Genomic DNA, 288358 nt, shown 5'->3' with positions numbered 1-288358 from the left:
CTTCTTAAAATATAAATAAAATTCTGTTAAGCATCTATAACAGCAGAAATCACACATATATGATGAAGCAGGAGACAGCAACCACCTGCAAACTTTGTCTCCTGCAGTTCTATTCCTTCATCCTTCCCAGATGCCTGATTTTTCTCCCACCTCCTTTTCTACCCTATAATAACATCTATATGTTGCTTTGTCTTCACAGAAACCTTGAAAATGCTAGTTTGCTTTAAAAAAACCCCAAACAAACAACAAACCACCAACCCCCCCCCCAAAAAAACCCCAGAAAAGCCCAAAAAAAACTCCATAAAAAACCCAAAAATTCATTAGAGAAACTTTTCAGATCTAAACATAGATAAGGAATTTATCTTCCACACAGAACGTGAATATCACCCTAAGGTCTTTATTGTTGGCATTAACATGATGTGTTCAAAGTTTATCTTTCAAACATGCAATAGCTGGGTTTGCTGCATACTCACATATATTTATCTGTATTTTCTTAAAATCCTAAAAATCCTCAATTTTACTGTTTGAAAAAGAATTTTTGTCTTAGAATATGAAGCCTTTTATTTGTCTGTTCAGTCTGTAATATTATAATTTCTGAATATACACCAGGTTTTTTAAAACACTAATAGTATTCCAGTCTTATCTTCAAACCTTAGTTAGATACAAATAATTCTTTATTAACTGAGAATAAAGAATATGTGAAATGTGAACTCCTGTCTCTACAGTGCACACAATCCAAATCCAGAGTGCTACTAAGCAAATTGAAACTGGGTTTTGGCGGACTGATACAATTTCTCAAAGTGGATCTGTCTGGATGGTGAGGGCAGATTTGCTCTGCCCCTGCTTGGAAGTGCTGGAGCTCTTGCCTGAATGGCTGGGGGCTGAGCTGGGCTATCCTGCTTCAGCACCATCCTCTGGCTGCTGGAATATCTGACCTCTGTAGGGCAGGAGAGGTGCACGGTGGTGTCTGAACCCCTTTGTGAAGAGATACCCTCTGTAAAATGTGTGCAAATTCTACAGTTTTTTGGCCTTGGTTAAGAAAAAAATAAATATACTAGCAAAGAGCTTACTTTCACTATTATATTTAAACCATATTTCAGCTCAATTGACTTAAATGTGACGGTGAAAACCAACTCATTTCATGAATACTGAGTGAGAGAGGAGACTGCTTAATGCAGAATACTTGCTGCAAAGATTATCACTTTCCCCTTGGAACACCTACACCTCACTGATGGGCCAGGGATACAGCACTGAGGAAGGCAAACTGAAAACAGAAAGAATTTCCCAGCTGTTTTCATATCTGCCAGATAAACTGAGGAGAGAAGCAGAACCATGGCCTGAGTCAATGTTCAACAAAGCAAGTTGCATTGACGGGTTTTTTTGTAAAAATTGCACATCATCATTCTCATTTTGCCTTTGGAGACTGCCTTTGACAGGAATGTTTTTTATGATTTAGAATAATAATTCACGCTGAAGATCTATATTTCATCTACAACATCACATGCTGAGACAAGCTGAGTATTAAATAAATTGGGGCTCTGAGTCCCAAAGTATATGAAAGAAGAATTTCACATCATTTAGAAAATCTGCCTTATGACAACAGGACAAAAAAGACACTGATGGCTTTCTATTTCTAGCTTCCAAGACAACAACCGTGACTGAAAAGAGCTTCTTTTATCTCTGATGTGAAGGGATTTCATTCCTCCCTCTTGGATGTGTTCCTTTGCATTCCAACATGTACTAAATTATTGCAATTCCCTGCTGATCTTTAAGACCAAATGGAAATTAAAATGAAATTTAGTGCCTCAATTTCACAGCCTTGAGGCAGTGCAGGCCAGCAATGGTAGTGACATCAGAAGAATCCAGCCCAGTATCAGTGTTAAAAAGGTTATCTCTTGACCTTTAAAGCTGGCAAAAATCTAGGTCAGGCTTTCAGAAATGTTGACTCTTCTGTTTTGACCTCTGAAGCAAGTTCAATATCTCTGATTCAAGAGGAGAGATATGATATGGGGGAGGAGAACATTTCAGCTTCTTCCCTAAACATGATCAGTGATGAAATATTCCTGCAGCTGTGAAAGGCAGAATCATCAGGCTTTGTCACAGCACACAATTCCAAAGAGAATCATGCTTAGCACCAAACATAACAGAAGTGTTAGCATTTGTGGAGAGAAGACCCAGTGGGATTTCTGAGGGCTGTGGATGGGAACATCTGCTAACCTCCCTGATCATGCATGTTCTCTGTGGGGAACTTCACCTCCTGATGCAGAGGAGGGTGTTGAGACCTCCTGTGGTAAGGGAGGCTCTTCTCCTTCCTCACCTCATTTCCACCCAAGGTGCTCTGCTCCCATTTATGAAAACTCTGCACTTCTCTTCTGAACAAAGGAAACCAATGAAAAGAGCAGAATGGACTGTGCAAAGCATGGTGAGGGACTGGTTTTGGGGACCATGATATCACAGGCCTCCCATTCCTACCTTCCCTGGTCTTGTCTGGTGGTGGTTTAGCAATGGGGTAGCACAGCAGCATCTCTGTGCTGCCTTTCTGTGACCCTGGGGTGTGCCTTGGGTGGTGTGACATGGGTACCAGCTTCATACAAGCGTGTCACGTGAGCCAGGTGCACTCATTCTCTTTTCACAGGTGATGGTTTTTAAGAAGAATGGGAATAAGCACTGAGGGCAACTCTGTTTAATGTGCAGTGCTCCTGAACACTCAGGAGCACCTGAGATAAGTGCCTGAAATGAGTTTGTTAAATATGGTGGTTCTGAGGATGTGCATGCGAGTGGCAGTGACATTTATGTGCTGTCACCTGCATGACTTGGTAGCAGACTTGGTTTACACACCAATGTTTCATCAGGATTAACAACTGGTGAAATACAGATATTTATCAAACTCAGTTAAGCTTTCTAATTATCTTTCAACCTGTCACAGCTTATCACAGCCACCAAGATAAGCCCTGTATCACTGCCATGATGTAGACTTTTTTCAAAAGTGCATGAAAAGGCAACACTTCAGAAGAAATTTCAGAAGGAAAATCATTAAAGTTAACTCATTGAATTTGATTGCTTTCTGAAATGACCAGCATCCCAGCTAAGCAAACCTTTTGTGAGTCAGTTGTTTTAAATTAATTAAATTTCATTAGTCTTGCCTGTTTTCTGAAATCCATGGTAGACATCTATGATGTTCATGTTCAGAAGATGAAGTTGCTCTTTTGGACCAGATTAAAGTTTCCTATAAATCCAGAATCCTGTTGCTGAGACAAGATAAATGTTGATGCTCATGAAAGACTAGTAAGAATGGGAGGAGCAATGCAATGTGTTTCTTCAGGACCCTCTAATCTCTAACCACATTTAGATACTGTCTATGCTATTATCTCTATATTCTTTTTAACACAGATTATTTGCTTTTTAGATACCCATCAAAGTCTCCCTTCAATCAATACAAACTTTTAACATTCACATCTTTAAGCGTGGAGATTTACAGCTTCTTGTGTGAGGAAAAACTCAATTGCTTTAAGCTCATCTCTACCATCTTGTACCATCTAGCTGCTATACTGGAAGAGAGTCTTCTTATCATGCCACTCATCACTGAACAGACCATGGCTAACAACGATCAAAATTTGCATTTTCTCTATTTCCATGGCTTCCAAGTAATCTGCATTCTCTGTGTGCTCTTCCCAACAGTCTGTCTCCTTAATGTAGGTGCTTTCATTGCCTGGCTGTATGTCTGTCTCAGGGACCCCATTGGTGCTTTTTTGCTACTTTCCCTATGGATTTCTCACTTTGACTCCCCTTCATGGATCTCCTTTGGCTTCAAGGAACAGAAAGACATCCTCCTACTGCTGTCACATTTATCTGTCAGTTACTGCTGCCCATGCCATGCTCCCTCTCTTGGCAGTTAGCATCTGTTTCACAGGATGTGTGACAGCAATACTGAATGGCTGCTTTTCAGCATTCCCTGGGCCCTCTAGTAAAGCATGAGACACTTTTCAGCTTGCAGTGTCTAAGGTCAAGGGCAACAGAGAAAACATAGAAATGATTGTTCTGATTAGAGCAAATTGTTTCAATGATGTCAAGTTCTGGATAATATAATCAAACTTTCTGAGAAAGCAAGAACACTCCGTGCCATTTTTCTTTTGCAGCAGGAAATCAAGCAGGCAGAGCACATAACAGGATCCTCACCTAAAAATCCCAGCAGTTAAAAAATAAATAATCCCATTATTATAGCCATGCTCTGAGTCAGACAGGGAATATATCTTTTTGACAGCACTGAAGGTGGCTGCCATTTCTGTACGTAAAAATTAATGCAGCACAGGAGCTTTGCAGATCTCAAGAAAACAAACAAAAGTCAGATGTCTTTAGAAAGCAGATATCTTGATGAAACCTTGCTGAGGGGCTGAGAGCATTTTGGGCTGTAAGTCACATGAAAAACTAAAGCAGGTGTTCTGACAAATCTTGCCACTAATCAGAGCACAAAAGAGGCTAGTACAGTTAAATCTGTGCCTCCTGCATTTGATTTAATAACTTTTTGCCTGGCAAACTGCCTGCTGTACAGTGATTCATGTCATATTTTAATAAAGAATAATTCAAGATAGAAAATTGAATATTGAATGGTAATACAATGCAGGGAGTTTTGATGACCTGCTAATACAGCGAATTCAACATTAATGGTTTGTGAATGAGAACAAACTCCTCATATTAAATTACAGAAAAGCATATGTTTTCAATCTTGCACTCTTTACTGCAATTTATAGCAAGAAAAGAAAATCCAAAACTCAAATACTACAGAAGGCATGCATTCCTCTGCATTAGGACAAACCAGGTAGTTTGGAATGTTAATAGTAGAGAAACCTAGCTCTGGTTCATTAAAATGAATATAAACATGTTTTCACCTGATCTGTTTTGCTTGGAACTGCTCCAACTGATAAAAATGAAATGTGGGCTGCAGAGTTAACCTGTGCCACAGCTGCCAGGAGATTCCTTTGTGTTAGAGATGAAGCTGGTGGGGGAAGACAGTGGTGTCCTAGCAGCACCAGCAGCAGCACAGCTGCATTTTGGTATCTAATGTAGGAGTAGGATTATATTTGATAAAGGGAAAGAAGGATTACAGTGCATCTGACAGTGGAGTGGGCTTGAAGGAAAATTGTTTGCCATGGATTATAGGGACATAATCTTTTTATGCCCCCAGTAAATATTGATTTTGGAGGAAAGATAGAGCAAATGTGTATCAGTCTTTAGGGGGAGAGGGATTGTGTATGAAAGTTTCTGTAATGGCCTAATATTATTTTAATTTGCAGATTATTGAGAAGGTTGTTTCACAACCTTCACAATGCTCTATATAGGGCATGGTACATGTCTAAATATCACAGCTGTAAATAACAGGCAGGGAAATAATAAACCCTTTATCTCTTTAGCTAATTCATTATTGATGTAGGCTTCCTACCAGAACAACATATTTTGAAATCAGTCTGTAATGTCTTTCAAGAGAATAAAGGTCATTCTGAGGCTTTTTTTCCTTGATTTAGATTTAAGCTTGCAAGCATCAGATAAGCAAAATACTTGATTAATATGTGAATAATCTGGTGGTGTTTCATATTCCCTAGTGTTTAAAGGAAACTTAAGCAGAAGTGCATTTAAACAACCAGTATTGTTACCCTCCTTCACTTCTGAAAACTCATTTATCCTCTAAAGCTTGTGTCAACAAGTCTTTATTATGGGGATACAAAGTATTAGATATAAAATCCAGGAAAAGAAGGTGCAAATCCCTTTCAAAATCTTGCAATTCATCTCTTGCCTCCACTTTCTCAAGTCTTCTTCCACGAGCGCCCGCTCAGGAGGAGCTCTGGCAGCCCTGGTGTGCAGCCTGAGCACCTCCCAGACTGCTGGGTGTGCCTTGGCTCTCACACCTCAACAACAAAACTTGGCCCACCTTTGGCTATTGTTTGATGCTGATGAAGATAGAAAGTAGCAAACATATTGAGATGTTAAAAGCATATCTAGGGCCAGGTCAAAAGCTCGGGGCTCCAGCTGTTTTAGCTTGGCTTTCTGACAACTGAGGCAATTGACCTAATTTTTGTGAGTGACATCCATGGGACCAGGATTTTGCCCTGGAATTATCTATTTCTATGTAATTATGCACAAGGGGATTGTAGGAAAAATGTTTGAGGCTTAACTAGGAACTTTAGAACAAATAAATAAATAAATAGAGAACAAAGCACTCAGTAAAACCATGGCACCTATCACAGGAATCTAATTAATGCCTCCCAGGCACAATCTACTTATCTATATTTTGATGCTCAGGAAATGTGGAAATTGCATTACCATATAGCCTGGCTGCATTGTTTTATTTTTCAGCAGAACAGTCCTTCTCATAAGGATGGGAACAAATAATACTGAGCAGATAGTGACAGAGTGATGATGCCCCGTGCAAGGTCACAGTAGAGTCTGTCACCATCTAAACTGCAGGACTTGTTCAAGAACAATTTCATGGTCAGCAGAAAAATGGCCTTTTTGGAATAGCCCAGGACCATCAAAATCCATAGAGAACAGATTGGAGGAAGGTTTGAATAATTGTTGGAGGACAGATGCACTCTCTCTTTATAGCCCATCCACGGACTTCATTTACCGACAAAAGTTGAGAGCAAGTCTTCAAGAATCAAACTTCACTTCCAAGCAAAACTGCTCTCCTCAGGCTCTCGTTTATTGCTACAGACACCAATGTTAGTTCTGAGTAGTAAACATCATTAGAAAAGTAGTTGAAATAATTATCCCAAAAGTATCAATTTTCACCTGAAATTTTTACTTTCATTTTCCAACAAATTTCTGCACTTAATAACCAAAAAAACCTATAACATCTTCAAGTGTATACATACTTTTCTCAAATATTCTTCTATGGTTATCCAATATTTATAAGAAAAAATGATGCTCATTATATGTGATCAACTCAACATTTTGGTATTCAGGGAAATCACTGGCAGGGTTAAGTGGATTCCATTTAAGTAATCAGAACATAAATGACTTTGATTGTCACAGTGTTTCATATGGCAGAACAAGTATGGCTAAAATTAATGTGTAAAACATAACATTGATTCATTTTTCCTCTGGCAAAAATTACTTTATGTTGTTGCATAAGAGGTCATGGTAGTCTGTGTCTTGAGCAGATGTGATCTTCAGAACAGAAAAAAAACCCCTGTTTAATACAATTAAAAAATGTGGACTCAGTAACTATCTGTTTTCATTGACCACATTGAGTTTCTGGAACATAAAGACCCTCCTGAATCCTCAATAGAAATTAACAGCTCCTGTGTACCTTGAAAAATTGTGGGGTTTGTTATAGCATCAATAGAAATAATTTTTAAGTAGAAACTCACCTCAAATATAAATTTAATAAGGTAGGATAAAATTCTAGTTGTTCTTCATTCTAGTATGGCAGTAACAAGCTACCAATACAGCAAAACATTCAAACACTGTAATATCTAAACTACATTATACTTTTTATAATTGAATAATGTATAACTTCCTTTCTTTAGAAACTAAATTAAAGTATGAAGACTGTCTGGAATTAGCTCAAATATGAGTGATTAACAACAGATGCAATGGAAATTGCTTGCTGGGTGTCACCCAAACACATTCAACCACAAAAGGCATTTTCCATAGAAACATAGTGATCACTCAAAATTTTTTTAAAAACCCCAACTATATTTCTTATATGCAGCCCAAAGACCAAGTATATTTATTTCCAACAACTGAAAAATATTTGCATTTGCACCTTTGTAAAGTGCTCTTCTTGCAATGAACAGGGGAATCTCCTTCTATGTGCTAGAAACTTCCTGGGTTATGGAAAAGTATAATAGATTGAGGATCATATCTATTCTGGGCAGACATCAATGTCTTATTGACAATATAGAGAATTCCTGGTTCTTCCTAGAGTGTCAACACCACTGAATTAAAAAAAAAATTGGTACTATTTTATGAACTAAATATTAACAATAATCAAAAATGCAATTTCCTGTAAATGCTGTTGGGTGCTATGAGGACTAGATTAATTTTCCACAGAAGACCTAGATTCAGGAATCATAATATTACTAAAAGAAAATGTCTACTTTCCCTACTATACCTTTAAATATTCAATAGATCCTTGAATTAATTCTTATGGTGAACAGAAGACCTGAAAAGTTATTGTGGAAGTAAAAGAAAGAGTTCAATATGTAAGGCAAGATTACAGTATTTAGCAACTAGTACAAATACTCCCCCAAAAGGAACAAGAGGCAAAAAAGCAGAAATGTCTTGAATACATGTATCTAGACATTGACTGGGAGAAATTAATGACTCCAGGCACTCAACAACTGCAGTATTTGGTTACCAGACTAGTTAAGGGTCTCAAGTATCTGCCTGGCATAGGTATACCTCACAGCTTCAGATTTGCCTGCAATAAAGTTTTTAGTGAAATTGGTTTTCTGCAAGAAGGCAGCACTTCTGATAGTTCTGGTGAGCTATGGAATACAATTTCATATTTATGCTAGAAACAACTGATTGCAAATCATGTTGCAATGAACTTTGTGAACTTGTCATGGTCACATCAAGAACTGTGCCAACACCTGCAGCAATGAGACTCTATCGTTCCCTCAAGCCATCTTCACTTCACTTGAGTTTCTATTGTAGAAATTCAATTCTCAGTTCCTCAGACTTGGTACAAATGTCCAATACCAAGTCTCAACTCCTGAGACTTGGTAAAAAAATATTTAATTAGTCAGCATGTGATCTACCTGTAGCGTGGTATTAAGAGAAACATAGTGTGAGGAATTTCAGTAAAGTGTGGTGTTTTTTTCCTTCCTTAATGACCTTTGTGTATGGATTTTGGGTCATAGCGTTGTATGATAACGTGCTATTCTGGATAGGGGCTTAGGTATCATTTTTATGTTTTCTGTTCCTGAAGTTACAAAGGTAAGTGAGAGACACACTATGAGTGTGCAGAGCAGCACTATGGATGCCATGATGTCAGTCAGAATCATGAAGATGTGGGACAGGTCAGATTTGCCTCAGCAGGGCAGGAGAAGACCTGGCTGCCACAACGTCACTTTGCCATAGCGGGTTCAGCAGTGCTGGTCACAGGAGTGACCATGGCACTGTTCAGCAGCAGAGCCTGAATGTCCAACACCAAAGCAGCTGGTAGGAGAACACAGTGCTGGAGGTCTCCAGGGGTGGCAGGACTGCTTCCCTCCTCCTTTTCAGTGCAACAGGCTCTCTGGTGAGAGGAGCTCATCCACAAGGCTATTTGCATGACATTTAAGGGTTTCTGATCGGTTAGCAGGCAGTTAAATCAAAATGCTCACAGAAAAAGACACCAAAAATATGCCTGAGGCAGTGGGGTCTGAAATGAGAGTTACATTTAAAGGTAAAGGATGTAAAGAGAAACAAACCTAGGGATTTAAAGATATAAAAATCATAGAGAAAGTGAAATGAGCCCATTGGATTAGACTTGTGTGTTGAGCTCTAGGCAAAAGCAAGATTAACTTTATTGAGGTCAATAAATAAACCTCCCCTTCAGAAACAAATTACTTAATTTAGTTCTGTGGTGAGACAGAGCCATCTGTAATGCCCACCCATCACCAGAGCAGTTCTATAAATAACTACCACTGTTGCACTAAAGCAGAAGAGGATTAAAGCTCTCATTTAGCTCCCTTGCAGAGACAAAATACAAGGTTTTTACTGCATGTGAGCAGTGTAAGTGGTTGCTTACGGCTGGGTGAATGATGACCATCACAAAAACCTTCCCAGGACACAGTGAGACACGCTTATTTTTTCCTTTGGAGCTAATATATCTAGATCAGTAATTTAAAAAGAAAATCCTCCTCCTCTCCTCCCCCCCAGCAAATACCCAACAAAAAAAGGGGTTAAATGCAATTGAAAACCAAATTATTGGATCAGTTGAAATCTGGGTTGCCAAAGCCACTTCAGACACATAACTATGTTAAACCCTTTTACATCTCTTCATTTTTCTTCAACACTTATTTTTATTATATAGGTCCCCTATCAAGTGTCAGTGAAGAACATACTACACTGCAAATAAGTTCTGTTTCAAATATACTAACCAATTCAGTGACAGTCTTACTTTTTTTATCACTTGAGTGTTAGTGACTTCAAAACATGCAGTAGAAGAATAGGTTCTGCTTTTTTCCTAATGATTATCTCAATCTTTAATTGAGCTCTTATTATGATTTGATTTAGTAGAAATAAAAAATATCTGCTAATATTTAATACTGGGGAAAATATCTCCTTAATTCAGAGAGACATCAAATAATAAATTTTTTCTCTTTTTCATTTATAGTTATTTAGATCTTTCTTAGGAGTATTAAGGGCTACCTAGTTTTTGATCAATGTTTTTATGGTGATAGCCAATAAGGCTTTTTTTCTTCTATTTAAAGTGGTTTTCATCCTCCTTTTCCCGCTGCAGTTTGCTCCTGTCCATCAGCTAGAACAGGGCCATTTGATTCAGAGCAGCTGAGAGGGTAGAGGTTTCTGGAAGGCAGTGCAGAACAAGGGCAGGGAAATCCTATCAGTGACTCTCGGGTCCCCAAGATGTGCAGCTGAATGTCAAATCTACTGGCTGCCTGGCTGCCTGTTAATCTCTGGTGAGGGCGTAATAGGAAAAAGAAGGTTTTAATCTTTTTATTCCATATCACTTTGCAGCTGAGCTCTGTGGGCAAAATGAATAGTCAAGGTTTCAAATCACAGCTGGAATTTTTGCTCTGAAGCTTTGGCTTAAGTAGAGACCAGTTTTGATAACAAGCTGGTAAAGCTCTCACTGGGAGAAAGTCAAGGTTGGCATCCTGCCCAGATCACACCATCAGCAGCAGAAAGATTTTCATTCACACCAGTTGTGCTAAAGCTCTCCACAGACTTCTTAAAATTTTTTAGTCTGAAAAATGATTATATATCTCTTTATTGAAGAATTTCAGAGTTTACTCAGCCTTCAAACAAAAGAGTATGTAGGAGCTAAGTGGGATTTTAGGGCTCCAGGACTATAATTTTGTACCACTAAAAAGTCAATAAAATTGTCATTTTTGAGTGAAAGTAGCAACATAATCTTACATCTCAGGAAACTGGGACAGACCAGAGTGTTACATTAACTGACAATAATGGTTACCAGCTCTCCACTGCACAATTTAAATACAGCAAATGGGCCTCAGTTTGTGCCAATATTTGAATGCCAGCAACAGCATTGTGTTAGAGCAGTTCAGAGATTAATAGTTTCTCTTTTCTCACAGCACCTGACCTCTAATACATTTGCTCCATCTCATAATGGTGCAACGCTTATGAGAGTTTCAAGGAGCAGTCCAAGGTGTGGTTTAGAGTGTCAGCATATTCCTGTTCTCACACAGGGGGTGTTGCAGAGTTTTCTCGGTAATTTTTCTCTAGATTTAGAGAAGTAAGTCCCAAAGAGACCAGTGGCCTCTCAAAATGGTGCTGTATTGCTGCCTGTCACTTTCAGGGCTCTATATGACCTTGTGCTGGGTGTCTAGCAAGAGCAGAGTTGCCAAAAGTGGGGAGAAGCAAGTCCATGCTGACAGTAGTTTGCTGACTGCCATGGTAACCAGGGGCATTACTGTGCCTCTAAATGGTCAAAATGTGCATTGCCACCCAGTGCTCCTCAGAGCAATGTTCTCATCGTAACCGTAAGAGGAATTGTCTAGCACATCCCAGAATCACACAAATCGTCAGAGACAACAAATATGGGGCAGAATTAGTCACATCCATGCTATATTCCAGGACAGGTGCCCTCAGCCCGTTCCCTAGGAGCTTGTGCTGTGCCCCTGGTGAAGCATTTCCACCTCTGCTGACTTGCTGCAGCTTCTACACCCGTTACTTTACTGCGCTCTTGCACTTGAGGGTTTGTACTGAGCACTGCAGCTCAGTGCCTAGCACAACCTCTCTGTGACATTGTAACATTCTCTGATTTATGATACTGAGGACATTATGAGGAAAAAAAAGCTTTCTTTTTTGGAGAGGAAAAATATGCTGTTTCCATTATTATTATTATTATTTTTATTACTATTATTATTATTAGACGGAAAGGAGAGAAAAATTTCTGACTTCTCCATTAAACTATATAATAAAACAAGAAACTTTTATGATGCATTGAATTTGGGACTGCTACTGTTTACACATAGCTATGTACATTTATTTCTAAACATCCTCATGGACTCTAGAACTTCTATAATAGTATTTTTAAAAATAGCTGAATGAGGGGAAAGAAAATGTCTCTAACTTATACAAAACAAATGAAGATGTGTTGTGGTTTTTGCAGGATAAATTAGATAAAGCATGAGAAAATTATCCGTCACCCTGAAGGACACATTTGAAGTATAAATGCCTTATGAGGTTCTTAATAAATTCAGAGGAGTATTGAGCAATAGTTGGCTATCACACAGCAGGTTTTGGGCAGGATAAAGCCTTCCATAGCCATGTCAAGTTCCATGAACCTCCTCCAACATGTTGTTTAAATAAGCACTGGCAAATTGACAGTGTCACACTGTCTGGAACAACTAAGAAAACATAACCTAGTGCAAGTGAAGGAAGGTAGTTGGCCAAACCTACTTGGGTTAGCTGCTGAATTTGGTTTCATCTAGAAGCATAAAATGTTTGAACACTGTGGGCAATCATTTTTAACATTTTTAGGTTTTTTCTGAACCAGAATCTAGATTCATTTCACAGAGATACAGAAAGATTTTTATGATGCAGTTCCATTTTAGTTTGTAGGGAAATTCAGTATCTGTTCAATTATTGGTGACTGGATGTTGGCACAAAAAAAGATGAAGTAAATTATTCATAACAATTAGCATAGAAGTGTAACATTTCACAGGAGGGATTAAACTGGAGTGACTCATTCAATCTATCCTGCTGTTTACAGAGGTTTCAGTAACCTAGTGAAGGTGGAAAAATTTTCCATGAGACTCAGGCCTCAGGTCAGGTAAAGAGATATTTTGAATTAGTTAATTGTAAAAGCTGTGTTTGAGTAATGTGTTGTCTAAAATAGGGTTGAAAGGTAATAACAGCTTCCATGCAGCCGGTCATTGGCCAAATAGAGAATAACAGGCTCATTCACAGATGGTGGAGGTGTTAGGTCAATGGAACTAGCAATAAAGTCTGTCCACAGAGAGTAACACAAAGCACCACTCAGAGCAGCAGGATCCCAGTCAGAAGTTAGGACACTACACTGCTGGATATCCATATGCATTTGAGGCTGAAGACAATGGCATAATCCTTCAGAAAATAAACACATTTCAAGAAGCAGCAAAAATTGGAGCTTCTCTGTCCCAGACTGACAAAATATTCAGATGTGACATTTGAAAGCAAAGAAATATTCTTGCTTAACATATGCAAGAAAACACCTTCATGTACATGTCTTGTAAACAAGCAGAACTTTAGCAAAAGAAATCCAGCTCTTGACATTTGTTCCTCTATCACAATTAATCTTGCAAGTGCCTGATCATGAACTAATAACTCTGATTAATGGGACAAAATATATTCAGAAACAGAAGATTATAAGAGAGACAGCATTTTTTTAGTTCCATAAGGGACTCAAACATGTCTGTATCTGACCATGATAGTTTGAGGTCCTTTCTGAGGTAATCTAATATATTTCTGTGACATCACAGATTTTTTAGAAGAATTTGAAAGGATGGTGAGATTTTGACTGGAAAATGGTTGTGAAAGAACTTTCTGGGACATACATCAAGCTGAAGAATAAAGTTAAAGAGAATTCCTATAATTAAGACGCTATAGCAGAATGAAGCTGCTAGTAAGTATTTTAAATTTGTCATGGAGCTTGAAGAGAGTTCTCCCTGGAGCTGGGAAAATGTTCAGAGTTAAAGTTCAGACTAAGCAAGATGAAAGAAAAGAATAATTTGAAAAGAAAAAATTGATTTCTTTGTAAATATATGACCTTGTTTTAAATAAGCATGATTAGTTGGAAGCATATTTTGTGCAAGAAAAATGTTTTGGCTCAATTCTTTAAATGCTTGCAGGTAATTTAAAGTTAGCTGAATATCTGTATTATATCCTCAGTATTCAGTCATAGTCTTAGATGATTTGTGTGATTGCTGGTTGCAATGATATTGAACTGGCAATTTTCTAAATAGCAGCAGAGTAGCAATCTCTGTGTAAGCAGGTCTATTTGGCACAGCGAGATTATGGTAAAATCTCCCAAGGCATAACTTTGCTACAAAGGGGAACAGTCAGAGGAAGACTTTGATGGACAACAAATTAAAGCAAGTGATTGACAAGACAGAGACAAGTTGAGGTATTCGGTGCCAATTCTGAGAGCCCAATAGCCCGCTGGGTTATTTTATCAGGGTATTAACTGAAATAATTGTTATTTTTTGTTATCAGACTGCCTCAAAAACTCCTAAGTTTGTTTTGTATTTCTGATAACAAGAAAAATTACAAGGACATTTACTTAGTCATATTTTCATAAACTTCGTTTCTGCTCCTCCTGGAGTCTGCAGAATCACAGAGTCAAAGCTTCTGGGAAAAAGCTTCAGGATTTAATAAGTGCAATATCTTGTATTACTGGTTTCCTTAGTGTCTCTTGACCTTTTCTTTCACAGAGGCACTTTATTATCTTTTAGGAATTTCTGCATATCTTTGAGCAAAAAATGAGACTCATATGGATATAAATCTGATTTGCCAAAGAAGTGTGATTTCTATGGCATGGAAGGATTATTCATTTCTATCATCTTTGATTTTAAGCCGTACCTTTCTGTGAATTATTCCAGCAGCTACTGTCTTTCTCAGTTTGATGGTTCAGGTTTTGACCTCATGGATCAGTGTTTTGCTGTTACTTGTTTAGTAAGAAAATACTGTCTTATCAACACACGATGCCCATGTAACTGTACTTGTGTTTCCACACTACTTAAAAATAAGAAAGCAAAACCATGTTTCAAATACAGTACAAACACTTCAATCTTATACATGAAGGAGAACAAGAGGTACAGCTGTGATGGGAGAACAGAATAGAAATTAAAAACCATTAAGATGCATTAGCTTCTGATTTCACTAAGGATCATGTGGTTAAAAAGAAAATCATTAAATACCTGCATTTGAAATGCACTTCCAGAGGTCATTGTCCACTATGTCCCTGCTCCATCAACTCAAAGCAAATCTAATCTGAACAAATTGCTCAGGGCCATGTCTTGTTGATTCTTGAGCATCTCCAAGGATGAAGAGTCCACAGCAACTCCGGCCAACCCATTTTGGACCAACCTTTTGTTTAAAAACTAATAACATTATATTGCTATGTTACAATGAATCACAATGTACCATGTTCCAGCTTGTTTTCCTCGCTTCCTAGGGACAAAGATAATGTAGTCATTGGAGATGAGAATATGAACATGGAAACAATCATAATTAGGAAGGAAACAAAGGGGTTAATGATTTTAAGATTAATATTATTTCATTAAGGTGAGTAGAAACTGATCTAATTGTTGGGAACATTGTGAGTCATGCTGAAGAATAGGTTGTTGAGTTTCTTTAGGCTTCTAAAGATAATCATTGGCAGTGAGTTCTTAATGTTTTCATTAATAATCTGGGCAGCAAAATAACACTGTTAATGCAATTTGCTGACAACATAAATTTGGCAGATAAGAATAGTACAGAGAAAAATCAGAACTGTGCAGACACATAAATACATAACTTTAAATGGAACAAGAAACATAAACATATCGGATACAATAATATAAGCATATAAGTAAGGCTCACATATGCCTCTCCCAAGTTTACACTTTCCAACACATCTGTGGGTCTTGGGCTAAAGCTCAGGCCACTCCCTTGGTTAGGGCTAGGAGAAAGACAAATTTTAGAAATCTGGCAAACCTTGGTGTTCAAAATAATTTCTAGGCCATTTATACCCAGGAATAAGTTTTGGGAACAAAGTTCAGTCCAAGACCAGGTCTTGGGCTAGATTTTGGGCTTAGTGTTCAGAGACACAAAGGTTAGAGCCTCTCTGACCATCTGTTTTTAATATGAAGTACCATTGCATTGGGTTTGTGTGACAAGATTTAGGCAGTGGGGAGGGTACAGGGGTGGCTTCTGTGAGAAGGTGCCAGAAGCTTTCCCTGTGTCCAGCAGAGCCAATGCCAGCCAGCTCCAGGATGGATCTGCCTCTGGCCAAGGCCAAGCCCATCAGTGATGGTGGAATAACATATATAAGAAATGGAAAATCTGCTGTGTAACAGCAGCAGTGAAGAGAGGAGTGAAACCATGTAGAGAAACAGTTCTGCAGCACCAAGGTCAGCGAAGGAAGATGGGGAGGCAGGAGGTGCTGCAGGCCCCAGAGCTGGGATTGCCCTGCAGCCCCTGGTGCAGCCCATGGGGAGGCAGCTGTGCCCCTGCAGCCCAGGGAGGAGCAGGGGGAGCAGAGATCCACCTGCAGCCCACGGGGAACACAATGTCAGAGCAGGTGGATGCCCAAGGAGTCTGTGCCCCCTGGGAAAGCCAAGCTGGAGCAGGTCATGAAGAACTGCAGCCCATGGGAAGGACTCAAGTTCATGGAGGACTGTCTCCTGTGTGAGAGACCCCATGCTGGAGCTGGGGAAGCGTGTGAGGAGTCCTCCTGAGGGAGAAGGAGCAGCCGAGACAATGAATGATGAACAGAGCACAATCCATAACCCCCACTCCCTGTCCCTCTGCATCACTGTGGGGAGGAGATAGAGAACTGGGGGGTCAGGTTGAGCCCAGGAAGAAGGGAAAGGTGAGGGAAAGGTGTTCTGAAATTTGGGGGTTTTCTCATTATCCTGTTTTGATTTGATTGGCAATAAATTCAAATATTTTCCTCAAATCTGTTTTGCCTGTGATAGTAATTGGTGAGTGATCATCCCTGTCGTTTTCCCAAACCACAAGATTCAAATTTTTTTTCTCCCCTGTCCAGCTGAGGAGGGGAGTGATGGAGCAGCTCTGATGGGCACCAGGTGTCCTACCTATGATGGTGAAGTCACTTGTCTGAAAAAGGCTGCAGCAGAAGCAAGATGGGTAGAAAAAGCCTCTTATAGCATCCAGGTTAAATGGATTATTGAGTGCACACTGGGGAAATGGAACTAATTAAGAGGTTGCATAGTATGATCCTAACATTTATAATCTTATAAGAGACCCTCTATACTTATTTTCTTCTAGCACTGCAAACAGAGAAAATTTCTGCATATGTGTGTGCAAAAAAAGAGGTTTGGGAAGAAGGATCTTTGACGAGCACATTACCAGTGTGCAGAAAGGATCATTTTGGTGGTAGCTGTGGAATATCCAGCTCATTTGTTCACTTCTGATGTCTGGGAGTCTTGGACACACTATTCAGCTTTGACTCCCCTGGGCTCCCACATACACTGCATTACAGTAGAAGTGCACCCAAACATGAAATATTCACCTAATTAATTATGTCAATTAATAGCTTAATTAGCTGTCTTATTAGCAATGTGCTAAATAGTGAAGAGCAGTTGGAACTTCATAGATTTTAAAGGTACAGAATAATATTATTGTTCTACATATTAAGGGTCACAGCATTCTTACTATTAAAAATCAAGGTTAGTATAAATAAATCATGTCATCTGGCTCACGAGATTGGAGTGAAACAGAATTTTTCCCTCTCCTGAAAGACCTTCTTAATCACTTTTTTTGATAGGTTGTGTACCTGCATCTGTTAGCAGAGACTCTTTCTCTGTATTCCTGGCAAGAGTAGATGAAACTGAGAAAGAAAGGGTGTGACAGTGCCCCAGCATTGCTCAGTGTTAGAGGTAAGGAGATGGCTTTTTGATATTGCTTACTTGTCTCCTCACTTAACACTCCAACCATACCCCTATATGTACATAGGCAATTCATAGCACAGGCAATTCTCCTGGCTGTGAACTGCTGTTAATATGAAAAAGTAGCCCTTGGAAATTTTGAATACCTTGGGAAAGTCAACCCTGCTTGTCAGCTCTCAAAGTTATGTGTCGTTCCAGGAAGATTTTCACTAGAACTTCATGGGCACATTCACAAGAATAAGTGAACTGCCAACTTTGATTACTTGTCCCAAAGAATTGGGATGCAGGAGATTTTCAGGTAAAAATTATAATTCAGAACACATTATACTTTTATTTTCTTTTTGGAAATTGAGAGAAGTTGAGACTGAATGTGAAATTACAATAAATTGCTTTAGGTTACTATCAGGACTGGACATATGCTTAACTACTTCAGATTTGGCAATTGAAGAAAGCAAAAGCAGTAGTGTGAATTACAGGCATCATTAAGAGTGTTGCCTATAGTGAAATTTGAAAGTTCATTAAACTATAGTTCTTAGCTAGTTAGACCTTTAAATATGGTGTATTATAAAAGTTATAGCAATTACCATGATAATTAAATGAGTCATCTATGATTACATCTGAGCTTAATGTCATGCTTAAGGCAAGAGGTGCACTTTGGGCTTTAAAAGGTTTATCGACCTTTGGGAAAAAAAAAATATAGACATGATATGGAGGACTAGATGGTACCTTGTTCCTAAGTAATAAAGAGTAGCAAAATAGGAACCTTCCTTATGTGTCTCAATGACCTCCTTGGATTTCTGTGAAGAAATTTTACTTGTAGGCCTAAAAATTAATTTATTTTAGGACTTTCTGTATTAAGCAAGACAATTGTTCCTCTATTTTGTTTTTGCTCAATTTTTCAAGAATTTAAACATTTTATTAATACTGCTGTTAAGAAGAGTGTTAACTTTCTTAGGGGACACTCCTGTAGACATCATCCCTTATTGACTGGCATGTGAACCTATGGTATTTAATGTTTTAAGTTAGCAGTAAAACCAAGTGAACAAAACACTGAGCTTTCAGGAAACATCTGATACTAACTAGTACTTGGGAGTGACATGGCACTCTGCATTATACAGGATGTACAGGATCAGGCTGCCTGGGTGTTCACAAGGCTTGAACAGGCTGCAGGAGCCTGAAACAGCCTTAACAGGACTTGTAAAGCAATTGCCAGATTAACATTGCACTTATCTGCCAATCAAAAGCAACTGAGATGTTTCCTTTCATTTCTCCCCCTTCAGATGGTCATGACTGCTGCAAAAGTGTCACCTCAGTGTTCCATGCTCACCACCTGTGACATTCCCATATGTTACTTGCAGCTCCTTATTTCTCTTCGCCTCTAGCTCCCTATGCAGGCAGAGCTGATGCTGGGGCATCCACATGGCTAAAATGGCTGTGTTAAAATTGCAGCTATCTCTATGTATGGAATTTTTATTTCCTTTTTATGTTTGTCTGCTTATATTTTCTTTTAATCTTTGTTACTTCATCCTACACACATTGGAAAAAGTATTTGATCTCAGCCCAGAATGCAGATGCAAAAGCTAAAAGGATCCTGATTTTTGTCAGAGAGCTCTGTAAGTCTGTAAGCAAATAAAAGAAATTAATAAAAGCAATTTACATGAGGGACTCCCTTATGCTTGCTGCCCTGGGAGTAGGAAGAAGACAAACTCCATTAGTTTGCTATCAGATGCCCACTGCAATAAAAATCAAAACCTATTTGAGATGCTCTATGATCTCTCACATTGCCACTGGTCAGTGATCCAGAAAGGCATGGACCTTTCAGAGGTTTTCAGCAGCTGTGTTTTACTCAGTCTGTTGAGCACTTCTCATCTGTTCCAGAGACAAATGTGTTACTGGTAATTTCAGGTAAAAATCTGTGTTAGCTTTTTCCTCATGCACTTACTTGTTTCTCTGAGAAATGCAGAGAAATGCTGTGCTTCTGTGAAGAAACCAAAATTTCCCTAAGAACTCCCTTAGGCTAGGACCTGCTGCCATGCTTCTCAGGGGCATCTGAATGAGTCTGCTCCAAAATGCAGGTTTTTCCTACAGAGTGAGGTGGGGACAGGGTTAGTGTTTGTAGGATTAGGAATCTTCAGAAATATGAATATACTTCCCTACCCTGGAAAAGGCGATGTAAATCTGTATGGTCTGAAGACCCAAATGAGGGCATTCATACTCAAATGACCCCTGAAAAACTTGGAATCTAGGTGAAAAACCTCTGCTAAGGGAAACTGAAGATTACTCCCACATCTCCCTGTTTTACTCGGGGGATTACAAAATGTCCTGATTTTAAGCCCAGCTGGAGATGAAACACCATGCAGCTATCCAGTGGAATCAGCAAGAAAATTGGAGGATGAGGGCTACATTTGGAGTGATGCAATAACAAAGAGACAGGATGCCCATACAGTAAGCAATCTTGGACATCTCACAAATTAATGACCTTTTTAGCACTTTCTTTCCTTTCTATGCCTTTTCTGGTTTGTCTTTTAAGCAGCTCTTCAGGAAAGACTTCAGATTCCCAGAGGCAGGTCACTCAAGGGGATGTTCTCTAGATTTCCTCACCAGTTTGCTCTGAGCCAAATTTACCATGCGCACATGTCTTGTACTATGTTTCCCCCTGGACTCGAAAAAACCCCAAAAAACCCAAAAACCAAAGCAAACCAAACCAAAACAAAAATAAACAAACAAAAGAACCCCCAAGAAAGCATAGTCATAGAGGCAAAATATTAGTAAGACAGAGATAGCTGACGTAAACCCTTTGGCAGATACCCCTGGTATCCTCGAACTTTGTGGACTAAGAAAGTGATAGCAGCATGCACATTAGGTGCTTTTAGGATCAGGAATGTTAGACAAGTGATAAACAACACAAGTATGGGTAATTCAGCATGCACAGCATGAGCCAGAACCTCTGGGGAACAATAAAGTTAAACATTAATTTGTTCTCTGCTCTCAAGGCATGCTACAAGTTGGCATACACAGGATTATGACTATTTTTGCCTGCAGTCTTCAGACCCTTTGTCTTCTCTCTCTTGGGATCCCTGATCCTATAGAATCAGTGATGATCCATGATGAAACTCCAGCTAGGTAGGAGCCAAGAAGAATTTATGACTCATGACAGTGGGAGGTCCAAAGATCCTCTTCAGCACCTTGACACAAGACTGTATCATGAGACAAACACCACTGAGCCCATTTGGACATTGGTCACATTTTCTTTTTCCTTGCTTAACTTTCCTTTTGTTTCCCTGTTAAAACCTCCTGAGGTTATATACCCAGTTAATAGATTTGCTGCCTCAGTTTCTACCTCTTTCTTTCTTTTCTCCCATTTCTGGTCTGGGAAACCAACATGCAGTGCAGCACAGGCTACAGACCCTCTATAAGCCCCACATCTGATTCTGCTGCCTTGACAGCCACAGAAACACAGCTGTCACAGCTCACCAGGCTGGACTAATGCCAGCTAAATATAGTTTTAATGGGATCACATTCCCTGGTGGCTGAGAAGGCTTAGCTGCCATATGGCCTCTTTGGGCTGCTTTGCCAGTAGCGCCACAAAAGTGAATTGCCTTCCACAAGCTGGAAAAGGGGAGGTTGGGAAGTAATATTAAGAGAGAGGATATGAAAGTACAGGGTGTCAGGCAGTTTTATGGGTTCGCATAGGAGTCATTCATCATGAAGACTAAGTCCTACTGAAAGAATGGCAGCAAATTAAGGGACAGAAAACATGAAGTTTGCTATCCCATAGCACATTTCCCTTCTGATGTAGAAGGTTATTTACCCCTGTTTCTTCAGTGTTTTCCAAACTCATAAGAACAAAACCTTTAATATAACAGAAATGATCCAGCAGTTTTCAGAGAGCAAGCTTTGGCAACTTCCACAGGAACACTGGGGAAAATAATCCTAACAAGGACCATCAGGACTTTCCTGATGAAAGTAGCTATTGACTTTTCATCATACCCTTGAACGGATAATTAAACCAAGTGAGATGAAGAACAAAGTAAGTGCTATTAAAATATAATCAGTGGTAAATGCAAATGTCAATAATCTAATTAGTGCTATTTTTCCTTGAGAGGCAGCAAATAATAAACCACAGAGGATTATAGTCTAAGATTAAGATTACACTTCAGGATTTCCTGCTGTACAACAGAAACTCTATTGCAAAACCAGTTATACATTCATACCTGTCCTTCCATCACCATGGCTATTTCTTCATGGGAGGTGTAGTTTTACTCCAGCAATCAAGATCTTACAAAGTACTGAGGCTGCTGGACAAACAAATTGGCAGAGTACTTCATGATTTAACACCAGTGTTACAGATTTAATTTAAGACTTCACAGACACAGTCTGAGCAGTTGAGTACCTTAGCTTGCTTGCTTTGTTGTTTAGTCAGTATGCACACATCAGGGCTCTTTCTAGCTGATACCCCTGGGGGAAGCACAGGCACAGCATCAAGAAAGATGTTTTCCCTTGTTGAGACAGACACACCACCACAGCTTAGTGAAGTCACCTTTGCCAACGACTGCACTCCTCCATCAGCTTGTTTCCATCCACATAAGCAATTTTGCTGCCATAAGGATGTGAAACAGAGGACATGATTTGTTCACATGATTATGATAGCAGTACTTAGCACTACTTACATCAGCTTAAATTGAGTCCCTTAGGCCAAAAGCATACAAGTTCTAGCCAGGATAGCAAGTGCTGGCTAAGCCAGCATCCCCCCCTAGGCAATTTGGTTACACCACCAAATGCCAATTGTAGACCATTCAAATGAAGAGTGGGCATTTTCTGAATTTTGTTTAGCTCTTTTAGGAAAACTATGTGAGCTGCAAGGTTAGGAAAAAACCCCATGTGCTGCTGCTCCTCATGGCATCTCCACGAGAGGGCTCTGCTGGCATGTCCGCATGGGCCCTGGGACAGGCCCGGCTGCAGCCCCGGGACGGGGCCGAGGAAAGAAATTAAACACACAAAACTCAAATCTGGGGAGAAAAAGGAAAAGAAAGAAAAAGAGGGAGAAAAGAAGAGAGAAGGAGGGAGGGAGGGAGGGAGGGAGGAAGGAAGGAAGGAAGGAAGGAAGGAAGGAAGGAAGGAAGGAAGGAAGGAAGGAAGGAAGGAAGGAAGGAAGGAAGGAAGGAAGGAAGGAAGGAAGGAAGTCAAAATCAAATGTCTACAATTTTCAGCCAGAAGTATTGGTCTTGATGCAATAAGGAAGTGTGCCATGAGGCCTCATTATAAAATAAGGGCCAAAGCTTGCACTGAAAAGTTGAACCCTGCCATAGCAAAAAAACAAAAACAAAAACAAACAAACAAAAAACCACCCCCTAATGATATGTCACAAACTTTATTCTTCAAAGACTTTGGTTCTCATATGCCTGAGAGCATCATTAGGGTTGATCTTCACTCCATGGCTGCTTGTTTCCTGCAGCACTGTAAACCCAGGTGAACAACGTCCATCTGTCTCCTCCAGCTGATGTGGGGTTTACTCTGTTCGTAGGAGGAGCTGAACAGTGAGATCACTTTGTTTCTTGTTTGCCCCTGTACAACTGGCTTCATACTCCCTCCTAAGTGAGAAGTTCAGTCTGTGTAACTGAGCACAGGTGAAAGGAAGACTTAGGCAAGGGCTTTCACCAGTGTACTCAGCATAACATCTTTCTGCCCTGAATGATGAGATTTCTGAAACAGAAGTCAACTTTGATGTGCACAGCATCAGGAAAACAGAACTAGGTCATTCTCCTGTCTGGAAATATATTGTCTTTTTCAGCATAGCAAGAGGTTGGCTTTATATATTGGAAAGCTGTAGAATATTATTAGTTTTCTAAAAATATAACTAATTCCCACTTTTATCTCTAATAATTACAGAGGTTTTGCATGCCTAAGGCTGACTACATGTGAGGTTTTTTTTCTATTTTTGTGTATATATATGAGGTATTGCTGTACTCTGCAGACAGCTTCAACAGCTTCATCAGCCCAAAATAACTGTAAACCTAATAACAAAATAATTATAAACCTAATATTACCTTTTTTCAATGTGTCTTATGAATTTGAGACCTCTAGAATTTTATTTAAATCTCACAGACATCACTCAGGTGAAGAAAACTGTAGCATTCCTACAGGGATCAGAAGCAGTAATGAATGTAAATGACTCAAGCCTGGTCGAACTAACTACTGTTAACATTTCAGTTCATAACCTGAGCTGTCATTTGAGCCCAGAGCCCACACACCTGCTCACACCCTGACTCACATCTGGAATGAGACAAGGCAAGGAAAGTCATGCCCAGGCTAGATCTACCTCACACACTGGTTTTGCCTTGGCTGGCAGAATGGGTGCATCCATCTCAAACCCTGGCCCAAGCTGACAGAGTCAGAATGAAAGCAACCACCCAATGTCTCTTGTGTGTTAAGTACAGAGGGGAGCAAAGCTGTGTATGTGTCTGACCTGCTGCCATGACAGTATTGTGTTCTGATCTGAATTTGAAGACAAAACCACAAATTTTACCTGGTTCAAAATGCAGAAGGCAGCTGCCTGCTGCCTCCTCAGCACTCGTCCAGCAATGTGCAGTGCAGTGCACTGTGCAGAGCCCCTGGCTCCCTGCTCATCTGTAACCAGGGGCCAGCTGTAGCTCATGGAGCGATGCATGCTTTTGTCTTCCACAGGCTTAGAATATTTTGCTACTTGCTCCGGGGTAGCAAGGTTCAGCAGGTTCATCAATGAGCTCTGATGAAGTTCATTTTGGCATCAGTGGTAGACTGTTAGTTCTGAAAGAAGAACTGTTACTTGAACTCAAATAGTGGTACAAAAGTCTCACATAAAATTGGATCAAAAGTCTAGAACTCCTTTAAACCCCACACCCCACCCCCTCCCCTTCCCATTTGCATATGCCATTTTGACATCACAACTACTGAGTTCAGCTCAGAGCCCTAATTGGACCCTGCCTCAGCAGAAATGCCTGAACCTTGTGGCATAGTGGTCTCAAGGAAGGGATTTGACTAACACTTGCATTAAGCCTTGGTAAATGGCCTGCAGCTCCTAATTTCCAGACCATGTTGAAACACCTTCCAGTTCATTTGGCTTCTGATTAAAAAGGTTGATGATGAAGAGTAGCATTTTGGACAAAAGGATGTTAAGATCTGATGTTTAGCTTTTTGAATTTTATGCTGTTTAATTCTGGGTTTGATTGACTTTTAATATGTGTTTTGTCCCAAATGCTAAGAGACATAATTTAATTAACTGGAAAATAAAATAGTTGATTTTCATAATGACTGTTAGAGATTGGAGCACTTAGTCATTCTTGAGTCTGTGACTTTTTTAAAGGTTGCACAGGATTTTCATCACATCTGTTCTACTACAGTCCTATCAAATCAGACACCTTGCCTCTCTCCTCTCAGCAGCTGATAGGAGAACAGTCATTAGAATTCAAAGACCACACATGAATTTGGAAAGGTAGTGCATAAAGGTTTTTTAGAAAACCTAGAGTGGATTAAAATATTGGTAGTCAGTCTGAAACTGTGGAGTATTTTTCACGTGGAGGGCATCATTCCAGCACATTTGCAGCTAGAAGTGAGTCTAGACAAGTTATCTGTCAGTCTAGGTATATGAATTGATAACTTCTGGTAGAAGGGGAATATATGGTATTGAGTAAACCCTATCTTGGTATCCATATAATTATTTTAAAAATAAAAGAGATAAGCAGAAGAAAGAAGAAATGTCAGTATCCATGGCAGTCAAGCACACTGCACTCTCTTCTAGTAAGCATTCTCTGTATCCAGGGGCAGAACCAATGCTGACTCAAATGGAAGCTCCTTGCTGCTGCATGGATGGCCTGTGGCAAACATCAAACTCTGGCTTACCTGCCCCTTACTTCTTTCCTTGAAATATTAGACAGAAATTGCTACAGTTGTCCCAAAAGCACAATATATACCTATTCCCTTTTTTTTCAAAATGGAATCTGAAGTCCATTTTTTCAGTATTTCAAATTTGAAACAGCTTCCTATAACTAGATTCACTAGAGCAGTGTCCTTTTCTTTGAAAATACTATCTTGTGGGGATTTGCCTGCTCTCTGAAATTCCTAGGATAATTCTGCTATGGGTGGTGCTATAAAATTCAGTGTTGATGATTGTGTTCCATTGTCTTAATGACTTGCTTTTCACATTCTTCTGCACCTAATTAGATTCAGATCAAATGAAGTCATAAGTGCCTGGGGATAAAGAAAAACTCTTAAAGGGCAATTGGCTCAGTCAGTGCAAGCCTCCAAGGGGTGTTTGAAGCAGATGCAGTGATTAATTGGTTATTTCAACTTCTTGTGATGAACTGTTCTGACAGGACAGGTATTTTCATGCTATCTGGATTGATTGCAAAAGCTGTTTGCGTAAGAAAAGTGCAGCATCGGAGAGACAATCATTTAATGTGCACATGGGGACTGTATCATCAAAATAAGTATATGGAAGTTGTGAATATGTAATAATTAGTGTGGAGAGGCTAAGAGCATATTTCTAAGATCAAGGATATGCTGAATAACTGCTCCAAAAGTGGTGATGTTAGTAATGATATGTCAAGTAATAAATATTTAGCTGAAATAAACTGACATCGGTAATTTAGAAGTAACTCTCAGAAAATATAAATGCTTCTGTAAAATGGTGAAGTCTTATGAATTTAACATGCACTGAGCCAGCACAGCAACAACTGAGAGAAAATGCAGGATCTATCACTGAAAATCCATGCCGTAGCATTGTACCTGTTGCCTCCAAATCTTCATGGTAATGACAGGATTAGGACAACCTTCTAAAGTTCCTGCTCTGATTAGCCAGTGTTGCAAAGAAAATTCATACCCTACAGGTCCCAAACAGTCTAACAATGCAAACTCTCAACTTCTGTTTAATTTACTAATTTAGGAGCAAAACATCTTCAGCAAGAGATTTCAGAACTTTGGCTAAGGGGTGTTTAGTTGGGAAAAGAGGAGGCTCAGGGGTGGTGTTATCATTCTCTACAACTCCCTGAAAGGAGGCTTTGGCCAGTAGATATTTGGCCTCTTCTCTCAAACGACCAGCCAGGATGACAGAACACAGTCTCAAGCTGTGCCAGGGGAGGTTTTGTAATAATTTCTTCAGAGAAAGAATGGTTAAACACTGGAAAGGTCTGCCCTGGGAGGTGATGGAGTCACAGTCCCTGGAGGTGTTTAAGTAAAGACTAGATGTGACACTCGGTGCCATGGTCTAGTTCACATGGTGGCATTGGGTTATGGGTTGGACTTGATGGTCTCAGAAGTCTCTAACTACCCAATTGATTCTGTGATTTGTTAAGTTGGTCCCTTCTAGGCTGTAACTCTACATCATTTTTTGTGGTATAACTTTGACTTTCCATGTATGTTACTAGATCACATCATTGAAGCACAGATTGTTTGGAGCAAGCAATGAGCAATCACCTTTGGAGTCTCTCTGGGCTTTGGTATTGGAAGTACTTGCATGCAAGACTGTCTTGCAACTGACCTTTTTCCATCATCCCCCTTTTGGCCTCGTCTTTTTTTACAGTCTGACTTATATCCTGTCACTGTTTCCTTAACCTTACCTTGCTTTCTTCCTTGCTCTTACTTTATTGTCATTTTGCTCTACCATCCCTTTTCCCTGCTGTATGTACTCTGTGCAGACACATGCCCTCCCATCCTACATTGTGTTTTTAATATTTTTGTCTCAATTTTTTTTTAACAGAACACACACACACACAGGTATGAACAATTCTCAAACTAGTAAGACCTCTGAAGCAAAAGAAAAAGAAACACATTAACACATTATATTTTTGTCTTGCTTCCTTTTGCTCTTCCCATTCTTTTGATTTTTGGCTTGATCTCTCATGAATATTCAGGCTATATAAATACTTTGTAGTAGGAACTATATCCTTTATCAGTACCTGACACACTTCTGGATGCTATAGAAAAGCTGCAATATGTGGTTAAAATGTTTACCTTAAGAACTCAGCGATACAGGTACTTAGCATTCAGACTTGAATATCCTTCTTTCCTTAGGCAATTGGCTCTGAAATAAAAACAGCAATAGAAACATAAGGAATTAGTCAACTTGTATCAGTCAAGGGACTGCACTTGGTCCATTTGTATCTTGTTAACATGGAAAAAATCAAGGCATCTTTACTGTGATTCTACAACTTCTGTCTAGGAAAACAACACTCCCACACTCAAGATTATACACTTAATTTAGAGAGGAAGAAGAACAAAGGATTATAAGGTGAAAATACTGCTCAAATTACATTCTGTAACATGGTTCAGTGCTTTGAATTTTCCCATTTTAAGATAAGATTTTGCTGCTATGCATGCCCAGTGATAAGTTACAGCAGTGTCCCAGTCACCAGATCCCTTCCCAGACAACCCCCTTACATCCACAGGGCTTCTACTGCCTTTTACCATATCACATGCTCAGCATGGGAGACAACAGCCTTGTCCACAGCTCAGTGAGTAGGAAACTTGTCCAGGATGTTTGTTGTGTGGGTCTGAGCCTGTAGCAGGCCTGAAAGACAAGCTTTTGCCATGCTTGCCAGGGTGCTGTGACCACTGGAGTATTTTCAAGGCATTAACAGTGTTAGAGAGGCATGAAGGAGGCGCTGAATTGTGCTGAGAGGAAAAACAGGGCTCGTACAACTGCAGTTTCTAGTACATACAAGGAGGCAGAACTTAAAACATAAATTTCCCTCTGGGTTTTCATATGTTATCCACCTACTTTACACCAGCTAAATCTTAATTTCTATACCACTAGTCCTCCATTCATCACACAGGACTAAAAATTAGGTCAGGACTAAACATTACCAAAAGAAGCAGGTACCTAAGTGTTAAAATGGCAAAATCGCTGAAGCAGACCTGTAACTTTGTAACTGGAACAATTAGACAGTGCATTAGAAAATGTAGAGGGATATCTTTGATTTGTTGTTGCCTACTAATGGCTCATTTCAATTATTTTTTAATTAAAACCATTGAAGTGTTGGAAGAAACAAATCCAATCTTTTTATTTTGTTTCATACTTTTAATGCGTACATTTTAAGAATACTCAGTGCAAAATTAACTTTAATACATAACCTTTACAGCATTATGAATAATGCTGCCTTATTAAAAGCGAATCAGTCTGAAAAAAACCCCAGTATTGCACTCTTGCTCCTGGCAATGTGTTTGCTTTTTATTCCTCTGTTGTGATGAGCATAGAGCTTCAGGTTATCATTTTGTTTCACTCTAGTCTTACATCTCACATTGCAGACAATCAAGTTTAAGCAAGCACTGAAGGGAATGTGGTTAAATCCCCTTTTACTATTTTTTAATGCAATACGAACATGTGAATGAACTTACAGCTCAGTCATTTTTCTGGTGCTAGACAATACAGCAAAGCTAGGAAAAATAATCATCCCCTCCTCAGATCTGAGGGCTTTGGATCCAAAATTAGGACATGAAACTTTTCAATTAAGTTGATGCTCCAAGAGCACTTCAGGACAGCACAGGTCAGTCATCATATCAAATACCCATCTTAGAGCACTTCTCTCACTGTGTTGCAGTGGTCTAAATATTCAGGGTCAGAGAATCCACCTGATTAGAACCAAAGTGGAAAAAAACCAATTCAAATAAACAAAAAAATCAAAATAATAATCGAAATAATAAAAAAAATTAAAATAATCAAAAATCTGTTATGTGTCCCACTCCCTCCCTCCGTCCCCACCACATAACCCCTCCCACCCCAAGTAAAGAGGGCACACAAAATCCTGGTTAGTTTTAATCCAGTTCAGCCCCCTGATCACAGGAGAGGTTTCAATTTAAGCTCCCAAGTGCACTTCTTCCCAGTGTTAAAATTTGAAGGTGAACCCCTCACAGAGTGTCTGACTCTCCACTACAATTAAAAGAGATGTAGGCAAGAATTCATGGGGTATCAGCTGATATCCCAGACACCCTAGGTTATCCAAGGCACTTCTACAGAGCTGTCATGTCTCTTGCCAGATTAAGAGAGACCTATGCCCTTCCACATGGGTAGATGGGCAGCAGGTGAGTTAGAGCAAGAACATGCACAAGACCAGATATTTATGATTAGCCAATTGAATATGAATGTAGACATTTAAAAAATCCACCTATGTTACTCTCAACCTGAATCCTGACCCTAAACTCACTTAACCTAAAGCAGAACTCACTTAACCTAAACCACTCACAAGCATGCCAACAAACACCAGGAGGAGGGCAGTGCAGGATGTAGGTATTGCTCAAAACACAACGGGGGTGAAAACCTCCTTAGAGCAAAAATACTTTCTTTTGAGAGGAAATCTCTTTGTGTACTATAACGTGGTTTTTATAATTACCATGTTATTAGTTAAAACAGCAGCAATAATCTTTTACTTTTGGAACAAAAGAGGCCATTAGTTCCCCTTGAGTCCTAAAAAGACCTCTCAGGAAAGAGGTCCAGCTCAAGATGCATCTTCTCTTAACCTCAAGTCTCTCTCAGAAAGCATATTAAATTATCCTGGAATATTTTCTATGATTAGTTTGCCTTCCTTTGTCCACAGGTTAGACTCTGACTCAAAGTGCTTCTGGACTCAGCCTGGGGTGAGGACAGCCCTGAGGGCTTAGGATCCACTGGGACCATGCTGTCTGGTTGGGGAGTGAGCTGTGATGAACAGGACAGTAAGAAATTTGAGGTGAAGTCCCATCCAATTTGAAGTACTAAAATAGCACAGGTTCACATACATGTGATCAAAAAGGAGACAACTGTATTTCAAGAATAAAAACAGTTGCTGCAACCAAATAAGTGGGTAATATGCACTGGGCAAGAATGAGAAGTCTAATTCCTCTGAAATTCATGAGTTTAACCTCCATGCATTTTTTGATGATTTCATCTGATTTCCTCACCTACCCTTCTGTAAAACATGTGGACAATACCTTTGATATGAATATTTCACTTCTAATGAAAACAAGTGTTCATATATCTTCCAGCTTAGGTGGGATATCTGTGAGCATCTCTCTGCTGTGGGAAAAGGGGAAAAAAGAAATCTGTTCATTCTCTATTGCCATCTGGGCCTTTTTTTTCAGAGATTACTACCTTTCCCTCATTTCATTCCTCTGAACAGACATTAAAAAAGGCAAACTGGAAAAAAAATAAAGAACCAAAGGACATTTAGGGAACACAGAACAATATTAAATTTACCAGTAACAATATTAAATTTACCAGTAAACCTCATTGCTCAATTTTTACATATATGAATACATACATTGAGCAGCACGTGACAGAAGAGAAACATCATAAAGAGAGATCATTAGTTAGAGACACTGGAGTTGGGAACAGCCAGCCCATCTCAGCTGGCATGGCAAGAACTTCCTGGGAAAAGTTGTTCCAGCTCAGAAAGTCTGTGACTCAGATGAAATTAAACTTGGAAGCAAAGACTTGCCTGCAGGGACACCTCCAGGGTAGAACAAAAATTGAATGTAACATCCTTTTTTAAAATTCTATTCTCAACTCATTCATTTTGTATTTTCTCTGTGTAGAAAATTCGATTTACTTGTATAATAAATACTGCCTTTTATATTTGAAAGTCCCTTTTCCCTTTTCTACGGGAAAGTTCAAGTCAAGTTTCCTTCTGTATTTTTCTGTATCTACAGAAATTTGTTGAACCTGAAAAGTCTTACATGAAGGAAAAATTCTAGGTTTATTTTAAAATAGAAAAGGAAAACTTGAAAGGATGAGCCTTAATGCTACAGAAGAGCTTGCAAGCCTAAGCATTAATACTCCAACAAGAGATTAGAGAATTAAAACACATTTTTAAGTCAATGCTCAATTTATTTCCTCCAAGCCTTTTATTTTCATGTCTAGAAGTGGACTTAGTTCATGATTTCTAATGTTAGTTTGACAGCACCGAGTGATTATGTTAAACTTGGCATTAAAAGGATCACATTTAAAATAAATCAAATACTCAGTGAATATGTGAAGAGAGAATAGGATTTAAGGAAATGATAATGAACACTTGAATGCTGCCAATCAGTCAGAAAACTCTTAAAACGCGCATGTTCTTGAAATATTTTCTTTGCTTATTTTGATAAGCATAACAGTCATGTTGAAAGTAATGGGACCTTTTGTGTGGATCAGTGTTGGAAAGACAGGCTACTAAATTGGCAGGAGCTACTATGTATCTATTCTTAGTTAAATAGTCTGAAAATCTCAAATTCTTCTTTAAATCTTTGACATCTTCAAAGTTTTTTCTCTTATCAGGTAGCTCAGTTCTCTGCTAATTCAATTGCTTTGGGTGGTTGTCTCTGCCAAATGGAAAACAGCAATTTTCCTTAATCTGCAGCTTTTAAAATGTACTTCCCATGATTGTCTGATGTACAGTATTCCTTCCTGCAGTATCTGCTTTGTCATTTGTAATGGATTTCTAGCTTCTTTAGAGTGATCTGCAATAGCAATCCATTAAAATATTTTTGATTAATCTTCATGAGTATCTGATTTGATAGTAAGGCTATAGATTTTTGCAAGAAAATGCATCTGACAACAATGAGTTCTATATTATTTCTTTATTATATTAATTCTATCTCTTATGGATAATTAATACCTGCAGAAGTTGCATGTCTTCCTCCAGGGACACTTTTGGAAAACCAAAAAAATTCCCAAGAGAAAGGGCTCTGTCTGACAATATCCACCGTCTTTACACCATCACTTAGCTGCATTTGGAGGCACTTAACTTGCTCATTATTTAGCATGAAATCTCTTAGACACTAATACCTGCGCCTGGAAGAGGAACGTTTATTTCTTACCTGAGGCTTTACTCCCTGGTAGTTTGTTCATTCCAATGGGCAGCATTTAAGTCCTGACAACAGCCTGGAAAGTTAGTTGTGCTGAAAGATAAGAGCTGTCCTCTCCTGACCTGCAGCTGCTGCTGCTGCTGTTTTCCCTTTCGCCACCTGTCTTTATGAAGATCACAGAATCACAGAATCATCAAGGCCAGAAAGACCTTCAAGATCATCTAGTCTAACCATCAACCTGGCAATATCATAATCACCCCTAAACCATGTCCCCAGGAGCCACATCCAGACACCTCTTGAACACTTACCAAGATGGTGACTGCCTCTCTAGGCAATTTATTCCAGTGCTTAACTACTCTTTCACTGAAAAGCTATTTCCTAATATTGAATCTGAAAATTCCCTAGTTCAATTTAAGGCCATTTGTCTCAACTTTAAGAGGACTGTTGATGGGTGGATACAAAACCAAGGCTGAAAATAAGGTTAAGCATGTTCCTGTAGGCACATGCCATAATCATGAGGTCAAATCCAGACTTTCCTTTTCTTTTGCTCTCAGAATCACAGTGTTCAGTTTCGACCCAAGGGGAGAGGATGTCCTAATTTTCAGACCATGGAATGTTGTGAATTAAGGTGTTCTTAGAGGATCCCTACATTTTAAACTGGGGGAGCACAGACCCATCACCTAACTCATCCTATCTTCTGAGCAGTTTTTTTTATTGCTAGGCTGTTACACTGAAGACAACTATCAGTGCTATCACAAAGCTCTATTGAAGTTACCAGCCTCAAAAGAGCAGGGGTAGACTGCAACATGAGTGACAGATACTATCAGCAATCTGAATCATCCCTTAAAGCTGCCTACAGATTCAGAGGGAATCACTCTAGTTAAGAATACAGCATTCAAAGAGCATGGAATTAATGTAACTTTTTAAATGGCATGGTTTGAGAGCCTGCAGGAAGCAAGTTCCCATTTGGCCATGGAATAACAGAATTGACGAAGAACTGGAATGTCTATTTTGCAATACATATAATGGTCAAACTGCTCTGTAATTGTGAGAAGTGACTTATCCCAATCAAAAGATAGTCACATTTTTCTGCAGTGATATTTTCTACATTACATTATGTCTAAGATGCACCTAAAAAAAAAAAACCACCACAGTGAAGAATCCTTTTTGGATACCTGTTATTCTTTGGGCATAATTTTATCTTGATTTTCTACATCTTCTTGTTTCCCTTTCAATTAAGACAGAGAAGAAGAAACAACTGTTGTGTTTTGGCCTAACTCCATGGCTAATTTAGAAGTTCTCTGCTGTTTGCCTTGCAAATCATGGGTGTCACTGGTTAACATGCCACTAATCTTGTAGAAATGGAACTGAATAGAATGTCAGAAGTTCAGGCAACTATTTGGACAACACAGCCTATAACTGGATTTCATTAGTACTGCACTAATAACTCAGTGCATTAGCAGAAAGAAAATCATGTAGGAAATGGGATGGAAGCTGTCATCAGTGTACTTGGATGTGTTCACTCTGCTGTGACAGGGCACAAGAGTTGATTCCTCAGCTACTGAAGCTGATGTGCAAGAGTAAAAAAAGCAAATAAATTCAAACCTTCCTTTTTTCTAATTCATTATGAAAGTATATTAATCTGTTTTTGAATTCTGCAAAGCTGTGCATCTTCCCCTCACTCAGTGCAGGATCAATGAACAAAATGGAACATGATTCATGCTCTTTGCAAATTCTCATTTTTACATGGAAGCTAGAATGTCATTAAATGTGTCACTAGTGATGATTGTCATGACAAATAAAATAATTTCCTTTTCTCTTAAAAGGTAGGTAGCAGGAAAGAAAAAAAGAAATAAATTATTTTACAAGGAGGATTTTCCAAACAGCCACAGGGGGCTTACTCTTGCATGTTCCTGCTCTGAGTGGCCACTTTAACAGAACTATTATGGAAAAATGCAAAAGAAGTTTACTGATAGATCCTTCTCATGGTTGTTGGTTTTGGTTTTTTCTTTTTCCTTTTTTTAATAATCTTTGCTCATGCAGAAGTAATGGGGAAAATTGGTGCATCTGTGGCTGGACTGCTTCTGGGACAATATTAATTCAGTGAAAGGAAACATGTCCTTTACAGATGCAAAAGATTTGCTTGAGCTCTAGGGGAGAGACAAGAACTTGAAGAGAGGTCTGTTACAGACACAAAATCCACTCAGGGAGCCTCCTGGGTTGAAGATGGTCAGAGGCCAAGGATGACAGGAGAAGGGTACAACAAGTGATTGTCCACTAGCTGCTCACAGCTCCCACTGGATACAGGATACTAGCTGAGAACAAGCACAGACTTTTCTTACTGTATCATTATTTTAAAGAAAACAATATTTCTGCCTCATAATTAGGCAGGAGATTAAAAACATGTGGGTATTTCTAAGAAATACATGAAACTCATTTACATAGAAATGTCAGTTAAACAAATTTTGACTCTAAAAACTTCCTAAGGAAGTCTTCCTCATCTCTGACTTTGCCATTGCAATACATGCCTGCATGTCTGTAAGTGCAATCCCTCCTAAAACATTTTCCCCCAGAAAGTTTCATGTATTCCTTTAGTTTTCATCACAGAGATTTCAGAAGCTCAGTCAGGTACTTATCATGTGAAACAATTAAGCAGTTATAGGTACAGTAACATGAGCATTAATAACTAAATCTACTACATTCATTTTGTATGCAACCTTTTCTATGGTGTGTTAGTAGTCCAAATTGCAAGGCTTTGCAAATGAATATGAATAGTCAGCAGTGAGGCTGGGCTGTTACATCACACCCAGAGAGCTATTATTTAGCATGTACATAATATTTCCATCCTCAGAGAGTTTCATGAGCAGCCATGCATTCATCTCCTAAAGATGCCTCAAGCAAAGCAGGTAAATATTACCATATCTATTTCTAAACATGAAAGACCAAGAGACAGGAAGGGTAGGGAAGCTAAGCGACTCACCCAAAGGCAATCAGTAACAGAAAGTCACTATCAGAGACATAATTACAGGCCAAGCACTCCTAATTATATCTAGAATACATTTAGAGGAGGAGCCTGAGGCCATGCAAGTCGACATGCTTTTGTCAGCATTTCAAACATGAGGTTGTGGTGACCTTTGGAAAAAGCCAGAGAAAGAACTTCTGGATAATATTATCCCTTAGTCCAAACACCTATATGAATCATTCCAGAAATGTTTCTACCATTCCTTGCAGTGTAAAGAACAAGCGCAGAATTATTCTGAGAGATCTCAGCAACTTTGCCCTATCAGCGAGTGGGACTTGTTGACAAAATAAAAATTTCTACAGTCAGCAGTATGGTCAGTTAATAATGCAGAACATGCTGGGCTGTACCTGATAATTTCCTATCCTGAAAGCATAATGTGGGTGTGAATGCCACCTCTAGTGCTCATAATTCAACTTTAACACTCCATTTTCTCATCCCTGCTCCTTTTATGCTGTCATTTTCATCATGTGGAATCTCTCTCAACAGTGCAGTCTTTCTTTGAAGCTCACTCTTCCCTGTCTCCCCACAGGAAAAGAAAAAACCCCTTTGCCCATGACCTTATGTGATGTGGCTTGGACTGTTGCCTATTGACTATTCCTCATGATGAGGGGATTGATCTTATTCTCTTAACACCATTCTCATCTCTTATCTCTATCCCTGTTTGCTTCATCACACAAAAATTTTGTAGGAGTTGTGCATTCTTTACAGCCCTTCCATACAGCAACACAGTTCTACCTCATATCTCTCTCAAACTTTACTAACCAATTTTTAAAACTTTTTTATGTCTTCTATCTCCAATCTCATCTGTGCATTCACATTGCCTCTCTCCTTTCTATACCCCCTTTTCTACAGAACAGTTAAGAAGTCTTCTCCTTTCAGTCTCATTCATTACACGCAAACCCTCTGCATTCCAACAAAACTTCCATCTCAGTACTATTTCCCTGCTCCCTGAAAGCTAAATACACCTCAAGGATATTAGCATAATTGAGCAGGTCAGAAGACTGAAACCAGGTGAGGACTTGGAGTTTTGAAAAAACATCACCCTATTCTGTGTTGCCTGAACCTCAGCCCATCCTCCTCCACCCACATATGATCAAATCCTTGATGATTTAGATCCTTTGTTTTACATATATTAAACAACATAAGCTAGGCTGTTGATGTTATAGAGAGGAGTTTTTTGCCTTACTTATTTTTCTAGCAAAGTGATTTACCAGACAAATCAGAATTGCACCATTTTTTATAATTCTGTTCCTTTTAATTTACCATTCAAAGGTGGGAGAATCCAGGGCATCCAGTGAATTGAGTGAAGGAAGTATCTCCTTGCCTTGTGGACAAATATACGGAGTTTAGGCATCTCTTTTCCAAAGGCAAGGATTACCAAGCTGTGCCAGCTTACTTATTCACATGAAACCAAAACATTTCAGGTTCTATTTCTTCTGTTTTTCTGTACTTGTAGTCAGTACATGTACAACACTGCACAAATTTACAGTCAACCTCTTTACCCTCAGCAAGCCCATTTTAACTAATTTTTACTGGGGAGTTAGTGGGAAAAAAATTACAAGGAAGAAGCAAGCTTAAAGGGTTGAATTCTCTAGTCTTCAGAAACACACTTTGGTTTTGTTTTGTTCTTCCTTTACTGTATAACTTTTTTCTTTTTTAGTTAATGAAGAATAGTGCAGACTGGAAAGGTGAGCTTATCTTTAGTTTCAATGAAGAAACCTTGTCAGTAGAATTTCTTGATGATTGAAAGAAGTGAGCCCACAGAGACCAGCTGATGGGATTCTTTTCTGAGATTAATCTTTTCTGTTTGCAGATATTTACAACAGTTAAAGGAATTCAGTACTGAGAGCCAGTCTGAATGGCTGAAAAACACTTTTCAACCATTCAGATATATACAGGAGACAGTATCTCTAGTATTGTAAATGCATGTATCACTCTCAACTTCAAAGGAAGTAAGATGTTTCACACCAGATGAAAAACCAATCCCGTTGGAATTTCCTCTTGTGCCAGAGTTTGGTTGCTGTTGCATGTCTGGGTTCAGCTGATCTGGATCAAAAAGGTTCCTAGTCCCCGCTGCTTCTCACTGTATTCTCTAAAGGTTAACCCCCCTGTTTCCTTCCCATGCTCCCCCTCTGATATGTGTACATAATTGTTCTCTAACCCAATTCAATCAAAATGAAACAGGTTAGGAAAAAAACCTACTATTTAAAGTGTGTGAGCTAACCTGGATCATTTTGACTGAACTGGGTCAGGGAGTGATTATATGTGCCTTCTACCAGCTGAATGAAAAGGAAGGGAGACAATCTATTTGCTTGGCTTAGTATCAGTCAAAACACGCCATAGGACTGCAGCTTTATGTGATTTATTCATAGACCACCTGTGGATGGTATAAACTGGCATGTGGTCTAAGAGATGTCTCACTGTGCTCTTCCTTTTGATGTGGTTTCTGCATAACTGAAATGCCCTAACAAATCCTCTTGAAACCATAATGGGGAGGTCAAGTGAGCATTTCAGGTCTCCCAACATGCTGATGCCTTGGGAAGTTCTGCCACACACACTAAGTGGTGGTAAAACCCTGCAAGCAAGATGGTTTAGAGCAGTGCTGAGGGAGATGCAGGGCAGCAGCTAACATGTACGTCTTTTGAAATCAGCCAGATGGTTTTTTCCTGGCAGATAGAGACAGCCCCCTTCTATTTACTCTGAGGAGGAGAAAGGATTTGCTGTCACCATCAACATGCAAATGTTACTGCACCCTGTCTAACAGATTTAAGCATTCTTCAAGTGAAGACATTTAATGTCAACATTTGGGCTTAACAGTCTTTGTCAACAGCTCATTTTATGTAACAAGCCAGTACTCTGCCTGACCTTTAGTTGAGCAGAAGGGAAAACCATAGCATAGACAGTGCATGGCCTTGGATGTGTGCTTTTTGGACACACAGAAACCTCAGCCTTTCCAGTGCTGGGGCTAGTATTATTACTCTGAAGCCTATTCCCTTCTTTGAAGAAAAACAAACCAACAAACCTCAAATGTTTTGGCTTGTTTGGTCTGTTAAACAGTAAAATTCTTCACTGCAACTCCTCTTTCTCAGTTCTCCATTATCCAGTTCCTGCAGGAGTACAAGAGCACAGGAAACACTGTCTAAAAGTAAAAAAAAAAAAAACCAAAACCAACCCTTTAGGAGCTATCCAGGTAACAGACAAAATTCACCCTGGTGTCCCCACCTTTTTTATAGGCTCCTATTAAATCCTGTTAGGCTGTGCTAAGGTTTACCTGGACTCCTCTCTTCTTCAGGCTGAACAACCCCAGTTCTTTCACCCTGTTTTATAGGAGAGGTGCTCCAGCCCTCTGACCACCTTTGTGGCCTCCTTTGGACTCACTCTAACACAGCCACATCCTTCTTATGAAGCAGACCCCAGATCTTAAGCAGTGCTGGAAGTGGAGTCTTGCAAAAGCAGAGGAGAAAAACAAAATCACCTCCCTCAACCTGCCAGGCACACTGCTGTGGGTGCAGGCCAGGCTGAGGGTGCACAGTGTTGTCATAGATCCAGGCCTTTATCCACCTGTATCCCCTAATCCTTCCCAGCAGAGTTACCCTCAACACTTTCATCCCCCAGTCTGTAACACCTGGATTGCCCCAGGCAAGGTGCAGGACCTTGAACTTGGCCTTGGTAAAGCTCCTGGAGTTCTCATGGACCCACTTCTCATGGTCTCAGGTGAATCAAGAGCTGAACTACAACATTCAATACTGATGCCCACAAGATATTAGTAAATATTAAGGGCAGCTGTCAGCATTATTCAAAAATCCTGTCTGAGAGCTGTGGTTCACAATCCTTCTCAAATTCAGCACCTCCTCAGAAATGAGGGTTAACCCTGATGGTGATGGTTTTCATGGGTACAGCTCTGCCAGCAGCAGACACGCTGCATGCTGTACCCACTCTGCAGTGGGTTGTTAATCTTCCCTGCAGGAAAAGGGTGGACAGCTGGAGGCAGTAACCTCTTTTGCCATTGTAGTTAAATCCATCAGAGTCTGTGAATCACAGCTCATATTATTTTCCACATGAGCTCCATTTGTGCTCTGATGAAATGATGCATTCAACAGAAAACAAAATGAAGTGCTGAAACCATTAAATTGTTTAAGACCACGAGACGCTGCAAGTTTTTGTCATTAATCTGCCATAATTAAGAACTACTATTAATGTAGTAATGTATTATTAATTAAAGAGGTTCATAGTACATAATATTGAAATGTTATTAATGAAAATGCTACCATGGCATGATATGGTGGGATGCACAATTTCATCTACAGCCAGTTTTGCATTCCTGATAGTGTGGTGGATTGATGTAGGAATAGCACGAATATAAACTTGAAGCAACACGATCTGAAGTTAAAGCTTAACTTAGAGAATTATTGTGGTCTTTTTCCTGAAAATAAACTTTTCAAAATATAGGAGGTGTGAGGGGAAGATCACCTGTTTAACCAATGCAAAAACAAAGCCTGGGTTTAACTTCAAAATGACATGAAATGAGGTTTCAAAGCTAATCACAACCTAAAACATGGGAGTTTCAGCTGCACTTGAAATCACAGAAGAAAAGTGATGAGAAATGTGCTATGTTCAAATGGAAAGAGGATGTGGTTTTCAGGTTACCCGATTTTAGGCCATACAAGCTAGACAGACTTGTCTGTCTCTATCACTAAAAGCAATTTATTTAAACAGTCAAGAACACCAACATAATAAGGAAAAGTAATATATAAAAGTTATATATAAAAGTTATATATATCTATATAGGGAAAAGTTATATATATCTATATAGGATGCTTATTGTCTGTAAGATAGACAGTAAAAGATAAGATCTCTTCTTTGCAGAGCAGAGCCTGTTATATTTAACAGGAAAATGCAAAGCCAATCCTGATTTGCATGGAAACTAAAATAAATATTTTTTCTTTAAATCTAGCTTGAAGAAAATGCAAATATTCCTCCCTAATATTTTTCATGATTTCAAAAAAAAAAAAAAACAACCAAAAAAAAACCCCCACCCAGCACTTAAAGCTATGTTTCATTTTCTACACACAAGGTGGAATTGAAAAGCCAAGAAATCTGACTTTCTCTTCTTTTCCCTCACCAACAGATGTCATGCTGCTGGCTCCTTTTAGAGCCATGGTATTCAAACTTCCTCCCATACCCTCAAGAAACAGACACAGGAGAGGTAAGGAGGGCATGGACATTTCCCTTCTTCCCACTTAGTCTGCCTGTGGGTTACCAAGTGGAAGACTCTTTTCAGCTCTTTTTTATTACTGGGCAAGGTGCTGCCAGACTGAAAGTTGTGATTTTAGTTTTCTGAAAATATTTGTGACTATGCAAAAGAATGAAAAATTTCTGTTGACCCTATTACAGCTGCTCTTTCATATGTGTCACAAGAAATAGAACTAGTAAATCATGTGATGAGAGGAAAGAAAGTGAACAAAATTTCATGGTTATTTGAAACTGTGCACATCTTGATAGTTCCTTTCAAGCTGATTTTTTAATGGCAAATTCAATTTTCTTCTTGCAGACAGAGTGGAAGTAGCATTAGGCATATGCTATCTTTGATTTTATTGCAATCTGTTTCATTCCATTAGAAAATAAGACCATTCACAACTAGTTATCCTGTAAAATCATATTCAAGCATAGAACCTGGCAGCCATAGCAAAACTCTGGGAGATTTTTATTTGTCATTTTTATTTATGGAGGCCTTTGGTATTCCTGGCACTGTACAAAACAGAAAAAGCCAGAAATCTTCTCTTTCCTATGGAGTCTACAACCTGTGGGTTGTGCTGTGCAATTTAAGGCCAGCCTGAGTCTAGAGTAGTGAAGAACTGCATTATGTCCTGGAGTGAGAACACACCGGCCACTGCTCTTCTTGCAAAGAGAAAGTTTACACATCTGCACATCTCTGCAAACTTTGCTAAGCCAGCTTTGCTCTTTCCTTTGATGCAGTACCATACCCAGGGAAGCTGTAAAAATGTGGGATGCAGCAGATGTTTGAGTGAGAAGTGAAACCACATGAGGCACAGGTTTTGCGGCCAGATGTCGAGAGCAGCAGACTGCTAATCTTGCAAAATGGTCAAGATTTTGTCTACTGTGCGCAGGGCAGTCTAGGTTTGGTGCTGCTGGTGCTATTGCCCAGAAAGGGGTCAAGATGGGTGAAGTAATAGTTCCTGCAATGTGAAACAACTCCAGTGCAACACCTTTTACAAATCATTCTTTTCAGCAGCAGTGGTGGCCTGTCTCTGGCCTCCCACCTTCTGAACAATAAAACTTACATTTTCCTAAGATGGCCCAGAAATGGAGAGTACTCTATATACTATAAATTGTACTTGTACAATTTATGCAGTGCTGTGTAGACAGCTCTACACCAGGGCTAGATAAACAAATATATTTAAATAGAACTGTGCACTGTCTTGGAGTGATATTAACTTGGCTCCCAGAAGCATAAATTAATAGTTTTCCACTGGGGCAAGTTGGGATGATGCATCATTCTGACATGGCTGTTATCCTGGCAGTTTTTGAGTCAGTTCATTTGCAGACAGTTTGGATATGCTGCAGTGCCTGATGTGGAATTATCCTTTATGATCTCCCGGCCCTCACAGCCTCGATACCTGGATAATGGCCCACCCCAGGCAGGTCCTAATTTTGTGAGAGCAGTCCAGACAACGAATATACTGAGTAAGCAGATGATGTACCCAACTCAAAATGCTTTAGATGTCATTTTATGATTAAAAAACTGTGTAGTGAGCATAATTCTTGCAACTACACCAGGAAGGCATTTATAAAAGTGAATATAAGGGGAAGATGTAATGCATGCATGATCTTTAGGCAGTGGCTATAGGTAACATCAGACAATATGGGAAGACAGACTGGGAGATCATGTGTCACTTAGAGTTGCCATCAAACAGTGGAAGAGTAGGCAGTTTAAAGGATTTGCACAGAGGATGAGGAATCTGCTGAGTATTCCGAACAGGTCTGAATGTGAGCAGAATGGCTCAAATTAGTTACTATAGGAATTTAGACCTTTCAGAGAAGGAGAGAGGAGATCTGCCCCTGATGAGAATGCTGCTATCACTTGTCCACTCTACCAGAGGTCATTTGGTCACACGCTCCCTAGATTCGTTTCCTGGGGAGGTAGACAGCAGAAAAGAAGTCAAAATAATTTTGTGTATATTACTTTTCCCTAAAAGATAGAATGTTAAGTAATTTTTAATAGGTTTTTGGCAAAAAAAATCATGGAGAGGGAATACTCTTGTTCTGCATATTTAGTATGTTAGTTTCCATTCTTTCAATTGGAAAAATAGAGGACTAAAGAGGGAAAAGAGGGTTCTTCCACACTTGTCCCATCCTTGCTGGCACAGATCACATTCCCAGCCATAAATTGGGAACTGCAGCAGCAGCATGTGTGTCCTCAGTACCTCTGCTCCTCAATTTTCTGGAGCAAGACATCAGTCTCCTCTCCCAACCAAGGAGAAGCCATCAATTAATCAGTTTGAAGGGAAGATTTGAAGTTACACTGCTACTAGTGTTTTAACTGCTGTGTATTGACTGCATGGGAAACAGACTGACTCTTCCCTGCAGCAACAGAGCGCATGGGAAGATTGGTACTTTTGTCATATTGAACTAGTCCCCCACATACAGCTGTACATCCCATGCCACATATTGCACAGAAAAAGTTGTTCAGCAGCTGTCTAGATCTTGTTTTACACAGAAGTTTATGAAACTCAAAAACCTCACTGTTCTTTCACAAGCAGTGTAAAGGGAAACTGAATCAACAGTAATGGTTCACACGACATATATGTATTTGTGCTTATACATGTCTTTCCATATCCTCATGAAATTTTAGATTTTTGTTAGGAAGTCAATACAAACAACAAAGTCCCATGTTACAGCCCCTGTGAGGACATGCCAACTTTTTACACATGACAAGGTATCATGCCATAGAGAAGCTCTGTCTCAGTTCCTGGACTCTCCAGTGACTCAGAATATCTAAGCTGGAACCTCAGGAGCTCAGCTTTTTCTGAAAGTTGAAATTAAACCTAAAACTGACATAGGCCTAAACTACTGAGGAGTTTTCAAAATGTTCTTGGTCTTTTTTTTCTCTGCTTTCAGAATGTTTTGATAAATGTCCTCTCACATAGGTGTCCTTCAGGATCCTCTCCACAATGAGCACACCTAAAGTAGATATTATTCAAACAAATGCAAAAGTAGTATCATTTAATATGCCTTAGGCTGCCCTATATAGATATATATCATTCATCAGGGACTCATCCATAGATGTTTTCTATTTCCCTTGCCTTGAGAACTTTCAAATCTACAGATCCTAGTTCCAAGAAAAGGGCCATGAGACTACTATCTGCTTTCATCCTTTTTTATTTGAAGCTAGATTAATAAAGAAAAATATGTAAATTTCAGAATGAGAGAAGATAGGGAATCAAATTCTGTACAGTTTACTCAATATAAAGAAACTCAATAAATCAGAGAAACACACAAGATTATTTAAAGAATTTTGATGTTGAAAATTCATTAGTAGATGTAAAAATCATACTACCATTAATTATGTAACTATCTTAGACGTCCTTTTAGAGCAGCAGAGATGCTGATTACTTTCATGTATTTTTTCTCTTTCATATTTACATACTACAAAAATTCACTACAGAAATTATTATTAAATCATAGGCTGATGAATGAGCACAAAACTATTAATGGCACATAATTTTCAGTGTACATGTCCACTGGAGTATTTAGCAATCCATGCAGATCTTATAGTATGCCCTATGTGCTTTGATTTTCTCTGTTAGATGATTGAAAAATATTCATTAAGAGATTTCTCTAATGAGCTGCGTTCAAGCATAAAATAGGCCATTCCTTTTATAATTTAAGTGTGGTTTTTGGAATATAAATATCCTCCAATTCCCTATAGGTACCAACTTCAAATAGGGGTTTTGTCTTAACACAGATTTCAGGATCTTTGAAGGGTCTTTGAAGTTTATAATTGGGTGCAAGCTGAAATGTGGTGTCACTCACTCAAACACTGGCATTTCCACTGCTTATGTTTGATAGAAAATATACACTTTTTTGAGATATATCCCCAAATTCCTTTGTATAAATACTGTAGAAAGCTGAGAGAATATTCACATTATAAAATCAGCACAACACCACATGACCCTCTGGTCAGTTAATCCTCAATCCCATTCATGGAGTTACATCAGACTTACCCTTTTTGTTTTCCATTAAGTTATTAGAGAGAAAGCTTTTTTGTGCTTTAATTTATTCTGTTTTCAGTTGCAAGGCACTGAGAATGCTTGAGCAGTGGCAGCTTTTAAGAATATACATAAACGCCAAATATGATGAAAACCAAAATAGTGTTTTCCCATCGTCAAGGTGAAAAGCACAGGGTGAAACTGCCCTTTGTGCAAACGTTTTGCTGTTGTGCCTGTCTGAAGACTGTTAAAAATAAGAGCCATGTCCTGAGAGTGTAGCAGGTCTGAACTTCTGCCTCCCGGGGAGGTAAGCCTAGCTGAGGACATCACTTGTCAGAAGTGGCGTTTCTGAGCTGGATGAGCTCACTGTGATTAGTTGGCCCTTGCAGAGTTGCACAGTGGCAGGCCAGGAGCATTCTGCTTCAGTGAAGTTAAATGGCTAGTTAAGTGATGAAGTGAGGGTACTGTAGCTCCTTTCCTTTGCTATTTCCTCTTCAGTCATGAACAATTCCTAGCTGATGCTAAATTGAAAACTCACTTTGGCTTCAAGCTCCACCACAGATATTCAAGTAGACTTCAAGCTGTATTGTTGCACTCATCACTGCTTTGGCTTTCTTAAATAGAATCAAAGGAGCCTTAACATGTTGGCAAATTAAAAAAAAAAAAAATAAATCCAGCCAAAAAAAGCCAAGCACAAGGACTGGACTTTGGCACAGAATTTTGGCACGTGTGACACTGGGTGATGGTGCGTTATAAGCAAAAATACCGAAACCAGAACCAACACCACTTTGTAACCTGCTGTGTCTATCAGGGATAAGCACAGAGCAAGGGTCCCATCAGGAACAGACTGTAATTTTGAAATGAGTGGAAGGTAGATACATTGTCCTCTCCAGCTACCAAGACACCTAGCAGAGCTAAAGGGAGTCTGGTTTCAGAATAAGGATGGCTCTTGAGGGACAAGCACGTAAGAGCTCTGCTCCCATAGGAGTACTCTGAGCATGAGGCCACCATTGCATTTCTTCATGCCTCATCTTCTTTTGGCTCTGTGATCTCTGGCCCCAGGTGCACATTCTCAGCCTCCTGAAAAATGGATGTGTGAGTTCAAACTACTCTTCGGCTCAGAAGTCAGAGTAAGATTTCTTCCTTCTCAGGCAAGCACATGAGAAGATAGACCTTATGGTAAAGGATAAAACTGCTGTCACGAAATTCAAGTGAGCAATGATTCCAGGTAGCCATCCAAATGAGAAAGGAAAAACCCCCACGTTTCTATAATACGTGCAAGGTATCAAGATGATTGAAGTCTAATATCAAGCTCAGTAACATTCTTCTTATTCTCAGCCAAAAGACTCTGGGGACACTGAATGTACTGTCACAGCATAATTTAATCATGCTTCCTTTTCCTTTCCTGAAAAGTCGTTTTGGAGGATGTCATCTGTGCTAAATGCTACACAGTCAAAACCCCATTAGTTATACTGTCAAAATGAAATTCATTAAACTTCCAACCAAATGTAGGAAATTGTTCTTCAATGTCACTGATGTGGTCAAAATACTTTTTCAATTAATTTTCACTAAGGAAAAATTTCAGGGTTAGGATTGAGCGGTAATTTATCCTCCTGTAAGTCATATTTGTTTTTTCATTGCCTCAGTTTTATTATAAAGGTTCAAAGACACAGTTTTAAATTGCTGTAAAGTGGCAGTCTGTTCACTAAGACATATGAACACATCAGGCAATTAGGCTAATCTTGACAGGCATAAATCATCTGTGCCTTGAAACATGAAATCTGTATGAAAGCTTGCTTCTCAGACCAGGATTCAGAAAGACAAAACAGCCATTTTCATTGTGGTAACCAGCTCATTTCCTTTTGGAGACACTTATGATGACTGCCTTCTATTTTTCTCACACCACTGAAAACAAGCATGAATTCAGTGCCCCTACCTTAATAAAACTGACAGCCTGACTAATCCACAGCCATTCCCAGGATAACAAGCAATTTTAAAGATGTAGTTTTCTGCAATAAATACCATAGTGTCTGAAGTTCTGCTTGTCCTTTAATTCTCATCACTCAGCCAGGGCTTTCCAGTTGCTGCTCACAGTCCTGTGTGGTTTACCAACATCCACCATTCATTCTGAAAAAATCACTGTGCTTTAGCCATTGTTCATCCTGGCACAGCTTTATGCTTAGAGAATACTCCATGGATGATCCACTTGGATTCAAGGCTTTCTATGGCTGAAAAATACTGCTTAAATGGGTACTTCTAATTTAAGAGACCTAAACATTTTTCAATTTTTTCCAATGCTTGAGAAACCATGCTGTAAATAATTATCTCCAAATACCTGTTTGATAAAGAAACAGTGGCATTTGGCAGCATCATCAAATAAGCCTTGTATCACAAGTCTAGATGGAATGATAAAACTGTGTAGTGTGATTGGACAACATGCCAAAAAAGAAAGAGCAGCTTCTGTTTGAGGGTCCCTCTTAGCTGTTACACCTATTATCAAGAGAGATATGGACTCAAGTCACTACTAAGCAGCCACTGTTAGTTTATATCTTGTTAGAAAGAAGCACAAGGTTAGAAGGATTCAGTTCTCCTCTAGTTATAAGAATTTTATGTTTATGCCATGAAACCAATGGCTTGGACTTAATACATGAAGAGTAAGTAAAACTAATGTGTGAAAAGATGGCTGGGGACCTCATGGAAAGATTACTGGGAGTAAAACTAGAGGAAACTGAGATGTAATATTCACAAAATCAAACTGAAGTTATAAGGGTATGGAAATTACAGGGCAAAATACAGCTGCTGCTCCCTCAATGGAACATGGTTAGCACGCTCCACAATGATTCCCCACAACTGTAAGCACCTGCTCAGGGAGGTGGAATGGAGTTGAGACACCATGGTCAGGCTTTGTTGAAATCCTTGTAGGAAGAGGATCTCAATGGTACATTGCAGCTGATAAAGTGTGTGACACCTGTCAGCCAGGGGAGAGAGGGGAACATGTCCTACTGCTGAGCCAACAATGTGGTGAAATCACTCTCCTCAAGTGAGCATGGTTCACTAAAGCCTGATGGTTACATTAACACACACCTCCATCCTAACATTACCCTACTCCAAGGTATGACCACCCCTCACTGGGCATGGGCTCTATATTCCTTTTGGTTGCATCTTTAAAAGTGAAGGGAGACAGTTTTACTCCAATTAGTAACAAAAGTATACAGGACTAGAGTTATTCAAGCTCCTCCTAAACTTAAAGAAATAGCATGAAAATAAGTCAAGAATGGGGACAAATTTAGGGAAGATTCCATTGTAACTGCTGGGATCAGTTGATGGGCTGAACCTGTCTTCCCCCATAGAGGCACCTATTGGAAAATAACAATATTCTGTGCATTCTGAATACTCTTACTGGGGATTAGAACTTCTCTGTATATTGTTTTGTATACGTTTTTGCAGTCAGATAGTATCACCATCAATAATATTAATAAAGAGTGTTATTCCATAAACCATTGGTGTGAATCCCTCACAGGCCCTGGCAATTGAGTACACTGCACTGGCAGCAGAGAACATAATTACAGAGGAAGACCTGACTTGCTGAAAGGTCATAAAGTGGGAAGACCCACTGAAGGGCCTTCCTTATGCTGTTGGTGCATTTCCCTGAAGAGGTGAGTCGAGCTGCCCTCTGACACAGCAGGACTGCTCACTGAAGGGTGCCCATAATGTGACACTAACCACCTGGTCAGGCACAAGGGGCTTGTCATTTCTGAGGCACTGACAGACAAATCAGTTATTAAGGGTCGAGGAAATATCCCCTTTTCACATGAAAATTTCTACCTTTTGATAACTTTTGTTACCATAGTGAATTACTTTTTTACTAAGATGTCATGTCTCCATATTTGGCTGAATAGGGTTTATACAGTTTCTGCCTCAAGCATGAGAATCTTTTAAATTTCTTTAAGGCTTTCAAGTCTGACTAATCTTACTCCAACAATGCTTAAGTGTCTCTGGCACTTTTAAAATTTTTTTCTTTCTCCTCAGAACCCAAAGACAGTTCACAGGACAAGTGGTATGTGGTTGCCCTTCTTAATGAATCAGCAGAATTTATTGCTTACTTCAGGGAGTGTACTTTATGATTTTTAGTGCATAAAAGCTGTCCAAGCTCTTCTGCTCAAGCCTGTGACTTGTCTGACAAGACTCACTGTGCTACTTTCTCTCTTTTGAAGACTTTTTTTATCTGCACCTGAGGATAACATTCACACACAATCACAAAATGATAAAGGTTGGAAGGGACCACATCTACAGGTGTAAACCATCTCCTACACACCTAAGTCAGGGACAAGAGAAGGTTCTTAAAGGTATTTGGGAACTTCTCAGTCTCATGTAGGTGTAAAGATCTGTTAAAGATGATGTACTGGGTAGAGATCTTCCTGTGACAAATTCAGTGAGAGCAGAGCTTGGTAGAGTGAGTATAAATTGGGAAGTAAAGAGATTTGAACTAAGATAAGGGATTTTCTGATCCACATGAAGGAGGGATTTAATGATTTGCATCTGTGTATAGCAATTCTATGGGCAGGAGCAGAATGCTTGGGAAATACACAAATTTGGAATATTTGGATACCAAGTACCTTCAGCTCCTGCAGGTTCCTTCCCTCTCACCAGCTGTGGAGAGTTACCAACTGATGGGCAAGTTGCATAGGGGCTGTAGAAAGGCTCCAGCTGCAGTCAGCCACACATCCTATCCATTGGACCTCACCACTCAATGTGTCTATTGCTCCACAGAAACTAGACAGGATTCATGGTGTCCCCTGCTCACAGTTCATAAAGGGCTCTGTTGGGCTGAAAGTGCAAAGGTAGTGCGTGTACTGCAGCTATGTGTTGCTTAGGTGCTCTGTGATCTGAAATGACCTGGAAAATGCATTTTGCTTTTCAGATATGTTCTGGCATGCTCCAAAACCCATACAAACAGTCTCTTTTGCAAACTGGAAGGCGTTCTGGCACACCACTTCAAACAAGCTTATCAAAGAAATACCTGTGGTAGATAGGTCTCTGGGCAAGACACCCACAGCACAGAGAATTAAGTAATGACCATCCTCTGCATTCCCATGTACTTTATACCACCTTGGAGTTCACAGTGTTTTAGCAATTCTGAGTGGTAACATTCTAGCAAGACAGGGAAGTACTTTTCTTTACTTTGATAGATGAAGAAGCTGAAGCTCAGACTGGTCCAATGACTCACCAGTATCCCTAAAGTAAGTGAGATGAGTTAAAAAGCAAGCCCAAAAAAGAGCTTGCTATATACATATAAGGTATATCCTGCCAGTCACTTCTGCCTGAAAGAATATTTCTCCTTTTGCCCTTTTTTATTGTTGTCATTCATTCTGCATTTTCTCTGTTCTAATTGTTAAAGCAGACATTTGCCAGTTTTGTCACACATAATATTTTGCACCTGAGCAATCCTAGATGAATTCATAGCTGAATTTCATTGTAGATAGTCTTACAGAGGGCATCTCATAAATTCTTCTACTCTTCTATTGCAAGGAAGCCAAGTACACCAAAAAACCTATTTTTATCTAGGTTTCTGGTTCTTTCATATTCTGTGTAGGATTCTCCCTAAATAGTCTACCAGTCCAGCTGTTTTCAAAGAAATGCTGTGTTAGGAATCTATTTCATTTGCAGCTTCCTGAACACCTTTGTGGCTAAGCAGAATACAAAATCTGTACCTTGATTCATTAAAATTTCCCATGGCTGACCAGCTCTAAAAAAACACTTTTTAAAAGGCTAATACAATACGTGTCCAAAGAGTTCAATGCTGTTGCCTTCGGTCACCACATAATATGGTTGCCAAAATATGAGAAAGATATAGAACCAGAAATACTGCACAGAGATGCACTAATTAGATCATTGCTTATTCAAGAGAAGAGATCTTTCATCTCCAGGAACTCAGGCAATTAGGTGAGGTCTGTCACAGTACACCACAGGGGCAGCCAGCTGATACTAATGAGTTTTGTGCAGTAGTTGAGTAAACAACCAGTCATCACAGTCTCGTTAAGGCTCCTCCATTTCTATGTTTTCTTCCCAGTTGCTGGGCTCTGCGGTCTGGTAGTGTGTTAAGGCCCTGTCATTACTTTGTGTCTGCATTTATCAATTCTGCTTGTTCCTCCTTCTCTCTGTCCACACTGTTTTGTTTGCAGTGTGGGACTGGTGCTGAACCTCCTACTCTGCCCTCACCCCATCTGTATAATTTTTTTCATGTCCTAGCACATCTTCCATTGGATTCTCTGACCTGTTTAGATATGTGCCTCCTTCTTGAGGTTAATTCAACAGCAATGAAAATTCTAGTTATAGAGAATAACTCTATCCATTTTGTTCAGGATAGCAGCTGTCACAACTGGATGCGTTTTAGTCAGTTTTATATTTATCATTTACAATAAAATACCAAAATTTTAAGTTAAACTGACAGCAATGTAGCTTCAAACTATTTAAATACTGCAACATAACTAATTTTCATTATACCTCTTGAACATATTTTTAAAATATATAAATTATTAATTTATTAAAATATCAATAAAAGTATCTGCACATAATAAAATAGCTGAAGTCTGAATATAAATCAGCTTTGACATTTGGGTTCATAGAGATGGTAAAGACTGGCTTTAAAAGTCCATACACAAAGTAATTTGTGGACACTTGGCTAGACTGTAGTCCCCAGAGCATATCAGCTTTATACTAGAGTCAATGAAAGCAGACATGTGGTGTGAGAAGCTGTAAGAGACAGAACCTGAAAAGCAGAGCTTTTAGCCAGCAGTCAAAGGCCACTCAGAGACTGATGGAATCAGCCATTCTGCTGAAACCTAAGACCATGCCAAATTGGATCACTGTCACCTGTATTTTATTTCCAAAGAAACTAGACTACATTGATTACATATTTTAATTTCTTGATCAGAACATGACAACACAGCTTCCTTTGTGTAGAAAGAGATTCCATCACTTAAACAGAGGTAGCTATTGTCATTTGAGATGCACTGGCTACCAGCTGCTGCTCCAGGTAGGGCTCTTACAGCTCCATGTACAATTAATATTACATAGGCAAATAGATATTGTTACTAATAGATGCATCAGATGCTTGTATCTAGGTGACTAAATCCCAGCACCAGCGATTGTCAATAAGTGGGTTTTAATGCCTGAATGCATTTCAGCATCAAGATTAACATCTTTAGACTTAATTTGCAATTAAAGATAAATACAAATTTTTGTGGGTTTTGATCCTTGAACTTATCCCATAGTGTCTTCCTTAAAATATATTTTCTCCGCCTTTTAAATGTACTGGTCCCTCTGGTGCTTCTTGTGCTGTAGTACATAATATTCCATGCTGTAGTGTGTTTTTAAATTTCTTGTTTTGTTCCCCCATTTTATGTATTATTCCCCCCCTGTTCGTTGTAAGATGGTTCTTCCCCCTCCAGTTTTCCCGCCACAGAGCCTTTGGCAGTTATGTTACTATGGTTACCCCTGCCCCTGTTAGTTGTCAATCTCCCAAGTTACATAACTGCTCCTCCCTTATCCCACCATATAAGTAAAGTTTTCCTCCTCCCTGAGCCCAGTCAATCACCCCCCACTCCTCCCTGCTTTCTAGAACATTCTTCTCTCTGGGGGTTGTGGTTGGCTGGCATCCCGGGGCCCCTCCTTTGTTCTATGTTTATTGGTTAAGTTCTTGTGCCAGTTATCTTATGTACCTCCCCACATGTTCCCCTATTGGTTAGCTGGGCTTCCCCTCCCGTCTCCACCCCTTCCCTGTAAAACTCTGTCTCCCCCCGTGTTCGGGGCCATTTTGCTGTGGGTTTTTCCACCTGTTGGTTTGCCCTGTGCTGCATGTGGGCTCTTCAATAAACCGACGTTTTACCCCCAGCAAGTGGTCGCCTCCTCTCTCGTCTCGTCCAGCGCGAATCCAAGTCCGCAATCCAGCCCAGCCCGAGGCCAGGACGCCAAGGGGGGCTGGCTTCCGATGCGCAGGGGCGTCGGCCGCTTCACCCCTTCAGCTAGCCGGACTTAGGGCCGTGTACGCCCTCACGCAATTCCATTGCTTCTAATCAAGAAAAAGTTATTTTAATAAACAGGTATCAATAAATTCTGTCTTTGTAGGCTGCTTTTGTGATTTCTTACCTTAAAAAAAATCCAAATTAATACACTTATTCCAAGAGAAAAGCGTTTTGGAAGTAGATAATGCCAGGAAAATGTGCTCTCATCAGAATAAGATCTGTGCTTAGACTTCTACTGAATTCAGCTGTCCTGAAAATACATATTTTTTATTCTTCTTTTTGTATAAAGAGATAGATATAGAGGTATAGATGTGTATGTGCATCCTATCTCGAACCACGGTAAATTTAAGATGAACTCAAAGCCTTAGCAATTTACACTTGGTTATATGAAACAAGCTTTTTCTTGTCAAATTCTTTTCTTTCCCAACCTTTTCTTACTTGCAGTAACCTAACCCTTTTCAAGCAGAAGCCTGCCAGACCACAGACTTTGTTGTCACTGAGAGAACCCTGGGGTATCACTGAACAGGCACAAAGAACATAACAGTGCCCAAGAAGCAAAGTATGCTTATTTAAGCATATTTAAGCAGCAGAACCTGTCTCTTCTCTCAACTTGAACATATTTCACAATAAGTGCAGAAAAACTTGAAAGGGTGGGAAAAGAAAATATTGTCTGTTTTAATGCCCTCTGAAATGGTAATTTGCTATGAAATTAACATGAAGGTGAACAGAGATACTCAAAAACTACATGTAAAAAGTGCTGAGCCACCAAATTTTTAAAAAAGAGAAGGTTTTTGAGTACATGTATTTTTTAAATGAAGCGATCCTCATGAAGTGGAGCAAAATTATGAACTTTGAATGCAGATTCAGCTTGTCACTTAAGTTTCTGCTTTACCAGAAGTTTTCTAAATAATTGCAGAAGTCACCCAGGGACTAAACCCATAAAAGGGCCTTTAAATGGACCCTGAGGTTTCTGCAAGCGATGGATGTGTGCTGGATGTTGATGCAGGTCTCATTGTGGCTGCAGATGCACAGAGGAGGTTCCCGTGTCTCTCTCTCAAGAGATAGATTCTGGAGGATCAATTAAAACATGCCTGGGCTCGACTGACAAGTGAAACCCATTCCAAAGAGCTGAGCCAGCTGATGTCTGGCATGGGAGCTCACAGTCAGCTGAAGCTCAGAAACCCTCTGCCGTGGCAGTGTGTAAGTGCACCCAGCAAGGGCAGGAAGGCTCCATGGCTGTGTCACTGCCCTCGGACATCTGTGCAGGCACAGCATCTCCACTGCAAAACGTGCTGCACTCAGTGCTACTGTCTGAGCTGGAGCTGTCCATGCCAGCTTTAATGGAGTACAATTGCAATGTCAGAGGCAAGTAATTCTTCTGTATGTGTTTTTCCAGAGATGGAGACCACCAATTAATTTTGACCAGATAATCAAAAAGCTGTCGTCGTAAAGATATGATTTTTCTTACTACAAAACTCACTGACCTGGAACTGAGATGGCCACATAGTTTTATTCATACTCAGATAAATCATGTGGGTTTAACATATCTTTTCTTAAATAGTGACCAGGAGTCGATATTCAGTTTTTGAAAATTGTTAAATATAATCCCTTTCTCATTTATGCCAGTGTGAATAACAGTATTGAAGAATCTGATCCACAAACTAATGATAAATATTTTCTCTGACATGAGCACAACACACTCCTGTGTTATGTAACTTGATTTTTTAATCTGTTTTCCTTTGTGTTTATTTCTTTTTGTTTTTTGGTTTTTTTCTCCTATAGCTTGAACATGAAAAAAATGGGACTTATAGTCAATATGGATATTTCTAAGAGGGAGAGAAAAATTTAATGTTGAGGGTCAGCTAATACCTAAAATAATGTTCTCCTTCTGTTCTTTGTCTTTTGGATATTTTTGGGTTTGCCTGTGGTTTAAAAATGAACTCTTCTCTTCAGTGGAAAAGGTCATTGTGCACCTGTAATTTTTGTGCTACATCTATGAAGTGCATCCATTTTCTTAAATCAGTCAACTTTAACCCAAGCACCAAAATTTTAAAATACAGCACTGCCTTGTGCGTATGTGGAAGACAATGAGGAAAATCCAACCAAATGTTGAGAATATTAATGATACAATGACAAGAAACTTACACACTAATTAAAATAAATGTATTCAAGATGGACATTTAGATTATTTAGCCTACATAAAGGAAAATACTTAACCAATTCCATTTAAGATACTGTTAAAATCATGTGGCTCCCTTAAGAGCCTTGCTTGGCATGCAATGTTTAAATAGACATTGTTACTTTATATTGAATAGCATTCTATGATGCAACATGGAATAAAATAAACCCCCGCTGTCTTTATCATAGAAAAAGACCTACAAAAAAAAATATATTTTACAGTGAATATTCCACCTATGAACATTCTTTAAAATTACTTATACTATTACTTTAGTTATACTTAAGTTTCAAAAGTGATTTCTATGTTAACCTCATTCCTAACTGTTTATAATATTCTGAAAAATTGTGTTTGCAGGCTCAATGCCTCTGTGCTTTGCCTCAAATGAATAATATAAAGTTTGCCTTCTTTACAATTTGTTTTTATTATAAGAATTATGTGTCCAAGTTCATTCTTTCTCTTTTCTGACCTAAGTTGAAGCGAGTGTTTGTACTATGACCTAAAATTACATCCAACAACAAATCTTTGTGCACCAAAACTGTAAATATATGCACTGACCTTTAAAAATCATACACAATGAATCTTAAACACACCTGCAATGTTCTGTAAGCCACAAATGAAAAGCAGCTTTTATGAATAACTGTGCAGTGATGGGTGCACTTCTCTGCAAAGGCAAAACCTCTAAGTTCCAATATTGTTACAATTCTAAAACTGAAAATTAATGCTTTTGTAGATACAGAAGGAACTACTTTCTATATTTCAGGTTGTTACTCTACCTCCCAATCTGGTGACTGAAGCTGCATTTTCTTGGTCACATTCTCAGGCCTTGAGAGCAAATTGCACCATACAGATCATATCTGTGCTGTTAAATTATACTTCAATTACTCACTCCTGTGTCTTTATCTTCAAATATATCTTTCCAGAAAGCAGATTTGTCTAGATGTGTCTGTGCTCAGGGTTAACCAGTGCTTTGAAAAAGAGTGTAGACCTTCAGGGATGGATGTGACACTTCTTCTCTCCACACCTTGCATACAAGCTCAAAGGTTTGAGTAACAGCTCACGCCAGCTCCAACTTGCTGCTTGACTTAGCCTGCATATTGTCTGGAACAAGGATTAAGATCCTGAATCATCTTTTACCCCCCACTCTCAGACCTGAGAAAATCTCCTGTTATGCCAAAGGAATAGCACTGAAGAACATTTGAATCATTATGTTTCCCTTTCCCAGTTTTTGCCAAATGTTAATTACCAATGATGTTAAAAATAACTAATCATCAGTATGCAGGAAGGCAGTGACATTTAAAAGTGATGCTGAAGGGCCATGAACCAAATGACTTTTGACTGTTACCATGCTATAGTTATGTTCTCATGTAATGTGATTTTTATAATGGGAGATAAAAAACATTTTCTATAAAGTATAACAATTGCTGCCACTAGAACTAATGTCCAAATCTGCTCAGTTGCCTCTAGGGGGAGGAGGAAAACAAAACCTCTTTCCCTACAGTCTCTAATGGAGGTCTGATTCTGAAATTTTTACACCAACATCAACCACCTCACACAACATATTTTCTGTTTTTATTCTTTCCTGATTGCAGCTCTAGATAAGTGAGATTGGTTTGGTGTTGAACTCATAAACCAGAATTTATACTTTTCTGCCTAGACAACTCAGAAGTATTAAGCATCAAAGTATACCAGCAGATTTTCATGGCTCAGTGTTGCCATCACACAAAATTTCAGCTTAGAAACATATTAGTCTTAAACATAAGTCATGAGTGCTCTTAAGCTTTCCTGGTATGAAGAGAATAAAGCTTTTTTCTCTTCCTTACCCAAGAATCTGAGCATATTCTTGATCACACCATAATAACTGAAAGTAAGCAGATGGATTGCTTTACAGTATTCCCAAAAAATAAATACGTATTCCATGTATTGGAAATGTACACAGATCTAGAAAAATAATACCACATCTATCAGACTTCCCTCACCTGGGTTACCTTCTTTTCAACACTCACTCAATATGCTTCAGTATCCTTTGAGGAATCCAGGATCTTTCATGATTAAAGTGCAATCTCCCACCACACTCATGTCCTCTTTCCTACTCTCAAGCAAGGAATTGTATTTCTTCCCTGGATTTTCTCACCTGTTATGACTAACTACGTGAGTACAGTCTTGAGTACAGTCCAGTGGTGTGATAAAAACTTTGGGTATGAAAATTTGCTGGTGGCAAACTCACCTGAAGTGAGTTTGTCAAACTCTAGCTGCACTACCAGGGGTTTTATAAACACATCTTATCAATCACTTCTTTGGGAGCTGCAAAACCTTTTCACTTATGGTAGTTATCAATGGCAGCTGTTCTGCCCTTGGAGAAATCCAGCAGTCTCAGATGCTGGTTTGTTCCAGAACAGTTGGAGAAAAATATTTTTCTCTTTAATTCATCTATCTCAGGCCAAAGCATTTTCTTTTACCTGTATCACCAACCCTTTGGATACCATTTTCATATATAAGCAGAAAAAATCCCCATATTCAAGCCAAGGTCCAATCTGGACGTGGCACAAATGGGTAGTCCCAAATTCACATCAGTGTTATAATCTGCATTTAGGCATATTCACATATTCACATAAAGGTTTTTATGTGTAAATTAGCATATGATTACAGTTTTCACATATCTTAACCCAGCAGTTTCTTCTGAATAATTTGATAATAGGTGTTTTCATTACAATAAACATAGTGATTGTTTTCCTATTTATTGCAAGATTTACCACAAGATCTCTTGAGAACCACATTCCATTTATTGCTTTTAGAAACAGTAAGAAAGTGTAGCCCTGTTACATGCTTTCCCAAAAGTTTCCACAGCACACCAAAATTCATACTAACACCTTTGCTATCAACCACCACTATATGCTTTTTCATACACATAAACCTTTTCTGTCTGTTTCTGTGATAGACAACCCTTTCTTTTAAGAAATTATTTATGTGAAATTCTGCACTGGTTTTAGAATATCAGTTAAAAAATAATTTGCTTTTGCAGATGATAGCAGTCATTTATTTCTTTCAAATGGGACCGATGAATACTTAAATATATTTCACATTCCCAAAATGTGTACCTTTTCTCCTATTTAAGTCAATGGGCTATATATTTTTTTCCTTTTTCTTTAATATTTTCACATAGTAAGAGATCAGTTAAGGTTGGAAAGGGTGTCTGGAGGTCATTTGATCCAGCCTCTCTGCTCAAGCAGGGTCACCTAGAGCAGGTTGCCCAGGACTTTGTCAGGATGACTTTTGAATATCTCCAAGGAGAGAGATTCTACAACCTCCCTGGGCAGCCTGTGCCCAGGGCTCAGTCATGGAGCACCGGATGCACAGCTCCTTTTTTTGCAGTTTCTTCCCAGCCAGGACCTCCAGCATGTGCTGGTGCCTGAGTTTATTCTGAGGGAACTGAGACTCGGCTGCCCATGTGTCAGGATGAGATCACAGGCAGTATGTAAACATGGCTGTGTGTTTCTAACTCATTATAGATTCATTTTCCAAGTATGAATTCTTTTTCTATTTCCTCATTTCAGTTTACCATGGTTCAAAAATTTTCTGCTAACAGCAAATAAGAATTGCAATTGTCACCTTTGCCACCATATTGTATCAAATTTTTTTGCTGCATTATAATTACTTCACATTTTAGACAGCAATTTCTTCACAGATATTATAGCATTATAGTTGAATTGCTCAGGGAGTCAGCTGTAAGCAATGGGGAAAATCATAAAAATGACAGGGTTTCATTTATTTACATTTATATGTCAAAAAGCAACAGTCTACCTTTCAGAAAATATGTTGACTTCTTATTGACCCCTCTATTGATGTTACTAAAAAAAATGTAGTGGGAGATTTTTAGGGGGTTTTCTTGATGTTCTTACTTAATCCTCCACATTGTTATATTCTACTTCAAAGCTGCTTATGAACAGAAGATATGCCTATACTAATGAAATACAATTTCATTGACAAGAAGGACATACAGCATCATTTGTGGTAGTTTTATACTAAAAGGTAATTAGAGGCAGGTTGAAAACTGTCATTTAACATCTATTTTTTTTTTAGTAAACATTCCTATTCTGTATGATGAAAGGCAGTCCAGCTATTAGAAACACAATACAAAAATAGGTCAGCAGTGGATTACTGTGATGCTGTGGAGAGCAGGGTTTTGCAAATGCCAGTCCCTATGGGTCCTAGCAGGTAGCATGAGAGTGATTTTATGAGCCAAACTGGATACACAGATTTTCCCAATTCAATGTTTTATAGTAAACATACCCCAGAAACAGCAGCAATTAATCTGAGTGACTAAAGTCTACATGAATGCAATGTAATGGCAGCTTCCTTCACTGTTGTCTTTCACTGGTTTTGGCTGAATCCAGGGGCAAGAATGGAACAAAGATGCACATGCACTATCATGCATATTCATTAAAAATATTAGATTCAAGATGCTTTGCCTAATTTTTCTTTTATTCTTTTATATTATTATAAATAATAAATATAATATTTATTATTTCCCACTGGATGCAGTTTCAAACAAGAATGATTGGTTAAACTATGGATTTCTAATGAAGTATTAGCAAATATGTGTATGTTTTTCTCCTTGTGAATAAAGCTATTTCTATGTTTTACTCATCCAGCTTGGGCAAGAAAAGAGCATCACGTGATAAACATGTTCTAGCACTGCTCAGATTTGGCATATTCCTGCCAGCAGTCTACATATAAAAATTATTTACAAAATGTTTCTGATGAATAAATTTGAATTGCAAAAATCTTTCATTTTTAAATTTAAAATAGAAAAAAGTGTCATAAGTAATTTTTGGGTGATTTGACTATGAGAGACAGCTAAAATAACCGAACTATTAATGGAGGAGTACGCCCGAGTGACCCTGCTCAGATTTATCTAAGATATTTTTATAAGTAATTCTCAATAGGAATGCAGTTCATGTTTTGTAGATACCACAGTTAGACACTGGAAAAAGTCCAGATAGTTTCAGATAGTCAAAAGATGGCATTGATTGGTTTCCTAGTGAAGTACAAGTGCATAAATAAAACTAAAGTATTTTTGAAATGTTTTAGTTACTTATGATTTGCTATGAGTACGATAATTTTTAAAGTCAATGTTTGTATTAAAAGCTGAAAAATTGCTTAAAAGGTCTGGTGGGAGCACAGGGTTAAAATTGGTAGGTTTGGTGAGGAGGAAGGAATAGTTCTGCTCAAAGTGACATTGCAGCTGAGAATGCCAAAAACGTTGGTGTGGGAAAACTGCATTCCTTGTGCCTCCTGTTTGGAGGAGAAGAGTTCCTGTGGAGAGGTGGCACACTCTCCCAGGACACGAGTGAACCCTTTTGCTGTGGCGAGGCAGCAGCGAGCCCCCCGTGCTGCTCGCTGGGAGGAACTGAGGGGAATGGAGCCCGTGTCCCCCCCGTGTGGTTCAGCCAATGAAAAGGGTAATGAAATGCCTTCTTTCTCAGCAAGGTAATGAAATAAGTTTACTTTTTGTATTTTGGCTGTGGTTTGATGGTTGTCCTCGGTTACCTCTATGTGTGTGTTGATTCACACAAGATCCTTTCCTTACAAGACCATTGCTTTGCTTCTGAAAGCCCAAGCAGGCTATACTGATAAACAGCACATCCATAACTTGCCCGAGCAATTTTCTTGTTTTGCTTCTCTAGGATGATCAACAAGTTTTCCTGGGTTGGGCTGGCTGTGTCTCAGCATGTCTTGTATAAATCTTACATAATGTGCCTGATTGATCCTTTTTCTCCAACATGCAAATCTGGGAATGCCACACGATAAACCAGCTGATCAAAATTAGTGTTTCATGTCATAACTTGTATAGCATGACATGTTACAGATGTGTATTTCTACAAACCATTTGAAACACTTTACTAGCCACTGTGAAATAAAATATCTTTCTTCTTTGAAAACTGTACTACTTTCACCTGGGATAGAGTTAATTTTCTTCTTACTAGCTCCTGCAGTGATGTGGTTTGGATTTATATCGAGAATTATTTTAATAGCACACTGAGATGTTTTGGTTGTTGCCAGGTGTTTACCCGAGTAGTTTCCTGTGCTCTGCTGGTGAGGAGCTGCACAAGAAGCTGGGAGGGAGCACAGCCAGGACAGGTGACCTGAAACAGTCAGAGAGAAATTCCACACCATAAAACATCATGTCCAGTATATAAATTGGGGAGGAGAGGCCGAGGACCCACAATTTTTCCTTTTTTTACTTATCGTCCTTCCCACTGGGGTAGGAAATGATGGTGTACAGACTGGTATTCACTCACCAACTGGGGTTAAACCATGACAAAACCCTCACCTTTCTTAATTCTGTGGAATTTATGGATAATTTTTCCAACGTGTGACAATTTATCTCTTCCTTTGTAGAAATGTCTCTCAAATCTTTTCAGAATCTGATCATATTTCAGTGCAATTCCTGTCTCGTGTATTGTCCTCCTTTCACCCAATAATATGGTCTTCCTGTAAAATTACAGCCATATCTGACACTGAATACAAGCAATATCAAGAGAGCATTTAAGTAGTGCTAGCTGCCTTTTCATATTTTTCAGAGACTGACAAAAAAGTCAGTAACTCAAATAAGCACTCACACAGAAATGTTCATTCAGTTTCAGTATTCAGAAAAAATTCCAGTAATGTATTTACTCTATGCATGTACACTTTGGAACACTTACACAGTTGGGAAAGGAGTGACACCAGGGTAACCTCTCTGGCCCAAGCATTCAGTATGTTCTCTTAGCTGAGGCCTTGTTATTTTTTCACAGTGTCTCCCAGAATTCATGTATTCAATGGCCTCGATTGTTTGAAAACTTCCAAGAAGAAATTGAATTTGAAATTTGAATTGCAAAAATCAAATTCTTTTTCCAAGAAGAAATTGAGAGTTAACTCTCCTAATTTCAGATATTTAAATATTACATGTGCAATGTGTATAGCACATGTATAGCACACATGTAGACATTTTATGAATGACTGAATGAATGCCATCTGTAATATTTAAATATTGAATATCACAAAAATCACAAAAATAAATTCTTTAATATTTTAAACATGCGCTATAAACATATATAGATATGTAATCCAAATTTCTCTATAGAGACAACTGAATGAGTCTAAACATGACTCCAGCTGTTGAATATTTGTGCAACTGATATCTTAGGAAATTTTGTTGTCAATACAGAAATACACTGTCTGTCTTAATGGTGCCTATTTCACCCCATTACTCTGTAAAATGTGATAAATAGCTTCTAAAAATGAAGATTTGCCTCCATTCCTTAGAAGCATAGTCTAAACTTCTGTTAGCTTTGATTGTCAGAATCTTAGAGGTCAAATAATTTGCTCAGACTTCCCTGCCTAGGGCCATTTGAGACTCTTTGGTATGTATGAGAGTCAATGTACTCAGCTTGGCAGGTGTGGCACAGGATCTATGGGAAACTTGCTGCAGCTGCAGCTGGGAGCCAGGCAGGGCATCTTTGGGCAGCTCAGATGGCACAGCATCCCCATGTGGAGACAGCAGAACCAAGATCTCGACTTTTACACGTGTATAAATATGTGAGAAGAACTCATCCTATCTGAGATTGCTGATTTGAGTCCATCACTTAGTTTGACATAATTTTGTGCAATCTAATACTTGCACAGGGTAAAAGTATTGACTTAGCACACTAAATTGACAAACTGTGGGATTGTAGGACCTTGGTGAAACCTGTGGCAGCCTGGACACCATCACGGTCTAATGCTGTAAGCTACTTGCATCCCCTCAGAAGAAAAAAAATATCTTTAATGGTAAAAAACTCCTGGTGTGGTTACCATTAAAATAACTAAAACTTCTATTGGATACCTTTAGTGTGTAGTGCCTATATCTTAAGACTGCTACCACAAGGTGAAAATTTTTTTTTTTTCTCCCTTGTTTTTGGGGCAGGGGTGGGTGTGTGTTTGTGGGTGTGTGCATGGGCACACTGGTTTGTTTGGTTTTGTTTTCATTTTTGTTTTTTAATTAAGCAAGATTGATTCTCTTTGTAATTTTCAGATGTCTCAAACTGGAGTATAAGGAGGAACAGAGAAATAGAAATTGATGTGGACTTATTGGGCCTATTGAAGCCAGCTTTGTTGCAATGATGAAGTATATGTATTGGCATATATGAAGAAGACTAGAAGGCAAATCTGTGAGCATACATGTGCATCTTCATTTTGAAATGCAACACACAAGAGAAGAGCTGCTGCACTACCTCAGGAAAAAAAAAAGTTTAGCTGAGCATTGCATGGATCCTCTTGCTTTTTCAGGAATAAACCCTGAGTGGTTTGCACAACCTCTGAATAAAATCCATAGTCACAGGTCCCCCTAATTACCAGTCCTGTTAATTGTCATTATCTTCTCCCTTCTCTGTCTCTCACACCTTCTCATCTCACAGCCTACACTTTGTGCTCTGAAAAAGAACAAATAAAAATCTGTAACCATGTTAGCAGAACCAAAACTTATCATCAAGGTGAATAAAGAAAAAAATCATCTGCTCGATGTTAGTGCATGTCTAATTATTCCCATATGCAGTGAAGAGCAAGAAGAAGTAACAGTGCTGCAGACTTTACATTTGGAAAGTGCTTTGTTAGCTTTCATTTAGGTTACACCTCATGTAATTTGGTGGAATTACTTTCCGTCTTCCCTTTCCATTTTGGATAGGAGTAAAGATTTAAACACTATAAAACATACATGCTGCAGCAAGTAAGTTAGAGGAACTCAACAAACAGTTTTCCCCAATTCATTTCCAAAGCTTTTCAACAACCATTGCTGGCTTCTAAAATCTTCTTTACCCTGCCCAGCCTGTAAAACATGCAATATATGTAGACACTAATATACTCAGCTTACCTCTCATCTCAGCTGAATGAGTCTCATTCCAGTGATTTTGGTGGAGTCATCCTTTTTTCAGGCCAGTGGATAGAAATCAAGCCCTTGTATGCAGGATATTTGATCAAAAATCCAACCATGAGAAAAGAGGGCAATACATTAACAGCTGATATCTTTCTAGTACTTTTCCCTTCCCATTGACTGCACTGACAGCAAAGCTGATGAACATCTTGTTCAGGTACACCTGTGGCAAGGCTGGGAAGCTCTGGGATGGGTAGAAATAGAGCTCTGATATAAGACCTGGCCCAGCTGCTTCATCCCACGAATTTGAGTTACAGTCCTCGGCACTGAGATTAAAACCAAAATGTTTTTATTTAGGTGCTTTATCATAATTTACTGGGTTTAGAATTATACATTAACATAATTTTCTTGCCCATATTGACAAAGGATTTTCCTGATTCCCTGGTACCTTTCTGACTAAAGATCCTTTTTCTCCCCCTGAGTCTCTCTGCTCTGTTGTTTATTTTAATATAAAATAACAGTAAAATATTGCTTTTTTAAAAAGGCATCTCTTGGATGTACGTTAGTTATCTTTTCTATAGTTGCATTGCTTTACTAACACAAAAATTTGCTAAACTTAATACAAGCATTCACTTTATCAGCATCTTTATACTCAAAGCTTTTTAGAGTGGCAAGGACCTCAATTTTCAAACAAAGACAGATTTTCATGTCATTGCTTATCACTTCTGCTTACTGACCTCTTACCTGAAGCTTCCATTAACTTAAAGCCATGAAATATGCTTAATGTTAAATGGAAAATTCTAGTGCTTTCAAGAAAGTTTTACCTGTGCAGAGCATCTGAAATAGGACATCTAAATTATTTTCGAAAACTCTGTTTCCCAAGAGTCTGCTTTTGGCACCAGTACCTTAAAAACCATCTATTTTTAACATTACCTGCTACAATGCTTTCTTTTAGAAATCAGATTTGTTATCTATAAACAGATTTAGGGTGCCAAATTTGGCAAAGGAGAGTTTTAGCCCACCAAGTCAGCTTCTCAACCCAACTGGAAATTCTCAATTTCTAGTCTGCAGTGGGGTTAGCAGTTTTCCCTGAAATCGCTCGCCAAAACGACCAGTGAGCCACTAGGCTCACTTAATTAAATTTTGGTGCATGTCCATGAGACAATTTAATATCTTTTCCAGCACAGAAAGGGAAATACCACCAACATTTGCAGAAACCCAGAGGCTATGTGGCTTTTGGAGTAGCAGGGAGAAGTTAAATAGACTGGGAGCTGGCTGTAGGAAGAGAGATTGGTTCTTGGATATTGAGATGAAAGGCTCAGAGCTGGCACGAGAAACTATATGTTTCTGGCAGAGGAGTCTATAAGAGGCATGAAAGAGCCTTGTGGGTGGCCCAGTAACAAGGGGGGTTACAGCTGGGTCTGAAGAAGGCTGGCAGAAGACAGTTCCTGGCTGTTGCATTTGCCAGCCTGTGTATGCTTGCAGCAAGGCAATGACCTACAGGGAGCTGTCTGAACAAATTCCACATCTATACCCAGCAGGCACTGGGATGTCTTTAGGGCTGAATGAAACATGATGATCTTACATTGGTTGCTAACCATTTGTGTACACAGAATATGAAAAGAATTTTCCTCAGAAACAAAGGTTGGGAAAGGGTACCTTCATTACAACATGATCAAGTGAACACGGAAAATTCTTCAGAAGTGTTTATTTAGACACACCTGTAATAATTGCACAATGACCATAAGAATAATTTTAAAAGTGTAAGGTAATCTATTTATTTTTTGTCCTACCCTCTGTGGACATGGAGTGCAAAACAGAATTAATCTGCTAAAAAACACATCAACACAAAAAACTGTTGAAGGATTGGAAGACTTTTCATGTCCTTCCTCCTTTTTTTTAGTTTGCTTATATGTATGTTAAACATGACCATACCTTTCCAAAATTTTTATGGTCATGTTTATTAAACTCTTTTTTTTCTGGCTTTCTCTAGATTTTCTTCAACTCAATCTTTCTTAAAATATGATGGCTCACCTAAATATAGTACTCCAGGTAAGCCCCCACCAGCAGCAGGTACAGCAGAACAGGGACCTTCCTGACAACACAAAATGACATTTTTTTTACAGCAACATGATATAGTTGATTCAGAACTAGCCTAATAAGCTTTCTAACTTCTAGGCCCTTTCTATTATTGCTGCCAATCAGTTAACACTCTTTTCTGCATGAAAACACCACAAGCAATATATTGAATTTCACCTTGATTGATATTCTCTTTTTTTATACCAGATGATTCTTTAGCTGGTCAAGATCTTATCCAGTGAAACTTGCCATCTTCACTCATTCAGTTTTTCATTAAAGTTCTTTCCAAAATATCTAAAACCTATTCATTCAAGCTATTACAAAATATTGAAGAATACAGAGCACAGGACAGAGCCCTAGGGAGTGTGACATAATAGGAAATGGTTGACAAATAGCTCTAGAGAAGATGTGTGCTTTTAGCTGTGAACCTGCCAAAACCATCATGTATACATGACTTCCCTGAAAGAAAGTGCCATATGGAAAGATCTCAAAAGCCAAAAGTCAAGACACATCCTGCTGTTGCCTCTTTTTCTGTATGTGACATGATTTTCTCTGGAGAATAAAGAATAAAGAAACTGCAGTGGATTAATATTTAACTATTGAAAATCAGTTGTCTTTTTTCTCATTTCATTGTTATTCTTTAAATACCTTCAAACTGCTATTAATAATTTGATTCTGATTCTCCCAGGTAATCAAAATGGCATGTTTTTATAATTCCATTCTGCCCTTTTCAAAACTGGAAATATCTTTGCCATATCTTTGGATGCTGTATCTTTGCCATATCTTTGGATGCTGTGATTTCTGGAAGAAAATCCAGGTTTGGGAGTTGCTCTAATACCCTTAATGAGGAACTCCCAAAACTGAGAATAACTAAAATATTCTCAAAGGGTTTTGAGCCTAGGTTTTTACATCTGTTTTTCCTTTTAATTATTTTGACCATATAGAAGAACTAATTTTTTACTGTACTTGAAATAAAAAAGACTTTGAATTTCTCTGCTCATTGCTTCCTTCCCTTTACTGGTAAGGATTTAGCTCATTCTTTCATTTCACTTTCATTTACTTCTAACATATAATTAGAAGATTTTCTTCTTGTCTGTTTTCTCATTAGTCACTTAAACTTTCACATTCCGTTGTATGCTCTGAATCAATTGGATTTTTAATAACAATTTTTAATAGTAATAATGTGTCTGAACTAACTCAACCTCCTGGCTCAATTGCATCATTACAGATTACTTCTACTTTTATCCAGCCCCGGGGACTTTCAGCAGATTGGCTTTTGGTTTCTTTGCAGCCAACACGTTAAGCCTATCCATTTTTGATCAATCAGGTTATATACTATGTGTTTTCTGACATTACTACTTAGCCTGTTGCTCGGGTACTTACATGAAAGAGAACAGGAGATCCTTGTGTCGTAAGAAGGTGGTGTCATAGATTATGGTGATTAATCATCATAAAAATCATAAATATACTAAAAATTAAAATCAAAAATGTGTGCTGTTTTGCAACTTTCTCCTTATATGAAAAGAGAAGCTATGTTGAACATCTATAGGCACACACTGGAGAATTACTTTCATTGTAAGATAAAGTAACTTCCTGCACAGTGAACTGGTCCTCTTTCTCTTCTGTTGAGATTCCCATTCCCATGAGGAAGGAAAGCTGAGTGCCTTTTGTATTCTCCTGTGCCCTGGACAGAAAGCATAAGGTCTTGCCTGGCACAAAGGAACAGAAATAAGTAGACAGTGTATGCAGTTGTATGCAGTGGTGGCCTCTGGGAATGGTTTCAGGACTTTGTATTTCCTAGTTATTTTGTGCCTTTTTGTCAAAGGGTAAACGATTCAAGCTAAATTATTCAGAAGGGATTTAGGAGGTGTTTTCTTTAAGTTCTGCAGAGTACAAATGTGTGGAGAGAAAGAAAAATCAAGCATTCTGCCTTGGTTTTGTGTTTTTGTTCACTGGTCACACTGAGATCTTTGAGGAGAAGGATTGTATAGATGCCTGGGGTAATCCAGTTCCCCCCTTCCTGAGTAGTGCTTTCATAGGAAGCCACTCCAAACCACTGCTGGAAGAGTTCTATCTCAAGCCTAGTAAAGGAGAGAAAAGAAAAACCCTGGCAGATGAGGAGCCATGATAAAATCGGAGGGAATTTTCTACCAAGAACAGTACGTTAGTGGTATTTCTCCAGCTAAGAGAAGACACTGAATACTTTTCAGAAGATGGCATTATGTAAATGTGTGGTGTATTTTAGCAGTGCAACACCAGCACAAGGCCTCAGAGTGCAGAGTAAATTCAATTTCCTGAAAAAAATACCTTCTTTACATGTAGGTGGAGGAATGTAACTCCCTAAAGGTAGAAATTGAGGTAGAAGCCATCTGCTTCTGGATTCTCACATTGACAGCGCAATATATGCATACACATAGATGTTTGTCATTTAAACAAAATCTAATTGGTAATTACTAGAACCATGGTATGCCTCAGTACACATAATCTGCATGAAGCCAGAAAAAAACTGTTTGACCCCAATGTAGGGAAGCCTCCCCAAGGACTGCTGGAAATGCCATTTTCCAGACTTGTGCTTCCTGCAGTACATGGTAGCAGATGGCCAGCCAGCACTCTGGGATATGACTGACTGTAAAACAGTGCCTTGACTTTATTCTGCCATCTTAAGGACTCAAAATTTTAAATGTATGTATTTTGACAAAGTTGTGAGGCTGATTATATGGGAGGTAAGAAACAGGGGAGTAAAAGTTTTTTCTTTACAAGAGATTGTGCTCTCTAGAGAGACTAAGAACTTGAGGCTTGTTTATGCTAAGTAACCTGCTGAGCCCATGTGCCTTGGTTAGGTTAAATAACACTGAATGCCCTCAGATGGGGTCACCATCTTTTTTCAATATTCCCACAGTGTAGTTTGAGTAGTTAAAGAAATAGTAACCCCAGAAAGCTGTGACCCTCATGGCATACTGTCCCCAGGAGAACAGAGGAGGCCTTTTTTGACACTGGGCATTTTCGTACTCTGGCATCCATCCATGTTGAGCATTATTCCACTTATCTGCTGTTATGCATTGGGCTTAATTCTATGTGATACAGGAGCATGCCTTTATATTTAAATATTGTGCTAACTGCAGTACAATTACTGTTAATAACTGATCCCAGGAAACCAGCTCTCTTTCAAAGCATTGTTACAGCTATTTTTGTAATGATATTTTTCCATGGTTCACAAAGTTGTAGGTGACAAGTTGCAGGCAGGCACCAGAAATTGTGAAGGTACCGACTTGTGATACATGAGGTTCAAGTGCACATCCTTGTCCTCTGTCCTCTGTCTCAGCATGATCTATGGCACTTTATGTAAGATTTTCAAGCTAGGACATCTATTTCTGTGCAGGTTTCTGCTACATAAGTGTAACAGACTAGTTTGAAGCCTTCTTCACTTTAACCCTATGAAAATAAAATACTGCAAGAGAGTATTACTCTTCTTGGGCCTAAAATTCAGTACACACTTAAGAACCTCACTTACCTGGAGCTTGTGAACAAGGGTGCTCCAGACCCAAATTAACAGTAAATGTAAAGTACTTATAACAGGGCTCCAATACAAAACGTAGCATTGAAAAATAAGGATGAACTTGGTTCACAGGAATGTAAATGCATTTAATTCTCTTTATGATATAACATATTGTAGGCTTGAAATGTTTTGACATTGAAAAAAATTTTGAAGAATGTTAGGGATGTCTTCAAGGAAACAATTAATTCCTAATTTGCATTAAAAGGGATAAGGTAAGGAGAGAGGAAGACCCTGATGACTTTTGAACCTTGAAGTTCTTCTCCAGAGGTCAGTGGGCAGAGATGTGAGACATGAGAGCTTGGGTGGAGGTGAGTTAGAATCACTTCTTGCTGATTCGTTTTTTACCTTTGAAATTTATTTCCAGCCCTGATATTAAGAATTTAAGATTTTCTTTTGCTCAAATAAGCTTTCATTAATTTTCTCCATCATCTTTCCAGTGCCACAGTTGAGGCCAAGGGAAGCTGACAAATTTGGCTCACGTTCTGTCTCTGGAGGCAAAGCATGCAAGAATCAGTCTAATATTCCCTCCATGAGGTGCACCCTGACATGGTGCTAAATGCTCTCAGCCAGGCTGGAAAAGTCAGCCAGGGCCTGGGAGTGCCAAGCTCTCTATTGAAAATGTTGTTCCTGGCAGACACAGAGTACACCCCTGCTTCCAGCATCAGGTAACAAAGAAAGACCCCTCACTGCAGACTCCTGGGGAACCTTTCAAATCAGCCTGTGGCTTCAAGGGGAAATGTTGCAGCTTCCAGCACAGGAGAGAGGGCTGAACTGAATTAACCAAGAGAAAATGTTGGGCAGTACTGATTTGTGAGACTGTGTTTGAAAAAAATATTTACAAACATTTTCTGCAAAGTTGATTACTATTGTAAAATATGCAATAGATGGTGTTTTCATGAGAATTATGAAAAGAAACAGCTCTTTTAATCTAATAAATTCCAGGAAATCCATTCTTTACTCAATCCTCTGACCGCAGATGCTGTAAAATACAGGTTTATTCTACCTATTTTGAAAGGTACTGGAAGTTATCTAGTAGTTTTCTCACTCCAGTAGACATTGCAACAATGCTGTTGTTTTTATCACTTCAGCCCATAAGGCTTCTCTCTGTGCTGCCAGGTTCATGCCTCAAGAAAGTCACTGGCAAAACCTGCTTGAAACTCTGCTTAAAGCCCAGATCCAGGGTTTGGAGGAGGTCATGAATGCTTAGAAGCTGGCTACCAGGGGAAAATATTTTCATGGAACTTTCATGGAGCTTTTATGGAGACTGCAGTCTAAAACCCAATATTCTTCTCAGAGTTACAAGCTAAACAGGATGTGGGGAAAGTTTCTATTTTATCCTCCAAAATAGATGACAATTTCCCTGATGTTATTTTATAGCTATTGTTGGATTCTTTCTTATGTTGAAAACAAAACAGCAGGTGCAAAAAAAATGAATATATTGGAAGAGACACATACAGGAGTGCATATGTCCTCATGTTCCCATACCCCTAAAAATGCTTGTATTCCACTCTAATGAGAAACTAGATGTAAAGAAGGAGGTTATTACAAGTAACTCAAGGAACCGTCAGGGTATGCAGTCCCATGTTAAGTCAGTGTTAAAATAGAAACTTGAACTCTATATTGTCTAAATGCAATGATGGGAAATGTTTTGGGATTGTCACAAATCAGATATCACCAATACTATCAAAAGGAGCTTCTATGTAAGAGCTTATCTGATATTTTGTGTGGTACTATGAAAAAGTGCACATTGTGCAGTAAAATAAACACCACTGCCATTCAAAATCAGGGAGGAAAAAGGGGAAACCAGGCTACAGAAAACTGCAGAGTGCATTGAAAGCACTTTTAAGTAAAGCCTTTCAGAGATCCTAAGAACTGCCAAAACAACCCAACTTCATTTGGAAGAAACAGAAATCAACTGTGTGGAGAGAAAACCCATGCCACATAGAAGAGATTCAGGTGCAGAACATAGGGCCAGAGTGATGGTAATTCCATCCTGAAATGGTAAGTATCACAAGTGAAAAGGCCTAGCTGGAAATAACAATGCTCCAGGTACAGGTCTCACATAAGGTCCTAATTAGGCAAATGAGATTGCCCAAGAGTTTAGCATCAGGAAACAGCTCCAGCAACCTGAGTACCCTGGCATGTAATTGATAAAATATTAAAGTGATGTTTTTAACCCAGCAGCAGCCCAGGTTAAGTCATGCACTTGTGAATTAAGCATGTATCAGTGAAACATCAGAAGCTAAGTTTTACCCATGAAACACACACTCACAGAGAGGTTCTCATCCACGGAGCAGGCACACACCTACTGAAAGTGGGCAGCCGTGCATGCAAAATCACCTCCTGCCTGTGAGCCCAAAGGAGCTGCTCAGATCCCTTCTGCGTCCATAATGGGGCCCAAAGGAGAGACAGCTTGGATACTGTGTATTGCTAAAAACTGAAAAAGGTGCACTGGAGCCTGCATAACTCACTGCAACAGAAAGGGCTCTAGCAATGCCTGTGAGGAATACAGCAGAAAAAAAAATTAAAAGGCGAGAACGCTGAGCTGTGGAAAATAGTTCATACTCTTCCTCTTTAAGGCTTTTTCTGACAATCCTAATTAGACATGAGCAAATAATTGATTTTTAAGTTTGGTGGGTGAACCTAAAAAATACTTTCTAATATGTTTTAGATTAAACTGAAACTGATTTCTTTTGCTAACTTCTTTTGTTAACACAAAAAGCAGCATTAACAATATTTGATGATGAAGCACTTCTACACTGACAAAGATAATTTTGTATCTGCCTTTTTGTTGGTATTTAGTTTGGTTGGTTTTTCTCTTAATAAATGAAGGAGAGTTTGACTTCTGCAAGAAATGATCAATAAATTTTTATTTTAAAAAATTGAAATTTGATCCCAAAGTTCACAAATTACTTTGGTAGACCTAAAACCTTTCCTTTCACATGAAATTCGAATATGAATGCAGGCAAAATCTCCATTATTGAAAGCCTTTACTTTTTTTCTCCCTAATTTCACATTACTAGAATTAATTCTGCCCTCATATAAGTGCAGCAATGTAGCTCTCACCACCACAGGGTCCTGAATCAGCAAAGAACCTGAGTGTGTCCTTAATGATAAGGAACCTGAGAAGACATTTGTATTTCTTTTTGAAAACTAGGTCAACTAAAAAAAAATTTGAATTAGCTAAACATCATTTCAGCAGCTTACCCCTGCACTCTCTTCCCTCTTACAACTGTGCAGTAACTTCCCTGTATTTCCAAAGTCCTCTCTGTCCTGCTGAGGTTCCTGTTACACACTGAAGGAGAAGTGATTGGGGGCAGCCTGTAAGCTCCCACTCTGCACTGCTGGCTCCTGAATGGAGAATTCCTCAGGGTGATTCTGATCTCCAAGGTCTAGATCAGTGCTTCTGACACAAGTATTTTTTATCTTAGGCTCATCTCTGCCTCTAGAGCTCTCCCCACACTCATTATTGTGTGGATGAGATCCAGCCATATGGGCTAAATGAGACCCAAGGAAGACTCAGGTGGAGCTTGCAGCTCCTGTATCTGGGCGATCCAGGGTTTCTGAGCATTCCCAGAGTGCCCACCTGCAGTTTGAGGAGTTGTGGACCACTCACATCCCACCATCACCCCAAGAGTTAACTCCTTACCAAAAAGAAAAAACAGGAGATACGTAGTAAGACAGTAATTGATTGTATGAGCAATTGAGGAAAATTGACTGAGTCACTTGGGCAAAATGAGTAAGCTGAAGAACAGGAAGAAAAAAAAAATACATGAAATGAACAATTCTTTAGCAATCTTGGCTGCCTCTGGCATCAACAGTTTCCAGAACTTTTTAAGAGGGATCTTGACTGCCATACTGCTTCAACAAGTTGTCCAAATGACTATATTCTTTCCGTTTCTTTACACTTTTCCTTATTTCAGTTACTCAGGAATTGTAGCTAAAGAGAAGAGAAAAAACATTTCCGTTTATTTAGGATATGCTGGAGGAACCTCAGTTGAGAGCACTGAAATCACAGCCAGATCCAGAGTCCTTTGTCAAAACCTGTTTTTGGAGAATCCTGTCCCCTGCTGCTGAATCTTTTATTTGCTGTTGCCTCTTTTCTGTGCTGCTGCTCTTGGCAAACTGGGCCTCCTCTCCCCTTCAGAGGGATAATCATCATATTCAGTCTGGGAAATCCCTGTTCCTGGGAAAGGGATGAGGCTGTTCTTGCTATCTGCTCTGCCAGCTCTGTGGGTAGTTCCTATTTCTCCTCTCTGTCTATTCAAGTTCAGGTATAGAAGACCTTTCTCCTAAGCAGAAATGGTCCCTGCCTAAATACAGGCCAGTTTAAAACCACTCTAGTCTCTAAAGGTGTTGACTGAAACTACACCGATTCTTTTGGGATATTCAACACCTAGCAAAGTTTTATATGTGAACACATAGGTTTAAGTGTTTTAATCTGAGAGTTCTAGGTTGACTTTATGAATCTATGGCCTTTTATTTCACAGCAGCTTTACTCTGGCAAGCAGGACAGCCCAAGCATTTAAACCCTGTGACTGGAAATACTTTGAACCTTGAATTGAGAGCCATATAGGCTTAGATCTGAAGACCAGCTAGTTTAGGAAAGCTAGGCTGACAGAATCTAGCCATCATTTCTGAATGTTACAAAATCTAAAATTGTCAATTAGAATTATAGTAAGTAGGATCAGATGAGTTTCTGTAGTGTCCATGTACAATGATCCCAGTGTGGTTGCTGCACAGTGAGGTTCTCTCAAAGGCAAAGGGTGCATTCAGCTTTCTCACACATAGTTTTTGGAAGGAGGTCCAAGAGACACCTGTCACTGATGCTTTTACTCATCCTTGCCAGAAAGGTCTGAGTCTCATTCACTAGAGATTGTGTAATGACAAAAAAATTGTATCATCTTCCCAAGGTGTTTAATACATTTCTCCAACTTCTAGGTTATCATTCTGATAGTCTTCACTGGAAAATCAATGCACATAAAATGAATACATACAGAAATGGCAACAGCATTAAAAGAAGCAGAATGAAAAGACTTTGAAAGAAATAGATTATATCTGACAAAAATATATGTGAGTTTTGAAATGACATTTGAAAAGACATCAGAGGGGCAAGGAAAATGAGGTCTTTTCTACCTATTCTGACTACAACTCTACTGCAAAAATTTTCTCTAACACATAATAATCTTAGCAAAAAATCAGCTTTATAAAGCTGATCAGCTTCACCTTGAATTCCTTCAATATGATGGCAAGAATTTTTTGCAGGTAAAGATACAAGTGAGAAAGGTAAAGACCTTTAGCATGAAAATCTGTGGCTTGTTACAAACAGACTGACATTTTTGTAGGAGAAAAGCATAATTAAGTTGCAAGATTCTTTTCCAAAAGAGAAAGACCTTATTCTACAAGTGAAAATTACATAAACCAAGTGGTTCATCATGTTACCTTTAAGTTCAACTATCAGTAAATTCAACTCCCACTACCACCTCAAAGAGTTTAAAGAACTGGATAATGAGTTATAAAGAAGAGACAACTCAACTGCACAATACTAAAAGACAAACATTGGCTTTAGAGGAAAATAAAATTTTGAGGACAGAAACATTCCTGCAAGTCATGGGTCAGCGATGCCTGTGACAGGAAAGAAGAATCATTCTTGCTTTGAGACCTTGTTCTTGCCCCTAAGTACTTTTCACAGCATAACAGTAGGAAAAAGTTATTAAATGTTCAAAACAGCTGCTGCTGTGCTCTCTGCTGTCTCACAGCATCATTTGATCACCAAAATATATAAGCAGAAGCCCAGGTTCATTGCTAAGCAACAGGCTGCTTAAACATACACCAGATTTCAAGTGTGTGACAAAACTCCTATCAGTAGGACAGAAGCTTGTAACTCAGTTCAAATTCACATGAGTGTCTTGTTGAAGGGGAATATGGAGGTGGTAATGTGCACTCTCTGCCCAGCACCTTCAATGTCAAAATGGAGGTCACACGAAGCTAAAGCAATATCAGACTTCAGCTGCTTTCTTGATGCTGCTTTTGGACTCAATGATCTTCATGATCTTTTCTAATCTAAGTGATTCCATAATTTGGTATCAGCCATTGCCATTTTGTGTCTGTGGATTCATTTTTTGCAGCAGTACAAGAGTTCCTTGCTCATGAGTTAGGAGTGGTGCAGCAAGAGGGAAACATGCAAACGCAGCACCTGCAGGGATTGCTGCACCATCTGATCCCATTACCACTGTCCTGGGACACCATGCACTACTCTTGCAGCACCAGGAAGGTTTTACAGAATATTCACTCCCACACTGTAATCATGGTTTATAGGTGTTATGGGTTAGAGTTGGAAGAGACATTCCAGATAATGCAGTTCCAACCTCCCAGCCATGGACAGGGACTCCTTCCACCATGTTGCTCAGAGCCCCACCCAACCTGACCCTGAACACCTCCAGGGATGGGGCAGCCACAGCTTCTCTGGGCAACTCTTCCGCTGTCTCACCAGCCTCACAGCAAAGAATGTCCTCCTAATATCTTGTCTAAACCTACTCTCTTTCAGTTTGAAACCATTCCCCCTGTCCCATCACAGCATGTCTTTCTTGTAAGCTCCCTTCAGGCAGTGGAAGGCTGCAATAGAGTCATTCCAAAACATTCTCATCTCCTGCTGAGCAATCCCAACTCTCTCAGCTTTTTCTCATAAGAGGGGTGCTGCACCACTCTAATCATCTTCATGGCCTCCTCTAGACTTGCTCTATCAGGTCTATGTCCTTTCTGTGCTGGAGACCCCAGAGCTGAACACAGTACAGTTCTTCAGGTCTCCTTCTTCTACAAGGCATGGAACACAATTTTTAGATATAAGTATACATGTATATGCGGTTATGTGTGTGTACAAATAACATATGCCATGTATACATTCAGGTATGCATTTACACAGCTACTTACTTTTGAATAAAGCTGCTGAGAAAAGGAAAATTAATGGATCTTGCTGCTGTAGGACTTATTCTTCCTTACCCAGTATTGTCCCTACTATTTGTTAAATTCAATTCTCACAACACCATAAAAATGAGTTGGTAAGCATCTAGAACCTGAGAAATGTGATTCTGTTCAATCTCTCAAATGAATAAATAATTTTAGTTGGTGTTGAAAATCTGCAAAGAAATTACTTGCTATAACAGCCACTGAAACTGTGTTAAAAATTTTGGGAGAAACTGACTAATGATATAAAGGTATCACATACATTCAGAATTATTCTCTTCATGTTTCTAAGGTCACCTAAGGAAAGGTGAAAAAAACCTCAAGAGGCAGTGAAATTATGGCAGTGACAGCCAGCTGGGTTCTGGGAAAACACCTTGATGACTGGGAATGGCACCAAGGCTTTTCCAGCTCCTCTACAAGAGACAGGAAGAAGAGCAAGATACACAAAATCTCCCACAGGTGGGATCCTCTGCACCTCACTTCAGATGTCTGTAATGTAAATGCCTATGTTTGAGGTAGCCATCCCCAGGTAATTTCACCTGGAGGCAAGACATCTTTGCATTGCCAGATCCAGGGATCAGCCTGACTCATCAGATGCAAGCCATGTGCAATTTTATAGGCTAATTGTGGTTGCAATTAATCTGGTTTAACTTTGTTGTTTTAAAGTTTGGAGATCTGTTCACTTGAACCACACCTGTTCAGGGAGCAGTTTTGAAATTTTGCCTCGTGCTTTTATTTATTGACATAATGATCATAATTATCACCCCACTTCAGTTAGCAGTGGTTTTGATGTGGCTTCTGACGGCTCAGAGTGGAGTGTATAGGGAACAATATTCTTTAAAAAAAATGCTGATTTTGGCTTATGTAAAAAGCTTCACACAAACATGAATGTCTTTCTGGAATAATAATTCTTTTCTTCTTGCAAGTAAAAGATACATCCAAGCAACCTCAATAAGAAAAAGAGTGTAGCTCTGATCAAAGCTAATCACAGTGTAGTAGAAATGTTTAATTATTTTCCTCTACTTTCAGTGCAATTCCCAAATTATCTAATACTCACTTCAACAGATCTGAAACATATTTCATCTTGATCAAAGGCAAAAAAATGCATTTTCATGTCATCATTTTAATTGTTAGCCTAAACTAAATGTTAATGTGTATTCTATCACAAAGTTAGAAACAATTATTTGGTTTTATTAGTAGACATAGCATAGGAATTAGCAGTTCAATCTATCCACACAGACCATTTTCCATGTATGAATTTGAAACATCACAAGGAGATGGATTCAAAATTTTCATTTTTCAAGGATTCTGAAATGTTTGGCTCCTTATCCCATTTTATCTCTAAGAATGCCTTGAGAAATGAAAATTCAGATCAAGTCGGATGAAGCTTTATGAAGGAAGGTAATATTCAGGTCCTCTGAAATATTCTGAAATTCAGGTACAATCAATTGGATGAATCATGAAGAATTATTCTTTCTAAAAATTGGATGGATTTTTAAATTTGTGTGTCTGTGGGATCCCACTAAAAAATCCATATGATTCAAAATAAAAAGACTCCTTTAATAATTACTTTTACTGAGAAGGCATAAAAATCCTCTGTTATTTGCACAGAAATAAAGGAAGAGATGATGCTTCATTCAGGTCTTCTCTCTGAATATCTCAAAATTACTTGGAAAGATAATAAATTTAAGTCTCAGAACGATCAACCCATTGTTATATTCTCAGTAATTTTAGAGAATGGGAGTGGAAAATGGGAGTGGAAAATGGGAGTTAAATGGAAGCACTCAGAACAAAGTACTTAGATGTTATCTCAGACTCCAATTATGAAGACCAAAGAGCAAAACCTTCCAGGTATTATTAGCACCACAGGAGATCTTTTTACTAAGCTCATTTAAAACACAGATCTGCTACTAAATCCCTTCTCATGAAAAACATCTCTTCTGTCTAAAATTTCCCTGAAGCATAAATGTTGAGGTACTGGTGTGCAAATGGAGCAATTAAAAGGAAGATTAAAAGAAATTTATAGAATGTATTTCCTTCACAACTACTCTTATTACTATTCTGAAGCCCCTCAGAGTCTCATTTGATTTTCCCAATGGATTTTTAGTCTTTTTCTAGTATCAATATCAGTCAGGATCTCTCCCTGTAGAGTAACACATCTGTTCTCAGGGAAAAGAAGGCCAGACAGATTTCTTCTAAATCAAGCCAGGACTCGTTATGCCTTTTTTCCCTCATGAATTCCCACAGCCATAGGAAAGAGCAGGTAAAGTACTCACTATGGAGAAAAAAATTACCAAGATTATAAACTACAGTGAAGCCATGTAGTTTTCATGGAAATCTGATGTGTTTAAATAACCAGAACTCACTTTTACTGGGGGAAAAAATATTGATTTATTTTTTTTTCCAATGATAATTCAGGACTTTGCCTTTTTTTCACTGAGAGTAACAAAATAAATAATTGCTTTTAAGATTTAAGTGATCCCAATCAGCTTACAGAGTTAGGGAATTTTGCAGAAGCAAAGGCTTTAGGAGGAAAAATGTCTTTATATGTCCAAAAGAATGGCCTTATTTATTTGAAAATGTAATGGCTTTAATCCTCAAGGACTTACCTGATCTTTCAAATTTCTAAAAAGCAAACTATAGGCAAGGAACCCAGAACTGATCCTTTTTGACTTTAAAAGCTCTTTATAGCTATCACTCTTTTAATTTGAACATCTCTGTTGCTGCTGAAAGAGTTTGGTCAATATGATCTCTACAGCTGTCTCAAATACAACTTGCAGCTAATGGAAATAGACAACAGCCAGGATTTTACTGAGAAAACACTTTCCCAGCTGGATTAACCCATAATAAAAGGTAGCAAAACACCTTCTACCATATTTTCTGGCCAAACTCCTTCATTCCACCTCCGACAAAAGGTTGCAGTCACAGCCATACATTTGATTTGTCCTACTTGGGTCCAGATACTGAGACAAGGTGGAACCTTCACCTCACATGGGGTGCAGGAACTCATGTCTGACAGATGTAAACTTTGAGGTGTGAACACCTGAGGTTGAGGACTTAAAATCTGCACTTGTCTCCCTGCACTTAAAGACCTACTGATACTGTGGGCTGTCAAATATTTGATTTATATTCAGCAGCCTTATTTAATTGCTTTTGAATGCTTCTGTATGAGCAATTGCATAGTCACTCAGACAATTCGACCTGTGGTGCCCAGGCAGTACAGAGGAAAAGAGAGTTCTCCAGCTGTAAACCAGCAAAAGAGAAAAGTGAAAAAACTGGACCATTCTTGGAATAGACTATAAAATATGTGCAAAAGACTTTACAGTATTTAAATTTAAGGAAAAGATAGGAAAAGATAAACTACAGAATAGCGCACAAAAATCATTAAAAAAAATACAGAGAAGCAAAGATCAGTTTACCATTGACACTGCTGAGCAATCCATGGCTAGAATATGGAATGAAATCACTTTATCCCTTTGTTACTTCTTGAACCGCAGTTCAACTTATGGTTGCTAATCTATTACTCTTCATCAAAAAGTTACACGGCATTGTCTTACATGTCTTGGAAATCAAAATCAATATGTGCAGTTTGAAAATTTAGGAACATGTTTTCTGTCCAAAAGTAACAAAATAAGGATGGTTATCTTACTAAATTCATGGCAATTTACAAGACTTTAAAGAAAATCAGAAGAGGCATTTACCCCAAATTGCTGGATGGAAAATTGACCTCAATACTGTTTTAGTTTCAAGACGTGACTAAATCACATTTCATGCTTTCCTATCTTCTAGATAGTTCATTTAAAACTTTCAAGAGTACATTTGTACTTTACTTCTAAGATCTTAAAGTTCCAAACTGCAACTGCATGAATGCACATGTAGTGCACCTTTTTACTGAGCTGTACTTCTGACCCTTTGCCAGCTGTGGATGGAGCAGCAGGCAGTTTCTTCTCAGGAACTTCTAACCACTTAGGATGGGAGAAAAGAAATATCATGTTTATGATAACACAGTAGAGAGTAGTAGTAATTTGTGAGGTGAAACATGACATTTTAAATACCCTTCAATTCAAGGTATTTGTGGGTTTGCGGATACTGCTTAGCACCAGACCTGACAGTCTGGGCTTTGGGCAGTCTATTCAGATGACTGTATTGTTTTAGCCTTTGAAGGAAGCATGCAAGGTAGGTGGCTTCATGTCCTGGACAATAGCTTCCAGTTACAGTAAATGGAAGCTGAAAGTGATGTGGTTAACATTTACAGAGCTTATAATAAGGGCATGCTCTATGAGACATTGAAATAAACCTCCCTCTTTCCCAAGCACCAGCATGGCTCTCAGCCATCCAGCTTTCACTAGCTCCCCATCATCCTCCTGACAGGCATTGTAGCCCTTGCTTGCAGTATGCATGGCTCAGTCAGTTTCCTCATTTCAGTTCTCTGGAACAAATAATTCTCACTTCCTTTTCAGAGCAAAAATCCAGATAAATTTGGATTTCAGGCTACACAACTAGTGAATGAAATGAGACATAGCTTTATGATCACCACTATTTGGCAGTGATCTTCAGAAAGTATTTCTTCCTCCCTGTACTCCATTCCTGCATCTTGGCATCATGGAATGACCTGAGTGGAATGGACCTCAAAGATCATCTGGTTCCAACTCTTGTACAAGGACAGATTTCACAAGATCAAGTCACTCAGAATGTTATCAAAAATAGGTAAAAATAAAATTCCTTAACACCAATGTAGCATTGAGAAGCAGACATTCTTTATTCTACCAGATGCACAAGAGGATATCTCCTCTGAAATATCATTCATCCTGAGTACAGAAAGACCTTCCCTTTACATATTGTATTTTACATACATATTAATTGATTTTCCTGGAATAAACAATAAATATAATAATAATTTTCTTAAAGATCATCAATATATGTTCCCTCCCCTATGCTCATGTGTTCTTCTGTTCTGGAGGTCTCTTTGGTAGTCCTGGGTGGTCAGTGGTCCCAAAGTCATACTTGACTGTCTAATCAACTGAGAAAAATTAGGCATAACTGGGCTGGATACTCTCCAGTTCTTCTTCTTGCTCAATGCTTAACATTATCCTACAGAATAAGCACTGTGCAGATCCATAGTCTAGTGGTTTATGAAGAATAAATGTTGTATTAGTCCACCAGGTGCAAACAATTCTTCATCTGGCAACAAGAGCTCCATCCACCCTGGCCTTGAGCATTTCCAGAGATAGGGCATCCATAACTTCTCTGGGTAACGTGTTTCAGTGTCTCAGCATTCCCACAATAAAGGCATTTTTTCCCAATATACAATCTAAACCTACTTCCTTTCAATTTGAAGACATTCCCACTCTGACATATAGTCCTGTCACTATATGCTCTTGAAAGAGGTCCCTTTGCATCTCTCTTGAAATCTCCCTACTGGAAGATGACAATTAGGTCACCCTAAGCCCTCTCTTTTCAGAGAGGCAGAATTCCCTCCCCGACGTGCTGTCCACACTGCTTTTGGTGCAGCCCAGGATACAGCTGGCTTCTCTCAAGGCTCCCAGTATTGTACACTTGTACAAGACATACACCTCCACATCCAGGTGCTCTGCTTTTTGTCTCAGTTTTTACCTTCCCACTGGAATGCAAATACTCTGCTTTAAAAGATCTAATAGCCCTCCAGCTTCAGGAACTACATATTCTCTAACCAAATTCAGAAGTTACATTTCCACAGGATTTGCAACCAGCTAGGTGCTGAATTCTATGAATTACTTAAGTAAACTAACACTTGTTCAGTATTCTATTCAAGTCTGCCTTGAGTCTTACCTGCTGCTACAATCATACTGATGCTCCCATGTGACTGTGTTTCTGTGGATGTTACAGTGTGTTGAATTTATGACTCATCTCCATTTTAAAGATAGCCAGTATGCACACATACACAAAAATATCAAAAGGTTGTCATCACTTCACCATTTCAATTCTGGTTTATAGGCTATTTGATGTAAAACACAGAAGGCTTTTCTATCATAAATGGTGAATAATACTGACCACAACTAATTTTAGAAGTCTCATCAGGGAAGGAAGGTTGAATCAGAAACTGCTTGCTCTTTTGGTGATGATCTAAATGTGCAGCAGGTATAGCTTAGAAAGTGGTGTGAGGTGTAAATGAAGGAACATCCTACTCATTCATTTATGAGACCCTGTGTCAGTGAGATAACTGCATCCCAACATATAAACCATATTTCAGAGGGGCATATCAGATTTGACTTAAGTTGATGGCAACTGCATGTGCAAAGTGTGTTCCAAAACTCAGATGCCATGATACATTCCTGAATCTACTGAAGACAATGAGAGGCCCCTCTTTCCAGTGGAACAGCTGCCAAGTCCTATGGCAATTAATATTAAAATTGTACATTTCTGAACACAAAATTCCTCAAGATCAAAGAAATTCTGACATTCTATTAGTAATTTTTCCATAAATTAAAATTGAAAACCATCAAATGTCAGAATTTTCCAGCGACCACATTTACTTCCCCAAAATTTACCACATTATGTTCTGCATTTATGACTTTTTATTCATTTTTGCTTTCATTCTCATTATAGAATGATGACTTGCATCCTGAAAATAGCTACTTGACAGAAGTGCAGCCATGGACATCTAGTTTCAGCATAGACAGAAGAGCACAGAGGTCTGAAGTTAGGCTGGATTACAACTTTTGTAATTCAGACATCATGAGACCTGAGACGTATAAGGCAGCATGACCATTGCCCAGCACAGACTACAGACCATTATCCAGTGATCCTTTCCCTAACAGACAAAGAGCTGATAAATAACTGGTATTCTACCCGTTGAATAAGCTGAGAAAGCCAGGGATAGGCAAAATAATATAGAATATCATGGATGATATAGAATCCCTTGCCCTAGAACCAAGAAAAACACATCACTAACACCACTACTGTGGATAAATCTGTGTCAAGCATACCAGCAAGGATTGATGTTTGAGTCAGGCATCATTTCCCTAGAAGTTTTGTTCCAGCTAACACACAAAAAAAGCTAAAAATATATACCCTCTATCTAATTATCTGGTTTAGCCTCTAGATACTGTGTTTGCTGTCTAGATTAAAGACTGATTGCATCTACTGATCTCTCTTTTTTTAATATACATATGTATGTTTATATTTTTATAAATATCTAAGTTGTATCTTGATTTTCTTTTGATCATGGAAATAAATTATGAACAATTACCTCACTGTAACATATGAACACTTGATAAACTCTTACTTTTTTGATAAGAGGCGGCAAATGTAATCTGCTTTAGCGTAATATCTTCACTGTGAGAAGATAAAAATAGAAGTATCATACCCTATTTTTTGCAATGGAAGTTTTAATATTTACATCTAGCTCAAATGGTAGCAATTAAAACTCTAGAAAACAGCCCTTAATAGGATCAAAAAGGTCTTTTTCATTTCATTCCTTCAAATGCGCATCAAAGTCTCCAACTCCCTGGGTAGTGCCGTTAAGCTGCTCTATAAATATGTGCTTTGTCATCTGACAGTAAGGAACAAGGAATTTTTGGCCAAATAGCAGTTGAGCTGCAATGTGAGCATTGCAGAACACAGTACTGTGGGGAAAGAGAAAGTTTTACTGTGAAGGCATCATGAAACTCAGCTGAGACAAATCAGCTGAAGAATTCCCATCCTGGTATTAAGAAGCCAGGTGTCCAAACACATCTTTTGACTCATGGAATATGAACATGAAAATTTAGCCCACAGCCCAAAAAAGCCTCTCACAATGTCACCTAAAAGCAGAATTGGATCATATTTCTGCCCTTAACTGTTGGAAACAGTCATATTTGTCGAGAAACAAAAAACATACTTCTCTTTTAGATCTCTTATGGAGATCCTGTGAGAGCCTCTTTTTGAACCTACCTACATCCTCTGAAAGGCTGGACTTACAATGAAGTTCAGATCTGAGAGGAAGAATTTTTGCTGGTTCTTCTACTCAAAAGGAAGTATTAGTTCCATGCTGTTTGATCTTTAGATGTGGTCTCTTCAGGATTTGAGACATACTGACTTCCATAAATCCACAAGATTTATGTAAAACTTGAGTAAGGTAAAAGACAGATGTCATTATTCTCTAAAAGAACACCAAATAGGAGTACACATTGTCCTGGTCAGCCAGTTTGAACTTCCTGTGCATGAAGGGCAATAAATAGTTCTGTGCTTGACATAAGTTTCCAAATAGCACAGAATATCTGGTGTTAAATAAGCAATGGCAAATTATGTTCTACTGCACTACATGCATGTATGAACAGATTGTTTCATCTATTAAAACAAAGGACAACTAATTGCTTGCATAAATTAAGACTTCATTTGGACACATTGCCTTCATTCCTTTTTCTTTCCAAGCTTCACCATGATATAACAATTCCTATCACCTAAGGGAAAACAGATTGATAAAGACTAACATAATATTGTTTCGGACCTCAGCAGAAGCCTAATCACACAATCAGCCTGGAATGCCTTTCCCTTTATGGGTAAATTAGATCATTGATTTCTACACTCTTAGAGCAGCTGTATAGAACTTTGAAACTACTGGTCCTAACCAAAGTTTGCATTTATTTGAACATAATTTATGAGGTGCATAGCAATATCTAGATATCCAAATAGTATCTTTCTCTCTAGCAGAGTAAGAGAACCACCTGCTACAGGGTCTATAACCCTTTCATTGCAAATTGAAAGGCATCTGAGATGAGGAAAAAAGGGCAAACTCAACTGATCTCTGGGCTTCAGACACTGGAATAGAAATATCCAACATCCTGATTTATGTATCTGTTTTCCTTACTAGCTATTCCCATGGAATTCAGTTTATCACTTAAAAACTCCTAGGGAAATGAAGACTTCCTTCTATCTGAAGAATTTTTTTCTCCTTTTAAGATACTACATCGCAAATAAGAATTAGGGATTATTATCATGAGGACTTCAGTGTGTATAGATCCAATTGCAAAATGCACCCTTCGGCACAATTTAAAAGCCCAGGATAGATTGATTCCTGTGAGCTGGAAGGAATTATCATTGCTTAAGGTATATCTTCAGAAGTGCTTCAATTATTTAGGCTGTTGAAGTCCCATTTTCAAAAATGACGTACACACTTAGAAACATAAATCCAATAGAATCCTAATGATTATTGTAGCCTAATAGTTATTTCATTGCAGGTGAGCAGCCATAAGTGCTATACTTAACCTACTAAGATCTGCATATGAGGCTTAGATGGCTCTTCCTTTGTAGGTTAAGTGCAGTCAAATTTTTCTTACTTTCCATGTAGCAGGCAGGCTGCCTATTATGAAGGCCTACTTGACATGTGGCAGAAGATTAAGTTATAGTAACTCAGGATTAGCAAATGAAATCAAGGGACCTCAGAGCTTATGAATATGTAAATTCAGCTCATGAGAGGTTTTTGACTCATAGCCTAAACAGAACTTCACCCAGAAGTTCCTCCACCAGTCCCACAGCAGCTCGCTGAATGGATGCATGGATGTATTTTCTTGAAATCTTGCTTTATCCTAAGAAATAGCTATAGATTTTTCAATTCTCTGAAATAGTATTCCGAATGTTCTTTCACAAAGGTGTGTATTTTAATATAATTCCAAAGAGAAAGTTTTCTGAGAGCCTGTGACTCTTTGTATTCCTTTTCTTTTACCTGTGTCGGGTTACACAAGTTTTCAAGGAGCTGTGTCTCTTCTTGGTGTACACACACACACACACACACGTGTGTGTGTGTGTTACAACTAAAAATTGTGAAGAATGCACTAGGAAAAGATACACTAATGGGTTAATCATCCATCTAAATCTGTGTGTGGGTGGCTAAATAATTCATTTGAAATATAACTCACTTCTCACCCACTCACAAAGGTGTTACTGAAGACATGAATTCTCTTTCATACTTGGGAACAAAACAAGGCTTATTTTTTGGGTTTTGTAAGAAATACTAAAACCAATGTGAGAACCCATCTTCTCAAATACACAGAGTTCCCACAAGCATTTACACAACATCTGCTGCTGTGGGCTGAGGCTAGTAAACAGTAATGTTAATATGAACTAAAGATATAGTATTGCTAATAATACAAAGTAATAATGCGTTTTTACTGCTTAGGATATCACAAGTGTATAATCTAAGGCAAAGCCTGCTTTTCGTCTGGAGAGGGAGAAAGAAGACAGTCACCTTTTTACAGCAGTAAATGTCATGCTTTGTAGAATTTCTGCTTCTCTGCTGCAATGTGATTCTGTAAATATGATGTATTCATTTGTTCTAAATCTATTGCTGTGCACCACAGAATGGATGCTGTGATCCAAAACACATGAATGAAGAATCACTGGACTGGTTGAAGAGCCACTCTATTTAAGTGAGAATATGCTGGATGTAAAGACTTTGTTTTCATTAATGTAGTGAGCTTTTCTGTCAAACTAGCTGCAACTGAATATCCTGCTTTAATAAAAAGTACACACTATTCTCTATTTACAGAACATTATTGTTTCCAAAATGCTGCTCCTAGATAGCAAAAGCTTGTAAATCTTTTCTATTCCTGTATAATAAATTTCTCACTCAAACACACTTTAAAAGGAGCAACTTATATTTGTTTTGCTTTTCAGGTAAATATATATCACACACAATAGGAAGTATGGGTATCAGCCTGGTTTTTCCACCTTCTTTTATGCTTTTTAAGTTTTTTAAGTTTAAAAAAGAAGAGCCATAATATTCAAAAGATATGGGAAAAACAAATTCTAAACCTCATGGCTTTACCATTTTAGAATTGCATTGATAAATTCAGGAGAATACTTCTGACACGCTATGCTTAGCCTTCACATTTAGGGAAGTGCTAATTTAACTGCATGGAGAAGCAGCCCTGAGGCATTCTCCTTCAATAAGACACTGTCTTCCCGGCAGTCACTGCAAGATAAAAACAAGCTCAAAGCGTTTTTTGCACAAGGGTTGACATAATACAATTCCCCACCATACCTTATTATGGTATTTCGCTCATCTGTTCATAAGGTGGGCACAGTGCACAACTGCAAACCTGACTTTCAGGATATCACTTTCTGGTTGACTCTTTCTTTACTCAGACACTCAGTTCTCCTCTACCTATGCTAATAAACAAGGAAACACACTGAACTATGTATGTAAATGCAGCCCAGACCCTTCATTTTTCATAAGTCCAGCTACAGCACAGATCCAGTTCAAATCTAGCTGGATTGAAAGGGAGACTTTTCACTTTATTTTAGATCAGGGTATGCATCCTGCCTTGGACAACTCCTCTTTCTGTATAAAAGCCCTTCCAATTCCTTTCAAGTTTCCTTCTAAAAACATCTTTCTCTTCTATGAGAAGATATTCTGAAATATTCTCGTTTTCTTCATGCTGTGAAATTACAGTATGTGGTCTTTATGGGCAGTGTATGATGCAACTGGCAAGTGTTAAATGGCTGGCCACCCACTGTGGAATAATAGTGGACGGTAGCAAAAGCACAGTAAAAGTCCATCAAATAAAGGGCCAGAATTCCTTAGACAACAGTTAAAACCCCAGGGATAAAGCAGTCGAGCATCACTTCCTGCTTAAGATAGATGACATTAGTGTCCAATGAAAACAGACCTAGACACACAGGGAAAATGCAGACCAGATCCTGAGATCTAGATGTGAAGGCACCCCGTGAGCTGCACTTGTTATCTGTCCACAAAACAATTCATAAATCTGTAATGCCTCCTGTTTGGGAAAAAATAAAGAACTATATAAACCAGTTTATAATTTTTACAGTTCCTCATTGCAGCTGGCTATTGCTAAAATAGATGATCTCATAGTCTGCTGTGTGGCTGCCAGATAGCTTGCATGCAGATAGATGCCTTTGTGTTGCAGACCATAGAAACCTGCATAAAATTGGCCTTCTTTCCTTAATAGAGCTGCATGAACAAAGATGAGTTTGTTGCTGACCAAGAACTGAAAGCTTTGTTTTATAAGACTCTTTGAATGTATTGCACTTTGCCAAAGGGAAAGGTTCTCTATTAAAAAGGAGAAGGAAAAAGAGAAAGAGAGAAAAAGAGAGAGAGAGAAAAAAAGAGAGGGAGAAAGAAAGAAAGAAAGAAAGAAAGAAAGAAAGAAAGAAAGAAAGAAAGAAAGAAAGAAAGAAAGAGAAAGAAAGAAAGAAAGAAAGAAAGAAAGAAAGAAAGAAAGAAAGAAAGAAAGAAAGAAAGAAAGAAAGAAAACCAGACAAAGAGTGTGCACTTTCTGTGGTGAATATTTGTGAGTAAAGTGGGCTGAAACCCTTTTCTTTTCCTTTTTTTTGAATAGTGGTCACATTTTTTGAGCTGAATAAAAATGAAAGCAAAAGGAACTTTAATTAATGGGATGCCTTTTGATTTGTAGAGCAAAACTGCCAGTGCAGATGTACCAGCAAAGAGGATTAGATTGTCCCTTCCCTGATGCACTGAAAATTTCTTTTTCCCCTTGTAGTAACCCCCATTGAGGAGAGGCTGTCTTTAGTGTCTAAAATTCAGCACTGCTAAAGAAACTGTTGTATTTGGGCACAATGGGCAGCTCTCACAAGACTAGACAGAATATGTGAGGAGAGAGCTAATATTCCTTTAAATCCAAGGTTGATTCCAGTTCTGTATTTAGAGTAAGCCTAAATAAAAGAGAATTTCTAAGTCTGAGTTCTTTCAAATCTCATCAAATATGTATTAAAGTGAATCCTGAAGCAGTCATGATGAATGTTCACCCTTTTTAAAAGGCTGAAGTAACTTAAAGAAAGAATCTTGCATTTGTTTTTAATTTATATTAAAAGTCCGTCAATTCATCTTCTGAAATCTTTGGCTTAAGTTCAACTTTGAGCAAGGTGGAATCATGGAGTGTGAATGCAACTGATGAATTTTATACACAAAAATTAGGTTTGAGAAACAAATTCCTTAGATATTTGATTTTTGCATATTTTAAATGGTGTTTTTGAAACTCCAGTTTGAAGAAAAACAGATCTCCACTTCTATTTATTTAACTTCCTTTGCACCAGCTGTGATATAAGGCATATAATAAAAATTCTTTTTATCTAGTGCTTGCTTAGGTTCCTTTTAAATTTCTTCTGTATTGAGAAGATTGCTTTGGAAATACATAACTGGCTCATTGGTGGACATGCTAAGGTGGTGAATGTACAGAAGCCTAATTTATCCAAAGAGAAGCTAAAAGGCTGTAGGAATCAAAACAAATACCTAATTTTTTTCATATATTATATTGCACCTATAAACAACACATATTTACTAAAGCAAATGTGTACACAGAAAAGAGGGGCAATGATACATTTTTAAGGTTGCAGTGCTTATTTCTTGTCTTTTTGGATCACTCCTGGAATGGACCATGCACAGGGGGCTTCAGTTTACATTTTCCTTCCTTTCTAAGGGATAGTAACTCTGGCTTACATTTATTCCTGCCTTAGTCAAAGGCTAACCTTTCATGAGGATGCATCCCAAGTCACAATTTTGTTACTTGCTGCTTGGGTAAGTGATAAAAATTACTTTTGATGCACCATTTCCATCATGTTTACTTGCCCAGAACAGTTTCTACTGCCAAATGTCAAACAAAAATCAAAGCTCAAATGTTTCCTTTTGTTAAAAAAGGCTTCTTCTGGTGCAGAACTTGGCCATGCACTGCTCTCCCACTGGGTAAGTTACTACATTGTTTAGGCTATGATCCTGATAAGTTCAAGTCCTAAGGAAGCATTTTAAATGTGTTTTTTCTTCTTGCAAATCACAGTATAGATTATACTTGGCATAACTCTCCTGCTGCTACTGTAGTGTCAGAAGCTTTATATTGGCATCAAAAGTATGTACAGCAGCAGAGACCTACACCTCAACAGTGCACACATCACTGCCAAGGAATCAGGACTTTTATTTAGCCAACTGTGAATCTTGTAGAACACAAATCAAAACCAAGCTATTAAGTTCTTTTACCAATCTCTCCAACACCAAGATTTTGGATGGGATCCTGTGATGGTATGACCAGCCTACCATTAGACAAATCATCTCCAGGGAAGGGCGCACCAATATAAGCTGTTTCCCACGTGTGCCTAGTTAATCTGCAGTCCTTTTCTTCCACACTTATTTTACATAAAAACAGTGGGTGAAAATAAGCACATGGCTATTTACCAGGGATGCACTGCTCTTCCCCTCCCAGCAGGAAATTGCTGGATTGTATTTTCAACTGCTGACCCTTACATCCAGCTTTGTTATGCAGGGGGTGGGGTGGGGGAAAGGCTGGAGCTTGAAAGTGCTACCTTTTGGCAAAAAAAATGGGTATTCTATGGAAATTGTAAGTCCTCTGGACAACTGATTCCTAAACGGTTCATTCTGAAACTAAAACAAAAACCCAAGATAGGCAGAGGTAGGGATTGCAGTTCATACAGTGCACAGGGGCAAAGAACAAGTACGCAGACTCATTTTAAGACCTTAATAACATAATCAGTAACAAAATTATAGCTGTGAAGTGATCGTATACTAAAAGTGTGATAATGATGAGAAGCAGAAATTTCAGGCAGGGACTGAATTTTCTTTTTCCATATAATTTGCTATATATCAAAGATGCTGGTTTAGTTTACTCCTCTTTCATTTTCAGTATGAATGTTCATGTACAATTTTATGGTGGATGCTTCAAATTTTATTTTAATGCAGTATATATTATTCATGGACATAAAAGAAATTGGCTATAAAATTGTGGTTTTGTTTGTTTAGCTGTAAGTATGGCATATATTAGGAAGCAAGATACAGCTTTATAATATCCAACTATCGAAAGACCGACAAAACACGTCGTCCTTTATACTGGTTTTGTTATATCCATAGTGATAGGACAAAACCCAGCAATTTGGGCTTGTGCATGGAAATTGAATTAGAAATGAATGTGAATGGGTTTATCACATTGAATTAGAATGTAATGTGAATGGGTTTATCACATACACATTTATATAACAGCACTACAAACACTTTACTTGAACTTGCTGTGTAATTAAATTCATGATTCAGCCTGTTTTGTTAAATTACATCCATGCCTACATATGCAAAGATCTGATTCTTTTCCCTTTTTTTAAAAATTCTGGAGCAGAGCAAAGAGGGAGCCAGTTAAATCAATGCTTACCTATGAAGCATTACACTAATTCTTCAGTCCTTGTATTACTTAATTTTTTAATTACACCTTCCTTAGTTTGTAATAAACCCACTGCCCTACTCCATTACCTTAGCTTCACTATCGTGATTTTTTTTAATGTACAGCATTTTTTGCTATACTTACCAAAGGAAAGATAAGGTAATGAATTATTTTTCTACTGATAAGTTAACAGTATCTAGTGATAGAGTAATGCAGCCCCTTTATGTGTGTTTCCCATGTGTGTTTCTCCAAATAATGTTGCTCACTTGTTGTAGTCTAAGTACTAAACAAGATATCTTCTCCTTTAAACATCCCTCAAAAACTTGCCTTGCCACAGACATCTTTTTATGAAAATCCTTTCCTTGGGATTTTTTTTCCTCCCAAGAAGCTGAGAGGCCTCAGGGACAAAATGTAAACAATGATTATCTGCTGCTGTGGAATGCAACAGGTGGATTTTTGATTGGCTCAATTTGGATGTTTATAATTAATGGACAATCAAGGCCCAGCTGTCTCGGACAGAGTCCGAGAGAGCTGCCTTTTGTTATCATTCTTTTCCTTTCTATTCTTAGCTTAGCTAGCCTTCTGAGATGAAACCTTTTCTTCTATTCTTTTTGTATAGTTTTAATGTAATATATATCATAAAATAATAAATCAAGCCTTCTGAAATATGGAGTCAAATCGTTGACTATTCCTTCAACATAAGACACCTGTGACCACTGTTGCATTGCCTTATTTGGTTTCTTTATATTCAGCCTCATCCCAGTCTTATTGCTATCACTTCTCCATGAAACAAATTCCAGACATTTCAATTCACTTTTAAGTTCAAATCCCATTCAGTTATAGTTCCATCATTTATCTAAAACACAGACTATTCTAATTTATTCTGAAATTACTTGTTCTGCAATTCATGCCATAGCTGCTAAAATAAGACTTTTTCTGTAATATAGCCTACTGGTTTTCTTTTGCTCCTCCCATCAAACGCAGTTTTGCAGGTTTTGTGTTTATAGATTGAAAACTAAGAGGTAGGTAATTTGTGTGTTACATTATTTTATTCAGACACTATCCTTGATAATTTGTACCCCTTGCCAGGAATCAGAAAAAAGTTGACCATTAGGCCTGTACCAGGGGTGTTCTTGCCTCCTTACTCTCTGTGACATGAGAATGGTTAGCAAACTAAGACTACCCCTCTCCAGCTGCATGGTCTCAGCACGGCCACCAGTTAGTGAAGAGACATCAAACAGAGATGGAAATGTGCATCCATGGAAAAAATTTCACAGTGGCTCTGGCTGTGACTTTCAAATCGCTTTGCAAAGCACAGTCAAGTGTTACCCTGTGAACAGCGAGGTGTCCAAGGCAGGCCTACAAAAGCAGCTTTTGAAGGCTGCTGCTCCCTGTTGCTTAGGTAAAGCAGGACAAACAAGAAGGAGAGAAGATGTGGGCAGAAATTCCCAGGTAAAGGCTGAGGCAGAATTAGTGAGAAAGTGAAGGGTACCACAAGAAAGGCAAACAAAGCAGGTGAGAGAAAGATCAGAAATGCACTTGTGTTGGTATGTGATGACAAGACACAGAGGAACAAAGTGAAGCTCTTTGCCATGCACAGCTCCTCTCAAATACTGCCGTACTTTGGGCTAATATACTCTGGATACAGAGTGTATCCCATTGCCCTTTTTAATGCACAGCAAACACAAGTGAAGCTGTAGTTCAAGCATAGATGCACTTCCACTTGGGGCACCTGCCAACAGTAGAAAGGAGCAGAAGAGGAACACCTTAAAGGGGAAGAGTTCTGTCCTTCCACCCAGAGAAGATCATTTTTGCTTGCCTTCTGCACCCTGCACAGCCTTTTGCACCATGCAGCTCCAAGGGAGCCGAGGACTCTGGTATCCAGGACACCACAGCACTGCAGGGCTGGTCAGCCTGCAATACGGTCTGAATGAAATCAAATCTTCCTCAGACAAAGAAGACTTGGATTCAGGATTTCGTGTTTCCAACAATAAATGGCAGTGTATGATGCAGAGGACATGACTGCTGGTTGAGGTTCACAGAGGGAAACAGTTACCTGTCACCTCAGCATGAGCGTAGGAGAGTGTCAAGAAGGTTTTTACAAGCTTTCCTTCAATGACATATCCAGGAAGATTAGTGTTTAAGGGGATAGGTAGATAGCAAAGCTGAAAAGATGTTACCCTGCTTCATCTGTCTTTCACAAATAAAGTTTTATTTCTATTTATGACAAGATCCAATTCTAACAACCTAAGTGTTATTGAATAATGCCCTTGAATTGCAAAAAAGTCCATCAAAATCAATTTAATTTTCTCACATACTGAGGTTGAATTCAATATAACCCAGAGTAACAGTCATGGTCTTCAAGAAAATATGATTCATTGTTACCCCCCTCCCAAATAAAAACAAAAAAACCAGAACCAAAACAAAGACCCCCACTTATCGTACACTTATTATAAAATCTTCTTTTTAAGGGTAAATTATTCTGTAAAATGTGTCTTAAAAGAACTCTGTCGTTTTCAAAATTTGCAGTTGCCATAAGGATACTTTATATCCCTGCATGAAAGGTCAAGAGAGATTCTAAATTGGTATTAATTGGCAAAAATCCATGTGCTTCCATGGAGCTGAATCTATTTACATCAAATGCTTTCCTGGCCTTTTGAGAACAAGATTTTATTGTTGTTATTATTATCATTTTAAAGGCTACCAAGACAGCAAGGTTTACACAACTTTTTTCCTGAAACTTGTGTTTGTAAAAAGAAAGTGCCCTACTTTCTCTTTAGTAATTTTCTAATTAAATCCACATGGAGATAATCACCACTTTAAGAATAATTGGGTGTATATTCTTGTTCTTGGAAGCATGAAAAATTTTTCAGCAAATACAACAGCATGAAATGTCCTTTATAACAGGCTCAATGGCTCTCACAACTAATTGTGACATTTTATCATAGGAAAAAGTCTGTAATGCTCCTCCAGCAGTGAATCAAAGGAGCAGACATATTAATATATACACAAAATTTATCCTCAAGCTAAACCCTTGCCTCATGCTCAGTGCCTGAATTTGCTGCTATGCCCACGTTGAAAGGAACAGAATCCACATCACAACAACCATGTTTTATCCAGAACTGATCAGGGGCATGTATGGCTGTTCCTTGGCTCCTACATACAGAGATTTTGGGATTTACTCCCACACTGCAGCCTCATGGTGTGCATAAAATGCCATTTACTCTCCAGTACTCACAGAACTGTGTCCATGCTGCCTGTGGAGTGAGGACACCCTCACTGCTATGGCAGGGTTCCTCCTGATGACAAACAAGTGTCTTGCTCTTGGGTTGAATTCAATGCCTGCTCCTGCCCAAAAGCAGGACGAATAAACACTGGTCTGCAAGTGCAGGTGCTCACTTTTAGACAGACTACCAGTTTCCAGGCAACACAATGACCCTTTTTGTTTGGAGGTATTGCCTTGTTAGGTGTAATTGTATACACTGTCTCCACTTTAATCAGAGACACCTAGTAAATTATACAGGGAAGCATTTTACAGAGAGGAACACTGGCACCCTGAAAAACTCCAGCTGTTTCTCTGCAATATTTATTATTCATGTGCCAGCCCCATTTTCTGTATGGGGCACTTCACATTGCAACAAAGCAGAAAGCAAAGGTGCTATCAGCTGACAGCTTGCAACTCTGGATCTAAAAGTTTAACTGTTCAATCCCACGCCCTTCAGACTGGTTGCTCCCCACTTAACTTGTGGTTTTGCTTCCTGGTGAATAGTTTACAGTACAGGATTAAACAAATACAAGAAATTTTCTAGTCTAATAATAGGCTACATTTTTCTAATGGAGATCATTACATCTGCACAGTAAATTCTCTCTTGTTCTAGAAACAACATAGCTACACGAGGTTGAGAAAAGTGTTACTTTCCATTGACAGCCAAAAGCATGTACCCATGTGTCTGATCCAGTTGTGTTGTTAATGGAGGATATTGGCAGGAGAAATGAGATCATTACAGCTCATTGCTATTTTTGTACATGGAACAAACATAGCAAGGAACAATAACAAAAAGGTAGAAGAATGAGAGGAAAAAAATCAAATTCCCCTTTATTTCAATCTCATCCCTGAGTGACTTCTACTCCAGATGATATAGTACTACAGAAAAGCTTGAAAGCCCAGAGTCAGATCAACCCGTCCACCTGCCCACAGCACCCTGACATCACAGGTTTTAAACAGAAAAAAAGAGACTGAAAGATGAGCCCAGGTGACCTCCAGCCTATTAGATTTCATGGCACATCATATTGAATGAACCTTCCCAGCACAGTTAAACAAATGATCTCTGATATTTCTCTAGGATATGCTTTATTGAAAACTGAAAAGATTTTCACTTTTCAAAGATTGAAATGAAAGATTTGCACTTTTCAGAGATTGCACATTCAGTGACATCTTTTTGCCCACTAATAAGAGCTTTGCAATCCAGGTAAGGATGAGTGTAAAGAGGAATATTTCCCATTCACTGCAGAAAATGAGGGATGATTGATTAAAAAAAGCTTGCAACACTTTAATTAAGCCTTCAGGTCTGTGGAATAAAACCATTGGATTCATGATTAACAGCCAGAACACATAACATTCTCTTCAAAGAACAAAGTGATGTACTAGTCAATAACTGTGGATATTAGAAGAGTGGGCAGAGCTGTGGTAAATGGGAATTATGGTGCCATATGGCAGAAAAGCCCACACAGAAACAGCAGCTGCAAATCCGCAGCAGCAGCAGTAGCTGCTGGAAGGGACTGAGTAATAGCAAACCCTCATAAAAGCCCTGGAATAGAAAAAATATCATGATGTTGGGAAGGCCCTTGCAGGTATAATTCTTCTTAGAGTTCTGAGCATGGGTTAATCATTCCTGCTAGACACTGAAGTGGAGCACTGCAGGGTCATAGGAGTATTTTCCTGGTCATGACTCTTTTGACCCACAAGAACCTCTCATCTCTCTTGGTCGTGTTTCTGTCCTCTGTCCCTCCATCCTTCTTAAGATATCTACTGTGCTCTTATGTCAAGAAAATAACTTTGTGAAGCCAGTTCTGTACTTAATTTGAAAGTTCCCTATATATAGCTCTGTGATTAGGAGGTGGTTTAGGTGTGGCACACAACAAGCAGTAGAGCAAAGGAGCCTGGAGTCAGTTCTCAACCTCCACTCTTCAGTCTTCAGTCCCTCCTGGCTGCACCGACTTGTGGTGAGGGGGAAAGGGAGATACATGCAGATCAAATATTAAAGAACAGCATTTTACCAGACTGTTGCTCGACCCAAATGAACATTGCAACAGATTCTTTTATAAGTACATAAAACCTATTACATTTCTAATACCATAGACCAAAATAAACCAAAGGAAACACTATGGTAATTAAAACACAACCCCTTTACAAAAGATTTTTAGCTGTGATTTTCTATCTGAATGTTCCCAAAACTTTTAGAAAAGCAGTTTATCTTAAGAAAATTCCCTTCAAAGGCAAATCCATTGAAACACTGAATAAGTTGTTCCTCTGCTTAATTAGCCCCATCATAATATGCTAATCAATAGTAAATAATTGTTTTTTAATACTTTCCACTCTATAAAGCCTTTAATTACCCACAACCTTCCCGTAAGTCATAAACATCACCAATCAAGCAGTAACATACTCAGTAATAGCTCTAAGTTTCATAAAACTCTCTGGTGATTTGAGCATCTAATTGAAGAAACTCAACTTTGTCCTTCCAAAGCCAGGTACTCAAAGCAGCTCAGCATATTTGGATAACCAGACAAGAAATGGGGATAAAAGCAGGTTTCACAATTTTACCAGCAAAGTTTGAATTTTACATAGCTGTTTTTCTCTTTTGCTTAAAAAACACATTTCATTTGTGTTGAAAAAATGTATGTCCCCATTTCATTTTGTATGTAGTACATATGGGAAAAGGCTTCCATGTGGCAGCAGTGATCTTAACAGATGCTCCCCTTTGGGCAAATGGGATTTAATGGAAAAAGTGCTGAGCAAGATGCCAGTACCTTGTTCTGGTGGAGCAAAATCATTCTGAAATGAAAGTTTTGTTTTTCTCCAGTGTACTTGGTTTATGATGTCAGCTGTTAACTGTTATCCTTCATCACAAGCAATGTTTAATTTATAGGTATTCATATCAGATATAAAAACAGAGAACTGGAAGTTAAATCAGTTATTATGTACAGTCCATTAAATTGCCAACATAACCCATTAAATGAGAGAATATAACTACAATTTATTTTTCATCTGTCACTCTTAAGGGAAATGATTGTTGCTTTCTACATGGAGTCATCAGTCAGACTCATGGCTGCCTGATGAACTGTGATGATTTGAACCTAGGAAAAATAAAGAGCCAAGTCATTCATTACTTTCTCTTGTACACCACTTGTAGACATGGTGCCAGCTGCAGGAAAATCTCTCTCTGCCCCACACTTGAGTTGCAATAGGCCTATTATTCAATGCCAGGCTATGGTTTCCTAACTTTTCCGGCATCAGCTTAATAGTAGCGTCAGCTGGGCATCATGCCATGCACATCAGCTATGCCTCATTTACCCTCCTGCTCCCAATTAGCTTGATCACGATGATAAAACCACGAGAAAGACCTTTGGATAGAAAGCACATATTTATTTGGCCAACAGTCTAGTAAAAGGAAGGAAGGATGGGAAACTCATAAAGGGGAGGAAGCATGGATTGTGATCTTGGCTGTTCTGCAAACGCTCTGCGTGACTGCCACTTCTCTTGGCTTTCTCTTATTCTTCTTCCCACAACTGGGATCATTCTTTGCTTTGCTCATGGGAGTTTTCTGAGCCACTCAGATAGCACAGTGGCAAGATACAGAAATCACTATAAATGAAGGATTCCAAGAACTTTAAGTAACCCTGGTGTTCACAGATCTACGGTTGTTGCTGATGTCTCTTAATCAAAAATCTTTGCTGAATTTCCTGTGATTCTATTTTGTTTGCTGTGACTGTTAGGCCGTGAAGCTGCCATCTCAGTTGTAATCCAAAAGCTGAATGTGATTATTTTGAGCAAAGGAGAGAAATCTTCTACTTTAAGACTTTTGTGCAATATATAAGCCACAGCAATCTAGTTATGAGAGAGAAAGCTCTCTGATTTACTCAGCAAGTGGTGTTTGTGCTAGCACAAGGGAGCAGACACCCCTAGATCTCAGATACAAGCAGGGCTTACAATATGCTGGACAGGAAAGGAGAATTTGCAATTTCCTGCTGTTGAATCCATGGCATTATATGGCAGTAGAAGAGGAGATAATTTAAATGTGAAGATCCTGTATCTCCCTGTGATCTCAGTTTCAAGGCAGAAAAATTGAGGAAGAGTTGCTAAAAGTCTTTCCAGCAACTACAAAGAAAATCTTTACCTAACAATCTTAGAAGCTTAAGATTTCCTTCATTTTGATCTTTTGGCCCATTTTCTCTAAGGTGTTGCTCATTCTATGAAAGATACTTTCACCTACATGATTCATGGTCTCCTGAAGCGAGATGTTCTTTTTTGAAGATAATGGAATCAAATTAATATTGTGTGAAATCCTTCGGGAAATCTGTACCCAGTGTAGTTGTGATGAACGTTCAAGGCTTGCATAGGCACTCTGGGAGTGCCAGCACCCAATACAGAACATATTGCAGCCTCAGAGCATGGAGACATAGGAAGAGACAAGGCAAAGGTCCTGTCAAGACCAAATATCTGTTCATTACAGGTCAGGAAGGAGTGAAAGTCAGCTGCTTATCCCATCTGATCAGGTGTAGTTCCTGTCTCCTCCCACCATCATTAAAATTGTTAACTTCAGACCTGAAATGAGTCTTGTTTCCTCATCTGGGCCTCAGACATTAGTCATGTGTGTGTCATTTTGGCTGTGACCCTCTATTCATCATAATGAGTGACAGTGGAATTTAAAGAGAGAAAGAGAGAGATCAACATGTGATGCCATTTTACGCCATCTGCTACTAAGTATGGGGATGCATATGGGAAAACACTATTAAGAAGGCTTCTTAAAATGTTTACCTACAAAGACCTACTACTTCACTGCTGCAATCTTTCCTAGCAAGAATAATTCTCAGAATGATTATATCCTCTAAAGCTCATGATAGCATTTACACCTGCATTATTTAAAAGGAATGTCCATGTTCCACCTGAACAGCTTTCTGTGGGAGGTCCTGAATAGAGTATAAATAGCTTACAATGCCTACGTGTACTTGTACGTGACTTTCATTCTCCTGATTCAAAGACTTTGAATTTGTTGCTCACAGCAAGAAGACATCCTATTATTTAACTTCACTGAAAAACTTCAGTTATCCCTTAAAGACTAAATGTAAATCAAAATCAAGTCTGTAGGAATTAATTTCATCTGCATCATAATAAACATCTTTGCCTCTTCACTTTCATGTTTCTTTGCAAATTGGAACACTAACATATTTTTTTCTTTCCGGCAATCATAATTCCAACCACATTAAAAATTAACCCCTGCTTTCTTCGAGAGTCTTAGGTTCTTATCCAGAAGACTGATTTTTAATATTTGTAGTGTGCTTAAAAACACATTATCTCATTCTAGAAGTCATGTGACCCCATTCCTCTTTAAAGCAACTATTCAAAAGCTATAACCTGTGATGTTTTGAACATGTTCCTACCTTTTCTTGAACAAATTAACAGCATTCACTTCATGTTTGTAGAATTGGCCACTGATTTTCTACATGACTATGCAATTTAAGTTTAAAACCTGCAGCCAACCATTAAAGTGAATAGATTTGCTTTGCTAAAGATAAAAAAGGCTATTCCTCTTATAAATGCCCCAAATCTTTGTTTTGCTACTGTGCAGAAGATAGTATGTCAGTGGAAAAAAATGCATTTCAGTTTGACCATTATTTTGAGTGCTTTTCATTTTTCCATCTGTAGACTTTCCACCAGGGCACTGCAGCCCCAAGCACTTTGTCGCAATTCCTCAAATAATTAACAAGGAGATCATTTAAACTCAGCAAGTCTCTGAATACACCCACTGCTCTCTAACATGGGAACTTCTACAAAATGGGATGGTTGTGCAATGGCATTTGTACACAATATTAAGTAATCTGAAGCACCATATGAAGAATATAGCAGAAGTCACTGACAGGATCTCTCTTTGCCAAAAGAAAATGCTTGTTTCAAGTGAAATACGAAGTGAAAGAAATACTTGCTTTCTTAAAAAAAAAAAAAGTACTTTTGTGGCAAACATTTTAGAGATATTGTTGGGGAACAGTCCTTCCTCACATAGAGGTTATCCCTGTGGTGCTGCCAAGTTTAGGGTCTGAGTGGATGATTTGCCAAGTAAGTGCCAGTTGTGTAATATATGCTGCAGCAGGCATGGAAGCAGATTTTACTTTCACACTCGCCTTCTGAATTGGCATTCTTTGACTCTTTTGTGCCAATATTACTCCTCTTTTCCATTCTGTGCCCTCCTATTTCACTGGAATGCCCTTTCCCCTCAAGTATAAGCTGAATGTCCCGTTGTCTGCTAGAAAGCAAGAGTTGCTGAATATGGATTTTAGGAAAGTCACTCAGGAAAGACAGACTGCATTACTTGCTACATACCTTATTCACCTGGTAACCCTATCAGGAGTTCCTTTTTTTAAAAAAAAAAAAAAAACAAAACTTATATTTTGTCACATGTAGTTGTCTATCTTATATAATGACATCTTTCTTTCTTTCTCATACACCCCTTCTGTCTGAATGACTGTTTAAATTTTGCTTCAATTTTTTCTCTCCCAAATCTTTATTGTCCTCATATGTATTCCTTTGAGTTTGCAAATTTCCACTGTTTAGATAAATATAACTACCTAAATAAACCTACTCTTCAGTTCTTAACCATATGTTTTGAGTCAAGTCTCTTTAACAACTCCACGCAGAGCTTAAGCACATCTTTTTAAATGCTGACACTTATGTGTGCCCTCTCAAGTAGTAAAACTGGATTTTCCAAAGACTTTACAATCAAGCCTTAGTAAGCAGGTTTATGCAATAAATTATAGAAATTGTTGCACAATATGAGAAAGTTTCTGCAAGTTAAAGGCAACTCCTAGTTCAACTGGAATCAGAATCCTGTTTGGTGTATGTTGCTTTAAGTCCAGGGCTGCTGTAGACCACAATGTTGCTCTTCTTTGTTATGGAAGCAGGAAGGATGAGCAGGCTGAACAGGGACACATCTTTGATGTCCTTCACCTACCTGTCAGTAGCAAGAGTAGGACATCAGCCTTGCATCCTTTGAAGTTACAGAGGACTCCTTCCAAGAACGAAGAAGGGACTGGAGGACAATAATCACTCTGAGAGTTTGGATTTACGCAGAGGTTGCATCAGGTGCTCAGGTCTTCACTTGTCAGTCAAGCAGTTGTATTAGTGAGGATGTGGGCTCTGATCCTGGGGTAAACATTAGTTGTTTCAACTTAGATTGCATCCTCTTCTTTGTGGCAAAATCAAACTCAAGTTTCTTTTCCCTCCTATTTCAGGATGTGTGTATAATCAACTACTGACACTTAGCCAGTGCTTGTTCTAACATTAAATATGACATGATGGGGTGTGGAATCTCTGACTCATAATACTTTTACTGAATGTGTCTAAGCTGGAGCATTTAAACTGTTCCCTAGCTCAGGAAAGACCCCAAATATCAAGATACTGAGTAGAGTATCAAAGTGTTTTGAGTACATCTTTTAGTCAGAAGAAACAGAAGGGACCTCATTGTGTAGGACCTATCAAACCTTCAGGGACTGGTGAGATCCAATTAATACATCTCAAGGGTGGTTGATGGCACTGCAGAGTGACTGCTCAGCAGTCTTACACCTGGCACATGTAGAATTCTTTGGAATGCAATGATTTTATCATGAGGAATTCTACTTAGGAGAATTTTTCTTTGGAAGAAAATATTAGTTAATCATTTATTAATGTCTACTACCAATTAATGTCTACAAACATGTCTCCTTTATTAATGTCTACAAACAATAAAGACACCCTGCTGAAAAAAAAAAGTGGGGGAAAAGACTTACTGAAATGCCTGGACAAAGTTCTTTTTTACTTTCTGCTGAGAGTAATGGCTTCATCTAAGCATATGTCTAAGTAAGCTGTTGAGAAAAAGTGGTTAATACTCAGTTTAGACTCCCTGTCACATTTCTCCATTTCAACGTTCATGAACACACAGAAACATACAAGCACTGAGAACAGCATTCATATGGGGAGAGAAGGGCAATTAATAGAAACTCATTTATTTCTTTGGAAATGCTATTAAAATGTAGGTCACCTCCTTTAAAGGTGGATAAAGGATAAAGTCTGCAGATTCTAATCTTTGGTGTGTTTTGAATCATATTTTCCCTTGTGAAACCCTGGTAGATGCACTTTGCTCTAACTGAAATCAGAAGCATTGCAGATGTAGCCATCTTCTATTCTTTTCAGTAAGACACAGTCCCTGCACAAGTTTCTCAATATTTCTGTGTAGAATTTGAATGTACAACAGAACCTCTAGCAGTTTAACTAAATTTGGAGGAAAAAAAAAAAACCAAACCAACCCAAAACTTACAGGAGACATGAGAATGTACTCTTGTCTATGGCAAAATATATTTTATTCTGATTTAAAATAAGAGTTAGTGACTTACTTTCTTAGTGGGATATTTTATTTCTCTAGCTCTTCCTACAGTAAATGAGTTCTTCTTTTTAAATAAACATTATTTGTTAACTTCTTTCTTACTATTGTAACAGGATGCTCAAATTATTTTATTCTTCCAGAGGCTGCACTTAAGCAGACACTTCACTATATCTCATTATTTCCACAGTTATATACTCCATTTATTTAGCATCTATGTCTAATTTGTTAAAGTGTAGTGTCATGCGTTGGTGGTGCTTCATAAATTAAAAAAAAAAAAAAAAAGAGAATACAGCTAGATTTGTGCATTTTATTTCTGAAATTATTTTGTTTAAATTCATGGGATGAAATAAAATATTTAAACCTTTAAAATACATTTAAATATTTGTAAAACAGGTTTTTCACTGCTAAGGAAACCATTATCTTTCCTGTAACTTTTCTTAGCTAAACTTCATTGTTTAACACCCAGCTCCTTCTCTCTTCCTCCCTTTCTCTTTCCCTCTGTTTCTCTCTCTTTATTTTCCTCTTCCTTGTTTGCATCTTTATCCTCACCATATTCCTTGTTCTTGTCCTCATCATCCTCTTCCTCTCCTTCTCCCTCTTTGACATCTGCTTTGCCTTATTTTCTTTCTCAAAGCAGGTTAGACTCCATTTATGTCTAGGACCCATGAAGCTCTCCCAGATCTTTAAGCAGCCAAAAAGAGACTCAGTGTGAGCCAAATTAAGAAATAGGCTAAATGACACAAAAGGAGATAACTCTCCACAAGGCTTCTGTGTGCTGACTCTTCCAAAGCTACAGGCCATGCCTGGAGATGACACTGATTTCTGTCTTATTACATCCCACTACTGAAAGGGAATCTGCACTTACAGCTGGACTATTATTCTCAAAACCTGAAGAAAATTACTATAGGATAAATCTAGGTTTTTATTTGGCTAATAAGTACAGTCATTTTAGTTTTTTTTAAGAGTTGGAAGTTTTAAAGTTAAATTAATTGGGATGTTAACCACAGAGGTTGCAAAAGAATTATTTTAGAAAAATTATGAGAAAATCTACTTGATCTAATACTTGCTGCTATGGCAGCTGTGCTATAGGCAGCTTTCTTCATAAAAAGAATAATTTACTTTTTGCATGCCTGGAGTCTGTTCATGTTATTATCTGAAATGTAATAATTGAAGCATAGGGGAGTGCAAATGTGAGGTGAAAAATTCCTAATACAATTCATTGGTGTATCTAAGCAACCAAGTGGAGGACTGGATGTGCTGTCTCATGGCCTTCTGAAACTTTACAGTACCTGCCACTCACCAGTGTGGCCCACTCTGACAACAGATACAAAAATGGAAAATTTAATAAATTTGACTTCAGGAGAAGCAACACAATTAAGCTGTGCTTTAGCAAATAGACCCATCATATAAAGTACTCAAAAGAACTGCTACAGGCTGAGAAGAATAAACTTTCCATCTCTGCTTCATTCACCATGATGTGCCTCTCACTGCTTTCTTCTCTTCTTCAGCCCCAATTTCCCCTCCTCCTTCCCTTTTCAACTCCTAATTCTTTCACTGCTTCCCATTCAGGCCTTGCCCTCTGCATTCAATTTCTGCTTCTCATTCCCCTTTGCCCGCTACCCGCCCTGCCTGGTCCTTTTTGGGTTCAGTTCTTCTCACTTCAGGCTTTTATTTCTCTGAGGGATTTGAATAATCACTCCTTCTTTTTTGATCTCATTGTCATCTCAAAAGGTCTTGCTGCCTTCCACCCTCTCCTCAAAAGGTAGGTTTCCAAAGAAAGTATTCATTCCAGACAGGAGGAAAGGGACCTCTGAAACTCACTGACCCTTCCTAAATTGGATGCCCCATTGTGCATCACAAAATTAGGAATTTTTCTATTGTATGACAATGTTAACTTTGTTAGTGAATTTCTTTTTTAATGAGCACATTAAAATCCTCCTTAGTCTTATAAAGACATAGCTCTGTCTACTAGTCATTATTAATTTCTGTCTCCAGTCAGCTGAGGGTGAGCTTTAACAAGGCTGATTTAGTCATACATTAAATTTTATGTAAAACATCAGGTGAAAGAGTCTTATTAAAGGCCAAATAAATGGTTTTTTAGTATAAGAACTGGGACCCCAAAACAAGGCTGACACATAACTGATACATACTCCTGATCATATTTTTTAAATGCTCCTTAAATCTAAAATCTGCAAGTGAATGCCCTTGAAGGCAGCTATGCACAGCTGAGCATCTAATCACACTGCTTGAGTAGAGAAGTCTTTCATAACTGTGCTTGATCTTTATCATAGGTCAGACCAATGAGCCAGACACAAAAATCAGGTATTCCAGGAAAAAAATTACTGTGGTACTTCAGAGTCATAACTCCTGCAATAAATTAAACAACAAGTTAAAAAATAAAATAAACAATTTTGCAGCTATTATCAAAGGCTTCAGCCTTTCACTTTACCACATGTAAAAAAAAAAAAAGAAATTAAAGAAAATCCTCAGTAACATAGAAAAGGCCACAAAACAAGAACACCTTGAGTCAAACTTCTTCAAAGGTTAACCATATTGGCATAATATATTTAGTCAAGCAAGTCATATATTTTGCTCCTTATGCATTCTTTCAATGGCAAACCACTGCAAGTTTGCTACAGACCTTGTAGCTAGGTGAAGAAATGTTAAAACATTCCTATTTTTCCTGCAGCACCCAATCACCAGGGTACTAAACAAGCATTCCAAAATAAAATGAATGCAGAACCATATGGTGAGTTTTGCAGGAAAAAATCGCTCATGCTTCTGTTCTGTACTACAGATGGTTCTGATGGACAGCACATTTTTACTGCCTAGAAAAAATGTGAACACAATTCTGAAAATCTATTTATGGAGCACTGTCCTCCTATTAGACATAGGGATAAGTAGCCAGAGGGTACCTTTAAGGAATCACCATTTCTGTTTTATATTCTGCTGCAGTTGTATTATCTGATCATGCAAATGCCTTAGCAAATCTTTGAAAAATGCTTTGCTGCATCCAGTTTTAAGACTACATTTTCTTCTGTTACTTTCATCTCACTTCCCAGAATTCTCGCTTCTACCTGTAACACTGAGCCTATTGTTACTTGACCTTTTTGAGCATCAGTATGGGTATTTTTTCTCTAAACTTGGTAAGTTTGACTTCCTGGTCTTTGAAGTAATAGTGGTCTTTAGTAGTTGCCTAGTAGACACATATGATTCATCACCATATCTGTGGGATGTTGACTAGATTTAAAAAAAGAAATCGTCAACAAAAATAAGTGAAAGATCTCTTTTCCTTTACATTTACAATTTCCATACATCTCAACAGTTTTCTTATTCATGGATAATGTAAACCAACAAGCACTTTCAGGTTTTCATTTGTTGTTTTCTTAGCTACAGGACAGTAATGTCCAAAATGTTCAATCTACAATTATCACAATATTGACAAATGAAATTGTACTGCAAAACATACAGATTTAGATACAATGTCTCAAAATGATCTCTTCACAAAACATAGGAACATTCATTTAGCAACATAAAAAATAATTCTCATGTCATCTGACTGTGACCATAATATTATGAATTTCACTCTGCTCTCCATGAACTAAGAGGAAGAGAAATCCAGCCCATTCTCCCTCCTCCTCCTCTTTGTCCTTTGCAAGAATTTAAATAAGACTTCCATATCTACTTTTACCACTTACATTCTGTTTCACAAATGAGTGATTTTGTGTAAATGCAGATAGCACACGGTCACAGGCATTCCTGTTCTACATTCAGTTTCGAGTAGTTTGCATAATTTTCTCTTTTGGGATTCTTACAAAAAGTGACAGGGGGATGGAAGTGTGTTTTTTTACTCCTCAGCCATGAATTCCATCTGTTGTCATGGCACTGAACCCAGTGCTGAATAGCAGCCAGCATTGCTTTTGATGTTCTGTAGGATTAGTAGAGATGTCTGAAGTTATTGTGCAACATAATTCATTGGAGTAGCTCTACTGAGCTATATGCAAATGTTGAGTTGCTAAATTAATAAATAAATATGGTATACCACCAAAGTTCACTTTCTGGGGGCAATCTCTTGGACTGGCACTATTTCTCTAATGACTCACATACATATTTTTTCAATTATTCTCATTTCTACAAAGACAAGTAAAAAGTCTGTAGCGTTTTGTTAAAGGCAGCTCAAAATAATATGGCAAATGAAATATAACTGATGATCTGTAGCTGGTGAAATGATGAGACAAGTTTTATGCTTGTAATCTAATAAAAGATATTTATGATTTGGCTCTGCTTTTGACCCTCTTTGAATAAAATTATGCAGCCAGCTCAGATAGTGTTTATGTGGAATAAATCTACTCATTTCAATAGTAGCATCCTGAAGCTACTTCAGTGCAAATAAATATGTTATTAAGTTAATTAATCAGGTTCTTATTTGAAATACAAGTATAGAATACAGATACATTGCCTTGAAGACCAACAGAAGTGTTCTGATACTCACCAAGGGAAAAGGATAAGGAAAACAGGACTTCTCAGGATATGGGATGGAACACAGAATGAAAGTAAGCTCTGCCATGCAGGTGGCTTTCATCTGATGATGTTTTGCCCTCCCTGGTGAGCCAGTAAGGCAAAACTTCAATACATGTAGTGAACTGAGGGAGCTTTAAAACTGCAGCAACAAATGCACAAAAAAACACCTGCTGCGGAGTTAATAGAGGTAGTTTCTTGTTTATTTTGTGGAAAAAATTAGCACGATTTAGTCTTTTGTGTGTGAACTGGTAGAAAGATATATCTGTTTTAAAAGAAGAAATCATCATGGCTCACAGTACTTTTTCTCCTTTCTGTAAAGGCTTTTCACCCATATCTTCATCTCAGTCTATTAAATGCATGTTTCTTTTGTAGCTGATGTATCAATGTCTGTACAAATGCAGCACAACACGTGGATGATTGAGAGCAGGCTGGACATTAAATTGGTTTGGAAGAAGCACAGCTTAGGCACTGGTGAGACAGAGCCCAGACTGTTATTTCACCAATACTTGACTCTGGTTTTTTTGTGGTGCCTCCATCCCCAGCAGCTACAGCCTGCAGCAGATGTGCAGCATGAGAATGGCATCAGCCTGGAAATTCTGCTGAGCATCAGCTGCAGCCCTGCTCACCTCTCACTTCATCCCCTGGATGATGCAATATGCTCAAATATTTGCTGTATGGGCTCTGTATCCCCAGGGCTGGACCATATATCCTTCAGCAGGACAGAGAGAGTCCTGCTGGAGCAGGGGTGTTAACCCTTGCTTTCCAGTGAGGAACAGACCACTGCTGAAGCAAATACAAATTGCCATATCTGGAGATGCTCTGCCCTGTTCTGCTGTGGGAGTCCCTTCTGCTGCTCCATACAGTGAAGAGTGGCAGAGGACTGACAGTGACAGCACTACAGTGACCCAAGGTCAGTCATGGCTGGTTTTCTGGTTCTTATGTGCACAAAGAAAGGGGAGAGACAGAGAGGCCAAGAATCCAGAGTTCATTTGAAGGTAATGAATCTCATGGAGGTGAAAAACCTTTTCCTGATATCACAAATACCATTCAGTCCCCATATTAAGTATTCTGTGAGGAGCATACAATACAGACACATTTCATTTGTAGCCTGTAAAATTAAAGATTGCCTTTTCACTGATAATTTGGTTCATAGAACACATCCATTGTAGGTCCTGGTGCAGAGGTGCAGCACTGCTACCTGAACATGAGCCCACGAGCAGCGTGGTAAGGAGGGATGCATATGCAGTAGCACCAGGCTGTATCAGTGAAATTGCTTTCATTCTTCACTGTCATAGTCCTGTGTGCTAGACTGAGCTGTCCTTCAGGAAACAGCCAGGCTTGGTTTCCTGTGCCCAGAGGAAAGAGTCTTATCTAGTAAATAAGTGTCATGCTATCTAATTGTGTGAATTTTACTCAGTTTCATTTTTTAAGTTGTTATTATCTCAGGTACCCACAGATAAGATATCACTGCAGGAGAAACATTAGGTCCAGGGCCAGAATGATCCTGTCTTATTTAAGGACTCTCCTTGGCCACTAAAGCTTTTGTCCTCCTTAAGGAGATCCAAGAGCTAGTCTCTCTTTTGAAAAAACCAAAACACACAAAAGAGTTGTTGAAGCACTGTTTGGTTTTTTTTTTTTTTTCAGGGGTTTAGTAGACTCCACTGTATTGTTTCCATTTTATTTGGCTTTACAGTGCACTGAGAGTGTTTTCAGAGACAGAAACCTCTTTGATAAAAGGCACAATTGTCTAATCTGTGTCATTCATGCTGATGGACACTGTAGATATCTTGATATTATGGTGCTTAGTATTGTCAGATGGAGCTGAAATATCAACATAGAATTATATTTACAATGAAGCTGGGAGCAAATGGAAATTAATATGTACAGTTAACAGGCTTTCAAAAAGTGGCAGGAAGGCTACTGAGCTCTCTTTTCACAATGTACCACCAGAAAAAGTTTTATAGATAACCTGTTTTCAATAGGCAGAGAGACACCAAGACAAGGAGACAGAGATCTACCAAAGAAAAAGCACTTAGGGCAAGATTATGAAGTTGTTGAGCACTTACATGTCAAATCTCATTGACTTCAACTTCTCATTAGCATGAGAAAGGGTTGCATAGTTTGGCCTTTAGTGAGACAGTAGGCTTAAAAAATACACAATTGTAGGCTTAAAAAGTACACATTTGTCAACTTTCAGCTGAAGCATCTCACTGATTCTATTCAGACTACCCAGCTGAAAGAAAATTGAATTAAGTACCTGCATGGGAGGTTTTTTCTATGCATTGTGCATTTTCTGCACATTCATGCACACAGAAGTGAAATTCTATTCAATTTATAGCATACAACTTTTACTCTAAGATTTTCAAAAAAAGATCACTGTCTGCTGTATTTTATTCCTCAAAAGCTGCTTCAATCTTTCTAAAACTCATTACAACTTGGAATCAGTTGCTGAAATGTGCACAGATCTCACAGATATCCTGAAATATTTCTTTCATGTATAGAGAAACAGCACAAGTATTACCAAAAACTGAATATTCTTGGATGAAAACTGCCTTTAATGAGTTTGCACTAGGAGAAAAATCTGCTTCTTGACATAAAAATAAATTACAGAAGGCTTTCCTTTACTCACTAAGAATTAGTTCTTTCCTAAACTACTAAAGATTTTAAAATTACATGATGCACATATGTTTTGTGAAGCTACTCAGGCAGTAGAGGGAACATGCTGATTCAAGAGCTCCTTTTTTGAGGGAATATCCTTCTTCTTCATAGTATCCCTGAAGCTACTATGTAGGCCAGACAAATTACATACCAGAGCCTGAATGTGTACTGGGCTAGTCAGACATTTTCTGGGACCTCATTTGTTTCAGTAATCCCATTTATGTATTTAAGAGACAGTGGAGAAAAAACCAGGCCCATTTCGGGGGGGCACAGGTTAGGTTATGTTTGATGATACACCTTTAAATCATTCCACCACTGCTTTTTTCTAATCTTCCTGGCTTATCACTGTTAAAAAAGAACAGCATATCTCATTATGTATTATTTCTCTGCATCTACTATTTGCCTTTCAAAAACATTTGTTTTCCACATGGACTCCAAAGGCAGAAGGAAGTGACAGCATTTAAAAGCATAAGGGCAGCACCAATTCTACTAATGATTTCAAAGCTCAACAGGAGTCTCCAAGTACAAAAGAAATTTAACCTGTAGCACACAAATGCATTTTATAAACTACAGGGTATTAGATTAAACCATGAACTCTCAGAAACAAGGGAATTGTACCACTGACTCTGCTAAAGGCCAGGGTTTCATCCTCATTGTATCCCATAAAAGATCTATAAATACAATCTGAGCCTGAATTTTCCATCTGTAAAGATTTAAAACTCTTATTTGAATGGAAATTAAGACAGTTTTGGTGGGGGGAGATCCAGTGCAACAGCACTGTCAATCCCATAACTAAAACATGTGGTGCATTTTTACAGATATACCCTGGGACTGGACAAGGACTGTCTTGCCCACATGTCTCCTGCCTTGTCATTGTCCTACCTGAATGCTGTGAGAACATTCCCACAAGGAAGTGGCTATATGGGAGTTATGTAGATAATGGAGGAAATATTAGGAAGAGAAAGGTCATATGTATTTTCAGAGGCCTTCTGATTCCAGGCTTGACTTAGAGGAAGCACCACAAAGCCTATGCCAGAAGGACCGCTGGATTTTACAACAGTCATCAACTTGTAAAACATCATACACCAGTTATCTAGGCCTTTTACTTTTTCATAGTAAAGTCCAGTTCAGAAAAATCCATCTGTACAGAGGAAGAATAATTTTTGTGCCTCCCAGAATAATTTGCAGCAGATCCTAATGCTGCAGGCATTGGGCAGGCGCAGTCTAATGCTACAAAATTATGTTTTAAATTTGAACTCTCCTATATTACAAAGGTGCAGTAGTGTAACATTTTAAGGCATCACAGTTTATGTTACTGTAGTGCTTCACTGCCATCTGACTAGTGCAGCGGTCGTGTATGCCCTAGAAAAGTGGGGAGGACAAAACAGCTATGGAATGAAAACCCTCCGTTATTTAATGCTCTGAGTACAAAGAAACTGAATGCAAAATATTTCAAATTCAGTCATTTACTTACAGTGTATACCAAGAAAATCTGAAACTGTTACTTCAGTAAAAAGCCAAGATATTTTACAGCTACGGCACATTTGTTGCCTGTGTCAATTGAACTTAGTCCAGCCCCTCAAGATCTGAGTTACAAAAAAAGTCATTAATTTCATGACAAATATGCTTGTCATGAAAATTTGGTGGTGAGACTTACCTACGTCCTAATAAAAATTATTGGATGTGTGACCCTGTTTTCAGATATTCTGATATCTGCATAATGTAAATTGTGCCTTTTCAGTTGATTTGAGCAGTTGACAGAGTAAACCATGGATGCTATTCCAGTCTTTGGTTTAATTGGAAGCTTTCAGTACATACTCTAAAAGTATGGGCAAAGAGACCTGTTTTTCACAGTCATACCTATTCTAGTTATGGAGTTTTTCACACTGTTACACACAGCAAGTTCCTTTAAGGCTACTTCCAACTTCAGGACAGTCAGAAGATGGGGAGGCCTTCTCAAGACTGCCCAGCTCAGCATCCCTCAGAGTGACCCAGAGTGCAAAGGCAGCTCACGCCATGCCAGTGACATTGGTCACAGCAGAAGAAATGTGCAGTTTTGCCCAAACATTTTTTTCCATATTCTTGATTGTTTCTGGAGTCTGAAATCTAGTTTGAGATTACAAAATTCAAAAACAAATAAATAGTGTGGGAGTTTGCTGTACTACTCACAGATAAACACACACACGTACACATACAAACCTCCACCTCTCTCCCCACCCTCCCCTGTTAAAGTAGTTATCTTGCACATCAAAGGGTGAAGGGTATTTTTGGTATATTCAAAAATCACTCAGGAGATGAACAAGCTTATTTGTTCCAAATGATGAAAGTTCAAAGTATTTCATTTATGCTAACAGTTCATTAGTGTAGCCACTCATGTGTGCTAATCCCACTTATTAAGCCTCCCTGTCTTCTATTAATAATAATTTAGCTAAATGGGAGATGTTTCAACAAGAGTATTCCTACTTTCATATATAATTATCCTAGATATGGGTATAGTATCTTGATAATAATCTTCCTTTTCACAAAGACTTTAATCTAAATAGAGCTTGGAGTTGCCACAAATGACACTAAGTGCTGCACAGGCTGTGTTTGTCTGAAATACTGTTACTGAACTGTCTCCAAAAATCCCCGTGTGAGCAGATTAGCAGTGGTATCTCTCCTGAGCAGACAGAAACCTGTACAGTAGAAAAACACTGGAGTAGAACCCACAAAACCACTCATGCAACTTATTGGCTCTCAGGACCTTCAGGCAAGCTGTGGCAATGAAGAGGCAGCAAACGTTGCAAAAGCAATGGAGGACCTGAGTTTCCTACTATTGCCTATGTGAGAACTTCAGCTAGGATGCAAAGAGCACCAATTTCCCCCTTCAGCTCTTTCCAGAAGTGAGCTAATTGTCTGTGCCTTGAGTGGTGACTTAGACAAGACAGTTAAGCCTTGGCAGCCATGGGGGCCAGATCTGTTTGTAGGATCTGCTACAGCTTTGTTCACCTCTGCTATAAGCAATTTCTTTTACCATCTAAGCAGACAACTTTATGCTTCTCTGCTCCAAGTCCAAGAATAGCCCATTTCTTCCTCCTTTTCCGTTAAAGTATCACATCTTTCCTTTTTCCCCAGCACATTTTTGTCACGTCATTGATGCCATCTCAGTTTCCACTCTCATACAGAGTAGCCCTCCTTCTCCATACACAGCATATACACAGTCAGTCCTCAAACTGCACAGTGTAGAAAGTCTGCCTTTTCTCCATTCTCCTATTTCTGGCTAAATCAGACTACCTGCTTTCTCTCCTAGCTGTCTTACAAGTGCCCAAATCCTGCTCTACCAAACACCACAGAGGATGAAAGATATCTCCTCATCTCCACCAGGGAAGAAGGAGGAGGCCAAATAGCAGCACACATGTTCCTAAGCTCATGGAAGGACTGCATCCTTAACTGTGCATGGACAACAGGCCAGTCAGTCCTGCAGGGAGGATAGGTACTTTTCTGGAGCAAGAGGGAATATCTGCCCATCCTTAACCTCTGAGAGGTGCAGAACTTACCTCAGCCCATGAATCTTTCTCCAACAGCCAGACACCTGAAGGTGATATGGGATGAAACTCAACACCCATGCACTAACACTCCTTTGGGGATGTAGCTCCTAGCAGTTCCCAGAAGGTGACAAACCAGGGAGACTGTTCAGCCTGAAGATGATAACTGAGCACATGTACCCATGTATTGACATCTGATCACACTCAAGGTGCTTTATGAATGAGTTTCGTGCTTATAGCTGTAAGTCTCATCCAAGTCCTGACGCCAATCTAACAGAACAGTGGGCAGGTCATTGAGGTTCTCAGATTCTCAAATAGCATAAATGCCCATATTTAGGAACTTGGATTGAGCCCTCAGAGGTCTCCATGTATGTTTTCTAAGTTCTCACAATCAAATCCCAATTGAGCCATGCAATGGCACTCAGAGAGATATTCAACACGTCCTGCAAAGCATTCAGTGATACTTGGTCAGAAAACCACAGATATTTGGCCAGTTCTCCTTGTGCTGTACTGGGAGCACAGTCATATTAGAGGCTTTTACATTTATGTGTCTTTTCTTGCAAACTATAACCTCCCCATCAAGACAATCTAACACAGAACAACAGAACCAAGAATTCAGCATGGACTTTACAAGGATAACCACAAAACAAGGAAGATTACTGATGTAGGATGAAATAATGTAATCTGGCACTAAGGATTGACTCCAATTATTTGCCCAAATCCTTTTATTCAATATTTCAAAACAGTGAAAGATCACAATAGAAGTCATAATCCAGGAAATCCCATGGGTCTTCACACACCTTTGCTGATTCATAAAGCGAACTGGGAATGTTTCAGTCAGCTTGAACAAAGAAAAAATACATATTGACCAACTACCTGCTCACACATGCAAGCATGTTCATGCTCATCAACAATATTTTCCCAAGCACGTTCCCCCATCCTTCTCGATCCTTTCCTTTCTTCTCTGGTCTTCCTCTAGACAATAAACCACCCTCAGGTTTTTTCCCCATTTGTCCCAGTTTTACTATATATGTATTCAAATTTGGTGGTTTTGATAGTTACCTAGGTAATCTTGACCTTACAAAAATTTATTGATACTGTTACCTAGGCACTGCTGACATTAGGATTTCCTCTCTCCAAAAGAGGCCACTATTGCCCACCAATTACTGTGAATTTTGGTCAGCCCTCAACTCATGCAACTTACCCTTAACCAACTGTGAAACAGCCAACCTTTGCAGTACTACTTCTAACTTCTGACAGCTTCTCACTCTGCTGTTCATTATGTCCCACAAGAAAATGTCTGGTGCCACGTTCAATTAGCTGAACCTCAAGCCAGGGCTCTGTCATCTCCCTGCATACCTTACACTAGGCTGCTTAGCTTTTCACTTGGTCCCTAACCCTTACCTTAATGATAAAACTTACTTAAGGATTTGCCTTCTCCTGTAATTTAGTTCCATGGACATGTTTACTTTTTTCAGATGCATTTTGAAATAAGCAAATGACATAAGCAAATAACCTAATGGCACACCCTTTTATTCCAGTCAGAATATTTTGATGATCTGATGGTAAACACCACTTTTTTATCCAAGCATATTAAAATACACCATAGTTTCTGTCATCAACCAGGGCCACACCCATCATCCACTGCAGGGCTCTAAAGGGCTCAGCTGTCTGCTAAGGGTGAACCTATAACAATGTAATCCAAAAGTGTCACTTGGCTCAGAGAAAGTAACTCTTCTTTCTCCAGTGGTTAGGAGGTCCCCACAAAAGAGAAAAAAGAGGACTGGTGCACAATGCTTCCCCCAGGTAACCTGCAACCACTGACAAATCCTGAGTTCAGATTTACTAAGGCTGATGGTCCATGAACATTTAGTAACCTTCTAAACTCTTGTTGGTCAGTCCTTGAACTCTCATCAATACATTTGAAACCAGAACACCGTTGCCAAGGATTTTCACAGGCCTGAATCTAATCACTGAGAGAACTTTGGGGTTGGAGTCTTTTCAAACTTGGCTCATGCTGGATTCATTTTCTGCCAGCAGTTCTTCCTGTTGGCCAAGTGAGCAGTTCCCATCTTTGCTCTCCATGGTCTGATCTGGTTCTACAGACCCTGGTCATGGGATGTCTCTCTTCCAGAATGAGGAATCTCAGACTCTTCAATTTTCCCCTCAAATGTCTTCCTTCTTGTTCCCTAAACATAGAAGCCATCTCACCTCATCTGTGAGGTGCTCTTTGGAGAAGGTTGCTGCTCTTAAGAGAAGAAAATTTTGGTATTTGAAGGTGTGTGGTGAGGAAAAAAACCCAAAACAGAACCTAAGGAATTTTTAAGGAGGACTTTTTTTTGTCATAATTAGAAGCATCATGCAAGGAGAGAATTTATAGAATGACATAGGTAATGATGTTCTCTGTTTTGTTCTCTATTAAGGAGAGTTTTGCCTTTTTTTTGACATCTATCAAGTACTGAGCAAGACTCTTCATACAACTGTCTATCATAACCCCAAAGCAAATAGTGAGTGGCAAGAGAAATCTCAGATCTCATCATTTTCCTTTAAGATATAGAATTCTTTTCTGTACATGTGTCACATATGTATTTGTATATATTGAAGTCTTTTCTACTTCAGTTACCACAGTTGATAGGCAGCTCTGAAGTTTTAGTAGCAAACTAAGATAAGCCTATGCTTTCTGATATTATTTTATTCAAATATCAGAAGTTTCTTTTTCTAACAACAGAGGTTCTGAGATCCTAAAAGTCTTTACAATGGAATGACTGCCAGAAATGCTTTTAGAATTAAGAAGGAACATTGTTTAATTATTCCTTTCCTTAATTGGGAAACTTGGACATTTAGTTTCTATGTACTAGAATCCAACATGTCTGCCTCTGTTTATTTTTCCTATCAATGAAGTAGCAACATGTGGTACTGTCAAAAGAAGGAGGAGTTGTTAATTTATTTTGTGGATACCTTGAATACTGACAAATAGCTGCTATTTTTTATATGAGCTATGGCATCTCAGTATACTTCTGTTGCCATTTTGTGTACTTTTCTCCCCAGCTGAATAATAGATTTCAAACATACTTATATTTTAAAGCTATGAAAATAATTGCAGTCATAATATGCAAATTCATTTCCATAATCTATTTATCTTCTTATTCCAGCTAAAATTGAAACATACATTGCAAATGTGCTTCAATTTGCTATAAGGAAAAAAATAGGATTTAAATTATAAATATGCATTTAAGGAAAAAAACTTCCCATGCTTCGTTTTCCAGCAGTAAACTATTCCTACCATTCAATATGCATTATTTGAAAACTCCTCTGTGCAGCACCATCAACAATGTTTACCGGAGCATGATGATTATGATAAATTGTTCCAGGGAGTTCATATCTATTGTGGTTGTAGGTCAGCACTTGCTGTAAGAAGAATGCCACCAGATTCACAAATGAAAGAGAAAAAAAAAAGGATAAATGTGACGTCAGCATAGGAAAACTGTTTGGTAAGATCTGTGAATATGCCAGCTTGCTTTTGGCTGAATTGACCTAGTAGATCTCAGCTTAATTACTTGTTCCAGTAAGATTTATTTATTTATTTATTATTTGCCATGAAATGGGCTATTATTAAATCCTGCTGCATATGTAGGAATGGGGTTTACTCTGCATGACCAACTGTTTGAGTCTATGCATGCCTTTAATACATAGCTTAAGCATGCACTGGAGTTTTGCATTTTGGATTGATGTTTTTGAAGGTATACATTTTGGGTTTCCATGTCCAAGTTTCCTGTCAGGATGTACATTATCTTTAAAAGAAGGCAGCAGAAAAAGAGCCTTTTAATCATTGACACCACTGAAAACAGCACCTTATTCTGCAGTTACTGACTGAGAGAAGTTTCTTCACTGGCACAGAAAATGCCTCTTTCCACTCTGTAATGACAGCTTTACCAGCAGTGAGAGCAGGAGGAGAAGGGGTGAAATTGCAGGCACAGCCCACTGCTTGGCTGACATGAAGGACAGGGGGTGCCTTGTGTGTCTCAAAGTGAAGGGCTTGGGGCTGGGAGAGGCTCTGCACACTGCCACTGTCCCCAGCAGCAAGGCAGACCTGGCCTTCCATAGAAAGTGGAGCAAAAGTTAAACGTCCCAGGAGGTCACATTACCTTGTGTTTGGAGACTGGGAGGGAAGTGGATGTTAAATAATTCACTCCTGTTCACTCTTCTTTTATCATTTCAGGATTTAGATCCAGCCTTATCTGTCTCTGTGGGAAACTACTGTGTTGCTAGCAGGTAACCAGGCAGTGGGATGGTATGACAGTGTGGTCAAAGCTGTACTTTCTGTTCCCAGTTTTACATTTAATAATCTGAGCAAAAATTAATAGGAATATTAAACAGGAGTATGAAATATTATTTTCATCTCCTCCTTCCATTTCTTTGCTCCATAGCAGGATGGAAGATATCCAAATGTCCCTAGAGGCATATCCATTAGTCTAGAACATAAGAAGAGATTTGCAAGTAGACTAAGAACACTTTTACAACATGGCCATGGCTCCCACAGAGATGAAAATACAGTCAGAAACTCAGTCAGGGGTGCATCTTCCTTTACAGAAAGATTCTGTGTAGAAAAGACAGAATCAACCTTCAATAAATATGTTGGAAGCACTTGTTCATAAGAGGTGTTGAGTAGTAGCAGTGGGCGTCAAGTAGTAGTGTTGAATGCCACAGAGCAGAGAGGTAAATTGTGATCAAACAAATCACAAATCTGACAAAAAACAAATCACAAATCAGACAGCCAAAAACAAGTAAGAAGGAAATGTAGACAAATTTGACTCAGTGCTCATGCATGTATGTATGTGTGTGTGTGTGTGTGCATAAATATACATAAAAAATGTTCAAATTTTGCCTTTCAGTCCATCATTCTTACTCCCCACAGTCAATAATCACTCTGCTCCAATACATAGTGGGGTTAGAAGGTCATTCTTCAGCAGACTTAACAAAGAACAGCTGTTTTGGCACTTAAAGAATTAGCTAGTCAGAGACTAGTTTTGCCAAAAGGACAGAGTTGGTAGGGAGATATGGAGTTTATTTCACAATCACATGGTAAAGGTGGGAGGAAGCAATATATAAGATTTTTAGCCAATAAGCCTTTGCTTTGCTTTGCTAGAAGACATGGTGTCGAAGCCCTTTCCATGGCTGGGCCAGACAGATAGCTGTCTAAAAAAACAAATTTAAACCCTGCTTTTTTTAGTGCATCTAACAGTTCAGCTTTTTTCAACTGGTTCTTACAGAGAAGTAAAATAATAAAATCAGATTATGTGAATAGACTTTGTCTCTCACACAACCCTTCCAAGGCTGTGATGGCACCTGGCTCCTGTCAAACTGTCAAGTTTTGATCTTTTTCTGAGAGGAGAATTTATACATGTACTGCCATTTTGCTTAGCTTTGAAAACCAAATTGGGTTAAAACTTCTCTTTTAGGAAAGGGACAAAAAAGGGCATTAAACCAACATTTTTCTTGTCTTTTTGTGTTCTTGGAGGCAGATGAATTGGGAAAGTAATGCCTCAAACCAATTAAAAAAATGAAAGTAACACTAGGTAGAGTGCAAAAATGGAATTAATTTAAAATATGAAAAAAATTTATTTACCTGTTAATAGGTTTTGAATAATCTTGATGCTCTAAAATGTTAAACAAAATTGAAGTAGATAAAAACAATAGGTTTACTTTCATTTTGTATCTTAATATTACCAAAACAAAAGTTTGAGATCCTGTGCTAACACTTTTCCCTGTAAAGGGGCATTCAATATTAAACACCCATGGCAATAACCAAGTGCTCTGAAGAAAACCAGTATTTTAACTTGACACATCTGACACATTTGATTTCAGCATGACTCCTAATGAATTTGGGTTTTGGTTTTGCATGGTGTATCTGAATGATATCCCTAATGATGGTAGTGACAGGATAACACATGTTTTAACACACCTTTTTAATATTTTGAATGAAAATGTGGGTTTCTCCAGAGAAGAGAAGAGAAGAGAAGAGAAGAGAAGAGAAGAGAAGAGAAGAGAAGAGAAGAGAAGCTGCATGTAAATCTAAACATGGATTTGACAAATATCAAAGACATTATTGAAAGTAAAAACAAGAAAAGAAAATAAATGCTACAAGAAACTGACATTATTGTGAAAAAACACCCATAAAGCACTCAGAGCTAGAAAAAAAAATTAAAAGCTGAAGGAACCATGGAATGGCTCATTCTGGAAATTAACAAGGTTGTCACAATACAAAGGAAACAACAGTATCAACACTGAGAAAAAGTTCATTTAGCCTGACAAAAAATGCTGAAATTGATAAAAAGAGACAATTTGAAGAAAATATTTAAGATTGGGGGGAAAAGAAAGTTGAACATTAAAGAAATTTGAAAACAAAAGGAAAGGCCTTTCAAAAGGAGAAAAGTTTTGAACAGTAACTAAACAGGGAACAGTTTCTCATCAAGATTTGCTTATGTTTCATAAAAGTACAAGTAGAAATACTGTGTGCTTAAAAAAAACTTTATGAAAATCTCCAACATACCTACTATACAGCATAGTGAGGAAAATAAGTTATATTTTCATTGCTAAGTCATCCATAAGAATAGTGAGTTTTAAAGAAACAGAAATCTGAAACGTTAGCTACAAGTCCATTTCATATCTGCTTGCTCATGTGATATGTTTTGGGTTATTTATACCTCATAGAGGAGAGAGACGAAGCAATAATACAAATCATGTTTTGAGCTAGTTAATTATTTTCTTTACACATATGTTTATTTCCAAACTAATTTCTGGGAATTTGGCTTGTCACAGTACAAGCTAAAACATCATGAACTGACAGCTAAGGCAAAGATGAAGCATCACCCTACCACAGCCAAGTGCTCCCTGCACCATAGACAGCTCTTTCCCCAGCCATTCCTCAGCTCAAGAACCAGAAGGGAATTGTAGAATTGGCCTCTGTCCTGTGCATTTTCTGAACCACTGACACCCATTCAAAGCAGCTGTAAATTATAATCACAACAGGATATTACAATTTAATTCTTATTCTGGCCAGCTATGCACACACACACTGAAAGGCCAGAGATGAACCTTCTAATCCATCCTAATTATTTCTGTATTATAGGCTATGAAACTGCAGATGAGTTGCTTACTGTAGGCATCTGTGGCCATGCTTTAAGGACACTATATTTTGATGTAAAGGTTTGAAATTATGGAGAGTCTAACATATTCTCTGGTGATCTGACTTAAATGTTTATCATTCACCTCATAAAATATTATATCTTATTACCTACTGCAAGCTAACTGTCAGCATAATGAGAGTTTCAAAACCAGAATCAGTCCAGATTCTCCCTGTGTAGTAACTTACTGTGGAAAACTAGGAAATAGTAGTGCTGTCTGTGAATGCTGTACTTACCCTTCATTGTGGACGTGTTCAAGATGGGTAAATTATTCGTGGCATAAATAAAAGGGAATTCTTAAAGGAACCAGTAAGAAAGAAATACACTGACCTATCTAAAGCTTTTCCAGCACATACTTGGGCAGCTAATCATGTTAGCAGCTCCTCATTTTAAAAGGAGGTCCTTTAGTCTTGTCAGTCACAAACCAGGGAGCATCCGGCCACAGCTGAGCACCTGGCAATTAAAAAAACTGCTCAAAAGTTGGTTCCAACATGGATAGAGGAGGAACCTAGAAGTTGCTGCAAGCTCAGGCATACTTAGAAGCACCACAACTGAGTTACATCTGCCTATCATGAGAGAAAAGCCAAGCAGAGGTATAGTCTGAGAGTCAGGCATTACTGCAAGCTCTGGCTTTATACTGTACATTACAATGATATATTGTATATTACACTATATTGTATATTACAATAATAACTATGCATACTGCTATGCAATATTGTATTATTCTTATTCCTACTGAAAAACTAAGCCAGTTCCAAATTGTGTTGGAGCTGGAGTTTATCTCAAATATATCAACTATTTGTATTAGTATCTTGTCTTCCATATGTGTATCAGTGTGTTTGTGCATGCTTGTCTATGCATGGGTTTGAAAATCACTATAACTTTTTCCTGGCATTTAGGTTCATTCAATAAAATTAAAATCAGCTGACTAAAATCTTTAACATTTTCCCTTAGGACAGTCCTAAAATAGTTTTATATTGGTGGAGCTCAGCACATGAATCTTGTTTCTTCCCATGATGCTGAAAGTCCATTTAACACGAACTGTCACTCAAGTTTTCTCCTAATGAACCAACCCCTATTGTATTTACACTGTAGTACCCTGGAAGTTGCTGACCTTGCATGAGAAGACACACCTGCAAACTGCTTTCCAAATACAATTGACTGCTTGAGCATCTTGGCACTTTCTCACTTTCTCCCCTAACTTTTGCTTACTCTGAAATTTCTGCTTTGTTTAATGTCAAGATAGCTCATAACATTCCAAAAAGCCAGGTAGAGCAGGTGGAAATTGAAATGAGAAACACACAGGATGTTTGGTTTTGGTTTTTTTTTTTCTGTCTTTTTTGAAGGACAAGCTGGCAGATGCAGCCCCTGTGCCTGAGGACTGAGAGGCTCGGTGGAGCAGGGTACCTATAAAGCACCAAGTGTTTTTACACTTAAGTTGCTCACCATTAAAAGTCGCATCACATCCGTGCAGAATAGGCCGTTTCACTCGGATGCAAACAGTATCACAAACACAGGGACCATTCACACGGCTCCTGGGCTGCGCTTCGGCGGGCCTGGGATGGAGCCGAGGACCATGTGTACCATCGAACGCTCCCAAAATCTCTTGTGTTTGTCAGGGGTGTTTCCAGCCCCCACTTATCTTTCCCACGAGAGCTCAGCTCGGCGCGGGAAGGCCGTGGGAAGGCAGGCGCAGCCCAGAGGGCCGGGTGCCCCCCCCGCCGGGTCGGGGTGCGGGCAGGGCAAGGGGGGCTCAGCTGGGGCCCCGCTCCACGCGTGCAGCTCTGCATCCCCCCGGCCCGCTGCTCGGCCCGCACTTCCCGGTGCGCGGGACCTGGTGTTTGTTTGCCTTCGTGTTTCACTTCTGGTTTGGGTGGGTTTTGCCTTTTTTTTTTTTTCCTGGTCTTGTTTTAACTTCCCGCAAAAACGGTGCCAGTGCCTGCGCCCTGACCCACTTCTCCGTCGGATAATGATATTCCGCGGCTCCAGCCCCTTCCCCCGCTGCCACTCCAGTTCCCAGGGAACACGCAAACCCTCCGGTTCCCGGGGCAGGGAGCAGCCGGCAAACAGCACCTCCTTGGAGGCGGCTCCGCTCCCAGCGCCGCCGTGCCCCATGCCCGTTCCCACGGCTGCCCATGGCGGGGCGCGCCCGCAGCGGGCCCCGAGCCCCGAACCCCGACCCGGGGCCACCGCCTCCATCAGTGTCCTTCCCAGCCGCTGCTCTCCGTGTGCTCCGGGCTGCGCCGGCCGGCCGCGCACCTCGCTGACCTCGGAGACCTCCAGAAGCCCAGAGCCACCCCCTATCTCCGCCTCTTATAAACATATTGTTAAAGAAATAAACTTTTCTTCCCACGGCAAGGGCAGGCTGGCGCTGTCTGGCGGCCGCTCTCCCTCCGCCAGCGCCGGAGCTGCGTCCCAGCCCTCGACCCCCGGGCCACGCTCTGCCCGCAGCCGTGTGAACCCCACTCCGTCCCCGGGCCCCCGTTCCCTCCCTCCTGCTTCTTCGGAGGCGGGAGAGGGTTCTGTTCCTCCCGCCCGCGGGTGCGCGCCACCGCACTCGCCGCGCACAACAGCCCCGCACACGCACCCCCAGCCCCGCACCGCACACCCACACCCACCAGCGCGCACACACACACACACACACATACACATACACATACACACATATACACATCTACACGCACTCTCACACGCGCGCACATACGCACTCACACGTGCGCACACACATACACATATACACGCACATACACATACACATACACATACACATAGACACATACTCTCACATATCCACACTCTCACATACACAGACGCACACACACACATACAGACTCTCACACACACTCACATATCCACACTCTCACACACACAATACAAACACACACACATTCACGCACACGCACATACACACACAAACTCGCATATCCACACACTCTCACATACACACACACTACTCACACGCGCGCACACGTGCGCGCCCGCCCAGCGGAGCGCGTCTCCGCCCCCCGTGCGCACACACATACCCGGCGCGCGCACACACACACACACATACACACACACATATCCACACGACACACGAACAGCCGCGACAGGCACATCAGGCGGACAGCCGCCGCTCCCCCGCAGCCGCCCGGGCACAGCGCACAGCCCGCGCTTCCCCGCAGCCGCTGGCGGCCCCGCCATGCGCTGAGCGGAGCCGCGGCCCCGCCAGCTCCCAGCGCCGCCGATCCCGCCCGCGGCGTGGGGGCGGCCGCCGGGCGCGGTCGCGGCGCGGAGCCGGAGCCCCGCTAGGGAGAGGCGCAGCGCCCGCGGAGGCCGGCGGGCGGGCAGGAGGCTGAGACAGCCGGACAGGCAGGCAGGCAGTCGGAAGGAGACGAGGGACGATTTGGACATGCTCATTCTCGGGAGCTTGGCTGCCTGCATCCAGCTCATCTGTATCATCAGAGTGGGTGAGTGATCTCTACATTAATTCATCTTCGGGCTTCGGAACAACTTTTCTCCCCGGGCTCCGGTGGGTTTTGGTCCTTCTGATCCCTTTTACACAGAAATGCAGGCGCAGTCCGTGCCTGTTCCACACCGCGAAAAGACGCTGTCAACCCCACGGCTGGGAGCGTTTCTCCTGCTCTTTACCCTAGCCGCCGGGCCCCGAGGATGCGCGGTACCCACGGCACGGCCGGCGCTGCTCCGAGCGGGGCTGGCCAGCCCACGCTGCCCCGGCTGCCCGGCGTGCCCCGCCGAGCCCTGCCGGGAGGGACCGGGTGTGCGCCGGTGACAGGGCGAGAGAGAAAATCCATGGCCAGCAGCGCTGATATCGATCATCTCCGGGGACGTGGGATGTGAGATGTTACTTTAACGTCTCGCATGAACTGTTCGAAGAGAAGGGCATGGTGCAAAATTTCGCTTTAAAATGACTCGTTCTCCCTGAAAGGGTAACGTCAGGGGTTGCCCTAAACCGTGCAAAATACGAGTCGGTCATTCACGTGGGACCCCGCATACAGAATATGGATTCATATATAGATGTTAGTAGGACTGCTTACATAACCAAATTCATTTTCAGCTCGTGCAGACTTGTGCAACTGGAGTGCATCCTAAAAATCATGCCGTTCCCTGTTACATGATAAGATGGTTATTATAACCAGTGTGAGTCACTTAATGCTGTTAGAAGTGCTTCATCAAATAAACACTAACAGCTTTTGTGGTTGGGTTTGTATCCTGATGGATGGTCGTTTTGAATTTATAAGTTCTAATTAAATAGATCACTAGAAAATACCAGTTGGCTGCTTATATTTAAGTATGAGGAACTTGGGAGCTTGGGAGCCTTGTGTACAGAACCAGCCTTACAATAGGTCTGTGGTGACAAAGTAGTCACTAACCTACATTTGTCACCCAATAGGTGGAGCTGCTTCTGAAACCATGCAGCTCTATAAACAAAGATCGGGGTTAGGTTTCACTTCTGATTTAGTACCAAGTTCTGCTACTTAGGGAAAACTACTTTTTTTTATTTTATGGGAAGAATGTTTTTGCCTCTTCAGAAAATACTGTGGAATGATTTAACTATAAACGTGATGAATGTAACTGATTTTCAGTTAAAATGTATCATATTCATAAGGGCATTAATAACATTTTAATGTCACTTTTAAACTAACCTATTCCTAAAAATAGGGTGCTTACTTCAATTCTCTTACTCCAAATAATTCTCTTATACTATGGCAAAGAATGGTCTGTTATAAAACTTTTGATAATAATGTCTTACATTGCCAACCTGTTTCCTAAAATCAGATGTACTCCCAAGTCTGTTTAAACACAAAAAATTAGCAGGTGCTTTTACAGATATATGAAAATGTTTGAGAACAGATCAAGTATATGATAATATCATCATAATGTAATACAACTCAAATTTTGGAAAGAACTTCCCTATTCAGGTGATCCTATCACACTGGAAGCAATGCAAGACATAAACATAATTTTGTAACCTTTTTTGTTCATTTGTTTTAAATAATTTCATCTAGCATCTTATTAGAAATAAGCTGGTTTTATGTAATATAATGTTGTACATATGTATGTTATATAAATGAATTTACAAGATCTGACAGGATGGAAAAAGGTTTTCTACTCACACTCAAGGTTTAAGTGCAGCTACTTTTTGTTTCTCTAGACAGATGTGCTATTGTTTTCAAACCTGACCTGGAGAGGACTCCCTTTCTAGATGTGATGGATTGATTTGGTTGCAGTGGTGCATCCTTCTGAAGACTGATGAGCTCGACTTGTCAGTGTGTTCAACACTATGATTGTTTCCAAGAATGAATAACCTGCACAGGCTATTAGATTGCTTTAATCAGATTTCATTTGAATATGTTCCTGTTGGGTTACCTCTCTGTAACAAATATGCTATGGTTTTTTTCATAAAATATAAAATAAATTATTGCATACCACAATGTATGGTTCCAAGGGTTTGGTGAGAGAGAAGAGCTGGATGGGACTGTCTGGCTCTTACCATTAAATATTTCTGATGCAGAAGAAGCCAGACCCAGGGCTCTGTGAATGGATTGGAGATGGAGAGCATGGCAATCTGCCGTTGCATTGTGGAGCCTGTGCTTATTAGTGTGAGGCTAGGCAACATGGAGATCCCAGCCTCATTTGCCTGTAGTTTCAAAAAATGTTGTTGAGTCCTTAGCTGGTCTGGTACAGAGCTTTATCAGTGGTTCTTTCCAGGGAATCTGATTGGGAGATTTGCTGTTGACATCGGGAGATTCATCAGGGAAATCTGTCTCATATGTGTCCAAAAAAGACAAGGCAGCCAAGTCAGCCTCACTGTTAGAGCAGATGGAGGCAGAAAGTTCTTCTGGGAATGACAAGACAGTGACCGTTCATTCTTTGCCTTACTGAAGAAATGCTTAGGAGCTTAATTCTAATATCCCTGCTGAGTTATGAACAGCACCTTCCTTCACAGTGCTACTGAGGCCAGGGAACTTGATTACATCAAGTACTGATGTAATTATTTATGGAGCAGGGCATTAGCTGAGTACTCCCAGTGAGTGCTGTTCAGTGAAGTCCAGTGAAACCTGTGGAGTGAGATGCTATTCAGCCACAAGAGCTCATAAGAAATCCTATGCCATTGTTTGTGAACACAAACAATGTGTGGTTAGAGATTTCCTATTAAGTTCTTTCTTTTACTGAGATTAAAGGGGAAAAAAACCAACCCTATATGGACAATTCACTTGGTTTTTTGCATTTTTATTTTAAATGAGAAATTTATGAATCTGTGATCTTCAGCCTGCATGTACCTCAGACTGAAGGTACTCTTTGAAAATCTGCCCTGGCTTGCTGATGTGTTCCATATAACCTGAAAGTCAATGAGGTGTGTCCTTTTTGTGCCTTTTGTTGCATTGTTCCTATGGAAATAATATCTGGAGCCTTTTCAATAACTAGACTATTTATGAATCTGTGTAGGCAAGAAAATGTTCATAGAAAAAGGAACATATTTTAACAAATTAGACTGCAATTGTGGTTAAATTTGGGTAAAAGAAGTGAAAATATTTAGGCAAGAGTTAAAAATATTGCATGCTTTCTTTAGCAAAATGTATGGGTAATTTCCCCAAATAAAGTAAAAACTGTCTCTGGAATTAGCTAATCTGCATCTTACTGCTGTCACTGTCCGGTCTCAGCCAGGGTTTCACCTCTCAAAATGCAGCTCATTAATCTATGAATTGCTTAATTAGTTGTGTCTCAGTTTAATTTCTCACTATATAGAAAAGATCTCTTATTTTTAGTTTGTTTCTGGCATCCCTGTGCCATGACTTTATTTGCACAAAGATGGTAATAATTCCCTAAATATTCTTATTTTTCTTACACAATTGACATCAGGGCAGTGTTTCCAAGCTTTCAGGCAGCAAGCACCTCACTATCAACATGAAAGCAACTTCTCTGCACTCTTTACTGGAGGGCCACTATGAAAAATTATGAGACTGAAGCAGAGCATCCCTTTGGCTTCCCAAATCCAATCACACTTGGTGTTCATTCTCATGTCCACACGTTTGGATTAAGTAAACCCTTAGACTATTAAAGGACTGTGGGATCAGATCCTTCTTTTTTGCACTGATCTCTTATTTTGGAAATATTTTTGTAGACCAGTTATTTGGCACACGTAAAACTGAATTACGTCACAGTAATATTAATGTACACTACTTCAAATGCTTTAGCACATTTTATGCTTAAGATTATATGTTCCTATGGATGATGATACATAGCTCCTGTGGAGACATTTAATCCTGCCATATATAAAACATAAGAGCTAAAACAAAAACTGAGAATTTTAGAATTTATTTTACTCTTTAACCACCTATATTGTGACCATATATATGTTATGCATTTTTGTACCATAGAGATTTATATGTATCAAAATCTAAATATACAGTATGGATTTATTTTAGGTTCAAGTACTGGCAGGTATGAAAAGTGACAAAATTAATGGCATTTTAAAATTAATGTCAGTTTAGCCAAATATTTACTTAGCACACTAGTCATCTGTAGGACATATCTAAAATAGTTATGTCCATGTTTTCAACATGGAATCGATACAATTTATAAGGAGAGTTTTCTCAATTGCATTTGGCCTTACTTAATCTCTGAATTTACCCTTTTATCTGGATTCCTGGAGAGAAATGAAATAGTGTGTATAAAACTAAGATGGTAATTTGAAAATATTATCATTATAATCTATATTGTAAATTGGGATGTTAATTTATGAAAATAGGCACTTGCCCATTTCTTAAGGAAGGCTATTCCCTAGATATTCAGTGCTCATCATTTGTGGCCACTTCCCACTATGAGATCTCTAATTAGGAATTTAAGGGTGAACAGATTCTGTTCTTTCCCTGACAATTTCAATTCCTCTTCAAATGTGCTGTGCTTCTCAGTATTCCCCGTGGGGCCTGGAAGTCTGTGGCAGTTCCGGAGCCCCCAGCTCCCATTTAACAGCTCAGTTCTCACAGCTTCTTGCACCATTTATGTGGCTTTCCTGTACAAGACATCCTTTGGCTATTCAAAAAGCTTCTTTTCCCATAAAGACAAAAGTTACCTTTCTGAATACATGTCAAGCCTTCTGTATTAGAAAGATGAATCTACAGGAAGAAAAGGACTTACAGTATTAAATAAACAAGATCCACTAAATGAAAGATAGCAAATATTTCAAAGAGGCTGGGACTATTAATGAAACTTGGCTCCTGCAGGTTGTTGAGGAGCTGTTGGTGGCAGAATACTTTTGTAGGAAGGTGTGGTGCAGGTTGCTTGTTGAATACAAATTACTGATGTTGGTCCATTCAGTCGTGAGGCTAAACTGGAAATAACTGGAAATTTTAGAAACAAGGTGAGGGTTTATTTGCATCACTGGCTGGTAATTATGGTGCTATCTGATAGAGGTGAAATAATAGACTTCTTAAATAAAGCAGACAGTGTGTGAGAGTGTCAGATTTTTCTAGATGAGGCAGGTCTCTCAAAAACTGCTATTGCCCATATGTGGCTTTGGTTTTCATTCATCCATTGGAAGTAGTTATATTTCACCCTACAAATCAATATTTTTCATTACTGTTTGAGGACCCCAGGAGCTATTGTTTGAGTTAGTTAATTTCAGATCTCATTATTGTGGTGAAAGTCACAAAGACGGTGAAAGTGCCATCCTATATCTGCTCAGGAATGCTTGGCAATGGAACCAGGATGCCTGTGGACCTCAGGTGTCTAAACCCAAAATTTTAATAAAAATTTTCCCTGACTCAGCTTGTACCTTGATGGCTTCCAGGAAGTTTTCAGGCAGCTACAGTTCCTCTCCTGCATGTGCCTTACCTGACCTTATTGTGTGCATCTCAGCACCTCTTTCACTCCAAAGTTTCGTTGGATCTACATGCTCTTTCTTCAGGAGAGTCCTTTCAGGTGACTCTCCTGAACCTTAAGTTGGTAAGGCTTCCTTAAATATCTGCTGACAGAATCAGGTGTCTTGATTTGCGTTGTTCAGGACAAAGGACAAGGTGGTGGCTGTGCCACCTTCTCATGTTGTAGCCTGGTCACTAAAGCCTTTTACCCAGACAGTCTAGAGAGCAGGCCTGATCTGAGATAAAGGGATTTGAACCATGTCTTCTGTCTCCAAACATTAGGCTTTGTCAAATCAGAAGACTTTTCATACTTCTTGTGTAATACGAAGCAATTAAGTTTATTTTTCTAAACTAAAAAAAAAAAAAATAAAAATTGAGAGGATTCTGGGCAAAATCTTAAAAGAAGGTTGCTAAGCAGTTGGAAACCACATCTATTTCAGGAGTTTTTGGAGCTGGAAATGGAACCTGGGAAAGTTTGCAAGAAAATTTTCCAGCATATAAGTTTGCCTTTTTCTCACTGTTCCTTAAGCATCCACTTCAGGCTTCTTGAAGTAAGGACTCTGAATTAGTATGATGCTACAGCAAGACAGGAAGTATGAGTTCTTATGCCTCCTCCTACTCAGTATTGCATGATCTACTTGCTGGATACAATGCATAAATCACTATCCCTGCCTTTTCTCTGGTTGTGCTCTGAAAAAGATCAGATTTTGCTCGTTTCTTTAATAGTTCCAGGTACTTATTCAAAGAAGCGACCTCTAGGTTGCAGTTTTGAAAGACTAACCTCTCAAAGGTGAGCAAAGCTCAAATGTTTTTTCAGCAACTCAGCATTTTACATCAGCTGTCCTGGTCAGATGAGTACCACTTGGGCCAGTCAGTTGCTTGTTACTGCACTCAGCTGCTTAGATCACCTCAGACAGTGGAGCAGCCTGAACTTCAAGGCCCTGGAGCCTGCTGCTATTGCCTGGAGTGGGTAATTCTCTTAAAGCTGCCTTGCGCTTGAATTTTTTTCTAAGTCAAGGCTATTGGATACATCTTTTGCCCCACAGTTTCAGATTCAGCAGCTAAAAAAGAGGCTAGATGTAGTTTGGTTACTTGCCATATAAAAAGCACTATTTCCTTATCTAGATTTTTCCAGCATCCAGTTAGGCATACAACTTGACATGTTTGAGGTTTTTTTACTGTCCTTTATCTTTCACTAAATGTAAAGAATTTAGTTACTTTGACATTTTCTCTGTGATATTGAAATATTAAATATCCTAATGTGCAGGTAGCATTCAGCAACTTATATTTCTATATGAAGCTACTAGGACTTCTCACCTGACCAGTGAGAGATTTCATTTGAAGTTTTTAGGAGCGCTATATCTGTTAGTAATTTGGCTGGGAATTGTCGTCCTCATTGCCAAAAAACTTCTGCTAAATATTGGATTACCTGAAGGCTGAAATATAAAGTAGGTAACATTTGAAAAGTTATCCATCTTCACTGCCTCATTTATCTGTTTGCTGAGATAGGATAAGAGTAAAGCAGGGAAGCGGTGGTTAAACAGTAACATCGAAAGGGCAAAATAAGAGACGTCCAGAGTACTGTACTTGTTAAAATTATGTTACAAAAAATTGGTCTTTAAAATCCCATAAATTAAGAATGTTGCATAAAAATAAATCACATCAAATGTACCTTAGTGAAAGACAGGGTTTTGTTAATTCAGTAATAGAATGTGACAAAGAAATCCTGAGTAATTTTAAATTGTCATGGTAAGTTCTTTAATTAGAACAGATATTTTTTAATAAGCTGTCCAGACCACATGAAATATTTTCCTAAAGAAAATGGAAGGATTGTTTTAATTCATTGAGATTTAGACTGGTTTGTATCATAATGCTTCAGAATACACTTTTCCAAAAATAATGCCTTTTTCAAAGCTTAAAAAAAAATCCTTAAAAAAGATAAATCTGTGATGTTCTGCAGGGGCAGCATATACTGAAGAAACAGAAAGCTTTTTGAAAGCTACAGCAAATATTTTGAGGAAAAAATAAGCCTTTAAAATCAGCATTTTAAAAAAGACTTGATTCTTCAATTGCTTTATATGCTGAACTCCATGATTTCAGCAGAAGTTCCCAAAAAGAAAAACATCTGCTTGCTGAGACTAAATAGCTAATGATCAGAGTAACAGCTGGCTTTATAAAAGGGACCTAATATTGCTCTGGGCAATTTTTCTTCTGGCTCCACCCCCAAACTGGCCAACTGTGTTTGATCTATTTCTAGTCATTTAGAAAAGTCATTTAGTTTCAAGTGTATGCCAGTTATTTCTCTCAGTACCTTTTGTAAGTCTTATTCTGATAGGCATGTCTAAGTAAGATTACTAACAAATTTGTCAGCCTGGGACTTTCTGAGTGGCCCAAGAGCCTTCTTTCAGCTTCTTGGAGCACTCCAGTTAGTTGTCTGTGATGTGCCATTCCAAATGGTGCACTGGCCACACAACCCACCCACCTGCCATTTGCACAGAGTTTGGGGAGAGTCTTGTGTGATCTGTGCCTACCTCTTTCTTCAAAGCTTTGAGTTTTGCTCACTACCTTTGCATTTCATCTATCTTGCAATGTTGCAGAAAAACTGACTTTCTGTTGGTTTTGGGGTTTTTTCTAACACACTTTAAGTTTGTGTTAAAAAAACAATGAGGATAGGTTCCAGAAGTCCTATACAAGTTTTAGGGTAGCACTAACACAAACCCAAATGACTGTAAACTAGCAATGTGAAAATTTATACTGAAAACTCAGAAAAGGTTCCTAATCATGGGAGTGGGCAAACAGGAGCGTGGCACATCTCTGAGGACATGGCAAAGCAGTTCACACAGGCAGGGCAGGCAGGGCTGCAGGTGTCCTCCTGCTAGTGGGGTTTTTAGTTTCTTGTTTGTTGTGTTTTGTTAGTTGGTTGGTTTTGGATTTTTTGTTAGCTATGGTTTTTACACAATGAAAAACTGCAGTTAACAAATATGTGCATAGCAAAATAGAACCCTCCAAAAAGGATCCATCTGTCCAGACCCCTCTCTGTGACAGAGTGTTTGAGCCTGTCTGTGGTACCAGGGGGCATTGCAGGAGAAGGCTGCCTGAGGTGTGAACTGGTGAATGATCTCCTTTCACTGGCAGCTGAGCTTAGGGGGGAAGCTGAAAGACTGAAGTGTAATATAGAAATTTAGACAGAAATAGATGGGTGGAGTTCAGCCCTTCCATCCTTGAAGGCGGTCCACCAGGAGTCAGAGGACTCCCATGCCTCCCACTGTCAGGCAGTAGAACACCTTGTGGATGGAGGGGATTGGAAACAGGTCCCTACTCTGGAGATAATAAAACCAACCCAGGTGCCACTTCAGAATAGGTATGGGCTCCTGAATCCAGAGGGTCAGTCAGATGATGGAGAAGAAAATGATCTGCCCAGTGAGCCTCCCAATTATGCTTCAACCTCTAACATCAAAAAGAAAAGAAGGGTGGTTGTAGTGGGTGACTCCCTTCTGAAAGGAGCAGGGGGCCCCATATGTCGAGGGTCTGCTGCCTCCCTGGGGCCAGAGTATGGGATATTACCAAGAGACTCCCTGGGCTGATTCAGTCCTCTGGTTATTACCCACTGCTGAAACTCCAGGCTGGCAGTGATGAGATTGAAAAGAGGAGCATCAGGGCAATTTGAAGGGACTTTAGGGCACTGGGTCAAGTGGTTGATAGGGCAGGAGCACAGGTAGTGTTCTGCTCAGTCCCTTTGGCGGCAGAGAAAAACTGTGAATGTAATAGGACAGCTCACATGATCAACAAGTGGCTCAAGGGTCAGTGTCATCAGCAGAATTTTGGATGCTTTGATCGTGGGGCAACTGTTTTGGCACCTGGCCTGCTGGAACTGGATGGGCTCCATCTCTCTGTTAAGGGCAGAAGGATTTTAGCTCATAAACTGGTGGAACTCATTGAAAGGGCTTTAAACTAGGTTTGAAGGGGAAAGGAGATGCAGGTGGGCTGTCTGGAAGCAAGCCCAAGGGTGGTAAACCTGGTTTAGGGGCGAAGTCAGTAGCCCAGCTGAGGTGCATGTATACTAATGCATGCAGCATGGGTGACAAACAAGAGGAGCTGGAAGCCATGGTCACAATCACAGAAATATGGTGGGATGACTCACATAGCTGTTTGCTGCACTGCATGGCTACAAGCTCTTCAGGACAGACAGGAAAAGGAGAAGAGTTGGAGGGGTAGCCCTTTATTTAGGGGGATTTTGATGGCATGGGTATTAAAACTGGATGGAGTGCCTATGGGTAAGAATTTAGGGGAAGGCCAACAAGGCTGGCATGCTGCTGGGAGTTTGTAATCATCCACCCAACCAGGAAGAACTGGATAGCTTATTCCATAAGGTGGAGAGTGCTGGAGAATGTTTCAGGATCACCAGCCCTTGGTTCTTGTTGGTGACTTTAACCTAGCAGACCTCTGCTGGGAACTTAATGCAGCAAAAAAGTCAGTCCAGGAAATTCTTAGGGTGTGTGGAGGACACCTTTTTGTTACAGCTGGTGAGTGAACCCACCAGGGGAGGGACAACAAATAGAGATGGGCTGATGGGAGATGTTGTGGTTGGAGACCACTTGGGGCATAGTGATCATGAAATTACAGAGTTCTCAATATTTAGTGAAATCAGGAGGAAGATCAATAAGATTTTTACATTGGACTTCTGGAGGGCAGACTTTGGCCTATTAAGGAGACATTCAGATTTCCTTGGGAAGAAGTCCTTAGAAACAAAGGAGTCTAGGAAAGGTGGGCATGCTTCAAAACAGAGGTCTTGAGGGCACAGGAGCATACTGTGCCTGTATGCTGAAAGATGAGTTGATGAGGCAAACGTCCAGCCTGGATGGGCAATGAGGTTTCAAAGGAATTTAGGAATAAAAAGAGGGTGTATTGTCTTTGGAAGGAGGGTCAGGTCTCTCAGGAAATATTTAAGGGGATTGATAGGGCATGTAGGAAAAAACCAGGGAGGCCAGAGTTCAGTTTGAATTTAATTTGGAAATTTTTGTAAAAGATAATAAAAAATGTTTATACAAATATATTAATGGCAAAAGGAAGGGTAAGACCAGCCTTTGTTCTCTACTGGATGGGAGGGAACTCAGTAACTGCAGATGAGGAGAAGGCAGAAGTGCTTAACACCCTCTTTGCCTCAGTCTTTAGTGGGAAGACATCTTGTCCTCAGGACAGCTGTCCTCCTGGGTTGGTGGATGGTGCCAGGGAGCAGAATGGTCCCCCTGTTATCCAGGAGGAGGCAGTCAGAGAACTGCTGAGACGCTTGGATGTTCATAAATCTATGGGCCCAGATGGGATCCATCCCAGGGTGATGAGGGAGCTGGCAGATGAGCTTGCAAAACCATTCTCCATCATTTACCAGCAGTCCTGGCTCACTGGTGAGGTTCAAGGTGACTGGAAGCTGGCCGGTGTGACACCCATTCACAAAAAGTGTGGGAAGGAGGATCCGGTTAATTATAGGCCTGTCAGCCTGCCCTCAGTACTGGGTAAGGTTATGGAACAGTTTATACTGAGTGTAATCACACAGCACTTACAGGATGGCCAGGGTGTCAGACCCAGCCGGCATGGTGGGTTTAGGAGGGGTAGGTCGTGTTTGACTAACCTGATCTCCTATTATGACCAAGTGACCGACCCGGTGGATGCAGGGAAGGCTGTGGACGTTTCTTTCTGGACTTCAGCAAGGCCTTTGACACTGTCTCCCACAGCACACTCCTGGAGAAGCTGCAGCCCAGAGCTCGGACAGGAGCACTCTGTGCTGGGTTACGAACTGGCTGGATGGCCAGGGAGTGGTGGTGAATGGTGCTGCAGCCAGCTGGGGGCCAGTCACCAGAAGTGTCCCTCAGTGGTCTGTGCTGGGCCCAGTTCTGTTCAATATTTTTATTGATAACATGGATGAGGGTATTGAGTCTTTCGTCGTAAATTTGCAGACGACACTGAGCTGGGATCGTGTGTTGATCTGTTGCAGGGTACAATGGCTCTACAGAGAGACCTGGAACAGTTGCATGGATGGGCAGAGTCCAGTAAGATGAAGTTTAATAAGTGCAAGTGCAGAGTCCTGCATTTTGGCCACAATAACCCCCTGTAATGTTATAGGCTGGTCGACAGCAGGTGAACATGAGCCAGCAGTGTGCCCAGGTAGCCAAGAAGGCCAAGGGCATCCTGGTCTGTGTCAGGAATGGTGTGGCCAGCAGGAGCAGGGAGCTCATTCTTCCCCTGTACTCAGCACTGGTGAGGCAGCGCCTCGAGTGCTGTGTCCAGCTCTGGCCCCTCAGTTTGGGAAGGACCTTGAAACACTGGAGCGCATCCAGAGGAGGCAATGAGGCTGGAGAGGGGCTGGGAACACAAACCCTGTGAGGAACGACTGAGGGAGCTGGGGGTGTTCAGCCTGGAGAAAAGGAGACTCAGGGGTGGCCTCATCACTGTCTACAACCCCCTGAAAGGCGCCTGTAGCCAGGTGGGGGTTGGTCTCTTTCACCAGGCAGCAACTGACAGAACGAGAGGACACAGTCTCAAGCAGTGCCAAGGGAAATATAGGTTGGATATTAGGAAAAAGTTATTTACAGAAAGAGTGATAAAGTTCTGGAATGGCCTGCCTGGGAAGGTGGTGGAGTCACCATCCCTGGATGTGTTTTAAAAAAGACTGGATGTGGCACTCATGGTTTAGTTGAGGTGTTAGGGCGTGGGTTGGACTCGATGAGCTTGAAGGTGTCTTCCAATCTAGTGATTCTGTGATTCTGTGATTACAATAGTGGAATCCTGAAAAATGTTTCCAATGTGGGAGCAAAAGGCCAACCTATTTTTCTGGTGTTTTTTACTTTCTTTTTAATTGTAGAGTACTATGTTTTTTATAAGAGCCCATGGCACCTGAAGCAGGAGAGAGCCCTGTCAATGATCTAGCAGTTCCTGTCAGTGAGTAGCACCGCACAGTTTCAAACTGTGCAAAAAGAAAACAGAGTTCATCTGGCTGTGCCAGCCAGCTGCCCACCAAAACAACATAAACCAGTCATTCCTCGTGATGGACTGGTACATTTGTAAACTGAGGTACTGAGTGCTCACTTGGCATCTCAAGTACCTCTCAGCATTTCAAAATACGTACAGTAAAAGAAAGAAAAATATAAATAGGAGGCTATATATCATAAATACAATATAAAACCATGAGACTTAAAAATTTACATTTTGAGTTTGATTATTGTGTTTTGAGGCTGTTGACCATTTGCTACTTTAAATACGATTACTTGTAGAAGTATAAGGTAAGAAACCTCCTTTAAAGGAAAGTATTTGAAATTGCTCATGTGGTTGTATGACATCAGGGGCTAGAGGTAGAGTTAAAATACTAGCCAAATCTTGGAGATCTGGCATTGTTCTCACTCCCACACCTGATACAACCATAGAAGATTTCAGTTCGTTTTATTTCAGTGTCAGATTTTGCATTGGCTGAATTCTGGGACTATTCTCAGGCTCATCTGCCCATTGCTCATTAATCCTCTCCATCTCTACCTCTCATATTCTCGTATAAGTGGTTTGGCCTCTCTGTCAGCCCCATTTCTCATTACATGCACATTTTGCTAAAGAAACAGGCAGTTACATGGTAGTTTACTCATGTAAAATTACTCCAGCAGCTTTCTCAGTGTTCTGCTTGACTGGTTTCTGCACTCCTTTTAAAGCATAATTCTTACATACCTGATGTAATTATTTTCCCCTGTTTGTTCCTCCTCCTTTATTTGGCATGAAGAAAAAGGGATTTCTGTTTTGCCTAGTGCTTTCTCTGTATAGTAAAAAATTAAGCAAACATAAATCAATATACATTAGAACTAAGCAAACGTTGGTTAAAAATGTAAATTACTGATTTTGTTTCTCTTTGAGTTTTATTTTCTGCACTGTTGCCTAATCATCTTCAAAGGTTTATGTTTTGGTATGTCTTTATGAGAGACAGAAAAGTTTCTGTATTTAGAAGTCATGTATGTATTTGACCAGTGTCAAGACAGTATTACATTCAACAGAATTCATTCAGGAATACTTAGACTAGAAATTATTCTTTTAATCCATTAGTGAAAAATACCTCCATGAAAAATTACTGAGGATTATGCAAAGATATCCTTTAATCTGAGTCTTTTTCAGTATTTTCTGGTTTTTGCTATCCACAGTGGGATTTGCAGTGCATGAATCAGCAAACAAAGTATGTTTCCATGTGGCAGTAGTCATCTCTGTCTGTATGGGAAGTTCCAAACTTTTTGCGTGAGTGGCAAGACTGTGACACAAAATCTTCTAATGATTTATCTGAGCAGTGGCTGTCCTCATGAAAACAGGGTTTAGGTTAGATATTATAAAAAATATCTTCACTGAAAGGGCGGTCAAGCATTGAAACAGGCTGCCCAGGGTAGTGATGGAGTCACTGTCCCTGGAAGTGTTGAAAAAAAACATGTGGAGGTGGCACTAGGGGATGTGATAAAGTGATGGACTTCATGGCTGGACTTGATCAGCTTAGAGGTCTTTTCCAGCCTTAAGGATTCTGTGATTCTGTGAAAAATGACAGCAGGAACAGATATGCCCTATTGTTAGGAATATGTGTGAGTCTTACATAACCTGATTAGCTTTTGCAACTATATGTATGCTGTAGAAAAAGAGATTCAGCATGGTAAAACATATTGCAAGTGCACTTTAGAGCAGATTAAAAATATCCTTATTGCCCTGCTGAATGGAAGAAGACAGGTTCAGCTAAATCTGCTGAAGGTAATAAGACAGTGATGAAAAAGAATTAGTTTCAGGTTATGTGTAGTCAAGTGAAATACAGGAAAATGTATACGGAGCAACCAGAAAATCAAGTCCTGTTTTTGGTAAATAAGGTAATATGAGGTAATCAGCTTTTTCTAATATGATCTACATGTTCTATCACAATTGTAAAGAGTGCATTTGAACAAAACTGTAATACAGGTTTTCATGGTTTGTTTCATTAGTTAAATAATTCCTTGGATGGGCAAGAGCTTTTCAAAACACATGTAACCCTGAAATCTGTTGTTCACTTGAAAGAAACAAGAAATTCAACCTACTCTGAGTATGATTAAATCAAAGAGATTTCATCATCTTGCAGTGGAACTCAAAATGCTGGGTGTGCATAGACTGGGACTCACAGCAGCCAGCATGCCCTTTACTGGGACATGCAAGCTTGGCTGGTAAAATAAAGATCAGTGTAGATAGCAAAATGTGGAAAGAATAACTAACTGGGATATGCCTCTCAGGGACACATATTGGGAACAATTATGCTGACACATCTTGTTTAGCTGGCTAGATACATGGAATTCTCAACTGTTGATCTTACTACCCCTAAACCACTATATGATGCTGATACTGGACGCTTTCCATCATCATCTAATAATACAATATTTGCCAAAGAAACAGGAGATGGCAATCCTAAGCACTTCCCACATACTGGGATTTGAACACAGCTGTGGAGGGCAATATGATCCACAGTATGACAGAGCACAGCTGCTGGGGATGGCCAACACTGCTGATGTGTACCAGGCTGAAGGTGGGAATTGTAGAAGAGTTTGAAAGAGAAAACCTAACTACCCAGTATGGGTGGGATAAGGTGGTTCAGTGCATCATTTCCAGGTGCTAGACTAGATCTTTGCCCTCCCTTCTTCACTGCAGCCTTGCTGCCCTGCTCCAGAGCAGCAGCTGCTGCTGTGTGTGAGCAGCAAATCCCAAGCAGCAAATCCCTGGTCTCTTCCTTCTGCTGTGGCTCCCTACCATCTCCCCCTCTACACCCCCACAGCACTGTCACTCTGTGGCTGCAGTAGGGATCTCTCTATGGAATGGACACCACAGATGTGCATTTGGCAGCCTGCACTGCTGGAAGGGCTGCTCTGCAATGGGCAGTGGGCAGGAAAGTACATTCTGTAGCTTGGTTCAAAACCTTGGGTCAGCAGTTGGCCCATGCTGGGTTGTGTCTGTCATAAAAGTAGTGATACATAGAATTTCAGATGCTGTCTCTTATCTAGCTGCTATCCAGTGTAAAACCAGCAGGATTTCTATTGTCTCCTGTAGGTTTGAAACCTGATGAAGAATGTTGCTGTTATCTCCTGGTCAGGTGCTCAGTCTGGTACTTATCTAGGTCTTCTAGGTATCTCTGAATAGTCACCTGCTTATCCCGCACCCATGAAGTCCCTGCATCTTTCGGTCTTGGACCAGGTGCTGATTTGGTTGTGTTGCAGAAGGTGAACCAGTTAGACACAAAAGTGCATTGTAACTCTCCCAGAAAAGTGTGTAGCTGTATCATTAGTCTGTGTAAGAAGCATATTATGCATTTGCACCCACCCTTGTTGGAATAACAGGAGGTTTTTCTGCCACAGGCAGGTATGGCAGCTGAATGAGCAACTGTGCAGTGCCCTGGAAGAAAATACACCATGTGCTCCTTTTTGTAGCAAACCAGGTGCTTTAGATGGCATAGAGACAACAGATGCCTTTCCCCAGTGAGTCACTGAGTTTCCCTAAAGCCCTGCATCTCCAAGGCTTTCAGCTGAGGTGAAGCATGTTATGCTGCTCCCAGTACAGTCAAACCTTAAAGGCTTAGTCAAACCTATAATTAATTAATGCTTGTGTTAGGCTTAGAAGATATCTCACTAGATGAGCATTAAGTCTGTTGCTAATGATTTTAAATCTATGAAGTAACTTCCTAAAACCCTTTGAAATTGGCAATTATAATGTTCTGTCTTACATGGGAAAGCTTTGATCACTCCAGAGCAGGAAATAAATGCATGACTTAAACTGGAGAGATTCAGTGACAGAACAGCAGCAAACTGTGAAATACAGTGGCATGGCAGAGAGCCAGAAGAAGATTTGCAGTTGCTCCTTCCAAAACTCAATTTGAATCATTTCAGTATTTCTGTGTTGCATAAATGACTGTGAAAGTCCTAGGAGGTCTGCAGTTGCATGTGCTTACAGTCTGAAGATAAAACTTAATTGAAGAATTTTTGCTTTCATGTCTTGTTCATTTTTTTTAAATTCCTATGCAATTACAAGGCTACATTCTGACACAGCTCTGGAAGTGAACCTAATGAAAAATCTCACTTGTTCTGTCACAGGTGCTTAAATGTGATTTTTAAAAAAAGGTGTTAAATATGTGTGAAAGCCTGTTGTTTTCTGTTCAACAGTAGGAATAACTTGCAGAGAAACTATCTAGCTCCATTCTAGAAGCTTCATTTTCGCTGTGGTGTTTTCTGAGAGAGAGCTATCTTCTGTGCTTGACTAATGCTTCTTGTGGATTTAGCAATGCCATCCACCAAACTCTTTTCCTAACTTTTTCAATCTTTAATGAAATCATTAAAATTAAGCAGGTTCTTAGGTATAAAACAGTCTGGTATTTGCTTGTAAACTTTTTACTCTTCCTCAAATAACTCAGTTATTAATGTGTAGAAGAGAGAAAATAAGAACATTTTAAGAAAATAAAAATGCATTCGAAAAAGACTGCTTTTAAGGATGTATGGAGTCTTTTTAAGCTACTGTACTTCTGCCACCTGCGTATAATAAGCACCTGTTGGAGGCATCTTAAGAAACATTTTACTTACTATGATTAATTGCATAATAAATCCTCCCTAGTGGCTGTTTGATTAAGTGAAAAATACTGCAAGTTGCTTCTTGAAAGAGCAAATATTATTGTAATGGGTTTATATCATAATAAAATAAATTTACATCCAAGTAGAATGAGGGGGAAAAGGTCTCTCTCTCTAATTGTTCATAAGCTTTCCACTGAGGGATTAAATGTCAGCACTGTGCCTATTGATGCAGTAATAGTACACTTCAGAAATTTTACAAACATTTGAGAAATTTATAACTGGTTATTGGAAATACAGCCATTTAAAATACACTATGTATTTATTTTGTGGCATGCAATATATTTATTTCATTGCATGCACAGATGAATCCTTTACCTGGGCTTTTATTTGTGTTGGATATTTATTAAAAAAATGAGATCTCAGGTTAAACTGACATGTGGAGATCCTGTATAATCAGGGAATTGCTACTATTTATTATTTATGTATTGACAACATTTACATGCACCTGTCGGTGACCAGGGCTTCATTGCATAAGGCACCATATGAACACAGAGCAGTAGTATGACCCCTGCTCTAAGGAATTTAGAAATAAAATAACTTACAGAAAGAGAAGCTGAGAGGACAGAGAAAATGGGTGTTACTGCGAAGAAAAAGTCCTATATTAGTATAAAAAGCAGTTGAGTTGGCAAAGCAGGAATTTGCCATCTTTTCTAGCTGTTCCTGTGAGTACCAGTTTTCAAAGAGGTGTTGAAGGGGTCTGTCTCAGTTCTACATCTGTAAGGTAAAGGTGGTAATACTTTACTAAAGGTATTTTGTGTGAACAGGAGTATGTTCACATTTCTGAAGCTCTCTGAAGAGTGAAAAGGTTGGCTTGAAGTCCCAGGTGACAGGGCAGTGTCCCACTGTGAGGAGGTTGTGCAGGGAGCCTCTGGAGCCTCTGAGCACCAAGGCACGTGTGCAGGCAGCTCCCTTTGCACTTGCCTGGTGTCCCTGGTGTCCCTCCCGTGCTGTGTCAGCCCCAGGCAGCACTTTGAGGTGAGGAGAAGCATTCACCTGGAGACCTGCGGTATCCTGATGGTTCAGTAAGAAGCTGAAAATCATGAGACCTTGGAACTGAACCTGGCAGTGTCAACTCAAGCATGTCATTTTACCTTCTTTGCTTGTTTGCCTTCTGCAAAGCTGAGATGATAAAAGCTGAGATGATAAAAGCTGAGATCCTTTCTGACATTGGTTCAGGAACAAAATACTGCATATGTACAAGGTGCAGACATAGTACAGTGTGCACATGGGCATGGGAGCAGCTGAGGTGTGCTGCTTTGGGTGAGAAAGGGAGCACTTCCAGCCTGTGCACAGCCTTCCTAATGGGGTGTGACTTCACTTAGGGGAGACTGCATGGACATTTAAACCTGAAAACATGAGTCAAAGCAGCTGATCTGAACATTTATCTTGTGGTGGATTGTCTCTGATCATAATCCTAAATGGGGGTTCTCACCCTGTGTGACCTGCTGCTACCCAGAAATTATGGGCTGCAATAAGATCTCATACCTCATGGTCCCTGAATGTCAGCATGGAGAAATGTGGGAGTATCAGGTAAGCATTTGATGTGTAAAACAAAGCTCTAACATCTCACAAAAGGGACAATTATACTGAATGGGGATGCCCCTGATGTTATTTTATCTAATTGCTGTGTTCATATGAAGCATGGTAGTACACTGAAGCACACTGAAAGTTTGATTTTCCTCATGTGTAGCAGTCAGTAAAGCTTGGGTCCATGTGTCATGTTTGATGATAATAAAAACAATGATGCTCTTTATCCTGTGTAATTTTTCTTCATGTATCATTCTCCACGCTACAAAGGTAGCATGTGAGCACAGGTAGAGAGAAGGATGGTGGCTGTTGACAGCTATTTTCCATTAGCTGCCACTTCAGTTCCACAAGGTCTTGCAACCCCCATTTTCCAGGTGGTCCCTGGTGCTAAATGAATGGGTACAGCTTTTCACTCTTGTGCCCTCCATTCTGCCTCCTCATGGGTCACCCTGCATGCCTCTGTGTTTGCTGCCAGCTGCCACACTGCAGTGTCCTGACACATTCCTGTCTGCAGTTCTGGCTTCAGGGAGGTGATGCTCTGTACCCATTTGTTACTTGTACTTCAGAAATAAATGTTGCCATCTAAGTTGTTACCATAAGGCCAAATACTGACATAGACAGAAGTTTTAAATTGCACAGGTGCAGTGGATAAAATACTACATTTCTTTGTATTCTCTCTACAAAAATAGCATATGTTAAAAAATTAATTGAAGGACCATTCCAGATTTCTGATGTCTTCTGGCAAATGATATCTTGTGAGGGGAAAGACAGTAAGAAAAGTGGTGGGTCCTATTAATAAGAGGAAGAGACTTAATGGTAGTTTGCAGAATCTTTAGTCTTTTCCAGTTTGTAGAAATCCCAGAGAGACGGAGAGAGTAAATGAAAGAAATGCATGGCAAAAGGAGAAAAAAAAAAAAAGAAAGGGAAAGGGAGAATCAGGAAGAAGGCAGTGAAGAAGAGAGGGCGAAAAGAAGGAGGACCAGTGATGGGTTTAGAGAAGGAAGAGACACCACGCCCTGCCCACTTACCTGCACTTCCACACTGCCTTGGCCTTTGAGGTTGGCCTTCAGCCCCTCCTCTCTTCTCCCTCCTCACAGGGAACCACATGCACTCCCATTCCCCTCCTTCTCCTTCCAGCCCCGCATCTGGATGTGAACCAGATTCCCTCCAGAAAATCCTACTCTTCTGGAACAGTTCTTGTCTGAGGGTGGGAGGGAATATTGCAAAGCAGATTCTGGGTAATTGCCACTCACTGCCTGTGGCAAGCATCCATATCTGAGATTATCATATATGTGCTACTTGTGCTACATACTGTATCAATGCAGCTCAAGTTCTGTGGATTTACTGGCAATATTACAAGTAAATTATTGAAATAGTTGTTAAACAGTGAGTGTTGACAGTACTGTTCAGGCTGTAATGACCACTGTAATCTAAAAACTTCCAAGGAGCTTTATTGCTTTATTGTTTTCAAAGAGAAATGTGTGTTCTTGGGCTGAAAGGTAATTTGGTTGGAATAATACATTTCATTTATAATGAATACATCCTAAACTAATGCTGCCTCCTTGAACATTATGTAAATCCAGGATCTGAGGGTAAAACTCACTTCCTAAGGATGGCACATTGCTGCCTCTATGGACAGGACATTGGTGCGTGTTACAGATTAACCAGGGAATACTGGTTTTCACCAAAATGTATAGACCTTTGGAAGTAACTCTTTGTGAAGAAACATTTGAAGGAGAGTTAAAAGCCTTGGACTTGTAAGGACCATGTTGGGAAGAGTTTTAGCATGCAACAGGGAACAGACAGGCTGGCATCGCAGTAAGTTCTGTAAATTTTTTTCAGGGAAACAATGTTTAGAAATAAGTTTCAGCTAAATCACACGATTATTTTAATCGGAGAAAACAGCTCTAAATTCTTTTTGATGCAATAACTGTGATGAGTACTATTTTAAGAATCCACCCAAGGCTCTAGTCATGAAAGAACATGTGCTTGACTGGGTTGCATTCACTCTGTAAAATAAAACTGATGTTCTACTTGCAGCTCTAAAGAGAAAATCTCCATTTGTTTTCCTCCATGCCAGAATTTTATGATGGCTCTGATGAATATCCTAGTTTTCCATGGGAAAAAATCAAAAGAGAAAAAAGCTGTAATTACCTATGGAAAACCAAAATTAAGTAAAGAAAGAAATTGTCAGGAGAAAAGGCATACTAGTGAAAATCTTGATTAAAAAAAATTCTTCTGCTCAGTGCTAAAGTGCGTTCATAGCATTTTATGAATGCTATGTTAGGTGTTAATATTTTCTGATGTACCTTGTACAACAAATAATTTTCTAAGAGCAGGGCAATATTGGGGTGCTGTGGTTTAACCCCAGCCAGCACTAAGCCCCAGGCAGACACTTGCTCACTCCCCCATCAGCAGGATCATGGAGAGAATCAGAAGGATACAAGTGAGAAAGGTCATGGGTTGAGATAAAGAGAAACTAATAAGGAAAGCAAAAGCCCTACTCACAAGCAAGGTTAAAAATGGAAATTTTCCCACCTTTCCCATGGGCAGGCAAATGTTCAGCCATCCCCAGGAGAGCAGGGCTCTGTCATACATAATGGTAACTTGGGAAAACAAATGCCATCACTCCAAACATTCCTCCCTTCTTTCTTCTCCACTTGGTATACTGAGCATGGTGTCATAGGGTCTGGAGCATCCCTTTGGTCAGCTGGGATCACCTGCTCTGACTGTGTCTCCTCCCAGCCTCCCGTGCACCCCCAACTTCCTTACAAGCCTGGCAGTACAAATAGCAGAAAAGGCCTTGGCTCTCTGCAAGCCCTGTCCAGCAACAACAAAAACACCTCTGTGTTATCAGTCTTGTGTTAAGCACAAATCCAAAACACAGCCCCATACCAGCCACTGTGAAAAAAATTAGCTCTACCCCAGCCAAAACCAGGACATAGGGTAAGAACTGGTATCCAAGAGCTACTCCTGCATTTAAGTGACTTGCATGCTTAGAAAGAAATTAGAAAAAAGTTAACTGCTGCAAGTTACCATATAGCAAGCTAAATTTTAAGAGGATTGATTCCAATTACACATGATCATCTGCTTTCTTTGATTTAGAAAAATAGCCAAAACTTGTCCAAAATGTGACGTACTCAGTGTTTGCATGAGAATGACCTCTTGAGCATACACCAGTGTAGCCTCTCAAGAACCGTAAACATAGTAGATATTGAGATACCAATAAAACAAAAACCCCCTTTTTCCTACAGTTATATTCTGTTATTACTTTTCCTTTGAGTGCAAATAAGGAGTTCATAAGAAACCATAGGCATTTCAGTTCACTAATAAAATTTGATCCTAATATAAATGTATAGTATATTGCCTGTATGAGAGCAGTGAGCCCATTGTTTTGGCAATAAGCCAGGCTCTACTGGATAAATTAAAATGCAACCCTTTCATCACTGCTTGATTTAGCAATTAGTTGACATCAAACTAGGAAACACGCACTAGGCAGAGTACAAAATGTGATTTCTCCATATTAATACTCTAAATTCTTTTATTGCATATCTATATAGGAGGCAGGATTAATACTGATAGGATTTCCTCTATTACAAAAAAAAAACACCAACAAAAGCAAAACAAAACAAAACAAAAAAAACCCCAAAAAAACCCAAAAAAAAAAAAAAAAAACCAAAACACAAAAACCCTGGTCATGTTAAAGTGTTATTTTGCAGTTGCATTCCACATAGATAAGATATTCCTTCAGCCTTAATACAATTATGACAAAATTAATAATGACAAGCCTTGAGAAAATAAATGTGTGACAATTAATAAAAAAGTGAGTTAGATATGAGGGTTAGATGATGATGACAGGGCTCAGCCTATAAATCACCAGTGTAAGAGGAATATGCTGAGAAAAGACAACCATAAAGGCAAATTACAAAATCTAAATGAGACCCTGGGGACTAGGAAGATAATGATGTAAATTTAATCTGAGATATGGGCTAAGGCACAAATGTATAGGTGAAAAGCAAAGCTTCGATTTGATCCAAGAGAAAGGAAATATTTGAGAAATGATCTATGAGTTATATGTGACCTCAGAGAACAATTCATCCATCATTCAGTTAACTGCTGACAGCTTGCTTTCCCTGGGGAGTTAATTTGATGGCAACCTCCTGCCCTCAGCTGTCATTTTTATGGGAGCTGAGAAGCTTATTCCTACCACCATCAGGCTTTTGGTACTCACCTGACACCCAGCATGCACACAGATGGGTGACTGCCACTCTGGGGCAGAGAGGCCACCAAGAGTGACCAGAGAAATCAATGTGGCCATTAAGGTGTGGGAACTCAGCACATCACTCCAGATGTCCAGAGTTGCCAAGACAACCCTTGGTGGGGGGGCTCAGAAATCCTGGAATGTTGCCAGAAGTGCTTGGTGGTTGGATTTTGACCCTGCACGGGATGTGCCACCTGTATGAGGACAAGAGGATCACTTGGGGATAAGTGGTGAAGGAATTGATTATTCACAGGGTGAAAATACAGGTTTTGGGATTTTGGTACAGGGGGGTTTTTAGGAGACAAGATGGAGGAATTAGGGCGTGCCTTGTCCTTCTCCTCTTCTCCTCTTCTTCTTGTCATCCATCTTTGGTGGTGATGTTGGCACTTGGGGATTGGTTCGCATTAAATGTGCACTTGTTAATAAGGGTAAAAGGTATTGGAAGGTAAAGGTAAATATCATATACGTAGTTTTTAGTATAAAAATAGATGACCGCCCAGTGGGAGGTCAGTGTGCCCATGGCTGTCTTGCTGGTCAGACCTCTGTCAGGCTGGGAGACGACTTTGTAGATAAGAAATAATAAACAATATTGAAGACCGAAAAATCTGAAGAGTGCTCTCGTCCTTTGGAGCGCGGGTTGTCCCAAGGCCATCCTACGCCTAAGCAGGCAGAGACAACAGGCTGAGAACGGAGATTAAGGGAGCTCTCCCAGGACGGCCCCAGGAAGGGCATCTGAGTGCTCTGACAGCTGAGCCATCATCCCTCAGCCCCTGCCAGCGTTGGTTCATCTGTGGCACAGCAGCACGTGAAGGTGTGGAGCCCCTGCGCCACGCTGGCCTTTGTGTGGCAGGTGCATGGGAACAGCTTATAAAGTATATATAATTAAACACTAGGAATCTGGAAATAGGTGTACATGAAGTAAAAGATGGCAGGAGGGTTCAATGGACAGCTTAAACTTCCAGGCTGCAAAATACAGCAAAACTAACAGGAAAAATTAGGAATGAAAGGAAGAGAAGAAGAAAATGAACTAGAAGACAGCAGAATGAACTTTATTCTGATTTGTCAAAGAACTTCTTTTAGAAGACTTCTGGTTTGTTTTTTTTTACAAAAGCTCTGGGGGTTTTTTATATTTTAAGCTTCACATACGTGCTATAGTTCTGATTCCATTTTTTCTGGAAAGAGCTGAAACACTTGTGTCCCCTCATGAAAAGGTATGATGATTTTGTTTTGATCTTCAGTTCAGAAGTAAGTTTTATCAATGAAGAAATAAAAATGAGCAGATACACACTCTCTGGTCTTCTGCATGTTGGAATCAAAAGTGAATTGGTTCAGGTATTAATAAAAAGCCACAATCCTTTCATAGTGCTTCAGTCGCCTAAGAAAGCCAAGACACATATATGTAAAATTTGGAATTTACAATAGAAGGCTAGACCTTATTTAGTTTTTTTCTTTCTAATCTCGGCTGTAAGATGTGTTTGATTGATGCTGTGATGGGCCCTTTCCCCTGTTGTGCTTCAGAGTACAAGAAAAGGGAGAGTTAATGCTGATCCATATACTCTAACCATTCAAGGACCAAAGATGCTCCTTTGGGATGAGGATTAGAACTTCTTTTCAAGGCAGACTTTGATACAGTTATCTGTTTCTTGTTGAATTCAGTTACCTATAATATGTGCCTCCTGAGAACTTTAAAAAGGCTCTTCTTGCACAGGTTTTATGTAGCCAGCGCACCCCCAAGAGATGTTCCTTACTTTTCTAAAGAGAGTGTTTACTTCCTGCTTCTCCCTTATGCCAGTTCTCTTAGAGTGGGTAGTGGGTGGGGGAAATTTAATTACTCCTTTTCTTTTCTTATTTTGCTTTGGTATACTTATGCAGCAGCCTGTGCTTTGGAAAGGGACAGTACTCTTCATCACAAATTATATATAACTTCAACTAATCAACATTTGCTTGGAAAATTTGCATTTCCTATAAATGAAACCATATATAATTTATATAATTCCTTTTCACAGAAAAGCTATTTTCTTTTTATGGAAAGACTCACTCTGATGTAAGTCCCTTGAAGCTGGTGGTAAAACTGAAGTTATAAGTTAATGATACAAAGTACCAGAGAATAGTGTCTGAAGTAGGATATATGAAATTTATTTGTTATTAGTGATATGGTATTTATGAAAAAAGGTCATCTTTTTCAGATGAGTATCAAGATACTTGATTTCTTTCCAGATTAATTTTCAGAGTAGAATTTAAGGTACAACTTCAAGATTACCACTGAAGCCCCAGGAAGGTGTTACTACATATATATGCACGCATGATTATTGATGTCAGTTTAAGAATTCTAGAATTCTCTCACACACAGAATAAATGGTTGAACACCAATGCCTCTTACTACATTCCCTATTTTTCTTTGCTAAGAAATGTATTTTATTGTTTGGAAATCATTCTTATACCCCGTATCAAGATAAGCAGATAATTTAGAGCATTAGAGGTGCTTTGCTTTAAAGGAGAATAGGGTAAGAGAAAAATTTCTTTCAGTTCACTTGTGAAAATTGTGTTCAATGTATTTGAAGACATTTTAGATAATGAATCTTTGTGTTCTCTCAGATCATACCTGAACTTGATCCCATCAAAATCTGTGGCAACATTTCCTGTTCCTTTAATGGAGCTACAGTTTCTTGTGGAGAGGCTTGGGTGTGTAAGGGAGACAAGAAGGAGCTTTGCAATTAAACTGTTACATGGTAGTCTGACTTAAAAGTATTCAGGGCTAGTCAAAGAAACTAGCAATTAACTCTGAACTCTGTAAAATTTCAATCCTTAAATACAAAGGAGAGATCTCTTCCATTTGTAATTATCTTTGTGGGCTCTAAAAAAAAAAGGCTCCAGATAAAGAAAAGTATTTCCTTGAATTAAACCCCGTGAGTAGTGTTAGATGGAAAGATCATTATTATGAAAATATTGTTCAGTTTGAAATCTCAGTGTGATTCTGTTGGGAAAAAAATCAAAAATATATAATTTATTATTGAAAATTCTTCCACTTGTGCATAGCAGAGTCATAGGAAAGGTTTTTTAGGAGCAGAAGCTGATGAAAAAGACTTGGAAACCAGAAGAGAGAGGGTTTTGGGGAGGGAATACATGATGTCAATTAGCCCTGGATGGATTCAGAGGTGTGGAAGACTGAAGATTAGATGATAATAAACTCAGAAATAAAAACTGAAGCATTTTGGACATACTGTGCATTCCTCAGTGCTTTTGGAGTAAGAGATTATTCAGGTAAGACACTGATCCTCATGCTGTAACATACCCTTGACCAGAAGGTGAGCCCAACAAAGAATCCGGATTCCTCCTAAAAATCTGATTTTCTCCAGCAGGTGTATTGCTGCTTTACAGGGAAACATTTTAGAAAGGATGTTATTTAAGTGCACAATATCCTACAGTAGGAGCATTTTAATTCGGAAGTCTTCAATCTCCCAACATCTTTTTTTTAAAAAAATAATTTCTAATAATAATATATTAACATAGTTACAGTAAATCCAGTATCTGGGAGGCCTTTTCCTGGCCTCTCCTCTTTCAGAGTTCTTGAATGCAAAATTGCAGTGATGTCTTATAGACCAAAGCTGATTTCAGTGGTGTGTTTTAAACAAAAAACAAACAAACAAACAAAAAAAAAAAAGGGTCTGAGGACTGAGGAGAACAGAATGTAATTCTAGTTATGGCAAGGTCAGCCAAGCCAGACTGCATTGAGGACACCTTATTGGTCAAATGAAGGGATTGCATCTTCATTTTCGTTTATGTCTAACAGACGTACTGCTGTGACTGGTAGAGTAATTTTTTGACATAAAAAGTTCACTATTACGGCATAACAGAGTAGCATTTTATTGTTCGTAGGATATTCCAAACTGTTTAAATTTTGCAGCTACTTAGTCTAAGGTAGTTGGATAATGGTTTTTTATTTTAAAAGATCATTTTAAACAGTTACCCAAAATATTAGTTTTCCTTGTTCTTTAACTAATTTGCAGGGTTTTTTTACTGTAAACTGTATTTTAGGAGATAAAAGTAGGTATTGTTTGAAACTCTCATCACAATATTCATGTCACTGAAAGCTTGGCTGCCTGTTTTCTCTGCAGACTTATGTAAATTTTCAGGGACCTTGTGTGAATGGAAGGAGTCTGAATTTGTGTCCATGGTAATCTGTTCAATGTGTAGAGGAAGTTACAATGGCCTTAGCCCATGAAAAGGATCAGTTGTTTTCATGGAAAGCAGTCAAGACATGCTTTGAATTCAGATAGTCAACTTAATCAGAGCTGGACTTTGTTTCATAAGGGTTTCTCTTTGAAAGAGCTGAATGCTGGTCACCTGCTACAATCAAAATACATCATTCATCTGTAAAGGGGCATAAAAATTTAACAGTTAGCTGAAGAATGGATACATCCCTGAAACAAAGGGAAGAAAGTCCTGCAGTAATTTAGAATCTCTACATGGGCATGTAGAAGCATGAAAATGCCTCAGCTATTGGGGCTCATTACCTGCCTTCAGCCATGGGCTGCTGAGTTCATTCTCACTGTGCTTCTCTGGGAATGGGAATCCAGCAGTGCTTGTCCTCACTGCCTTCCTGGCTGTGCTGGGAGCCCTGCCTGGGCAGGACTGGCCAGCCCCAAATGTGGGAATTCAGTTGTATCAGCCATCAGAGGACATAACAACAATTCAAGTCTAGTCCTCCACCTCAGACAAAATGGTTTTGCATGGTACAGCCCTGGTAAGAATAAAATGATTGAAACTATATTTCTCTTTTGTCTTTACTAAAACAAATCATGTAACATTTGGTGGGTTTTCCCTGCATTTAAATGAAATCACAGTACAAATATTAGAAGTATCATTAGGCAACCTATATTTATTTGGCTATTCAGCAAAAATTTAATTTGAAAGATTGACCAATACTTGTCTCAGCTTCATCTGTTTCAGCTAGTGAAAGATCCTTCTGCTTCATATCTTAAATAATCTGCTGCAGAATATTTCCAGAGATTAATGGTAGATTTGTAGGAGGGATGGCTTGCTTCTGCTGATGAGAAGGATGACAAGGTTAAAAACAGTAAATACAATAATGTAAGAAAATAAACAGTTCAGTGTCTGTTATTCATGCAAATTCTTTTTGCAATACCTATCAAGTGCTACTCGAATATTTTCCACATTACCAATGTTAGCTAAATAAATTTCCCTTATTGTTGCATGAAGCTGCATTTAGAGAGCATTGTAACTACATTTCTTGGCCTTCCTTGAAAATGGCATTACCCAACAGCTTTACAGTGGGAGGAGGCAGATTTTTTAATGTGGAGCTCTGAATTAGGACAGTAAGGACGCTGGGTAATTACCCCTAATCCAGTTTAAGAGCTGTAAATTCACAAAATTATTTTCATAGGAACTAATGTGCCCTGTGTGTCCAAACATCTCCAAACAGTGGGGATGTTTGGACATTAAAACATGGTAGCTGCTCAAGGTGTAAGAGAGAAGACCTTTTCTTTCTCCATGGGAGCAGAAAATAGCAGCAAGGATTTCCTTAAAAGTTGCAACAAAAGATAAGAGCATAGGCAGAGGTATACTGTTAGGGAGTATCTCTATGTTTTTACAGAGGAAATAGAGATCAATGGCCAGATCAGGCTATTCTCTTGGTTCTCCACATCAAACACAATTGGATAAAGCAGAATTTCTGGAAACTGTTTGGAGGAAAAAGCAACATTAACAATAATAGTGACTTAAATAAAACTTTGTAGAGTAGTTTAGTTGAACTGTACAGTGAGGAATCACAGAATTGGAACATTGGAAAATGCTCTTGTCCACAACATAAAGGGACAAACTCTGCAGTATAAGTTAGGCCAAAATCTGCTCTACCCTGTTCTTTTATTAGGGTAGTGAAAGACAGTATTGTCTAAAACCGGCATTTTCTCTTTGAAGAAAGATTGCAACACAGAAGTAAGCATCATGTGATCCCTGTTCTATAAGGTAGCTGCAGCTGATGGATCTGAGATTTTTGCTCTTATTAAGTATATCACTTTATAGTCATGTTTTCCTTCCTTCATCAGAGATCTAAGGGGCACATTGCTAAAGAGCATCTAGGGACATACTCCTGTGAATTGAAGCAAGGGAAGAGTCAGTCATATCACTTTCTCCAGCAATCCTCTCAAAGTTAATTCCATTGTTTACCTGGACATAAAAGTAAATTGTCTATCACAGAACAGTAAGTGATATTTATTTTAAGTTTAAGTACTTGTATTTAATGAGGCAAAATGCTGCCACTGTTTCAAACACCATGGATCATTCATGTGTGGTATGCAAGTAGTAGGAATGGCCATGTTGGGTCATCCCTGAATTCAGTATTGTGTGACAGAGGCCAGTGCAGAGGTTTCAGAAGAATGGGCATGAAATCATACAGTAGGTAGAAGTTAAATACTCCCCAATCTTTTCTCATATTTCTCATCCATGCTAGGTACCTTTCACAATGTGTTGTGATAAGACCTAGTATTCCTGATATCCTTACAGTTATTTCAGTCTTCATTTAACTGTTATCCTGAGCAGTTTCTTGCAGTGATAATTGTCTAGACAGATGTGCATAAAGTGAATCCTTTCACTGCTTTTCTTACTTTCAGCCTCCTCATTAATGCCCCCAGGTGTTCTTGTTCTCTCAAAGAGAGGGGAAGTTCCCAGTCTTCATCTTAGCAACGTTCATTACTCTTTATATTTGTTTTCTTTCCAAAACAAGCATTCTTAACTTTTTCCATCTCCTTATCTAGAACTTTTCTGTGGCCACTTTCATCAGTGCTCCCTCTCACCCATGTTATTGTGCTTTGTTGTTTTCAAGAAGGCAAGTTCAGTACAGAATGCATTTTTCCAGATGGAGCCACACTGATGATTTGTTTTAAGGGGCAATAATATTTTTTCTTCACCATTTCTCAACTATTTCCAAATTTAGGCTTGGACTCCAGCCGTACATTGAATGAAGAACTTGATTTAGCTGTCCAGCGATGCCCTGGCCTATCCTATCAGCTGATAAAATTAATTATTTTAATTAAACTAACAAAGTAAGAGCAGAAGTTTGTTTCTGTGCTTTTTTTCAATTACTTTTTGCTGCTACTTTTGTGACAGTTAATCATCATTTGGCATTGTTACACATTTTCCTTGCCTGTTACAGCTCTTTGAATTTCTTGAAACCATAGTCTTACCTAATCTGATTAAATGAAACCTCGGTGCATCACAGCATTTTGCCATGTCCTCTTGGATCTTATAACCATTTTGCTTTCTGGAAAATTGGTAGGCATTTTGAAGAAATGTTGCATTGCTATTTAAACTGGAAATATTTTTATTTTGGGGAACTCTTTAAAAAGCTTGTGCATTTAATTACTGAATGTAGGTGTCATTGTACTATTTTGCCACCCATGCTGTCCCTTGAATGTCAATTTGAATTATGGTGCCATCATCTCTCTTTAATGACTCATCTGCTGTTCACTGGGTAACCTGTCTGCTGTGCATATTAGAAGAAAGCCTTTGGCTTGTTTCTGTTCAAGAGGTGCTTTTCAGATTTGCACCAGCAGTGTTACTCTAAGCTTTGTCCTGCTGGGCCATTTACCCATTTTACATGTGGCCATTGATGTCATACTGGCTTGTTACATTGTGCTGATTATTTCATCCTGCTCCTCCTTAGGAATTCAATTTGCTTTTCTTGCCTAGCCTTTGTGACATAGCCACATATATACATATATTAAAAAAAATACATATATATAAATACATGCAGTATATCAGTTGTTAAGGCTCAGACTTGTTCTTTTAGAGTCAGCTGCATGTTCCTCTCCTCTCAGCAGTTTTATTTTCCACAAGGCAGTCTCCAGTGCCCAGAAGTTTAAACCTTCCTTGCTCACTCAGAGTGAGTTTTAACACTCTGTTCATTTTGTCAGTTTAGGCCTGCACCCTTAAATTGAAGCATTTGTAAGAAAGCAGGCAGAGACAGAGCTTCTTCTAAGGCTATAGGTAAACGTCCAGGCTGTTCCCTATTCACAGCTCTGCATTGCCAGGCGGAATATGTAAGTCAGGCTTCCTCCCCAGCACAATGGCAGAAGTGTCGAAATGGCCCTGGGACAAAGCGCCCTAATTATGTGCCCGAGGAGTGCTCATAGCAGACACTCTGAATCCAGCCCATTGAAGTTCTTCTGTACCATAAAACCTCCATATAAATATTCATAAGAGAGAGGGGGACAGGCAGACATGCTTCACAAGCTGCTAATTAATGCCTTTACCCATGGTTTTATTGCTCTACACCTAAACCGAGGACAGGATGTGTTTATCAAGGGCTTTTGAGGATTTGGGGAGCCTGCAGTGGGAGTTCAGTGTTAAAATCCTCTTCTGGTACTAATTCTTTATCACTGAAGAGCCAAAACCTCTTAGTTCTGTTGGAAGTTGAGATATGTACCAGCAAAGAGTTTAGGCAGCTGAATTCCCAATGAAGGAGTGATTTTATCTGTCCTGATGTAAATTCACAAGCCTCTTTAGTGCATTGAAGCCTAAGTACAAGATTCAAGCATGCTCATGCTACTAACTTACCACACATTTTTAGATAATGTTTTCCTGATTCTGGTTGCTGTTAATTAATGGAGCAATTAATTAATTAATTTATTGGCTATAAAAATAATTCAATCCTGGTACATAAGTAATTGCATGTTCTTCTAGTTAGGTACATTGTATTTAACTTCTTAATGTTTCAGTGTTTAGTTTGTAATACAAATTTGTCTATGAATCACAGTGACATTCCCAGGCTTTCAGATTTTCATTTCAAAGATTTAATTTCTCACTATTAGAAAGTCGCAGGCAATTTGCAGTTGGTTATTGAGTGTTGACAGCTGACTGCCACAAGTTTGAACTTTCAGTTGTATTGAACTAATGGGAGCCTAGGAAGAGTTCTGCAATAGGAGTCTCAGCTCAAACTGTGTTACACACTCAGTGTAGGATTGCAAGTAACAAGAGGTCAGAACCTCCATTTTGTGGTTCAGTGCACAAATTAAGGCTTTTCATGGACTGCCACCACCACCTGAGACCTGTGAAAATGCTTTTTACTGCCTTAGAGAAAGATTGGATTATATGGGGAGATGGTTACTGCAGGAAGGTGAAATTTCATGTTTACAGTGATTTTTCAAACCATGTTTCTATCATCTTATGGGGCTATTATTTCCACATTTTGGGTCAAATCTTGCTTAACTCATTTTATGGCTTCTGACAGAGCTGAAACGATATGAACTAACAAAATGATGTTGTGGGGGTTTTTTTCTGAAATCACAAATCTGCATTGTCTGCTATTAGTGTTATGTAAAATGTGCATAGCGTAAACTTTAGGAGGATGGGTAGGTGATGGTTGTATGCCACTGTATAGTGGTTTTGTGCTCTGTCTGCATTCATGTGGGCCTTCTATTACTTCCCATAAGATTTATCATCCCACTCCAAGATGAACAACACATTGATTCAATACACATGAGCAAGATACATTGACTATATAGATCGTGCAAAATATCTGATCAAAACATCTCTCTACTTCCCAATATTATTAGTATCTGAATTCCAAAATTGTCTTGGAAGTTCCAGTTTTGTAGGTGATTGGTACAGGACTAGGATGAGATTCCTATTTCCTTCATGGTACTGTCTTGGAAATACATAAACCATGAGACAGACTTTGACCCTAAAACTATGTCAAATGGTCGCTACAGAGTTGATCGCAAGTAACTGAAGAGAATTAAAAACAAATTAAAAAAAAATTGTGAAGAAAATAGGTTTTTAATTGGCCTGCCTGACCTTATTTTATTTGATATCCTCCCTCTTTTTTTTTTAATTAAATCTGTATCAGAAAAGAAAAAATCAAGTGTCAATATTGCTGTAGTTAGATACAATAAACAATCACATCCAGGAGAAATCAGTACACCATTGTTATTTTCAGCAATCTGTGAAAGTAAAAAAATTGTTCTGCAGAACAATACACTATATTTATGTGTGTTTGATGAAGTAGGGGAGCAGATACTGAGCATTTGCTTTTTGAAACATGAGTAAAACATGCTGGTCAGCAAAAGTCTAGTGTGAGCTCTCAGTGCCTGGACTGTATGAAAGTACAGCAGTGGTGCAGCACCCTACCTGCATGGTGCAGGAGTTGGCACAGCACTGAGGAAAGTCCAGACCATCCTCTGGAACCTCAAGCCATCCCCCCTTTTTTGGTACTCTTATTTTATGTGACTTCCCAAAGTAATAATAAGAAGCTAAAACGATGTCATTTATTCTGTCCATATTGACTTTACAATTTTTTGGAATGAACTTCTGATTAGCTGAAGTGAAATCATAGAATGATATTCCACCAAAAGCAGAGGCCATATTGATTAAATCTGGGACTCTGTGTTCTTGGTAGTTGTAAAATCTGGATGAGCACTATGTGAACCTCAGCCCCACCCAACAGCACCACACCCTCCTCATCAGTCAACCCCTTCCAACTACTGCCATCACTGAGCAAAGCTCCAAGATCTGGGAAAAATTATGGCTATTAAATTTTTTTCTGACCTATGTAGCATGTACTTCTTTATTTCCAGTAATTTCCTGGTTTAGGTTGTGCCACAGAGGTTAAATTCAATATACATTTCTAATATATTGTGGTGAAATCTCACTTAGAGACAGTACTTGGAGTGTACTTAGTTTGGCTTAGTCAACATGAGTTTCCAAAGGATTTTGTGATTTTATACAGCAGGAGTCAGACTGAAAAGTGACACTTAGGCAAAAGACAGACACCCAGGTCCAAAGTTACCCACGTCCTGAAAATGCTGAGAAATACCTGACTTTACAGATACTTCATTTCTTTCCCTGAAAGTCTCCTGAATGCTCAAAATTCTGCTTTAGTGTTTGCTAAAAATTTTTTTAATCGGGATGGCAAGGAGCTGCCTGGAGTGTTTTTCATACCTAACACATATTTGATATTAAAAATTAATGATCTTTCAGGCATCCTTTAAAAATTAAACATTATCAGAATAGGTTAAAATACACATTTGTAGTGTTAAGCTCCATGTAAGCTATTGCCGATTCTAATTCTCCTTTTCACTGCATCCTGCTGGCTTGAAAACTCCATGACTATCGGGGACAGGTTCTTCTTCCTCTGTCTGGGGAGAGGTGAATCTGTGGGGCAATTGCTCCTTAAATGCACACGAAAGGCAAGGACAAGGCATCTGCAGGGGCAGAGGGAAGGTTCTGCCCTGTGCTCATGGCAAGGGGAGCTGTGGAACTGAAGGGTAAAAGGCAGCCTAGATTATGTATCAATATCAAGTGTATTGTTAAATATCGTATCATGAATGAGTTTTAAAGTAATTGCATTATTCTGATTATTTTCTCTGCAATCTCCCTTATGCCACTATATTAACAATTCTGCTGAAGTCTAGTAAAAATAGAAAATTATTAAAAAATCGTAACACAAACCCATAATTGCATGTCTTTGTTTTGACTTCGGTTTTTGTTTCTTGTGTGCCAGTGTTTGTCACATTTTTCTCTGTTGTCTATTAATCATGAGACGCTGTTTTCTTTTACAAATGATGTGTTTCAGTGATGAGATGCAATAAGGAAATGACTAAAGGAAAAGAGTAAACATGAGATTTAAAACATGATGTTATCATAAGGGAGAACAATATATGTGTGTATATGTTTATTGACCCATTTTTGACAAATCCTTATAGATGAACATTTACACAGACATACTGGTGCACATATGTAATATAATTGTTAGGATTTGTCAAAAATGGTAGGTTGTATATTGGTTTACATGTTTTTATTTGTTTTGTTTTCATATTGTTCATATATTCGTTATTAAATAGAGACATATTTTTAGAGATATACAGCTGCTATTGAGTTTTCATTATGAGCTTTGGAATTTTTCAGTCTTGATGTTTTGGTGTGTAGTTCCCTCAAGGGAGTAGAATGATGTTGGTATTGTTTTATAAAAGGTATGTGGCATAATCCCTAGAGTTATTTGAATACTTATGAGAAAATCATCCAGAGCAACCTCTCTCTTCCCCATGGTAATTGAAAAATAATTTCATTGAGACTGTAATATGATTGGAGGGATAATGGTTGAGTAGAATTTGCAATTCTTGCATCAAATAAATGGGAAAGGAAAATATATAATAATTAAAGACTTCCTCCTGTAAGGAATGCCTTTCTCTCAATACCCCCTCCACCAGCATCTTCAAAGGATCCAGTCTAAGGCTGTTCATTCAGGTCCCCAAGATGATTTTAGCCCCTGAAATATTTTGCACAAGACAAAAATTTTAACAGCTTGACTTCACAATCCCTACTGTGCTAAAAAAGCGCTTATTTCAGTAAATGCTCCTTTGAGGCAGATTGCATATGGTTTACTCTCAAGAGTTCCAGATAAATATTGCCAAAGATTTAGAGCTTTTCTGGTTGGTAGCTGCTAATATTAACAGACAGAGAGTCATTGAAGAAGCATAGTATTTAAAAAAAAAAACCACAACTTTCCAAAAGCCAGTTAAATGTGGACTCTGGGATTTTGGATATAGGAGTTAAATTTGTTCTATTTTTCATTGCACTTTTATCACAGCATTTCCTGTTTGCTGGAAAGAGAATTGTGAAAGTTTTTACACTTAGGTGTACAATATAAGAAGCAGTGCTCATATTCTTCACTCTTAATTATATTTATTACAGTACTTGACACATTGTTTTACTAGAAATTGTGATCATTTGAGTTATTAGAATACCTAGAATGTTGAAGAGGATTATGCAAATAAAATTATATTACCTTTACTATAAGAGGATTATGCAAATAAAATTATATTACATTTACTGTTTATGTTTAAAGAAAGTTCAGTTGTTTTTATCTCCTTCCTACTTCTCTGGTACTGCTGTAAGAGAAATAAATTAATTTTGAAATCAAATGTCTATAGTTTCACTGACTTGATTCATTTCTTGTTTGTTCATGTCTGGTCTGGATTTACTTTTTATTTGCACGATTCCATGAATTTACATGTGTTGTTGTGTTAAAAGACTCTCCAGGCATGGGGGAAAGAATCTTGATAGCAACAGAGTTATAAAAGGCTATATGTTAGAAATCACTCCTTGGTACGTGCTTTTATTTCAGTATCAATTCCAATTTCTATCATAAACACCACCTTGCCTCAGTTCATACATGGGACAATGGTGTAACATTTTTGGGGAACTACAGTCTTTCTAAGTCCCTCCTGGTTTTGGCTTTGGACATGTTTTAGGTGCTTCAGCAGCAATCTAGTCCTGTAGTTTTGCAAGGCTATCTCATTCTGCAGGTCTTTAAATTATTGATAAATCTTTGTGCCTAGCCCAAGGGGTTCACAGGCACTTAATTTCATTTACCTGTGCCTCTTCAAAGATAAGCACTGGTAAGTACCGCTCTCCCATCTAAAAGCTGTCTTGTTACCTTGGTTTCGGTGAGCAGACACTTCAATACTATGTTGGTGACCAGAGAAGCCCTAAAGTTTGCTCTAGATAATTCTTTATCTGTTGGGAAATGGCTGTGTGGGAGGCTGAAATCTGTCAGACCATTTGGGTGTACAAGATCCCAAGGGGAAGGAGAGTCTGACATTTCCTACTGCTTCGCCTGGAGTCAGAGTGAAGGGGGCAGCCCATAATTTAACCATGTTGAGTCATACCCCAGAGTGTCCCTCCCGGTTTCCACTGGCTGCTTGGGAAATTCAGAGCTACTCTAAACCTCAGCATGTAAAATTCCAGAGGAGTAGAACCTAAATTGGTCAAACTGGAGTCCATATTACCTTTGCATGTACAAATGAGTTGGAAAATTGTGATTAAATGAGATTTATCAACCTTAGTTGATGCCATAAGTATTATATTTTTAATTTATGGCAGTTCACTGTAAAGTTGTCACAGGTGAGCTAAGCAGTGTGCCTATTAATACTCTGCTGCTTCATAATAGCTACTTTTAAATTAAAACAGTCAGTCTTTTTCTTCTACTTTTTCTTCTAACTTTTTTAACTTAACCACAATTTGTATTAGTAAATAAACATAGCAATGGCCAAATTGTAAGATTTTTATTTTGGCTTTATATTTAGTGTAGAAAAAGTTTCACTTGTCAATGTGTATTGGGATGAGCAGCCCGCACTCAGGTGTGATGGAGGGGACTGACTCTCTTTATATATACCTGATCATGTACCAAAGCCTGAAATAAGCCTACACACAAGAAACTGTGGGTAAAAAAAGATTTTTAAATGTCACTAAGGGTGGGACAGTTCTCAAGACAGGTCTTTACAGAAGACTTAGACACATTGTTGTTTAGAGAAAAATACATGACATTGTAGAGGAGGGTTATTAAAGTATTTTTGTGTTGTTAAGAATTTTACAGATGGCATTACAGAATGAAATACATTCATAAGAAAAGGGAGGCCTTACTCTGGCAAATGTAGATCATTCTGCTAACAGGATTTATAGTTAGCTACTGTCTTTTAAAACTTCAAGACTGTTACCAAGTTGGGTTCTGAATCTTCTCATTTCCTCTGTCAGTATAAATTAGAGTTATTTCAGTTGAGGCAATGAAGCTGCAGCATCGTAAGATTGATGAAAGATATAGAAGTGGATTCTGTGACAATCCTGTCAAGGAAAGAGGCTAAAATAAGTAAATTAAAATTGTGGAAGAAGCAATCCATTTATCATCAGATGCAATATTGTTTTACCTCTGTTTAGTGCTCTCAGAAGCAGAACCTGTATAATGAAACTCCATCCAATAATCTATTTAATTGCATTCTTCTCATATTTGGCAAGCACTGAGCATCTCTTTTTTTAATTACATATAACTTCTTTTTTAAAATTTTTTATTGTGCCATTTTTGCTGTTTGTCTTCTCTGTGACTTCTTTGTAGCAATTTTTTCTGGTGTCTCACTTCTTAGCCACTAGCCATGCACAGATTCTCTCTCAGCTACCCTGTATAAGCATTGCTGCTACCCCACCATTTAAGTTTGTTCTACAATTCCTAATTCTTCTCCAGTGAAGATATGTGTATCTTAATCTTCAAATAAGCTACTTGCCTGATAACCTGTCTTTGTTAATAACCATTGCCAACTGACAAGGCAAGTGGATTAAAAGAGGGCAAATATGCAATGAGAATTTGCTAGTATAATCCTCCCAATTTCATCAATAGACTCAGTGAGCCAAAAGTGGTGTCACTGTGTTTAAGAAGTATTTGTGGATTTCTCCTTCACAGATTTTAAAACCATTTCCAAACCTGTGTAATCCTCTGATATTCATAGCTTCCCACTTCTGCAGTCAGTAATACCAGTGTACATAGCTGAGCTCTCATGAGGCACAATTGGCTTGAAACAGGAGCCTCTATGTTCCTCAAAGAGAAGATTATCTCAGTTTTCAGTGATTGCTCATCCTTGCTGCTATTCTGAGAGTTCCTGTGCACTTCCTTGGCCTAAGAACCATGCACTGAATCTTCCCCATGTAAATTGGAATTTTAATACAGACAAAGCCTTTGTCTCCATGACTATGCTGCATTGCCATGATCCACTTATACCAGATGAACGCTTATGACTTTGGAATCTATCCTCTTTGCTCTCAAATTAGATTTTAGGAGGAAAACATTGAATGGACCATGTACTCCAGGACCAAATCATCTTTGTAATCTAAATGCATAGTTCATAATGTCTACCCATTCTGCACATGCAGAACACCAGTGTCCTATTTGTAGATCTCACTAATGCTGACATTACTTAATGTGTCCCAGTTCCCATAAATAAGTCATTCTGGTGTCAGAATCTCATAAATGCCAGATCCACTGCAGGTGCAACTCACAGGTTCAGGGTGAATGGAGGTAAAACCACAAGGACATTGTCCCTTTTTCCTCTTGAGTCTGACAGCTGGTGTGTCTTGACACTGCTGTGGCACAAAGGACATAAAGGGTAAAATTACAGTATCCTGGGTATAAATGTCAGTCCCAGATTATGCCTGAGCTTGTATCCTTTGTAGCAAAGCAGCACGTGGAGTGCAGCATCCCCAGACTCTCGAGCACTGTCCTTAGAAACCCTTTTATACCAAGGCTTAGGAGAGGGATCTCTGGTGGATACTTGGAGCCTGTTGCCTCAGCATCTCTGAGAGGAATTTTTCCAATAGAATTCAGAGGTTTAAGGTCCCATTTCCTCTATGTTGGCTCTTTTTTTCTGGTGCTGAGTGTCAAATCAACAGGATCTCCCTCACAGAAAATTCTGTTAATCATTAAAGCTGATAATTTTTCACCTTTAGATATGCCTATTGAGGATTAGAATGTTTCATTCACGGCACTAAATCAAAAGAAACTCAACTGAGGCCAGTAAGTACAAAAGGAATATCAGACTCATATCAGAAAGAAGAAAATCTGGTTATTTATACTTTTTAGACAGGAAAACGTATCTCCAAGATCTTATTACTCCTAGCACTATGCTTTAACCAGAGCTCATGTTCTCTCTTTGCCCTTGTGGCTGAACATGAGACAGGGTCAGTCACAAATCAGTCTGTCCTGCTACCCGTGAATAGCAGGGCAGCACTTGCCACCATTATTTCTGATTTCATGGGCCTTGGGCACTGGGGCACACACTGTTTCAACAGAATATAAAAAGAAACAAGTCTTACAGCCTCAGACAGAAACATTTGACTTTGAAGGAGGTAGTAAAACAGGGAGAAAAAGCATTTAATGATACCTTGCATGTCTCCTTAATAGACATAGAAGGATAACCATAAAACTGTTTAAAACATGATCCCAAAACCAAGCTTCCCTGTTCTGTGAATAAAGCAACAATTTATAGAAACATGTTCAATCGCTTCCTGGAAACAAAAAAGAATATTTGGTATTTTTTGCTTCATAAAGCAGCACCTCATCCAATAAAATTCTAACTATTTTAGGCACTGTCTGTAGACGTCAGTCAGAGTCACAGGAGTCATGCAGACTGTCAAGCTGATCAAACTCAATCAGTATCATAGATTTATGCATAAAACCACAAACTTGACATCAGTTTTGCCTTTTTTTTGGTGAAGATGTTCTTCCCATCTTCATTTAAATCAAATGCAAGGAATTTAAATACAGTATGTAAACAGAAGTACCTGCTGTCATATATCATCAGCAAAAGGGATGTTGATTTTTTAGCTTTAAATAAAATAAAACTAAAAAATAAAATAATTCCTTTCCAGCTGGTCTCTACACTGTTAGCTGTTTAACCTGATGGTTTCCACAGTAATAGAATGCATGGTTGTGTTTCCCAGGGCAATTTACACCAGCAGCTCAAAGGAACAATTGCTGCCTGGCTCAACCTCACACTCACACAGCACTTTCCTCCACCACTCATGCTAGCTATGAATCTTCAGTCCCAGGTGAAATTTGCTTTTCTTCCCTAGTTTTGCCACATATTTAAAGTGCAAAGAGACAAGACCAAAACACTGAAAGTCTCTGCAGATGCAAGAAGGTTCATGGCTGTGAGTGTGCTGTGGAGGGGCTGTGGACACACAGCTGGTGAATAACAGAGGAAGGAAGGAAGGTGTATCAACTCCTGACACCTCCTGGAATATTTAAAAATTTTCTGTAAGATTTACTGGGCCTATAAGTGTGTAATGCACCAAACAAATGAACCTTGCCCATTTTCTTCTTATTCATTGAAACTATCACTCCTTGTTCATCAGAACTTCATATGAAATTTAAAAAGTAGTGGGAAACTCTCATGCCCAGGCCCTGCTTAGTTTGCATGTGACTTCAGGAAGTAACAATTAGGAGGACAATGGATAAAGGAGGAAAGTGGAGACATTAACTGACAGCTGTGAATCACAACTTACACAGCTTTCTTTTCCATAATTAATTGAATGACCGGGCACAATGCACATTGACTTGGAAATGTGGTCCAAAGACACCTTTGGTGAATGTAAATCCTTTTCCACTGCCCTTACGTACCTGTGAGATTTGAGCTTAGTCAGGAGTGAAAGCTGTGTATTGTTACAAGGGATAGTTTGGTATTTTTGGCAGGGAGGGAGAAGGAGAAGAGAGAAATACTGAAGGACAATCACATCACATGGAGGAGGTAGAAGTCTGGTGAAGTTAATAAAACATGGGCTTCATTTAGGTAGCAGAAAGTCGCTGTAAGACACATAAACATGTAAACTTGCAAATAGGAATTATGATTTAACGTCCTGTAACCAGTACTGCATTTCTGCATGAGAGAAAAAGAAATAAATGTTATGAAACTGTTTCATTAAATTATTTATTGCAGAGTATGAGCCAAATTCTCTGGCATTTTGTCAAGGAAGCAATTCATATATGTGTTCAACATGCTTGAGGGCAAATATTTCTTAGATAAGATGTATTGTACTTCTCTAGAACAGTAATGACAGTTTATATTATGCCTCTAGAAATGATGATCTCAAAAAACATGTATCTGCAATTTACATGCTTTAGTAATTATTAGGGGGCATACTCATCTATTTGCCCATACCACTCTGTTGCTAGAATTGCCCTGGGACTGGCATAAATGGAATAACAGTGAAGGTTATTCAGTAGTCAGAGTAAGTCAATGAGCCTTTATGTACTTAGATATTTCTCTCTAGACAAAATTAACATCATTAAAAAGTAACTATTATCTATTATCTAACCTTCTCTCTCCATCAAATTTATTGGCATATAAATAATATTTTAGCTATAATTATGCCAATGATAGAACACCATGAAAATTATTTGAATATTTTAGAATATTGATATTCAAATGCTGAATAATTTTAGAATATTTTATTCATTATCTTGTATCAGCAGTACAAAGTTACAGAAAACCTGACATCATGACCTCATTGAAGAAAAAGTTTAACTGTCATTGACGTCCTGGTTCTCTAGAATGGTCCTTTTGAAGGACATGACAAAATAGGATTTCTTCATGGAAGAGTTGTATTAATTTTAGAAGTGGAGAAATGGTGGAAGGAAGGAAGGAAGGAAGGAAGGAAGGAAGGAAGGAAGGAAGGAAGGAAGGAAGGAAGGAAGGAAGGAAGGAAGGATTGGAAATCTTCTGTTTGCTTTGCTTGTGTCCTTAATATGCTACAATGTTAATGATCTTTAAATTCTGTTTAACCAGCACTTATCATTTGAGGTCTAAGATAAGAACAAAGTAAATTATTCACCATTAATTAAAACAGTGATTATCTTGTTTGGGGGGATGTCATCAAGACTTCAAGGTCCTGTTAGGCTTCTGGTTTTAATATTGTAAATTATGACTATTTTGCAGATTTGGTGTATGGATACTATAGACAACAGAGGAAACTGATTGAAGAGATTGATTGGTCATACACAGGTAAGCAAAGCTGCCTACTGAATGATTTATTTCACTTTGATATTTTTGTGTCCATTGTTACAATATTAAGAGCCTCGTGTGTCTGTGTACCACTTACCATATGCCTAAACAATTGCTAAAGTGTAGGAAATGGAATCTGAAAAATACAGGAACTTTACAATAGGAGAGTATTTTCATCTATTTAGATTCATATTTTAATCCACTTATTAATAGATTACATCCATTACTTTTGGAAAGAGAAAGTCCTCAACATTAAAACCTCAACCTGAGGCCTGGCTTATTTGAGGAAGGCTGGGTCAATAAATTGTTAGGTGCTTATTAATCATCTCAACATTATTGTTCTAGCAAATCTGAAAAGCGGTCAGAAAGGCTGAAACAAGGCACAGCACATTATGAGGGAAAGAACCTACCCATACACTGCACACAAACTTCTACCCTGTGCATGTGAGCATTGAGCATCCTTGCCAAGTCCCACCCTGACTCTCCTAAAAACTCAGTCATTTTGTCTTTCTCATTTGCATGACTAGGAAAGATATATCCTGAAATTTTTCATGCCTTATTAAAGAAGAACAATGGAAAATTTACAATTAGCTTCCTATGTTCTTGCGTATAAGTCCAGTGATTTCAGTAATACTAAAAAGGTAATTTTGTCCTAGGTCTCTTTTGCCCAACATGTAGGAAGTGAGTTCTTATGGATGTGTGTAGGCTCCTACATTTTAAATTTCTTAAGCTACTGTTTCAAAAATACCGAACTATGAAAAATAAGGACTGTCAAATTTAAGTTTTTCATAAATTTTATTCAAAACATGTTCCTGTAGTTAAGGAAAATTACACCATTCTTTTTATTTCTCTCACTCTCTTTTTCATTTTCAAGACAATTTTTATCTTCTAGTGTAAAACATATCTAACAAGTTTTAAGCCTAGAGAGAATTGAAACAGGCTAGTCATAAAGCCTTCAAAATGAGATTTATAATGAAAACTCCCACTTACACAGATTGTAGTGCAAAATTCAAGCATAAAATCAATCAATACAGTATCTCATGTTCAAAGTTGATCCATTTTTTAATATTGTAGTTAGATGACTGCAGGGATATACCTCCTGGATTCCTGGTGACCAGAGGGCAATCTTTAAAGGATAGCAAATAGTGTTTGTTTAGGATATCAGAGGATAGAGCTCTTCCCTAGGCTGCAAATAGCACCCATGCACTATGCATGGGTGATGCTGCTGCAGCATCAATGGATGGATGGATATTTTGTATGGAAAAATAGCACAGAATTGGCATGTCAGCTGATCCATACTTGCTGTTCCTCTCCCTTAACCTGTGAGATACCTGTATGTAGTCATCTCAATTCATATGCTTTTTCCAGTGACTCCCCAGCTGGCAAAGCCTTTCTCTCCATTCAGACCTGTCCAGGAGCCCTGGCTAAAATCCTGCTGCTCCTGCAGCCACCTGCCCCAGCTGCATCCTGCCCTGCCCCAGCTGCATCCTGCCCTGCTCCTGCCCTGCCCCAGCTGCATCCTGCCCTGCCCCAGCTGCATCCTGCCCTGCTCCTACTGCATACTGCCCTGCTCCTGCTGCATCCTGTCCTCTCCTGCCCTGCCCCAGCTGCATCCTGCCCTGCCCCAGCTGCATCCTGCCCTGCTCCTGCCCTGCCCCAGCTGCATCCTGCCCTCTCCTGCTGCATCCTGCCCTCTCCTGCCCTGCCCCAGCTGCATCCTGCCCTCTCCTGCCCTTCCCCAGCTCCATCCTGCCCTGCCCTGCTCCTGCCCTGCTCCTGCTGCCTCTCCAAGCCCTCTGCTGCACAAGCTCTGTGTGCCCCCAGCATTCCTAAACAGCTGACTGCATGTGGGGTCAAAAATTGATATTCAGAGCTTTTGGGGAAGGCTGCATGTGAATCAGGATCTTAGGGCTGGCAACTGTTTGCAAGCTGAGTATTATGGGATGCTTTGCTGAAATACCAGGTAATTGGTTCTTGGCATAAAGTGGAATACACAAACCCAGCTTTCACTAATAAAAAGACAGCCTTCCTTAACGTGAAAAAAATTTCCAGATTTTAACATTGTGATTTGGAGGCACAGAGGTCTACAGCCTGAAGCATATGGGTTTTGATCTCCTTCATTTATAATAATTTAAATTATTTTATTCCTGAGGCAAGCAATATGACGTCCTGTATGTATAAGTGCTGTACCTAGCACAGGCTTATGGTTGTGAGGCATAGACCAACATCTACACCTCTGAATGGATGAATGCTTTGCCAGTACTTTTTTTTCCTCAGGCCCCAGTTATATTCTGTCTTATAACCTTCTTACTGAAAGAGTGAAAGTGAAAAATTTCATTGAAAGTGAAAAATTAGACTCAATGTGCCAATGAAGTGTTTTGAATGGGCCTAGGGATCCTGAAACCACAGAGTCTAATGCACCATGGGTAAGAGAGATCCAACTGGCTTGGTAAATTAACCTGAGTCTGAGCAATGTAATTCTCTGTATCAAATAAGAAATTTCAGATATATTAACCACAGTGGGTCAATATACTCCTTTACTGGGATGGTGCTGTAAGATGAAAGTAAAATGGAGCTAGAGAGTTTTACCTGCTAAAATCAGCCAATTTCTGAACGTGAAGTTTCATAATAAAGCAATTTCACATGCTGGAAATTAATGAGTCACCATCAGGTTTTGACTCTTGGATAAGTGTATAATGAAGTCATAAATGCTACTGGAAAGATTTTGTAATACTTCTAAGAGCTCTGTTTTAAGCCATGAATAAAATCTGCATTTGCATGCATTAATTTAATCTTTTGTGTCCTGACTTTGCATGTATTTGCATAAACAAATACCATGTTAAAGAACTGGAAGGTACAAGTTCTTGTTACAGATGCATCCAATGTTTCCTGGCATGAGGGGATGCTGAAGCTAGCCTGTTTGTAAAAATCACTTTATTTCAACAACCTTTGATTATATTTTTCATTAAAGCAGTCATAGAAATTTTTTAAAATGTCATGAATACTTTCATATGGTTCCATACAGCAAAAAGTGAATCCAACCATTTTTTGTTGCAGAAAAACTCTGGTGTACTGTGAAAATTCAATTTCCTTAAATCAGTTACATACTAATTGATAAGCAAAGGTCATTTACACAATATTTATCTGTACCACTAACTTTAGTCTTTCACATATTACTTCAAAGCATAAAGCAAGTAATATGAGCTTTGGTTACTTTGTGTCACAGAAGTGAAAGATTAATTTCTTTTTTTTGATGCTTTGCTTATCTGAATTGTTTTTGACAGAAGGAATGATGTAATGTTGTTTTCTGGTTCTGATGTTTGGTTTGATTTTCTTTAACATGGCTGGTTGATAGCAGTCCATCAAAGTCCAAGTCTATAAGTTCACATGTAAAACTGGCAAGTGATATCACAATAATTTTTTTGTTTTTGTCCCCAGTGAAATGTCTTTCTGTTGGGTTTCACTCCTGGGATTTTGGTTCTTGTTCACAACAAACAAGTTATGTGCTTTAGGGGGAAAAAAACACAGCTGAAATTTGTTAAAAACAAGAGATTCTAAACAGTCTTCAAGGAATTAGCAAAGCCAAGAGCTTCAAACATTTTTAAAAATTGAATGTTCTATGTAAATAAATACCATAATCAGATCAATGTTCTTTGTCTCACTGTGTAGGAGTGTTATGTTCAGCCTGTGCTGCCATTTATTATGTGATACGCTGTTACACATTTGCTTTACAAGTATTGGCAAATCTGATCTTGAGGAAAGGGTAATTTTGGTATAAACTGATTGGTCTCCAGGTATTCAAAGAAGATATTTATTATTTGCAAGCAGAATATGAATATTTCCTTTTTCTCTGGGGAAAAGCATCATGAATCATAGAATCACAGTATGACTTAGGTTTGAAGGGGCCCTTGGAGATTATGTGATTCCACCTCAGCTCAAAGCAAAATGATCTTCAAAGCTGAAACAGGAAAAGTATGGAAAATCTCCAAAGAAGGAGGTGCTGCAGTTTGGTCAATGTGTTCTGTTGTTATTTTGAAAACATTTTTTTTCTTTAACTCAGCTTCAATATGTCTCATTGCAACCTGTGGCCGTTGCTTGTCCCCCTTTCCTTGTGCACTGCTCTGTACATTGCCTTTACAGAGCAGTCGACTTCAGCTAAGTTCCCTCTCAGCTTAAGCTTTGGCAAACTCAGGTCCCTCAGCCTCTCCTCATGCATGATGTACTCCAGCCCCCAGACCACCTCAGCAGCCCTTAGTTTGTAAACATCCATCTCATACTGGGTTCAGGAGGAAATCCAAACCGGACCCTGCATTCTCGATGTCACCTCACTGGTGTGCAGTAGAGGGAAGGAGTCACTCTCCTCATGCTGCTGGCTCCACTCTTGCTAAGGTAGCCCAGAACAGTGTTTTTCTTCTTGGCTGCAAAGGCACACTGCTGACACACACAGAACTCATTCCATCAGGATTATTAATTAAGATATTCAGATAATTTTTAATATCTGATGTTTTTCAGTAGTAATGTATAGTGATGGTGCTCTTTTGGCACTCGCACCAATACTTCTTTCAGTAGCAATGCCTAAATGTAATGATTTCTTTGTTTTGCTCCCTTGTTGAACTAATTGAACTAATCTTGTTAAACCTGGAATTGTTACCTTTTTGTGTTTGACTCAACAGCCTCCTGGAGATATTGCCCTAGTTTATTATTCCTGTTACTGTTGCTACACAGACAAAACTTTAGTTGTTGTTTGAAAGGCTAGGTTTGCCACCCCAAGTCTTATAAATGTGCTGTGATTGCTTCAAATGTTCATTCCTCTAGTTTGGCTCAGAAATTAAAATGGCTTTTGTTTTCAGTGGTACTGAGAAAATGCAATTTTCTTTCTTGCCCAAACAAGAGCTAATATTTTAATTTCAAATGTTCCATCATATTTCAATACTGAGGAGATTTAACTTCAAAGTCACTTCTCATTAAGTTTATGGAAAAGCATGTTGTTGCTTATGTCCATAACAATGCATGGGTGTATTTGCTTTTCACTCAGCCTAAAAAGTGAGCAAGGCTCTACTAGCTGATCCACTATCTCAGCTGTGGCCCAACAGAATGATTTTAACACTGGTAGCTAACTGCTTATTCTGTAAAATGTCTGCTGCCTCTGTTACCCAGCAGTTCAGTCCAGGTAAAGTAGAAAATGTGAGTCTTTCCCCTCATGCTCACCCTGTGTCTGTTCAGCAGCCATCTGCTGGAGCGTGGACAAGGTGGGGCACGCAGGTGCTGCTCCCTGCCCTGCAGCCGAGGTGAAGGAGAGGCTGTGCTGCTGCGTTCTGTGCACGGTGCTCGTTCCTGTGAGACAGCTCCAGGCCGGGGCAAGGGGAGTCTGCGGGGAAGGGCAGGGGTCTGGGCCTGGGCCATCACCTCCCAGGGTGCAGCATGATGGATGGGCCATTTGGTGAGCCAAATCCTGACAGTCAGCCTGTGTGGGAGAGGGGGATGCACCAGCAGGAGCCTGCTGGAGTGGGAGCGAGGAGCTTCCTGCAGAGCTGCCTGCTTCAATGGACTGCTCTGCCAGACCAGACTGAAACGTCTCCAAGAGAGCCTGGCCAAGAGTTGATGAAACCTTCTGCTTTCAGTGGCTTGATAAAACTGTGTTCTGGGGAGATGATGCATACCAAATTAAGTTCATTTTTTTTTCCTTGTGAAGTAACTACCATAGCAGTATCAGCATCACTTATGAGAAGATCTTGTCTTTTTATGACCTCCTGCCAATTACATCATTTTGTGCTTTGTGTTCACCAGGTATAGTCATAACTGATGTGCTGTATCAGTTGTGGGTAATAAAGAAAAGCCTATGCTCTTGGGCTGTGTGGATTCCTTAAATAAAGGGTCAGGTTAAGAAATGAAAAAGGATACTTTCTTTTATTAACTCATAAAATGGTTCTGCAGGGGTCTTTTTTTTTTTCAGTAGACTTATGCTTCAGAGGCTGTCTCACCTTTTCTTGCATGACAGCTCATTACATGTATTTATAACCCCCAGATCACACAGCCACTCGTGCTTCCAGTCTTTCATCACTAAATTCACAGGATCACTAATTAAAAGCTTATTACACTGTTAATGGCTTTTGAAAGCTTATGATTCAACAGCAGAAATTACATTGTTATGCATCTGTTTGCATCAAAGGGACAAGGTATCCTCAAGTGAAAAGCCACATGCTGGCGTTTCTGGCCATCAAGAAATTCCTTTTAAGATATCTCAATGTACTGACTCAACAGCACAAAGCACATTATTCAACAGAAAGAAGATGTCTATTTAGTATATTTGTGGATTTTGAATCCATATAAAATTACATGGTTCAGAAGTCTGTTTGCATTAAGCTTTCTTTTCAATGAAGAAAGCTGATCTTTGAGCAGTAGAAAGCTATTAGCAGCAAAGTGGAATTTATTTATCTTTTAGTCAGTAATATTTCTAGGGTAAACTGAGTGGAAAAGTTTTCAAGGGATTTTGGGGGAGGAAGTAAGAGAATTGGATCCCTAATTCATGGAATTTTCAAAGTTGGATTCTTGTAGGACAGGTCTGAAGAACAGCATGTTGGTATTCATATTTTTCTCACCACTGCTAAATTATAGCATTTTAATTTCAAATAACATTAAAGTGATCAATTTGTCAATGTTTCCTTTGAAGGAACTCAGATAAGACTGTTCCTTCCTGCATTTCAGTTCTCTAATGCTATAAACAAAGAAAACCATTTTCACAAAGTGCACAGCAAGTTCTGAGCATCATCAGATTTTTCAAATGAAAAGTTGGCTTCTGAAGTACAGAAGTCTAAGTGTGAGACATTTGCATAGTGTGGCACTGCTGTTATGCCAAGGTCTCTTCAGGGGTCAGAAAGATGTAGAAACTTCCAATTAAGTAAATCCATTTGGAAATTAAAAGCTTTTTTAGGAGTGCTGTCTTTGGGAATATACCAAAGTCAAATAGAAAAAGACAAATTTTGAATATCTCACAGCAGACTGTAGCCTCTAGTTAAGCCTCTTTGCCTTTCAAAATGATCATAAAAGAATCCTTTTGCACATACTACTGAATGATTTCTCATTTACAAGTGCATTCAATCTGTGCTGCAGTAGGAAGGTTGTGTTCTTGGGGACCACTTGCTTACCAAATGCACAGATGATTACTTTGAGGCCATCACCTCCATATCAAAATGATCTGTGAGTTTGTGAGGTTTAGAGCCCAGCAGATAATTCTCCCATTGCTTATGTTTACAGAAGGCTGTATTTAATGATCTGCTCCATCCAATAAGTTTTGGACTTCCTTACTGACATTTTTACTCAAAGGCTATTCTGCTGTATTTATAACAGGTTTTGGTTTTTCCTGTAGAGTTCAAACCCCATTAATTTCAGTATGCACAGTTTGATAATACCTAATAAATAATTCTGTGGATTTTACTCACAAATTTGAAGCCATTTCTGATCTTGCTGTATCTCATTAATTCAATAGATATCAAACCCTTCTGGGTAGATATTCCATGTAATGTTCTTTAACCCATAAGAATTAAAGCAGTCCCCCAAAGGGCAGACTTAGAAAAGTCTGTGAGAGAAGGAAGATAAAGGGTACAGTGAAGAATCCTGAGCAAGAGGGGACCGTGGAATGTTATAAGTTATTTTCCCACAAAAAAAAAAAAAAATCAAAACTTTACAATTTGAGAAACTAGGGAAACCCATCAACATTTCTGTCTTGGAATAATCAGCATTTGCCACTAGATTTATCAGTTCATGAACTGTTCCCTCAATCATTCCAATGCCAGAATCACAGAATTTCAGTCCTGAGCATCTCTTCCACCTGTGAAAGTGCACAAGCCCCTTTTTTTTTGAGAAGCTGGGTCTCTCTGCATACATATTTAGCTGGTTCCTGCTATGCTTGAAGAGTTGTGCTTCCAACAAACTCTGTAGACAAGCTGTGGTGGCCTCTTTGTGCTCTCTTCCAAGAGCTTTCTTTATAGGAGAGACTGTGCCTTGATCTGATATTGCCTGGCATTGATCCTGTTTTAGGAGCCACAGAAACAATTGACTTATCTTCTTTCAGCCTTTATCATAGATGCTGCATTTGAAACCTAAGCTGTTTTCCCTCTGTCAGTGGTTCCTCTGTCAGTGCACTTTATCTGATGAAAACTGTGTTAACAAGAGACATTTTCAAAGGGTAGTTACGAAAATTAAGGTACTAAAAATGTAAAAGCAAAGAGAGGGATAATGTGTTGAATGCTAGAAAAAGGAAAGAATCTTGTAAGGACTTGGAATTTTTTTCCCCAACTTCTGAAATTTCCTTAGATGTGTAAGGAGACAATTCAGGGGTTGAGTGCGTGGCTATAGACTGATTGCAATTATTTTTACTCCATTAGTGATATAAACAAGCCCAGAACAAAAAGTACCCAAGTTTTTTATTGCCCCGCATGAGTACCTGAAAGGGAAAAATTGAAAAAAATTGTTGCTGGAGTATTTACAAATACTGAGGCAAAGATTAATAAATTCTCCTGTTTCAGAACAGAGTGGATTTTCTGCATGCTTGTACATGTTTTGACTACTTTGCATATATACAATATGATCAATCTCGGTCATATTTTTCCTGTGGTTTTTCAGGAAAGCAAATATTTATGGTTAGAGTTCTAGTGAGTGAAAAATTACAAGCTAAAAGGTTTTTTCATTATCATTATTATTATTCATATGTAATTTCTTGAAAGCTAGCTTCAAAGTAGGGCTGTGATGTGTGTGAACAGAGGAACACTAGCACATTACCTGTTTAATCTGTATCTCACTTGCTTTCCAAGTATCCAAAAGAGATGCAAAGTGGCCAGCACAAACAGGCAACAGACAATATGTAATATACATTCTTAAGGAGCAGGAACATACTTTAAAAAAGGCAAGCATTCATGTTTTTCAGCTGTAAGTACCCACTTCACACATATTCATTATCATGGCTAATCTTTACCAACACATTTAGCCACCAAGATGAGATCTGTACACCTGCCAGTCCTAATGTGATGTGCATTGGATCAAAATGAGAGCACTGCTTGTTCTCCTCTGTGTGAAAGCAACTGATGATAATCTGTTGCAGTGGCTTGATCACACATCTGAAGTTCCCTTTGAAATCATTTGTTTTTTCCTTAGAGGAGCTGTGGAGCATGTGCTAAAAAGAGCTTTTCTGGATGACTTCCTGTGTCTCCTCACTTCATCCCATTCTCAAAAGAAATTTTTCTATCCTTTCCATTTTACACTTTTTGTCATATTGCTTTAGTTCTTCTCTTAGAGTGCAGCCATGACTTATTTCCCTTTTGCATTACAAAATTCTCCTTTTTCCCGCTATCAAACAATCATGCAGGTTTTCGTTGCCTACTTCTCCCTGACATTTCTAATGGCTCCATGAAGTAACTGTCAGTTTGCCACTTTATCTCCTGTGTTTCCAGGAAAAACTTCCCTCCCGAGTAACTAATGGAGAGAGAGCTGGCTGGCTGTTTCCATGACTATCCTGCAGTGTCTCCCAGCTGCCTTTTCCTAAATGTCAGAGCCCCTCTCCAGCCTGGTTACCATGGTGCCTTCAGCTGGCATGCCTGCCAGGGTTCACAGAGCCAGCACACCCACGGCACCTTTTATGGGAACGTACCAGGAGGGAGGGCTCCTACCTGCTGTGCCACAGTTAAATAGAACATATCAAAAGGTGCTTCTTGGTGCATATTCTGTGTAAGACTGGCTCCAATTTAGTGGCATAAAGCCCATTCAATCAATTAAGGGTATTCTCTGTGTCCCTCCGTTTGTGAGGGTAGTGGTACATCTGTGGATGTGTTACAAGTTACATACATAAACCTGCTGGTGAGTGGCCAGCTCAACAGGTCATGAATGTAAGTGCTTCTGGAGAACAGTGAGGTTTGTACTGTGCTATATTCATTAACTATCTTCTATAAAAAGATTTTAAGATGTCTTCTTTTTCCTTATAATTTATTATTCAATTTCAAATACTGTTATTGGCAAAAGAAACTTTTCATCAATATGGGTTCTTGAGGTGAAAGTCAATACAACTAAAGTATATTCTTTATTCCACTATTGGAAAAACATGATTTTTTAAACCTCAGGTTCATAACTAGCAATCTCTTGATAGATTAGTAGCTGAAATAACAAAATCCTTTTTAAAATGACAATGGATTTTAAAGTTTACTTTAAAATTCCATGCAACTGAGTCATATTGTTGTTTCTAAAATTTGCCTTCGTTCTAAATAATAAGCTACTAGTAAGTTTTGTTCAGTCAATTGTTTCAGGTTCAATTGGTCAAATACTCTTAAACAAATGGTTAGGTAGACTGCAAGCACATTTCAGGTGATCATAAAATAAGAGCTCTGAACTACAGTGTACTTTGATCTTTCTTCTAGATAAATGTTTTGTAGAAACAAAACATTCTTCTCCCAGTTGCTCAGCTTTAGTTGTTGTGAATGAAGTGGTATTTTCCATTCCTTTAATTGAATGTTCAGGGTTTTGTTGGTACCATATATGAACTCCCTAACTCCAATACTGCTGCTACAGGCAATCATGCCATCTAATTCTTAAACAAAGTTAATTGAAATCTGTTTTAAAAATATGTGGAATATTTTGCTTCATAATTTCACTGAAAGACTATCTCAGAAACCCATTCTTGACTTTTCATAAAATCATAGATTCATTTGCATTGGAAAAGACCCTTAAGATCATTGAGACCAGCTGTTGACCCAACACTGCCAAGTCCCCCACTAAACCATGTCCCTTAAGCAACACATCTTTTAAATACAGCCAGGGATGGTAACACAGCCACTTCCCTGAGTAGCCTTTTCCAGTACTGGATAACTCTAATGATGAGGAATATTTTTCTAAAAGCCGGTTTGAATGTCCCCTGATGCAACTTGAGGCTATTTCATCTTGTCCTGTCACTTGTTACCTTGGAGAAGAGGCTGACCCCCACCTGGCCACAGGCTGCTTTCAGGGACTTGAAGAGTGAGAATTTCTACCTTCAGCCTCCTTTTGTCCAGAATAAACACACTCAACTCCCTCAGTTGCTTCTCATCAGACTTGTGGTTGAGACCATTCAGCAGCTTCATTGCCCTTCTCTGGACACACTCCAGCACCTCAATGTTTTTCATGTAGTGAAGGGCCCAAAGCTGGACACAGGATTCCAGCTGTGGCCTCTCCAGTGCCAAGTACCGGGGGCCACTCCCTCACCTGGTCCTGACTACAGTATTTCTGAGGCAGGCCAGGATGCCATTGCCCTTCCTGGCCACCTGGGCACATGCTGGATCATGTTCAGATGGCTGTCAACCAGCACCCCCAGGTCCTTTTCCACTGGGCCACAGCCTGGAACATTGCAAGGGGTTGTTGTGACCCAGGGGCAGAACTTGGCACTTTGCCTTGTTGTACCTCATCCAGTTGCCCTCAGCCCTATGATCCAGCCTGTCCAAATCTCTCTGAGAGCCTTCCTGACCCTCAGCAGATCAGTAATCTGGCCCAGCTTGGTGTCATCTGCAAACTGGCTGAGGGTGCACTTGAGCCCTTCATTCAGATGATTGGTTAAGATGTTAAATGGAACTGGCCCCAGTACTGAGCCCCAGGGAACCCCACTTGTGACTGGCTGCCAACTGGGTTTTCCTTCTTTCAGCACCACTCTTTGTACTTGGCTCTCCAGCCAAACTGATTTGAATTTCCAAGCTAGCTGAATTAGTGGACTGTTGAGATAATCTGGTTCTTCTGGTAGAATTGATTGTTTTGTTTGTTCTTTGGGGAGTTTCTTTCTATTGGCAGTATTTACCTGCATTGATATCCATTTCCTGTTAGTTTTTAAGTTAAACCACAATAATCTGGTCTCTTGGCCCCCTTTGATTGTTGCACTAGCTTTTTCTGCTCAATTATGTTTCATCTAAAATTATTTTGTCTTCAACCAGAAGCTCGTGCAATTATCCTACATGAACTGTTCCCAGGACTTTTTGCAGAGACATTAATGCTTCATTTTCTTTACTAGGAGTTGCATGGTTAGAACTTCAGTACGCACTTGCCTTTCCATCAGTTTACAGCCCTCTGAGACTGTCAGACATGGTCTGATTCTCCTCCTCCCCCATGTTTTTCCTATGTTGAGATTCTTATTAGTAACAAAAACTCCCACTACTGTCTAAATGTATCACTATACTAATTGCATTGTTGTATTTCATGCCATATTTAATACTGTTTTTCTCAAGGTCAGCTGTTCATCCCATATGCTGTACTGGACCTCCTTGTGATGGTGCATTTTCACATGTCATGTCATCAGTAGGTGAAATTAGCAAAACTGACAATCTCTAGAGCTTCTGCACACACACAGCCTAGTACTTCCTATTTACTGCTGCTAACTATTTTTCTTCTTTTCTCATTGAAAAGTACTGAGTTGTTAGTGCTGGGTGATAACAGCGACAGGATAATATGGAAACATTTTGGTGTATTTACTGATCTATTCAGCACAATTTAAAAATTACAGATTTTCTGCTTTTCCAGACCCTTTTTGTTCTTTCCTTCCTTCCTTCCTTCCTTCCTTCCTTCCTTCCTTCCTTCCTTCCTTCCTTCCTTCCTTCCTTCCTTCCTTCCTTCCTTCTGCCACTTCCTTCCTTCCGCCACTTCCTTCCTTCCGCCACTTCCTTCCTTTTCTTTATTTCCTTTCCTTCTTCCACGATATCTCAATTTTGAAATCACCCAAACAGTCATCTGTGTTCTCATTCAGATTCTACAGGCACATTCAGCCTCACTCTAACTCCACTGCCTTCATGATCATGAGTCAATATAAAGAAGTTGTCTTATAAAATGTTCTATATCCTAGGTGAAATATCACCTATGTTGTAAGTTTCCTGTTCACGCATCACAACATTGCAATGATTCATAGTCTAAAAATAAACAGCTACATGAATACTTAATATACAATTAGTACCTTTATTATGCTATCACTCACAGATAAATCTCTTTGATAAATTCCTGTGTAAATAAAATTTAAATTATTGCTAAGTAGGTACAAAATTCTACAACTGCTACTAATTACCTATGCTCAGATATAAAACTTCATTCTTACTGCCTGAACTGAAGCCAACTGAAATCAGTGAAAAAGATATCCCTTAACATGAAATTAAACTACAGTTCAGTCCTCGCCAATAGTTATGACCAATTTTAATCACATTAACAGTGGAATATGTTTCTAAACAAAATCTTCATGTGCGGATCTTAGCAATGATGGAGCAGGTAGGAAAAATACTGAGAAATTGAGTACAAATATTTATTCTACTTTCATTGTGTAAAAAATTGCCAAATTACTTTAAAAATTATTGTAGCAAAACTAGGAATATTTGGCAATTAGGTGAGGAATCTCTTCATAAGACGAAGTGACAATTAGCTGTTGCCATGCAGGCCCCTCATTATTTTACATTCCAAGAAAAATTACAAGCTTATTAGCTTTATTCTGCAAAGTTAATCATCAGTGAAAATTGACATTGATGTTAAATTGTCATGAAAATTCATATTTGGCACCTCTCTAAGATGAACAGCTAAGTTTGTACTTTGCAGAGCTATTGTTTTAGAGCATGGTAGTACGAGATTCAAGATAATGCAAGCAGATACAGCTTTTTCTACACAATCAACAATGATGGAGATTTTTACAACGTTTATGGTAATGTGAGAATCAAAAATAGTTTCATGAATCCTTTCAAGACATATGCAAGAAATCCCCTTAGATGTGATCTTCTCCACTATTTTCACTAACATCTCAGGTAACAGAAGGGAGGGCATTTGCAAATTCATGCTGGAAGTTGCAAGAATTTTGGGTGACATAGTAAGAATTCAAAATGTAGTTGAGAAATAGTCTGAAATTAATCAAGTAGAATTTTTCAATAAAGTGGTAACAGCAAGCACAAATTACTCCCACCAGGAAAGAAAATCAAAGATGTAGATGCAAAATGGGTACTGCTGGTTAGGTGGCTGTATGGCAGTTAGCCATAATTGCATCTGAATTAACAATATGTTGTCATTGCAGAAAAGGCAGTCCCATTTTGAGGTGAATTAACAGGAATGATGTATAAGGCACGGGAGGCAATTATTCTGCTCTACTTGTCGCTAGGAATATCTCAGCTGTACTTCTGTATTTATCCTTGGGCTGCACACTTGTAGAAAAGACAGTGACAAATTGGGAGAAGGTGCAGAGAAGAACCAAAAAGGATGATTGGTGTCTAAGGAAGTCCAAAATCCTTGAAAGATAACTGAAGGAAATAAGTCAGTGTAGAAAAGGGAGTTAGGATAATATTTTTTAAATATTTAAAAGCTGTCAGTTGTTCTCGATTCCACTGAAGTGACAAGGTTGAATCAGTTTAATCTGCAGATGAAAAGGCTGAGGTGGAATAAAAGGCAAATATAACTGTAAGAATAGCTCCATTCAGGTTGCTTAGGAAGGCTGTGAAATCCCTCTTATTGAAGTCCTTTCAAAAAATGGGGAAGACAAGCATTAGTGAGAGATTATTGAATCTGATTAAACCTGATCCTGTAATGAAGGAAAGGACTCAGATGACCTTTCGGTCTTGCACATCTGTGATGCTTTGGGGCAATGTAAGACCCAATTTAATCATCTTCCAAACAGCACCTCGTGTCTACGTCACTGCTTAGACAAAGAGAATCTACCAACCATTCCTGAAATTACCCAGATTTTCAAACCTTTTGTTAATCATTAAACATTTGTCTAAGAAAAATTGTTTTCTATGCTGGGTGATTTCCTCAATTTTGACATTTTGAGGCTGTGGGAGAAGGGGCTGCAGGGAGTATTCCAGACAAAATTATCAGGTTTTTTATAAAGAGACACAGAAAAACGTGCAAGTTCTCTCTTCTAAAAAAAAAAAAAAAAAAAAAAAAAAAAAGGCACAACATTTCTCTGAAATCCTGATATGTTCTTCTTTTGGATCTGGATTCTGGAAGGATGAGGTAGTTTTTATTTTATCAATTCAGTTTCTGTATAAGGCAAGTTTTTCTTGGGCAAGCTCTTGACATCTTGCCTTGACATAAAATATTTGTTGAAATAATTTAATGTTACCTGGGTGATTTAGACTACTGTAATTCTTTTTAATGGAATTGCAGTAGAATCCAGTAGGATGGAAACCTCTGTCTGAGAAAAGTAAATTCTTAAGTCACTCAGACTTGTTTCTGGGGCTTGCCTGATTTGCACCTACAATTCAAATTTAACACTGAAGATTTCATGTAACTCTAAATTAATAACTTTTTGTGGGTTTTATCAATCACTTACTCTTCCAAAACTTTTGGATGCCTTTTTGAAATCCAAAATAATTTGCTTTTCTTTGGACATTTGTTGCAGACAATTTGAGATTAAATAGATTTAATTTAATTTGATTTCATTTTCTCTCTCTTGGACTACTGCAAGCCTGCAGTCAGAGCACTGAAGGCAGGCAGTATTTCCTTTCTTGTGCCACTGAGCAGCTCAGATCATCTGGACTGTCAGCAGCTGGAATGTATTGACTTCATTTTTAGAGGAGCCCGAGGGTTGAGTAGTCTGCATTTGTACTGCTTTTATCCTGCTCTGCATTTGTGAGCCCTGTGGACTGGCAGGGCCCTATTTCACAGAGCCCACAAACAGTTGAGTCACCTGTTCACTCAACTAGTAGTTTCTAGTGGCTGCTTTGTATTTGCTCTAGCATTCACATTTTATCTTAATGAGACAAAATGAGAAATCAGCTTTTCCAGCCTGCTGCCTCAGAACACCTCCAACAGCTCCCTTCAGTAGTACCACTGTGCATCTCTGGTGCTCACACATTTGCTGTTGGTGAATCACTTTCTTTTATGTCACTGTCTTTTGCTGTCTGCCTAGCTGAAACATTCCTTATCATATTCCCAGAGGTAACTGCACTGGGCTGTATGATGAATCCATGTCCCTATGAGGATAATGTTAGGTTTCTTTTTTGTGTCATAATGATACTGCATAATGGAGCCAGAACTTTTGCCTAGAGATAGAGTAGTTACAAACAAAACCAACCCTGCAATAGCAGATCTAGAAAATACAACTGTAGTCACTTTTTTAAATGTCAGGCTTGCATCCACATAACCTTGCAAAATTTTGAATATGTTCTTTAAAAAACAAAAACTACTTTCTGTTTTCTGAGCAGCCCAGAGCACTGACATGACCCTGTAAATTTTTTGCATGTTTTTATTGTAAACTGGTACATTATAGGAGTACATGTAAGCAGATGCTCCTTTAGCCTAAGATACATTTATATACAAATTTAGGACCTGATTCCAGCTATGCAGTCACTTGAGGTTACTGGGAACTTAAGACACTGTAATTTACAGGCCTGTGCACTTTGCTGATTTGAAGGAAGAGGTGCAGTCAGGAAAAATGTCTCTGTCTCTTCCAAAACATCTTTCTTCTTGCTCTGATGTATTTTTATAACCCATGGAGTGACTGTTCTCATTTTCAGGAATCACTGGGGTACTTTCTGTCAGCAGAGCACAGAAGTGCTGGTGTGTATGAGGAGTAGGGTTGTCTGTCTCTGCATAAGGGCATCATGTTCATCAGGCTCAAGTATCACTTGTCCCCTTCTTTATTTTCAAATGAAGCATCCACTGCTATTAACTAGTTAAAGTGAAATGAAATACACAATCAAGCAATAGTTTTAATTAGAAATGCCCCTTAGGGATGCATTTGGTTTTCTTTTTACATGTTTGTGCTCTCCATGTTGCACATTTCACATAAATTTGCAGCTTAGAGTCTACAAAGTGGCAGGCTCTTACATGAACTGAAACTAGTCTTATCTAACCTTTTACAGTTCCTTTCTTCTTCCCACAGAATGGTGCAATTTTCCTGGAAATTAGCACAGCTCACTGGAACTGAGGTTCTGGATAAAGCTTCCTCATCTCTCAGATTATATCATCTCTGAGTAAAAGGCAAAAAACAAGACCTAAAAGCAAAGACAGAACCTCAGACTGTTCCCTTGTCCTCCTTCCCCTACCCTAAATTCTGAAACCACAAGGTGAAGTCAGGCTTCTTTTCAGCTTGAGAGCAGAGGGCTTTTGCTGCCCAGAGGCCTCAGCAGCACAGCTTTCTTGGAAAGGTTAGACACTTCTCTCTTTTACTGGTTAGGCCTTTTCTCATTATCTTGGCATAACGCTTTCAGGAAGAATAAACCCAAAAATTCAAGTCACTGCTTCCTCATCCAGTGCTCTAATCCCTAGTGCACTTGCATGGAATATAGTCTGTGGCCATCATTCCCATTGCCATTAAGAGAAAATTGATTGGACATTTGGACTGACCTTTGAAAGGTGGCTGCCTTCAATACAGCCAGTGAAGAGAGAAAGGCAATTAATTTATGAGCACTGGCTCTCCCCTTCAAGTCCTTTTGCCTTGGACTGTGTGGGATATTTTACCAGATGCATTGGATACATTGCATTGAGCCTGTGCACTGCTGTAGAGAGATGGCCAAACTTCTGCCCATGTTACCCCTCAGTTTCTTCTTTTTGTTTGAGTAAAATAATGGCATATGGATGCTCATGAGAAAGCATCCTCTAAAAATAGACAATGTGATGTCAAATGACAAATGTGCTCCTCCGAACCAAGAAATCTGATTTTCTTGCAAATGACTGACCAGGTTTTGATTTTGCAATGAGCATCCTCTAAATGCTCTGCAGGGCAGCAAACCTGCAGTTTAAAACCCAACATCTTAAGCAGAAATGCAGCTTATGCAATCTTGAAATTACTAAATATTTCTCAGAATATATTTGTATACTCGCTTTTTGTTTTTCCTCCTCTGCTTGAATGAAGGTTGTTTTTATATTCCACAGCACATGTAGGAGGCTATGCAAGAAGTTAGTAATAAAATATTAATGTTGTCATCCCACAGGACATATTGTTTATACCATCGCAGATGCAGTTTACATCTCAGATCAATAGAGCAATTTTTAAAAACCTCTTTTGAAAGCAGCAATTGGAGTATGATTATAGTTGTCCACAGTAGTTATATCATACAGCAAATTAGGAAATATATGTCAGGACCCATTATGCTAATGGGAGTCTTGTAAGATTTTTAAACAATGTAAGTAGATGCCAGATTTGCAAAGTGATGTCCCTTTTTGATACAATACTCTCAGGAGGGAGGAGAGAACAAAAATATTGTTGACTTGAATATGGCTGTCAAGTTAGTGCTTCACAGCAACCCACAACACTAATCACCCTTCTTGAATGCAAGTTCTCCCTTTCTTTAGCTCTCTCATAAGTTATCCCTTAAGCACTCATTAGCCACCGCAGCTGAAAGTTGGCAAATTTATTTTCAGTGTCAGCTACCACCATTTCAGTCCTGGCCAGATACAAATGAGACAACAGTATACTGCCAATGACACTTTGTTTCCTGCAGTATTTATAAAGAAACATTTTGTTTTAAGAACCAGTTAAAATGGAGTAAGTTCTTACATATTTGTGCTCCATAAAATGCCCACTGTGTAGCGGGTGAGAACTGTAAAAATTATAATGCAGAGGATTGGAAATTCTCAATCCTAAATGGCTATTTAAATAGCACATCTGGAGAAGGACATCTGCCAAATTTTTAGCCATCAGCAGCAGCATCATTAACAAGGGAACCATTATGGTATGTGTAATGGTAATATTTATCTTAGCAACTGAGAGTTTGTGCTGATATGAAATTAAATTATGTACCAAATTAAAGGTTAGATCAAGCTTTACAATTTTTCAATGGGCTCTACTTATTGTCAAAGAGGGAGTTGTCAGACCTAATGTGAAGGGGGGAGTTTATGCAGATATACAGCTGCAGCCAAGTCAAAGGACATGGGAATGCAGAGTGGGCAAGGGCAGGGAGTAAAGCTCCCTTAGTGCTCTGTGTCTGCAAGCTGAGGATTATTTGAACAGTGATCAAGTGTTCTCAGGAGACATGTTTTAATTAAATTCTGCTCAGCTAAGAAGTTGGACAAGGACACAATTGTCAACAAAAATCCTTCCTTGATGAGACTGAATGCCGGCATCATGAGACCCTCAGAGTGTCCCTCAGTGTTTCAGTTTGGTGGAATAGTAGTGATATTACAGGCTGACAGTGCAGAAGCAAGAACAGTGCTCTTCAAGCTATGCCTACTGATGTTGCCAATGTGCCTATGGAATATGATTTTCCAAGCTGTGGAGTAGTGTGCTTAACTCATCTCACAAATGAGAGGGGCCCAGGATGGCTGTGCAGAGTACTTGTAATACCTCAGGAGCTCTTAGCTCTGATAGAGTTTATGTAGTTCTGGTGAAGACATTTTCTTTCTGACTCGATTTAACAAGTTTTTATTATTTTTTTCTTTACAAGGTTCAGCCTAATGGGAAAAGAGTAATACTGGAAAAGTTATTAATCTGTCTCTCTTGGTGAGCGATTTGGATGATGGGGCAGAGCAGACCCTCAGCAAGATAGCTGATGATGTACAACTCCAAGGAGTTCTCAGGGACCTCATCAGACTGGAGAAGTGGGCTGACAGGAACCTCATGAAGTTGAATATAGGAAAGTACAAAGTTCTGCACTTGGGAAGGAAGTTCCTTAGGCACTAGCACACGCTGGAGACAGCCCGCTGTAAAGCAGCCCTGTAGGAAAGGACCTGGGAGTCTTGGTGTTCATGAGTCAACAATGTGTCCTTGCAGCACAAAAAAAAAGGTTAATATTGACTTGGGCTGCACCAGGTAGGGTGATGCCAGCAGGAAGGGGGAGGTGATCCTTTCCCTGTTCTCGTCCCTGGTGAGGCCACACCTGGAGTACTGCTCTGGACTCCTCAGTACAGGAGCCATGGATGTATTGGTGGTGCTCTGTGCAATGTGCGCTGGGAAAGGTGCCCCAGTCCATGGTAGAGGGGTTGGAACCAGATGATTCTGAGGTGCCCTCTAACCCAACCCAATCTGTGATTCTATGATTCTGTGATTAGAGAAAGTGCAGTGAAAACAACAGGAAGAATCTGAAACACAGGGGGTTCCCTTTAAACTTTGGGAAGCACTTTTTTTCCTGTGATAGGAACTGAGCACTGACTCAGGTTGTCCAGAATTGTGGAATCTGCATGTCTGAAGATAGTCAAAAGCCTGGTCCCAGGCAACTGGCTTTAGATGACCTGATTTGAGCAGGGGGTTGTACAATGAACCTCAGAGATCCATGCCACCCTCAATTGTTCTGTGGTTCTGTGATTCCAAGCAAGAATCTCACACAAAAGGCAGATGATTACAAAACCAGAGAAGGAAGGAAATGAACATGGCAAGCTAAGAGATGATAAGGGTGAGTGAGTCTCAATAAAAGTTTGCAATGGTAAATCTCCACAGAATAAGAGTTTCAAAGACAACAATGAGTCAAAGAACTATTTATCAGAACCGCAGTGTGACAGGATATTAGCAAAAGTACAGGCAATATAGAAAAAAAATGGTTTTCACCAGATCTCCTGTGACTCACAATCACAAACTGGCAGTGTTTTCTGTGAAGTCAGAAACATCTGTTCTTTGCAGAAACAATTCCATGGAAACTCCGCTCACTGAATCTTCTAGATTTGATGTTACCCCACAGGGAGGTAGGCTGTACTGGAAACAAAAGATTCTGGGTATTATTCCAAGATAGAGCTTTTTCTCATGAAGGGAAAAGTTGCTGTTGCCTACAGCAGAGAGAAATTATTTTCAAAGACTTCACAATTACATATGCAAGAATCTGTCTCTGCATTTTCTCAGAAACTTTCATTTACATAGTTCTTTTGCCTTGCTTTCCCACCCCCAAGCTCCCGCCTTCTTCTAATGTAATATGTTATTCACTATTTTAGAATTGATGCAGAAGAATCATATAATTTACCTACAGGGTTTTTTTGATCAGTTCTTTAGACTGAAATCTGTGTAAATGTTGTGCAAGTTCTTCAAGAATGAGATTAACCTTTTCATACCTTCAAAACTATACCAAGCGCTGAAGATTCAGTACTTGGGCTTCTCTGTCTTGCCTGTATGATATGCCTTAGGTGGAAAATCAGGTGTTTTATCTTCTCTTTAATGATCATAACCTTTTGCCACTTTTCCCTCCCCAATTTTAATCAATGCCTACATTAGTCATCCACAGCTGCCCTAATTAGGGAGAATCATACACAGGTCCTCAAAGAATTAGAGAGAGAGGAGAGACTTATACATTGTGGTGTAGAGTGCACATGGTAAGCAAAAGATAAATTATTACAGAAAAATAATATTTCAATAGTATTTTAATATTCAGTAAGTGGTTGGTTTATGCTTTGCATGAACTAGGTGAGGTTTCTTCTCTGATTTTCTCAATTATCTTTCATGTGTCCTGGTTTTGGCTTGGATACAGTTAAGTTTCTGCTTCTTAGCTGCTACAGTGCTGTGTTTTGAATTTAGTGTGAGAATAATGTTAATAACACCCTGTTTTTCCAGTTGTTGCACAGTAGTGCTTGCCTTAAGTCAAGGGCTTTTCAGTTTCTAATGCTCTGCCAGTGAGGAGGCCAAGGAACCTGTGAGGGAGCACAGCTAGAGCAAGTGACCCAAACTGGCCAAAGTGGTATTCCCTGCAGAGCATCAGACTCAGTCTATAAACTCAGGGGAGCTGGCTGGGAGCCACTTGCTGCTGGGGAATGGGGTCAGTGGGTGATGACAAGTTTATTGTGCATCACTTGTTTCTCTTGGGTTTTATTCCTCTCTCTTTTTCTCTCCTTTCTCATTACTGTTATCATTAGTATATTACTTTTGTAATTTACTGTAATTTTCAATTAAAGTGTTCATATCTCAACCCATCAGAGTGTTAGTAACATTACTCTTTTTCTGATTATCTTTCCCATCCCACTGGGGTGTGGGGAGTGGGTAAACATCTGCAGGGTATTTAGTTTTGGTTAGGGTTAAATGATGACAATATGAAATCTAAGTTTCTTGTTTGAGATTATAGTAATTAGGCATCATAATTTGATGCAAATTTAGGACAATAAAGATTTTGTGACTTTGGTCACAAGAGGAAGATTTTTCAGAATGAGAACAGTCAGACATTGAAATAATCTCCCTAGGGAAGTGATGGACTTCCCATCCTGGACACTTGTAAGATTCAGCTGGACAGGGTGCTGGGCCATCTTTTCTACACTGTGCTTTTGCTAGGAAAGGTTGAACAAGATGATCACTGAGGTCCCTTCAAACCTGGAATTCTGTGATTTTATGATTAAATAGTTATGGAACCATGTCAGAAAACTTTAAATGTGTACAGTGCTGTTTGTTGCCATATTGCATAAACTAGCCATTGAGCTGGAACGGCAACTATAAAACAACTAGAAATTGGTTATATTTAATAATTTTTAAAATTTCTTGCTCTATTTGGAGTTTGATTTGCTACAGAAATATGATCTATTTATATGAACAGACTAATGATACACACGCAAGGTGTTTTGTGGCCATCAGTATGTTCTGTGACCAGAACAGCTGACTGTGCACATCGATCTGGTTGTGAGGCTGAGACCTAACTCAAATGAGAACCAAAACACCAGAGAAATACTACAGAAGAAATGGACACTGATTTAGGGTTTATGTGTGACAGTGGAAGCAACATGAGGAATTTTGCAGTAAGTTCTGTGTAGACTTCTCAAGAGCACAAAGGTTTAGTGTGTCCCATTGTAATAGTGCTGATGGTAGGGAAGGTATATCTTCTTAAACTTCACAATCCAAAGTTAGGCACCTGCATTAGGCACATAAATAGCACAAGGGGGAGTTATTTTCTTCAGAATACACCGGTTAGCAGAAGGGTGCCTGCTTCAGCCCATTTGTGTCATCCCTGCTCTTTCCCTGCTGGATGCTCCAGCTGCTGGGCTACAAAATCAGCCATCCTTATCTTCTTGAGGCCTAATGATGCTTGAATTTTTGGCCTCTCCATGTCACTCCACTAGCAGAATGAGTGAAGATGACTTTTTCTGCTTTCCTGTTAACTATTCTCAGGCCTTTTCATGGAAAATGCAAAATATGGATGGTGAATAATTTTCTTTCAGCTGAGGAGCATAACCACATTGTGCTCAATGCACTGCCTGGCTGTAACTGCTGGGATATTGTAAAATGAGCATTGCCTTGAGTGTCCCTGAAGGGCAGGAGGCACAGCTGCAGGGCTTTGCTTTCCCCTTGGTGCTGTTGGCTGTGTGCTCTGAGGGTCTCTGGGCCCACACCAGCCAGATCTCTGCCTTGGGAAACTGTGGCAAGGGATGATGATCCAAACTGGGCTTTGATTTTGGTTGCTCAGCTTAGTAAAATTGACAGTGTCTTAGGGTACAAACAACGATAGAATATTTAGGGGAGCTTTTGATGAAAATTTGACTATCTATGAACTGTAATGTGGCTTAGTCTCTTTACCTTGATTAATTGCAATTCAGTTAGGTACACAGTGGACATCTACTGGGGAGATTTTGTCCTAACAGCTTGCAGACCTGTTTCAGTTATGGCTGTCCACCTCTTTGCAGACTGAATAGACAAGATTATTGTCTGAAATTTTTTATTCTGAAGTAATTCAGTAAATGGAAGTGTGTTTTCAAAATATTTAAATTCAAGATAAGATGTTTCAGGTAGCATAAAAATTTTCTTCCTGAGTATAAAAGTGATACTTTCAACGAGAGCAAGAATGAAAGGAGAAGCAGCAGTAAATAAAATTTAATTCAAATTTAATCTCCCCCTACAAATCAAGAAGTGTTTGGATTCTTCAGTACTGGGGATGACTTGGTACTGAAGTTACTTGAGTGCATTCCCTCTGGGGACTCACTAATATCCTTTTTGTGAGTGATAGCATAACTCTGTGCAGAAGAAAATTACTGCTCTGCACTGGGGAGACACCTGATGGTTAGGTGATGTTAGTGGGTCAGGAATACCATGTGTTACTCTTGATCCTGCCACAATAACTTCTTGATTAAGATAGATAAACAGACAAAGAGTCATTCCTTAAATTTATTCCACTGGGATAAAGTATGCTAGATCTCTTCCTGCTTAATGGTTTATTTAGTAAAAAGTAAAAATGCAATATTTGCAGGTGTAAAAAGTCTACCTTATATATTTGAACCCTAGGTAATAATGGGACAAAAATAAGAAACATGATCTTCAGATCCTCTCACTTTCCTATATGTATATGAAAAAATATTTTCTTCATGGAGAAATAACAAAGAAAAATTATTATACCAATCTTCATGGAAGAAGATTTTATATTAGATTGTATAGTTCTGTGTATTAGCCATGGATTTGAAAAAAAAAAAAAAACAAACCAAAATAAACAAGTACTAAGCTGTTTAAGAGTTCAGTGAATTTAAATTTAATATTGATAAGAAAACTTCCCTACTCTGAACTTTTGTCAGGTGGAGTAGGTAGGTGACAGTTTTTATTTGTTTCTGAACAAAAGCAGTGCAATGAATTCTTCATTTCAGAAAATGTGAACTAAAAAGCTGTGCTCCTAAAAGCAGCCAGACTTTTTAGGTGAGTTTTATCACAGTGAGGCTAAAGAAATTACAAGAACCTTCTGGCTGATAGAGATAGGTGTGAGACCACAACTGTCTAAAGATGCTGTCTGAGTTGTGTACCTCTGTCCAGCTGGTGCTGCTTCCATCCTCATTTCAAACATTTTCCATTGTAGTAGAGAATGCAAAAGTTGTGAGGGAAAATCCTGTCACTGGCAGCAAGTTCCAAATCTGAGGTGGATTGCACCTACTGCTGAATAGCTTTCAGCTCTGCACTCTGGAGAATAACAACTCAGCATTGAAGGTGACTTTGGGAGTTCTCAGTAGTGAAAAGTTTTAAAAGATGGTTAGGATTTTTTATACATTTGCAAAGGAAAAACAGAGATCTGCACAACTTGTTTATGTAAAAAGTACTTGAAAGAATTATCAGCTGTGTAATTTACATAATGCTATTATCACATCAAGACTGGGTAAGATATCTCTCAGTGGAAGAGTTTAGAAGGAGTGTTTTTGAAGATATAATAATCTCAAAAAAGTCTAATCAGGTTATAGTATTATTTAAACTTAACATGGATTATCAGAGGAACAGTTCTGTATATTCACTGGCATTGCTATGGCAGTTATGAAACTGTACAAAGTTTTTCAACAAAATGTAAACATAATGGTAATGCTGAAATGATATTTAGTCCAAATGAAATAATGCCATTAGTGAAGGAAGGTTTGTGTAATGTTAGGAGGGGTTTGATTTTTAACATTTTTCAAAGGATTTTCATTTATTTTGGGGAGGTAAAGGAAAGAGAAATAAAGTTTTTAGTAATTGTGGTCAAAAATCCTTGCCAAAAAGGATTTTATTCATGAACTAAAATTGTCTTTCTAGTGCAGCAAATAAAATATGAGAAGCAATTGTGGAGATAAACATGCATAAGCTATGGCTTATGCATGTAAGAAATCAATACAGCTCAATATAGCTCTGTTTAACACATTTCTGCCCATCACCTCATTTTATCCTTACCATTATGCAAACAGAATGTGTATTGAAATTCCCATGGAAGTGTGATACGAAATCTTGCTAAAATATGCTAAAAGTAATCCAAATTTCCTATCGTATTATGTTCTTCTGGAGACATTTAGGAACTTCATTTTGTAAAAATTGAAACTGTGTGAAAATGAGTACCTAGGGAGCAAAGAACCAGAATTACTGGTGTGTCCTTTTGGACATTGAGGTGATTTTTCTCCAGAGAGCTTCTGGGACTCCCTGGTCAGTGATGAAATCCAATAGTCTTTTATACTTATATTTGTTTTGCTTTGGTCTATGTCTATCTAGGTCTTTGCTTTTTATGATCTTTATGTTATTTTTTACAGCTGAAATAAATGCTTTTTTGCTACTCAGAGTTAAATGCTGACCTTTTTGGTGGCTATTTGTGAGACTTCTGCATTCACAGTTCCACTACTGTTGTTCAATAGTGAGGTTTTATATGCTCACAGCCAATCTGATTCAAAGCCCAGAGAACATACTTGTGGATTATTTTTATAATTCAGCAGGCTTTGGATCAGAACTCACGACTGTGGCCTTTATGAAATGTATCATTCTTCTACATAGGCTTGTCCTGACCCAAGTCATTTTCCTAGGGGGTAGCAACATAGTAATGCATGTGTTTGATAACAGGAAGAAGTGCCCCTGTGCCCTACCACAACAGGACTTCTCATGGAGCTAAACAGACTGCTTGTTAACATTTAATTGTCCAAGAGAAAGGGAGGATAGAGGGAAGAAAGCAGGGGAAAGAAAAAAGAAAGAGGACCGGAGCGAGGTCATAACAGAATAGAAGGGAAAAGGAGACTATATTGATTTTCTCAGTGAAAGCCAATATTGTTAGACCTGCTGAGCTGAGAAGTAGATTATATACTCTATTCTAAAATTCATCATTGCATTTTGTTTCTTTGCAACAGTGTGCCTGGAGTGCCTGGTTCTGTCACGCAAGATAATTTCTAAAATACAGTAGAGTCTACTTTGTAATAATGAGGAGAGAAAAGTGAAGACCATCACAGTGCCATAATGCGAGTCATTAGACTTAGATGGTGATCTGTACTCCAGCAAAAATGAGGTTTATTGCTGCTGAAGATGAGTTTCATTGTGCTCATCTCCTGGGACTGCATGAACTATCATTTGTCAGACAGGTGCTAAATGCTGTGCTTGAAGTAGGTTATAGCTTTCTCTTCCTTTGCTCCAGCTGAGAGTCCTTTAAAATGCATTTTTTATGCCTGTTAAAAATTGGCACAACCTTTGTGTCTACACAATTTCTTTCATAAACAGCCTTTCCATTTCTCATAAAAGGGCACTTGCACGATATGGGGAAGAGGGAGATACCACCATAAGCTTAATTTATGCCCATGTTCACCAACAGAGAGACAATAAACATCCACTTGTCCTTTGTACAGTAGTCATATGTTTAGGAGTAAGCTCTAACTCTAGGAAGTACAGATGAATTGCTCATGGGGCCTCACCATGTTTCAAAAATGTTGCTTTTATGTTCCAAATTAGGGACAGTTTGAGAGGCCTAAGCCTGTGATTGTCCCATTTTATTCTCCCTTCCCTGCTGGCAGCATGTGAAACAGCTGAAAAACAGGTGGGGAGTTGTCTTCTTGTGGAAGACCAAACACTCTCACATGGGAGACCAAATGTTGCCATGACACATTGACAGCTAATTAAAATCTGTGTGTGTTATAGGAAAATAAGCCACAGGCCATGTTTCTTGGTGCTTATTTCTTAGTCTAAAAGTGAGTCAGTTCCATGTATTCCAGTTCTGTTTTCAGTTCTTGTTATTTGTGATCTCAAAATTATCCTTGTCACTCAACAGTGTTGTATTCAGTTTCCTGCTTTAAAGTATTACTGAAAGTGAAGAAAATAACTGCTGCAATTTGAATTCCTTGGAACAAGGTTAGAAGTTATGGAGCTCAGTTAGGGCTTCATATATTGTCAAGAATTAAATAAAGCAGGAAGGAGAATGTGTTACTTTTTATTGGACATTTTCTCATTTGGCATTGTACCAAACGTCCTTCCTTAATACTTTGTTGAAAATATTGCTTAGATCATAACACTACTGTAATTATAAAAAATTAAGTTTTCATTATATATAACTACATTATTCTCTAGCTGCAGCTATATGCAGATTCAGCAGCAATGAGATGAGAATAATAAAAAAGAGGTACCTTAAAAGGTTGACTGAATTTCTCCCATAATCCTTCTCCTAGTCTGAACAGCTGTCCCACTGAGTGTTCTGCAGATGGATCATCTGTGATAATCTGTATTTCTCTAGCACAGAACTATTTGATTGTATATTTCTAACTAGCCTGTAATGGCCAGATCTTTTAGGCAATGAAAGAAGAGGAACAGCAAACAGTTGCCATTATGGAAGAAAGCTGTGCACTGGCATTCATCCTGCTATGCATTTTGCTCAGTAATTCACTTAGTCTGATATGAATCATCAGACTGAGTCCCAGGAAGAAAAATTAACAGATAGCCACTGTATTAATAGGGCTGATTAGTTTTCCACTGTATATCAACAACTGTAGTTTATTCTATCTGGGGATAAAGTGGGAAAAACAAAGCATTTTTTCTTACTTGCTTGGTATTTGACTACTTTATTGAGCAATGTCTCTGTGACTGTGGATATGAAGAAAGCATATAGTTTATGCTCAAAAAACAAGCAAACAAAAATGGAAGAAATAGTCTGAAGATAGCAAAATGTTTCACCCGTATTTTCCTGACACATCTTCTATGACAGATTTTAATAAGAGGTAAGTGGTCTAGGGCATTTTAAATGAGGAGAAGGAAAGATTGAAGTGACAGGGTTCAGCTGACTACAGGTAAGTGCTGTGCTATCTTTCAGAGTATTCTCACAGATAATCCATGTTGATTTGCATGTAGACACAATGCACAAGATACAGTCTAGGTAGGCTGATATTTAGATACAAAAATGATTAATAAGGTGCTAAATGGAATAAGAGATTAGATGATTTGACTTGCATGAATGTGTCTGGTTTCAAAGCAACTAGAATTTTCTGTTGATTCTGTTTGCTTCATCTGAGATATTACACCCCACAGTAAGAAAATGTGTGGAATTAATTTCTTTGTCACTTTATGAGTAACAGAAAAAGTCCATGGGATAAATACTAATTTGACTTCTGCTCATTTATAAGCAAGTTACTCTATCTGTGTTGATCTTTGATGTTTTAAGTGCTATTAAATTTTTCTAGATCTAGTCTGTGGGCTGACTCTCTTCAACCAAACCAGCCCAATTTTATTTTTGAAAGCTTGACTGAGATGTTGGCAAGAAATCCAGTGTTGGAAAACCTCCGAGCAACTGCACCACTGAGACAGGCATAATAAATGGCTAAGCCCAAACCTGGAAGCCAAAACTCCTCCTTTGTAGTTACAACTCTGTCTGGACAAGTCATTTCATCCATTAAATTTTCCAATTTTAAGAATTTGTATAAACTTATGAGACAGATCGTGATCAGGTTGTGGGAGTAGTTGGGGCTTTTGGAGGGGAAAAAACCAAAACCCTAAAACCATTCCAATGAAGATCAAGATAACACAGAAGCATTGCCTTCTACTCAGTAATATGTGAAACTAAGTCATCTATTTTTTGATGACCATAATGTTTCCCTTGAATGCAAAGTGTTGTATTATAGCCTTTGGAATGCGAGCTGTCATAACATTCCCAAGACCCATATTGGCAGAATTTCTCTCTTTGGGCCGGTAGTGATCTCATCCAGACTGAGAACTAAAATCATTCTTCTGCCTTGGAGGATTACAGAGTTCATTGTAGTACTTTGGGTATAATGATTCTATATTTTAGAGTTCAGAGCAATATTGATTTGGCATCTAAATTACACTCTGTCCCAGTGTAAGTATGCATATCTTTGTGTGGTCTTATTTCTAGTTCTTCATGTCTTAGATAAAACATGTTTGCTAAAAAGAAATCATTGAAATCACTTAACACTTCAAAGTGATAAGTCAATAACATTTTTTGATAAGGCAAATCCATTATTAACAGTCCACACAGAGGGGTTATCTTTAATCTCCTATGTGTGTCCAATCTATATTTATAGAAGTAATTTTAACATCCTGAAAGCAAATGCTGATGAAAAACGTAAAGGAAGAAATTAAGTAGAGGTAAAGAATCCATCTCTTTTCTTCTGTCCTTCATCTAGAAAATAAACCCTAGGATTCACATCCATTTTATTAAAGGTCTTCCCTAAAGAGCTTCCTTTTCTCCATGCTAAACAGCCCCAGCTCCCTCAGCTGCTCCTCATAAGATTTGGACTCCAGACCCTTCCCCTGCTCTGTTGCCCTTATCACAGACACACTGCAGCACCTCTATTTCTTTCTTTCAGTGGGAGCTGAGGTAGAAGCCTAAAGGAGAACTGGATGCTCATTGTAGGAGTGGAATCATAGGGACTGAGGAGCAGAGTTAGATATGAACATTTCCTGGAAAGAAAGGCTAGGAAAATTTTCTTCATTCTGCCCTGGACAAGAGTGGTAAAGGTTATGGTATAGCAGGCCTCCATTTAATCTACTTTGTTCGGTTTTATTTCCATTCTTTGTGAATTGCCAGTTACTTTTTCAGATCTGACACCTTTGACAAACATTCTTCCTCTGTGCACTCTTGAAGATATATTGTGCGTATTTTTGTTCTCCTCAGGTTTCCAAAGCACAGTTTGGGAGAAGTCATTTTCAAAGCTCAATTTCAGCAATATTTTTCAAAATGGCTGGCACAGCTTTGATTTATGATTTCCATCATAACACCTATAGTAAAACAATCTGCTCTTGTTTGAAAACACTCCGTTCTTTCATTTTTACTTTGGTTTTCAGCAAGTTATATAAACTGCAGCAGTTCCACCACCTGCTGCCTAGACCAGATGCATTTATGTTAGCATTTTAGTTCATATCAGGAGTGGACTTTTGAAGCAAATCTCCTGTCTGCACCCCACTTACTAAGCTTTGGTTTGCAAGGTAGAGTTGTCTCACAGTGTGTGGCATGGGTTCATCTCTACGGGTACCAAACAGGGATTGTGTTGCCGGAGAGTACCTTACACCCTTCAGCAGGCAATGGGCATTCAGCCCAGGGCACCAGACAGAGCTAGACTGAGGTAAAACCTTCTGAAAAACATCTGGTATGGACATCTGGTCCTCAACCTCAGCTGTTTCCCTCTATAACGCTACTTGTATTGTTCAGCACTGTTTGCTAATATACACACCCAATATGTGCTCCAGCATTTGCAGAATTCATACATAAATGTGTATTTTGCTGCTCAAATGTTATTTAGGTTATCATGACCAGACTCCAGTTCTCCATTCCTTCTCAGACTCCATTCCTTAGGGGATTCCCCTTGTTCCTGCCCCAGATCAGACCCTGACATTGATTTCCTGTACATTTTATTCCATAGATTTTATCAATGCTATAGCTACACACTGTCTTCTGGGAAGAGCAAAGATTGCAAATTTTATCATGAGATGTATGTTAGGACTTTATTACGCACTGAGTCACAAGTAATGACTACCAAGTTGTAGAACTTAGGTTCTACATACAAAACCACAAAATAAAAAACTATGGAAGTTGGAAGGAGATTATAGTTTCTCTGGTTTTAATTTACTTGTTTTTACTGAACATAATCGTAGACAGTAGAGAATTTAAAGACAAGATGAAAAATGCAATGATGTCTTTCATCAAAAGAATCATGGAAGAAATTTTCCAAAAGTACCATAGTGGGAAAAAGAAAATAGTGGTTTTAGTCAGTTCTAATGTCAGTGATGGAAAGAGCAGAATAACAGAAATGCATGTTGGAAAAAAAAGATGGTGCTCTGAAGGAGAGACTGCAGGTGGGCTATGGGATTGGGTATGTCAGTGGAAAGAGAATGGAAATTTCTACTGCCTTGGGGCAACTGCAGGAGTCTGAGGAAGTGTTGGGCTTTGCCAAAAGGAGCAAAAGAAATAGAGCATGGAGTAGGGAGTGCAGCTTAACTCCAAGGGACGGCCATGGGCACTTGTCTCAACCCAAACTGACAGAAACATGTGAGAGAGAGCTTTAAAGAGTTTCCTGCAGCTTGGAAAATCACTGAGCTGTCTGAAATCAGACCTGGAAACAGAAGCCTGTTTGCAACGATGCACAGGGCAAGCTGAGAGTTATTTGTGTCCTTCCTGACCCTGCTTGGAGGCTTTTCTGCTTAAAAGTTAACTATTCTAATTTATTTCTTTTTATTTCTTTCTTGATGTTAAAAACCTTCAACATTTGTTAGAAAATTCTCTATAGAAGACTTGAGCAGATGAATATCCAAGTGTTGGTTGACTTGAGCTGAGAATTTCTTAAGGGACACTTTTGAAAGAGATGAAATATTAGCCACACTTTTCCTGTGGAAGTGCATTACAAATCGGGATATTGCATTATTTTTCCAGGTGATAAATTAAAACTGACAACTAAAGGACAAGTCTGACTCGAGGAGGAGCTGAAAGTTTACCCAGTGTGCTGTTTCCAAAGGGACCAGTGCTTGCTTGATACAGGGCTCAAGTCCCCACCTGTAGGGTGCTGACATTCATAAGCCTGTGTCTTGATCTCCCTTTGGGTTGTTTGACTGTTGTGCCTGCCAGTTCCTTCTGTTGCTACTTGCAGGCAGTAAGTGTGTTTGCCTATCATCTGCAGTAATTCTGATGCAGCAAGCTGATACTGGTAACTGGCTTGACTTGTACTTGTTCAATAATTTAGTTCAGGTTTCTTTCTAGCCTAGCTGGCTGTCCAGGTGAGCATCTTGTCTGACTGGCTATTGTCATGGTTACAGGACTGGCTGCATATCTTCTTTCCCCTATGAGTTTTCTGAGTGCAATAGGAGAGCTGTCCTTGCCTGGAGTACAAGATAGCAAATCTTCACTGGCAGACTTGGATGCGACACACTGGCCTGTAAATGAGCACTGGTTTATTTCAACATATCTTGTAGAATTCAAATATATGCACTGTGTGCACTAATATTAGCTGCTAGTAAGTGGGAAGTTAACTGAAGTCATTCCATTTTCTTGAATCTCCATCATTAACTCTTGGTTTTAATTAGCATTTTGAAGTATTGCCAGAAATCTCTGTCAGGAAAAATATCTATATGTTTTCAAACACATTAACATACACAAAATATTGTTCCATTTATATTAGCATGTTGTATAAACAAAAGATTGCCAGAGCCAATGCTACTGTGTCATATGGATTTGTGGAGTACTTGTCCGTTTCCTGAAAACAATCAATTCTTTGGTGAAGGACATGCTGCCTGTGTCCCTGATGTGTGTCTGGGCTGGCCCCAGTGAGATGGCACACAGCCCCTGCGCCCTGGAGAAGGCCCTTGCTGCAGCACAGGAGCTGCTCTCTGCCGGGCAGCTGCAGAGGGGACAGATGGCAGGAGTGGGAGTGCACAGCCCTCCACAGGCACAGCTGGGCCATGCAGCCCCCCTCTCAGACACAGCATCACTCATGGTCTTTCCTTTTCCAGGGTAAAATCAGTTTACCTTTCCCACTCTGTGTAAGAAATTCTTAAAACATCTTACTGCTTCTTTATATTTAAAAACCTTACTGGACAGATGACTTCATTGGCCAAAAGGTGCATTGACATTGGAATGATTAAAAGTTATTTGGGTAGTTTTCCAGTAGTTCCCATGGTTTTTTGCATGCTGATTCCGTTCATCTGAAAGCTTTTTTTTTTGCTTCATGTATGTTGTTCATGAGGGTTTTGTTGTTGTTTTATGCTTTCCTTGGAGGTTCATAAGAATGTATGTGTGGATGTCTTGAGTGCTCAGAGTGTGACTTAACTGCTGAAGGTAGGAATCAGTGGTAGGTATGCTAAATATTGCTACAGACAAAATCTAAAAAAAATGGGCCAGTACTCTGATATCAGATTGCAAACTGTGTGTTAACATTACCACAATAAAAAATGTATGGATGCCAGTTTGTATTTAAATGTATTTACCCCACATGTTTTGATTTCTAGGAACTTTGAACCAAAAGAACTGGGGCAAGAAATATTCTGCCTGCAATGGTGCCAAACAATCGCCTATTAATATAGATGAAGACCTTACCCAAGTTAATGTGAATCTGAAGAAACTTAAATTCCATGGATGGGAAAAGGAAACTTTGGAAGATACTTTCATTCGCAACACTGGCAAAACAGGTAAAAAAGTCAGATTTCATGTTTTGAGTTAAGAGGTCTGAAAAGTGATATAGGACAACCAACCAACCGCTCAACCAAGGACTTTTATTGAATCATTTTCATTTCACTTAGCTGGTACATTCTGAATTTGTCTGTTAAATAACTAAACAAAACAACAGTGATGACAGTAGCTAAATGAAACAGAAATCACACAAACAAAAATTTTTATGTGTGTGGACAGATACAGCCAAAGCAATCACATCGTGACTATCATCCCATCATGGGCATGTCATTAAATCTAAACAGTAAGCTGGCATTTGCTATGAAATTGTGGCAATTATTACTATATATCTAGAGTCTGTAGTGGGTAGGAAAAAATTATTTTTTAAAAGTACGAATAAATTACCTACTCATCTGAAAGCACTTCATGGATGAGTCGGAATTACAAAAAGCTCTGGTTGGGATTTATCTCACCTACACATAGACACATAAAATGTAGAAACTTTCATCTGAATTACTCACATAGACGCCTCCTAACAGTCAAAGAAGAGAAATGTGTGCTTTTGTGTTCTGATTTGTTTTACCAGTCTTAAAAATACATTTTAGAAAGAAGTGATTTATACCTACAAGTGCCTATTTTTCCCAGCCATGAAAAAAGCTTATGGTGTCATCTAAATTGTCAGAGAAATCTTTTTACTACCACTTATAAATCCAGGAATGCAGTAACTAAAAGCTGCTTCTTAGAAGTACTGTTCCTTGTTTGGGGCATGGGTGTGGAGGAAGGTATCTCTTAACAACTCTCTTTGACCTTCTACCAGTTCCAGTGGGACCCCAAGATCAGCCTTTTTTGTTTAGTTTAGTTTTGTTTTGTTGTTTTTTTTTTTGTTAGATTTAATTCAGTTCAGTTTAGCAGCATTGTTCCTAATTTCTGTTCTTTCTTTCATATAGTTTCTACATACCACTGCACAAATCACTTACTTCCCTCCTGCCCAACTAGATCAGATAAATATTGCTTTGTCTTTTCAAAATGCCCCTGAGAAAATGTTCTTTAAAGTCCTTAAAAGTGGACTGAAATCTTTCTCATCTACAGCAATCTAGATATTAGATGAGGAACTGCTAAGCTTGTTTAAATGGTCTTCAAAGTTTTGAGGAAAGGAATGTGGGGAAAATGAACTCCATTAGTGCTGTTTTATCAAGAGGTCAAGCAGTTCAAAGTTGCTGGAGATGGGAAAGACAAAATATGGGGCTCCAGTCTATCCCATTCTGCTCGTTCTCTCCAGAAGACAAATGTTCTGTCCCATCTACAGTTTGTGTACAGCTATGCCCAGCTGAAAACCTGTCATTGCTTTTTCCCATGGGAGATAGCTCCACAGCTAAGGACATCAAGACAGTCCTCCTAGGGGCTAGCTAAAATATTCTTTTGTCATGTTGCCTCATGATTTGTATATAGAAGTGTGGTAAAAACAGGGGGCAGGTGTCTATTTTCCTTTTTGTTAGAAACACAAATCCTTTCAAGAAGGTAGGTACTTCAGGAATTTATTCTCTTAGACAGCCAGCTGGTGGCTAGACCAGCTTTCTGAGCTTTTTTATGTAGTTCTGTGTCTAGTTTCAGATAACTGGAAATGAAGTACACTTCATTAAATCACTATTTTATGAACTAAAGCATGAAATGAAACATATTCTCCATGCTAATAGTGAATTACCACACTTGTTACTTAGTTGAAGTAACCAATTTCCTGTCAAATTGCTTATGAAATATAGAGAAATAAGCATATCATATTTAAATTATGGCACCTAAAACTGAAATATGAGAGTTGTAGATGCCTTGGCTGGATTTTATATTCACACTCCTTTTTTTCCCTCTTTCTCAATTTTTTCAGTGGAAATTAACCTGACAAGTGATTATTATGTGAGTGGAGGTGGGTTAGACACCATATTCAAAGCAAGCAAGATCACTTTTCACTGGGGAAAATGCAACGCGTCATCAGACGGATCAGAGCACAGTCTAGAAGGACAAAAATATCCTCTTGAGGTAAAGTATAGAATAGATTTTGGTGATTTCGACATTTTGACATTCTGCAACATTACTACTCTACAAAGTTCCTTTGTTTATCTCTTAAATCTATTTGCAAATATAATCATTCACTTAACTCCAAATTAAGAATAAATGATGCATTTTAGATGGGCAGTGTAATGTGTTAGTGGCATGTTGAGAATGTCTAAACTGCATTTTTTCCCATCTTGTAAGATAGTATTAGATGTCAGTTCTGCCTATCTGACAAAGCTCCCACTAAATGTTAAGCTCCTATGAATTTGGCCCATCGTGTTCCACATCAGTTCATTGTTTAAAGTGTAAATGGAATTTTCAAAGTCAGGGCTTTGCTGAGAGCCCATGGGAACTGCTGAGCCTTAAAGATACAAAGTGTGGGCTGGAAGGAGCTGGCAGTGGTGTGCCAAGAGCCACGTGAGCAGGTCCTGGGTGCAGCCACGTTCACGGGCAGCCAGGCCAGTGTTCCTGAGGGAGTGGGCTGGAGGAGAGGAGAAGCTCTTCCTGGGATGCACAAAGGCCAAACTCTCTTCCCTCAACGTGGCATTGTGTCATCTTCCAGTTCAAAAGAGGCAGTTGTGGCGGGCAACTGTGCTGTTCCTCACTCCAAACATTTTGAACTTCTGTGTGAAAGCAAAGCAGTAGTGGCAGGGCTGGCCTATACATGGGGAAGAGTGGTAAGCCAGGAGCAGTCTCTGGACAGTGTCACTTCTTTTACCTCACTAGCCACTTTAAAATTCCCAGTGACAGTCCATGCGTCCTGATAAGGCATTACAGAGAATACTCACACTCCATCTTCCCTGACAAGGCATCACAAAGAATGCTCTCTTCCATCATCATCTCGTAGAAAGCCAGTAGGAGCAGTCACTCCCCCAGACACATTGGTCACCCAGCACTGGAGGAGATTTCCCAGCTGCATCTGGGGAAAGAGAGAAAGGAGTGCAACAAAACCAATGCTCATGACAGCAATCAGATGTGGGTTCAAAGTGCCTGGTAATCTTATATTACCAATGTTTTCCTACACTTACTGCAAGGCAGATGCAGTAGGGACATCTTGACATATTATTCATATTTTGTTACTGATGGTCAGACTGATTTCACCAAGTACTCTAGGTCAGGTGTCCACTTATCTCAGCTTACTGTATTATCCATGGAAAGCATTGTGCTCCTTGAAAGGGCAATTCCTGCAACCTTAAGTTTTCCAGGAGGGTTGGTTTTTACATAGCTAATTATTGATGAATTGCATTCTGCATCCTCAGATAACACAAATGAGAGAGGTAAAAAATCCCTACATTTATTTATTTTTTTTATGTTTTTTTCCTCAAAATGGGAATATAAGCAATTGTATTACTGAATGTTTGCAATTTTTTATGTATAACATTTAAATATATTTTTAATTGCAGATGCAAATCTACTGCTATGATGCAGATCAGTTTACAGATTTTGAAGAGGCAGTTAAAGGAAATGGAAAGTTAAGAGCTTTATCAATTTTGTTTGAGGTAAACAAAATGTATCTTTGTGTCATTTAATAAGCCTTGAAACACAGCAGATGTTCAAACTGAATTTAACTTGTTCCAATGTGTGATCACTGAGTTAAAAAATTTCATCTCTTTCTAATTTATTCTTGCAGAAAAGCAAATTGGCAAAATAAGTTTGTTTGGCTTTAAATCATCTATAATTTTGGTGGTAAACTGTAGCTTGCAATCTTTTTTCAGGAAGCCTGTTAAAATATGCAATTTCTTTTTAACAGATTGGACTAGAGGATAATCCGGATTATAATCCAATCATTAATGGAGTAGATAGTGTTAGTCGTTTTGGTAAGTTTGCCTCCTTTTTTTTATTGATTACTGATTAACTCAATTCCACTTCAGTGTGATTATGAAACCTTGAAGACATTGAGGAGCATGGTTCTCTATTGCTCAGTCATGTCTATTTTGTTAGAAATTACAGAAGTCATCTGGACAGATGAGAAATGGACAATCACCAACCACATGAAATCTAACATAAGCAAGTGCCAGATTCTGCTCCTGGGAAGGGTAATCCTGGTTATGTATACAAACCAGGGAGGGAGGGTCTGAAGAGCACCCCTTTGGAAAAAGTTTTTAATGGGAAGTTGAACACGAGTCAGCAGTGCCCTGGCAGCCAGGTGGGCCAGTCCTGTCCTGGGGTGCATCAGGCACAGCATCACAGCTGGGCAAGGGAGGGGATTGTCCTGCTCTGCTCTGAGCTGGGGCAGCCTCACCTCCAGGGCTGGGGGCAGGTCTGGGTGCCACAGGGTAAGAAGGACATCAGCCTATTAGTGTGCGTCCAGAGAAGGGCAACCAAGGTTGTGAAAGGTCTTGAAGACAAGGAGTGTCTGAGGTATCTTTGTTCAGCTTGGAGGAGGGTGCCTCATCACAGCCAACAACTTCTTCAAGTGGGGTGACAGAGAAGCATTTGCTGACCAGTGGTAGGACATGAGGAAATGGGATGAAGCTGTGTCAGAAGTTCAGATTAGGCATTAGAAAAGGCCCTTCACTGAGATGGTGATCAGTGACAGCCTGGGAACAAGCTCCCCAGAGAAGTAAGTGATTATGCCACCAAGTATCTGGATGATGCTCTTAGTCATATTGTTCAGTTTTAGGTCATCCTATGAGGAGCAAGGAGTTGGACTTGATGATCCTCACATGTTTCTTCCAACTTGAGATATTTCATGTTTCTCTGATTAATTTACCCCAGGAATATTTGCAACAACAGTCGTGTAAATGAATAAATATAACTATCATGAGAAATTTGTAACTGTTTAAATGCTAAATCCAGATAAATGTGATTTATTATGTACGTCTTCTTAATCGTACATGTCAGGGTTTTACTATTTGGTTGGAAGCCAGGTAGGACTGTTGTAACTAAGAAGGGTCTTACAATAGTGAGACTGTCACTGTTCAGTAGACTCAGAGGAGAGAAATTCTTTTTCAGTAGCTCCTGTGTAAATCCAAAATAGTCCAAATATATTGTATCGGTAATGGTTGCTAATCAAGACCCAATCAGTGTGCACAAAGAGATCTAGGCTATGTTTCTGACTCAGTTTCTGGTGTCTTTGCAGATGAATAAATATGAATGAGCACTGTCTTGGACAGGGATATATTCTTACATCATGCCCATGACTTTAAGGAAACCTTGTCTCAGTTTTTTTATGTGATGGTGCTTGAATTTAAAAAGCTGTTTTAAAAGCCTTCAAAAGTGTGACATTGAAATCAAGATTTCTTTTTTTCCCTCTGGAAAACAAACTCTATTCAACAAATTTAAAAGGGAACATCTTTCATAAGTTACAAAGACATAGGGGGTGGAAATATGAAGTAGTTAAGATTCATTACTTTTGTGTGTCATCCTCTGTGAAACAAAAAGGAGAACTAGTAATACATCAAGACAGATGCTGTCCTACAGCCTTGGAAGGAGCTGTAAAGCTATCAGAACAAGATTCAAGATACAGCCACTACATGGCACTTCAACAATGCTTAGAATACAATTTTTCTGAATAAAATGCAGATGAGCTCAGGAAATTCAGGTCATAACCAAATCAAGTTGTTTCTTCTGAAGAAAAGCACACAATCTCTCCTTGTCTGTGTCCTTGTCACTCATATCTCTATTGTGCTTATTTGAATCACAGTTGCTGAGTTCTCCAGCTCTGCAGAGGAGCACTCCTTTTCTTTCTAGACAAACTTTGTGGTTTTCATCATTCTTTGTAGGTGTTTGATTTTGAGAATCTAGGTTGTGAGTCTCATTAAAGGGCATTCTAAAATCCAAAGTTGCAAAATGTATGGCAGGATTCTTGTTACGAATGAGAAGTTTTGTATCCCCAGCCATCTATTTGAAATGGACTTCATTTTTGCTGAGGGACAAATGTGTTAACTAGACATATACCAGATAGCAATGATAGCTTCTGTCTGAAGGCTGATTAGCATTTTGGCAGGAGAAATGGAAGGATGTGCTTTGCTGTACTCTGCTAAATGTTCCCTCTTCATCACACATGAGTGAGAGAGAGGGGACGAGTCAGCTCTTAAACCTTAACTCAGTAGAGAGTCACTGCAGAGAAGAAAAGCATCAATCCCTTGTAGTCAACTGTTAATGCAATTTGCTGCTCTCACCAAATTTGTAAGGAATTATGCAGACAGAGGTCAGAAATCTGTACAGAGCTGAATAAGTAACATACCTGTAAAAGCAGGAGTTAATGTACAGTATGAAAATTCATTAGATAAGTAAGTACTTACCAATTAGGGAGGTACTTGAAATGAGTAACTTTAGATTGAAGTCAGTTGTATAAGGATCTACACTATGACAAGGTGTGAAAAGCAGCATTATTTTGGATGCACCAGACAGTAAAGCAGATAATTGTCATAAACTGAAAAGTCTGCCTTGCTGAAGTTGTTACCATTTATGCCAATTGCTGTTGCTGGACCCATACCAGCAGGCATAGCTTTCTGTGGATGGACTTCCAGCAATCCCTCATGCTTACTCCCAGCTGAAAAGGTACCCAGTAAATTTCTGACCTGAAAGATGTGATATTATTTTCACAGAACTTGTTCTCTTGGAGGAGGTCTTTACATTGTTTGTTGATTTGTGTAAAGCTGTTGCAGTTTTTCACTATATTATCACCATTTTAAAAAGAATTCTGATCCACAGAAATTTCGCTTCTGCTATCATGAATAATATTAACCTTTAGACCTAGCATGGCGACTGTTCTCCAGGCAGTGATTTTCTGCAAAAAACTCAACAACTTGATTAAATTTGGGGGAGAGTTTGAAGCCATATCATGAGACCTAGAACAAAGATTTAATAAACTTTTTTATTTGAAATTCAAGAGTGAGACAAAGGTTTGGCACCTTGTATGTAAGCTTACAGTGAGAAAATTCTTCTGAACTAATATACTAAAAATTAGTCCATTTGTTACTGGAATAACTTACTGCACCTTCCCAAGTAAACAAAGTTGGGCTTGAGCTATACTTTTTCAAATGAAATAGAGGACTTCATGATTTATTTGTATTTTAGTCTGTCTGGAAATTAAATTTTGAAAAGCCTCTAAATTATCATGTTCCAATAATGGTAGTTCTTTTGGACAGTGTGATTTGTATTTATTAATTGCTTTTGTAGTATTTTAGCTATCTGACTCTATTTTCTTTTTTATTTTTTCAGGAAAACAGGCTGCCTTAGAACCATTCATTTTGCTGAATCTCTTGCCGAATGCAACAGACAAATATTACACTTACAATGGATCTCTATCAGCTCCTCCATGCTCTGAAACAGTTGAATGGATTGTGTTTAAAGATACCATAAGTATTTCTGAAAACCAGGTAATTTCTTTAATGTAGTGAAACCAAACAATTATACATAATACCAAAGAGAAATTGCCATGTGTAGGGTAGAAGCCCATGGCATTCATTGCCAGCCCAACAACAAAGCTTTTCTTTTATCTAGTCAGAAGTTTTTCCTCAGCTGCTAAGTTCGAAAGCATCTATATTTATTGTGTTATCTTTTACATTTTTCATAGTTCAGTACTAGAATCTGAGCAATTTCTTGTCTTAAAATAGGATAAGAACCTATCCCAGGCTGTCTGGACTTGGAGCTCAGATAAAAGGGAGTACAAAACACTTTTTGGATATTCCCCCAGACACATGGTGATGCTGAGCAGAGCATAGCTCCAACAGCTGAGTGGTTTAAAAATACTTGTGAAGTAAAACATTAGATATACTAATAGAACGGAAGAAAAGTTCAATGTCATGCAGGATAATTCAAATGTGAGACTTTATCCAGCATCTTCTCCCCAGAGCTTTTGCCTATTAGCAGAATCTAGTCAAGTTTTGTGGCTTCTAACTTAGTTTTTTCCTCTCATCTTTTAGTTAGCTGTATTCTGTGAAGTGCTTACAATGCAGCAGTCTGGCTATGTTATGCTGATGGACTACTTGCAAAACAACTTCAGAGAACAGCAATATAAGTTCTATGGGCAAGTGTTTTCCTCTTACACTGGACAAGAAGAAATTCATGAAGCAGGTACTTAACTGAATAGTCATTCCTCTCTTTGCAAGTTAAAAGACAATTTTCAGTGAAAGATTCATCCAAGTATGCAGTTACTCATTTTAAATTGTGTAGAAAGTAGCACACTGTGTTATTACTCATAAATCTATCACTTTGGAGAAAAAAAACAGCAATCATAAAACATGTCAGATTAAATGGAGTGGAAAATTAAATGCTTGTCTTGACCAGGCATTCAGTGAAAATCACATCAGTTCAAGCTTCCTTACAGTGCCCTTTTAATGTGTTTCAGACTTCAACCAAGCTGCCTTTTCAGAGAGTGCAAGAATATTTTGTTTTACAAACCTATTTGGTTCTTTATCGTGTAGTGTGGATGCTTTTTCAATAGAGACTGAAGGGTTGTCACCAAATTAATATCAAGTAGTTTGCTTAGGAAGTGATAGATGGACAGAATTCCAGAAGCCAGATTCTGTTCTGTCTTACCTTAAACTTCAGGGAGGTTTGAGCAGGTTCTGTGACCAAATAGTACATAAAGCAGTGGGAAAACAGGATTTGGCACTAAATATAGGAGTCAATAATTCCTATACTAACAAGCACAAAAGAATATATAGGAAACTTCTAAACTGGAAGCACTGTGTTACTACTTGGATGAGAATACCTGTAGATTCTTTAACTCAGTTCCACTGAACTGTGTTTAATTAGACATGAACAGATGACTTAAGCACAGGCTACAGGAGTTCTGCAGATTAGAAATGTGGTTTCATACATGTAATTTTACATGTTTATGTGATCCTGTATGTCGACACACACAAATGCAACTATGGGATTTCTTTAATGTAGAACATTAGAGAAGTGTTTATATTTTGCCTCCATTTTAAGACAGAATTTAAAAACTCGAGGAATCATTAAAGTTAAATGTTCAGATGTAAGAGCTGTAACACAAATGCCAAAGTCTCTAAGAGTCAATAGGCTTATTTATGTTTAATATTGCATAGTAGTCAACAGAAAAAAACTAATCTTTTTAATCCCTTTAGAGGATGTATGAGAAATGCCAAGACTGATTATTAATCCGGTAGATAACTGAAAAATTATTTTCTGTTTTGAAACATAGAATCTCTATTTTCCCCTGTTGCGTTCAGTTTAGATTCTCATTAGGGAGTAGGAAAAAATGTTTGATTTACTGCTGTAATTAATACATGACATTTCATAAATAGAACTAAGTTTTCTTAGGAAAGCTAGACGTATCTTTCTATTCCATTATAAACTAATTTCAGGAATTTTCAAAATATTTTCAGGAATTTTCTCACAGTAACATCCCCAACATTTTTGGTGTACAAGTGCAGTCCTACTTCGGGCATGGGAGATGCCTCATTCCCCAAACCTGCCCAGTGATATACATAATTTCCCTATGCAATATGTATGTAGCAATTTAAGAAGATTAAAATAGCTAATCCTTACAGCCATGCTTGAGGATTCACCTAAAAAAAAGTGTTTTGAAATTGTAATGCCTAATCTCCACCAACCTCAGCTGGCATGCAAATCCATTTATAATAAAAATCATAGTTCATTCCTGTAAACCTGAGAACCATTGTGGTGGCTGCTGGGCACATCTGGGTGACTTTCCATCCTCTCCACCCTTCTGGTAAGGCCTTGGAAATAAGTGCTGAAACTTAACTCTTATTTATCTTCCTGGATTTAGTAAGGTATAAAAAACAATAGGTTCTTAAAATTCAAGACTGACAATATATATTGATAAAAAGTATTAGCCAGCCTGTTTTCCCATGAGAAACACAACCACATAAAGTTCTGTGGCTGTCTCAGTTAAATTCTCTTGTGAGACATGGGGTCAGGACTCGTGCGTTCATCCTTCCACGTTCCTCAGTGCATGTCACTTCATTGTGAATGCTGAGATTCCCAGCTGTGTGTGGGACACCTCCCCTGGCACAGAGTGCGGGTGCAGGTGCCCAGGCATTGGCAGTGGTGGGTGCAGGGGGGTCTCTGTGGGGAGAGCCCGGGGCTGCCCCGAGTCAGACCCAGGCAGTCCCAGCTGGCCCCAGCCCACCCCTCTCAGGGAGCCATGGTGGTGTCACCTGCAGGAAAACCAAGCTGCACAGCAGTGAGGAGTGGGGGAGACGTGAGAAACTGCTCTGTCACTCCAGGTGAGAGAAGGAGGAAGGGGAGGAGGTGTTCCAGTAGCCGAGCAGAGATTCCCCTGCAGCCCACAGTGAAGATTATGGTGAGGGAGCCTGTCCTGTGGCAGACTGTGGAGGCTCCATGTGGGAGCAGGCTGCTGGCTGTGGCTTGCAGAGGGAGCCCATGCAGGAGCAGATTATCTGTCAGGTCTCTGACCTTAGGGAAGACCCACAGTGTAGCACTCTGTTCCCAAAAGACTGTCCAGAGGCTGGAAAAATTCATTAAATACTGTATCCTGTGGATGGGACTCCACAGTGGAGCAGAGGAACAGCACAAGGAAGGAGCAACAGAGGCAAAGTGTTATAAGCTGACCACAATTCCCATTCCATATTGCCTTGTGCCACTGGGAGTGGGGAGGTGGAAGAATCAGGAGTGAAGCTGAGCCTGTGAAGAAGCAAAGGGTGGGAAGGTTTCATAGTTTTGTTTTTGTTTCCCACTATCCTACTCCATTTTTATTGGTGATAAATTTCCCCAAGTCGAATCTGTTTTGCCCATGATGGTGGTTGGTGAGCAATCTCTGTCTTTATCTTGACCCACCAGCTTTATCATCTTACTTTCTCCCCCTGCCTTGCTGAGGAGGGGGAGTGGGCAAGTGTCTGGGTGGGCACCTGGTGGCCAGCCAAGGTCAGCCCTGCAGACATCTGCTGTGCTGCTACACCTCCATTACAGAGAGAGTGCAGATCTAGAATATATTAAAAATTGCTTTTTGCCACACACTGTAGGGGCCCTGAATATCTGAATGTAAATGAAGTGATTTCATGGCTTCAACAATTGAAAAGTTGAATTGAAAAAATAATCTGAAACATAGATTTAGCTAAAGTAGAAGAATGCAACAAAGGTGGGAGAAAAAAGCAAATCTGGGCAAGTTATAAAGGCCTTCTGGTCAAAAACAACCCAGGCAGCTTTTGGCAATGATGTGGCTGATGTACCCCAGTGATTCCCCATGATGCAATTAAGGTTAGATGAAAATTTCCTAAGTTATGTGGGTAGCATTTTATTCCACAGGAGAATAAGCAAAGGTAGATGCATTACTACATGATGTGATACACAAAACCAGAATCTAAGTATTCACCTGGAGAAAGCAGAGACTTGGCTTCAAGTTTAGCAGGAGTTTGCGTAGGCCTCTGACTTTCTGTGAAATTTTTGCAAATTTTTCTGTGAATTTGTCCTTCAGACTAGTAACAGACTCAAGAACTCCCTTTCTTGCAGTCTCTTTGCTCAGATTTTTCTAGAAGTTGGTATCACAGCAGACGTACTTAATTAGAGAAGTTGTTATGTGGTCTTCTTTCTAGTCTCTGGAGAAGGAAAATGAGATAAGAGAGAGTAAAGTACTTCTGTGTTACTGACTGGTAGGAAAGAAAAGGGATCAGCAAGACGATTTACAAAGTGACATCAGAAGAAGGGCAGGAGAAAACATTTTGGGAAGAAATGGAGGTGAAATTATACGTAAATGATTGTCATGTAATATTGTCAGTCATTGCTGAGATGAATATCAAAAGGAGGAGGACAAAAAGGAAGACTTTTTTCTTGGGAAAAAATAGAAGAACCATTTGGAAAGGGAAAACAGAAAACAAAGAAATAACACTGGAAGCACCAACCTTGTGCCTTTAAAAGTTTTATAATACTGCTCTATGAGTCTGAATAGACTGATTTCAGAACCAAATTCACTCATAAGCAAAAAAGATGAAGGGAGGAAAAAGACTGTAGAGAAGAATTTGGAATACAGAGAAGCATTTTGACAAGAATTTTAAACACCTTTGAAAAGAAATAGCTGAGGAGTGTTTAGATTCATTGAAAAAGAAGGAAATCAGTTTAAATCACCTGTGTTCATACTCAGAATTGAGAAGGACTAGTCTAATGATTTCTCCTTGCCATCTGGTGGAAATGGGAAGGAATGACAAATTTTAGGAATGGAATGGAATGGAATGGAATGGAATGGAAAGGAATGGACACAACATAGATTTTTTTAAAAACTTGCTCTTTTTTTGCATCAATTAAAATAATTAAGTGTAATTAATAAAATGATGTATCAATTATATAGCAGAGTAGATCAAAACACAGAAAGGGAACTCACCTAAATTACAAAAACTAACGCTGCCTCTGCTACTAGCTTACACACACAAACATAGAAATTAGGAAAGCCTTGCTGCTTGTTTTCCATTGACTCTCAGACAGAAGCTGCTCAGAACTTCCCACCTTCCTTGGAGAAATTCCTTTGACAAATATTTTGACGGAGTTTGAGTGTCCCCTTGTGTTCAACTGGCAAAATGCAAAGCTGATGGACTGAAAATGCAGCATTGTCTCCCAAAGCCTTGGGGCATCTTGGTGTTCACTTCTTTTTAGAGAACTCTAAAGGATCTGCACCTGTTTTCTTAGTAAGCTAATAGGGTTTTTGCCTTCTTTTTCTAGACACTCATATATTGCTCTAAGCACATTACGAGACGTAAAAAATGTTTCCTTGTTTATTCCAATTTAAGCTAAAAATACAATAACGAGCCTTAAAATATAATAACATTAAATGACTGCTGCTAATGCAATACTTAGGTTCTTATTATTTACATTTTCACTCTTCTTTAAGTACTATAAAAAGATTCAAACAGCCTTGAGGGGAAATTCAGGTGATAGGTTTACCTTTAACCATTAACCACAATATACTGTAGATTAGTCTATTACAGCTAGTGTGAGAGTATGCAAATCTTCTAGCGCTAATTTCATAGAGCCATAAAAATTGAGATTTTTTGATTCCCAGGACAGATATAAGAATCTTTATGTTTAATCATTTATATTTTATTTCTTAGGAACCGGATACTGGTATTTCACAAAATATGTTATGGGAGGCATGGAGAGGAAATTCAACTCAACTTTACTTGCTTTTAGAACTCTAGCATTTAAATACTGGTTCTGTTTACAATGGCATGGCATTTCAAATGTTTTAGTAGAAGGCTAAAATTGAGGCACACAAAAAGACTTTCATTCGTTTTCTCAGGAAGTATCTCAAGATTTTAGTAGAGTTACTTGTACCATTTGATAATTACTATATTCTTTCCTCTTTTCTTTCTTCCAGTTTGCAGCTCTGAACCTGAAAATGTTCAATCTGATCCAAAGAATTATACCAGTCTCCTTGTTACATGGGAAAGACCTCGTGTTGTATACGACACCACAATTGAGAGATTTGCTGTCTTTTATCAACAGCTGGATGGAGAGGACCAGACTAAGCATGAGTTTCTGACAGATGGGTATCAGGACTTGGTAACTGTAAACTCTTCAAGTTTCATAAAAAGAAATGATGGTGTAACAACCCACTGTTAATTATTGTGATGGATTAAACCGTAGCTGGGAGCTGATTGAAGAGAAATTGTCTAATTTTTTGGCTGTAAAGCCACAAAGACAACTTAAAACAAAAGAAAAAACTTATCTTGTGTAGAACAGGAAAAAACTCTACAGATTGCTGCTTTGATTTGCCTATACTTGCTGTGAGCATGTCAATCACAGAGCTCCCTAGCCATAAAACCCAATTGTCAGTCAATAATAACCTGTAAATCATTGCTCATGGATGTGAAAAATGACCTACACAAGCAACTAATGAGATTGGATTCAATTATACTGCTATAAATCCTAAGTTACTGATTACAGCTTCGTAATATTTTACTAATGCAAACTGTTCCTTTAACCCTCTTTAAAGACTCGTCTGATATAGCGTTACCAAAACTTGTGTTCAGTGGTGAAGTTATTTAGTTTATTATCCTCCATGTAAAAAGTCACAAGTTTGTTTTTTTTATTTGACTGAAAACCACTTGTGACAATAAAATAAAAAGGCACACATTATAATACTAGAAGAAAGGAGCTTTGTGCTTCATAACAAAAATGTGTTATAAAAAATAAACATTTTCAAATTCTTGATACTTATTTGCAAGTAAATGATTAAATGTGGTTTTTTTTCTTTTAGGGGGCTATTCTAAACAATCTGCTGCCCAATACAAGTTATGTTCTTCAGATAGTTGCTGTTTGTTCTAATGGTCTGTACGGAAAATACAGCGACCAAGTCATTGTTGATATGCCTTTAGAGGATACAGGTAAGTGGTCTTTTGAGTTTAGAGATCCCTTTTAGCTGAAAAACCTGTATTTCAAGTAGTTTGTTTGCAAACCAGTTAAAATGCATGACTTCAGAATCATGCCAAAATGAAATTTCAAAATCACTGCAGTTAACCTTCAGCATGTCCCTTGCTAATGGTATTTTACATATTTCCTTGTAAGCATTACCTATAAAAAACTGCATGTTAATTTTTTTAATTCTAAGACTATTGTGAAAAGCCCCTGCTTGATTTCAAATCTCACACAAATCTCACAAGTGTATCTTTTAGATGTGTAGGGAAATAAAACCATGTTTGGTATTATTTCTCTATGGTTCAACCATCCTCTCAAAATTAATCCACACCACCAAAGTATTAAGGAATCAGGCAATACAACCCCACTATATGATTTATAAGTCTATATTAATGATTTTGAAATTTGATTTCCTATGAATACTTGGAGTTTGATTTCAAAGACTTGTGATGATGGAATTCCCTTGCTTCTTAATGCTGCCTTGCAAAAGAATCAAAAGGCCTAACAAACAAATCTTAATGATTTCACAGCCAGATTTGCTTCTTCTGCCTGCTGGTAAATATGAAATAACTTGAAACTGTAGCATGAAGCTTGATCTTATCCTAATAATTCCTTAAATTTTGGTGTAAGTTTTAGCATCAAATTCAGTTCCTATGAAAGTGAGTGAGGGCTTTGTTTTTAATTAAGAACACTGTAATTAATCATAGAAAAAATCAAATGTTTTTTGATCATGTTAGGAGCTATTTTATTTTTAATCTAAGAGCCTGGATTTTGTTGTTTGTTTATGCATTCTGTAAATACAGTTTTATACTTATGTATGTCTGTTTAGCTACAGCAAGGTCATTAGTGATGTTGTGGTGAACTTGGGAAAACAGGCCAGTTTTTCATTTCAAGGGAGCCACGTTCCATTACAGTGAGAGAGAATGTGATTCTCAACAATCTCTACCACATGAATTCTGGACTAATAAGGGTAGTAGGCTTACAATAAGGTGGGTTTCTCTGTAGGAAGAGGATACATCATCAGGTATAGTACATACACATTTTTAATAAAGATTTAACTTGTCTTTCAAACACAGTGTATAATAATGTATTTTGGGGTCTTAAGTTAGTATCTACTGGAATTTTCATATTTCTCTTTAGTTTTCTAAAAAGTCCACAACAAGGTTCTGACATTCTGTCTGACATTTCACTCTTCTGCCTACCTTTTATTCATCTCTTAGTATATTCTTCCACTTACTTTCCAGAATTTACTGGGTTTGTGTTTGAAGAGTTTTCTCAGATGAGAGTTCATCTACATACCCCACATCCATTTCTACATGGAATGACAAGCAGCATAGTGTTATCATCATTTAACAAAACATCAAGTCAGTACTGTGCTGCCATCACAGCTGTAAAACCTCTGAAAACACATATTGCAAAACAAAGTCCAGTGTAGCTGATATCCAGAGATAAACCATCCTCCTCTTGCTACTGCTGTGTCCCTGCTGTAAGTTTTAAAATAAAAATTTTAAATATATTTATTTTAAAATAATTTTAAAATAAAAATTAAATACTGAAATGAATATTTACCTGTTTAAAAAAAAGTTTCACTGACACGCTTCTTATCTGAAATGGACACAAAGTTATTTACTCTAATTTGGTTCTTTTCTTTTGGCACTTCCACAGTGATGCCTCCGAAAGCATTGAATAAAGAATATTCAGGGAAAAATTCCTCTCATTAATTAGTATGATTTCTAAGAGTGTACATTGCTCTATAAGTAAGTTTCTTACATGCTGAGTCAACTCTGGATAAATTTTAAAATAGGAAAAAATCTTCCATTAATTTCTAACATTAATGTTTATTTGCATAATTAATTTTACTAATTATTTACACCTGAATTAACTTTTGCAAATATTTCAAATATTTTCATATTTAATTATAATATACCTAATATTAGAAAGCAGATATATGGGAATGTAGATATCTAATAAGAAAGATTTCTTCAGAGCAGCTTGCTGATTACAACTATAACATCAAATTGATTTTGTGATCTGCTTTATAGATCTTGAGGCAAAAGGGGATTTCTTGGAGCTCCTGCTTGGGAATTTATGAAAGAAAAGTTATCTTCACCGTGAAGACATGAAATAAAGTTGACACACATAAAGCATAAATTAAATCTTTCATTTTCAAGGATTTCTCTGAGTAATCCAGTTTAATTAAGATGAAATTCACTACAGTCACCTCCAGATCAGTCTTCCTGTTAAGAGCTAGAGCAAGGCGTGAGTCGTGTGGAGCCATTAGATGGGCCCTTTTCCAGGAAGAATTCTGTCCTTGGAGTGGCCACTTCTAATGAGCTGTGGAATTCAAAAAGCTCAAGACTGTTGGTTTAGACTTTCCTTTTGAGATACTGGCAAGAGAGTGTTTCTCATGCCTTCTCCCCACCCAGTCTGGGGCATCCCATATGGTCAGTGAGGGCTCTGCAGGCTCTGCTGATCCACAGATCCAAGGCTCTTGTTCTCAGCGATGTTTTGTAAGGTGAAGGACCTCCTTGGGGTCTCTGCTTCGGTTTGTGGAAGCCTCAGGAGCTGTGATGTAATAACGCTGGGCAAGGCACCACAGTAGAGACCTCTGCTCTCTGGGTTTTTCCTGAACTCTTCAGAATTGCAACCCTTCTTCTTGTAATACACTGTGTGTGAAGGTTAAAATTTTTTCCAATTAGTTTCCACTTAGTAAAAGCCAACAAATGCACAAATGATGTAGCCACAAAATTTCCATTGAAAATTTAGGGAATCGTGTACAACACATTTTAATCAGCTTTGATAACAATCCAACCTTTATTTACAAATTTTTCATTTGTTATTAAAATTGGATTTTGAATAACTATGTAAATGTGTGCTTCAACTCTCTAGATAACATCTGTATGGAGCTGAGGGTTGTGCAGTAGTTTGTTGTGTAGCTAATACTGGTGATACTTACATGCTTTTGCTGACACAGGAAAGGAAAAATATATAACTCCCCATTCCTGTTCCTTTGTTAGTGTTTGTCAAAAAAAACCCCAGCATGCTGGGACATAGCTCTCAAATGCTGTCTCCTGCCTGGCAGCTCGTGCTGTCAGCAATGCTTTGTGAGGGTCTAACTATGCAACTTTTTGAAACTCATCTTTGAGATTTTTGTCCTGAAAATCACTAAACATGTATTAAATGTCTGATTCAGGGGATGCTTTTTTCTAATTTTGTACTGATAAAAGTAGAAATCTGAAAACTAATTTAATCAAAAGTAACAGGCTTTACTTTTGTTCTTGCCATGCCATTTATGTCATGTCAGTACAAAAAGGAAAAGAGTTTATATTGTGTGCCTTATTCTATGATTATAAATCACATTGTATAAAGAGATTTTCTTAATATTTCCATTGAAAAAATGTAGGGAAATAGTTACATCTCTGTATTTGTTCTACTGTTTCTTAACCTGTCATTAAAATGGACTAGGAAAAGACCTCTACAGAACTCTAACTAGTTATTTAATTATTTTAAAATGTATACTATAGAATAATCAATATGTAGTTTCAGAAAAAATAAACAAGCTTGTTCATCAACCTTTTGGAGGGTGTGGCTGTTCACCTTGGCTGGGGGATGTTATTATATTTCTGTAATCTCCTGTCAAATCAAAAGCTCAGCAGCAGGATTAACAGAACTTCTGTGTGTGTCTCTAATACTTTTGACAAATAAATTTTATATTAAATCTAAATTTAAATATTCTTTATAAAGTTCCTGGAGATTTACTGGTTTTGTTAATAAAGAGGTTCTTTTATATATATATATATATATATATATATATATATATATATATATATATATATATATATGCATTTATATATTATGTATGTATATTAAAGCCTCTCCCTTGAGAAAACAGTGAGAAACTAATTTGAGAGCATGTATCCTACTGTATACTCTAGCACAATCACTACAGTTTGTTTTTCTGACCGAGTCTGATAAAAGCTCAACTCAAGAATAGTAACCACTGAAAAGTATGGATAGAATTCCTCTGTACTAAAAACACATTTCAGACAAGTCTGTTAAACACCTCGTACATGGTGTGGATCTATTATGGGAAAGCATTCATACTAAATTCAATATTTGATTTGTGTCATTGAGAAGCCAGGGAATATCATTATCTCATCCACCCTTTCCTCCCCTGCACTCCCCTCCCCACCCTCCCAGAGCCTCCTAGGCCTCAGGAGTCAGAGGTAAGATAATTTTTTTATCTATCTAGCTAAAGAAAGGTCAGTTCTGTATTTGGTAATTTATAGATGTTTGTTACTAAAGGATAATTTGTGAAGATTTTGTGCAGCATTTCTTAGTGAAAATTTGTTTGCATGCTATAACCTACAGATAATACTGTTTGATCTTATTAGTTTGGTAAACTTCATCTAGTGTATGCTGCATATAGCACATCTTAATTTGTTTTGAAAGGTAGATATGGATAGACCAAAGAGAATACAAGTCATAGATCTCCATCTGACTTTGCAAAAAAGAGAAATACAGAGATGGAATCTTCATCCTAGTGTATTGAACAAACTACATTTGGGCATTGTGGAGGAAATGCAGACATAGAGCTGTGTGTGATGGTATTGTTAGAATTGCTCTCCAGGCTAAGAGATTGGCATTTTCACCTAGTGCAAATCAGCCCTCAGAATATGTGCTAGCACTTGTGTACAGATAGAGTGCTAGAACATGGCTTAGGAGAAAACCTTAGAAAGGAATGGATATGGGCCTTTTTGTGGACCAAAGGAGCAATAAGGTGCATTAGTGCTCTGGAAGTGGAGTTAGATTTCCTCACTGAAGAGCTGAGCCAGTTCCTAGCAGAGAGGTGGATGTTCCTTTCAACCTGCTTTGAAGCCTCTCTTGCTGACCACCATCAGAAGTATAACACTGGATTTGGCTGAAAAGGGAGAAAGAAGGCAAGAGACTACCTCTAAATTTGGAGAGATGGATTTTCAGCTGCGTTATAGGAAAATAATTTCTTCAACCTGTTTCAACTGATTTTTTTATTTTTGAAAGTTGGGAATGCCTCAAAAGGCTCTAGAGTAGTTCTTCACAGAGCATGCAGTACCTGTTTATTAGGGACTATTTCTGGGATGTGATACAACTGGCTTTATGTCTGTACATTAAATCAAGTAGGATGGGGAATTGAAAAAGGCTGTAAGCACTGGGAAGGGTGGGTCTCTGGTCTGCCTTGCTGGAAGCATGCAGCCTGCTGAATACTGACTATGATGGCATTGCTGTTGCTCTAGCACCTAAGTCCAAGCCTGAGTGTGCAAATAGGAAATTTTCTATATGAAAATTATAGAACAGGTTATTTACAAGAATATCTTCAGAGCTTTCAGATTTAATGTAGAGAAATAGTTTATCCCCAGACTTACTGTTTTTCTCACTTCTGTATTTTATGCATTAAACTATATTTCTCATTGAAAATGTTTTTGTAAACTTGGCTTTCCCCAGCCAACATGTGGTTCCTCCAAAAGTGCAAATCCAGTGATATCAAAATAGAACCAGACAGTACTGTTGTGGCTGACTTAATTTGTCCTGTGTAGATAAGTGAGCATTGCTACCCTTAGTCCTTATTCCAGAGGATTGGCCACTTCTCCAAACACAATCCTACAAAAAATCTTTGACATTGGCTCAATAACCATATTAATTAGGCAGTTGAGTCCTTGCAGAATTCCGAATTCTGTCTATTTAAAATTGTGGATGATACAGTGTGTATTTTTGTTTTATAGAGGCTGACCTCATTCCTGAACTGAGTGAAGCTGAAGAGTATGAGGTATAGCATTCATTTGTTTTTTAAGAGTGTATTTAAAATAAATGCTTTTCAACTAGATTGAAATTTTATTCTGTGAAAATTGACAAAACTATGTCACCAAATGAGTGTATTACCTGCATTTATGTATACATAGATATGCATGCATGTGCATATGTAGCCTTTGAGCTATATTTCTCCCTAGATAACTCTGGAGATACCTCAGTGTTTCTCTGGGGTTAGAGGTACATGGTGAAGTAAAAGATATCACAGAATATTCCTAAATATTTTTAATATGGGGCACCAGTTTACAATCACCCCTCTGTGAAGTCTGACAGAATTGTTGTCAAAGAATCAAAGCTGCCATCCAGTGTTAGGCTTTTTAGTTAAAGAGAAGTTTGATTTCTCCTTACTTGTGATGGTTTTATCATGTAGTAAATTAAAGTAAGGGAGGACAATAGTTGTGCTGAAGAGTGAGATTCAAGTGTGTCTGCCATCAGTGTGCTGTTGGTTTAACTGTTACTCAAAAATTCTTGGAGGTTCATTTGTCTCTTGAACTCAAGTGAGACTTTAAAGTATAGCTCTGTTTTACAAAATTTTTTATGATCTTATGATAACCGTTGCAGGCTTCACATTCAGTAACTAGGTCTCTGGAGTCTCAGGAAGGAGAGATGTAAAAATGCCATGATTAAGTTTTTAACAGTCCCTAATACCAATTGTGTAACATAGACAGTTACTTCAGTAGGACAATTATCAAGTAATATCAAGTAATCCCTCCGAATTTTTAATTTATAGTTTCAGTCTATGACCACAATATTCTCACTGCAGGACAAATCCTTTTAGTTAAATAGCACAGCCTGTGCTCACCTGTCTATTCACCCTCCCTTGCATTTGTGGACACTGAGTAGCACAGTCATTTCTCTGTTCTAGTGTATCTAGATTATTATGTTGCATCTGTTTCATGCCAGTGAACATCAACTGGTTTTTACTTGAATTGAAAAAGTTTAAAAGCTCATACACTGCCTTGCAAAAATAGAAACATGGGCCTGTCCAGTCTAGCCCAGGTTTGAAGGCAATCAGTTGTGGTGCTGCTGTCCCTACATTTTAGATATTTAGTTCTTCAAATGAAATCCAGACCTGAGGGTGACATCTGAGGCACCTTATGTTAAGCGCATGAGGGGTTCCTGGTTCAAAGAGGGACTGCAGTGTGAAGCCCAGCTCCAGCCTAGTGGGTAAAGCCCTTGCTCTGGTGAGACTGGGTGAAGGCTCACAACTCCTGTTTGCTGAGTGCCTCAGGCAAAAACATACTCAGCACTTTATCTTGGGCACATTCCTTCAAAGGCTGTTGATTTTTTACATTACTCTCCCTGCTGTGCCCTGCTCAATGCAGGAATGGGAGATCTACTCAACCTAAACTACAGTGGAAACTGAGGAGTTGTTAGATTGATGACTGTGCCTATCTCCTGTCTACTGCATGTTTTCTCTCAGCATTATGCTTTTGAACAACAAACAGTGGCATTTCCACCACATTGCCAAGCCAGATCTTTAAAAAAAAAAAACAAAAAAACAAAACTATTTTGCAAGAGGCCCTGTGCTGCTCTGTCTCTTAGGGCTATGTGTGCCTGTCAAATCAGGTCCTTTCAGAAACTGAAAGTGTACCTCAATCTAGATGGCAGAGTTTGGCTGGGACAGGTTCGATTCTGGTGCAGCACTAGATGATGACACAGCACAGAACTGCAGGGACTGCTCTGTCTAAGTCAGAACAAAAATGCTTGCTGAGTGAGTTAGGTGCTTCAATGATAATTTTTTTTTATTTTGTGCAGGGAAAGCTGTAGAAGGGATGAAAAGATTTGACCTTAGATCCTCCAGCACTGCCTAAATGCTGATTGCATTCAGGCACTTTTTTTTTTTTTTCTTTTGGATATGTCCTTAAAAGGCAAAACTCTAACACAGGTTTTGTGCAAAGTATTGTTATTCGTCGTCATTCATATTCAGAAAACAAAGGGTCATAACAGGACTAGGGCATATGGATCACAACACTTGTGAAACTCTGACAGTCTTGATGAGGATCGTGAACTCTTCCAGAATACTCTGATAATTCAGCAGAATTGAGGTCATAAATATATTTTACAAATTATCTTGTTGTTATTACCATTTAATTACCATCAGGATATTAGTGCAAACCTCTAAGGCATTCTGATAGCAAAAACATTTTTTCATTGCAGTGTATACAATCTATGCTATATATATTGCATATGCAATTGCATTTTATTAGGAAAGAGATTGAGCCTTCTTAATAAAGTAAATAGATACCTCTCAAACACAATTTAAGTAACACAATATTGAAGTTATTGGGACACAGCATTTTAATGCTTTTATTGCAAATAAGTAATATTTTTCAAGATAAAAGAGGATATCTCTTCTTGCAGTTAATGCTTTAGTTTACGACAAACAGTCTTCTCTAGTGTGTTTTGCTTTACCCCTCTTGATTTAACTATCCAGGAAAATGTATTATTACAGTTCAGTTTTCTTTCATGTTCAAAGTCTATAAACATTTTTAATTGTCTTCGGCTATGATATTTTTTCAAAGGATGAAGTTGATGAAAAGGAAACAGAGGTGGATGAAGAAACTGCAGTAGTTCCTAGCACTGACAGTACAATGAACCAATTGAGGAGAGATTTTCAGGTGATTACATCCAGCTACAGTCAAGAAAAAGTGCGAACAAAACCCAGTGAAGCCAAAACAAATAGATACCTAACAAGAGAAGAATTGCATGGTAAGGATAATGTTTTCAAAGCAGTTTATTATGCTACTTCTCCACCTATTGGTGAAAATTCTGAAGAGGAAGATCCTTTTTTGGAATCCCAAACAATTACTGGAATTCCTCCTCAACTCATTGACTCCAACAAAGGCAGAGAAGACGAGTTTATATATCTTTCTTCAGGCACCGAGCCAACAAGAATAACCACCTCTGGCCACAGTGGCGAAGATTTCTTGTTGCCTCCTTTTAAACCTCATCAGGAATCTGATGACTTTTGGAGTTCAGTTCCTACCACTTCTTCCTCACAGCTGGTTACAGAGGAGGCCTCCCAAGAAGATGCCCTTCCTTCAGGAAGCCCAGATATCAGTGTGCATGATGTCGTTTCCCAAGGCTCCATTAGATATGTTTCAGAAGTTGTAGCACCCTCAAGCTCCGATGAGCCTCCAAAGCATACTTCTTCCCCTGATGGAAATTTATGGTTTCGTAACGCTACAGATCCAACAACTCAGTCTGTTGATACATCACCTAGCGGGCAGTTGTCTCAGACCAGTTACACTGATGCTTATGTGGAGGGATTAAAGCCGACTACAGCGCCCTATACCAGCAGCCCAGTGATTTTACAAGGCACCTCAGATGCGGATTTAGAATTGCCACATTACTCTACCTTTGCTTTCTCCTCTGCTGAATTATCACCTCACTCTATCTCTTCAAGCTCTGGAGAATATGGTTCTGCTTCTGCTGCCAGTGAGGTACTCTCTCAGACAACTCAGCCAGTCTATAATGGTGAGATACCTCTTCAACCTTCCTACAGTAGTGAAGTGTTTCCTCTAGTCACCCCTTTATTGTTTGACTCTCAGATGCTCGACACTACCCCTGCTACATCAGATAGTGATGTGACCTTGCATGCTACACCTGTATTTCCCAGTGTTGATGTGTCATTTGAACCCACCTTGTCTTCCTATGATGATGTACCTTTGCTTACATTTTCCTCTGCTTCCTCCAGTAGTAAAATGTTTCACCGTTTGTATACAGTTTCTCAAATGTTTCCACAAAGTGCTACTCCAGCTGTTGCAAGCGATAAGGTGTCCCTGCATGCTTCTTTGACGTTGGCAGTGGGTGATCCATTAATACAGCCAAGCCTTGCTCAATTTGCTGATGTGGTGTCACATCAGACCACTCATGCTGCTTCGGAGACACTGATGTTTGGTCATAATAGAACTCACATATTTTCTCAAGTTGAACCATCCAGCAGTGATTTAAATATGCATGTACTATCTACAATGTCTGAACTTCCTTATGCTTTGTCTGGTAATGTGGGCTCCCTCCAAAGCTTTACTGTTTCCTATGACTCTGCAGAATTTGTGCATGATTCTGTTGGCGTATTTCATCAAGATCCTTTATTTAGCAGCTATAACAATGTACAGGCGCATAAGCCTTCCTCTGTAATATCACAAGCTGATACTTTGCTGCAGCCTACGCACTCTCTATCTAGTGACACGGATTGGTCTGAAGCATACTCTGGTAGTGAGTCCCTTTTGCCTGATACAGATACCTTGACAGTACTTAATGTTTCTTCCTCTGATTTTGTTGATGAGATTCCATATGAATCATCCGGGTTTAGTGATGTTAATAAGATGCTTCAAAAAGGTGATGTTATATATGGAGATGAGAGACAACTGAAAATTTCCTCTTCTTTAAGTGAAATGGCTTCCAGTGCTGAAAGTAAAGTGATACATGAACTTTCTACATCTGTTTCTAATAATGTTGTAATTGAGCAGAATATGACTCTGCAAGAAAGCCCACTTCCTGTTTCTAGCACAAAGGGAATCCTTCCAGTCTCTCTTGCTTTTCCCACTACTAAGATATTTGATCATGATATTAGTAAATTTACAGAAAAGCACCTTTCTGTTCAGCCTTTGCATGTTACAACTCCAGCCTTTGATGACACTTTGCTTAAACCTATGCTTAGTGCAAGCTCAGATCAAGCTCTCTCTGTCCCTGCTTATAGCAAAATGTTATCCTCGACTCAGCTGTACTTTTATGAGACCTCAGCTACATTAAATAACGAAGCATTGCTGCAGTCCTCCTTCCAATCTTCTGGCGATGGCACTCTGCTTAACACAGCTGCAGTTGTGCCTAGTGATCCCATATTGGCTGAAAGCTCAAGGGTTCAAAAAGATAGTTCTACATTTGACCAAATACTGCATCAAATGGCACCAGTTACTGCTACAACTGAAAGCAAGCTGCATTCTACATCTGCACCTTCTGTTGCTGATATGATGTCAAACACTTTTAGTAAGCCCACAGCGTCACTTCAAGGTTTATCTTTTTCTTATGAAAGTGAGAGATATGTTTCATCCAGTTTATTTAACAGTGAAGATGTTCAGAAGGTCATGCCTTCGTTGTACAGTAGCGATGCTTCATTCCAGCTGACCAGTTTAGAAAATACAAATGCCTTTCCATCCCCGGCAGCGAATGCTGCAACAACTCCCTTCCTAACAGGTGACACATCATCACATGTAGCTACTCCTACAGACAGCCATATCTCTTCAAGTGCTTTTGAAAGAATTGAGGCTGACAGTGTCTCTTCAAGTTCCACACTTGGTTTCGATCCTGTTCATATGCCTGCAGTTGTTTCTGGTTCTGATGTGTCCGTTCATCACACTCTTCCTTTACCAAATACACTTACTTCAGTTACGGCTGTTCCTTCCAAAAGTGAGATCCCTGTAACTTTGAATAGGTTGCTGGTTCCTTCTGGAGAATCCTCTGGGTTGTCTCCCAGTGTCATGTCCAGTACTGATCTTTGGTCTTCTGTAGTTGAGGACGACTACGATGATTATGATGATGCCTTCCCTGTAAGTAACTGCATCTCATGCACTTCCCATAGAGAAGATCAGGATATGATAGTAGAGGATGAAAATACAAAGGTAAATAATAACAAGGATCAGAGTAACCTAATTATAAGTTCACATTCTGAGAAACCTGAAGAAGAGAAGTTTTCTACTGCTGCATCTGACAGTCAGATAAACCGTGCCATGGACAGACGTAATTATACATCCATACCAACTTTGACAGCAAATGCGATACCTGAGAAGCACAACAACCTGAAAATTTTGGAGAACCACATTCAGACCTCTAGTGTCCAGTTGCAAAACACATCAGAATCTAAGTCTTGGGCTGTTTTGACAAGTGATGAAGAAAGTGGTTCTGGCCAAGGTACCTCAGATAGCCTTAATGATAACGAAACTTCAACAGATTTCAGTTTTCCTGACCATAATGAGAGAGACACTGAAGGGGCAGTTGAAGCAGGTAACTCAGAATTAACTCCTGGATCATCACAATCATCAGCCTCATCTGTTACTAGTGATCACTCATCAGTGTTCAACATCTCTGAGGCAGGTTAGTTATGGATAAGTCTGATGAATACCATGGGAAGCTGTGAGGGGATACTTTTGTACCATAGAGAATGAGAAGGTTTATCTACAGATAATAAAGGGAGAACATAACAGTGCCAATGGGTGTGATTAAGGAAGCATTGGGGAACAGGGTTTCATACTGAGCTGGCTATCTTGTGAATGCTACTTAAAACTGCACCTGAAATATTCTTTTGTAAGATGATTGTGGTCTGCTTTTGGATAGATGCATACTGTCAGCAGAAGTGGAGTCATGCAAAATCTGAAACCAGAATTGTTTCAGTGCTAATTTTTGCTTTTAGTTTTAAAGGTTTGAGAGGGACTTAGATTCTCTGTTGAGTTCTTTGTACAGAGACTAGTGCTGCCTGTATGGAAATACCACCAGGGGAAACATGCCTCTGATATTCTCTTCTAAACTTACAGCAGCACTTTTTTTTTTTGTGTTTTTTAAGAGGATGAACAAGGAAGAAGATGCTGGTCTTATTCTGATTCATAAAAACATTCATTTTTATTCTGTGTATGCCACTTTCAGATTTCAGTGAGATGCCGAATTTTTGTGCCAGATTTTCATATTCCCAAAGTAGAGCCATATTGTCCTCTAGATGTTTATGTTTAATGCTATTTTCTTATTTATTCCTCTTAAATTCAGTGAGAGTATTTGCAAGCCATGATTCCAAGGATAAAGTCAGAAGTCAAAATTCATAACACATTTACTTTGTATTTAAAAATGCACTGTGGAAAATTTGAAGTATTCAGGCACATAATTTTCATTCCTTCTTGTGCTAGAGAATTGAAAATCAAAGAATCAAGCCAAAAACAATCTATGATCTTTGAAAAAAAACCAAACAAGATTGAATTGCTATTTTAGAAAATAAAGTGAACTTCTGTTATGTACTTGCATCATCTATAGAGGGCAGTATCATTCAACGAAACCCATTAAGGAATGGCATTCACAAAGCCTGGGAGGGTTTCAGCCCAGTCCTACAAACAAATAAACAGTTGAATTACATAAGGTTGTATTTCTCATGAGCAACAGAATACTAATATGAAAAGGTGGCAAATTAACACTCTATATAGTTGGGGCTAGAACAATATGAAAAATGAAAAATAAAATTAAAAGAGAATAAAGAACATTGAAATTACTAAGAGTCCTAACAAGGTAGGTGTTACAAAACTGAATTAATAAGTGAATTAGTTCTCTGGTAAGTATTTACCATTTTGAGTAAAATACATAACATTCCTTCAAAAATAAGCAAAAATAGCATTAATATTTCAAAAGCTATGTTATTAGTATGACTGAGCATTGCCATAAGATACTAGAGTTTACATAATGGGTGTCATTTGAATTTTTTTCAATAGTAACTCAAAAAGGATTATACAGTACTGGAGGAGGAGTACAACAGACTTAGTTTGTCTTCTAGATATTATTGAAAGACTCTACAGTATCATTTCATATTCATTACTTTTTTTCCAACACACAATGCCAAATATTGACTTTAAATAAGCTGAACATTCAATTTCAGCATGTCTAACATGGTCTCCTATAAATCAAAGACATATTTGCTTAATTAAATTACAAAGAAATGCAGCAAACACAAAAATTAATCTCTCACCTGAGAACTTACTTATACATTGCAATGGATTTTGCAGAAATTGGTGAAAGGTCTTTTCATTGTGACCATTACAGAAAAACATTGTCATTTAAACTTTTCTCAGTCTTGTAGCTGTTGATGCATAACTATGCTTGTTCTGAACTAGGATTTTCTCCATAAGTGGTCTGTGGCTACCCAAATTTTCAACTTCTGTTGAAAAACTAAGACAAATTAATAGAAAGAAATATGCAAAGGATCTAAACACATCAGTTATTAGAAATCAAAGAAATCTGCTATAGGTGAGACTACCTTTTCAGCTGCCATCATTGGAGTGAATGAAGTAGGCAAGAAACCCCCTGTTACAGGAGAAGCCTGCACTTCATTCCCCATAGGAGCAATCCTAATAGGATATGGTCATGAAGTTTGGAGGAGCACTGTCATCACACAGATAGGACTGGATTTTATGCTGTGAATTAGTCCAGAGTTGGATAAGCAAGTCTGACTGTTTCAAAGGGATTGTATTGTGCTTTCTCATGCATACACATAGTTTTTCTCTGGAATCAATAGGAAGCACCAATTTTAACCTACTCAACAGAAACTTGGAGATTTTTCAGAAGCAACTTTGTGCCTTCAATTACTTTGCCCATTGAGCTGCAGAATTTAAAGAGAAGTGGTTTATATAGGTGTTAAAGAGTATTTTGAATTTAAACCAAGAAGACATCTGCAAAATTAGAGCCTAAACCTTTTTGCACATAAAGTCCTGAAAGCCTCTAAACTCAAGAAAACGGAAGAAAATAGAGCTGCCTGGAAATCTGTACTGTGTGAAGCCATTTGTTTTCGACATCCTATTTAGAGCATGTAATTTGCTGTCTTTTTTTTCCCCCAGATTCAACTCCATTCCTTCCTCTCTTTGTGTAAAAGCTTTTCATTCATGTAGAATTGGTCTCTTGAAATCCCAGTGGAGTGCAGATGTTTTCTGTACAGCAAAATTCTGCTCTGATACAGAAAATTCATTGCATTAGGACTGTTCGCAAAAGCAGAAAACATTCTAGGGGCTTAATTCTAAAAAGCACAAAAGTGCTTATTTCTGCATTTTCACTCAAATAATACTTACAGTAAACTGCATAAATTGAAATAAGTCAGTTATTTTACATCAAAGTAACAACTTTGAAATACTTACTTCTTGAGGTATGACCAAGGCTAAAAATAAAGTATTGGTGTTGTCCACCATTGTGTTTCCTTCTTTAATAAAATTATAAAATATTTTGGTTTAATCTTCACACAGATTCCTATGTCCAAATAGTTCTCTCATCGAACAGTATATGGCTCACAGAAATATGAAACCAAAGCAATATCTAAATAATAATTTGAGCACCTGTAAAGATGGAGGTGGGAAAATTTTAAGTGTGGCTCCAGTATAGTTGAGAGAGGCATTTGGATTCAAAGGAAGCAGGATGTATCTATAAGGGCAGAATGGGCAACGGATAAAAATACAGAAGGCTAAACTGCAATACAGCAAGCATATAAAGAGTTTTGCAAGATAATATTTATATTAACCTATTAGCCAGAGAAGTGATTTGCATTATATGACTGACAGTTTAATATCAATTCCAATGCATATTCCAATATTATGTATTCAGATTTCTTAACTCATTTGGCTTTCAGCTAATAAAACAGATTAAAATAAAAAAAACTTTCTTCTGAATTTTAACAACAGTCTGCTATTCTTACAAAGAGAAGTTTCCACTGCTGGAGGGCTGAGTCACATAAGCTTGAACACTTTGCTTTGCCTTCTATCTGCTTATCTTCTGTAAGCTGGTTTGCAAATGTAAAAACTTTCTGCGGTACATAGTAAAAAATAGAGGTAAGTGATATTAAGTAGGCTCATTATAAGACACATTCAACTGTGCTGTGCTTTTCTCAGAATTTAAACTTGGACTGTTTCAATTTTCTCTGACTGCAGAGGCAAGTAATATTAGCCATGAGTCTCGTATTGGTCTAGCTGAGAGTCTGGAATCAGAGAAGAAGACAGTTATACCACTTGTGGTCGTATCAGCCCTGACTTTTATCTGTCTAGTGATTCTTGTGGGTATTCTCATTTACTGGAGGTAAGTTGTATTTTGGTTGATCTTTTTTTCAGTCCTAAAGAGGTATGATTTGAAAAATGTGATGGGCATTATTGAGCTGGTTTACAGGAGGGAGATTGGATCATGTCTCTTACCTTGCCTTCGTATTGCTCAGTGTCATAAAAATGACAAAATAAAGTGGTTTCTGTCCAAAATACTCAGATGCTTTTTTTTTTTTTTTTTTTTTTTTGCAGAGGGTTTAACCACTACAAATAGTTTATTCCCATATTGATAGACCTTAGTAAACAATAACTCATGATTCATGCCTAGAAACCAAGTGACTAAACAGAGCACTAGGAAAAACCAGAGGGAAAAGAAAAATAGACATCATGGCATGGGACTAATTACTATCTTTCCAGTCATTTACCCATTAAAAAGGTAGTTATCAATTTAGAATGAGAATCTATTGTCCTCAACAGGACTATGTAAATAAGCAATTTGTATGGCACTGTAGGAGTGTGCTGATGCTCTGTGGAAGACAGAAAGGGGTTAGTTTAATGATACTATAATAGTGTAACTGTTTGAAGATCACTTCCTTAGTAGTTCTCAGGATGCTCTGCGATTAAAAAGTCATTCTGCTTTGTGATTCTGACAAACTAAAATTAGCTCTGGTCTTTCAAAGCTTTAGTGGATAACTACAGATGTGTTTCATGTGCACGTGTGCTCAGGTTTCCTCATGGATGTGTTTCTTTGTGACTTGGTAATTTGATAAGCCAGTAAAAAAAAAAAGTAGGATAAAGGGAATTGATGGTTATTAGAAGTCATTATAACATAATCAGTAAGAGCAAAAAACTGTGTCCACACTGTGAAATAAAACAGATCAGCTAGCATGGCACAGATCTCTTCCATACAGCTGAAATTACTTCCCTCAGAGAGGATAAAAAGAGTGGCTGCATTCACGTTGCTAACTGGGGATGGCCTCTGCCTTGTGCTAACCCCAAACTCTGTCTAGCATTGTGTGAAATACTGCAAGTTGATCTGAACTAAAAATGTAATAGGAACCTCAGCCACATGGCAGTATGTGGCACTGCTCAAGGCTTTGGCACTCTCCCACTGTTCTAGTTAAAGCCAGTCTTCCTAGGGACATGCCTGCTCAAGCTCTCAAAGCCCTTGCACAGCCCCAAGACTTTCTGTATAGATTGTCAGAGAGGAAATGCCGTGGTGGGGCCGGAAGGGGGAAATAATTGCAAAAACTTCTATTTCAGGGATTGTCAGGAACCTGATCCTGCTTCCACCGTGCTAACATATAAACTAGCAGCCAGGAACAGGATTTTGCCCTTACAGGGACTGTACAAAGAATTGGGAAGACAGGCCCAAAGATCTTCTTTCAGATGCCTCCAGAGCTTGTTTCTTCTTCCTTCATCCCAAATAATCCTGCTTAATCTAAAATGAAAAAAAAAATGGTGAAGAACCATCAACTTTGGCCCTTTCCAAATTGCTGACTACTGTAATCTTTAGGCTGTGATGTCAGGATTATGCTTACTGACTTTTCTGCTAGTCTCCTGACACTAGTTTTATGTTGGCCTATCAGGGTGTGTCCCACATGGGGACAGAACTCATTCCATCCCTGAACAGACTAGGCTGGAGAAATTGAGTTCAAGCATCCTTTGTTCCAGGCAAGTGTGCTAGTGAGTCAGACAGCTTTTGCCATGATTAAAGACACTTGATTGATGAACCTTGAGAAAGATTTCTTCTGCTTTTCAAGGTAGTAGTTAATTACCATAATAATTGCAAAAGTCATTTTTTAGTTTATGCTTAGATGGATAACTCTATTCTCCATCCCAGGATTTCCAGCTAACTACCTACATTCTGAGAATCTTTTTTTGTCATTCATGTTATGCAACATGATTGTTCATATTCAACTTTCAAGAGGTTTCATCTCTGATGCTGAGCAGTATTTGAAATCTCTTCTATTTGCTAAAGAAGGCCATGCATTTAAAGACCCAGATTGTACAATGCAGTTCTAGTAATCCTACACATTACAAGCTTGTTTTTGTCAAATAACATTGTGTTCATTTTGTGTTCTTTCTCTGGGAATGAACAATTCTGTAAAACAGGTCTTTCAAAATGAAACAAAAATCCCGTTAGCAAGAATATCTTCTTGCCTTGAATCTAATCTTTTCTGTATTTCTTGTATACTACAAAACAAAATATGGAGCTCTTTTATTGTTAATCCTCAAAATTCTCTTGGCATTATGATAACACCAGTAACTATTTCTTATTTCAGGGGAATGTAACATAAAGACTATGCATCATAGATAGGACTTTACAGCCCTCTTTCAAAGCTGCTATTTCACTTCTTATTAAAGACTGGAAAAAAATGAAAATATTGAGTTCATTGCTATGTAGATTTCATTAAGCCTGGAAAATATTAGTAGAAACTCTGTAAGATATTTCTAATGGATTTCATTTTTTTTGAAATAACTGTTCTTAGATGTTAATGTTTCTTTTTATTTTGCGCTTTTCCCCCCCCTAATTTGGACCAATTATTTTCACATATTAAAGTTCATAAAAAACATTTACGTTTACAAGAAGCTATTCTATAATTCTTTTGCAATGGTAGTCCAGAAAAACCATTGGTCTATCTCAGCTGGACACATGAATGAATAATGCTTTGGGTTATTCCCACTATTAGCTCCTTATTAGAATATTCAAAAGGTGTGTTATTTGGTTTAAAACCAAATAACTACCAAGAGCAACAAGTTACAATCTCTCAAGGTTAAAGAAAGACAAAATTATTTATTTCTTCATTTTAATGATTTGTATCAGAAAAATAATTCTGTACCATCTGTTGTTTGGGTTTTGGTTTTGGGGTTTTTTTAAATGAAATTGTTAATCAGCGCTTGAGGAAATTCCTCAATCTCTTCACTATCTCATTAGGCACAATTTAAATCTTTTTTTTATAGATATTTATTTCTCTGACAGGGATTAAAACTTCTAATGGCAATATTGTCTAAAGATTGAATAATTACCAGTAGGAAAATACGCCATTTTTAACTACTCTGGTTTTGTGTATCTTTTTTAATTCAAGCAATTTTCAAGCAATGTAATTTTCCTTTCATTTCTTCAGCATGATTAAGATTACAGTGGAATAAACAAGGAGATTCTTTGCCCTGTTTAGTGGCCTTGCTGTCCAGATAGACTTTTTAAAATAGCATTAGAGAGAATCTTCTGTCCACAACTAGAGTCTATCCATTTCTTTCAGTATCTGTCTACTTTCTGAGTTCTTGCAGCAGAGATGGGGTGGGAATACCTGAATGTACTTGCTCTCTTCTTTTCTTAACAGCTTCATTATTACTATTTTGCCTAATTATTCATGTTTGTGCAGATCAGCTTTTGTAATGTTTATTGTAGGAAGAGCTTGGAGAATAGTAACATGGTTACAGCCATCAGTGGGCCTTGTACCATTCAAAGTTCTTTTTCAACAAACATACGTGAATTGTGGTAAAAGACCAGCTCTGATGACATGAACCACAAACTGCTAATGCACTTCCAGGTCCATTTGCATCTGTAGACATACTGAGTATCAGCTGCCTGTCACGCAGCCTGTTAGACATTTCATGATAACAACACTTCAGAAATTACCAAGCTGATGACAGACAACACCCTGAGTAGTTATTTGCATTTTAAATTTCCTCTACCACCTTATATAATTTGAGCCATACCTGTCAGAGAATGTTCATTTTCTTAGCCATGATTTGAACTAATGCCTTGAGTCCTGTGATAAGTTTATGGGAACAGAGTTGAGAACCTTCTCTGAGGATCATTAAACTTGTACATGCAGGAACACTTAAACCAGATTTAAATATACAGAGGCCACACTCATCCATCCATAAAGGAAAAACTTTTCAACAGTGTGCCGTGTCATAAATGAAAGTCTTAATAAAATATGGCAATTAAAATTCCACTTGACAAACACATAAAATTAATTGCAACTATTTAAAAAATGAATAATTAATATCCATTGAGGATCCACTTATAGATCCTTTGGTTTCACCACATCTTTAAATTATCTGTAAATTTAAAAAAAAAATCTAGTAAGTGTTTGAGAATACCTACTGGCAGATAATCCTTGAGCTCAAAAGACCCTGAAGTTTTCAGAGAAAGAATAATCATGCCTGTAAGATCACTGTGCATGAGCAGGAGAAGCACAAACACATCAGTCCCAGGTGGCTCTGGCTGGCAGAGCTCAGCTCCCGTGCCGGGTCCCTGGGCAGGATCTCTCTGCACCCACACCCAGTCCCATGGGCACAGGGTGCTGTGCTCCCTGCCAGCCTCAGCCCCAGCCCTGCTCCAGCACTCCCTGCCCCAGGGCAGAAACCAGGGCACCTTTGGGTCCAGGGGCCCAAATGCTTGGAAATCTGTGTCCCCCACAGTCTGAGGCCTGGTCTTGTAGTGTCATGTAGCTGCCATTGAAGTGTTCATTCAGATCCAGTATCCTTCCTGCCAGACTGAAGTGCTGCTGCTGCTGCTGTACACATCCAGACACTGTAATTAATTCAGTGGTTTAGCACTGCCCCCATCTATAAAGTGTGTGTTTGAACAAGTGCAGTGTCTAAATTACAAATTACAGTTTTAGGTTGGAGATCTAAGGCTGAGATGAAAGGTGTAAATTAAATAATCAGGTTATTGAGTGATGGGACCTTTGTCTGGAAGTTTGAAATAGTCATCACTTTTTTCATTAACAACAAGTGATAATTAACAAGATGTGAGTATTAACGTTAGGTTTAGTCATGAAGGCTTTCAGTGCCGATGCAGAAGCAGATGGAGTGCCTATTTATGAGTCTTATTACAGGTTAAGTCAACTGCTATGAATTTGTCTCCCGAATGTGCTAAGGGTGTAATTTATTTTCAGCCACAATTAATTTTTAAAGATTAAAAATACATTGGCTCAGTGAGGGATAATGAGTGTATGGAATAATATGAGGACATTGTAAGTGCAGCTTTAGATGTGAAAGTCATTATGCTAATTAAATTCTTTACAGCTCAATCTTTTCTCAAGCAAATAGGTGGCAACGTTAGTCCATAAACCTTACATGTGATGGTTGTTCACAAGCAGTAGACGTTTGGGGGAAAGACAATTTTTGGGTTTGGAGCTTTCACATCAGACTGTCTGGCATGTTTGGTTGGTCAGTTTTTAATAAACACAACACAGCATTTGCTGTGCCCAGCAGAAAGGGCCAGACTTTCCAAAGTGTTTCATGATTTGAAGACTTGGAGACTTGCCTGCATCTCACAGATATTTCACACACAGTTGTGATACTAACTCTCGAGTTTTGTGCTAGCATGGAGACAGCCTCTCCCACCTCAGCAGCCACTAACTCTGATGCTAGAGACTCTAAAATTTAGAAGGGTGTTCCCAGGTTCCTGCAGAGTGGGTTCTTGGTCTGCATCCAAAATTGCCATTTCTAAGTGAAACCACGTACATAACAGATGCCATGTATGCTCCAGATATCTCATGCAAAGTCAAAGTTTCTCTGTGAACATCACAAATACACTTTTAGAGAATTCTAGCTGTACTTCAGATTTCATTGTCATGTGAGTTACCAGAACTATTCTGCATGTCTCAGTTTTCTTTTAGGTAGCTGTCTTCTTTTTGTTGTGTTTTAAGGGTCTGTATTGTACACTGATAGAAAATTCTCAACACATTCTAAGAATATGGGCATGTTTCCCAGAGGCTTAATTCAAATAAGCTTACCAAAGTCTTTATTTTCTATATTAATGGTTCTGGAAAGAATGACAACAGCCACATATTCCCTATCTGTTTCTGAAAGTATCTTCAAAATTTATTTCTGTTTATAACGATTATATGAGGGTTTTTATGACTGCAGCGATACAGGAACAGAATTATGCAGTTTTTATGACTGCAGTGATACAGAATTTAAAATAACAGTGATTACAGAAAGTAACAATCATACAATGGCTGCAGCCAACTGATCTGAAGAAGCAGAATCTTGTAAATATAAAATGAGATTAGTATTTTCATGAGGCATATGTTTATTTTGAAATTTTATGATTATGAATAATATTTCAGAGAGATTAAATGACCCAAAGTTAAGATTGTTATTAGCATGTCTAATCATATGGAGATTTTTTAATTAAAGAAGCTTTGCAATGCTTACAGCAGCAGTTAGTTATTCATTCCTTTGAATAGCTTGAATTCTTAACAGATGCTATTCCTATTATCTTCACATCTGGATTATAGCACAGATACAAATAACATTGTGAGTCACAGTTAAGGTTGGTTCCATTTGCATTCATACTTCAATGTTTTTTTGCAACAAAGCTAGCATCTCCTGGAGTTAGAAATCCCCCTGTTTCTGTCTGTAAGCTTAGGGAAGTCCTCCTTGGTTAAGGTGTCCCTCAGTGTTGTGATTACATTATGAAAAGTTGTTTAGCCCCAGTCACAGCAGTTCTAGAGCCGCTGTTTTGGCAGTTACATGTTGCTTTTATTGCATTTCCATGTCTGAAGTAGCATCTGTCAATGAATTGCCAGAACTGATCTCAAACATTGCTCCATCTTCAGGCTAGCATCATCACCTGAAAGGGAACAGTAATTATTTAAGGGAATTTGGATAAGTAAGGAAGACAGTGATGTTTTATGTACTTGGAGTTACACAGCATCTGCAGTAGCTCCTGATGCAGAGTTTTTCCTTTAGCTGTCACTATGGCTGATGTGTGCTCTATCTTCTGCTTCTGGTATAGGTAAAGATGCATGAACTATGTATTATGCTGAGGTAATGTAGTATCTTCATGTTGTATGCATAATTTGGTGATGTGCTGGGGGAATATTTATATTGTAGCAGTGGTATTTGACACTCCATGAAAATTGGTTTTCAAAACCATGATTTTTCTTTCTGACTCAATAATGCCAGAATTCTATATCATCTCAGCTAATATTTTGTTGGTTTCTCCTTTTTTTCAATTTTTTTGTATATTTATTCCTTTCTAGGAAATGTTTCCAGACTGCTCATTTTTATTTAGAAGATAATACATCACCTCGAGTGATTTCTGGTCCCCCAGCTCCAATCTTCCCAGTCTCAGGTATTTCTGGCAACTGTTCTGTGGATCAGTGTTAGCTGTTGGAAGATGCTGCTTTATATGTGTCAATTAGAATTCTTCAAATACTATAACATCTGTAAACCAGAGATTTGTAACCTATTGTACAAATCTGTGTAAACAGGTACACTTGATATTGGCAGACTTCTGTTATTGATGGTCTCTTCTGTAGGTAACTCAGAAGAGAAATATCTTCATTTTGCAGTGTTGCCTCAAGGATTCTCTGTGCTCTGTAGCCATCCCAAGTGCAGCCTCCCTAGAGTGGCTGCTCATGCAGCCATCTGAGCTACACTAAATAGCTCTAGAGATTTACACCAGCAACAGACTCTGTTGTATTTCTGCCTCTAATTGGATTTGTCACCTGTGTATAGAACATGTCCTATTCTTCTTACCAGCAGGATGAGGATGTGCCTCATCTGTCTGCAATTCACTTGCAATTACAGCATGTTCTTATACTTACGTATTTTACTAGCATAATTACTATGGTATAGCTATGTGAACCTCTCATTAAAATAATACAGAATTTCAGAATATTATTAGCATCTTCTGATTCTACAGCCACCACATTTATTTGGGGAAACTGTTTCCTTTCTTTTCTCAAAGAGTATCACAGGCGCACATGCAGCCTTCCAGTTTTTTCAGTCTGTGTAGAATGAAATAGATTAATTTCTTTCATCTACTTAAACCCAAAATCAATTAATTCTGAATCATATCCTAAGCCACATTCTCACCTATGAGACAAAATTATCTTGTTCCACAAGTAATATTTTTGCAAACTATGCTATTATACAAGATGGATTTTCATGGAATGACTAAAGGAAGAAAATCAACCTTTGTGTGAACAAGTAGTAAACACAAATAAATCCCAAACATTGGGCTTCCATTGTAACTGACTTGTAAACATCTTTAAATGCATCTTGTATGGATTGATGCTATTAGGAGATGCATAACCTATTACTAAATGGTTAAAAAGCAGAGCTATGGCTTGATTTCAGAAAACATTATTATATAAGAATAAGCAGCAGTCGTAGGAAATCTCTGCTTTAACTCTCCATCATTCACTGTATTGAACCACAACTGTATCATTTTCTTACAATTTTTCCTGACCAATTCACCTTGGGGGGAAAGTGTTTTCCATTTCATAATTGCACTTACAGTTATTCTGAGTGCCTAAAATGCATGTTTTGAAACTGGAGGTTTTTCTTCTGAAATGGTGAAAAATACTAAAGAGAATTTTTTTTTTCTCAGTGACTGAAGATAGACAACATATTTTATGGAAAAAGCTACAAGCACTGAGGAAATAGTTTTATTTTGCAGGCAACAGATGTCAAGTGAACAGTTATTGTGTTTTCTATTGCACAGATGTTTCAACAGTGTAATTTTAAAATTGCATCTAATTACAGTATAATACTAGAAAAGAGTGTAAGGCAGGAAGAGTGTTTTGCAACTGCTAAGTTTAATTCTTATGGCTGTGACCAAAAGGACACTCCACAGATCTCATTATATATTTTTTTCCTTCCATAGAATTACATGTTAAGTTTTCCTTCCTTTCATTGGCATAGATAGGAGATGCCATGGCTCTTCACAGCACAATTCAAAGATGCATTTAAATAGTAATGAATTACAGGGCAGGATTCAGATCCACTATCAAACTCTAAGTAGTTTGAAATTATATTTGCCATTCAGATATAAAATACATTCCTGGGTCCAGAAGTGATTGAATTGGGAGATTTGCACGGGCAAGGAAACAAAACCTTAGATTTATTTCTCCATTATTGTACTCACTCTTTGGGTCATTTACCTTCCCTTTGGTTTTGTGTTTGCATACCATTAGGATAAACACTTCATGCCAAGTTTCATCTCCAAAGTGTGAAGATTGTGTTACACATTTGTTCAGCTTCTCTTAGGCTTGACTGGATAAATTCACTTTTTGTATTCTGATCCAGTCATATAAGTGGGAGACCAGATGGATCTTAGTACAAATCAACAAATTCTTGGTAACTGAAAGCTAAAATTATTAGGTGGGCTAAATACTGAACATCTGTTGACGTGAATAACAGGTCCTTGTTCAATGTTTCTGACATTTTGTTCACATATGAAATGGTGATGAAATTACAGATTGCGAAATAAACATATTTTTAAATCATGAAAGGCTTTAAAAAAAATCCAACAAAATTATTCTTCGGAACCAAATCTCAGTGAAATAATGTCATCCTTTAGCAGATAATTAGCAAACAGATGACTTTGTTTGCACAGCATATTTGCAGTAAAGAGAAGATTAAAAGTCTCAAAGGTTTCTGATGTTATTTCTGATGCATATTCTACACAAGTGTTTTTTGTATTTGTCTAAAGTAAAATGAAGATGTCACTTTAATCATATTTATTCCTCAAGAGTGTAGATGTTTCCTTTGTGAGTAGCCAAAAAGTCTTAAACATAAATCTTTCATTTAAAACTTGAAGTATGAATCCTGATGTGGAAATCTGTGGTCAGTACTGCCGTGATCAGACATAAGATTATTATCAATAGGTAATCATAGAATCACAAGGAGAGCTGGGAGAAAATTCTTTATGGAAAGTAGTCTCTAATGCAGTAAAAGATGAAAATTAATTCCTGTTTCTCTTGGATGCCAGTGCAAACATGCAAGTGTCAGTTAATATGAAAATACTGGCATGATGCTCCTTAATTGAGTAGGCTTGGGAATATGGGGCTCCAAGTTCCAGTGCAACACTGATCAGCTGGAGCACCCAGACAACTCTGCCTCATCATTCCTACTTTGTCAGTATTATTCAGAGCTGTGCTCTCTCCTTTTGAACATCTTGCAGCAAAGAGCTAATCCTCCCATGTCTCCTTCAATTCACAGGGAATTTTGTGCATTCTTCTATTTACAGACAAGCTCAGCATCTTGCAGAATCAGCTCTTTGATTTGAGGGGCTTACAGATAGAGCAAGACCTAGCAAGGCATTTTCATTATCTTCTTTCCAAATAATAATTTAGAAATGTACAAGTGTTAGGTAACTGTTTCAGAAATGTTAATGGCATCAAAGGATGTTGTATTTTTTTGGGACTTGTGTATACAAAGTTCATGCCAAGAATTTTATTTCAGGATGTTTTGTGGATTGCCTACATATAAACTTCATTATATGTCACTGGCTTTTTATTCTACATAAATATATTTTTTGTCTTTTCCCATCCCTAAGATGATGTTGGAGCAATTCCAATAAAGCATTTTCCCAAACATGTTGCAGATTTACATGCAAGTAATGGTTTTTCTGAAGAATTTGAGGTATGCTTCTATGATGTCATCTTTTTATTAGCACATTCAAATAATGTTAAGTTTAAATGCCTGCAAACAAAACCAGGGGCATTACATTCTGACTTGGGCACCAATTTAATGAATGCATGTAAATGTGAGTGATTTGATGACAGTACAGATTTGATGCATAAAGCCTAGGGAGATTCCTAAAATCAGGACTGGAATACAAATGGGAATGTTTATTATTGTGATAAAATACTGAATAACTGTGTGAATAAACTGTGCAAAGGCAGTGCAATGTATATGGTTTATCAGATATAATGATAGATCTAAAGCTTTTCCAGTATTAATGAAAATTTAATTTTGCAGAAGCTACTCATATTTGCTTGTTCCATTTACAGAGAAAATAAAATGGAAGTAATAATGAGTACAAGTGGCAAGACTTCTGATTAACAGGGGAGCTAATGTAGTCTTCATATGTGGTAGTGAAAGTTTTACAGTTCCTTTCCTAAATTATATGGTCCACAAGAGGTATTTCAAAATGTTGAAACATATTCTCTAATCTATAATGTTACTATCACCATATGTAATTAATGATCTTCATTGTTTTTCCCACTCGTGTATTGCAATCATTTCAAATATGGATATGTTCTAACTTAATTCACATAAGCATTAAAACCCCAAATACCTAATTAAAGCTGTGCCATTAGCAATTTTTACAAGAGATTTCTAATAAAATCAGTCAGTTGGGATAGAAACAACTATTTTAGTAGATCTGTATTAAGGTAAAATACGATAGTAATATTCCTGTTGCAAAAACAATAATGAAAGTAAAAATTCAGAGTTTTGCATCTTCAGGTTTTACTTTTGTTTCCCCAACCAATGTATTGTGATCCAGTGAACCAAAAATTCCATGTCCTTCACATAACCCTCTTCATCAGCATTTCTTCTTGAATTCATTTAACATCCAGAATATCCATTTGACTGTGGGACCAAATTTGCAAATACTTGTGAATGTCCAGTACATATTCATATATTACACATGCGCATATGCACTGATGGAACTGGGCTCCAGCCTGACTAGCTGTTAATAAGAGCAGATGTTGAAGGACTGTAGGTAAATACAATGGATACAAAGTTCTTTCAGCATTAGTCAGTGCAGCAATACAGAAATCAGATTGTTCATTCTAAATTGATCTTTTCCTACAATTTTACTTTTCCTAAATTACAGCGATGATCTAAAGACCAAATATAGTGCATGTCTCTGAGCTACAGCTGCAGCATCTGAAATATTTCTGAAAAAAAAAAAAAACCTAGCATCTGAAATGCTAGTTTTGACTATTACCAAAAAAAAAATCAGTGTCCTCATAATTTGTTGGAGATCTTTTTTTGCCTTTATGGACTACTCCAGAGCTAGTGTTCAGTTATTTTCTCTACTGATAGAGAACTTAGAAGATTGGAAAGAACTGAAATATTGTCTTTGCAGAGTTAGCATATATTTGAAGAGTACAAGGGTGGTTCAGATTTTTTTTTTTTTGAGGGGGGTAGCAAGTTTTTTTTTTCTATTACTACAAAATAACTCATTTAAGATCTATTTTTTAAGCCGAAAGCAATATTTCATATATGTATTTAAATAGATTAAGGTGATTGACATTAAAATGTATTCTGAAGAGCGTTGGGAGACACCATTAGTACTTTTAGTGATGGCAATGTATTTGCTGTTTAAAAACGTGAACCTTATAAATGCTTGAGTTTCCTGTCAGCTAAAGCAATCAATAAAATGAATTAATTAGTGAGTCTTACAGACTTTGTGCCTGTCTTGTCCAGCCTGTCCCTCTCTTTACAGATTTGTTGGCTTCACTGTGAGACCGCAGGCAGCCTGAGTGAGGGCTGTAGCTCTGTCTCTCCCCAGAATGCTGTGAGCCTGGCTGACTGCACACAGTCCTGCTCCAGGGGAGGTTTTGCAGCTGAATGCAAAGAGAGCAAAAGCATTCCTCAGGGAAACTAATGCATTTATAAGGACACATAAAAATTCCAGTGAACTGTTACATATATGGATAATCTGGCTAAAGTCTCTGATGTTGCTCATATGTACAAGCTTTCATTGGCTTAAGGTCTAACATTAAAGATAGGAAAAGAGATTCCAATATTTTAATTGGGAAAAATTACCTCTTGTTCCTTTTAGGAGTTATGTCAAAATATTCAGTTTGTTGTTATTATGGATATATTGCATGACCATAACTGTTTTCCATATAGTAAATGTAATTTATATAAACACTTATCCATTTGTTCTGTGCTGTGGAATTTGATTTTTTTTACTTTTTTTGCATTCATTCCCTCATTAGACACTGAAAGAGTTTTATCAGGTAAGGAATTATTTCACTGCAATTTTTTTAGCAATGAAGTAGTTGTAAAATATCATAGATAATTGGGTATAAGGTTGTGGTTCTTTTCATGCTTGCCTATAGTATTTAAAGACATTTTATGTATCTTAATAGTTACTAAAGTGTGACATACTTTTTTTTTCAGGAAATCCAGAGCTGTACTGTAGATCTAGGTATTACATCAGACAGCTCTAATCACCCTGACAACAAGAATAAGAATCGATACATAAACATTGTTGCTTGTAAGTAAAGGCATCACTTGTTGTTTAGTGCGAGAAATCATTATAAACAAGTACAGATTTATATGTTGTTAGCAGGAGGGAAAATACTTCTGCACTGAAATCTCCAGCTATTGACCAGCAAAGTGCTCCTTGGAGAGGAGCTGGTATCAGATTTCACATTTCTTTAAGTTAGTCCTCTGACATTCTGCTGCTTTGGTGGGCATGTGTCAGCAAGAGACATTTTTCTTCTGCAATGACCCAAAGGGAGTTGGGAGATTTCATGATAATGCCATTAGAAAGCCAAAGAAGCTTTGATTGTCGAAATTAATCCATCTTTGCTTTAGAATAATGGTGATTTATTGTCTCTATGAGCTTCAAAATCCCTGGATATATTTACTGTCAAATATAAACATAAATGTTCTGGCTTTATGTTGTGTTATGCCTGGCAACAATGTAATACAACAGCTTCATTAGCCAGTAGCCTTGTTTGCCCATTGCATCACTCTCCCAGATTTTTCTTCTCTGTAACACATCTATTCAGTTTTGTTAATCTCTTTTTCAAGCCATTTCCTCTGGGTTTTTGATCATTTGGTGGCTCAATACTTTTTTTTTACTATCTACAGCATTTCAACTTTGTTCTGATTACGAGAAAGCTCTAAATTAAATATATCTTCAGCATTCAGTGTCACTAAAGCTTAATTTAAAAAGTCAGAACTGGGTCAGATGTCGGGCAGAAGAAGATGTAAACCGGCCACAAGAAATGCCAATCTCTCTGGCTAAAGATGTCTCTAAAGCGACAAAAACTCAGGGATTTTCCTCTGCCACTGTGTTTCATACCTGGTCATACAAAAGGTGCTAGCCCAGGAGTTGTTTTATTAAAAAACAGTGCAGAGGCAGCTTAGGGCAGCTGAAGTAGCAAGAATTGTCCTCTATAAGTGACTCAAGTGTAGTTCTGACAATCAGTGCAGGCTACAGAACGCTTCATCTCCCCCTGATGTAGTTACTGCTGACTCTCCAGATGGCCAGCATTTTCAAAGCCCATTGCTCTCCAGAGTCCACTCTTTTAACTTGGAACTGAAGTTCCTCAGCGCTGGTGCCTGCTGTCATTTTGAGACATCCCACTGTGCAGATTTGGCAGTCATGACTCAGGACTTATTGAAGACCTGGACACCTTTACAAGCTAGAGGCCATAGGAGAAGCATGTCATAGTGGCTAAAATGACCCCTGGTACTGCTGTTCAGGCCACTAGATTCTGAATCCCTTCAAACTTTGGGTTAATTTCTTTATTTTTTCCACAAATTAGAATTTTTGATCTGATTCATATCCAAGGAGAGGATGTTTGCATATGTGATTGTTAGTGTATTGGTCTTGTGTATTGTAAAAATGCATTTCATTATTTTTATGAGAAAGAATATAATTTTTACCAAAAAATGCTTATTTTCTCCCTTGTTTTACTGCAGATGATCACACTAGGGTTAAATTAGCACAGCTTGCTGAAAAGGATGGAAAACTGACTGATTATATTAATGCAAACTACGTCGATGTAAGTGCCTTTTTCTATCTATTGGCCTATTGATCTGTCAGCCTTTTCTGTAAAAAAAATATGTATGGAGAGGAATAGATTTAATTCCAAAAAAGTATCACAATACTACAGATTCTGTTAAAAAAACTTTTCCAGTTTAAGTTAAGCCTACAAAGTTAAAGCAAAGGTAAAATGCCAATTCTTTCTTGAATCCATCTTGGTATTGTAGCAGCAACAGCTTAACAAGGGGCATTTTTAAAGAAAAAATGTCCTTCACATCTGAGCCATTTTAGAAGTATCTGAATGGTTAATTCTCCCATCTGAGGTAATCTCATGAGAGGAAAATGCCATTTGGCTCAGAGCCTCACCAAGATACCATTACCAGTTTTCATTACATAATTATTTACATGTGAATGATCATAATTCATCTTTTAAACCCCTTTTGCAATGCACGTCTGTGTGTCTCCTAATCACTTTCATGTCGATGTTCTGCCTAAGCATGGACATTTGAACATACAGATCCTATTTGTTGGACTGATAAACACTGGCATGACAGTTGTATTCCTATATCATTTGATACCACAGGGTTTCCACAAAGTCAACAGTTAAAAATTTAAAAGCACTTAAAAGTTTTGCAGAGTCTTCAAAAAATACATGAAATGTCGTGTACAGCTCCCAAACTCCTTTTGCTCATGGACAGTGATTTGACAAGTGTCATTTCTTTTATTTCAATTTAGGGCTACAACAAGCCAAAAGCCTACATTGCAGCTCAAGGGCCTCTAAAATCAACAGCAGAAGATTTCTGGAGAATGATATGGGAACATAACGTGGAAGTTATTGTGATGATAACTAATCTCATTGAGAAAGGAAGGGTATGAGTACTGTTGTCCAGTTTTTACTTCTCTAATGTTGTTAAATCTACCTGTAGCAAATTCCCATCTTTCTTTTTAAAATCTGGTTTAGTCAATTATTGAGCAAAAAGCAATAGTTTGTAGTAATTGCCTGTACCTGGATTGTATACTTCTGGCTACAGAAGTATACAGTTGAGGATTTATAGAATGAAACTAAAGAAAATATTCAATAAATCTTGAAAATACCATGTTCTAACCACAAAAATAAAAAACATCTTATACTGAAAGAAAGAATACTTGTATATACTACTGTGGGCCTTGTGCCCACATTCTGCTACCAATCTGCTTATGTCCTTGCCATCATGCACTTTGTCAGGGTTGCCTTGGACCCTGGCAAGGAGAAGAATATAGTTCAAGTGAACTTTCCTGGATATTCGCTGTCTGTTCCCTGTTAACATCCCATGGTACTCACAGTTCCTTTCCTGCTACATGACTGGACACACATTTGTCCAGTGAGACCAAATGAGATGAAATCCCACCACAGGGTGTGTTTCTCTGATTATGTGATGGGAGTTCACATGAGGAGACATTGCATCTCCCTTGCCACACACTGGCAGCAATGCCTAAAGTGAATCCAAATCTTATCATAAAATCTATAAGGCATTTCTCAGGTGATACAGACAGTAATTTCAGATGAGGGCCGACTGGGAGTACCACTTCATTTGTAACACCATGCTATAAACAAGCACACTTCTAATCCTCTTAGACAAGGCTGTATGACTACCCAGCCAAAAGGCTGGACATATCACAGCTCCTTCCTGTATATTCTAGCCTTACACAGGCTCACTCCTACCCTCTCCTCCAGATATTCTCTGCCCATACTATAAACTAATCGAAAGCCACACAGGACTCTACTGACTTGGATGTATTCCTATATTTCCTATAGATCATGGTTTTTTCTTTAGGTTTTAGAGTGTCTATAGAATGGAAAATTCCACAATATTGGACCCTTTTAACTCTGATAGTATGATTTAAACCTTTTTTTTTTTAGTTTTCCAAATAAAGAGCATCTTTGGACAGCTATCCCTCTACAGCACAAAATAATTATTTGTTCTCCTGCACAGAAGATCATGTCTACTATAAACTGGATGTATTGACAGTCCCAATACAGTTTCATGCTTTACTCTGCTCTTAAATTTGAACATTTACTAGTTTGACATTTTACAAGTTTTTTTCTCTGTTATTTATAGAGAAATTTTCTAACAGAGGAAATTTCTTTCTTACAGAGAAAATGTGACCAGTACTGGCCTGCTGAAGGTAGTGAAGAATATGGGAACTTCTTGGTTACTCAGAAGAGTGTTCATGTACTTGCCTATTACACTGTGAGGAATTTTACTCTTAGAAACACCAAGATCAAAAAGGTTTGTGACATCCTAAAAACACAAGTAGGCAAAAGGAAGTGTTAAAAGATGCTCAGAATATTTTTAAGGCAGTTGACAACTCTTTTCTGCTGTATATGTGAAGATGAATCCTGTACATCTCAGCCAGCCAAGATGCTTGTGAACCTTAGTTAATTTAACCAGATAAACAAGCTGGGAAAAAGCAGTGATCACATTGGAGAGCTGATGTGGACTTTGACTGCCTGGGTAGCAGGATGATACATTTTCAGAAAGAGAGCAACTTGAAGAAAATGTGGTATGAGTTAAGTTATCTGCCTCATCTCTCCATTTTCCTTTTTAAAGACATGTGAATACACACTTTGTTTTATTGTAACCAGAACCAGCATGATCTCAGCTCAGCAGGGTGATGTTAGCTACTTTGAGGAGAATTCTGAAAACTTAATTTATTCTAGCCACATAAATGTCTGAGACATCTAGTCTCTCACTCTCTCTGCATAATTAATACATAATATTTGGCATTTACTATCAATTAATTTATTCTGCCTATTTTAGGAACCAATCTCTCAATGAGATGACCTGCTTTCTGAAGGTATCCCGGCCTCTGAGTTGCCATGGAGGAAGGGAGCTTAGAAAAGCAGCCTACACAAGGCTCCTTACCTTGTAGATCACTAAAGCTGGGTGAGATGGACCCTACTCTTCCTGTTCACTCAGCAGAGATGGGGCAGAGTGGCAGCAAGAGCTGGTGACTCTTGAGAGCAGCTGTAATTTGTTACCCTCCAGTGCTCTTAATCTTTCTCTATGGCTCTCTGAGACAGTGTCAGGTCATTTTCCCACTCAGTGGGCAGGCTGGTAAAACAGAACCACAGGTCCTTCCTTCCCCTTCTCTTTGGAGGCTGGGATATTCAGAGCCAGATGGCATGCTTTGAACTAAACAGGGATAGCACTAGTTCAGCAACTACCAGGAGTGGAAATAAAATGAAGGAAGATATGGGCTGCTTACATGTGCAATTATTTTTTTGTTGCAGGGCTCCCAGAAAGGGAGGTCCAGTGGCCGCATAGTGACTCAGTACCACTATACCCAGTGGCCTGACATGGGTGTTCCAGAATATTCCCTGCCCGTTCTCACCTTCGTGCGGAAGGCGTCGCAGGCGAAGCGCCACGCTGTGGGGCCTGTTGTGGTTCATTGCAGGTGTGCTTTCTAGTGCTGTAAGGTTCACTCCACTTTTCTTTTGCAGAAGAAAAGAATTTCTCAGTGGTGGGTTAAGCAAAATTTCACCCTTGTATTTAACAATTCCTGGTGGAGTAAGATTAACTTCTTAGCTGATATTCTTATCTGATATTTCTCTCCTTCATAAGGCCAACTAATCAATTGTGCCACTTCTGTAAATCTGTAAATCTCCATAAACAAGATGATGCTGCTTCTCTGCACTATGTTCTGGTTTTTGTTTTTTTTTTTTTTGGCTAAACTGCTTTTACTTCTATTTTTTTCACATTTCTGTACTGCTTTCTTGAATGCTATGAGCTTACCAGATACACGTGTGGGGATAATTGTTTCATTTCTGCAATTATATTGTTAGGACGCTTTTGGCTCATGCTTTCTTTGGTGCAGGGATACTCTGTAATCCTAAGAGGAGCTCTGTGCACAAGAGAAGACTCTCTCTGTTCCTGGCTGAACTACAACTGTGCTGCTTTTAACATTCTCTGGGCTCCAGGAGTCATTTTCAAAGGAGGAGCGTTCTGGGGAGCGGTTGAGGTCTGCATGTGCCGCAGTGTGCAGGCAGGCGCTCTGTCAGTGCTCTCTGGAACTGGCAGCTCAGGGAAAATTGGTTAAAAAGGGCTTGTAGGGCCTGGAATGACTTCACAATGCCCATGAAGGACCGGGTTATTGTAAAATATATAAGCAGGTTCTGGTTTTCCACTGTAGTACCTCACCTTTGATGGAACATTTGGAAAGAGAACCTCCTCATGAATTCTGTCCTTCTGGAGCTGACACTGAGAAAGCCAACAGGTAAAGTCACCTCACAAATGCTGCAAATGAAGATATTTTATTTGTGGGACGATCTAATCTGACTGACATCTGTTTTTAGCTTGGAAAATGAAAATTCCATATCTTGTTATTCTGCTGCTATTTACATCCTGGCTGTTCTTGGGAAATTCAAAATTTCAAGTCTGATATTGCTGAGATATTGGCAATACATTAGGAGTCAATTAAACTGAGTTTTTTAGAAGTGAACGGTAGTAAGTTGTGTGGCTTCAGTCAGACCTCTCCCTTGGGTCACAGGTATAACTCACCTCTGTCTGTAGGCAGTTTTGTGCAGTTTTTAGCTAAACTGACCACATGCACTAAGGAATTTCAAAGGAATCATCTCATGTTTGAAATATAAATTTTATTTATATTTACAGGCTGTATGGAAGACACAAATGATGAGATTCATAAAATTTATTTTAGCTATTTTTATTTGGTACTTTTCATGTTTTATCTTTCATAACAAGTACAGATGGTGTCTGGTAATCTTTGTGCTTCTTTGTGTCTAACAGGGTATTAACAACCTGGACCTTTGGGTTTCATATCATACTTATTTAGACAGTTTATTACAGCAATCTGATCTCAGTCTACCTGTGCTCTGTGCCCCCTCTGTGGCAGAAATGAGATGACTGAATTAGCATGTATGGACTGAGCTGGATCTGCCCACAGGGGACCATGCAGACCCAGCACAGTGCTGCTCTCAAGTTACATGTACAGTATTCATAATGTTCCTTCATATCTTAGAGGGGAATTACAATTTCCCATATATTGCTAGATAACAAAAACTGACCTCTTGACCTTGTACTTCCTACCCAGATATTTTATAAATGAAAACGTTTTTCTATAGTTTTATGATACAGCTGATTTTATACTATGTTAATCACAGTTCATAAGAGGAATGAGTTGATTAACACTTTCTTCTCCATTTCCCATTGTTAAAAAGGTTTTCAAACATTGCTTGCCATCTTAACTTTGTCTAAGGAGCACTCAGCTTTTTTCTTTTACAGATACACTCTCAACAGTTCTGCCTTTTCCCGGGGTTTATCTTTGAAATCTCCTGTACTGTAGTGGGTTGCAGAATGCAACTTTTGCTTTAAAGTGGGGTTTCAACTTAGAAGAATTTGAATGTACTAACTGTGTCTAAGTGCTGACATATACCACCTTATGTAGATATACTTGGCAAAGCATCCTAAGGAGTATCAAGGCTCAAAATTGCAGACCTGCAGGAAATCCCTTAGTTCTATTTCAGCCTATAATGTAAAAATCACTAGAGAAAGTGATCTTTAGATCTATTCTTGCACAAAGAAAAAGATTACTATCTTGAAGATTACTAGCCTCGAACCTTTAACAAAGTATATTGTATAATAAATTCATTTTGTAGAGGAAAATTTTCTGTATGCAGCAGTTTGTTGAAAAAAATATGTGTATGGAAAAGTTCTATACATCAGTGTTTTATTTCAGGCTCAAGACCATTTTTTTGTTTTATAGTGCTGGTGTTGGAAGGACAGGCACATACATAGTGTTAGACAGCATGCTGCAGCAAATTCAGCATGAAGGGACAGTCAACATATTTGGATTCTTAAAACACATACGTACCCAAAGGAACTACTTGGTGCAGACTGAGGTAAGAGTAAAATATAAATAGCATGAGACTATTACAAACTTTCTGTTTGCAGGAGGAGAGATAATGCAATCGTCTTGCTGGCACCACCAGACAGACAGAAACCAGTCACCAGACTAGATTTTCCCTTTTGCTTCCCTTGGTTTTATAGACAGCCTTCTAGGCACACCGAGAGCAGTGCATTAGAAATTACCTTTCCTTGGGCTCTTGTCTGTTTATTAAGGAGGACTCAGAAGGAAGCCTGTATAAATCATGCTTCCTGCAGCAGTGCTTCCTTGGCAGGACTTGTATTTTTGTCATGGAGCTTTGTGAGGAAGCACCATTGTCAGGCATTCAGATCTTCACTGAACCTCATCAAAGAGTTTATATTAGGCAATAAAATATGCTGAAAAAGCTATTTCACACAGAAAATTATATATAGGTGCTTTAAACTGAAGATTATATATAGAATATTGAAAGACCAAGAAAAAACAATAAGGGCAACAGCAGGGCATTTGAAAGTCTATTTCAGGTTTCAAGAACAGGTGGTTAGATTCCCCAGTGCCTTTCAATAGAAAAAAAAAGTTAATCAACAGCTAGGGCACTTGTTCCAAAGGATGTGAGAGAGAAAATAGAGAATAGCAGTAGGAACCAGGGGTAGGACTGGCTTGAAAATTTTCCTCAAGGCCGTGCTCGCATTTTTACCTCTATTCTGTTAACATAAGATATCACAGGTAGTGAGGAGTTGGTATTAAATCATACATATATAGATGTGTATGTATATATTGCAAGTGTAATTGTCAATTGTGCTTGTAATGTGTGTACTGCCACTGCAGAGGGACAGCCTTCGCTATAGGGGATCGCATTTGAGAAAACCCCTGTGAAAAAATACTGACCGCATCAGAAGTGGCAGCTTAACCAGAGGAATCCAGGGGAATCTGAAGGTCATGAGAGCTCAGATGCTTGGTTGTGTTTTCCCAGGAGCAGTACATCTTCATTCATGATGCCTTGGTGGAAGCGATACTCAGTAAAGAAACAGAAGTCCCTGAGACTCACATTCATGCCTACGTTAATGCTCTCTTGATACCTGGACCAACAGGAAAGACCAGGCTGGAGAAACAATTCAAGGTGAGCTCTCTGAGACAATAGTGTGAAAATCTTTGGGTTTGTAAACCTGAATGACTTAAAAGTAGGTATCTCAACACAACTTTCATCAGCTTCCTCTACCTAAAATTGAACTGCTGAGCCTAAATTAAGATTAAATTTATGAAATTAATGCAGTCAATTGGGACAGAATTATTGCCATACTCTTTAACAAGGAATCTACCAAATAAATACACAGAAAAGAGATCATGAGAAATAGGACAGTAAGTAAATTTTGGAAAATTTAATTACATGCCTTTGCAGGTAGATCTCAAAGGTAAAACAGCAGTCTGGAAAGATACCATTCTGGCAGATATGTCAGACTTCACCTTCAAAGATATGGTTATGGATCTAGGGTTCAAGAATAATTCGAACTGCTAAGAACAGTGAAGAAAAAATATTCTGGTGATGTGTTAAGTTGTTTAGACAGATAACTAGATAACCAAAGTTTAGAGAGACAACAAACCTGCAATATAGGCACCCTTCTGTTTAATGCAGCTTATGAAGGAATGGCTTTTCTGCAGTTACCTGACCTTTTTTTAACTTCATTGTTTCAGTTACTGAGCCAGTCTAACACACAGCAGTGTGATTATTCAACTGCACTCAAACAGTGTAACAGAGAAAAGAACCGAACCTCATCTATCATTCCTGGTAAGCTTCTTCAAATCCTCAACAAGCACTGAAGACATCTGCATTAGTTTGGAGCAATGTTCTGTAGAGAACATTACAGCCAAGAAGTGAATTATGAATTTCACATAGAAAAACAAAATAGATGGCTGGATAGCACTTTGTCCCAATTGATGGAGCCCAGTGTTATAATTACTGTGAGATGTGAGATAATTGCTATGAGTCATTGCAACATGCTTGTGAATTCATAACTTTTTTTACAGTGGAAAGATCTAGAGTGGGTATCTCATCACTGTCTGGTGAAGGCACAGACTACATCAATGCTTCCTATATTATGGTAAGTGAGTAAATATATTGGTGAAAAACAATGAACAGCTGTTTTCAGAGCTGCCATTTGGCTGATTTAGGGTGGCACAGTCCTGATTTTGAAAGCTCCTTTCTTCCATTATCACTCTGCCTGAAAGAGTTACTTCCCCCAGAAGTACTCATACCACTGTTACTGGCTTTAAGTTTGGTTAAGTGCATTGCATTTTAACAATCTGTAGAAACAGAAATCACATCATAGTTTTAAAAATTGGTAAAGCTAAATGCTGTATGGAAAGATTTTTTGAGATGAACTGAAAGTCTCAATGTGTTAAGTAGCAAGTTAGTTTTTAATGGCTTTATTGGGGTTTGTCTTCCTACCTGCTCATCTTACAGTGCTTTTGCAGCTGGCATAGCCTAAGATACCACAGTTCACCAGCTTTCCATTATCTTTTTGCTCTCTGGGTTTTCTTCAACTCTTTCCCCCCTTCAATAGCTGAGAGGGAGGAGTAAATGCCTCCTGGACAGGCAGGAAAGAGATGGCAAATCTCTGTGCTGTGATCTTTTAGCTGCATAGGAACTCTCTTTCATGGTGAGAGATTGACCTGAGATATCTGTACAAAATATCTTGCTTGGGAATTTTGCAGATCTTTCAAGAATTCTTTTATTTGGTCAGGTATTCAGTTCTTCTGGAATTATGGATAATATATTTTTATTCTGAGTTGGCTGTTTGAGTCTCCTCTGATGCCTTTTCTCCTTTTTTTATTAATTTTTTTTAAGTTTTAAAAATGTTTTCAATGTAATTAAATCTATCCTTTTCACACAGAAAATATTTCAGTGGAACTTTCATATTTTTCTACTATTTGCAGGGAGCCAACAAAGGAACAAGCATGCAATGCATTTTCTAGATTCTTGTTCTGTCCACTAGAAGCTTCCTTTAAGCATTAATACTTGGGCAGTAATTCCAAATCTGTCAATTTTTTTTTTTTTGCAGGGTTATTATCAAAGTAATGAATTCATTATTACTCAGCATCCCTTACTACACACTATCAAGGATTTCTGGAGAATGATATGGGACCATAATGCACAATTAATAGTCATGCTTCCTGATAGCCAGAATATGGTGAGTTCTGTGGCTGATTGTTACGAGATTATGTATGAATTTTATTGGTGCTACCATTTTTAAATATGCAGGATATGAGAAAATGTCTTGGATCCTGCAAAAAACAGTTAAAATTAATAATACCAAGCTGAGTGTAAAATCTCGAAGTCATCTAGCAGAAATCTAGAAATCCTTGTCTAGGCAGATTATGATTGGAATGAAAACATATTGAATCAGTCCTCTACAATTTATACAAGGAGGCAAACAGCAGTGTTTGTTTCAGTGTTATCCCACTGAAAATTTGATTTGTCAATTTAAATCTACATGGCTGGATTTAATATATACATGACACATTATTTATTATGTTGGATTTTGTATTTTAAGAGCTTAACACTATTTACCTTTATGACTCCAATTTTGGTTTTTTTTTTCCTGGAGGCTGAAGATGAATTTGTGTACTGGCCAAACAAAGATGAGCCTATAAACTGTGAGAGTTTCAAAGTCACTATGATTGCTGAGGAACACAAGTGTCTGTCTAACGAGGAGAAGCTCATAATCCAAGACTTTATTTTAGAAGCTACACAGGTAACACTGTCATAAACATGTAACTCAGGACTTGATTTTTTAAAGGTAATGCCCACATTTTTTACATTTTCAATGTTAAATTACTGATAAAATATCCATGTCCTAGAAACATCTATGGAGGGAGTAATGTCTATAAGGCAATATGATGACATGATGAATAGAGTGGTCCAACCTCCACAGCAGTGGGGTTCTGCCTCCGGAGGCAGAGCTGGAACAAGGCGAAGGAAAAGGATAAAGAAAGTCAATCTTTTACAAAATTGATTTATGGCTGCTTTGTTTGTTTGTTTTTTTAATCATTTAGGATGACTATGTACTTGAAGTGAGGCATTTTCAGTGTCCAAAATGGCCAAATCCTGATAGTCCCATTAGTAAAACTTTTGAACTGATCAGCATCATCAAAGAGGAAGCTTCCAGCCGTGATGGGCCCATGATTGTACATGATGAGTAAGAACTGCATTCTTCTGTTTCCTTTGATGTTTTTCTGTAGAACCATCCTTTCACTGCCTGAAAGCAGCTGAAACAAGGCACAAAGTCTGCACTGAACAGTAGTGGTGATGCCTCTGTTCCAACTGCATCAACAAGAGAAACAGTTTTATTTTATCATACTTCATTTCAGTTTTATCATTTTGATACTCTAGATGGTTATGGAAGTCAGTTAAGATTTCATTGCCTTTTACTGAAAGGATTAACTGTTTAGATGAGGCACCATACCGTTCTCCAGATGTTCAATAACGGCAAAAAAATAACAAAATGTTGAAACACTGAAGGACCCAAAGCATTTGGTTATTAGAGGGTTGAAGAGAAATAAATCTAAGAAGTTGTAGCCAGGTGCTGTGAAAGTTTTTTTAAGCTAGTGCTGAGCAGACATGTTTCATGTTTGTGATATTTTAAATATCACAATTCATCTTACCAGTTTACCCCAGAATTTTTATTTTTTCCAGCTGTAAAACCTGACCCAGTTTCTAAAGTTTTGTTTTGTTTTACTTTAAAAAGGCATGGAGGGGTGACAGCAGGCACTTTCTGTGCATTAACAACTCTGATGCATCAGCTGGAAAATGAGAATTCAGTGGATGTTTACCATGTAGCAAAGATGATAAATCTGATGAGGCCTGGAATCTTTACAGACATTGTAAGTAATAAGCAAAATGTGCACTTTTTTACCCTGTGTGTGACATTAGATCTTAGGGCAACATTACTGAAGAATTTTGCATCTTAGTTTCTGCATGAATTAATCAAAACTGTCTTCCAGAGGTGTTGTAGAAAAAGAAATCTTCCTGGAAAGAATTCAGATGACAAAAAATTGAGAAAAAAGCCAACAGACAAATAGTAACTCTAATCCTGCCCCCAAATTTGCGATTGACTTCAACAAGGATCTGAGTCAGCATATAATATTTATTTTAAAATACAGTTTTCTCCCCTACCTTTACTGTGCTCCCTATTGCTGTGCTTTACATTGTGTACAGGGGGAGCCATTAGTCAGAAAATAATAAAGCTGCTAAGTAACACAAAAAATTCTGGAGCACAGTGCATTTTCAGCCTGACACATCAGCTGTTAATTAATATTGAGCAACAGTGCCACAAAATAACCATTTGTGCCAACATCCTGAGTGTGCCCTCTTTTCTCCTCCAGGAGCAGTACCAGTTTCTGTACAAAGCTATTCTCAGCCTTGTCAGCACAAGACAAGAAGAAAACCCTTCAGCATCCATGGACAGTAATGGCTCAGCTTTACCTGATGGAAACGCAGCTGAAAGTTTAGAATCCTTAGTTTAATTAGCACATCAAATCAAGCATACACATCACTGCACCACACCAGTCACACCTGGAGTTTACCATTATTATTTTCAGTTTTATACTTTCGGTGGGGAAAATCTGTCCAGTCACTATATAAATAGTCAGACCCCAACCGTTGCTCAAACCAAGTCATTTCTGTTATCTACAACTTTACTGTGGAACTTTTATCATTAACAATGTGTGCCTTTTCTTGAAAGATTTCTTGTAATACATGGTTACATTTGGGCTAACTTGATTGACTTTTACAGTGTTTCTAATAATTGAATTGTGGTATGTTTTTTCAGTATTAGGTTTTTTGATTTATCTGGCTTTACTTTTAACTTAAAATTACCATATTTATAGATGTTAGGGAATCCTCAATTACAAACATGTCATGGGTTTAGCATTTGGTTTATTCGCTGTATTTATAACAATTTACATTTGCTAGAAATACAACTTTTAATATAGTAGAATGTAAATAAGATACTGTTCTACATAACATTCAACATTTTAAGATTTCGATTAGACATTTAGAATAGTAATCTGATACTTACTGTAAATACTGCTACTTCTGTAGTGATCCATGGACCAAATTTATATTTATAATTGTAGATTTTTATATTTTACTACAGAGTCAGTTTTCTAGTTCTGTGTAATTGCCTTGTTAAAATGATGTAGTCAGTATGTTTTTACTTTAACAAAGTCTTCTGATATATAATTGTGCATCTTAAGCAATTTACCTTCATATAGCTGCATGTGATTTTAACTTTTTGTGGGAACTAGAAATCATATGTTTTGAAATGAAAACTTTTTATGAGACTAACACTGTACTTGGCATTGTTAAATTGTTTTTACCCTGGTATTGCAAAAATAAATATAAATATTCCAGTCTGTGCTTAGTAGTATTCCACACGGAGTAAACAGTCTGCACTGTCATGCAGGAGAGCTTTTACTTACAAGAACAAGGACTTAAGGCTGATCTGCAGACAGCTGCTCTTCCTATGGAATCCAGAAGTTCAGGAGACATATTTATAGAAAACTTTTATGGTTTTTAATCTCTGCTCCGACCCATGCCTACAGTGTCCACATTAGCTCCTTCTTTAGCATTTCCTCCCACATCTCCCAGTGTGTAAATGGGCTGTCCCAGGTGTCCCAATCTCCTCTGCTAAGACACCTCTGTGCTTTCTTGGCTTCTGATCCTTCATTCGGCTGCTGAGCCCTTTGCTGCCTCCTTTGGCAAGGCAACAGCCAAACTTGGGGAGCAATAAAGCAAGCAGTCTGTGCAAGAACAAAACCAAAATGTTTCAAATTGACCTCAGTCACTTTCTGTAACCTTCAGAACTGGCAAGAAAAGATACTGATTGTACCAAGGGGCTGGAGGAGCCTGGAGTAAAATGTTCATTTAAAATTATCGTGGGCAGCAAGACCAACTATCTTCTCACTTTACATAGCATATATATAGAAATTTTGAAAGCAGAAATACTGTTCTGGAGTAGAATGCACAGAAAATAATGGACCCTGTCTGAGATGAAAACTAAGCATGGCAAAAGACAGGCCTGATGTGAGATGTTAGTTGACTGATTCCTAGAGTAAGCATGTGTGAGGGAGTTCATTGTGTCAGCCAATAGATCTAGACCCCTCAGCAGTGTGGGACTGAGGATAGGTGGAGCTGCAACAAAGCCAAAATAAATTTAGATTTAGAGGAATCTAAACAGCAGAATCTTTAAAGAATCCTCATACTATTGATACATGAAATGAGCCTGAAGGTCCTAGACAAGGAAATAGACTGGCACAGAATGTCAAAATAGCTAGCAGCAAGGGAAACATTTTCATGCTCTTACTCTCTTTTATTACAAGAAAAATAATCATATAGACAAAACTATGTATCACCAACTCACAGGGATGGTGTAAGGTTGGAAGGGACTACTGAAAGTCATCTAGACCATCTAACAGTGGGGTTCATAAAACTGTGTTAAAATATTAATGTGTTTGAATTCTCTTTTATAGCCTGTTTATAGCCACAGCAGTGCAGCCCCAGAGGTTGTGGAGTGTTGAATCCATTTGGCTCAGGACCCTGGATGTTTCCCTTTCCCCATCCAGCAGAGCTGCGTGCAGGATGATTGCCCTGTCATTCCCAATGGCCATGTGCAGGTCCAGCCAGGGAATGTGCAGTGCACATGTTCCCCACAGGGAGATACACGTGCCTACACACACACAGGATGGTAGAAACAGGATTCATGACACAGAGAATAGGGCTAGGATTTAAGAAGGGGGCAGGACAGAAGGCCATGGTTAGACACAGGGCATGAATGGGTGAAGGTACTGGCCAGCAGCCAGCACATACACATGCAAGCACATTTTACCCCTTTCTCTCCTTGTTCTGGTGCCTTTTACTTCCCTGTTCTCCTTAGTGCCTCTGTTTCTCCAGCCTTGTCTATCTCTTTTCAGGTAAAAAAGGTTCTTACCCAATTATTTTCATGGCTCTTAGCTTTGCTACCCCATACCCAAATGTGAAACCTCAGATGCTGCTGCTTAGATCATCTCAGCCACAATGGTGTTACCAGGTTCCCTGGTACTTCTTAACTCACAAGCTTTTCTTTCCAAAAGGTCTCCACCAGAGCTTGCCCTTCCCTTACATAACTTCCCATGAGCTGCCTGTGTAGCACCCTAGGACTTTATGGCACTCGTCCTGTCAGCTGCTCATCCCTGCTCTCTCCAGCAGCTTTCTCAGGATCTGGGCAGGTAGCTCAGCCTTGGGCCAAAGGTGCCAGCCACGTGCCTGCAGATACAAGTATTCATTTCTTTAGTTCAAAGATATAATTAGTTCATTAAATAATTCAGAGGGAACCAACTTTTCTGGGCTAAAATATCTTTATTCAGGTTTTACACTTTTTTTTTTTTTTTTAAATCCTGTGGTTCTTGCCGTGGTTGCATAATTGGTAATTCTGAAGTTCAGGAAGAACAGGAGCGAGACAGAACTCCTAAGTGCAAGGAAAAATGCAATATATCCCTTATGGAGTTAAGTGCTGTGAACAAATAGGATCTAGAACTATTTTAAATTGCAGAGTTTGGGGGTTGGCTGGAGTTCAAAATGTACACAGAGGGTGCATTGCCCCAAAAGATACACTTTTTTAAAGAATTACACATACATGTTTTTCACAGTGTTCAGGCACAAATTTGGTGCATACAAAGGTGTGTAATGGTTGTGCTTTGCAAAATGGATTATTTTCTTTCTCAGGTGTCCTGAGGGTTCCTTATTATTTCTTCTAAAGCATTCAGATTTGCTGACAGACTCCATTTGCACATCTAGGCTAACAAGGACAGCAATATTTTGTAGCCTTCTTATTCAAAAATTATAGAAAAAAAAAATTGATATCCTAATCTCTAGGGGTGCACATACCAGAAAGGTTAATTGTGATTTTATGGCCAATTGCAAACCATATTCCATAACCTTATTAGCAGATACTATACTTCTGCACTTCACCACATTAGCATCTCGTGTGCTACTTATTTAACCTTTTCTTCTGGAAAACTGGCTTGTTGCCTCCCATATCAAACAACAAGCATGAAGTTACCTTCTGCTAATGTATTTACAGTTCCATATAGTTGTATATTAAAAGTAATTTTTTCACCAATTAATTCTGTTATGTGTTTTCAAGCATCTGTAGACCAAAAGCAAAAAAGGAATCCTCCTTTCTAAAATCCCATCTTGACATAACCGTTCCTTTCAACCTAAATTTTTTGCAGACATTTTAAAATTGTAATCCAAGGAATCAGCTGTCATTCAAAGTTTCTTGCAGAGATGTTTGTAATCACATTCATCATCTTAGCATGCTGACAAGTTATTTAAAACATAAGTGCTTAACATAATCTCTTTACTCACACATATTGGTTCTGATCTAGAAAAAAAATAAGAATCATAAAAAAATCTTCTATAATCTTCAACTGTGATGGATTATAGATTTTAATAAATGCGTGTCAGTTCCTCTCTCAGACAAAGGCCATATTCTAATTAATTTTTTTCTTATAATCCAAGCCACAGACTCAAAAGACATATAGCCTGCCTATTCAAACTGGGTCAAGTGTGGAGAAGATGTTATGTATCTCTGGCAAAAAGTAAGATATTAATAAACAACATCAGGTTAAGCTTTTTTCTTTACAAAGCTGTAAGTCCAATGTGTGACAGGGAGAACTTGATTAGTGATCTTCCTCTTAAGAATTATAGAAGAGAGTTTAGAAAAAAGAAAACAAGTCATTTACTATCACCAACTTTTTAGTGATTGTGATTTAGAGATTTAATACCTATGGAAAAGCTTTACAAGGATCAGCAGTAAGTGGTGAACACAAGTCATAAAAACTCATCACTATCAGTACAACAACAAATCAGATAAAGACTTCGAAAAATTGTTGGACTTCAAAAATCAGTTGACAAAACTTGTTAGGAATGTTTTATCACAATGCTTTGCCTGGCTTTACAATGCTTTGCTATGTCCTAGGATAATGTGAGTCATTTCAGATAGGTTGAAATTCTCTGTGGTAAATGCTTACTGCAGGGTGGGTTTAGCAAAGTTAAACTCCTTTCTCTCTCATTCTGAAGCATAAACAAAGCACAGCTGGGAAGGAGAGGAGCAATAGTCTTGCTGGGATTAAAAATGGAAACAAAGACCCCACTGCTCCCCTAGGTCTGAGGTATCATGGGTTACAGCCTTAGTTTTCAGTACTTCCCTGCAGCAATGCCCATGTCTGGCCATCCACTTCTCACAGTTTGTGCTTTGCTGGATTAGGGTTTCAAAGGCACAAGAAGGAAGAGAAGTGTCTGTCACATTATTTAGCCACATCATGTCTGACTCCCCTCCATTTCAAATTGCATTCTTTCTTTTTGAAGCCTAAACAAGTCAGGGGGGAAAAAAACCCTCTTATGGAATTCTTATGGCTTATGTAATTAGTTTCTTTGTTTCTGGAAAGTCACCACCTGTACACACTAGGTTAGTAGGAATGTATTTGAGATGGTCTGATTTGCCTTGATAAATTTTGCTAGACACTCACAGCTGAATTTTTCTCTCTTTCTCTCTCTCTTCTTAGTTTTCCAGCCTAATCACAACCACTAGAGCCATTTTTTCCCCTCCCATAAACAGCTATTTTGCTATCAGCTTACACCCTTCTCCAGCAGTGTCACTTTTGTACTCCAGTCCCTCCAAGGGATATAATTCTCATCTGTAGGAAAATCTGGGGCTGAGAGAGTGTGAAACACAGAGGCAAAGAAGCCAGTCTGAGGGTAATGGGGCTCAAGCACCTTCATCTCAAAAAGAAACTGATTTTACATGTCATGAAGATCTGGCACTAGCATAAATTCCGAAATGAAAAAATGAGAGACACACAGTGAAACAATCTGTTCCTTGAAGCCTGATGTGAACAAAGAGTTTAAAAGCCTTTCAGCACAGTGACAGCAGAAGCAATGTGTTCAGCTGAGCAAGGTCCTCAAGCTGAGACAGGCTGTGAGACACCAGTGTTCCATGCTTTCCTGGGGCACAGGGAGATATCACTCATCTACTGTTCTGTAGCTTACCACTTCAGTAGTTGTCCTTGTGCCCAAGATCTAAACATGCTGGAAAAAAAAGGTTTCTTTGGATTAGAGCTGAAAATTATCTAGATACAGACACACCTATATATCTGCATGTATTTATGTGTATATAAATATATAGATGGGCATGTTTAAACAATCCTTGAAGAGTCTTCTCCTGTGAGTCTAGCAAGAAGTATGCAGAGGCATTTCATGTACATAGAAAAGTCCATGTGTAGGCATCCTTTCAATGTAACCATCTATGTGAAAAACAAAATCCCATTCAGGTACATCCTATCATTAGACTGTAAAGACGACATGACAACAAAACAGAGTTCAGATTTATTTTTCAAGCAATCTCATGTATAAGATAAAATTATCTTTCCAGTAATATGCAAAGAGAACTGAGAAGTATAATCTTCATACAAAAAGATGAGCAATAAATTCATTTGAGTCTAAACATAGAAAACAAAATGCAGCATTGCACTAGGAATTAGAAATATATTGCAATATAAAATGTTTCAAAAATAGTAGCTGTGTTTCTTGATGAAAACACTGGAGTTCTCATTCTTTAGTGCTCCAAATATATTAGATATTTGTAAAAAAATCTGATTTTCATCCCATACTGCATTTCCAAGGCAGAAAAGCAAATATGGTGCATGCATACATACAGAGGAACAACTCTGTGGTTGTGTATTTGTGGGCTAAGGGAGGGGACAGAATTCTCAAGTAAAATCCTGGTCCCACCAAGCACTGGACTGGAAGGGACCAGCAGGTACAAACATAACTTAACCCTTAGTTGTGGGCCATTAATCTACATGGGGAAGGAGGAGGCAGCAGAGAGCAGAACAAGGCTCCATCCTTACCCCAGCTGCATCTACCAGCTAGACAACAGACCAACAGCCTGTAAGGACAGTGGGAAGGAAAATAACTTGGTGGAGACAGGATTTTGTGTGATATATGCATGGAACTGTAACAGAATCCAAATTTGACATTACATTAAAAAAGCATTGGTTCAGTAGAAAAAGTCCTTCCCTTTCACACTAACACCTGCCCTTCATTCTCCCTTTGGCTCCTTTCACCTAACTCCCTAGCAGCTGCTACTTCATTGCATCTGCACAGAGAAAATCCAAATCCTGAGCAGCAAAACCTGAAGATCAAAACTTGAATTATTGTTATGGCTGCTTTTCCTACCATGCAAAACAACACGTGGAATTCCAGCCTCTTGGAACTGTGATTACAGCATTGGTTCTCAGGAAGGAAAAGGCATTAATCAGCAAAGTGCATTTGTGAGCGAAGCTGAAAGCAGACAGCTTCCTGCATCAGTATTCAGCTGTAGAAAAGGGAAGCTCTAGGCAGGTGCACAGCTACCAGTGCAAAGACAACCTGCCCACAGCATTGCACCTCACAGACCTGACTGGTGAAGTTTAAGCCATACTTAGTTTCAAGGTGGTGTAGAAATCCCTAAGCAAAAGCCAAAGAAGCAGGCCTGAAATGAAAGGATGCAGTTGGTACTATGTTAAGGAGAACCTGCACTTGGGCTAAAGTTCAGCTGTGGACTGGTGTGGCTAAACTGCAGCTAGAGCAGGGCTGACACATGTGACAGCACAGCACTCAGCAGCAAATGAGCTGGCAAACTCCATCAGGCTAAAGTGACACAGTACTGAGTAGCAGGCATAGGTTCCCAAGTGAACGCTTCAAAACCATGCTAGCACAACAGGAGCTAACTCAAAAAGTGGCAATTTAAACCTCTAAACCTAGTGCATTCCAAAGCTGCATATACTACACAATGTATTCCCTTTGTAACAGTACTTAACTTGGATGAGGCACACAGTGTAAGTGGGAAGAGTAAACATGTCATTTGGAGCATCTTCTAAGCACAGTAACTGTGCTGTATTTCACACTGCCCTTTGGAGCTGCAGAGCTAAATGTTAATGTGCTCTCTCCACAGCACAAGGCAACACGTAACAGCAGGTATTTCAATATACTGCAACCAGCTTCCACTCTGTAACAAGAAAGGGTATGGGGGGAAGCCTGCTTTAAATTTTCTTCCTCCTCCAATAAATTTAAATTTACATTCATTATGAAGTGATTAAAAATAATAAGATCTAGGTTTCAAATATTTAAGAACTGAACATTTTCAAGATGTAACAGGAACTTATTTGCTAGTAGTGCAGAATTTCTAAACTATTTTTTGCATATTGTTATTGTGAAAACATCCATGAATACTGCTAAAGTGAAAGGGACAACCTGACTTAGAATTTAAGTATCATGTCCATCTCCATTTTTCTGAAAAATAATTTTTACCACATGAACAATTAAACTTCATCAATGGAGTTCATCACCCAGACTTTTCCACCACAAAATAATCCACTAATAGATTTTTCTTTCAGCTTAAATTTGTCGCAATAATAACCCTATACACTTCGAAGATAAACTCTAATAACAAAAAACAAAAACTTTCTGAGATATATTAGAAAGGATGTAAGGAAAGATCTGATTGATGCTGAAACATGTACATGAAAGCTCAACAATTTTAAGAGGAAAATATCACAGCCTGTGAGTACTGACAGTTTCTGCATCAAGCCTGGTGGCAGGTTTTACCGAAGGCACCATTTGCCTATGAAATGGCAGGTGCTGCCTTTAGCTGGTCCAACTGAGATTCTAAAAGGGGAGGTGGGGGAACCAAAAAAAGCCAAAACCTGATTAGATCCACTGCTTTCAGTTACTGTTTGATAATGCTGCGAGTACTGTACATAATGCCTTCTGCCCGAACACGTTCAAGTATTGGCCCATAAACATTCTTTGTCAAAGGTATGACCATGCCTTTGGCAGTTATTTCACCTGAAATAAAGGCATTAAAAAAACAGTGTTAGTCCTCTACCAGGTTTATTTGAGAAAGCTGTGGCAGCTTCACAGTGGGGTTTTTGTGGGGGTTGCTGTACTGGACACAGCCAGATCAAGGTGCAGGGAGCTGCTGAGTCATTCAGCCCTGTCACATCACCAATTATAATTTATCATGCTAAAGGTTTTGTCTATACTAGTGTAACATTTAATATTAAAGGACTTAAAAGATCTTTGTGGATTAAGCAGTAAATTAAGAGTTGTCACTGAACATCCAAACATGCAGATAAAAAATTGCTGTACAGTAGACAGGAAGCATCTGACAAATTAAAAAAATACACATAAATGTACTTAAGAGACACTATGTATTTACTTTCTACAGGCAGGAAGATAAAGAGGACTGAAATTCTGTCACTGAAGTTGGAATAGCCACTTACCATCTAGAACCATTTTAGCAGCTATGGCTGCAGGGTATCCTACTGTTTTAGCCATTGCAGAATATCCTTTGTTATCCCCATAGACAACCAGATCAATAAATTTGTCTTCCAAATGGCCAGAAGGATGCCTGAGACCTATTTCACTTCTCATAACAATCATATCTCTCTCTCCAGTGCCTAAGAGAAAAGCACACAAACTATCCATTACTTGTATTTCAGTCACATCAAGATGAGGTTCCTGAATAGCCAGGCACTACACACACACAGCATGCGTATCAGGGAAGTGACTGAAGGCAACTGAGGAGGACAGAACACCAAGATCAAACTAGAAGTGTAGCAGGAAAAGAAAAGGATAAATTGGGGAGGTAGGGAACATAACAATATATTAAAAAACCTATCATGCAGGTTTATTAATGAAGGTGAGAAAACGAATCCAATTAAGGCTTATAAAAGATATTGCCCTTGTTCCATTCAAACCTGTGAAAAAGAAGTTTTCACATACCAAAGGGCAGCTTCATCTCCATGTGCTTTGCAAGAGCCCCTACAATGGAATCTGCTGCTGGAACCGGTTCATCTCCCAACAAACCTAACCTGGCACAAGAAATGAGGAAGTCATACATCAGTGCCTATCAGCAGCTTCATCTCATTTTTTTCATTTCCAGTTGTTCAGCATACCAGTTTAACAGTGTTAACATGAACCAAAATGGCTAGAATTGCAACATTTCTTTTTTTAATTTTTAAACTTTCAAAATCATTGGAACATTTTACCATTCCACTGCTTCCAGCTGACTTTTGTCCTTGTCCAGTTTGCTAAATACAGCTTCTTTAAGAACATGGTGCTCAGCAGGTGACTCAATTCCAACCAGTTTGCACATGAGCTCTTTCTGTTTGAAAACAAAAGGTTCAGGAAGGTCTGACATCTGTTCCCACTCCATCTCAATCAAGGTTTTGAGAACCAACTACTCTACTAAGATCAGTTAAAATCCAGGACTTCAGAGAAGTCAGCTTATATGTACAGGGAAAGTGAGAAATTTGAGAATTTTAATCACAACAGGTGAAAATAGGGTTTATCTTTTCCTGAAAGACTTTGTACTCCACTCCTCCACCCCATATTTTAGTCTTACCCCTTCCTCTGGCAGCAAAGAAAGAACATAAAAACCTGCATAAACAAGGAACACTAGGAGAATATTAGGATGAAAGAGAAGCCCCCTGGAAAATGACAGAGTCAAAATTTAGAGATAGGATATCTTTCAGTTGGTGTAGAAATGGAGAACGTCCCTTTCAAAAGGAAGGAAACAGACCAATAAGATGAATGAAGCTCTGGCAAAATCCTGTGAGTGTTACCAAAGAGATTTCTCATGATACTTGTGCATATCTGAAGGCCATTCTGTGCCACCTAGATGCTAATTATTGCTTGCTTCATTCACAGCAAGGTGGATAATGTACTATAAGCAAGATATGAAATATGCAAGAACTGCAGAGTCTACAAGCTCACGTTAGCCTTTCTCTTCTACTTCCCTGACAGAGTAGATGTAAAAACATTGCTAAATGTTTGCAATGAGAATAATGAGTTTATAGCTATTTTTACAGATTACATAACACTTTATACTTATTCACTGAGGCTAGAAGAACAGGAAATTCCAGTCGTCTTTGCAAAGAAAACTTGAAACCATCAACTCTAAAATTGAAAGTAGACAAAAAATTATCACAAAATTTAAAAAAAAAATTTAAAAAAGAAAAAAAAAATGTAATTCCTATATGGCTACCCAAAAACTCCTGGAGTTTGCTCATCTTCCCAATACTAAATGTTAGTCAGAGACAAGCAAGACTGTGGCCTCCTCACCTTCTGCTTTCTTGGTTCTGAGAACACTCAAGACATTCTTCAGCTCTTTCCACTCCATACTGAAATATGAAATACCCAGTCTCTACAGAGACAACAAAAATTCTGATTGCCAAATGTAAGAGCAGCACATCAGAGTCATGTCTTGGCTGAGATAAAGATGAAGTAAGGCACCCAAAATCAAGACAGAAAAGACGCATAACCAAAGATCTAAAAAATACTTGTACAGAATTTCAATAGAAAAAAACATCAATATACTCCTTTATGCACAAGCTCTTACTTCTTGATGGCCTGAAAAATACTTTTACACTGACAATCATGAGCCAGTAATAATTTGGACACTGCAAACTCTGAGCACTGAGGACTAGACTGTGACAAACAAAAAGCATAAGACAATTCATAGAAATATGGCCATGGCTTTGCCTAGCTGAGGCCTGAAAGCCTCCAATGTCAGATACCCCAGAATCTATCAGGGAACCTGTTCCAGCACCTTATTCCATTCCTGCTGAAGAAAGTTCTCCAAATTTCCAGGAAAAAAATCAAAGATCGAGATGCAATAGAAGATTCTCATTGCTAAGTACACCCAAGTCTAGCAATAAGAAAACCATCAATAAACCAGAGGAAAGAAGGCAGAGTAAGCAGAGTAACTCACCCAGGTTACAGGTGGTGTAGTTGAGCTTAGCAAAGGATAAGGGCCTGGGTTAATTAATCCTAGTTTTACAAAGCCCCCCATGGTTCTGGAGTATCCCTGAAATAAAAGAGTAACAGCATTAAATATATTAATCACTTGAAACTGAGGTATTTCTCCTTGGTTTGAATGCAGTGATAGACATAACCATCATTATTCCCTGGGAAGCCAGGCACAATAACCTGCTGTCAGTGAGGACACTGCCACAGAGCAGTGTCTTCCCCAGCCCCCCTCCACCCTTCCCCACTTTTCAATACTTTTTTTTAATGGCTTATTCTGTCATCAATACTTCCATAGCAAGTACCATTTGTTGCTGAGATCAAAGGGCTCAGCTGGCCAGCACTGGTTGAAATCCCAGCCCATCACTGCAGGGTTGTATCAGCCAGCTGATAAACTACTGAATACACAGAGCACAATGCTGAACTCTGCTCACCCAGTTCACACCACTGGGATTGTGTGGAACTCACATGGACTGCTTTTAAAGGTAAGAATCCTGTGTGCTTACTTTTCATCTTCAGGAATATCAGACAGACAAAGCAGAATGGTTTAAAAGGAACTGCAAAGGTTGCATTAGGCTGCACACTAAAAGAAGTCTGGACTGATTTCTGCTTACTTCAGTTTGTATCCCATTAACATTCCCACACAGCTGCTGAATACCTGAGAGCACTTACATGCAAGTGACTAGAAACAAAAAAAAAGCAGAATGGAGGAAATAAAGCACACTGAAAGAAGACTAATTAAATTAGGAGTCACTTATTAGGGGCACTATGTTATCAGCTCAGATGGCCTTGCAGTGAGATCCTTCTGTGTGACACCTCTTTTAAACTGACTCCATTAGCTATCTAAAGTTAATCTCTTAAAGGCACTTTTAGGAGATGATTGGCCCCTCGGTGAGCAGACTGGCTGCTGCTCTGCAGCACAGCAGCACATGCAAAGGGCCAACACTAACTTCTGTCCTGCTCAGCACTCTGTGCAGGCAGAGGTACGGAAACCCTTCCCCAAGCCCTGCCAACCCCAGCCCAGCCCAAAGTGCTGGCCCTGCTGTGGGATAAGGGAACAGCCCTAACCACAGGAGCAGCATTCCTGCAGCACACTGACATCCACCTGGCATGGCACCCTGACACTTCTGCAGTTCCTTGGGCTAGCCCATACAAAAGAAGAAAGTTTTACCAGGCACCAAATGGAATAGATATTGCCATATTAGGATTCCATTTTGAGATAGACAGATCCCACATATTTTTACAATCTCTTCCGAAAAAGAGATTGTATCTAGACTGACAGAAAGAGAGCTATTACAATTTATTTTTTCCCCCATATAGGCCTTCCTTCTTCCATGCCTTTATCTAAGCAAGCTTCCCTCCCAGAAATACAGAAAAAATCCTGTTGTATTGCAACAGAGGAATTAAGACAAAAAGGACATACAACTTCCTCAGGCTATGGACAAATAAAAACAACTTAAACCCTAGCATAAACCTTAACAGACATAACACAACATCCATAAAAGCTTTTTCAAACCTTCAATTTGGTTCTAGATTTATTCCATCTTAATGTACATTGACTGAAAAAAATAAAGAAAATCTGACAGAAAAACATCAAAACACTTTGATTCTGCTTTGAACACCTAACAAATTAAAGGAAAAGACTCGATCAGTTAGAAGGGAAGCACATTTATCTCTCAACATTTTACTTAGCTGACCAAAATTATACAGCTTCTCAAATTTAAGATTACTAGTTACTTAATGAAAAACTTCTCAGATTAATGGAAAATCATAATTTTCTGTAATATTTTTACACTGTGTTTTCCATGGGAATATAAGAAAACAGAATTATTTAATTTTTTTAAATCTTCTATTGATCTGACACCAGATACAGAGCCAGAATAAAAAGAGGAAACACAGACTATGCAAGAGAACTGGCCAACTGTCTAAAACAAATAAAATTATTTTTCCATTTTGCAGCAAATACCTGTTAAATACACCAGGTAAAGTTACATAAAAAAAAAATAACTGCTTTCAATTGTCTCAACTGGGATAATGAGGAGCTCATAAACAGCAAGTGCAACCCTATAAAAGGCTTAAATACACATTTTTATTGAAATTGCAACATTCATCTCTTGAGGAAAACAATAATTACTTATACTAACACCAACAACTTACTTTGTATCTTAAGGTGCCTCTCAGTAAAGTACGAGCTGTCTGAATACCATATGGCTCTGCATATTTTGTACTGTCTCTGTTAGGAAAACCTTCAAGGTTTAATCCTGGGAAAAAATCCATTGGAGTAACAGAATCCAGTAACGCTCCTCCAGCTGGAATATTGATAATCTAAAGTTTGTGAAAGAACAGCAAATATTATTTTTGTGCAGTTGTATTCCACTTATTTTAGAACAGAAAAGATAAAGTATGCTCAAAAGCAGGAAAAACAAGTTTGGCATTCAAGTGCAAACAAAGGCCCAATCTAAATAAAGCAGTTGCCCAAGCCATTTAATCATACCTGGTGCAGGAAGAGCACGCAATGTGTCAGCCATCACAGGGCTAAAACAAGCCATGTTCTCCTCACACACACAGTTAGTTCCTGCTGCACTTATATTAAAATGGCAGGTTCCCATTTCACTTACATTAACGCCATTTTGGAGCATGTCTCTAACTGCACCAGCGTGATGGGAGAATCTACCCATGTGCTCTCTGGTTTTTGGTCAAATAATTTATTATCTTGTTTAGGTTTTGTTTGGTAGTTTTTATATGGGAGAGAAAGCAAATATAAAGAAAATGATGGATGCTTGTTCATTGTTTTAAAAAAATATTAAATCAAGTGATACCACATGGATATAAAATTACTGCCCATGTGTGTCTACTTGAAGCTACAAAGCACCATGGAAGAAAAAAAAAAAAAAACCCAAAAACGTGTGACTAGTTCTCTTACCACTCTCTTCCCAACCACAGCCCTGAATCCTGTTTCCTTCAAGCAGCTAAAGCTCAGATCTGCTATGTAGCATCAATATAAACTAGTTTTCTGACTTCTGAGCAAAGGGACAAGGTTTACTTATAGAAGAAACACTCAAGCAGTGAAGCCTGCAGCAATGCCAAAAGATACTCTTGTGTTTGCCAGGCAAGACAGGTGTGTGAAAGAATCCCACACAATGGTCAAAGACATAAGTATTTAGAGGCAAGGAGGGAAAATTGCAGAATTTACTGACAAGCTCATCTAGTGCTGGCATAATGACTCATTCATATGCATGATCTAATTTTTCCTAGCAATGGGTGAACCAGATCAGAAATAGAAATATTTCAACATTTTCCATGAACCCTTTTCATCTGAAACTTATACATCATTGCTTTTTAAATAATGAGCCAACATATAACCCCTGCATTTCTCCTTTCTTACATCCATAAAAGCAGTAGAGCACCAAAATGTCATAAAAAATAGAAGATTATATTTCAAAAGATTTCTAAGTTTTACAGATCAAAGAGTTTTAGGTAACTAGCTAAACTTTACAGTGGTTATACAAGGCAGTCTCCCTGACAATTTCAGTAACTACTCTGAGCAAGTGACAGTGGAAATAGATAGTGCTGAAAAGCAGAAATGTGATAATGGCTTGCAATAGCTTTGCACAAATCAATTACAATGTTTACAGAAAACAGAAGCAGTGACATTTGTAAGGTTAAGTCTAATGACTCCTGCACAAACAGCAAAACAGAGCTTCTATAAAATAGACAAAAAAGCATTTCACCAAACCCACTCAGTGGGTTATTGGTATTACACATTGCACCAAAAGAGAAAGGAATCAAGAGTTCTACTATCCATTGTGCAAGTACAAAATGAAGCTATTTGATTTATCAACACAACGAGATAGACAAGCATTCTCACCTTTGTTTCACAGGACCAAAAGCAGGGCAATTAAATACCAAAAGCAACATCCAACAGGAATGGAAGTTGAATCCAGAAAAATCAACTCCAATCCACTGCTTTTGTCTTTAGAATAAATTCCTTCCTGGCCACCAGTTTCCACATAGTAAGTAAGTATTAAGCCAGCAACAGCTAGGTATCATCATGCTCCAAACATAGTCCTAAGTGATTTATGCAACTGGCTGCCACCAGCTTGAAAGTAAATGCAGCATCTTAGAAGTCCCAGTTCCTCCCTTAGCCAAATACCACAGTTTTTGTCTGGTTTTAAATGAAAATTTTCCCATTACTTCACCTCTCCATCTTTTAAATACGTAGCAGACTGAACTGTATTCAGCAACACTCCTTGTGGACTCCAGCTGAACTTGTACCTCAGAGGATTATCAGAGTGCTCTGGAGCTGGCAGGCCACCGCAGAAAGAGGTGTACGATATAACCTGTCAGATTTATCCACAGGAAAGAAACAGTGAAAACAGATCAGGATGCATAGATATGTACCCATCAGTTCTTAAAATTTCTCTTTTTCCTCAAATGGTCAGATGAGAAGGATCTACAGTGGGGAGGGGAAAAATCCAGGCACTGCCTGCAAGGGAGAAGAAACCAAGATACACTGGGGCAGGGCCATCTTAGTTGATGGTCTCACCAAGTGAATTTCATAGTAGCTATGAAATTCAAAGCATCAGAAAAAGTAAAATGTCCAGAGTCTTTTACACATCAGTGACAAGCTCAAACCTGCATGGTGTTAAAAGAAATTTACTAATATAATCTTGGCAGAACTACACACTCCCCACCAACCTTACTTACCGTAGCACCAACTTCTTTCGCCTTGTCAATACATTCCATCGCCAGCATGTGATCAAGACCAGGATCCAAGCCCATTTCACTGACAACTGTAATACCAGCAGCTTCTACACTAGAAATAACAGAAACACAAGAGCCATCAGAATATTCACTACTGCTGGCCTTTTATTCCATAAATCTGCCCAATCTGCCCAATGAACCTTCCCCAAAACAGTAAATTCTGGGCTCTGTCTGTAGCTAGTGGGAATAAAAAAACAAAAGCAGATATCAAACCCTGAAAAGTGACAGCCATCTAAGAGCCTTCTAACATTTTTTTTCTCTTACTTCTCTGCACCTAGGTGCTGGTGGAAAAAGAATTTTTTACCAGCTATTCCATATCCCACAATCTCCTGGACAATGCTATAATGCACGGGTAGTAATGCAGAGAGCAGCACAAAGCTAGTCATAATTGTCCTGAAGAGGTCCTACAAGGAAGAGATTAAAATATCTGCTTTCCAAAATTACAAGTATTTGGGGTTTTTTTCCCTAATGGTTGTCTACAGTCCCAGAGGAGTTCACATATCACCATAACCAAGGATTTATTTTATTTTCAAAATCAGTTTGTCTTTTGACAAATGAGAAGTGCCCTTTTTATTTTTTTTTTCCTGAGCGCATGCTATATTCTCAGTAAGAATGGTAGGAGAGGCCCCTAAATATCCCTCACTTTCTGTAACACTGCTTCTCTACCAGTCTAGTTTTTGTTGTTTTATCTTTCGTAAAGACACAGCATGTACAATTCTTCACTTGAATGCACTTCAGATTTTCCAATACTGTGACTCAGAGGAGCACCTAGATTAAGCTTCATGCTCAAAACAACTTCCAAGCATTTAGTAAGTAGGACAACAGAAACATCAGAGTTGTCACCAGTCTGAAAATTATACAGTGGGTGTATCCAAAAGAAGAGCATGAAGGAGATTAAGTGTAGATACAATAAACCAAGAAATGAGTTTTTATTACGGGAAGGCAAAGGATGACGAACAAGCTTGCTGGTAGAATATGACAGCACAGCTACTCAGCTTGAATATCAGCCCAGCTCAAACATCTTAACAGGTCTGAGGGAAGAGGAAAAGGCACATTAACATGAAATAGGATGATGCAAGCAGAAAAATACATTCCATTATTTAGAGCATTAGTCTAACCAGGTTGGGGTATGCACTCATTGCAACATGCACCTCTGGGAAAGTTACTTGGTCCTCCATCAAAGAAAGAGAAGCAGAAAGAATTTGGAAAGCAGTAATTCACAACAAGTGCTGCAGGTGCAACAGACTGCAAGATATTCAGATAATGCACAGAAGAAGGAAGCAACACCAGGGAGATGCTACTTCCACACCTACCTCTCCTGAAGTTCTTTCATGGCTGGTGTTAAGTAGCTGGCTGTTACCAAGTTCACTTTGTGGTCAATGCATTTCTTAGCAACAAAAGGATGTGCTGAATAAGGCAGCAAACTACAAAGGAAGGAGAATCATGCAACATCAAAATTCAACCAGTTATTTATCCTGACACTGGAAAGGCACTCAAATGGTTTTTGAATGCCTACAAAGGAGCTCAAGTAATAGCTCAAAAAAACAGTCACACCTGCCTTGCCCTGAGCAGTTCCATACCAATGAAAGTGAAACAGTACCCTAGCAGGACAGCATTGTTGTATGCACTCAGAACAGGGCACTGAACAACAGGGAAGTCATTCTTGAGAGAGCATCACACTTCTCTGTGAACCACAAACCACTGACCTCTTTCCAAAGACATCTTCTAAACAAGCATGCTGGAGGTTTAGAAGATGCAAAACTGTCCTTGAGAAAGCTTGCATTACAAAGATCTTGGTGAACTACTTTGTGAAAAGCAGGCTCTACATAGAACAGAAGCAACATTCATGACAGCCGTGGCAAAAGAAACAAAATGGCAAGGACAATGAAGTTCCTTCCCTGTATCAATATCTGGAATTAGTTCTTTCTTAATGGGATATTCAGAAGAAATTACCAAGATGCCAGAATTTTGCCTCCTCTTGTGAACATGAAAATTTGATCCCAGAGACACATAAGCTTGTGGATGCAACTGGCCCTTCACATTAACAAGGAAATCACCTAATGGTGAACACTTCTGAAGAAATCAAAACCCCTTTTAAAGTTCTGATGCCCTGCTACATGAGATGGCAGCAGCCAGTTACAACTACTTACATACACAAATACCACCCCAAATCTTGGCCATTAAAAATAAGTTTATGTGTTGATTTAGGTCAAGCAGCTAAGGGAAAGAAGCAGCATGACTTAGGGTTGAGCCATCATGTTTTACACAGAAATCTAACCTGATCACAAGGTCGTGGTTTTTCACCAAAGAGGACAGCTTTTCCTCGTGCTTAAGGACATCCATATGAACTGGAGTAACATTTCTGTACTTCTCTGTCAGTTGTTCAAGTTGCTCCTTCATGACAGATACTGTTTTAAAAATAAAACAATAAACCATTACCTACAGATGAAACTAAGTCTAAAGCACAGCCATGTATAATTGTGCCATATTTCCCAAAGAGAAACATTTGCATGCATGTTTTCCTTCTCTAACAGTTGAAGAAAAATCAGGCATTTAGTAAACAAACATGTTCAGAAAAATTTACTCAATCCCTCATTCCACATGTTTAAAAAGAAATATTTTGAAACTCTTTCAACACACTTCAATAGAATTCCTATTTACAGTCAAGAACAGTTTAATAGCTTAAAGCAAAAACTAATTCACATCAATCACAATTTTAAAAATGACAAAGATAGAAACAATAAGCTTCAGCTTAGGTCAAGTGTGAGCAAAAGGTTCAAACTGACTACTTTTAATATTTACATATGGCTTAGTCCTCCCAGTCCCAAATACCATATTTTAACTAAATGGGATAAACCCAGTCTCTGCCTGCCCTCATTTAACTACCATTATAAAGAAAGCAGAACCGAAAGAGATCCACACTAACACCACCAGTATTTGCCACCTTTGACTGGTTTCCCTTCCAGCTCATCATGCTGCCAGCACAAGCCAGAGAGAACAAAAAAGGAGTGGCCAAAGAAGACAGCACATGGAGCACAAGCTCCTGGGGAATTAAAAGGCATCAGCATGTACCATTATAAAGAAAGCAGAACTGAAAAAGAGAACTACAGTAACACAACCAGTATTTGCTACATCTGACTAATTTCCTTTCCCAGCTCACCATGCTGCCAGCACAAACCAGAGAACACAGCCAGGAAAAAGGAACAGTCAAAGAAGGCAGCAGAAGGACACAAGGTTATGGAGAATTAAAAGCATCTGTGCCTCTGAGTTAGGCATTCCTAACTTATTCCCTTATGGCCTTTCCACAGTCAGTGGGAAATAGACATTACCATAAGGTGTTTCTCTATATCCTACAAATCAAATTGTGCTGAAGGAAAAGAGCTAGGCAAAATCATCCACAAATTCAAACAAAAAAAATTTGATTACATGAAGGTTTCCCAATTAAAGTTTTCATCATCTGGACTTAAAGTGGTGTAGCCTAACAGTACAAAACCAAACATGGCACTTAGACGTGCATTTTGTTTTCTGCACCTACTTGCCTGCTATCAAAACATTAAACAAGTAATATCTTCATGTCCCTTTCCTTCTGTGCTATTTTTGTGCATATGTGCTGTAGAAACTGCATGTTTTTAAGCTACCCAGATAAGAAGCTGTTTGTTCAGTGCCTGGCAAAACAGATCTTCCAGTTCACCTGGTTTCCCTTCCTGCTACTGCACTGCAGGGAGTGGATGGAACCTGCGCAGTGACAAGGGGATGGGCACTGCACATTGCTGTAATCCTTCCTTCTTCACCACCTCAGGCAGTGCTCACAACAAGGGTGCAGCTTTCCTAGATTTCCCCTCTTCCTCCCAGTAAATCTTTTCCCAGGGGTTAAAAGTACTATGGTTGTCACCATGAAGGGTAGAAAAAGCAGCCAAGAGCCAAGTATGAAAATAGCATGATGAAAAAAAAATCAATGCAATAACAACAACAATCAACAGCAATTAAACTGTAAGTTCTACGGGAAACCACCTGCCAGCAAAGTATCTTTCAGGCAATAAGGCAATAGAGCCTGAGTTTTAAATCTGAAGTCCCAGAATCAGGGTAAAGTCATCATTAAGGGTACAAAAAAGAATTATTGAGATGCCCAGCCTGAAATATGCTAGAGATAAAACCAAAACAGAGGAATAAACAAGTAGGCATTTGGTGCTCATGGGAAAGTCAGTCTGAAGTTTTACCATCAAGACACTCATTTTAAGGAAAGCAGTTAATTAACTCATAGAGATGTCTATAAAAACATTTTCATATTATTGTTGTGTGAGGATGAAAACACAGCCAAAGACCAGCAAAGTGACTGACTATCTACAAAACCAATCCTGAGCCCAAAGTGGGTTAGAAGGAAAAATTCTTCCAATTTCCCTATAGGTTACACATGCACACAGTTAATTTCTAACATGGCTATGTCATTTTCAAATCAATTATTTAAATTCAAAGTGCTCACAAAGCTACAAAATCCTTTTCTGCTGTGCATAATAACAAAGATTTCCTTTATCTCTTCTCAGAACCACATCCAGTTATTATTTATGAGAAGGGTTCCACCACATGTTTCAGTAAGACATAATACTGTAATAAAAACAAATTCTTACATACCAACTGTGATGCCAATGTTGGAATCTCTAGTGAGATATTCAAGCACAGGGCCAGAAACATAGCCAGATCCAAGCAATAAAACTCTCTTTTCACCACTCATCTTCAGTAACTGAGCCTGCTCCCTAGAAAGTGTTACAGGCAAAATTTAAAATCACACAGAAGGAAACTGTAATCTGCCCAGGTTAACAGAAGAAATATGTGTCAGTAAGTCTACAAACCACAAGCTCTATTCAGACCAAGAGTCAAGTTCCTAGCTCCCCAATCCAGGACTATCTAGTGCTGCTCCCATTCTTCTGCTGCATAACTTCTAGTTCCTTTCCTCTAACATAAACATGATCAAATCTATCAACATTCCCACTGCTTCTCTGATTTCTTCTAGCTGTTCATCAAAACCTTCCTCAGTCGTATTTTTCCCAATGGCCAAATTACTGTAACCTGGTAACTTGAGGGCCACCAATGTCATGCTGGGCTGTCAGAAAGGGATTCCAGGCTCTGCCTTGCTCCCTTTACATCACAGCAACTCTTAAAAGACACAAAGTCATGCTGGTGAAAGAATGTTTGTGTAAATTATACTAGGTTCATATTAGTCCATCACAGAAACATGACAGTCAATAAAAGTCAAATAAAAGTTAATGCCCAACCAAGAAATCATTATTGCAGACAAGGACTCAGATTTGGAAACCATCACAGTGTTTCAACCTAACTACTACTACTCTCATAAATAAATTTAAGTTGATCTCCTGTTGACTTTCAATATATGATGTACTCACATTAGATTTTGCATTTCTTTCTGTCAACAGAATTATGCACTCAGCAGTTGTTTAAATATGCTCTCAGAAACTCAGAAATCATAGCAGGAATACACATTTTGGCTGTTTATAATTAGTTTTCCCTTTAGGTTAAAATTGCATTAAGTTGTAAAATCAGGATTGTGAAACTATCTAACATATGACTACACAGATAAAAATAATTTAGCAAAAGAAAAAATTCTTAAAGCACTTCTTATTTTTGAGAAAGCTGTTCACTGCCCTACTGTTTAATCTAATTAATGGAGATTGAGGTTTGGCTTTTCTTATCCCATGCCCTGAAAATAAATGTCAACAATAGGTCGGACTTTCAAAGATACAGTCTCATGCTTATGCCTTCATAAGCATCTAAGCAAGATCCTCAGTTTCCCCTTTGTCCACTAAGAGTTTATAGCAGCGTTGCAGATTATGCCTCAGACAGAATCCTGACCTGTAGCTGACAAGATGATGTCCACTCTGCTGAAACCTGCCGACCTTTGAATAGGACCAACCACATGCATACTAAATAATATTTGGTTCAGATGTTTTTGAGGCTTCTCATGGCAGTCAGAAGTCAGTATTTCGGTTGTGTTTTTCCATTTCAAAAATGGCCATAACAATGATAGATGTAATAGAAGTCTGCCAGAGCAACTCCTAATAGCAAGACAAACCAGAGCACTATTGCCCAACCTAAAGCATGGCAGGAAGTATCTGACCATCTTTAGGGGCACAAGGCCTGAAATTGAAAAACTACTGTGAGTGAAGAGAGTTAAATCAATGCCAACTGCATCTATATCATATGTCTGAAGCACATTCCAGCTTACTGTATCAGTACTATAAAGCTTGAATTACTCTCCAAAATTTCAGATGTTCCATCCTCCTTTACTCCTATTTCAGAGCTTTTTTTAAAAGTCATTCTTTTCAGATAATGAAATCTGAATGGTATGTACCAATGTATCAACTCTCTAACCCAAATTATTACTATAGATTACTGTAAATTTTGGCCTTCATAAAGTTTTACAGATTTGATTTTTCTTAAAAAAATGTTAAATCATTATTTAATAGATTCACAGAATTTCTCCTAAGCTTGTGATATCCTTTTATATTGCAGGGATTATATACAAGGATTTTCCTTGTCTTCCTCCTATCAGAACATCTTCCACAACTGTACTCTTATGGGCAGTGAAAGAGAAGAATTTCTCTCCATGCTTTAGGGAACTGAAGTGGTAGGTAGCTTGGAGCGTTGATGAAGGAGAAGTTCTTATATGAAAGCAAGCTGGATTTTGAAATCCAACTTATCATATTTACTAAAAATTTTCTAGTGTATAGAATTAAGTCACACTTGGATCAAATACAGTATGTTTACTCTAGGACAGGCAAAAACATGAGCTGCCAAATGACTCATCAAGCATGAGAACAGAATCTACACAGCACCAGATTATGCCTACTCTCTATAAATGAGTTTTAATAATTCAGTTACAAATAACATCTACATTGTTAATGTGATGTGCCTTTACAGCTCTGGGTGATAAACCAGTAAGAGCTAAGAAGCAAGTAAGGGTGCAAAGATGTAGGTGAGTTTGTTTGGTAAATCTAATGGCACCCAAGGCAGTTCAGCTCATACAGTCTGGCTGTCCTACATCTGAAATGTTCACAGACTTGAAGGAGTATTAGCAATTAGTCTAAATAGAACCCTCAAAAACTAAACTAGATGTAGCATAATACTTTTCTAGAAAGGAAACAAACCACATAATTCCCATAGGGCCTGAACAAGAGCACATCTCTATCTAAACCATCACACCTAAGCACTGAAACCCTTCTTTCACTTGCATCACCTCTGAAGTTTGCAAAATAAAGTACAGTATTGTTAGCAGGTGCTGCTTTTCTGACAGCTAAGTGAACACCACCACTGAACAAATGAACATCACATGCAGCACACAGATCTGCAGAAATATCAAAAATCTACCCAAAAAAAAAACACCCTTGGAAATTAAGTCTCCATGGTAGTTCACAAAAGATCATGCAAGTGATTAGGGAGGAAGCTAAAAAAATATCAGATCCTTGCACTGTGTGAGGAATAAAAAAAATTATTATTGAGACAGCCTCTCGAAGGGCACAAACATCAAAGAGCACATAACAAAAATCACTGTGAGCTGAAGCCTCTGAGAGGCAAATAGCACATTACTTAGTGTGAAAAATTCACCCATAGTTCATCATGCACAAGTTCATAACCAGAAGTCCCAAAGAAAATTGGAGGGGTTTGAGATGCAGAAGTCAACACACTGGTTTTAGTGCATAGTGCATGCAGCGCTTATGGTCAGACCAATTTAAATTTTTGTAAGATGTACAGTGTAGCTGTCACTGACCAGGAACATGAACCCACTTACTGTGAAATTAACATTTTTCATGTGTAAACTATAGATATTTGTTAATAGTAAGGGGGCAAGGGAAATGGAAGGGATGGACAAGTTATTTATACTTTTGTTATCTTAATTCACCCTAGGCTACCACTGGCACATAGCTGCTGTGACAGGGTGGGATGAAGTGGTAGCTGAAGCTGTAGGTGATGAATATAACAAAAAGTCTGAGTGTCTCAGAGTCTCCTCAATGCACCCAGACACAGAACAGTGCTACACAGCACAGCACTTGAGCCATACAAGAAGTAACTAGATTCAAGGAATATTCAAGAGCCTTCTGCTTTCAGCCATTCCTTTCAAATGACTGTATGCTACATCCTTTTCAAAAGGGCAAGGAGTAACAGAGTAAATCTAGCATGTGGCTGCTCTCTGCCTCTGGTAAAACAGTTTTCATAATGCAAGACACAGAAAAATGAGCACTTTCTCAACTTCAATGTAAGTTACTAACAACACATGTTAATGATTTAGGCAATGTGCATGAAGAAATAAGATCATCAACCTGGAAGACATTTAGATACAGTGCAGCATAGATGCATTCCACCAAGACACAAGAATAAATTAATGTAAAAGGGGAGACAGAATGCAGACAGGGTGGCTTTTCAAATCCTGAATCAAATAAACTTCAAGAGCCTACATTACCTGCTCTCTCTCAGTTTCTGGATATATTGATACTTAGGTGTCAGTGAGCCATTGGATGCAATCACTGCCTGGAAACATATGAAACAGATTTTGAGGGCTTTATGTGTCTGTATATTTCAAAGCAGAGGAAGACAAGAAGGGTGCAAAATTGCAAACTTACATCTCGAACAACAGGCGAGTAATTCTGTTTTTCAAGAGGTTCTGAGCCTTCTGATACCAGCTGTGGAGATAAGTTATTTCAAATCAGGTCATTTTATTACCAAGTATTTCTCAAAGTAAAGCAAGCATTAAGATTTTGAGCAACATTTAAATGCATGCAACAATGCCAATATCTTGTATATTTGAAATACTTATGGCTGCCATCAGCATCACTTGACTTTTAGGAAAATACAGGAATACCAACAGCAGTCTGACTGTGAGGGATTGTTGAGTGCCCAAGAAAATCAGATGTTTATATCTGGTGCAGGATCCAGAAGCAATGAACTACCTGCCAGAGCCTGTTTTCTTCCTACAGAAAGTGTTCTTGACAAATCCCTAAGACATCCAGGTCACTCATGTCTCATTCACATGTTTCCTTTTCAAAGGATTGCCTCAAGACTTCAAAAGTTTTTTTTCTTTTTCTGAAGTACAAAGTCAGTTATGTTCTACAGCAGATTCCTTTTGAATGTATACAGGAGACCAGAAAAGCAACAAACAAGCAGACCAAATTCTAGGCCTTTTACCTTCCTGTCAGACACATAAGCTCTTACCATCTCTTCAATATAAGGGAAAAGCATATCCCCAAAGTACTCTGTTGCTTCTATAGGAAGCTGAGCTGGCAGATTGTCAATGGAACACATCAGAATCCCTGAGCCTTCAACACTGAAAGAGAGAAAACAGCTCTTCTAAACTACCTCTTACTACCTGACAGGCATCACCTTTCAGAAGTGTTATAAATGCACGATTTTTTCAATTCAATGTTTCACTCTATAAGTGACAAAGGAAAAGAGTACAAAGTAAGGGCTCTCCCACCTGTCGTGAGTAATATGCTGGTCAGCATCATACATACAAAATGGGTTGTCAATTGTTGTACACTCAGTCATAAATTCTATAGATCCTCCAGTATCTGCTGAAATGTCACATATAGCCAGAAGCCTAAAGCAATTAAAATAAAAAGGCAGCATTATACAAAGAGAGCATTATACAAATTACTAAGAAACACAGGTATTAAAGGTCACAAGTGAACAGGAGATAAAAGAAATGTGAGAAGATCTATGCAACTTGTAGCCTTCTTCATCTCAACCAATTTAGAAGTCAACAAAACACAAAAAATGGTATCCAGAAATATAATGGAAATTTGGCCCTACTGTAGTCATCAGGTTTGAATTCCTATCAAGAGCATCCAGTTTCATGGAAAGACTGACAGAATCCATTAACCCATGATATTTTCTCTCTATGCCATGTGTGGCCAACACCTCCCATTCATTTCCCATCTACCAATTCCCTCAGGTCATACCTATGCAGTCCTGCATTAAACTAACTTCCCATCCTAAAGGGAAGCCTAAAGAAGCAGCTGCCTCCTATCAGTTCACAGATAGCAGGTGCAGGTGGAGCATTCATTAGCCTAATGCACAGCCTCTGGCTCCACTGAAGGTTAACTCTTCAACTCTTTATTTGTCATGTAAGAGAAGGAAAGGTGTCAAGAGCTGGCAGAGAAGAGACAAAGACCTGACTCCTCACTAGGATGTATTTTCATGTCCTCCCCAATCTATGACAGGGCTATTAGAGAAAGGGTAGCTCCCATCCCCACTGAAAGGAGACTAACCCTTGATCTGCCCCCTACATTCTATCCTTAAAACTATTCAGGGCTGTGAAGAATTTCCAGTACCTGCTGCAGAAATAAGAGGTGCTAAAGAACAGTTATTGAACTTGTACATGCCAAATGACAGGGTAGGAAGAACTTTCCCTGAAACTCTGCCCAGGCATAGAAACTTCTCCCAATACTGGGGCAGCAGGTACATTCCCAAATACCACACTTTTGTTTGTATGAGATTCTGTATGAAAATCAGTGGCAGAACTACCTCTGCAGAAAGACAGCTGATACCTGCTAATCATTTCTACTGTAATGTTTTCAAAAACTCCAAACTGTGAAAATAGGACTGCAAAGCACAAAAGAACAAGAGTGAAATCAATGGGGCACTTTAAAACATGCCACAGGAACAATGTAAAATAAACAGAATTATTTTCTATGTACTGAGACGAAACTACCTAGCATTACAAGTTAATCATCATGCTGCAAAATTGTTACAAGTGAAATGAGTGCCTTACCTGTGTGGTAATTCAGGACAGCCATCAGTTGCACCAGTAGCAGATTTAACAGGCACCAGTAGCTTCTGAGTGTCCTGCCGACTCAGCAAGCGAGGACTATTTTGTTCCCAGTATATGCCATTAATTAAACAAGTTGTGTAGGGTGCAACCTGCAGGGAAAGTTACAGATGCCTGATGTTTTCACCTAGTACTTCAAGAAGGACCTGGTCTAGCATTTTAGGTTAATGCTCTCTCAAACGATGAATATGCAAAAGTGTAGTAAGTACAAACACTCTGTAGAAAACCCCTCATAAAAGAACAGAAAAGAGGCTCACATCAATGTGAAAGCGAGAAATGTAATTTTCTGGATGTTTATCATAGTCTGCTGGATCATACTGTCCATCACGTTTCCTCACAAGATGATGGTGACGACTTAGCACTGTTCCATAGACTTTCCTGAGGTCTGAAGTAAAAAAGAAAAATCAACTCTTATACTTGGACAAAAAGGATTTCAGTGTTTTTAATCACTGTTCTCACTGCATACCTCCAGATCTGGAAACTTCCTTTAACTCATGGGGCTCCACAAACTCACATGGGAGAGCACTGAACATTTCTTGAGCACCCTGAAATCACAAAGAAGGATTTAGAATAAGCAGACCATAAATGTCATGTAACACTGCTCACTTGGTGTTTGAAAACAAATATAAAATTTCACACACAATTTGACAGCCCTGCCAGAGAACAGCTCCAGAGAGGTACACATTGTTTCACACATACTCCTGCTTACCCAAAACTAAGCAGCTTGGGCATTATGTGCAAGGAATTTACATCATTCCCCACTACTGCAAAATGCCTAAACCACAATCCAGTGCCTGGTTCTTATTTCTAATGGCTGAGCGGGAAACCTCAACTCAGCCACAAGAGGGTTTTGCTGCCACTCTGAGGAGCAGTTTCTCTTTAAGAAAGATCCCTGAAGCCACTCCTCATCAACCAGGCTGTTCTAAAAGCCAGGAAGTACAAGATGACTTCCCCAATGAGCTATGATCACAACCAGAAGATTTTCAGACACATCATCCTTTTGGCTAGAAAAAACACATTTATGCAGGCAGTGATTTCGCTTTATAGCTGGAGCCTTGTTAACTGATCTTTGTTGCCAAAAACAGGGGGAAGTCTTTTCCCTATGTCACAAAAAACAGCCCTAAAGTCAAGGACTTGTAAGCCAAGTCAACGATATCCAGACATAAAAACTCAGCAGGTGTTGGAAAAAATAATTCTTTCCTCCCATACTTTAATGGAGTGATTAATTTACTTTGTGAGCACAGAGTCAACAGTGGAGAGAGAGGGGGAGAGAAATCATGCAGGTTGGAAAGGAGAAAGAAGCAGTAAGATTTAATCCATGTTCATTGATAAGAATTTAGCATGTCAGCCTGGTTAGGCATGACCTCATATTAAACATCTTAGTTTGTGGCAGTTAATAATTGTTACTGGCAAAGGAAAATGTGAAGCTCAAGCAAACAAAATGAACCCATCAACCCATTTAACCTGATAGAGATCAAATGCCAAGAATTTCTATTAACAATTATACAGCATTTCATTTTGAAGACAATTCTTACCTTAGAAACATTACCAGTGCCCGTAAACACAAATGTTAAGGGCCCCACTGACTTTGGCATCAGTCCCAGAGAAATTTCATACCCGGCATCCCGAACTGCCTGCACAGCCTGACTGCTATTCCTGTAGTTATGTGCCATCCCAATGTGCTGAAATCAAAGGCACAGACCCATCAAGATATTCTCCATATTCAAATACAGATAACTAGCAGATACCAAAAGTTATTCAGCTAAACAAAAATACATAAAAAATACTCTTACCATGAAGGGAGTGTGATGACCCAGAGCTAAAAATCGCAAACCCAATCCATGCAGAATGTTGATCATTCCTGTTGTTAAAAAATAATAGAAAATTGGACCATCAGTCCATCAGTCTTAATTACAAATATGCATAGTTAGAAATTGCAGAGATTGACTGAAGCCTCAAATAATCCCAGGTATTTTTCCCATGTTTTTATATTAATACTTTACTTCTAAAGAAAGTCTACATAAAACCAGAGAAGGAGAAAATTAATAGCAGTCCATGACCTTAAACTTGCTCTTGGCCCATTATGCATTAAGGCACCACTTAATATTCAGATATCCTTTTATGAGGTGTATCCACATCACCGGATTCCAAAGAAGGAAATAAAAGAGTCTCCTGAAGAAACAGTGTTAAAGTTCAGTAGAAAGAAATGAGAACCATGCCACACAAGAATCAGATTAAATGCATAACAGTGACAAACAGATATTGTTCAAGCTCTTGGGACTGACAGCAGCCTCTTTTTTATCAAAAGCCTAATCAGTTGATCTCTTGATATTTAGTCTGCTCCAGATAGTTCAATGGACAAACAGGACTTCAAGACAACAGCATAAAATATTAGATTTGTCAGAAATCCACATGACTACTTGACATGTCGTCTCATGAAAGCAGGAGGCGCAAACCAGAATGGAAAAAAGCTGTTAAAAGCAAGAATTCAAAATGCAGTTAAAAACACATTGCAAGCCTCAACTTCCAGGAAGGACAGACAACCAGAAGTATTACAGAAGTCACTTGTTGCAAGCCTGCCTTTACTTATTCACTATACCTGCTACACCAGCCCACTTTCCAAAGGCCACAACTCGCATTCCTTTATGATCAACCATTTTTTCATAGTCAAACAGTCGAATTTCCTGAAAATACACAGCAAACTGAGTATTAAAACTTTCAGTGAATGCAGTCCGTGGCACATTGCTCTCCCAGGAACTACCTTTTCACATGCCTTTGTCATTCTTCACTGAGAGCCTGATGGGTTTATATATGGTAAGAAGAAAAAGTATAAAAATAAAAACATAACAGCAGCACTGAACTCTTGTTTGAAAGAGTGTCTGCACTGCCCATGCCCTCTTTGCACAGGGCTCCCCAATGTGCCACTCCAGCTGCTGCAGGCCCATTCACATCCTCTGGCAAGAGGCTGCTCATTTCTGCATGAACTGGCTGCCTTCCTCTGAAATGACCAGACTGCACTCCATCTTAGTAACTTCCCAACTCTTTGTGCTCAGAGAGAAAGAGCCTCCCTTGAGCACACCATGCTCACAACTTATCTGCCTCATGCACATGAAGAGAGTAACACTGCAAACACAAGATCCTCTGAGCAAGAAATACTCCGTTTCAGGAAAAGATACTGAAAACTGTCCTTGTTAGCCTTGCTTACAAGTATGTGTGCTGGAAGTAACCATACTAAGCAGCAAACTCTTGATCACACTCAAGCATTAAGCTCATTTTCCATCCCATGTTAATTGACAATGATCCTCAATATGACATAATTTACCTGTTTTAAAATCTCATCCAAAAGGGGCATGTTTGCCTCTTGGGCTTTAATAGTGTGAGAGAAGAAGGCATAGTTCTTTTTTGGGATTAATTTGTCCTCTGGAGGTCTCTTCACACCTATTATTAGTGAAGCCTCAGAAATATCTTCTTGAATAATGGCACCTGCTTTGATGTACTCCTATCAAAGAGAAAAATCAAAGAAAATTTTTCTGTGTTTTTTCTTAATCAGATCTCAGCATATTAGCATCTAGAACAGAGGAAAAATAAATAATTCTACCAAGCAGAAACAAGCTACTGCATGTGATACATTCACAAAATTCTTTGATAAAGAGGTATCAAGTATCAAATTGAATTACCATGCTATTATCCTATTATACAAGGCCAAATTATATATTTGTGTGAGTCAAGTACTTCATCTTACATTTACAGACTACAAAAAGGACATTTAACTAAATTTGAAACATCTTGCAGCGTTGCAATAATGAACACTTTGTAAGATGTTCAAAGACTTGGAAATAAGTTTAGAGAAATCTGAAAAATTCAAAAATATGAAGACTGGTAACATGCAATTTTATACAATTGTGTACGTGCAAGTCCAAGCTGATGAGCGGTTTCTAAGGAAATGCAATAGTATGATCTGCACTTTGATGAAAAGAGCATTGTGTCTTAATTAAAAGGTGGTATCTGTAAGTAATGACTAATTCCCAACTTTTGTTTCAATTTGCATCTGTTTTCTCAGTTATCTTACAGCAGAGTACTACTGCTGCTACAAAAATTGTAAAAGCTCTCTGTCCTGAAGCTCACAGCATTAAAGAAAAAAGCTCCTCATTTCACATGAGGAATAGGTTTGAAGCAAGAGTGGAATTCACCAGATTCATCTTTCCTGCTCTTTTAAAAAATAGTGTTTCTAAGAGTTCTTGCATTCTCACAAACAGAAGACAAAAACACCAATTTTAAAGAAATTCCCAAGCTTCTATTTCAAGAGAACCTAGAACTTCCAGGGAAAGCGATGACAGGACATGAAACTAATAAAAACAACTCCAAAAAACCACCATGATGCCAAGATTACACTACAAGGGTAATAGAACTATTCCCTTTCCTTTCCACTAGCACGACTCCTCATTTAGCAGCAAAATTTACGTGTTTCTGGGGGTTTTATATGTTTCCCTATGAATAGCCTTCAAATACTATTTTTCCTGTACTATGGTTAACAACTGCACTGTGATTTTGCTTGTGTCTCCAAATGGGACCTTACCTTTTCATGGATGGCTCTCCGGTTTGATGGCTGCACCAAGACCTTGTATCCCATCTTTGTCAACTCCTTAACGTGCTTTGGTGCCAGAGGAGCTCTTCTCTCCCATGCATTGACATCCTCCCTCCTGATGGCCAGCACAGACTTACGGTGCTGCCAGCGCTTAGCGTGGTGGAGCACACACCCACCCTTTGTGTGACCAAAGGCTCGGAGCATGGTAAAGCCTGATGGCAGCAAAGACAAAGTAATAAAACAATACAGGCACACACATAATTCAGACACTGTTTGTGCAAAAGTTCTGGTCTCCTTTGGCATCTGCTGTAAAACACAAACCCGACACTTCACACTCTAGTTCTTCATACTGTTGTGAGACATGAATTCAATTTCAGTGAATTTTGTTGCATCTTGGTCTGATGAGGTGTCTTTAGAGACAAATTTTCAATTTTAGTAATTGTTTTGATTACTGTAAAGGAAGGGTTTT

At 38.7% G+C, this 288358-nt stretch overlaps 2 protein-coding genes across 7 annotated transcripts; one reads left to right on the top strand and one right to left on the bottom strand.

Moving 5' to 3' along the window:
• Positions 1-124455: 124455 nt before the first annotated feature.
• Positions 124456-257226, top strand: PTPRZ1 (protein tyrosine phosphatase receptor type Z1). 4 transcript variants are annotated; one of them, XM_054277612.1, is made up of 31 exons: positions 124456-124640; positions 166754-166819; positions 200310-200489; positions 202349-202500; positions 203919-204014; positions 204266-204332; positions 207685-207842; positions 208389-208539; positions 213779-213963; positions 214661-214787; positions 220578-220621; positions 223188-226758; positions 230328-230472; positions 237443-237534; positions 240748-240833; positions 243149-243169; positions 243333-243429; positions 244869-244951; positions 245668-245802; positions 247068-247202; positions 248207-248370; positions 249106-249189; positions 250696-250831; positions 251789-251935; positions 252508-252601; positions 252841-252914; positions 253875-254003; positions 254421-254567; positions 254869-255011; positions 255561-255696; positions 256198-257226. In XM_054277612.1, exons 1-31 carry the CDS (start codon positions 124583-124585, stop codon positions 256336-256338), a joined length of 7044 nt encoding a protein of 2347 aa, XP_054133587.1. In that variant the 5' UTR covers positions 124456-124582; the 3' UTR covers positions 256339-257226. The 4 variants fall into 4 exon arrangements, with proteins under 4 accessions (XP_054133587.1, XP_054133596.1, XP_054133616.1 ...); XM_054277621.1 differs by lacking the exon at positions 249106-249189; XM_054277641.1 differs by lacking the exons at positions 243149-243169; positions 249106-249189 and having other exon boundaries at positions 223188-224142.
• A 5010-nt stretch (positions 257227-262236) lies between these two features.
• Positions 262237-288097, bottom strand: AASS (aminoadipate-semialdehyde synthase). Of its 3 annotated transcripts, XM_054272755.1 has the most exons (24): positions 287881-288097; positions 286627-286803; positions 285904-285988; positions 285098-285165; positions 284840-284986; positions 283771-283849; positions 283562-283689; positions 283248-283396; positions 281952-282074; positions 281690-281801; positions 281101-281160; positions 280941-281008; positions 277100-277221; positions 274749-274878; positions 273784-273894; positions 272414-272522; positions 271906-272046; positions 269864-270031; positions 267672-267767; positions 265948-266063; positions 265682-265770; positions 265180-265356; positions 264601-264742; positions 262237-263903 (listed from the first exon to the last, which is right to left on the bottom strand). In XM_054272755.1, exons 1-23 carry the CDS (start codon positions 288091-288093, stop codon positions 264624-264626), a joined length of 2787 nt encoding a protein of 928 aa, XP_054128730.1. In that variant the 5' UTR covers positions 288094-288097; the 3' UTR covers positions 262237-263903; positions 264601-264623. The 3 variants fall into 3 exon arrangements, with proteins under 3 accessions (XP_054128730.1, XP_054128748.1, XP_054128739.1); XM_054272773.1 differs by lacking the exons at positions 285904-285988; positions 287881-288097 and having other exon boundaries at positions 262237-264742; positions 286627-286711; XM_054272764.1 differs by lacking the exons at positions 285904-285988; positions 286627-286803; positions 287881-288097 and adding an exon at positions 285365-285484 and having other exon boundaries at positions 262237-264742.
• Between the last annotated feature and the right edge of the window lie 261 nt (positions 288098-288358).

The sequence above is a fragment of the Melozone crissalis genome, unplaced genomic scaffold (genome assembly GCF_028551555.1).
Source record: "Melozone crissalis strain CALT ecotype California unplaced genomic scaffold, PUWL_Pcris_2 ptg000004l_1, whole genome shotgun sequence".
Classification (NCBI taxonomy): domain Eukaryota; kingdom Metazoa; phylum Chordata; class Aves; order Passeriformes; family Passerellidae; genus Melozone; species Melozone crissalis.
This window is presented reverse-complemented; position numbering and strand designations above follow the sequence as displayed.

Coding starts and splice junctions, on each gene's coding strand:
- AASS (XM_054272755.1), bottom strand. CDS start 288,093: ATGCTCCGAGCCTTTGGTCACACAAAGGGTGGGTGTGTGCTCCACCAC. Junction 281,802..281,951: donor CAGCATATTACTCACGACAG/GTGGGAGAGCCC, acceptor TCTCTCTTTCAG/TGTTGAAGGCTCAGGGATTC. Junction 265,357..265,681: donor GGAGATGAAGCTGCCCTTTG/GTATGTGAAAAC, acceptor CTTTTCTCTTAG/GCACTGGAGAGAGAGATATG.
- PTPRZ1 (XM_054277612.1), top strand. CDS start 124,583: ATGCTCATTCTCGGGAGCTTGGCTGCCTGCATCCAGCTCATCTGTATC. Junction 214,788..220,577: donor TATGCCTTTAGAGGATACAG/GTAAGTGGTCTT, acceptor TTTGTTTTATAG/AGGCTGACCTCATTCCTGAA. Junction 252,602..252,840: donor AACCTCATCTATCATTCCTG/GTAAGCTTCTTC, acceptor CTTTTTTTACAG/TGGAAAGATCTAGAGTGGGT.